The sequence below is a fragment of the Thamnophis sirtalis genome, unplaced genomic scaffold (assembly GCF_051295495.1).
Source record: "Thamnophis sirtalis isolate CommonGarterSnake01/CBP01778 unplaced genomic scaffold, rThaSir2_p1.2 scaffold_1, whole genome shotgun sequence".
Classification (NCBI taxonomy): domain Eukaryota; kingdom Metazoa; phylum Chordata; class Lepidosauria; order Squamata; family Natricidae; genus Thamnophis; species Thamnophis sirtalis.
In genome coordinates, this window is record NW_028261381.1 from 82,133,504 (window position 1) to 82,361,368 (window position 227,865).

General features: G+C 39.8%; 2 protein-coding genes across 6 annotated transcripts; both read left to right on the forward strand.

Annotated features, from left to right (window-relative positions):
• Positions 1 to 22,290: 22,290 nt before the first annotated feature.
• Positions 22,291 to 64,264, forward strand: RRAS2 (RAS related 2). 2 transcript variants are annotated; one of them, XM_014067005.2, is made up of 6 exons: positions 22,291 to 22,593; positions 56,510 to 56,597; positions 57,204 to 57,306; positions 57,867 to 57,975; positions 59,163 to 59,281; positions 62,083 to 64,264. In XM_014067005.2, exons 1-6 carry the CDS (start codon positions 22,489 to 22,491, stop codon positions 62,168 to 62,170), a joined length of 612 nt encoding a protein of 203 aa, XP_013922480.1. In that variant the 5' UTR covers positions 22,291 to 22,488; the 3' UTR covers positions 62,171 to 64,264. The 2 variants fall into 2 exon arrangements, with proteins under 2 accessions (XP_013922480.1, XP_013922481.2); XM_014067006.2 differs by lacking the exon at positions 22,291 to 22,593 and adding an exon at positions 48,061 to 48,532.
• Positions 64,265 to 86,043: 21,779 nt separating this feature from the next.
• TUB (TUB bipartite transcription factor) lies at positions 86,044 to 213,708 on the forward strand. 4 transcript variants are annotated; one of them, XM_014064451.2, is made up of 12 exons: positions 86,044 to 86,536; positions 174,115 to 174,166; positions 175,146 to 175,308; positions 181,906 to 182,043; positions 192,828 to 192,989; positions 194,099 to 194,220; positions 197,341 to 197,532; positions 201,153 to 201,265; positions 201,795 to 201,909; positions 205,929 to 206,027; positions 210,046 to 210,217; positions 212,539 to 213,708. In XM_014064451.2, the coding sequence occupies exons 1-12, from the start codon at positions 86,481 to 86,483 to the stop codon at positions 212,670 to 212,672; spliced, it is 1,518 nt and encodes a 505-aa protein (XP_013919926.1). In that variant the 5' UTR covers positions 86,044 to 86,480; the 3' UTR covers positions 212,673 to 213,708. The 4 variants fall into 4 exon arrangements, with proteins under 4 accessions (XP_013919926.1, XP_013919927.1, XP_013919929.1 ...); XM_014064452.2 differs by having other exon boundaries at positions 181,909 to 182,043; XM_014064453.2 differs by lacking the exon at positions 86,044 to 86,536 and adding an exon at positions 150,804 to 151,308.
• The last annotated feature ends 14,157 nt before the right edge of the window (positions 213,709 to 227,865 follow it).

The following is a 227,865-nucleotide window of genomic DNA, read 5'->3' on the forward strand; positions in this document are numbered from 1 at the left end:
GAGGAAGAGGATGTTCCAGAGAGCGGGGCCCATGCCAGAAAAGGTCTTCTGGAATGAATTAATTTCATATAAATTAGCAAGGAGACCATGTTTCCTGAGGTGGTATGCATTCCAGTAAGCAGTGTAACAGCGGTGAAGCCTGTTAGTGTGTATGGGTCTTTCGGTATCCTGATTGGGGGCTCTACCCCCAATGTGTCATTAAACTTAATAGTCTATACATGCAAATGAGATTATTTTTAGGCATTGGACTTAAGCACATTCTTAACCCTTTAAATTGGATTTGTTTTCTCTGGACTTGTGATTTTCAGGAGTAAAATACCTAGCAAAATTTTCAGATCATGAAACAGAACTTCAGGTCATTCCAACATTAGTACATTTGCACTCTGAGCAATTATTTTATATTAAATGAAAATGAATGTCAAAATTCAAGTATGATGAATCATTGCTGGGTTCACATACTGAATGAAGGTAAGGCTTATTTAAAAAGCCCAACATTTGCTTGGTTCCCACATAGTTATAAACCAAAACAATGAAGCCATATTATGGCTTAACATGCTGTGTAAACCTAGCCATTTCTTGTGGTGCTACTTTGGTATCAACTTGAAATTTGATGTCAGGTTCCAGTTTGGTGAACAAGGAATAAACAACGAAACACACAGATCAAAGTGTAAGATAGTTCTATCCCCGACACACCGGCACATTCCAACCATCACCCAGAGAAATATTAGAATGAGTTGAATTCAGAGCTTCCGCTCTGTGCTCCCCTCTACCTTTTAAGTGTTCCCATGGCTCCTCCCCACCACCCAGACACCTCCCCAACAAGTTCTGCATGTTCGTAATGAAAGTTGGCTTGTTCCGTGCACAGACACTAAGCGCAGCCTATTGTGCCTGCTCCAATCCCAAACATCAGTTCCCGCTATCAGCTGTGTAGTAGATGCTTGGCGTAGCTACTTGACCCCCTCCTCTCAGCAGCAACAGGTAAGGAGAGCGATCCCCCCTTCTGGCTGAATGGGAGCCCTAAGCTGCATGGCGCAGCTGGCTGACATGCTGCCCCCTACCATGGAGACCGCATCTGGAAAAGAGCATATACAATGAGATAGGTTCACATCACTGGTCCCCCCCCCCAGCTTGGTCAGGTTCTTCCGGTGAAATTTGGTGATCAATCGATCTGTGTTTACATCCCCATTGTAACACCCATGATGCCTCCAATAATGGATATCCTTTCCATAACCCCAAATATTGTAAGCAGCCATGGAGCCTCTGCGAAATAGGATATCTTCTATCTCAAAATGTCGCTTCCGCCCTACATCCTTAGGAGGGGGTGGATCAGGACAAGGTTCTCTCAGATGAGAGGTTCAAACTGGACAGAGACACTACTGTGGAAAACAGGCTATGTCTTTCCTAATAATGGTGGGAGTTATAAACAGATGGTGACTGGGTTTATAATCCTTACTATTGGAAATGAGCCAATGTATTTTGGTACCAGCTTCTTACAAGGAACCTTTAATCTTAAATACTTGGTAGATAAATAGACTTTTTGTCCCACCTGGCAGTTAGGTTGCTGCTTTCTTTTTTTTATTGGCCTAATATTTATATCGTCAGGCTGACTTTCATAAAGCTTCGCTGACTTTTCCCCACACGATTTACATCCGCGTTAATCAATCCTGCACTTCCAACATCATCAGGGGTTTGTCATGGTCATTCAGGTATCGAAACAAAATCATTACCTGTAACTATTTTGTATGGGGTAAACCCCATGCTTTGGTGAATAGTGTTGTTATATATCACCTCAGCAAAGGGGAGCAGTTCGGCTCAATCAGATTGTTGGTAACCAACATAGCAGCGGATGTACTGCTCCACCATAGCATTAGTTCTTTCGGAAGCTCTGTTGGTAGCAGGATGGAATGCCGAATGGAACCCCTGTGATGACCCCACCATAGCCAGAAACCGTCGCCAAAATTTCATAGTAAATTGTACTCTGTGGTCAGAATCCTTCGTGATATTCCATGGAGGCGATAGACATGGGTTATAAAGAGCTTTGCCAGCTTCCTGGTGGGTGGTAAGCTTGAACTGAATGGACTTGCTTTGAATATGTTGATAACTGTCCATATGACTGTATTGCCCTGGCTCTCTGGCAAATCTACTATAAAATCCATGCCTATCTCCTCCCATGATCATTCAGGTGTTGCCACTGGTTGCAACAGACCAGAAGGCTTCCCTGGCTGTTTCTTCATAGTAGTACACGTCACGCAACTGTGTACATAGTCCTCTATGGCCTTTTTACACCGAGGCCATCAGAAATGGTGGTTTCTTAAGTGCAAGGTTTTGAGGAAACCAAAATGACCAGCTGTCTGGGCATCATGGCAACGTCTTAGTACCTCCAACCTGAGGGATTTAGGGACATTGATCTTATTCTCCTTCTAAGCTAAACCATCTCTACAGCTAAGAGTACTCTGATTCTCTTGGAACCATTTATCCATCGGCAACTCCACTTGAATAGCTTTATAGGGTTTGACCTGTCTCACTTTGAAATTGAAATTGAACAGAATTAGGTGTGATACTGGAAGAAGTGTCTGTGCCCTGTATCAATGGGGATGGAAAGATAACTCCTGTTGCGATTGTGGTGCTGATATGTGCAACACGCGCAATGGCACAGTGGTTAGAGTGCAGTGTTACAGGCTATTTCTACTGACTGCCAGCTGCCTGCAATTTGGCAGTTTGAATCTCACCAGGCTCAAGGTTGAGACAGTCTCCAGGACAGCGCTATGGTGTGGGGTGCTCTGATCCCTGCAAACAGAGGTCAAAGGTAAAGAGCCATGATGGTGCAGTGGTTAGAATGCAGTACTGCAGGCTACTTCTGCTGACTGCCAGCTGCCTGCAATTTAGCAGTTCGAATCTCACCAGGCTCAAGGTTGACTCAGCCTTCCATCATTTTGAGATTGGTAAAATGAGGACCCAGATTGTTGGGGCCAATATGCTGACTCTGTGAACTGCTTAGAGAGAGCTGTAAAGCGGTATATAAGTATAAGTGCTATTGTTATATTGTGGGAAATTGCACACGAGGTGTGTTCTCTGGTTCCCTAGAAGATCTGCATGAAGCAACGCTAGAGGTAATCACCTGGATAACTGAATTGGACCCCCAGTTATGAGGCCACTGCCATACCTCCATGGAAGTTTTACTTATAATTACATGGACTCTGGATAGATAGGTAGGTAGGTAGGTAGGTAGGTAGATAGATAGATAGATAGATAGATAGATAGATAGATAGATAGATAGATAGATGATAGATAGATAGATAGATAGATAGATAGATAGATAGATAGATAGATAGATAGATAGATAGATAGATACTTCTGTCATGTTCTCATCATGCACTAAATAATAATATTGGTACTGAAAATCAGAAGTATGGAAGCATGGTTTCTCCCATTGACTTTACTTGTCAGGAGGCCACAAAAGGGGATCACATCACCCCAGGACACTGCAACCGTCATAAATATGAGTCAGTTGCCAAGCAGCTGAATTTTGATCATGTGACCACAGTGACACTGCAATAGTCTTAAGTATAAAAAATAGTCATTAAAAATAGTCATTTTTTTTCAGTGCTGCCGTAACTTTGAATGTCCACTACACAAACTGATGTGAGTCTAGGACTACTGTATTGGACCTAGTTACAGAAGCCAAAAGTTAAAAAAAAATGAGTGCCTTCATCAGCTGGAAAAGAAAAAGCCTAGCCCACGCTGTTTCACACATTGAAAATAATCTAAAAGCTGCTTTATGCAAATAATATATGTGTGAAGAAATAATGGAGGCTAAGTGAGGCTGTTCTTCACGCTTGTACATCTCTCATTTTAGAGCACTGCATCTGGCTTTTTATGCCTCTTCCTTAGTAAGTGATAACTTACGTTCTTTTTCTTTTTAACCATTACAATGTGTGTTCTCACTTAGGAATATTTGAGTTCTTCAATAATAAACATGCTTATGTTGCCATGGGAACATTGTCACTTTTGGAAATGATAATTATGTGTTGGAATGCCAAGGAAATCTATACTGCCATCGTGCTGACATGAGGAACCAATGGATATTCATCTGTAAGTCATTAAGGACCATTTATTTATGGAAAAAAAGAAGCCTCGGCTATACATTTATATATAAAGGAGAAATTGAAAATTGCACCTGAGCAGACAATTGACAGTATTGCTTCCTGTCCCAAGATTTTCTGTAATAAGAGAGGCAATAGGTTTTTTTTAAAACTCCTTATATTGCTGAAATAACTGTGTAAAAGACATTGTAAAGGCGAAGAAATGTCTGAAATTAATTACACTGTACAGTAATAAGGTTTATTTTTCAGAACAATTATTGTTTGGCTTGTTCTCTGCATGTTCTTGCAACTCCTTCATTTACAGAAATTATCATGTCTGCAAGTTTCCTTCTTCAGCTGCTTTACATTCTGCAATTGTGTTAGCTTGATTGCATAGACTACCTGCATTTTTCGGTTGCTCGTTGCATTGCAACAAGAGGAACAACTTCAGTCTTCCCGCATTTGCTTCCTGTTACCTGAAGAATCAAAAGAAAATGTAACACAATGTGGAAATCATATACAATTTGTGGCTTACCTTTTGTTCAGTTCATAACACGATTCCTCTGCCTGAATGGATAGCACTCTCAGGATCCATTCATTTCTTGCAGGTTATAAATATATTTCAAATATATTGAATATTATTAACAACCTTAACCCCTTAGCTAAAAATGGTCTACCAAATCCAGCACCTTCCTACAATTACTTGCCAAAAGGTTTTGGACAACTGAATACAGACTTACTAGGAATAATCTTCCCTTACTGATATAACTTGTTCCCTGCTAAGGCGGGGTGCTGTGAAGAATATTCTAGGCATCTAGTAGATGAAGTTGCTTGGATGAGCTTGGACTAGGCAGGTCCTATCAAGGTGATAGAAGCAAGATCGTGTGTGGTTATAAAACTCAACCTATAACTCCTGTGCAGATGTGCAGGATTCTTTAGTCTACTACCAGTAACTCAACCACAAATGTATTAGATCCATGTTCCTCGTGGTTGGTAAGTTCTATGAGGAGGAAACATGTATTTGGGTCTCTGTGTAATATCTACTTTGGTGAAAGAGGGGTCGCCCCTTCTTTGTAGTTTAACAATCCCTCTTTAAGAAGTCTTCTCTGGACAAAAAGTACTGGCCATTCATTCATTCAAGTCTCCAGTCTTCCCATCTTAGGGAAGGTTAGAGAGAAGGATGCCCCTACAGAATATCCTGGAGGAAAACAATTATCTGGACACTTTTCAGTTATAGTACTGGCACAGAATTAGTGGAGGTAGAATGGATGTACTAAAGGTAACGTTCACTGCCCGTCCTCTGTGATTTCTCCCCTGCTTGTATAATCCAACAAGTCCCATGTATTAAACAGTATTATTTGATGGGATTTGATATCTTCTCTGTCATTGTATCTGCCCTCTGGATCACCATTACCCTTAAGATATGTCTGGCCTCCAACCTGGCCATTTTTTAAAACAGTCATGAAAACTTGTCTCTTTCCCCAGTCCTGAGGTTAAAGTGAGCTGTGGGTCCTGTGTTTTATTATTTTTAATGGTTGCTCTTCTTCCAAATTAATTGTATTGTAGGCCAAGTGCCACCCAGAATTGTTACAGAGTTGTGTGGCGTTATACATTTAATAAACAAATAAATGGGATAAGTTGGAAACACCAAGGTGGAGCTCACAGAGTTTTAGTCTAGTCACTGAGGCATCTCTTGCCATCTGCCCAGCAATCTGTTGGATCTGATCTTTTATAGTACCATATTGCTCTAATTTTTAAAAACAGTAAGCTATTATGTTGTTAGCATCCAGCTCCTTTTGTTATTTTCAAGAGTACCAATGGGCTCCATATATCAGTCTTAGAAAATTAAAGGAGCAAGATAGAGTTGTTTTGGTTGGTAGTGTACCCACATGCCCAGAAAAAGGACAAAGGTAAGCCAAAGACAGTTTCCTGATGAATGGGATAGAGAGATGTATTTATAGTAATAGTTAATTGATGCCTGCTTTCTATTTATGTCTTTTACATCAGCCACTTTGTGAGAACTCCCACGTATTCTCAGTATTCCGCATTCAGTAGAATTATAAATTATAAATTAATTCTTGCAATCTCAAAACCCACATATTACATCTGTCTCTGTAACTTCTGCCCATTAATGAAACTCACGTTTATTAAGTAGATTTCCATTTTTTTCTCTTTTACTAACGCTTTCATTCATTCATGATTGCTACGGCATTCAGATAATATGTATATTTGCTAGATTATGATGGGGTCATTACATTGAATTCTTCCAGAGAGAGAAGATGCCTTTAGAATTATATTTACCGTTCTCTTCCCTTTTCTTAAGCTCCCAGTCCATGAAAGTTAGATTGAATGGATGTCACATTATGCCCTACACAAAGTTTCCACAACTTTCGGAGAGACATAGAAACCATGTTCTCTTACACCATCGTTCACAAGGTGAGAAGTTAGGATATTGATCACTGCTGTAAGATCAAAGCTCCAGTTTTCTATACCTGCTCTGCCTCCTGCACTATTTTATTTATTTATTCATTTGTTTGCTTGTTTGTTTATCATATGGTGATGTTACAATAGCCAGCAGACGACAATGCTTGACTGCCTTAAGATTGCTAGCTCATTCGGTTCACATTCACACACTATCATTGGTACACCAAGGGAGGGAGCTAGCTCCACACTGCAAAGAAAGATGAACTGCAACAGCAACAGGGACTTTCTCCCTCCACCGAAGTCACCTCACAAATGGATGTTGCATCAGGGAAGGTCCAGCACCAGCAGGGATCTGTCTGCACGAAGCGCCAGCTCTTCTTCCCACCGAAGTGGTACCTATTTATCTACTTGCATATAACATGCTTTCTAACTGCTGGGTGGGCAGAAGCTGAGGCAAGTGGTGGGATCTTGCCCCGACATGTGATGCTAGGACTCAAACTGCCAGAGGAGAGTTTGAGAGAATGACCTCCAGCATCATTAAGCCGCTGAACCACCATACCTCTGCCTTCTGCACTGTGACATCTGGATAACTTGAACTCTTCTTGTAAAACAATATGGGAAGACGGGTAGTAACGCTTGCTTTCTGTTGGATCTGATTCTTCTCCTTGATACAGCTTTAGGTTTTTTTCTCTGTTTATTTCCCATCTTCTTCAAATATCTAACGTGTTTGTGGACATCTCATTGGTTTCAGTTACTCTGGAACAGGAGAAGTTTCCAGTGATGCTTTAAACTTTCAAATTTGTCCAGAAGCAAAGTAGTGTTTTTAGATGTAATGTTTAGCAATTACATCTCAACATGACTCAGAAATCCAGATGTTTTTTTTAAAGCACGGCATTTGCTTACATGCGGTTCTTAGTTTAAACTTTAATGACATTAAATACTGACTCACAGGGATGAGTTAAGAATGATAACATCTCAGCAACAATAGAGAACAATCAAGATGATAAAAGTATAGCCGACAGAATTTTCCACTAAATAATTATTCTAAAATAGCTTCCTGTAGCCTTCTTACTGAAATGGCTTCCAGCCTCTTATAAACTTATCTAATCCATTGTCTCTAATCAATGGGGTTAATGTTGCCATCTCTGCCAATTTTAAAGTCCAGTCTTCAACAATTGACGTCCCATTTCTGTGACCTCCTAGCAGCAGTCACCAGGTAGAGAAATAATGTCCCAAGTTGTTTTTCAACCAATTTGTCCATAATACCTCAAAGAGAGACTTCAGGTTTCATTAATATTTGCATTTTAAATATTTTCTGCATTATCATTATTAAATTTATCCAACATGATGTAGCATATTGCATTTCCAGATAAATAAGATTCTCTAATGCAGGGTTCCCCAAACCACGGCCCAGAGGTGGGTTTCTGCTGGTTTGGCCTGGATTGGGCGAACCAGTAGTGGCATCAGTGGGAGGCTCCACCCACCCTCCAGGACGCTTCTGCGCATGCAGAGACGCTTCTGGACATGCACAGAAGTGTCATGCATGCATGCATGAGTAAACTGGTAGTAAAATAAATTGAAATCCACCACTGCCCTGATCCATGGACTGGTCCGTGACATGCCAGAAACTGCGCAAACAAGCAAAGTTCTATCCATGGAATGCAGGCAGCACATGAAACTACGCCGTCTCTGATCTGCAGAAAAACCTCTTCCCACAGAACTGGTCCCTGGTGTCCCAAAGGTTGGGGACTGTTGCTCTAATGGTGTCTTATCCAAGTACTACTCAAATATTCTCCCCTCCCTCCCCTCTCCTCCTCCTTCCCTTCCCCTTTCCCTCCTCTCCTCCTCCCTTTCCCCTCCCTTTACTTCCCCCTCCTCTCCCTCCCCCACCCCAAAATTGAACTAAATTGACAAGTTTTTTTATGAGAAGTAAAACATATTCAAAAAAGAAAAAAATCAAGAAAGTCCAGTTGCCTTTTTGAAAAAAAGCTCCTTTGGGATAACAATGACCTAGATGATTGAGAATCTGCATAGATATTTAAACTTGCCTTGAATTGTACCTTAATTTTCAGCCTGCCTCTCAGTTGTGCTAGCTTTGATAGCATTATTTCCTTGTACACTTATTAGCCATATGAATATGAATTCAATTAAGATCTAATTTTGTAGGGACAAAAGCTCAAGTATGCTTCACAGATGAACAGAAACAATCAATTACACCAATTATACTAACAGATGCCTAGTGCTATTTCTATAATAATATGATTCAAGTGATATTCTGCCAGTTGTGTGGGAGACATTTAGAAATGGAAGAAAAGAATAATCATACAGAAAATATTATCTCTGCTTAGCAAACTATGTCTGTGCTCTGATACTGAACAGGCTGGAAATCTAACTACGGTATATCCGTGACTGTTAAATTTTGGCCCATGGACAATTAATGATCTTTAGAGTTCACTGCAACTTCCCCCTGTGCACCACCAGTTAGCTCCCTCACACCTCAGCTCTTGGTATCAGTGGTGGGTTTCAAAAATTTTTCGAACTTACTCTGTGGGTGTGGCCTCCTTTGTGGGAGTGGCTTGCCGGCCATATGACCTGGTGGGAGTGGCTTGCCGGCCATGTGTTTTCCTTCTCTCTCTCTCTCCTTCTTTTTGTCTCTCTGTCCCTTTTTCCTTTTTTTCTTTCATCTCTCTCTCACTTTTTCTTTCTTTTGTTCTTTTTTTCTTCCTTTCTTTCTCTTTCTCTTTCTGTGTGAGTCTGTCTGTCTGTCTGTCTGTGTGTGTGTGAGTGGTGGGTTTCAAAAATTTTTGGAACCTCTTCTGTAGGTGTGGCCTGCTTTCCGGGTCCATTGGTGGAACCTCTTCTAACCAGTTTGGTAGATTTGACGAACCGGTTCTACCGAACTGGTGCGAACTGGTAGGAACCCACCTCTGCTTGGCATCCAGTATTCACTGCTAGCCAACTGGATCTGGGACTGAAAATTGTTTAATGAAAGCACACATGTGATAATACAAGTGACAAAGTAAGTACTAAAACTCAAGAGAATGGACAATAGTCAAAAAGTCTCAAGTGAGTTACTGACGGGGAGTCCATATGTGCAGTGCCAAGTGGAACTGTAATCTTGCAAATGAAAAAGAAACAAAAGGAAAACTGTGAATACAAATATGATTAATATCTAAAGATGATATTTCATTGGGCTCAGATGCCACTCATGCCTTATTGGTGTGTATATTTTGCTAGGCACGTTTGTCTGATAATGTCAGTGTCAGGTCTGCAGCCGGTTCCTTTTAGGATCTTTGACCTGCCACACACTCTATTGTTTTACTATGCTTTTTCATTAGTGGGGAATTGGGAGGGGGGATAGTAAGGAGTAGAATGTGTTGTTGTCAAAATAAAAAAATTCCTTTCTAGAAGCCCAAGGTCATCTTTTGTTCTCTACACCTCTGAGCCTGACTGGAACTGGATGGGAGGAACTGCCAGTGTGGCAGTGGAAGATTGGACCATGTGATGGACGGTTCACCGACAAAAGGATGCCCGACAAAAGCGCGTCTGACGAAACCGCAGCGACAAAACCGCAAGTTCTAAACCGCACCGACGAATGAGCACAGAAGCGCACCGACAACAACGCGTCGACAGAAGCGTGCTCTAAACCTAACCCTAAACCTAACCCTAAACTTAACCCTATCCCTAACCCTAACCCTAACCCTAACCCTGAACCTAACCCTAACCCTAACCCTAAACCTAACCCAACCCTAACCCTAACCCTAACCCTAACCCTAACCCTAACCCTTACCTTAACTTAAATCGCGCCTCGGGCGGCGCGCTATTGTGGGCATGCTGTTGTGGGCGTGTTGATGACGTCATGGTTTTCGTGCCACGGTTTTGTCGGTGTGCTTTTGTCGTGCGTGCTTTTGTCGGGTCACGGTGATGGACTTGTGGGTGTGGGGGAAAGATCATGAACTTTTAACTGGGTGGGAAACCCAGGAAGTTTTCAGATTCGGGTTTTCCACAGATGTGCCAACATGTCTCTCTTAATAAATTGGAAGTTTGAGGAATGCTCTGCCTTGGACTCTGATTTAATTTTAGATGATATTTGGAACGCTGACAGTCAGCTTTTGCAGCACTTTCAAATAAACGAATGCACTAGCAAGCCAATAGATTTTTTCTTTTGAAATATGCACAAAACAATTCATTCTGATCAGGAAGCAATAACTTATTGTCAAGGGCTGGTTAAAAAATAAACAACCTAAGGCATTATTCGGGCATTTGTTCTCTATAGCAAAAGCAAATAGAAAGTCATACCATACTGTAGGTGAAAAGCAACAATGACAAATACTGTGCTCAGAGAGAAAGTTGAACAAGCAATTGATAAGAGTTACTTGAATAACACTGTGCCATGTCATTCAAAATTCACAACAGAGATGTAAACTAATAAGAACCATCATTTATATGTGCTAGCAAACATGTATGCATTATTGTTGTTTGCTGACAATCAAAGATCAAAATAACTACTTTTTAATGCAACTCACAAAACCTCGGCACTTATTTTACAAGCATGAGCTGAGATGCGAATGGTTTGACCAACAAGATTTTGACTCATTCTCCACCCTTGGTGATTTTTTTTCTCCACTGTTTAGCAAAGAAATATGATACTGTAGTTAATACAAACATTGAAATGACACATGAGAATGCTGTAGCGGAACCTCAAGGAAAGCTTTCCAGATCTATATGAAACCAAAACATTCACCACTGTCTTTCAAATCGAATCTTTCACCTTCCAGCTTCTGACGGCAGTAAACTTGTTGACGGAGCTTAGAAGGAGACTCAGTTAGAATAATACAATAACAGAATAGCAGAGTTGGAAAGGACCATGGAGGTCTTCAAGTTCCTGCACAAGCTGGAGACCCTATGCCATTCCAGACAAGTGGCTATCCAACATCTTTTTAAAGACTTCCAGTGTTGGGGCATTCACAACTCCTGAAGGCAAGCTGTTCCATTGGCTAATTGTTCTCACTGTTAGGAAGTTACTCCTTAGTTCTAGGTTGTTTCTGTCCTTGATTAATTTCCATCCATTGTTTCTGGTCTTGCCTTCTGGTGCAAGACAAGACAAGACCCACCTCTTCTTTGTGGCAGCCCCTCAAACATTGGAACACTACTATCAGGTCCCATGGAAGAAATCTCTTCCAAATGTCTGGCTTTTATATTCTAAATATCCAAAACTACCCAATACAGCTTTCAAACATCTACTGCCATTCATTGTTTTCCCAAGTAACTCTATTTGAGTTTATAATAATGATAATAATAGTAAAAACTAACTGAAATAAAGATAGAAAAAAAGAAAGGAGTAAACAGTGCAAAGAATAAAAATTAGAAGAGATATAAATAATAGAAATAAAAAGAAAAGAAAGAAAATTAAGAGTATAGTAACAAAAAAGAAAAAGAAAATATATAACTAAATGACTCCTAAAATTCATCACAACAAATATAAACAATTGTAGTAACTTTTCTCATTTTTCTTAAATAACATGATTTCTTCTTCCCATATTCCATCTCTTACCCGAGAACTTGTCATTTTAAGGTTTATAACAACTGAAAAGTAGATAATAAGCAATTTCCAAATGTGATTAGAAAAGGGTTAGTATGGGGTCCTTGGTGCTCTCGGAGCTTGTCTACTTCGTTGTTTTCTTTCCTTTTTGGCAAATTGGTCATCAGCAGGCCCCTAGAGATAAACAAGATCTACAGGTGAAACTTGAAAAATTAGAATATCCTGCAAAAGTTTATTTATTTCAATAATGCAACTTAAAAGGTGAAACTAATATATGAGATAGACTCATGACATGCAAAGCAAGATAGTTCAAGCTGTGATTTGTCATTATTGTGATGATTATGTCTTACAGCTCATGAAAACCCCAAATCCACAATCTCAGAAAATTAGAATATTGTGAAAAGGTGCAATATTCTAGGCTCAAAGTGTCCCACTCTAATCAGCTAATTAAGCCATAACACCTGCAAAAGATTCCTGAGCCTTGAAATGGTCTCTCAGTCTGGTTCAGTAGGAATCACAATCATGGGAAAGACTGCTGATCTGACATTTGTGCAGAAAACCATCATTGACACCCTTCATAAGGAGGGGAAACCTCAAAAGGTAATTGCAAAAGAATTTGGATGTTCCCAAACTGCTGTATCAAAGCACATTAATAGAAAGTTGTGTGGAAGGGAAAAGTGTGGAAGAAAAAGGTGCACAAGCAGCAGGGATGACCGCAGCCTGGAGAGGATTGTCAGGAAAAGGCCATTCAAAAGTGTTGGGGACTTTCACAAGGAGTGGACGGAGGCTGGAGTCAGTGCATCAAGAGCCACCACACACAGACGGATTCTGGACATGGGCTTCAAATGTCATATTCCTCTTGTCAAGCTGCTCCTGAACAACAAACAACATCAGAAGTGTCTTACCTGGGCTAAAGAAAAAATACCTGGTCTGTTGCTCAGTGGTCCAAAGTCCTCTTTTCTGATGAGAGCAACTTTTGCATCTCATTTGGAAACCAAGGACCCAGAGCATGGAGGAAGAATGGAGAGGCACACACTGCAAGATGCTTGAAGTCCAGTGTGAAGTTTCCACAGTCTATGATTTGGGGAGCCATGTCATCTGCTGGTGTTGGTCCACTGTGCTTCATTAAATCCATGGTCAACGCAGCCGTCTACCAGGAGATTTTGGAGCACTTCATGCTTCCTTCCGCAGATAAGCTTTATGGGGATGCTGACTTCATTTTCCAGCAGGATTTGGCACCTGCCCACACTGACAAAAGCACCAAAACCTGGTTCAATAACGGTGGGATTACTGTGCTTGATTGGCCAGCAAATGCGCCTGACCTGAACCCCATAGAGAATCTATGGGGCATTGCCAAGAGAAAGATGAGAGACATGAGATCGAACAATGCAGAAAAGCTGAAGGCCGCTATTGAAGCATCCTGGTCTTCCATAACACCTCAGCAGTGCCACACGCTGATAGCTTCCATGCCATGCTGCATTGAGGTAGTAATTGCTGCAAAAGGCCCAAAACAAGTACTGAGTACATATGCATGCTTATACTTTTCAGAGGTCCAATATTGTTCTATGTACAATCCTTGTTTTATTGATTGCATGTAATATTCTAATTTTCTGAGATTGTGGATTTGGGGTTTTCATGAGCTGTAAGCCATAATCATCACAATTATGACAAATCACAGCTTGAACTATCTTGCTTTGCATGTCATGAGTCTATCTCATATATTAGTTTCACCTTTTAAGTTGCATTACTGAAATAAATGAACTTTTGCACGATATTCTAATTTTTTTAGTTTCACCTGTACATGGTATGCAAAAGAGACAATCAAAAAACCAAAAAGGAAACAAAATCAAAACACCTCTTCACCAACAATCTACTCCAAAATGAGCAAGAATTAAGACCAAGATTACCATTAGATCAAGAGTTTGAACAGTAAGCAACAGTCCAATTAAAAAAAAAACAGACAGAAGGCTGAGAATACAGTGGGACTAACTAATACAAATATTTATGATAATTGCAAGACTCCTGGTGAGATGTTGCCTGTGTTGGTTAAAAAAAACCCTTTGAAATCTCAGTACATGTAACATGTACATGTAAACAAACATATGCATCTATTTATATACAGAAACTATAATGATTAAACATAACAACAACTGTTTAAGATTCAACCATTTTCTTGCAAAAATTCACAAAGCTGTTCCACTATTTCTGGAATTTAAAAAATGTATTAGATAGGAGGGAATCTGGAATGTGAGCTGGCAAAGGGAGCAAAGAATTATTTGCTTTCTGAAGCAACTGTAAATCACTGCAATAATATTTACCACTTCACAAACTCACGTTGTCACTAGAGTCTCTAAGGAATTCACTATTAATTGAGAATAGACTTTCCATTTTAATGGCAACATTATAATGGTAACTAATTCATTTCTTATGTTGCTTACTTCAGCATAAAAACACATTATGGACATGTGCACGCATGCACGCACGCACACACACGTTTAAAATTATAGCAGAATTCCTATCCACAGGCTGGTACTCTAGGAATCCACATATTCTTGTTTTGTCTAAAGTTTGTTTGTTTGTTTGTTTGGCCACCCATCTCAAATTCACAACTCTGGGCAGCATTTTAAAAACAGCATAAAACATGAAATAACAAAATATATATGCAACTGCAACTGGGGTAAAAATATATTTCCCCTGAACCAACTGATACATTGATTAGCGCAATGATAATAGGAAAGAAAAAAGCCAACTCAGCGAAGTAACAGCGTTCAGCTTAGCTGGTTTATCTTCAGCATGATCATTCATACAGTAAGAAGCTCTCTGCTCTTTACAAATAAGGATGAAAGGCGCATATACTGTAAAGAGCGAGCAATGTTTTGGCAGCTCTGCTTTTTAATCCATTTGATTCCTGCTGCTGGGGAGTGGTCTTTTAACAGCTTAAATGGTCTTTGCTATATAAGTGCCATGAAACCTTACGGTGTACGATGAAGTGAGAAAAAAAGGAAATTAAATTTAAAAAGTGCTTTCGTGGAGTTTTGTTACTTTTGAAATAAAAGCTTTTCCGGCAATATGCTAATTTATATTGATTGATCCTATTGTCAATCCTAATCTGGCCTCTGTTACCACACTTCCTAGTCATGTCTAGTCACTTGACTCTCCCTTCTCCCACCTATAATAGCCTGCAAAGCCTAACCCATTTTATAACCTGCCCTGGCATAGTATTGGAGCCACGATAGTGCATGGTTAGAGTGAAATACTGTAGGCTACTTATGCTGTCTGCCAGCTGCCTGCAATTTGGCAGTTCGAATCTCACGAGGCTAAAGGTTGACTCAACCTTCCATTCTTTTCAGATCAGTAAAATGAGGACCCAGACTATTGGGGGCAATATGTCGACTCTGTAAACCTCTTAGAGAGGGCTTTAAAGCACTATGAAGCGGTTTATAAGTCAAAGTGCTATTGCTAGTGCTATTGGAATAAGGAGGCAAAGGAACCACTGAAATCTTGCTAAGAAAACTGAAGGGACTAATCTAGGCAATCATCACAAGACAACAAGGACTTGAATGCATCAGTCTAGTAAATCATAGGCAAGGAGGAGAAAAGAGACACTTTTTATTAACTGCCGACACTGTAAGAAAGTTTCGTACAGAGGACAATCACCTGGCTAACGTAGCTCCAATCCACTATGTAGCGAGGACATTTTTAAAAAAATGTTAGCCAGGCTACATCAAATGTTCGGGATGCTTCTGCTATGTTCTAACTAGAGAGCTTGAAAATATTATATGAAACGTTCCATAATTCAAGCCTATTTATTATATTATATATATTTGCTATATCAACAGATATATGATAAACGTATTGACATTCAGATACTTCTCAATCACCAATGGATGACCACTGCAAAACTCTGCATTGCACTGCACTTTCCAAACCATTTCCCAGGCTTACTTAACAAATAAATAATCTCCCTGTAGTTTTGCATTCACTCTTGATACCTTTCCTTTGGAACAATAAAAAAAATTCTTTCTCTCATCAAGCACAAAGGCAGTCCTCACACACACATTAAATACAATTGTTTTATAAGAACCCACATTCATATTTTATTCATATTTTAATGTTTCTTGAGTTACACTGGCTGTATCTGCAGCCTTATAAGGCTTGCCATTCCTTGGTGATTTCCTTTTCATTCCTTTTTAACAGACACTAATGCTTGTAGCGCTAATTCCAATTCTATTTTTGATTTATCACTATCATTACTATGCAAATCTTTAAAATACTCTTTCCAGCATTGGATCACTTTTGTTTCAATCCAAATTTAATCACTTTTAGTTCTGATTGTGTCCACTGCTGGAGTAGAAGGAAAGAGAGAAAAGGAAGACCGACAGCAAAGTGAGTAGACTCAGTTACAGTGGCCATGGATGCATCCTTAAAAAGGTAAAGGTTCCCCTCGCTCATTTGTGCTATTCATTCCCGACTCTAGGGGGTGGTGCTCATCTCCGTTTCAAAGCCAAAGAGCGAGCTGTCCGAAGATGTCTCCATGGTCATGTGGCAGGCATGACTAAATACCAAAGGCACCCAGGACCCTGTTACCTTCCCACCAAAGGTGGTTCCTATTTTGATACTTGCATTTTTACATGCTTTCAAAGTGCTAAGTTGGCAGAAGCTGGGACAAGTAACAGGAGCTCACTCCATTACGCGGTGCTAGGGATTCGAACTAAGAATGCATCCTTAGAAGATTGAAAGACCAGATTAAGAACAGATTGTCATGGTGAAAATCTATCCATGTGATTATAATGACTCAACAGCAAGGTGATGGCACATAGTCAGTCAATCAACCACCAACCAATCAACCACTTTGGTTTTTTTTTGCAGCAATCATTTTTTAATATGCCTTTGTTTTACATCCATAGTCTCTTTCATTTCATCATTGCACCAATCATTCTTTTTCTTACTTCCACCAGCAAAACTATCCACACTGAAATATAATTGTTTGCTCTCTGTTTCAAGAAGGCTTCTCACCCAGATTTAATTCATTCTGAGAGATTAATCTTAACTTCTTTTTTTTGCACTTTCTCTTGCTGCAAGTGTTCTATTTATATTTAGTCCCCCTCCCCTTCTTTCCATCTCATCTTTGGATGTTTCATCAACGCTCTAAATATTTCATCTGAAGCAATTAAATCAATTGTGGCTTTGATTAATTCTTCTTCCATATATATAGATGAATATGCCACATACTGAAAACAAACCCTTTTGTAAGCAATTGCCATTATAATTAATTCTTGAATGTCTGACTGGTCCAATCACTTTCATTGTTTTGTTTTACCATGATCCCCCTCTATTCATGACATCTGATACAATAGTAGCCCCTCCTTGGAGTACTTTCATTCAAACAATTACAGTGAGCCCTATGTCCTTACAACATGGCATCATTTTACCCTTCCGATATCATTGTCCTTTGTGTGACTGTTTAGCAACTTTGGCTGAAGTCCACCAATGTAGAAGCCAAGCTGAAGATCTGACACAAAGTCCTTCCCTTCTCTCATAGTGCAGATGTTCAGTGCTCTATCTATTGGCCATCTGGTGGGCAGCAAAATAAGAACTCAGGCTCTATCTTCCCTTAAACAGTGAGGTGTACTATTAGAGCCTATAGTCCTGGCCATCTGCTGTAGAGGAGTGGTGGAGAGAAGATGCTGAAGCACAATATTTTCCTCCTTGGGTGTTAGAAGGAGATTCTTCTCCTCCTCTTAGTGCAGTCAGTGAAGTTGGAAATTGTTGTGCACAAGTCCATCTGAGACTGGCTCTCCTCTGTCCATTTGGACTGCTCCTTTGGAAACTCCCATTGAGTGGTCCTCCTCACCTCTGAAATAAATTAAGCGGGAGGAGCACAGGGGGATCGTGCGCAGGCGTGCCACACCCATAATGCCATGTGCACGACCCCAGCGTGTATGCATGCATCACCAGCACTCCCCCCATTTTTGGTGTGCGTTTTTCACCCTCCCCAGGCTCCAGAGACTTTATAGGTGCCAGAGGAAACAGCCTCCCCCCCGCCGAGGCCCTCCAGAGGCTTCAGGAGCTTCACTGAAGCCTCTGGAGTGTGAAAAACAGGCCCTACAGGCAAAGCAGAAGTTCAGGAACGGACTCCCGGTTTTGTCATAGGGCCGGTTTTAGTCTCTGGAGCCTTCAGGGGCATGCACACTGGTAAGCTGACAGGGCAACGCCTTGCGTGCCCTGACAAATGGCTCCATGTGCCATCTGTGGCATGTGTGCCATAGGTTCGCCATCACGAGTCTATGGCCTGCTGCTTCTTTTAGCCGTGGCACGACAAAACCGCACTCGTCAAAATAGCGGTGATAAAACCGCGTTGCTAAAGCCGCAATGTCATCACCGCGACGTCATCACCGCCGCGACTACAGCGCGGCGACAGAAGGGCACTTTAAAACAGCGCGGCGGCAGAAAGCCGATTTAAATTAAGGTAAGGGTTAGGATTAGGTTTAGGGGTTTGCTTTAGGTTTAGGTTTAGGTTTAGGGTTAGGTTTAGGGTTAGGTTTAGGGTTAGGTTTAGGGTGCTGAGTGCTTCGGAAGGCGCGGATTTGCCCTCCGCGGTTATGTCATCGTGGTAGGGTCGCGTTTTTCCTTAGCGCTTCAGATGGCGCGGATTTGCCCTCCGCACTTATGTCGGCGCGGATAAGGGCTTCGCGGTTTTGTGGTGGAACCTCTTTTAGCAGTTTATGTGACAGCCCCATGTGCAGTCCTGGCAATATGTAAAACTCAGCATCTGTACTTGATTATGCTATTGCACAAAAGAAGGGGATTTCTAGCCCAAAGAAACTACAATCCAAAATATAATAGATGAAGAGCAACATTAATACCATAGGGGTGTGCTCTGTTTTCAAAACTTTGTTTCATGACTACAAGCTGCACTAATCATCCATTCTCTTGGCTATGCCTTAAGAGTATCTTTATTGTTATTATTGAAAAGTATATGCTTCTTTTCAGAACAGTTATAACAAAAAGTATTTCCAATCTGCTTCATAGGAAACATATTCTAGAGAATGGATATTGTAACCACACACAGAGACACACCATCTGTGGACATTATTGTCTGTTTCAGTCTGAAATTTATAAGCGCTTTCTTTCTCTAGTGCCCTCCAAATATCTTAATCTACAAGATCTGTCATCCCTGTTCAACATACCACTTTGCTATTTGTGGATGCTAAACACTGTAATCCAACTGTAATCTCTGGGGAAGCACCAGTTTGGCCTACAATGTTTTAAATATAACACATTTCAGGGTAGCACTGGTCTTACAACAAAAACAAGACAAAAATGTTTCCTTCATTCAACCTAAGGGCCTTTGGAGGCTGAAAAAAGGATAATAAGAGGAGGTCGTCTACATATACTGTACAGCTCATGTCTGAATACCTATGATTGAAGTCGGACATGAACTATGAGACAAGCCTCCATGTTGAATCACTGAAAAGTGAAGGGTCAATGACTTTCAGAATTCAGGTTCATTGTATCTTTTCTGCCTTCTCTAACCAGAGATGCCCTACTTGAACTTGGTCACTATTCTACAAGCCATTTAGCTTTAATATAACATTAGCCTAAGCAAATATATATCTTATACTTGTCTCTCAAGGAGATTGGTATGAGATATATATAAAATCTCATACACACACACACACACACACACACACACACACACACACACACACACGTTATATTTGTGCTGATAAATTATCAGCATAAATATAACAAATGTAACAAAAAGGCAACAGTAAAAATATTGGGTTTCTGTCTGGATGGTCTCTTGTGATGAGCCGAAGGACAGAGAATGGAAGTAGTGATCTTCCTCCCATATTTGGGCATACCGGGGGTTGTAAAATCTAAATAGATATATACATATATACATATATAGCAGGGAGAAAGGTATATATTTAAAGTCACAACCCCTGGTATGCCCAAATATGGGAGGAAGTTCACTGGAAGCAGCACTGGGCATACCAGGGGTTGTGACTTTGAACCTTTCTCCCTGGCTCAGCTGATAAGGAGAAGAACCTTGTGGCTTAATGGTTAACATTAAGATCAGAATTATGTACAGCCGAGTTATCTCCTGAAGATTGTAGATTAAGGAGAAGGTTGAATGCTCACTGGTCAAATTCCATCTCATTCATAAGATTTTAAAATACATTTACACAATATCATTTTCTGCTGGCAAACTTATATCTTTTTTCTTTTCACAGGACATCTGCTGAAGGAAGACAACAGCTGCACAGTGTGTTGAGGCTGATGATGCTTAGGCGTCATCTGTCTACAACAGATTGAATGTTGCACATTTTTGGTAGAAAGGCCACTAATGACAGCAGTGAGTAGGGTGATGTTCTTATGACATCACACAAATATGCCGGAACAGGGTTTGGGGAAGAATTTGTGAAAATAAGCTTTTATCTCTTTTTTATTGCTTTCTTTTTATTTTGCACCCTTATCATATCACTCCCATGTCTTTTTCATGTTGTTTTCCTCTCACAAGGCATGAAAAACATTGCCTGTTTATAAAGGATCTTCTACTGAATGTCAGTACCACAAATTCTGGAGAGTGCAGAAAAGAGTTTGGCGACAGATATAGGCTATCCACTCCTGATCTAAAAGCATCCACTCCAGTGGTGGGTTTCAAAAATTGTTCGAACCTACTCTGTGGGTGTGGCCTCCTTTGTGGGAGTGGCTTGCCACCCATGTGACCGGATGGGAGTGGCTTGCCACCCATGTGACCGGATATGAAGATGCTGACGACACTTGTCAGAACCACCTTAAATTATCTCACACACAGCACTGGCATGCATATGAATATGATGTAAACTTGTTTTTTAAAAGGCATCTTTGGTTTGCGTTAAAACAACTTCAACACACGCAATGTTCTGATTGCACCACAAACCCAGTAGTCATCCTTACCTTTCACAGAAGCACTGAGTTTTATAAATATGAGCATGATAGTCTAGAATAATCATATTGAAGGACCAGTGGTGGGTTTTAAAAAATTTTGGAACCTCTTCTGTAGGTGTGGTCTGCTTTCCGGGTCCACTGGTGGAACCTCTTCTAACTGGTTCGGTAGATTTGACGAACCGGTTCTACTGAATAGGTGCGAACTGGTAGGAACCCACCTCTGCTGAGGCTGGTCTATAATAGGGTTGCAGCCACGGAGAAGTTGTGCCCAGAGGCCTCGGCCTTCTTTGTTTTGCAGAATTGTGGGGCCATAAGCATTCCTCTCCCTCTGTTGAGAGGGCTATTCAATTCTGAGTCTATTCCTCAGAGAAAGCATTGGTACAAGTTTTTTTTTTAATCCTTCCTATGTAAGGGGCGTGCATAAGCGCACAACTAATACATGCTTGACAAAATAAATAAAAATAAAATCCTTATTTTATATATGATTTATATTGTTATTGTTTCCTGATTGCTTATTGACTATCATATCCCTGACCCTATGACTATCATTAAGTGTTGTACCTTATGATTCTTGGCAAATATATCTTGTTTTTGTATGTACACTGAGAGCATATGCATCAAAGACAAATTCCTTGCTGTCCGATCACACTTGGTCAATAAAGAATTCTATTCTATTCTATGTTGCCCAGCTAGGTTAAAGCAGCATCCGGGCTTATCTCTTCCTGAAATGAAACACTTCCACAAAGGGCTCAGCGAGGTTATTTGCTTTAAAACGAACTGATTTATACATCTGGAATCTATTCCTCTCGACCAAAAAGGTGGCCCTACTACTACGCGAATGAGTAACGAGGCGTGGCGCAGCCCGATTCCGCCGGGAGTGATGAATTCCTTCCACAGGCGGCAATTTTGGGGCGGGGCGGGGTTCTTCACTCGGGAGATGTTTAAAAAAAAAAAAGGAAATCTCTTTCTAGCCCGGGCTGGGACAAGGAAAGGGCGTCGATCTTCCCCAGAGGCTCCAAAGTGTGAAATCGTCCCCTCCCCTCCCGCGCTGAGACAATGCCTGGGCACGTGCCTCGGCTCCTTTTCCCCGGGCGCGCCTCCCTCCGCTCGCGGAGAAAGAAACCCGCTGTCCACCCGCTGCATGTTCACCCCTATTTGCATGGCTGCCCCCACCTCCCGACGGCCATTTGTTAGCCCAAGCAAGGGACGGGGGCGGGGGGCGGTGGGGGGAGGCCGCCGCGCAGGAAAGCAAGCGGCAGGGGGAGGAGGAGGGGAGGGGGAGGAGGAGTCTGGAGCCGCCTTCGAGTCGCGGACTCGGCTTCTCGCCCCTCCTTTCGCTACTGTTCGCTCGGCGCTTAGAAGCGGCTGGGCCTGCGGTTCCCGTGGCTGGCAAGGCGGCGATCGGCAATCCACCGCCCGGAGTGGGAAGGATCCCAGAGAGGGAGCCGTCAACCTTTGCAGCGCTGCGCCTCGCTTGCCTCTCCTGGCCTGGGCTCTTCCTCGATGGCCGCGGGCTGCAGGGACGGCCCGGGGCAGGAAAAGTACCGGCTGGTGGTGGTGGGAGGCGGCGGAGTAGGCAAGTCTGCGCTCACCATCCAGTTCATCCAGGTGAGAGGCCCGGAATGGGGCGTCGGCGGCGTCGGTGTCAGTTTCCTCCTCTGCCTTGCGATCTGCTCCGGTAAGGGGGTGGGGGGCGCACTAGAACGGCCAAGCGCCTGGAGCCCCTTCCTCTCCCTCCGTCCTGGCCTCGCTGCTGGTGGGGTGGGCGCCTCCTCGAGAGGTGCCCTCGCCCCGTAAGGAGAGAGGCCAGCGCGCGCGCTCCAGGGAGAGAGGCTTTCGAGGCCTCTCTAAGGGAGAGACCCTTCCCTGCTTGGAAGCGGCGGGAGAAACCTGGAGCTTAACCTCGGGAGTCCTCTTGTCTGGAGGCTGAGAGGGGGGTGGTGGGAGGGGGTGTGTTAGGCGCCCGTCTTCCTCGGCGCCCTTTTGCTCTGGGCATCCGATCTTCGCTGCGGGTTTCCCGACGGGAACTCCGGGGCTGGGTTGAGCTGAGCGCCTTGGAAGCCCAGAGTTTGCCTTCGTCGCTGTTGTGCAGCCGAGAGCTGGAGCTTTTCTGAAACGCAGCAGCCGCGTTTCCTTAGTCGCAAGGTCCGCGGCGGCCGGCGCTCGCTGGAGTTGCAGGCTGGTTGCGATGAAAGCGGGTTCAACAGGTTCCCTCCGTCGCTCTCTGGAACCCAGCAGCGCCCAGCCGCCTTCGTTGTCTTTATCGTCCATTCCAGTTGCTTTTTATCCCGCTTCGATCCGTTCCGATCCTCCGTTGGCAATCATGGCTGACCAAACACCGTGCAAAATACTTCCACGGCGCTACCCTATGTTTATAAACTCCATAAAGCTAAAGCTCTTTTCCGGTTAAATTTCTTTGATCGGAAACACTGCGCGGAGGCTTTTCACGAGCGCTGTCATCGGTTTAACCAATGCGCCGTCTAAACTTGTCTCCCTTTTTTTTTTGGTTACCGCTGCCCTTCGTGGCGACTTTATTGTGGGGAAGGGAGCGTAGTCCCTCGCCCGCTTCCCGACAAGCTTTTGGGAAACTTCAATCTTGGGTCTTGGAGCAGATCAAAACGGTTAACAACTGAGCAGCTTGAATAGGAAACGCAAATCTGGCTGAAGACCTTCTAATCTAAAGGGAAGGCGGCTGCAGTCTGTAACAGCTGTTAGTCTCTTATTTAGGAGCCCTTTTGGATACCTCTTGCTTTATTCTGTGGTCAGTTTAAAGCAGTGTTTTCCAACCTTGGCAACTTGAAGAGGACTGGACTTCAACTCCCAGAATTCCCCAGACAGCATTTGCTGGCTGGCGAATTCTGGGAGTTGAAGTCCAGATCTCTTCAAGTTGCCAAGGTTGGGAAACATTGCTTTAAAGACTTGTTCCAGGGGAAGCCAGTTATCCTGTTCTGGAGATGGGGGAGATATTTGATGAACAATTTATTTTTAAAAGTTTTGCATTGGCCTTAGATAGCGTATCCTAAAGCCTGACAACTATTTGCTGCATTTTAAGATGCTACGCTTATACATTCTTTCCAACCGAATTCACTGCTGCTACTTGCCTTGCCCAGAATTTGCCTTGCCCAGAATCGAGTTGTAACTGTATCTGGTGCCTCTTGTTCTGCCTCTCTACTGATGTCTTTTGGATGCCAGACTAATAAAGCCAAAAAGGAAAGCCCAAGCTGCACCATAAAAGTATCCATTTACATTTCAGTCCTGGTTTGAATTAAAGGGCTGTTTATGGCTATCCACACCGTACTGTTGGATTTGTTTATCTCACTGAACATTTGCTGTCTTCCATTGTTGTCATGTGGCAGCAAAGGTCCGAATAGCTTGGCATCTCTGAAATGCTGGGATTAGAATTATTATAATCCTATTTTGTTAATCTTATCAGTGGATCTTTGCTGATGGATGGAGATAATTAGTTTATCCCTGCATGGCTGAAGCTTTAGTTCACATTCAGGCAGGCTGTGTATAGAGGGTGCTGTCTGGATGCTGACTATGGCTAGATAGTTTTAATGTGCAGAAGGATCCTCTTGATAATCTTTTGTAACACAGATTGATTGATGTGGCATTGTAATGCTGCAACTGTACAAGCTTTTGTGAGCTTAGGATCTGGCCTGCTAAGCAGGCTTTCATCTCATGAAGCCCCAAAGGCAGAAATACATAGAAGGGTAGTGGTGTTTCATTTGTCCTGGTTCTGTACAGGGATCAGCAAGTAGCAATGGCAAGAGATTAGCAACAGATTTAAACCAGGGTGAGCCCCTGTATGTTTATTCTGTACATGGTTTCCTCTAAGAGCTTTTGAAGCTCTTAGAGCTGAAAGATTGCTGTAAGGTTTGAAAGCCAAAAAGAACATTTTGCTGTATTTGCTGTTATATATGACACATAGTTGGTTTTAATGCACATTTCCTCACCCAGTGAGAAGATTGGAGGTGCAATCGGTCCCAAATTTGCAAGTGTATTCATTTGCTCGCTATGACAACTGTCCATCCTGTTCCTCCATTATTGCTCTTAGATGGGACCTTGATGGGAGCTACAAACCCATCAAGATAATCATTTCTTTCTCTCTCTCTCTCTCTCTGCTGAGAACCTACCTGAAGAGCCTCATGTGGCTTCTCATCTTTTGTGCCAGCAGCTCAAACCACCTGCCTTCTTCCATGCTGTCCGCTGCTTTTTTACTAATCTACCATAGCAAGTTCTTCTGATTTTCTGGGAGGGGGGGGAATTGGCTTCCTTCCATGGAAGTTTAGAAATACAGGAAACTATTATAGGAAAAAGAGGCAACCCGAAGTCCTGGAATAAATATGTTTCAATTAATTTCAGATAAAAGTGGAGGTGTGCCATGTCTTCTGTCACTGAACTTGCTTGGGGGTGGTGTATTTTTAGGATGTATTGTTAAGCCTGCAAAATAAAAAAAATTACGATAATTTATGGGAGTGGCTTCTGGAGAAAAACCAAGATGATACCTCTGATACTTAGCATTTTTTGTGATACGGTACTTCTTTGTCTGGTTTGGTTGCTTTTTTTATGTTTGGTCGTGGAAGACCTCAGCTGTGTTTGAAGCAGAATTTTGGAATCAAGTTGTGTCATTTACTATCTGAGAAACGGATCACAAAACTATTATTTAGTTAAGTTTCTTTGGCTCAGCATCATTGAAATAAAATAAAATACCTAGGGAACTACATACCTCCTCTCCCTTCCCCTCCTCTCCTCTCCTCTCCTTTCTACTCTACTCCCCCTCCCTATTACTGGAAACAAGATATACCTTGGATGCAGTTTTATCTTTTGTTCCATTGAAATGTCTAACCTGCTATCAGCATTTATCAAGGTACATGTGACTTCAGATAGTTGTTAATAACTGAATAGGTTATGTTTGCCAAATTAATAATTGACTTTTAATCACCTAAGAAGATGTATTTTACTAAGTTAACTTTACCCAGTCAGGACTATGTTGAACAATTTTCCTTCTGGATAAAATTGTTTGTTTTTCTTTCAATATGACATCTGAATGTTAAACAAAATTGTTCTTATTGGCCTTCAGTATATCTCTTCTCAGCTGTGCAGACTTTGCAGAAATTTCTTTTAGGCAAACATCACTGGTTTCAAATTTGCTTTGTCTTACTTTAGAAAGCTAATGCTGTTGACAACATTTGCTGTCTAGACTTGAGCTTAGTTTTCTCCATTGATTTTACCGTTGACATAATTTTAGCAACACATAATTGAAATGGAAGGAGTCATCCATGTGCCGTATCTCTTGGCATGCAGCAGATTGGTTGCTGCTTTCACTGGCAAGCAAGTAGAGATAATACAGCCCAGGCATTTCTATTGAAGAGCTTCAGTGTCAATTATATATTGAACCCCATGAGCAGATTTGAGACTGGATACTGTTATGAAGATGTGTGGCACACTGCAGTTGTGCCCCAATTTTGTAAAATCTGACTGTAGTGTGGAGTGGCTCATGAAGTCTCAGTCTCCAGTAATGCCTATATATAATAGACTATGCAGCACTTTGTATACAGAGAGAAAAAGGAATAACATGGTTTTGGAAGGGACCTTGGAGGTCTTCTAGTCCAACCCCCTGCTCAGGTCAGGAAGCCCTATACTATTTCAGACAAATGGTTGTTCAATCTCTTCTTTAAAACTTGCAGTGTTGGAGCATTGACAACTTCTGGAGACAGGTTTTTCCATGGATTACCGTAATTGTTCTAACTGTCAAGAAATGTCTTCTCAGTTCTAGATTGCTTCTTTCCTTGATTAGTTTCAAGAAACTTAAATGCATACCATCTGCAACTTCTTAAACCAAAGATGGGTTTCCCAGAAATTGCAGAGCAGATATAGGGAGGGAGTTGCATTATTAGGGAGGAGAACAGAAATGGTTTAATGAGTTGCAGGCAGAGGCCAGGTTGGTGCCCTCGGTTGGTGCCACCGAGCCAAGGTGGCGCAGTGGTTAAATGCAGCACTGCAGGCTACTGCTAGATCAGCAGGTCAGCGGTTCAAATCTCACCGGCTCAGGGTTGACTCAGCCTTCCATCCTTCCGAGGTGGGTAAAATGAGGACCCAGATTGTTGGGGGCAATATGCTGACTCTCTGTAAACCGCTTAGAGAGGCCTGAAAGGCCTATGAAGCGGTATATAAGTCTACTGCTATTGCTATTCTACTACTGCTATATTTTCTGTTTTGGTATTGAATCCAAAGTCTGCCTGTATTCATGTCAGAAAGACATACAAAGGTAATCACAGCCCTAATATATAACTAAAGTAAATGTTTTGAATATATTTATACAGTTTCTATGATATCTTGGTTAAACGTCTTTCTTGCTACATTTAATTTAATTGCTCAGTAGTGTTGATAAAAAGCAATCCAGATCTTTTAGATGGAGACTAAATAAAATGCTGTTACAAATCAGCAATGCTGGAGAATTGTAAAAAGAAAATAATATATGGTAATATATGTAAAGGCACTAAGAATGGCTTAGGATACAAGTAAAGCTTTTATTAGAAGTTATATAATATACAATATAACAATAAATCCAAGAAGAATTCCTCAAGAATATTAATATTTCCTAGAAGATTAAGCTATTACAATACCAGTTATCTAGGTATGTTAATAGTAGGAGAAATGGAAATAAAAATGAACTATGCAAAGCAAACAGAGTTTGCAAGTCGACCAGGATATTGGTTGGCATATAAATGACAAAAAGAAAAAGGAAAGAAAATGATATTGAAATTGCAAGAGGGAGATACCGTATTAATAGATAATATGACCATGCAGAATGCATTTTATCAATATTATTCTAATTTGTATAAAGAAGTGACATCTCTTTAGATAAAATAGATGAATATTTATTTACTGTTATTATCTGAATAGGCGTATAACAATAAGTTTCTGAAACTATAAAAAAGATTAAATCAGGAAAGGTACCTGGATTAGGCTCACTATCAGATATTTATTACAAATGTCTTAAGGATGAACTTTTACATTCTCTACAAGACACAATGAATGCAATCTTACAGAGAGTAAAATTGCCAGACACTTGAAAAGAGACTAATATAGCATTAAATGCCTGAAGAGGGTCAAGATTGGAATTTAACAAAAAGCTGTACAGACTGATATCACTATTGAATAATGATTGTAAGTTGTTCATAATGATTCTAGCTGATATATTGAAAACAATTGTGCAAGATTTCATGAGGATCAGTGTTGTTATTTTTTTTAACCTAAAAGACAGTTAAAGAACAGTGTTAGAAATGTGCTGGACATTTTTGGAATATTTGGGAGCAACATAATAAAAAAACAATCCACACTGATCTTGGATGTAGAAAAGGCCTTTGACAATTTGAACTGGGCTTCTTTTTTTGGTTCGAGGTATTGGAAGGTAATGATTTTTGGTGTACTTCCAACTATTCTTGGTGGACTTGTAAAAAAAACTGGAACGAGTTGTATTCAGATACAAATGCTAATACAGAGCACTTTAAAAATTAATATGCAATTGGAACTGAAGGCTTTACATTTTGTACCGAGAGATGAACAGTTGTAAAAAAATAGTCATGGAACTTTGCTGCATGACAATTGCAGTGAGGTTATGGGAGGATTTGGTATTATCCACAGTGGAGGAATGGATGGTGAAGATGATGGAACTTGTGGAAATGGCCAAGCTGACTTAGTTGACTAAGCAAAAGATGTTTTAACTACATCAATTGCTGACTGAAAAACTCTCAGGGACTTTTTACGTGAAGCAGGGGGAAAAAATAAACGTATGATTTATGGTTTGGATGATTAAATAGGATAAACTATAGAAAAAAAAACAGAGTAATACTACAAGAGCAAAAGGTAAATTTATTATTGTATTTATAATTGCTGTGAAGAAAATGGGAAGCTATGTCTTTGTATTTTTTATTTTATTTTTTGCTTCTGGGTCTTTTCCTTTTTTCCCCTCTTGCTTTACATTAATTTCTGTTCTTTTTTATTTTCTTTCATAAAAGTTTTAATGAAATTATATTAAAAAAGAAATTTAATTGCTCAGTAGCAATTAAAAATACGGGAAAATGTGTGATAACTTAGCCAGGCCTGAACAGTAGCTACATGACAGTAGCAGAGAATTCTAGATCAAAGTTAGTGTGTTAATAGGCTTCTTAATTATGCCAACTATTTCCACAATCCATTCATTGTCTCCGCACAAAACCCTTCATAATTGACATAGAAACACAGTAAAACATTCATTTAATTTTAGCAATAAAATGAGGTCTTTTAAAGGCTAAATAAAGTTATTGCTATTATATAAACCAGCCCCCAGTTCTATTCTGAAGTACTGGGGGGTGGGAAGGAGAATTGCTATCATCTTTTCGGCAGAGAAAGAATGAACTGATTGTGCAGAGTTCTTAGGAGTGTCTAAAATTAAGTAGTATTAGATCTATGTTACAGTCTATTGAACAGTGCAAGGACTGTTTGCCATATCTCTGTTACTCAATGCAGAGATAGATGAAGTGTTTTCAGTCTATGAATTCTTGCACTATTTCAAACTTAAACCACTGCCTTGTTTTTCTTTATTATGCTGCTGTACTCATAATACTGCTCTCCTTTGTCTTCAACTTATACTGGCTATCCTGAATCAAAGTCCCCCTGTGATGGAATAGATCTAGGTGTGGTTGTTGTTAGCTTGATTAAGCCACAGTTGCAGGGAGGCATAGTTAAAGGACTGTTTCAGAATGACAAACAGTGGTGTTTACACTCGGATCAGTATTAATCAGGAGCAAGGCCATTCTCCAAGTATGCACACAAACATAGTCTCCAGTCACAATGGGAAGAGCCATATAACACTCAGATATGATATGTTAACTTGCTTGGATTGTTGTCCTTTTTAAAAAAAAACATCATTTCAATGATTTAATCTCATTAGGAATTGTAAACAAAATATTGACTAATGAGGAAATACAATTTTTCCCCTGGATGTAATTAATCCTTATTTGTTTCCACTTGCCAAAAAAAAAACATCAATAAATGGTCACGTATGCCCCAGTTTGGCAATATGAACAAGAAATGCTACATTAAACATGGGTAAGATAAGGTTAGTTATTTCAGCTAAAAGATGAGGATGGGGACAAAAGCAGTTTACATGCTGAACTCATTGAAGAAACTGATCTTAGCCAATTGCTTGGAAAAGTGAGCTGAATCAATTGCTGTTGCCTGAAATAAGGTAGAAATGGGCTTCTTTGTGATTTACTATATAACATGAGCAGCTGCTGTCACGGAGCTTTCCCCAGCTGTCACATGCCAGCCTTTCACAGTATAACTCTGCATTATCTTTCAGTTTAACCCTCTTAACATTTGTGCTTCTCTGCTTAGAAGAACTGAGAGCAGTGGAATCACTGCATCTATGTACTACTAAAACTCCCTGTATTTGTCTGTCTGTAACCTTCAGTTAGCCAAAATGGTGCGTCAGTTTGAACTTTTGTACCTCAAGCAGCTAACTTAAATAATGTGTACAAAATCCAAGACCCATTATATTAGTGGAATAGAAATGTCAAGAATCTTCAGACCAGTTGTGTTAGCAAAGTTGTGGCTGCTGCAGTGCTGCCACACTGCCACAGTCAGATGCAGTCATGTAATTGTGATTTCCAATGGTTCCTGCCAGCTTCCCACAAGCAAAGTAAATGGGAAAGCTGGCAAAAAATTGGCAATTGCTTCTGCTCCCAATGGTTTTTTTTTTTGACCTCCTGGCAAAGTAATAGCAGTACCATTCAGAACAAAAAATAATGTTAATTGTGGTTACATCACACTGCACTACCTTTTTCTCAAAGAATGACCCAAGAAGTCATACGTTGCCTAGTATTTTTTAAAACTATTAACAGCAACTTACTTTCTATTTATTTTACCCACAAAATTGGAGAGCAGCATCATGTTTTCCCCATAATCACATACAGTATATTACTATATGTTTCTCCTTTTTAATAACTGCTAAATTCAAAGATAACTGATTCAACTTCATAAACACTTCAGCTTATTCTAGTGGGGCTATATATGGTTATGTGATTGCAGTAAACTTGCCTTTGCCAGCATCAAGTTCATTCTCAGAATATGGAAGGGAAAGATCTTTCTTTATGGATGCAGGATAACATAATTCAGAGTAAGCCACTATTCATTTTACTTTTGGAGAGTTGATAACTTATGTCGATCAACGTGGTTGGATGGTTCATGATATAAATAAAGTGATGTGCAAAACATGGGGTAAAAGAAGTTAAAGGATGTTGTGCATCTTAACATATTTTCCTTTTTTGCCTATTATGGTCCATTATATTTTGGATTGCGCATTAGACCAATGTGCCTACTAAGATCCTTCAAATAAAACAACATATTTCAAGTGCAGCCAGAATCCCAAAATTATTTAATACAGCCCTTTATCCAAAAATTACATAATACAGGTCTCTACCAATAAAACAATTGATAACTGTATATGTGCATCTGATTGGGTTAAATTGTAGGGATAACACAGAAGTATTTCTATTTCTTTTACTTAATTCATTCTGTTTATATTTTGATTTTTTACTTTATCTGAATTCTGAACATTAACTTGCTGAACACATTAACTTAAATAGTACCAAATTTCCGAATATAGAGTAGATTTTAGTGACATTGCAGAATATGCCAATTTTTTAAATTTTAAAACCCTTAGTAAAATTACTTTTCCAAGCAGGAAAAAATAATGCAATTCTTCTTATAGAACCTTCATTCTTGTTGCAGACATATTCCTGATTTCTTAACAGCTTCTGACAGTTGCATCTGTGCTTGCTTTTCTCCATTAAAATAGGAATTTAAAAGAATAAAACATTACCCAATGCATATGTAATAGTGGTGGGGAGGGAGTAGAACTGGCATCTCTATATCATACTGAAATTGTAAAACTCTTTAAGTGGATAATATATCAAGAAAGAAGCCACTTGAAGCTGATAAATATTTTTATTGTCAATATTTCGATAAGGCTATTGCAAGTACATTAGCAACTGCAACAAATATAGAAATAATGCACAAGTGGAGATGCACTTTGATATCTGGGCGTTCTAACAGGTTTACAAATAGATATGAGGAAACAATTTTATTTTGGGGCGAATTGATAGCTGTTTGAATTGATAACTGATAATAGATTAGATTTGAAAATGCTTAGTTCTCTATAATTTAAAGCCAGGAGATTGTTTTTCACTGGGCTGGTATGTAAGCTGTTTTTGAGGTTTTTACACTTTTCTTTATGGATGTGTTTGGTAGAGTAGAGTAAAGGAAGTGGTAAACAAAGTAAGACCTGACTTTACAAAAAAAAGAAAAAAAGAAAAAAAAGAACCACGTACAACCTAAAGTAGAATGTGAATGTATGATATATGCTCTTAAAATAACACTGTGTCAAATGGCTTAATAAATAAGATTGTACTGGCATTTTAAATTTTCTATGGCTATGGTTAAGATTCAAGGGAGCTAAAGCTGAACAATCTAGTTGACACTAAGCTGAACTTGGATAGTTGAATGAAATGTGTTTTAAATGCAATGGCTTAGGTACATGTCTATGGTGCATCGTAGAAGTTAAAAATAAATAACTTTCTTTTTGGGCAAAACCGATAAGACTGTTTATAAATGACCTTGGCCTCTGTCCAGATGCCAGTATCTTATCTCACCTGTAGTTTTATCCACTTTTGTGTAAGTTTAACTTGGTATTGATATTACGAAGCATGTTCACTCAAAGTGAAACAGTGCTTATTCTGTCCATATGATATTGCTCATGATTAAATGTAAACTGTTCTAAATCTATAATTAAAACTTAGTTGTACAACAAATAATAGTTTTCTATCTCTGTATACATGTAAGAATACAAAAAAAGATTATTACTTTTAGTCCTGGTGCCTTGAACTTTCCATAAATAAAAGCTGATAATAACAGTTTGATCTGGGAAGCAACTTAACTGGTAAATCATATTCCTACAATGTAATAATCTGCATATCTAATTGCTGTTCATTTCTAGTGAGTTTATCTAAAAGTACATAAAATTAGAAGAAAGGGATGGCAGAAGATGAAATGATTAAACAGTGTCATCGTAATTGAGCCAACTCCAGAAGACAGTGGAAGAAGGGCACATGTCAAAGCCTTGCATTAACCCATTGTTCAATTTGGGGGAAAAAGTGACCCCATGATATCTTCTCTTAGAACTGAGTTAGGATGATAGGGTTCTATGGAGGCTACAGAACACTGAGATGATAATTTTCTAATTTAAAAAGTGTTTGTATCTCACATGTTCAAATATATTTTCTCTCTCCCTCCCTCCACTCTCTCTCAGTCTCCCTCCTCCCTTTCCCCCTCCCTCCTTTTCTCTTCCCCTCCCTACACACAGCACATATACAGATTCAACTACCCACTGTTTAAATGTAACTATAAAAGCTGTATCTACAATTTTATGAAACTTTCGACAGTGAAAAATTGAATAATAAGGAGCTCCCTTTCAATCTAATTGAAAAAAAATATTATGCAAAAATGCAGAGTAAATTGTACTAATTCTAAATGTATCAAAGTAATCTTTCAAAACGTTCTCCCTAATATAAAGATCACAAATTTTATATTATTTCTGGAAGAATAAATTGGCATGTATTTGTTATCTATTAGCTGAGTTGAAAAAAATAAAAGAGTGAATTGCCTGTGCTAACCTGATGCAAATTTGACAGTTCACATATCATGGGGATAGGATACCAAAATACACCCCAAAATCTGGTTCCTTATCCAGGGATAGGCTTATCTGTGAGTATATATGTGTGCACTTTTTAAAAAGTATATTTTCCTATATAAATATATTCAAGGATAAACTGACCCTTGTACCCAAACATTAAGAAAAGTGCTAGTTGGCTTATATACGAGTGGAGCATTTTTCATATTTAGGATAAATTGAGGCTGACTTATCTGTAGATGGGCTTATATGCAATCTGGTATGGTAAATAACCAAAGAAGAGTCACCATTGCATCGTTCCTCACCAGAGATGACTGTGTATTATGAGTAATGCACTTGAGTAGCCACAAGGACTCCAAGCACACTTGGCTGCCATTTCATGCATGTTAGGCATGTGACATTTGACCTACAAAAATCCAGATGGCATCAAAGGGAAACTAGCATCAATATTTCATGTCAAGTTGTAATTTGGATGTTTGCAATCCCAATACAGAAGCCTTATCTATGGACTGTACATACTTTTATTGCGATGGGGATGTCTGTTCGCTTGAAGACTTTTTCAGATAATTGTGTTTATCCTCATGGAACCACCACATTTATCCAAATAAAGGGGCCCAGCTGTCACAGTACTTTTAACAGTTTGGTTTTGTGGCCTATAATTACTGTAAACCTGCTGTTAGATAGGACAGAAAAACAATCTTTTCCTTAAGAGAAGTGGGGCAAGGAGTCTGATTTGAAAAGAGGTTGGGTTTCAGTAATACTGAGTAAGATTTACTCCTAAATCTTTAATAAATCCAACGTGAAAAAAGCTGAATTTGCCTCACAATAGCAATATGTTAAAATAGTTTTCTGAAATACAACCATAATTATCTATTCCCTTTTGTGGAACTTTTTTTTTTTAAAAAAGAGCTTTTGAATATGTCATGGCTAAATGATGTACCACAAGGAAATATTTACCACAAAGGCCAATACGTTTATAGGAATTTTGTGATGGTCAGCTGGAGTAGAAGAAAATGCCATAAGAACGGCTCATCAGACAGAAATGCCAAAGCAACATTAAATGATAACTTGATAGTCTGAATCACTGGATCCAAATATGAGGTATATAAGGCACTTCAGAAATGTAGGATGATGATAATGTGCCATTATTGAATCTGAGCAACCACCTATATAGATTTCCTCCACGATGATCTGTCCATAACCTGGTCTTTCAGGTCTTCAAACAATGTAATTTCCATTTAACATCATCTGCTAATGCTGCCTTCTCTTTTCTTTCCATAGAAATGCAGGATCTTTATATAAAATCAAAATTTCATGGTATACAGTTCCACAACATTTGGAGAGAAATGGGTTACAGAAGGTTAATAACAATGACCCATCTTGAGGTAGAATCTGTTCCTGTAGTATAACTTTCCTTCCGCCTCAGTTTGAGCCACCAATTAAAAGTAAATGGCACATTGACTTACCACAGAGTGGAAGTGGAATTTTTTTTTTACTAAGAGACTAGATTCTGTAAGCAGTGAGTATATTAATTTTCTGTTCATTTCATAGATCCTGCCTGTACTCTACAAAACTGCTCGAATGCATTTTCAAGAGTAATATGTGGCAGGGTTACGCAGGATTACTATCAAATCCTTTGACAATATTAGTATCATTTATGATCCTTTGATACTATTAGTGTCATTATTATCACTAACATGTAAAAACAAGTGAAAGTAATTTGCAGACGTTGCTTCTTGCCAAACAATGCAGAAAGCTTCCATGTAAGCTTCTCTAAGGACATAAATGCAAGCTTTGTGAATAGGGGGTCCTTGGTACTTTCTAATTCAAGGATCATTTGTGACAGCATAAGACTCTTGAATAAAATGAATAACTGGAGTATATGAGCTAAGCTTATTTTATGAAGCATCTTGTCTTTCTTCTTTAAAAATCAACCAGCAAAATAGGAGTGAGATGTATTGTCTCCTTAAAACCTTCCTCTGGAGTTCAGAAACTAATGTAATGCTCCAATGCACATAATTGCAATTTAGTGAATTATTTTTATTTGCCAAAAAAGGCAAAAAAGCTTTTATTTTGCAAATAAAAAGAAAGTGGTTTAACAACTCAAATTGTAGCTTACCAGAAGTCTTGACAGAAATACTGCCTACACATCCTGCATATCCTTTTATTTAAAAAAAAAGCAACCTCAAACACTTATATAGAAAGTAAAGATGCTAAAAATGTAATTGGGAAGAGCTACATTTCACATACTGTTTTTTTCTTGTGTGCTTTAAAGTTGCTTTTAATAAAATAGTTTAAGTTCTAGTTTCAACTTACATATAGCCAGTTAGGAGGCTCCTCTGTGGAGACACTTAGCTAACCAAGAAATTGATTCAAACATACAAGCCACTGATATCTCAGGCTGCTCCTTTCTCCTTTACTCTCATTATTAACATTTTCCTCTTTCCCCCACTTCCCTCCCCTCCATTTATTTTGCTCTAAATCATGTTAGTACCTTCCAAATCAAAATACGATTAGATTAGTTCCACTGGTGATGGAAGAGCCGAGGTGGCGCTGTGGTTAGAGTGCAGTACTGCAACCACTTCAGCTGACTGCTATCTGCAGTTCGGCAGTTCAAATCTCACCGGCTCAAGGTTGACTCAGCCTTCCATCCTTCTGAGGTGGGTAAAATGAGAACCCAGACTGTGGGGGCAATATATGCTGACTCTGTAAACCGGTTAGAGAGTGCTGAAAGCCCTATGAAGCGGTATATAAGTCTAACTGCTATTGCTATTGCTATGGAAATTACAAAACAAATACTCTGTTTTAAATAGTCACTTTCTCCAACTCGGAAGCCTGATTTGGAGCTCCAGGAATGTTTTAATGGTTGGATCTGAAATGGGAATAAGTAAATAGTGTTTGGGGAAAATTACGAATATCAGTAACTGCTCCATTTTTATGAGAGTGGTGTAGAATTCATATGACAGTTACATTTTTATGTTGGGATGAAGCGTATTCTCTCAAGGAATGGGGATGCCTCTTCTGAATGCAATGGAGCTGATTGTCAGAAGTATAAACAAGTAACACAGTGGTCTTTTCCATAAAATAATTTGTGTGGAAATGTACTTTTATAAATGATATCAAACTAGTATTTAGGATACAAGGCTGCCTCACTATTGCTTAAAATAAATGGTAGAATTAACCTTTTTCCTCAGTCTTCATACTCACAACATTGAAACTTTTTGGTAGTTCAGAACAGAATGCTTCAAATTCACGGTGCATTTAATTCTGAATTCTATTCTGAATTATGTTGCTCCAACCTTACAATCTGGTGGATTTAATTCTGAATTCTATTCTGAATTATGTTGCTCCATCCTTACAATCTGGGCATTGAGTGAATCTATTGCAAACCCATATCAAACATTAATCAATATAGCATAAGGTTTAGGAAAAAAAGTCTTGAGTCTCATTAGCAAAGCTCATTCTGTCATTGGATCCTATTTTATGAATAAATGTATTTATCTCTGTATATGGCTAGATGTACGAAACCATGTTTATTACACTTATTGACATTATCTAGCTGATGTTAGCTGATCTCACAAGCTCTGGCTCATCTGAGAAACTAAGTAGGCTTCATCTTGGTTAGTACTTGTGTGGAGAACTCCCTGGGAATTCCATGACTGTTAGATAGATGGGGAAGTTAAAACCAATCTTGATAGTGATATTGACTTCCATAATAGATGTAGTCACCAGGAATTAAATTTCAGGGTGTTTTAATTGATGGAATTACTGTTTCCTATGACCGGGAATGAATGATTGAAAAGATTTCCCATATTTTTCAGAGTATAAGACCCACTGTCCTCACCCTAAAAGAGGCTAAAAATTAGGGGGTGTCTTATACTCTGAATAGCTTTTTCAAAGCTTTTTTTTCACCCCTAATGAGGCGCTAGTGAGTGAAGCGTTTGGGCTTCCCCTGCTTTTCTCATTTCTTCTGTCTCCAATGATCAGCTGATCAGTTAGATCATGATCAGTTAGAAGCTGTTTTTTATCCCCAACCAGGGGATAAAAAGCGTGTGTGCGCTTGCTCAAAACCAGCAAACTTAAGTGCTGAAGCTGACCAGACTAAGGATGCTATCCAGATGAATACCTGGTAGGCAGAATTTTATTTTCCTCCCCATAAACTAAGGTGTGTCTTATGCTCCAGTGCGTCTTATACTCCAAAAAAATACGGCATGTAATTATAAGAGATGGAAATCAATGTTTGTTATCAGATGATTCTTATTTGTTCCAAATAAGCTCCAAATTTAGAGTTTTTGGTGTGTACCTTTTTAAATATGCAGGTTATCCTTCATTTACTGTTGTGAACATGGAAGCTTTATGAGCATGGAATTCAAAACCTAGAATCCTGCTGAGAACAACTATGTTATTTGGTCTGCTTTTCTTTCCCATTTAGATAGCTAACATTGCTTCATTGTTTTCACTGTCAGGCGATTTATTTGTAACCTGAGAACAACTGTTATGCAAAGAACAAGAAATGGAAATTAGTTGGGATGAAAGATATCAAGGGGAAGCACCTTTCTGGAAACCCCCCTGCAGAGAGTGTGTGTGCGTGTGTGTGTGTGTGTGTGTGTGTGTGTGTGTGTGTGTACCTATGCATGTATATTCTTATTTATTTGTATTTAAATGATCTGAATCTTATTTTGATTTTATGGTACATGTTTTCTCGTGCAGCCTTGAGTTAAAGATTAACTCCTGGTGACTTTATGGATACATCAAGTAGATTTGTTTGCAATAGTATGGAAGTGGATTGCCTTTCCTTTCTTCAGAATTGTCCCACTCCAAGTTCCTTTTCTCGCCCATGACCTTGATGTTCCCCAAATTCATGTTTTGAAAAAGCAAGTTTCTTATTCTTATTAGTGCTCAAAGATCTAATGTTATTTCTTTTTAGTTGTAGACCTTGTAGATTTATTTGCCATTGTGCTCTACTGCATTGCAACTAGATTTACCTCAGAAGAACCTGGCCGAACAGGAAGTCTGAAGCCCTGTTTGTCTCTTTCCAGCCAGGATCCCTGGGGAACAAGGTGACATCCACCACCATAGGCAGGTGGTTACGAACCTGTATTGTTACCACCTACCAAGCACAAAGTCTGCAAACACCAAGCTCTATTACAGCGCATTCCACCTGAAGCACGGCCACCTCAACAGCCTGGGCCACCCAGGCCTCATTAACTTGAGATCTGTAGGGCAGCTATGTGGTCTTCCCCCTCACCATTTGTGAGGAACTACAAACTGGACTCCTTTGCCTCTGCACAGGCTTCATTCGAGCGTAGGGTGTTGCAAGCTGTGCACAGGCTGGAAGTGATGCCTCGCCAGGCATAAGGTTTGTGTGAGCTCTTAACATGGGTAACCCTCCCTAGGGAGGTGTAAGCTTTGGTATGTCCCATCCTGGATACTCCCCCCCTGACTATGGATAAAGGGCGTTGGTACTTACCTGATACGCCTCTTCTCATAGTGGGGAAGGAGTATCCATCCCCTCCCTGATATGGTTATGTAACCTGAGCGTTATGTTTGATGGTTGAGCTACTCTGTTGAAGAAATAAATAAAGGTTGAAACTAAGATAAAGTCTGGAGTGGATGACACAGCGAGTCGGATAAGGTTCTTTGCCAATAACTGGGTGGTACCTGGTGACCAGGGCGTGGCCCAAAGAGCTGATCTGACTCAGCCCAATCAATGAGAGGACAAGGTCAACCCATCCTGGATATTACTCCCCCACTATGAGAAGAGGCGTATCAGGTAAGTACCAACGCCCTATTCCTTCCTCTCTTAAGGAGGCATTGATTCACCACCTCCTCAAGAAGCTCCCTCTAGACACCCCCACAGACACTATACTGGATAATTTTTGTCCAGAATCTGATATACCCTTTTGATGGAAGGTATATTGAGAAGAGGATTCAATAGCTTCAAAGGAAGGAAATGGCATTGGTTGTACTTTTGGATGATCTCTGACAAAGGCAGGATGGTGTGTGTGTGTTTGTGTGTGTGTGTGTGTGTGTGTGTGTGTGTGTGTGTGTGTGTGTGTGAGAGAGAGAGAGAGAGAGAGAGAGAGAGAGAGAGAGAGAGAGAGAGAGAGAGAGAGAGAGAGAGAGAGAGAGAGATTGAGAGAGATTGAGATATTCTGCACCTTTTAATACCTGACAAATTAAACATTATTGTGAATGTCTTATCCTGGTGCCTGGAGGCTCTAGAAGGGGAATAAAAGGCTTTAGCTGACCCCTGGCAAGACTGAATAGTTTTGAGTTTTGGGGACCTTACAGTTCTAGAAACACACCATACTTGGTATTAGATAGAGTGCCACTGCTCCAGATAGAATCTAGTGTGCAACTGTATAAATAGGATAAATAAATAATAAAATAAAAACCACAGGTGGAAGAATGTTAAAATAGTAAACATTAGCAGGTGTGAAATGCAATTTTATTTTATCTGAGGCAATGTGCTTAGTACTACTAGTGGCTGGGAATCAAAATAAGATAATTGCTGGCACATTTGCCATAGATATCTGGTTGGTCATTGTGGGAAACAAGGTCTAAAGTTTTGTAGGCCTGGGGCCTGATTCAGCAGAGTTCCTCCCATTGTCTAACTTTTTTTGGACGAGGCTACATGTCTTTATTGAATGGTGAATAATGTGGAATCTGGGACTTCTGCCCAAAGCATCCATTCTTTCAGAGGGGGGCGGGTTGCCTGATGATACAAAATTCTTAGAATGAAGACATCGCCTAATAGAAATATTTCATGCTGGGTTGTTAGAATATGGAAACAATTGGAATCATCCAAGATCCAGAACTAATGCCTCCCTTTCCCTCTTTGTCTTTCCTCTGTAAATCAAATACTGAACCATTTTAAAACAGCATCTAACAAGCAGAGCAGCAATATTTATCTAGTAAAAGCTTTTATAATTTCAAAATTAATGATGGTAATACACCCTACATTTATAAGGCTTAAAAATCAGTGAATACTTGAATACCTTATTTTCCATATTTTGGGGAATAAAAGCTAAACAAATGTCTTTGCTTTGTTTATTGGAAAAGAAAGAAATTAGGATTTCAGGGTATTTTAACGGCATTCAACCATGGGCTATCCAGTTTACCATTCAGAGACTTGCAGCTCTGAATGTCCTGTGTATAATTTAATTACTTCTTCTAATGTTCGTAGTGCTAAATGAATGCTGTTGATGGATAATATGTGTTATGAGAATTAGTCTGAAATTCTAATTCCAGTCAGAGTATATTGGTCCTAATTTCATTTATGTGGAGATAATGTTTTGTTAAATAAGTGCCTCGGATTTAAAAGGAAACACTTTATCTAGATTTTGGAGAAAATCCATTCCTTAAAATAGCTGACTAATTCCTCTGGGAAGATGAAATTATGCCAAAAAAATCCCAAAACTTAATTTCAAACATATGAGCTTTAGGATAAAAAGGATAAAATTGTTCATGCATGTCCGTTTCTGAAAGCATTTTCAATCGCCACAGATTAGCTGCTTTTAAGAAAAGGAGACAATAATCTACACTACATAGCTGCTTTTTTGGTTTTGTTTATAATTTCTGCCTTAGTTTAACCAGAAATTGTGAAATAGACATTCAAGTATCAAAACAAAAAAGTACAAATTTTGCATGTTTTTGAGACACATTCTCCCCTTCTCATCCCCCTACCATTATCCTGTTAGGTACTAAGAATTTATGCTAGGCTTGAACATTAAATATTGAATGTTTATTGCTTACACTGTTGCTACTAAAATAATTTCGTTTTGTATTTCTAATTAATCTCTTCACTATTTTCCTAAAAATGTATTCTAAATGTCTAGTTCACCTTGCTATGTAATGTCTTGTATATAAGTGAGCCATCTGGTCAAATTTACTTAAACTCCTGTTATGGATATAGTTTTGCTGTTGCTGGATATTCTTCAATATTTTATAAAATTTGTTCTTATCCTGTATGTAGCATAAAACAAAAGAGCCAAGGTGGCGCAGTGGTTAAATGCAGCACTGCAGGCTACTTCAGGCTGACTGCAGTTCAGCAGTTCAGCTGTTCAAATCCCACCAGGCTCAAGGTTGACTCAGCCTTCCATCCTTCCGAGGTGGGTAAAATGAGGACCCAGATTGTTGTTGGGGGCAATATGCTGACTCTGTAAACCGCTTAGAGAGGGCTGAAAGCCCTATGAAGCGGTATATAAGTCTAACAATTGCTATTGCTATTCCTATAAAAATCTTTTTGGAATTTATTTTTCTTTCAAATTTTATGTTTAATTTTTTTCTGTATGTTTTGATGTATATCCTTCCAATATCTTTGAAGTTTAGTTACATGACCATCACATATACATTTTTTAAACTTTAACAAGGGACATAGAAACTTTGCAAGTTCCTTATATAATTCCTTTAAACATCTTCCCTTGGTTAACGCTTCTTTCATTTTGTCTATTAATATATAAATTTCTTAGTCAGAAAAAAAATCTTGGTTTCTACCGAAAATCATTATTTGTTCCAAAATTATTCTCCAATTTGTTTTTTTAGTTAAAAAACATACTTAGCAAATGGTGGCTAAATATATATTTTAATTAAGTTACTTGTGAGCCCTGCAAAATAAACTTATGCTTCATACTGCCCAGATTGACCAATATTATCTGTGTTCTTCCACCACCCTTCCTCCCAGAGTTGTGCTGACAAATGGAGACTTTTGGCAACAGCACTATCAGAATTAATTATCAGAAATGAGATCATGGGGAAGGGAGGGATTTGAAAATGACAAAAATTGAAGGAATGACAAAAGAGGAGATAGAGAAATGAAGATAGAAAAGATAAGTGCCTGGGGGGAAAAATGGAGTAAGAGCAGATGTCTTCTCCAAATTTAGCTATTAGTAACATAATATTTCTTAACTTTCCTTCTCATCAGTCTAACTTTATGCCTACCCAATTATTTAAAAAATGTGGTTCCCAGCTGCCCCTCAGAATAGACTCTCCTTTGGACTGGCATTCCTGAAATTCCATTGAGGCTAACCGTGGTACGACTGAAATTAATTACAGTATTGAAAGAAAAGCGCTTCAAATTGTTGAGCAAAAGTTTCAAAAATGACATGTTTATTTTATCTATAGCCTTGTAAGTAGAAGGAAAGCGACATTTTAAATGTTGATTTATAAAATAAAGAGATGAGAATGATGGTTCTTTTACTCCAGCTTTGTCCCCTTTCCCAGATATAAATCAAATTAAATAATTTGTGTATGTGTGGACTTCCAGATGTATTGGAATCCAACTCTTGTGGCCATGCTCACTGGGGGTTGAGGGGAATATAATCTAAGTATCTAAATCGACTGGGCCATGAAAAAGGCCCAGACCTAAATCATTTCAGGTAGTCCTCAACTTGGTGCTTGATCTGTGGAAATGCCCCGATTCTGCTTTGTACTTGCAGGCTGGACTCCAGGACCCTATAATGCTTGTTCTCCATAGTGAGGGGAGGATTTGTGACCTGTCCTTGCATTTGCAACTTTTGCAGAACTATAAAGCAGAGAAAAAGCTCTAGCAATTTTGGTTTCACCTAGTGACCATTTCGCTTAAGGAGTGAGTTGCGGGTCTCGGTTATGGTCACTAAACAAAGACCATTTGTTTATGTGGGGCTGGTTTGAAGATTCTTTATAATATTGGGATTGGTGACTAGTTTTGGTATTGTGAAACCAGATAACAAACTTCACTGGCTGTTATTTATCATCATTAGCAGATAGCTTTGATAAATGAAGCTTTTCAGGGCTCAGGGTTTTGTTATCTATCTCCCCGTGTCTGCTTGTAAGTTATGATCTTCTGATTAGGTATTTTTGATAGCACTACCATCATTATCGTCATTGAAAACCCATAGTAATAGCTTTTTGTGGTGTCAACCTGACCTGATCTTTCTCTTTTTGCTTTTAGAATTGACCCCCAGCCCTCGTCTCCTTTCATAAGATCCTGAAGACTGTGTCAGGCCTGGAAGCCATCTTTTGCATTGGGCTATCAGGCCTGCCACAATTAATGCTGTGGGAAAATGGGGTGGTGGTGGTGGTTATATGGAGTATGGGAGATATATAGTCAAAATAACATTCCTTTCTCAGAGAGTCAAGGACACCTTGCCCTGCAGCTGTGATGATGTGACTGGGAGGTATCTCCAGTTGGGAGGGTGCCTGATTGGACCATATGATGGACATATGGGTGGTGGGCAGGGACTTGAACTTTCACTTGGGTGGAAGTTTTATTTATTTTTTCTTGCTTTTTTCTTGCTTTTAAAATTATTGTTAGCCACTTTCAGTTGTTTGGGAGTTTTTGATGATATGTATGTATGTATGTATGTGTATGTATGTGTGTGTGTATGTATGTGTGTGTGTGTGTGTGTGTGTGTGTGTGTGTATATATATACACGCATACATACACACACACACACACACACATATACACACACATAACAATCATTGGATTTTAAATGTTATTGTAAAATTGGGGATTATGTAGGGAATATTATAATAGAGGATAAGATATAAGAAATTTTATTAATCAGTACTTCTTGTTTTAATTGTATTAAAAAGTGGAGGTGTCTTTGTAGATTGAACTAAATAATATAAATAATTGACTCCAGACTATTCTATACCAAATATATTACACACATATATTAAGCTTCTAGTCACTGTCTTTAATAGGAGTCTCATTATCAAACTCATGTGCTGTTACAGATGCTTGTAACTTAGATATCTAGATTAAGAGGGATGTAAGATGAAGATAAGTCTGTATCTTTGCTGTTCCTAGTGCTGGTCTATGATCATAAATAAAATTTAAAAAGCTTTTTTGCCTGCATAGGTGGAAATCCATGACATTTTGCTATCTTTAGTAGTCATACTTATTTTTCTTTCTTTTCTGCATAAAAGACTCAATATCCAAAGATAATGTTATTGTACGTTTCATACATGTTATATCTAACTTGGCCCCAGTTGAGGAGACAAGTTCAAAAATGTTACCTAATCTGGTTCTCTATTAACTTTTCTAAATAGAAACTAAATTTCCATTCTCTTCCCCCCCCAAAATTAAGCAGTGATGAGAAGTGACTTTTCTAACATATACTTCTACTACCTTCTATCATCTCTTAATTAGCTAGAATTAGTTTTGTCTATATTTGGTTAGAGAAATGGGAGAAACTGATAGATAATGTTTTTCCTAGCTTTGAATATTTCTGGGAACACAAAGCAAAAGCCCAGTTTATTTTACGTATATCAGTTTACATTCCAGTTTTCTGCTCAGAGGGTACTTAATACATCAAAGCAAAGTTAAGTAAGGCTTACTGCTATTTACAAGCATATTTGGAAGTTTTTTTGAAGTAGTTAAAAACACAAGTGATGTTAAATTGAACTAAGACACCTCTAGTCATAATTGTTACAGTAGATCAACATTATTTCTTTGATCTTGGTGGCTTCTCCCTTGTCTTCCTTTATATACAAAACTAAAATTAGCAACAATCAGCAAGCCAGCTTTGACAAACCATTTAGAATTAGAAATCCTATGATTTTGAGCTGGCTTTTGAATATTAAAGCCAGCTTGTGATGTTTAAAGTAAAGCTTCTTCTTCTACTTATGCGCTAGTCATTCTCGACTCTAAGGGGTGGTGCTCATCTTCGTTTCAAAGCCAAGGAGATAGCGCCGTCTGAAGACTTCTCCGTGGTCATGTGGCTGGCATGACTAAACACCAAAGGCACACGGAACACTGTTACCTTTCCACCAAAGGCGGTTCCTATTTTTCTACTTGCATTTTTACATGCTTTCAAACTGCTAAGTTGGCAGAAGCTGAGACAAGAAACGGGAGCTCACTCTGTTACACAGTGCTAAGGATTAGAGCTGCCGACCTTTCTGATCGACAAGCTCAGCATCTTAGCCACTGAGCCGCCACGTCCCTAACTTGTGATGTTTACTAACTCTAAAAATACAACTTTCCCTGAGGTTGCCAATCTTTTAAACCTTGAGGCATCCAAATATGTTGGACTAAATCTCACAGGCTTCTTTGGGAATGTGGTAGTTAGTGAAAAATATAGTTCATTGTAGACTGGAAAGATGAATTCATATACCTAATTTGATTTCTTTGTGTCAATTAATAGGCTTCTGCAAGAAAATGCTAGGTTTGTGATTAGCAAGAGTTTAGTTAATATGATAGTTGTTTTTAAGGGCTAAAACCAGGCTTGGGACTGAGGTGAAAACCAGAGGGCATGAGCCTGTTTGGTTAATTTTATAATTGTCAGTTGTAACCAGAAGACACGTCAGTGTTAATAAGCATGTTTTTGTAGCAAATTTTGTTTTTTATGTACCAAAAAGAAATGCTTGGTTTTGACACTGTGGTGTATAGTCTTAACACTATTCCAAGCATCAGACTTCTCTATTCCTTTAATTGCTTCATTCTAACCTCTAAGAGTAGTCACATTTAATTTCCCACTTCAACTTGGGTTTGCTTTTCAAAGATCTTCATTTCTGAAATGTGGGTTGATATTGACAAACGACATCTTCTAAGAAATGTCAAAAGATAGATTTTAGTCACCACAACTTTATTTTGCACTGGTAATCTGCTGATGCAGCCTTTTAAACACTCTCTTTTCATCCAGTTACTGCATTGTAGTAGTAGTATATAGTATCAGTATCTCTTCTTCGCTACCCTTATCTACTGCAGGCATGAAAAACAAAACGCAGCATCTCCTTTTGCTTAAAAAATAGTGTATGCGGTGTATTCTACTTTGCCATCTTCTTCAGTGGTACTGCAATGAATTGTTCTGGAGGGAGTAGTAGGTTGCTCTCTAAATGGAGGTCCCTGAGCCCCATTGCTGTTAGGGAAAGGGCTATAGAACCTTTTCAAAATGAAAACCTTAATCTGTGGGCTTTCTATGAGCAATTCCTGAAAATATAAAATTAGCAGCCAAGTTCATTTTGAGGTCATGCACCTAGATTCTAAACCTGAGGAGCAAGGGATGTCTGATTTTTGTTGTTATGTGAACTGTTCTGGGAATCTCTCAAGATGAAATGTGGGGTATGGGCTTCAAATAAAGCTATAACTTGAAAAAAGGGCTAAGTTCAGGTTGAAGTCCAATTATAGATGAAAATTTCATGGTTTAAAATAATTCATTACAGTGGTTTAATAAATTAAGCCACATTTGTTAAGTGTTAAGTCTATCCTCACTTTGAACAAATGTACTTGGATACATGGATATTGTAGGAGTCATGCTGGTCTGTGGTGGCAAAAAAATCAGGAGGAATCTTATAGCACCATTTTCTAACACATTTTATTAAGAAAGTACAATATTTCATGAGCTGCAGCATCTGATGATCTGAACTTACCTCACAAAGGCATATATGTGTCAATAAAATGTGTTTGTTGGAAAAAATGCTCCTTCTGATTTTTTTTTAGATATATGGAGAGGACCAAAATTGCCTTCTCTTTAAATAGTGGAAAATAATTAAATATGGGTGAAAAACAGGTTTGTAGAAATTATCCATTCTACTTTCGTTGTGAATTTGGAACATTGTAAGAACCTAACAAGGCTTGCAAAGGCCTGACTTGGAATCCAGATCAGAAATGAAGTTTAGAAGAGTGAAATTTCACCCTGTCATTGTTTAGACTGGGGAAAACTCAAAATAGTTTCAAGTTGTTATAAAGGTTATAACTATTTGTGTTGCAGTACAAGGGGAATGATGGACACTCCATTTTCTTCAATGAAAACGTACAACAAGCAATATCGGGCTATAAAAAGATCTTTTTAATTTGCCCTTTTCACTGCTTGAGATGTCATGCCCCAATAGTGAAACTTAGCAAACAATGAAGCAAAGCATTTTTCTTTCAGTGTTTTTCAACTCTTTACAAATACTGTCACTGCCTGGATTTCAATCTATTTTGTCCACCAGTGTTAAAAATCTGTTCCATGTTAGCCCGATTCACCTTGGACTTGGGGTTTCAGGGAGATGCACTTCTAATAAGAATAGAGTAGAGTAGAATAGTTGGAAGGGACCTTGGAGGTCTTCTAGTCCAACTCCCTGCTTAGGCAGGAAACCCTACACGACTTCAGACAAATGGTTATCCACATTTTCTTAAAAACTTCCAGTGATGTAAATTGAGTGTTTTTGTAGGCAATATGATAATTTAATTAGGCTGAATTAAGATTAGGCATTCAGCTTGTTTGAGCCTGCAACTACAATCCTTTTGAAGTTCTGGCATGTGGTCCAGTAGAACCCATGAACCCAAGATTTCCCAATGGCAACAATAATCCATAAATCCTTGGCCTGCTACTCAGATGCTTCCTTTTCTAGAGAAACACAAATTTAATAGTCTAAACAGAACTAATTGTAGTTGTGTTTAAAATTGGCTTTGAAAACTTTTCAGAAACTTTAGTAGGTTCAACATATGATAGTCATATCACCCCCATTTCTTTTCCAGATGCATTGGTGTGAATATCCTGCAGAATCAAAAGATAGCCAGATCTTTATTATTGGCATGCAGTGCACAATGACGTATGCTGCATGGAAGATGTAGTATGATTAGTACAAGGAATAATTACAGTGTAAAGATAATTGTAATTTAAACATGATAATAGTCCTACTTTGTTAAATTAGAGGTATAATTGAAATATCTGCAGAATTGTCTTTCCCAATAGAATTGGCCTGCTCTACTTCATTAAGGCCAGAAGGGACTTACTGTGGATCCCATCAGCCAAGAAATTTCGACTGATGTGATACAAGAAAAGAGCCTTCTCTGCCATTATGGTTCCAGCTGTTTGGAAAATCTTGCCATACAAGGTAAAATCCGAAGAGAATCTCTACCCTCAAACACAAAAAAATAAATATTAACTCTTACTTTTGACCTTGAAAAGATTTCCTACTTGATTTAATATAGACCTGTTTTGGTCGCATGCAAGAATAAATATCCTCAAAGATGCCAAATAAAATTCTTTCAGTTTATAAGAATTACCTAGCTGGCATATTTGTAAACTAAAATAAAACTTTCTTTTTCAGAACGATTAAAGAAAGGAAAAACTATTGTAAAACAATGACTGTGGCTGATTCTCACCAGTGCTTGTGGGAAGATTGTGGTCTTTCCTTTTGTACATTTAAATGTGCCACTGACTACTATCCAAAATTACTAGATGTACAAAAATGAACAGAAAATAGCCTGTATTTAAACCAAGGCTCTGCAACAGTCAGATTTGACAGGAAAGAGGTTCTTTAATAGTGTAGGGTAGTCATGTAGCAGGTGTCAATACCTCTTTAAAGCAGCTGCATATATTTCTCCGACTGTGGGGGTGCTCCTGCAGTTGCTCCCCAATCCCAGAAGAGATATGTTTGAATTCAGAAGTTGCCAACAGATTCTGTGATCATGTTCCAAAGGACCTTTTCTCTTTTGAATTGAAAGTGTGGCCTAAACCTACTTTCAAGCTAAAGTTTAAAAAAAAGGCACAGATCAAGAATTTATCTAAAAGTTATCTAATAGAAAACATTAAATATACAATAGCGACCAAAACTGTGTAAACCTTTTGGAAAAAACGTACAATACTTCTGAGGTTTGACAGCTAATAACACCACTTTTTTGGGAGTAGTACCATAAACCTATATATCAATGGAAAGATAATTTAATCAAGAATGTAATGCAATAACTTTTATGAAGGGTTTTCTATTAGAATAGCAGTTATAAAGAAGAAAAGTGAAATACGTAAAAAAAATGAGATAGACAAAAATTATCACCATGTCAATTAATACTTAGTTGGGTAACCTTTAGCATGAATTATGGCCTTACAACATCTTCCCATGGAGTGAACCAAGTCTTTTAGTTCTGCAGCTGTTATAATGTGAAACCAAGATTGAATGATTGCTTCTATTAACTGGGTTTTATTGCTCTCTATATTTGGCTATAACTTTTCATAAAATACAAATAATTGAACAAACTTTGTTGCATTACATTCTTGATTAAATTATCTTTTCATTGGTATATAATTTTATGGTACTACTAAAGAAAGTGGTGTTATTAGCCATCAAACCTCAAAAATACACTTTTACCAAAAGGTTTCCAACAATTTTGGCCACTACTGTAAGCTTACTTGGAGCCCACTGGCCATTCAAGTGGAAGGATGCTGCATAGAAAAGCGTGTGTGTGTGTGTGTGTGTGTGTGTGTGTGTGTGTGTGTGTATGTATTGTTCCTTTTTTGAAAAATGTCAGCTGACTTTAGTACTTATGGAAGGATGTTTGTTGGACAAATGCAGAAACAACTAGCACAGCCAATCCATAGAAACATTTCTAATCATTTTACCAAGAAATAAAATAAGGGGGGGGGGGAATCCATCTTGTAACCAATCGTTTTTTTCCTACTATAGGCTAGAAGGAGAAAAGTCAACAAGAATAATTTTGCTACACTTACAGAAACAACCACAAACTCAAATTTAGCAGGATTAGGTAGGCTACATCAAGGGGAAAACGCGCAGAAGCATAAGATTTTGAGAGTTGAGGAAAACAATTACATTATCAAGAACAGTAAAAAAAGTATTTTGTTCTCTTCTGGGCTTAGTTTGGAGAGTAAACATAGGATAATGCCCTTAGATCAGTGTTTCTCAACCTTGGCAACTTGAAGATGTCTGGACTTCAACTCCCAGAATTCCCCAGCCAGCATTCGCTGGCTGGGGAATTCTGGGAGTTGAAGTCCAGACATCTTCAAGTAGCCAAGGTTGAGAAACACTGCCTTAGATATTATCAAATACATACTTTTTTGGAACATGGCTGGGTGGGTGGGTGAGTGAAGAGCTGTTTGGCAACTAGTCAGGGTTAGGAAAGTCCCTGAGTAATAACTCAAATTCTAAGCTAATTCTCTGATTAATTCAACATCTGTTCTGCTGGGTTTAGTCAAATCATTTTATTTTAATGACTCATTAGACCTTATTTGTTATTTATGGAGTCATGCACTAGGACTGTTCCTGATACAAGGGGACATTTACTAACATTGCTGTAAAAATGACTTTTGTTCATTTTTTTCTCCACTTTTACCAGGAATGCTTGTTTCTAGGTTGTTGCATCACTTTTTCAGGATCTGTATTATACTTCCAGAATAGTGGAAGTAGTTAGTTCAGAAGAAGTAGTGTTCCATGCTGGGGATGGGAAGTATTTAATTTTTCCAAGTATTTCAAAAGATAGCCGATCACATTTTAATAGCAGTTGTTTCCATGGGTCTCTGTGCTGTGGTCATTGAGTAGCATAAACCTCTTAAATATGTACAGCTATTACCTCAAATGATTCAAAACTTGCTTTTTTGGGGAGGGGGTTGAGTGTGCATTAGAGGCAAGTCCACAGTTGCATTTGTCTTGCTGGCCTCTAAAGGACATTCACACCTGCAGCCAAAAATAAAAACAACTGTTGTGCTAGACCAGTGATGGCGAACCAATGGCACGCGTACCACAGGCGGCACACATAGCCTTCTCTGCGGGCCAGCCATTGCCCAGCCCAGTTCCACCAGGCATGCGCATGCACCTCCCGCCAGCCAACTGCTCTCCAGGTCTCTGCTGCACAAGCGTGGTGGGCAGGGTGCATCTGGGGGACACGCAGGCATATGTTTGGGGGGTGGGGCACATGTGGAGGACACACGGGTGCATGCGCAGAGGGCGCTTGCATTACATTTGGGGGGGGCACACGCTTTGGGCACTTGGCACCAAAAATGTTCGCCATCACTGTGCTAGACCAATGCATTGTTTGGGGCCATTTTTTCTTGTTCAGTATGTATAGGTGGCAGAAAGGGATGGTGTTCCCTCTAGTTCCCTCTAGCTAAGCAACATGCTGCAGATTGCTTTTTTAAAACCTAGGTTAAGAATCCGAGGCAGGAAACAGGTTGTCTTTTGAAGTTTTTCTCTTGGAATAACTTGGAGTAGGTTCTTTGAAAATGTGGAATGGAAAATTGTAGGTGGCCATCATACTGGCTTTTATTTAACAAATATTTTAACTTTTGAATTAAAACAGCTGGGGAAAAGACTTTAAGCATGCTGAATCTGTGGTTGATTCTGAGTTCAAAACTTTGCGTGGAAATGTTTGCATTTTATGGAGTATTAGTAAATAATAAAGTATAAACAGCTTAATTGCATACACTTTTATTATTGCAACTAACAAAAAGGGAGTAAGAAACTCTGAGATATTACTAAATCTAGCAGAAACACATGATATGAGGCCTCAGTGACTCAGAAAAGCACCCAGAAGTATAGTCCCAGAGCCTTGGAAAGTTGCCACCAGATTGTAATTTTAATGAGAAAGAATAGGAAAGTTAGTGCATTTTGAAGAAGCACAACCATATTTCACAAAACATTCATATTTAATGAATGAATGAAAATTAAAGCTAACCCATTTTCTGTCCTAATTGTATTTTTCTTTTAGAAATGCAGCAGCCTACTCTTGCCCTTGCATTCCTGAGGGTATAGCATGTCTAAACATTTCTGCCCATCTGTTTTTTAAGTATAGTCCGTCATGTAAAAAGAAAAATAATATCTATGTATTTTATATTCAACTGCTATAACATTGATTCAGGTTGTATGGCATTCATTTATACTAATTTATTAAAAATGGAAACACTGCCAGCCCATGTCACTGGCTGCAGAATTAAACTGCAGTTTGTTAAAAGAGAGAATGGGTTATAGTTTATAACAATTCAAAGCAGAATCCAGTTATTTTCTGGAGCGAGGGACAGGAGGCTCCAGTGGATGGTATTAACATGCCCAATTGGCCATGAGACTGGGATGAAGCTGAAGCCATGTCTCTATGCTCCACCCTTTACTTCCTGTTGCATCTCAGTCCGGCCAAAAAAACAGACCTATTATTTTTCTCTCCTATATTTTTACCATTCCTGGACCCTCCTTGCAATTGTAGCCTCCTTAGGAATCACTTTCTCCTTCTGCTAGTAACTTGCCTGGCTGGGGCATTCTATTTCTGACCTCCAGGGACACTATTTGCCTTGCTAAAGGCTGGGAAGGCTCGGTCGCCATTGCAATGAGCTGTTTGGAGCCGTGCCAGCCGCGTGGCAGCAACTCTGATCCCTGAGCGATCGGGAGACTTGAGGGCTTGGGATTTCCAGCCCCATGGCCTCTTGTCGCTCTAAATTGATTGCAGGAGCTTTGGCAGCTGAAATCGAGCTACGGCAGTGCTGGGAAGAGCGCAAAGTCTTTTTGAGGCAGTGAGCCGCGGAGCGGCGAAATGGCACGTGAGGATTTCAAGCCAAGAGAAGTCTCAGCGGCAGTCCCTGCAGCCTGCCGAGCTCAGCGCTGGCATTGGGGCTGCCTGGGAGGTAAAAAGGCAGCGTTCTTTTTACTTTTCCCTTTTTTCTTTCCTTGCTGCAGCTGAAGAGTGAAGAGGAGGGAGCATTGAGGAGGCTTCGCTTGGAGGGCCATGAATATTGCCATGGGGCAAATGACGGAGGAGGTGCAAAGGTCCCCTTCTCCCCCACCCTCCCTGGGGAGGGCTCCTCTTTCAGGCAGTGCTCTACAGCCTCGGCTAGGGCTCAAGTTAGTAGTGGTGGTGCAGGGCTGATGCCACGTTGAATGCCATGAAGTTCACTTCTTGTCGCTTTCTTTGGCTCCGGGGTTGGCAAGCGGACAAGTCAAAGTGGCAGCTTGCGTCAGCCGACTACACAGGGGGATCTCTTTGGAACTGTCCTTGACCTGCTCCTCATGGAGGACAAGAATAATAAGAACGTGCTGCCCATTTTGACAAAAAAGGTGGAGCAGAAGTCTACCCCATTCTACCGCAAGTCCTCGTATCGCCCTCAGGAGCAGGAGGCTCAACAAAGCAGGTACTCTTTCCCCAGATCGGAGAAGCAGCCTGAGAAAAGTTACAATAAGGATAGGCCCCATTTCTAACAACAGAGTAAGCGCCCCCCCTTCGAGGAGGAGGTGGTCACTGGGGCAAATAGGTTGTCTCTGACCCCACCCATTGGTGGTTGCCTGGCTCTCTTCTCCGAGGCCTGGGCGGAGATTTCCTCGGATGCTTGGGTGTTCAGCACGGTCACTCATGGGCTTCGGCTAGAGTTCCTCTCTATTTCCCCGAACTACTTCTGCACATTTCCCCCAACTCAAACATAGACAAGCGCAAGCGGATGTGCCAGGCTATTAAACATGTGCTTGATATTGCTGCAATAGAACTGGTCCATTCGCACCAGCTGGGTCGGGGGTTCTATTCAAACTTGTTTCTTGTGCCGAAGGGGTTGGAGGGCTATTCTCGACTTGAAGCTCTTGAACCAATATCTAGTTTACCACAAGTTCAAGATGGCCTCACTTAAGTCCATATTGGTGGGCATACGGGAGGGGGACTACAAGGCATTTATAGACCTCTCGGAGGCTTATCCCCATTCTCCCACTGCATAGGTGTTTCCTGCAGTTCTCCTATCTGGGGCACCATTACCAATACAAGGCCTTGCCCTTTGGGTTGTCATCCGCACTCAGGTCATTCACCAAGGTGATGGTGGTTGTGGTGGCGTTCTTGAGGGGTTTCCCCATTAGATTGCATTGCTACCTAGATGACGTTCTTGTCCAGGGGGCATCCCCGGGTCAAACAAGGGCGGACCTTCTGCAAGTCATAGACACCCTTCAACGGTTAGGTTTTTCTGTTAACTTTGAGAAGAGTTCTCTCATCCCGTCCACTAAGATCCTACATTTGGGGGCTGTTATAGATTCCCGTTCAGGGAAGATTTTCCTCTCCCCAGATTGTAGGTCCGGTTTGGTTAAAATTGTTAAGCAGGTCCGCAGGGATCATTATGTTCCCATAGCCCTTCTCTCCAGCTTGTTGGGAAACTCATATCCTGCATCGAGGTAGTACTGTGGGCACAGTGCGCCAGGACTGTGCAGTGGTGCCTCCTGCTGTTCCAGAGGGTCAATACTAGCAGCTCACTGGCCAAAGTCAAGGCCACCCCTCAAGTACTGATCTCCCTCAAGTGGTGGCTGTCCCCAGCCTTGCTCAAGGGGTGCGAGTTCAGGGACCAGGAGCACCTCATACTCATCACGGACGCCAGTCTGTTCAGCTGGGGGGGCGACCCTGTGATCTCAGTTGGTGCAGGGTTGGTGGTCCTGGCAGGAGCTCCGACATAATATCAACTGGTTGGAGCTCCGGGCAATCCATCTGGCGCTTTGACACTTTCAGACCTCCATCGAGGGTCATCACATTCTGGTCCTCACCGACAATGTGGCGGTCAAGGCCGACATCAATCGGCAGGGTGGCACACGTTCCAAGGCACTACATGCTGAGGTGATGTCGCTGGGCAGCCAGACGGAGAAACACCTGCAGTCAATCTGAGTGGAGCACATCGTGGGGATCGACAACCATCAGGCCGACTGGCTGAGTCAAGAGACGGTGGACAGTAGAGAGTGGAGCCTCTCCCTGGAGCTGTTTCAGAGCATCTGCCAGAGGTTCGGACAACCATGATGGACCTCTTTGCCACTCCAGCCAATGCCCAGCTCCCCCAGTTCTTTTCTCGGTTCCCAACTCATGGAACAGAGGGAGTCGACGCCCTTCGCACAAGGTGGCCAGGCGGGCTACTGTACGCTTTTCCTCCCCTCCCCTTCATTCCCAGGGTAGTTGAGAAGCTAGTAAGGGAACAGGCGGAGCTGATCCTGGTGACACCTCGCTGGCCAAAGAGGGCCTGGTTTGCAGATCTCATGACCCTGTCAGTGTGGCCTCCATGGCAGATCCCAGAAGGGGAGATAGAGTTGCACCAGGGAAAGCTAGTGCACCTGGAGCCATACTGGCTGCGACTAACTGTGTGGAGATTGAGCGGGAGCGCCTGAGGGAGGCTCACTTGTCGCTGCGAGTGATTAGAACTATAGAGGCCTCGCGCAGACAATCTAGTACGAGGATCTATGACTCCACCTGGGTTTCTTTCGTGCCTGGTGTCAGGCAAACCCAGGTGGTGCCCACCAGGGCCTCAGTCCCACAAGTCCTGGACTTGTCGGTCGATCTTGTGCCGGGGTTTCCCAGGAGGTGGTATCAATATCCAGGGCCTTGAAGGAGTCTTTCAATGTGTCTTTGTATAGTTTCCTTTGTTCCCAATATGATCGCTTTCCTTGAGGCAGCTCACCATAGAGGAGCTGTTTGGGGATGTGATGGTCTATCATCCTTGCAACATGGCCTGCCCAGTGTGGCTTTCATCAGCAGGGTGTGAACTGATGGCAGGCAGAGGCTCTGGAGAGGACTGTATAACTATTTTGCCTTCAACGAAATACTCTATTGAGGTAGCCTATGGTTTGGATAGAATGTGTATTCTTTTATGGCAACCATCCCTATATACAGCAACCCCACCCCCAATCTCTGTATAAAAAGACATTGCCTTTCTACCCCTCAAGGCACTCTGCACAGACTGAACAATTGGGAATCTCAATTTCATAAAGGTCTCTAATGGCATTCAGGTAGACACTGGACGGGACATCTCTGTAGGCCTTCCCTTTTAGCCTTGGTGTAGCAGAAAAAAGTCCTTTGGGTTGTTGGGGAAACTATCCGTTAGATCCATGATCTGTTAGCTTCCAGGGTTGGCTCATGTGAAGGATCCAGATGCTGGTAAGTACATCCTTTAGTCTTCTCAATGGCTTTTGATACTCTTGGACACGATAGTCTTTTGGATCAGCTCAGTGGATTGGGAACATAAAGGATTGTATTGAAATTATTTTCTTTTCTCCTTCAGGATTGGAGTCATGCTGGTAGATTGGTTGATGGTTTCACAATAACTTTGGGGTTTAATGTGCTTCTGTTTTCTTCTTCTTTTTCTGCAGTCGTACTTCGTTACAGATTATGATCCCACAATTGAAGACTCCTACACAAAACAATGTGTAATAGACGAAAGAGCAGCAAGATTAGACAGTAAGTTTTTATTCATTTTTGTCCCTCTATAGAATTTGTATTGGGCGTGGAATGCTTATTTAAGGACCGGATCCATTTTCATTATTTGTATTCACTTCTTTAATTGTTCCTCTCTTGAGTTTCTGTAAGCATGTAGAGCTCTACATCCATGGAAGGAGCAGCATATTAGCTCCATTTCTCCTCTACAATTATTTTCTATAGTTCTTCACATGCAGAACTTAAATCCATGTAACCTTCTACCACCTATGTGTAGAATTATTATAGGATGGAAAAAACTTCATGTTTGCTTTCCCACAAAGTCATGTTAGAGTTAATTTTTAGAGATTAAATAAACTATGTGTGGTATGTCAGGGAAATATCCCCTATTGTACCTCCCAACATTTGACTGTTTGGAGTTTCCTCTTTGTTGACTTTCAATATTGCAGTTAATCTGGAGACAAAATTTAAAAGAAGCATTGGAGTGTGTAACAGAAAGGCATGGGAGGGGACATGTTTAGTTTAAGAGAACATGACCTTAGTTTTTAAAAATAATTTAAACTATAGTTAATGCATGGAGGTTGTAAAAAATGTATTTTTAGGTAGGAAAACTAACCAGTCTTTTTTTAGTTCTAGATACAGCAGGCCAAGAAGAATTTGGAGCTATGCGGGAACAGTATATGAGGACTGGAGAAGGCTTTCTGCTTGTCTTTTCAGTCACAGATAGAGGAAGGTAATGGAAGTTTGCATGAGAACTATCATATTTACTGTGGCTAGAATAAATCAACATGGATTACTTAGGAGTATTTGGCCCTGGTTTTCAACACAGTGAATTAATTTTAGAAATGTCTGACTAACTGAGCTCAAACAAGAAAATGTTGGATCTAGTTTTCTTGAGTGTAGCTTTACCAGCCCACAAAAAGATTGTTTTGAGGCAGGACAAGAAGCAATGGAAACTAATTAAGGAGAGAAGCAACCTAGAACTAAGGAGAAATTTCCTAACAGTTAGAACAATCAGTGGAACAACTTGCCTCCAGAAGTTTCTGAATGCTCCAACAATGGAAGTTTTAAAGAAGAGATTGGACAACAGCATACAAATAAACCAAATACAAATACAAATACAACCATTTGTCTGAAATAGTATAGGGTTTCCTGTCAGAGCAGGGGGCTGGACTAAAAGACCTCCAAGGTCCCTTCCAACTCTGTTATTCTGTTAAGGATTGTGAGATGACAGAACTAATAGCCTGGATAGTTCTTAACAGTTTTTCTTCTCTTATTTCTCTTATTTCCTAGTTTTGAAGAAATTTATAAATTTCAAAGACAAATTCTTAGAGTAAAAGATCGTGATGAGTTCCCTATGATTCTAGTTGGAAACAAAGCTGACCTGGACCATCAGAGACAGGTAAGAATTTGGTAGGAACAAAATGCCAAAAAGAATGTGATTTTTTAAAAATACTATTATAGAAGAATATATGGCAATGGGTTCAGTTCTTGACATCTCCAGATAGAATGCTCCATTTGAAACTCTGAAGGTTTACTGCTCTATTTTTTTAGGAGGTTAACCTCTTGATGGATTAATTATTTGCTATCAAGTTGGTGTCAACTTTTAGCAACCACATTCTGGCCCAAAATAGATCAAACTAGCTTGCTCTGCAATTAAGACGTTTCATACTTAAATATTTAGATAGGAAGCCATTCTTCCTAATTTATGAAAGCATTTCTACATTAAATCAACTTCTTCTCTGAGCAACTGCCATTTGAATGTTATTCAGGACAATATCTAAGCGATGAGACAATTATCATGACATCATTATTAAGGCATGAGTCTCTTTCCAATTATGTTTCCAGCATTTCCGATACCAACAATTACTCATAGCATTAGAGACTGAGAATTGTTTTTCCTTCGTAGTAGTAATAACCATTTCATAAAATTGATTTATTAGAATATAACTGGAAGAGAAGTTATTCTGAAAAAAACAGCATGTAAAGAGGAAGTCATTTAGCAATAGGGATGAAAAAGAGTAGAAACTTCCTGTCAGTGAAAGTAGCTGGCATTTACGGGAGATGCCCCTGTTCCCCTTTCCCCATCAACAGCCAGCATCCTGGATGCTTTGTTGAAGTGATGTCCCAGGTGCCATGACAATATCATGCAAATGCCATGCAATATATGGTGGATGTTATATAGTACATAAGTTGTACATGATGCACATGACATCACTTGCTCTCCTCTCCCTGAATATCATGTCCATTCGTACGTTACCACGTCTGTTATCACATCACCATGTCCATTATTAACTGGCCACTGATATAGAATGTTGTTATGTCTGAGTGTAGCACTTATATAGCATAATTTCCCATAACAAATTGGCTATTAGGCTTCATTAGTTATCTTTGCTTAGTGTCTTGTGGATTCAAATTAAAAAGCCTTTTAACTGATCAAAAAATGTAATCACAGTTGATGGGAGAAATTACAAGCAAGCATAAGAATTTGTTCTCTGGTGAGGACAGAGCCCAAATTAGCTACTGCGGTTACCCAAACACATCGGTGTTTGCTATTACATACAGCATATCTTTTCTTTATGTACTTAGGTAACACAGGAGGAAGGTCAGCAATTAGCACGGCAGTTGAAAGTAACCTATATGGAAGCTTCAGCAAAAATACGGCTCAACGTAGATCAAGCTTTTCACGAACTTGTCCGAGTTATAAGGTAAACCTTGAATTGCAAATGCATAGAAATGCACTTTAACCTTTTTTTCTTTAAAAAATTAGATTTTCTTCCTTTCCATTTCATTATTTGTGGAGTTTATTCTTTGTTTTATATACAGAGAGGGCCTAAGTCATAGGTAAAATTGTCATGTTTTGGGGAAAAAATACTAAACCTAGTGTAAGGTGCAGATGAATTCTCTTTATTAGCAGAAGGTATGTTATTTCAGGTATAGTAATCTCAACAGTATTAGCTTCTGTGTCTCAGGTAAATAATTTGCCCAGAGTTACAGGATGCTTTTTTCTTTAGATAATATAATGACTGCATTTCAGTAATATAACACTGCAATGGATCAAAATAAACAGTTTTTTTCAAATCAGTTTTCAGTTCATTTTTTAATCAGTTTCTTAAAAGAGAGTGCTTATTTTTTGTGCTTTTATTTTTTCTATTAACATGATATTCTTTGGAAAATTATTTCCAATTATTTTCTCAAATTTGGAATCTCTTTTCTTTGCCATCCTTGTTTTTTGATATTAATGTTATCAGTAAAAAAATGCCTGCTGCTAAATACTTTGAATATACCAGAGACGGTTTTTAATTAATGTTATCATATTTTTATCATATCCATATTGTTGGCGTTACTAAATTTATACTTCTGCTAAGATTATTTTTAATTAAGTCTTTGATATGACATCTCACATAGAAAGTCCAAACTGGGTTACATAAACAATAATATCGTTCTAATATCAAGCAGAATAAAAATAAAATGAAGAACTGTCCATTCAGATAGCAGTAGCAGGGTGGGAGTTAATGGCTAAAAAGGTTTTTAACAGATGTCTTTCTATAAAGGAATATGGTAGCATGGATTATCTTCTTGCTACTTCCCCCAGCTATTATTTTGTGATAGGATGGTTCTGTGATTGAATGGTGATATCAATCTGGGTCTTTGCAGTCTGAGTCCAAAATATTGGAAATCCAATGTCCTGTCCTTTGAAATATGACCACAAAAGTTAAGCCTGGAACATATGAGTTGAGCATGCCAACTAAATATTGGCAGGACATGCTATAGTATAAGAGAGGAAGCTAGAATGGAAACATTCCGGATATTGCTGACAAGGCGTGCTGTACAAAATGTGAACAAATATCTAAATAGCCCATCTCAGTTATACCCATTAGTGTGAAAAAAAATCACTTCCATCCACTTTACTTTTATGCGGGTGCAAAGTGCTGTAATTAGCCTGGGCTCAATGGATTCCAGGTGGACTTTAGAAAAGCAAGGCAGGAAGAAAATTGACTCATTTGAGCTGTGGTGCTGGAGGAGTCTCCTATGTACTCCTTGGATAGCAAAGGTGACTAACAAGCAAGTACTGGAATACCTAACATCAGTTATGTCACTGGAAGGCAAAATCACAAAACTGTGTCCCACTTATTTTGGGCCATGTCATGCGGGGGAATTCACTGGAGAAAGCAGTTAGGTGCAGAAGAGTTAGTGGTAAAAGGAAACTAGCGGTAAAAGGAAACCAGGCACTGAAGAACATGGACACCATCAAAGCTAACACCAGCCAAAGCATAGAACAATTCAAAGAACTAGCGCAAGATCGGAAGATGTGGAGGGACCTGACCCATGGAATCAATAAGATTTGGACATGACTAAATGGATAACATCTTCATCAACAGAGTCTTAAAATTAAATTTCACTCCCATTTTGGGGGGATGGGTGCATGAGAGGAAACCTGGCTGTCAGCCCTTGGGCTGCCATTTGCGTGGCAAGCAGGTCTAGCATCGCATCACTGCCGCAACTAGCAATAGCAATAGCAGACTTATATACCGCTTCATAGGGCTTTCAGCCCTCTCTAAGCGGTTTACAGAGTCAGCATATATTGCCCCCCAACAACAATCCGGGTCCTCATTTTACCCACCTCGGAAGGATGGAAGGCTGAGTCAACCCTGAGCCGGTGAGATTTGAACAGCCGAACTGCAGAACTGCAGTCAGCTGAAGTAGCTGGCAGTGCTGCATTTAACCACTGCGCCACCTCGGTTCTTAATACTGATTCCATGCTTACCGCAGCGTCCCGACAGTCAGCTACCCTACGACTCCCGTTCTCCCACCGGTTCATCTTGCCTGCCCCCCTCAGGCTCTGGGTGCTCGGAGTGGCATGGGACCTTTGGTGCCTGTAGCAGCGCAGGGACTTTGGGACTCCATGTTTGATCCTTTTGCCCCAGCTGGCTCTGGTGATGTCATCAGGAGAGTGCCGCAGCAGCCCTGTAGCGGACACATTTCTCGGTTTGCTGGAGATTGCCTGGATGGACCCTGCCCCTCCTCTGTCTGGCGGGACCCACCTGGATAGCTCTCACTCCTCGGCCATCTGTGGGCAGGGTGGCTGTTCCATTTGTGGACAGTCTGCGGGACGCTGGTTCTCTTTGTGTGGGGGTGTAGGTAATGGGTGGTGGCGGGGGACAGGGAGGAGTGTGGTTTATGGGTGGATATGGGTGGGGTTGAGAGTATATATTACAGTGGTGTGGTTAACCAGGTTAGAACTAACTTTGAATATTTGCCTTTGTGCTATTCGTCACCTGGTGCCGGTTATTGCAAGTTTTGGCAACATTAGAGATAAAGCGTTTACAATACCAGCCTGCTTCTCTGTTTGTGTCCTTGACAAACGCTAGAACGTAACATTGGCATTGGTCTCTGTGATCCAATCAGAGACAGCTGGAGCAATGCATAAGCTAAGCAGACTTATAGGTGGAACTGTATAAGATTGAAGCAAGCCCTAAGTCTTATCTGATTTTTTTTTCTTTCATAGGAAATTTCAAGAACAAGAATGTCCTCCTTCCCCAGAGCCAACGAGGAAGGAGAAGGACAAGAAAGGGTGCCACTGTGTCATCGTCTGAAGATCCTTTAAAACAAGCTATCGACTGCCAGATTAATTCTCCTCACTTTTCTTCCTGTGTGTCTTGATGTTTTGTCTTGCTTTGTGTGTGCATGTTGTATAAATGGTCACCAAAATAGCCTTAGTTGGAAAGAATCAGACTGGTCCAGACCTAGAAGACACCTTAGTCATCTCACATCAGAGGTCAATACACTAAGGCTTCTTTTAATACTCCCAAATTCTTTTTCCTTACGTCAAGAAACTTGCACTTTGTGGAGTTTTATTCACAATGGACAAAAAGTAGTTTTAGGAGTCTATTGAAGTCAAGATTAAAATGGCTGTATGGGTATCCCCCTCCTCCCCCCCAGTGAGATCTTTGTTGATCATACTCAAGAGAGAGAGAGAGAAAGAGTTCTCTAATCAATATGTAGAGTATTTTTTTAAAAAGTAGGTTTGGAGGTTTTTCCCTTTAATTAGATTAGGCAACAAAATTCAGCCTGCCTTACAGGAAGCCAATACACTGAATTTCATTGGCAAGGTTTTGTGTTACAGCTCTTGTTTATGCTGTAGTTTTCTCCAGTGCTCAACTCTCTACTGTATTTATTTTATGGCTCCAGTAATAGCTACAGGATTATTAGTATTACAGCTTTATGGCCAAATACCTGGGCTCATTATGGACTGGAGCATTTTAGTTTTAAATAATGTTACATCATGGTTTGGAATAAAATTGTGTCTTCCTTTTGTATTTCCAAGTAGGAGATTCCAGAAAAGTTAATCTGTAGCTTTTGTTTTTCATGTAATATAAAAAGAGGATTTTGCTCTTTCCATTGTCAGATGATTAAATGTTTTTTGCTATATACTTTTATACATTATTTTCTTATCAAACTAGTTAACAAGTATTTTTATATGTTTGTAAGCAAATATGCTTTCACAGCATAAGTTGTGTATATGTAAAGATGAGTATTTAATTCTCACAGTATACTTTCAACTGATGGAACTACGTAATGCAAGATTTGTAGAACTGTGGTAGAACCTCTTTCTTGTTCCAGCTTTACTGAATGATGGCAGGCAGATGTCTTGCCCAATATACAGTAACCATTATCGTATCATGTTTTTTCAAAACACCTTCCGTATGCTTCACAAATGACTGACCATTATGTAACTATTAAACTGTACAAGTGTTTAACTGAATGTTCAGTTCAGTGGGTGATATCCAACTTTAAAGTATGCTAACTGTGGTTAAGAATTTTGGATTTACTCTGTGGGACTACATACTTAGTGGGATTGATAGTTTGCCATTTTCTGAAATTGTGAACGAGTGCCGTAGTGATTATTTCACAAAGTTTGGTTATTTGATTATTCAGTATAGTCTTAAGTAACATTAGACTTTAAAACTATAATTGATAGGTCCACAATGGAGAGGTGAAAAAGACCTCAGATAACCATTTTCCGGCTGAAATTACTTAAAAAGCAAGCCAACCAGAATGTTCCAAATTCACCTATAACATAAAACAGGGCAGAGTTGCTTTATAATTTAAATTATGTTGTGAGCATAAACTAAACAAATTATTGAAACAGAACTTGAGCATAAAACATTTTAGAACTGCACACACATTCACAGCACAATTGCAGATGGAGGCCATAGTTCTCCTTAACAGAGCTTCTGGTACTGTAGTTACGTATTTATAAAATAAGTAAAACCTCCGTTCTCTTCACCATCAGGGACACGTCCATATAATTTGGGTAACAGTATAGAAATGATATGGCACTGCTGCTTCCTGAGATTTTTAACTTTTCAGACCAAAACACAACTCTATTACTGTATTTCCTGATAATCTTTCCTACAAGGACTAACCAGATTTGATCCTGCTTAACTTTTTGAAATCAGCTAATTTCAACCAAGTGAGTACATGTAAGCTGTCATTTACAAAACAAAAGTTAAGTGGAGCAAGCAGGATGAATTTAGAAACATTTGCTCTTTTTGTAACGAGAGCAAACAGTGGCAAAATAAATCAAATAAATCAGGAATCTTTTATCTACCAGATTCCTGGTGTTTTGCTCTTTCTTGATGAGTAACTGATTGATGTAAACATTAAAGTGCACAATTATATTGAAATCCCATGTTTGTTTGTTTTTGGCTTTCCTGTACTGATGATTGTCAGTAATATGTTTTCCCAATGTTGCAAAATCAATTATCTCATTACAGTGATTGTAGAACTTTAAGAAAACATTGTGCAAACTTTATAGACTGCAGAAAAATCTGCTTCATGTGATAGCTTAACAATAATGTCTTCTCCTTTCCTTTGTTCCATCCCAAAGCTCTGAACACCTATCCACAACCAAGTAAATCAGGCCTAATCAGTGTGGCTTTATTAGAGAATTGCTATGTTGCAAAAATATAATTTTTTTTATAAAACTGCCTGTGTTGATGATTCTCTGCTATCTTTGAATATACTTTGAGGAAAGGTTAGGACTCTCATCATTTTTCATAGGTATTATCCACTGAATTAAAAAAAAAATCAATTGCGATTTTAATTCCCAGGAAGAGAAGTTCAGAGTTTGGTAAACTTGTCTGAATTGGTGTAAGGTTTCCTGCCTAAGCAGGGGGTCAGACTAGAAGACATTCAAGGTCCCTTCCAACTCTGTTATTTTAAATTCTAAATCCCTTCTGGTTATAGAGGTGATGATTTAATGTATGTTCAAAACACACTGCCCAATCTCCAGCAGGAAGAAGCTGAGAAACTTGACATTTTATAATGATCAGTCGAATTCTATGTGAATCTAGATTTTTGGATTTCAGCTCAAGAAAAGAAAAATCTGTATCATTAAAAATAAATCCAGGCATTGTTTTTGCGCATTGGAGCCAAAAATTATGAAATATAAAGGAAACAGATGCAAGAAAAGATGGGAAACAAAAAAAAAAGCAAAATGTTTATTTTGGTTCCTAATCTACACCCGATTCCTACTTTTTATCACTGTCTTTTTAAAATTTCACCTCATCTATAAAGCCCTTGAAAATCTCAATCCATTCCCCAGCGAATTAAGGCAGTAGATATAAAATGTCATTTATAAGTGTTTTTGCTTAGTCTTGCCCTTCAATAAAGTATAGATTGTAGCCTTATAAAGGCAGGAACCAATCATTCTGCTACTCTTATTTTACAACATTCTATCTGTTGATGGTATGATGTAACAGTAACAGTAATAAAGTTAAAGTAAAATCTGCTTTGTAGATCTTACAGAAATATTGGTGCTCCCCATACACATACAAAAAAATCTTACTATCTTTACTTTGTTAACTCAGCGTGATCAGATTGGCTGTGAGAAAATCCTCTTTTTTTTAAAAAAAAAAGTGTGTTTTGAATCATGGAAAAATGACTGTAATCTGAGGAATTAAATTCTTGAAAGCACTGGCTTTTTAGCTGGAAAAATAAACTGGTGGGTGTTTTTTCCCTTGTCTATTAGTCTCCCAGACTTGCAAGATTGATGTCAGCCTTCCCAAGTAAACCAGACCAAAAAGATGATCAGATAAGCTAATTATATTTCATTGTAACACCACATTAACGCAATCTTGCAAGGTCTTAAGTATACAAATCTTCTACTGGCCTCCTTTACTGAAAAAGGGGTGAGATACTAGGATCTTTCTGAGCCTCTTTCTCTTATTATGCAGCTGCAGGCAATGTCCTCTCTTATCTGACTGTTCCCTAGGCAGCATCTTGTCTCAAGGTCTTTCTCACATAGATAAAAGCAATGGTCTTTGCATTGTAGATTGTGCTGGGAACTCTGACTCAACTGTTCTTCTTATAAGTATTGACATTTGAATCAACTATTTGTCCAGCAGAGGGGGTTTAAACATACAGCAGACAGAAACAGTCTCTTAATTGGAATCCAGGAACAAACTTAGCTGCCAGTTACCGGTAATTTTTTTTTTTTTTTTACTGTTTGTAGTTCTAGTCCATGGGAATGGAAGGAGGACAGTGTAAACTGGTCAGCAACTGCATTACGTATGTTTGTAAGACAACTACATCAAAAGTAAAGTTATATTGCTTAAATAAGTCAAAGCACCAGGATGGTTTTCCTTTTTAAAAAAAACAACAAAATGCCTTTTTTCATTAAATGGTGAAGGTGCTTGGATCCATTCTTCAAGAACTATCTTTAAGAAGAACAATGGCAGTGTCATTTTCATGTTAGCAAGTTAGAAACTTTGTTAAGGAAACACATTTAGTACTTATGAAACTAACATTCTATTCAGCATTCTATTGCTCAAAATCCATGTGGGTCTAAAGAAGATGTGGCTGTGCACAAACCATCCATCCATTCCCAGCATCTCAGCAGGCTCACATGAGCTAGAGTTTTCTTGAATGCAGATCTTAGTGGATTTTCTTACAGTTCCTCTTGCATCAAGGAAATTTGAGAGAAAAATATAAGGGTGAGGAGGAAGCAGGAAGGAAAAAAGGATGAAGAGATGGGGAAAGGAGTGAAGGGGGTGACAAGGTGAGGTAGAAATGTGGAGAAATTATATGTGACACCAGAAGCAAAAAGTATGGAAGTGGTCAAGCAGTTCAAAGATAGATGGGTTCTATCTGACCAGTTGCTGCCTTGGCTGGTGGTAGTAGTGGAAGACAATCCCTAAGATTTGTGAGAGCCGAGGTGGTGCAGTGGTTAAATGCAGCACTGCAGGCTACTTCAGCTGACTGCAGTTCGGCTGTTCAAATCTCACCGGCTCAATGTTGATTCAGCCTTCCATCCTTCCGAGATGGGTAAAATGAGGACCCGGATTGTTGGGGGCAATATGCTGACTCTGTAAACTGCTTAGAGAGGGCTGAAAGCCCTATGAAGCGGTATAAGTCTAACTGCTATTGCTATTGTCCTGGCTCTAGAAGAGAGGTGTCAAACTGGCATCACGGAGGCATCCTATTGCAACTTTTCCCCTCTTTGCTAAACCACGCGTGGGCATGGCTAACACGTGATGCATCTGGCCTGGGGGCTGCAAGTTTAACATCGCTACTGTAGAGCGCCATCAGTTACTTCTACTAGGATCCTGCAAACCGTGAAGAGAAGCAAAGTGGTGGCGAATGGTGGAAACAGTAGGAGAAGCTTCTGAAACAAGCATTTGTAAGCATTCCCCACACACACCAAAGCACCTTTTTCCAAATGCTTCCCATAACCCCCAGTTTCCACACAAAAATTGTGGTGCATTGGCATGCCATGAAAATAATGGCAACAGCAATTTGGGGTGAATTGGGAAATCTCATCAAAACCTTGTGGAGGAGGCCTTTGTGTGATGCATTTGTCACAGGTGGGCCGCCTCCGACAGGAAGCTGGTTAAGAAATAGGGAGATGGACAGATGAATTGGCATACTGCAGTTCTTGTGGTTAGCATATTTGTTTCTTCCCACCAACACAGAAACTAGATCTCTAGGAAAGAGATGAAGAGGTGAATATGTTAATAATGAATACAATGTAGGTTTTCCCTTGTTTAAGTCAAGCTGAAGGTCAAATTTGTTCAAAAGGAAGGAGGCATGTTAGCTTTAATCTGGCTTTAGTGTTTCTGAAAGTTGGCTGTATAGGTTATTCTGGATAGTTGATCTCAGTGACAACATGAAACACATCTTTTAATTGCAAAGATAAGAATAGGATCTAGGCAGTTAGAAATAGCATCTGTGCAGTGGTAGAATTGTGTACAGGGACCTATATCAGTCCTTTCATTGTTTGCATAAATAGTTAAGTGTGTGGCACTTAACTGGGTCCTAGGTCTCAAAAGAAATGCATTGGGTTGCCCTCATTGCATCTGAAAATTTAACAATTCAGAGGTGTTAGCAATGCAGAATCTGTAAGTCCAGATGCCTTTCGCCCATTTTCTTTGCAGCAATTAATTTGTATGGAAAGATACTTGCTTTTAAAGAACTTTATTTGGACTTGGAATTTGGAACAGCAACAGCATCTGGCCTGCTGTGTCTATTACATATAGAAAAGGATTTGCTGGGGAACAGAATAAAAAAAAATCCTGCTGGGAAAATGTTCAGCCCTGTGCAGGACTTTGGAAAATGAAAGGGAGACAAAAATTATTTTATTCTCTGACAGGCATCAGCAGGGGGGAGGGGACAAGTGTGTCACATCATATGAGAAAACACAAAATGTGCTGGTTCTGTTCCCAGCTTGATGCATTATTTATAAACCCGCACAACATGTTGAGAGAAATTCTGGAGCAGTTCAACTTTCATTCCACACCCGTTTGCCAGTGGACTGTTAGGGCTTTGTTCCTTTTTTAAGCAACAAAAACCCCAACTATTAACATGATCCAAATGCTGCCCCCAGTAAGGGAAGATGCTGCTGTTGGCAATAAAACACCGCTTTCAAAATATCTATGTAGGTGCATATGTATGTGTGTGTGTGTGAGAGAGAGTATTTTGATTGATTCGAAGTTGCTACAGCTGGTACTCTTGTTTCTTTTGGAAGGAGGCTGAAGCCTTATATGTGCTTGAGAGCATTCCTGAGAGTTGGAATATGACCTGGGTGATGAGTAGTGAACCAGGCTTTACAACTAATAAAAGATATAAATGATAAGGAGAGGTGAAAGACTAGCATTTTGCTTGCCACATCCTACTGAGAGGAGGGCTCAAGAGCATTGTATGTGCCTGGGGAAAAAAGGCAGAAGGAAGGAAGTGATGTCCAATGAGTTATTTCATTGATAAATGGCACTTGGTGGAGTGCCAAGGGGAGGGGACAGAATAAAGCCCAAACTACCTGCATTATTTTTCCTCCTTGTAGTCATTGGGTCACCTGCCATTGGATGTACACCAAGGTTTTAAATTATAGCCATGGCATCCAGTGGGTCTAACTGTTTTCATCTAAACAAAGAGAATGTCTTGGGTACTTTTAAACCAGTAAAAAGGTAAAGGTAAATGTTCTCCTTGCACATAATGTGCTAGTCGTTCCTGACTCTAGGGGGCGGTGTTCATCTCCGTTTCAAAGCTGAAGAGCCAGCGCTGTCTGAAGACGTCTCCGTGGTCATGTGGCCAGCATGACTAAACCCTGAAGGCGGGCGAAGCACCGTTACCTTCCCACCAATGGTGGTCCCTATTTTTCTGCTTGCGCTTTTATGTGCTTTCGAACTGGTAGGTTGGCAAAAGCTGGGACCAGTAACGGGAGCTCACTCAGTTACACGGCACTAGGAATTCAAACCATCAAACTGCCAACCTTTGTGATCAACAAGTTCAGCATCTTAGCCACTGAGCCACTACATCCCTCTGTAAAAGCAGTAGCCCCCCAACCTCTTGGGCACTAGGGACCATTTCCTTGGAGGGTGGTTTTTCCATAGCTTCACACATTGCCTGGATCCCACATGTGCATGGATGAGGCTTCGCTTGCTTGTGCAGCTGTCATATTCATCAATGAAATTGCTTCAGGAAGCTGGGTTGCAAATCACAGAATGCGGAAATATTCATTCCCTCTACTGTGTCATGGCAGAGGGCCTATTGGCTATTTTAGAAAAAGGAATAGGGATTAACCCCCCCCTCTCTCTCCATTGGAACTTTATCCATGTTCCCCTTTTCACTATTTGACAAATGGGGCAGGATTTATAGTAATGGGGCCACATCTTTCCCAATCCCTGGGCAATAAAATCTACCTAACATTCTGAATGTCCAGACCATGGATTTTCGTGGCCTAGTTCCAATATAACCTTGCAATATTCCTAAGGAACTACTATTGGTTCAACTTACCTCTTTGAATATGAATGAAGCCTAATTCAGAACAGAAACTCTGATTTTTCTTGTAATTTGGATATTGTTTCCTTGTTTCCCTCTTTTCTGCCATTAACACGGCAAAAGAAAGGTATTTCTTTTGTACGAATCCTAAGTGAATTTCCCATTTAGAACTCTCTATCCTATGGTTCACCCTTAGCTTTGTTGGCCTTTCATAAGGCTTTCTCCTTTCCAGGACATCCTTCTATTAAACCAGTGTGACTAGGAAGGATCCCAGGTTCCATATCCCTTCCTGCTTCATCTTCAACCTCATCCCTGCCTTCAATTGGGTTCTTGTGGTTACTGCCACTATCTTAGCCTGAGTTCAACTCTTCATAAGTGGAAAACCTGTCCCTATCACTAGGTTACATGGGAGATTACAGATTATTCCTACCACTATTATCTGCTCATTTTCCTGTGCTTCTATGATGGCTTTAAAAAATGGGACCATCTCAGTTTGCCCATACATACTAGCAAACATGCTCTTTTCCCACAGATGTTGCCTTTTCCCCCACTAAATGAAGACCTACCAATATCCAGTGTGTAATAGGTCTGTAGCAGTCGCCCCGTTAACTTTAGCTAGGGCTATGATTTTTCTCCCCATTGGTGTTTGCACAACTGCAGATATTCCTTTTCTCTGACTTAGTTTTTTGGACAAATATGTTTCTTTCCTTAGAGAAATACCAAGTTCTCTAGCTTTCCATTGTCTTCCTTTCATTTGGGCTTCTTTACAACTTTAATCTTTCCAATCCAAAACCTCACATTAAGGAGTACATGTAGAAACTGTTCTAAAATTATTTCTTCTACTACTTTTTATTTGCTTTCATCTGGCCTCAGCCATTTCCTACCTAGGATAATTCATGAATCCCTTCATGTTTGTCATGGGTTCCATGGCTAAACCTCTGTCTATAGGTATAAAGAGTTATGCCATACCTGTATAGGACTACTTCTTTAACATGATAATAACCCATTAACTTCTCTAGATGGAACATTACTAGAAGCTCTTAGAGCTTTTCCTGTTAAACTTGGGGCTAACCTGACATGTCCTTCATTTGCAAGAGATAGCAACTCTTTCAAACATGGTAAAATAGGCTTCTGTATCTTCTTCCATTAACTTAGGTATCTAGATATCTTTGCTACCATCTCCTTTCTATATTATAAAAACTCTAGAAGTGAACATGCCTTTCTTGGTGACTAGACCCTTTTAAGTCTTTCAGCCTCCTGAACTCTCCCTTCCTTGCTTCTTTCATTCTTTTCCCATTTTGGGCTGTCCTTCTCCGTCTTTCTCCAAAGCCTCTCTTCTTCTTCCTTTTGAATGAATGAAAGAGTTTTCCTCTTGCTGTTGATTCAACATATCTGTAATGACATTGGCCCGAGTATCTGAGCTTAGCCCCTTTTCTGGCTGCTCTGGTTTGTTTTTTTTAAAACTTACCTACCCATCTCTACCAAGTAGTAGGCTCTTCTCTATGTCTAAGGGAGAATCTACCCCTTTTGCCTTTTTCATTCCTGTTTGTTTGGTGTTGTGAGAGGTATGGCTTCTCCCACAGGATGTTGGCTATTGCATTCAAAGCCCGAGCTCTGGGAGGGCCAAACTCCCTTTTGCAGCTAATGTTTGCTTTCTTTTCATACAGAGAACTTAACAAGTCCTGAGCCAATGTGTGGGTGCCACCTTTTTATGACTATCCCACTTTCTTTTGGATATACCACCATTGCCACCACTTTGTCAAAGTTCTTTTAAAATATACCCAATTTGTTGAGCTTCAGGACACAAAAGACCTAATGACAACACAAGTCCTTAGACAACATGCACACATACTATTACCTACTACTTCTGTCCACTCTTCCCATTTGTTACTACTACTTCCCCTATTGCTACTACTGTTTTTTGTGAGCATTGCTAAAGAAACACTGCTTTCTGGCTGCAGAGACCTCTTCCTCCCTTCTCTCCCACACACACACACTCAGCTGCTTCACAACAAAGCTTTTATAGTCAACAGGTTGCTGTTGTGGAGAGGACTTAAAGGGACAGGAAGAAAGCAGCACAGATGCTAGCAATTTTCTGGGCATTCTGCTCTCTCACAGGGACAAGTGCTGCACTTTTCGTGCATAGAGCCAACATCGGGATGCACATACAAAAGTGTGAGGTTTGCATCATGATTTTTTGTGATGCCTAATAGAGACCTTGAAAACAGGAGGCAGCAAGACAATTAGGGAAGGAAACGGATTAAGACAAATGAGATTCTTGAGTCTGGGCACCAGACAGAGTGTGAGAAAGAGACTCAGTAACTCTGCTTTAATTAGACTAAATATAAATTATAGAGGATAATTAGTTTGGCAGGTTTTCAAGACTGAGCTACATCACTCTACTAGCAATAAAGATCATGCCATCTCCTGGGGCTTTACATTATATCAAACGGTCCTACACCTCCCACCCTAGATGCCTCTGGTTATAATTTTGTTCTAAACAACTTTGAGTCAGGGCAAACCCTTTTACAATGTGTTGAAGATGCAGGAATGAGTCTGGCTTTGCTAGTCCTTTTGCCAATACAGTAGTGGCTTTAGCTTAAAACAATGGGAAAAAGTAAGTATGGTGTTATATAGCCTTTTTACATGACCATCAGTTCACTTAGTTCATTCCTCAAAGTACAGGTAGTCCTCAACTTACAACAGTTCATTTAATGACTGTTTGAAGTTATAATGGAACTGAAAACAGTGTTTTACGACCGTTTTTTTACATTTATAACTGTTGCAGCATCCCCTGGTCACGTGATCAAAATTCAGATGCTTTATGACAGTTGCAGTGTCCCAGGCTCATGTGATCCCTTTTTGTGACTTTATGACAAGCAAAGTCAATGGAAAAACCAGATTCACTTAACAACCAAGTTACTAATTTAACACCTGCAGTGATTCGCTTAACAAATGTAGCAAGAGAAGTCATAAAGTGTGGCAAAACTCACTTAACAAATTTCTCACTTAGCAACATACATTTTGGCCTCAATTGTGGTTGTAAGTCAAGTGCCTGTATAGCAAAATATTGCATAAATAAACCAAAAGACCAAGGCAAAGGAATAAAAGACAAAAATTTACATAAGCCATTATTTGCATTTCTGTTTGCTTTTAAAATTTCCTTTAAAAAGTTCCTCTATTTTTACTGCAGTTGTAAGATGTGCTCCAACAAGCTATCTGAGAGTAAATCGTTTGATAGCAGCATTAGTTTTATTAATACAAATATACTTAATTATTGAAAGATAGTTTTGTTATAAAGGGAGCAGCAGTCATATCAGAGCCTAGGACTCTGGTTAGCCATCGGAAGAACAACATTCAAAGTTGTTTAGAACAGAATTACATTAGACTGGCTGATTCTGTTCATCAGGTTCTCATCCAGGAATTCAAAAGTAGCTAGACTGGGTTCATCATGCAAAACATGTTTTAACTGTAGATTCTCAAATCACAATTGAGTGGCTTCACCCAATAACCACAGTTTACAAGATGCAGTGGTTAGGATCATACAAATTGCTAGATCAAATCCCAACCAAGTCATGTTTTTGGCTTTGTTTAATGTATAAGTCAGTGGTTTCCAAAGTGGGCAGTACTGCCCTCTGGGGGGCAGTGGGATGACTTAGGGGAGCACTAAGAGGCAAGGGGAGTGTTGGAGTGGGGTGCTAAGAGGCAAGGTACTAGATCACTAGATTAACTATAAGGTCCCTTCCAAGTGTGTCATGAGTTTGTAGGGTAGGAGGCGGGCAGCTGCCCGAGGCCACGGCTCTTATCCCCAAGAAGTGGACAATGCCCCCCAAGCCCCATTCCTCCCTTTCCCGATGGCTCACCTGGAGCGGTGGGTGCCGGGCTGGATGGCCAGCTTCGGCCCTTCCCCACGCAGTTCTGTCCCGCAGATGCTGCCCCATGTTGGCCGTCCTGCTTCCTTGCCCGATTTGTCTTTCTCTTCATTCGCTCCATAACAAGGGGAGGATTGTGCAGTCTGGGCTCCATCTCCTTCCACTGCCTCTCCTCGCCAGCGGTGGGCGAGGCAGCAGCTGCACCGGATGCCCTTCGGGGACCCGGACAAGCCTTGGTGCAGGGACTGGGCAGGTGGGGGTGGGGATGTGGTCCAAGGCCAATTTAGGACACATGTCTCTTGGCCCTGAATTCTATGCACCCCGCAGAGCCCCGATCGGAATACGTGGCTGATGCAGAGGGTTGGGAAGTCCCCCACCCCTCCAGGTGATGAGCGCTGCCCACCAACCCCACCTGCTGAAGTCTCCGCGTCTAAGGGGGAGAGGCTCAGGTGAGGATGCTTGGGAGGCAAGGGGGATGCTGCTGCTTCCTGCAGACCAGGATTTATCCCGGGGACGATGGGGGCCTAGATGGGTGACTGCTCGGAGCATCTGGGGGAGACTCGCTACTGGGTTTCTTCCTGGCATTCCACAGGGAAAAACTGATTTTGGGCACCTGGAGGAATGCCAGGTGTGCCCCCGCCCCCCCCCACACTCCCCGAGGACTGGAGAAAAACGCTAGGGATGTATTTCTGAAACCCATCTGATGCTCCCCCTCTCCCCCAGGCTCACTGGGAGGCAGCCAGCACGTATGGTCACAACTGAGGCCAAATTTTTTTATTGTTGAGTGAAACATTTGTTAAGTGAATTTTACAACCTTTTGTGCCACAGTTACAGTGAATCTCTGCAGTTGTTAATTGAGTCACATGGTTGTTAAGCGAATCTGGCTTCCCCATTGTCTTCGCTTGTCAGAAGTCACAAAAGGGGATCACATGACCCTCGAAACCTTCGTAAAATGAGCCAGTTGACCAGCATCCCAATTTTGATCACGTGACCCCAGGGATACTGCAATGGTTTTAAGTGTGAAAAACAGTCATACGTCACTTTTATCAGTGCTGTTATAATTTTGAACATTTACTAAACATTTATAATTTTGAACATTTACCAAATCAAGATGCTGAGCTTGTCGATCGAAAGGTTCGGCGGTTCGAATCCCTAGCGCCGTGTAATGGAGTGAGCTCCTGTTACTTGTCCCAGCTTCTGCCAACCTAGCAGCTCCAAAGCACATAAACAATTCAAGTAGAAAAATAGGGACCACCTTTGGTGGGAAGGTAACAGTGTTCCATGCACTTTGGAATATTTTGGAAGAAGTGCAAAGAAGAGCAACTAAGATGTTTAAAGGCCTGGAGACTAAAACATAGGAAGAACAGTTGCAAGAATTGGGAATGGCCAGTCTAGAGAAAAGGATTGGGGGGAGGACACACCTGATAGCAGTCTTCCATTATTTGAGGGGCTGCCACAGAGAAGAGGGAGTCAACCTGTTCTCCAAAGCAGGATAAGAAAAATGGGTGGAAACTAATCAAGGAGAGAAGCAACCTAGAACTAAGAAGAAACTTCCTAATAGTGAGGACAATTAATCAGTGGAACAGAAGTTGCCTCCAGAAGTTGTGGGTGCTCCATCACTGGAGGCTTTCAAGAAGAGACCAGACAGCCACTTGTCTGAAATTGTATAGAATTGCTCCTGATTGAGCAAGGGTTGGGCTTGAAGACTTCCAAGGTCTCTTCCAGCTCTATTCTGATTGAGTAATTGAGGACTCTGGCTGCTGCTATGCTGCTCCTTTCCTTCCTAGAATCTTGATAGTTTCCTGCTTCATACAGAAGTTCATTGGCTATCAAAAGGCAACTGTGTGAGATGCTTTTACAATCTTTTTGACATAGTTGTGGAGTTTTTTTGAAGACAAGAATGCCTTGCTCAGTGGTGAACTCAAAGAGGTCAGGCATGACATTGCTTATTTATCAGAACTATTTGTAAAGTTCAGTGAAGTGAATTTGCAGTTGCAAGGAAATGAGGTCAATCTTATTAAGGCCAAATCTGTTATCTCTATGTTTATTTCAAAGTTAACTTTATTCAAGTGCAATATAGACCGTCGCGAGCTATACCAATTTCCGAGCTTGTCTGAGCTAGAAGAGAAAGGTGAGATACAAGATGATGATCTTCAAGTTTTTTGTGACCATTTGGACATGTTGCATAAAGATATGTCTGAGTGATATCAGGATCTTCTTTTGATGGAAATTCCAGATTGGGTGATAAATCCATTTTCAGATACTGAGGAAGATGGGGTAGTGGAGGAACATCTCATAGAGCTACAAAATGACATTGAGCTGAAGCCAAAGTTTAAGAAATCGTACCAAGAGTTTTGGTTAGAGAAATAAAATTCTGATCGCTGTCCTGCACTAAGGAGAGTGGTTAAGAAGCTCCTTGTTGCATTTCCAACATCATATTTGGTGGAACGTAGCTTCAGTGTAGTCATCCAACTTCTCTCCAAGCAAAGAAATCAGCTCCAGATTACTGAACGTGGTGATTTAAGACTCCTGCTAAGTGACTTAAAACCAGACATTGGGAAACTGGTATCACTTCATCAAGCCATCCATCACATTAAGAATTTACTGAACAGTGAAGTAGTTACTAAATTTTACTGAGTTTACTAAGTTACTAGTTACTAAGGTTCTTGATAAATGATTATCAGACTTTGAAAACCTGGTATCACTGGATCACGTTCAACAATTTTGTTGAATTAACATTAACTAAAAAGATTTTTAAATTGGATTTTGAATAAATGTGCAATTAATTGTTACAGTTTTGAATTTTACTGTTACTATCTTCCTTCTGTCATGCAAACCGCCCAGTCATATGACCCCCCAGCCACGCCCATCAAGCCACACCCACAGAACCGGTAGTAAAAAAAATTGAATTCCACCACTGGGTGAGGGGCACTGAGGATCAGTTTGTAGCACCAAGGGGGCGGTGGACTGAAAAAGTTTGGGAACCACTGGTCTAGACAATGGGATTCTGAAAGCTTACAATACTCACAGGAGTTCAAGGAACACTAATACACTGTATTCTTCCATAAGCTATTTTTCGCAAGCATACCATTATCATTTTTAAAAAATGCACTTTATTTTCTGTTTTGTTAATTATTCTGTTCAATTCCAAATTCTATAACATTTTGACTGATTGAATTTTTCTCCCCTTTGCTCTACTGAAATTTTGTAATTACTCATCTCACAAGTATTTCCAGAAGAATGTACTCAATTACTATGGAAATTGGGATAGAAAATACAATTATTTCTCTGCTTGTTTTTTCCTGCCTGGACCTTGAAAGAAAACAGATCATAGACTGTTAGCATCGACAACCCATTGAACAATACCTATACTTTTTGCAAGCAATCAAGTCTTATTTTCCTCTACTTTTTGCAAGCAATCAAGGGTCTGGAAAGGTTGGTGAAATGGAAAGATTAGAATCTTGGTTTTCCATTAACAGATCTAAATTGCTCTGTTCTTGTCTCGTTAATGGAAAGACTAGTGTCATTAATGGGGCAAACACTTAATCAAACCTGCATTCATTATTTATTTACCACAGCCTCATGTGTACTGGAAGTTTCTGTTATGTGCATTTCCCCCTTCATTATAACACCTGAACATTGGTACTTGCACAGTGTTATAGTACTGAATCAGAGGTGGGTTGCTCCCCATTCAGCCCGGATTGGCTGAACCGGTAGTGGCGGAGGAATGAGGCTCCGCCCACCCGCCCGGACGCTTCTGCACAGAAGCGAGCATGTGTGCGAGCACGAGTGAACTGGTAGTGCCGGGATTTGAAACCCACCTCTGTACTGAACGTTGTGCCAACGTGAGGATAGATACCTTGTTTTGCAATGCAGAAATGGATAAAATATGAGAAAGGAGGAGCTGTCACATTTTTCTAGAGCCAAATACAATTCATTGGACCAAGGCATAGCAGGCTTAGTTTCAAAATCTCTTTCCAGTGCCTGACATCATGTTTGAAGTAATAATGGCATCCCATCTTCAAAACTCTCACCATTCCTTCAGCATTGGATGATATCGTGCCTTGTGCTTTCCTGAGTTTATTGTTCCAGGTAAATCAGGTCTAAAAATGAAGGAGAAAGCTTTGCAAAGAACTGTGGAAACTTAGTCCTCTGGCCAGAATGCAAAGCAAGATAGAAATGGTAATTGATTCAGATGTGCGGGATTTTAGTTACTGCCAATTCTTTGAAAGAAAAAGTTACAGAAACATTAAAGAAAAAAAAAACCCTCCCTGATTTTAGAAGTAGAAAAAAAAAAAACCCAAATCTATGTACAGATTGGCAGTCATAGGAATAGCTTCAATAAATCATTTCGGCTGATTTCCACTGCCCTTTTTCCTGATTAGCATGACCATGTTACTATTTTTCATGCTATCTGTGCTCCTGCTCTGACTCCTTTGAAATGTGACTAATTTATATTTCACATTGGATTTGTCTAATTCTTTTTTCTGGCTTGATTCCAGAACTGAAACCAGAACCCTCTTGGTGAAGTTTTCTTGGACAACTGCTGCTTCAAGAGGGATAATTATGCACTGCACTATAGAATAGTTTATGCCAGCTTTCACCAATCTGCTGTCCTCCAGAAATTTTAGGATTTCACGTGGGATTGAATCCACAGCCAATTATAGCCCCATACATCTGGATTCCATCAGTTTTAGGAAGTCTGTTTCATACCATAAAAGGATTTGATTGGTTTTTAACGTAACACACTAACAATCTTTCTGCTACAGCAGACAACATATGTGGAATGAGATGCTTCAAGAAAATTTATCTCAACCAGCATTTAGGCCTTACATTTAGGCCTTACACACCTGTGGGATTGTTCTGACGCATAGTTCTCTTTATACGTTCCAGAATTTTCAGATGTTGCTGATAGAACAAGGGAACAAACACAGAATCACAAATGAAAAGGCAAATACAAATATTCCACAGAAAAAAAAGTATTGTTACCTCACTCTTGAGCATGCAAAAGTGGCTTATAAATCAACAATTGCCTTGACAACAGCTACATTGGTAACAATGATTTGACAATGATGATGATTCAAATCCTTTTGGGAGAGATCATTTGCTATTTGGGGGGGAAGATCAAGAGTGGACATGCCCACAGATTCACTTTGTGCAGTTTTAATTTCAAAAGGTATCTGAAAGTGATGCATTTTAGATCTTGGTGAAAGTGCTCTTCACAGCAGTGTCTGCAGAGGGTATCAAAAAGTCAAGATGGCAATTATGACAGTACAACAAAGCCCCTTCCCCTTTGTATGTGTGTGTAGCTTTGGCTACTAAATATGAGTGAAGCTTCAAATGCATAGTTGCCATCTCGACTTTTTGACCCTTCCTACAATTGCCTTTGATCCCTCAGCAGTGGTTGGAAAACTGAACAATAGAAAGAGAAGGCGGTGTTAGGAAAAAGAACAAAAAAAGAGTGAGGGAAGCAAGATGAGAAAAAGAAGAGAAAACAATGATTTTCTTCCTTTTTAGCACTAGCCTATCTGCACATCTATCTGCTTTGGCTTTTTCCATCATAAATTAAAAATCTGTCATATAGACTAGACTAGACTAGACTACTAGACTAGACTAGACTAGAATAGCAGAGTTGGAAGGGACCTTGGAGGTCTCCTAGTCCAACCCCCTGCTTAGGCAGGAAGTAACAGAGGGAAACTTACCAAGGAGAGATCAAACCAAGAACTAAGGAGAATCCTGATAACAAGAACAATTAATCAGTGGGATAGGTTGCTTCCAGAAGTTGTGGAGGTTTTCAAGAAGAGTTTGGATAAGTATTTGTCTGAAATACTGATATGAAGGGTAAACCAACAAAAACGAAAGAAATGTGGATGTCTGTGGGGTTGGTTCTGTTTAGGAAAATGCATGTGTGCAAGGGCTTCCCACCAACAATGCCCGTTGGGGCAATTCTGATATTACTACTCCAGTCTGCATCCTTTAATTGCATAAAGCATATTTGTGCCTAAGCAAACAAAATAAGGCGGAATAGCAACTCCTCCACGGTTGCTAAAAATATAAAAATTAACTTGATATCTATGAATAGTTTTGCAAATTTGCTATATCTGCCTTTGTGGGAAGCAATTTCTTTCAGAGCCATAAGCAAAATGAAGACCTATTCAGAATCCACCCTATTAAGTTTTGCCAGCCCAAGCAGTTTGATCTGCCGAGGTGGCACAGTAGTTAAATGCAGCACTGCAGGCTACTTCAGCTGACTGCAGTTCTGCAGTTCGGCTGTTCAAATCTCACCGGCTCAGGGTTGACTCAGCCTTCCATCCTTCCGAGGTGGGTAAAATGAGGACCCGGATTGTTGTTGGGGGCAATATGCTGACTCTGTAAACCGCTTAGAGATGAAGCGGTATATAAGTTTAACTGCTATTGCTATCAAAGCATGTTATCCTACGTGATACATTTAAAAAAATTCTTGCCACAATATTTGTTCCTGGCAACTGAAGTACAATTGCATGAATCTTGGCAATTTATTCATCTATGAAATTTATAAGGCTGTTCATCTTAAGCAAATACCTCTGGGTGACTCACGGTGCCGAAGAATAAAAATAGCATACATTCAAATCCAAACAAACACAATCAATACAAAACCCCAAAGCTTGAGACATCTCATACATTTTCCCTAACCACAGTTTCATCTATATCAAACTGCGCTAACAACGCAGCCCCAACACCTGTGGGAAAAAAAAAAACAGATTTCTCAATCTTCTAGAAGGCTGACAAGGTGGGGATATCTATACAGAACAGGTATTGTGACAAAGAAGGTATGTCTCAGTGATTGGATTCACATTTTTTAACTACCGGTTCTGTGGGCGTGGCTTGGGGGGCTTGCCTTGGCTTGGGGGGCGTGGCTTGGTGGGTGTGGCAGGGGAAGGATACTGTAAAATCTCAATTTCCTCCCCATCAGCTGGGACTCAGGAGGCAGAGAATAAATGGGGGCAGGGCCAGTCAGAGGTGGTATTTACCGGTTCTCTGCATTACTCAAAATTTCTGCTACCGGTTCTCCAGAACTGGTCAGAACCTGCTGAATACCATCTCTGGTATGTCTCCTGGGTCCTGCCAGATAGCAACGTGTCACTGAGGGGAACTGGAGCAATCCCATTAAAACTAAAGTTGATGGACTAGTCTACATCTGCTTTACTTTATTCAAAATTACTGTGATGGGTGATGATGACCATAGTAGATTGCAGTTAGGAATATTAAAAATATAAAGAGCATGAATTAGTAAACAAAATGAAAGAAATAAAAATATGCTATTAAATTCAAATAAAGTGCGATACATGCATCCTGAATGTATCTTAGGACACTGCATGCATTTTTAAATTAGCATGATACAGGAGACAGTATACTGTCTTGAAAAATACTTTCTGGATTAGAAGCCTAGATTACATAGTATTGTTATCTAGGAGAAGACTGTAATAACATTGGTTTGGGTAACATTTTTAATATACTCCAGCAGAGATGCAGGAGACAGTATAGTGGCTTGCAGGAACTTTCTGGATTAGAAATCTAGATTGCACAGTATAGCAATCTAGGAGAAGATGGTAATAAAATTGGTTGGGTAGCATTTTTGATATATACTGGCCAAAGATGAGTTTTTTTGGGGGGGGAGGGGGAAATGCAATATTCTGAATGAATGAGATCTAGGGTGGAAATAAAAGGTGAAGGTAGACAGAAGTGCTTGAGTTATTCAGATACTTAAGAAAAAATGAGAATTCAGCTACTAGATATTTGTTTAGGGGGGGAAATGTTTAATTCAGATATACAGTGGCACTTTGATACTCAACTGCTTTGAAATGCATCAAATTTGATATTCAGCACATTTTGACATGAAAATTTTATCCCAATACTCATTGTTTATTTGGTACTCAGTGCACAAGCTAGAACGTGTTGGCATCATCTGCCTTGTGGCTCACTACATTATTTCTTATGGGGAAAAAAATGTTTGGTACTCACTGTTTCTGGTACTCATCTCACCTCCTGGAACCAATTAATGAGGAGTACCAAAGTACTATTATAGCTGAAGAATGAATTTATTCACCTGACCATATTGCTAGGCAATGAATAAAAATCTAAATGCGTCACTGATTTGACTTTGTTATGAAAGACTGAAAAAAAATAATGAAGGAGTCAAAGGTTGATGAGATGTTCGGAATGAATGACAATTTGTGTGTGATGTCAACTATTGATCTGGGTGTGTGTGTAAAAGAAACAAGTGACTCATTGTTGAAAAAAAATAGTCTATTCCTTAATCAGAAGACAGATTAACCCTCAGTGGAATGGAATAGAACATATACATAAGAAAAGACAATTAGACCACTACTGAGAACAGAGTCAAAATAAAAATAAAAATGTAAAGAAGTATGTAAAAGGATGCCTAATGGAATGATTACATGAAAGAAGTAGATGAAAAACAATGCATATAATAGAACAATTAATGCACAAATGAGAATGTCTGCAGTATGAAAAAGGTACAGTGCATAGCAAAGTACGAGGTCAACGAGCAAGAAATAGTTAATATAAGATGAGCCAGAGAAAACTAAGAACAATTTCAGTGGAAATAAAAATAATTTTTGGAAGTGGTTAAGAGAGCTAAGTAAGGAGCTTGCAGCAGAGAGAAGGAACTTTAAAATAAATACGTTACAATGATTTGGAATAAAACTGAAATGAAGGAATACTGGAAGGCCCATTTTAGAAAATTGAATGGAACTGATAGTGATGGGCTGAAGATTGCAACCGAGTAAATGTTATTCAGTAATATTGTAGTCATGATGAAAGGCATGAATGCTGTGAGAATAATAAAAAAACAGTAAGGCTGTAGGTCAGTGGTTCTCAACCTGTGGGTCAGGACCCCTTTGGGGGTCGAACTTCTCAGGGGTCGCCTAAGATCATTGGAAAACACATATTTTTGATGGTCTTAGGAACCGAGACACCAATTTTATGGTTGGGGTCACCACAACATGAGGAACTGTATTAAAGGGTCACGGCATTGGGAAGGTTGAGAACCACTGCTGTAGGTATAGATGGTGAAAGAGGAAAAATGCTGACATATAGATATGGTTTTCTTATGAATGGTCTCTGTTACTTGTTTAACATGTGCAGAGTTATCTGTTATCCATGCTGCTCTCTTAGCTTGATTGTTTCCCTGCAGACCTTTAATTATCTGACAAGGTAAAATCATCAGTGAGTGAGTGAGTGTGGTGTTTGCTGTCTGTTTATACACAGTAGCATGCAAAAGTTTCCTGCACACCCAGCAAATGAACATTTTATACCACTTCATTTTTCTTTCCATATCTTTCCCACCCTTTATTCTTGACAGGTTGTCTGAAATGTATATTATAATTTCTGTTATATTTAAAAATGACACCTTCTTCAAAGGGTGAGTTCTGCTCCTTATGGTTTTATGGAGATATCTGTATAATTTCCTTGGGAATGGTACAAAAAAAAAAGAATTTGCAAGTGCCATCATCTAGCAGTATTTTCCCCCAAATAATTCCAATTTAATTTGCCACCTTCTAGGAGATCTTCTATTGTAATATTAACCAGATTTGTCTCTGCTATCACTTCACATGTTCTATTTTGGTCTATCAAAAACCCTCTTTCTAAAACTGGTTTCTGTTCCTATTCTTTCCTCCTGGATACAGAATACAGAACAAAAGAGTTGGAAGGAAACTTGGAGTATTAGTACCTTATATCAGCATTCACATAACAAATGCAGAACAGGAAAAGTTAATTTTCCAGGAATCTTCATGTTCATAAAATATGGTTTGACTATCACGACCCTATTGGAAAGACAGCAATCTGCTCTCCAGGAGGATAAAGCAAGGCTGCAAAGAGAAAAGAGCCAAAACACAAGAAAAGAAAAGTGAAAATAGGTGGTGAGTGGAGAGCTTCTATTACAATGTTATTTATAGAATGTAGAACATTGAAAAGTTGCATTTAAATGTGTCTAGATCAGTGGTGGGATTCAGCCAGTTCGCACCTATTCGGGGAGAACTGGTTGGTAACTTTCTAAGCAGTTTGGAGAACCAGTTGTTGGAAGAAATCTCATTTTGTTTTTTTCCCACTTTGCAGGGCTAATCCTACAAGGAAGGCAGGAAGGAAAGATTCTGGTGTTGTTTCTAGCCTAATCTTTATTGCCCTGCTTACAGAAACTGCCTCTTCAGTTAACCTTATTACATTGTAACAGCTAAGGCGAAGCGCCCATCGAGCTGAATGACATTGAGTTGGCCATGCCCACATGACCACTGAGCCACGCTTAGCCAGCTGGTCATTAGAGCAGAGAACCAGTTGTTAAATTATTTCAATCCCACCACTGGTCTAGATACATATTCCAAGCCATGATCTCAAGCAGAAGAATAGGATAATGGGAATAATATATAACCCAATTCTTCTAAAAGAAAAAAGTAAAATAATTTTGAAGGCTATAAAAAGTTTAATCTCAAAATGTCAGATAACTTTAATGTGAAGACATAAGCAGTTTTTTTTAAATTATGATCTGCCTGGAAAGTGTAATCTTTTGAATGATGCACCTCTATTTGGTACTCATATGATATATCTGCATTCCTTATCTTTGCACATTAATAGAAAAGATCACAGCCTCTGATCTCTATAATTCTTCCTTCATGCTAAAGGAATGGGTTCCCCCCCCCTTGAATTCTTAGTCCCTTAATCACTGCCTGCTTTGCCTTGCATTGTGTTGGGATGGGATGCAAATTGATGCAATTCTGTTTGTGCTTGTTTTCTTTGGCTCCATATGCAAACTGGATTTCATTCAGAGATGCTCTGGGGAGCCACTGTTTTTCATGTCAATTATCCTAAATGTAAGCTAAAATCATCACAGTGGCCGGTCAAGCATAAATTGAATCTCTGCAATCCCTTCCCTCTTTCCTCTTAAGACTGTGATCTTTGCAGATTCCCTGGCCAGCAGTAGCCACTGTTTTCCTTCTGTGCCTTCCCTGTTTGCTTCCTTGCCCAGTTAAAAGCTGGAGAACTCCAGACCTTGAACACAATTTTCTGTTGGCCACATTCTCACCTGCGATGCTCTTGGGATGCTAAAAGGTGACTATTAAACTTTCAGTTCATCTCAGACGTTTGCTTGCTTCCACCTGGTGGGTAGTATTGCCTGCAAAGTAGAAAACATAAAAATATCTGCTTGCATTGTAAAGCAGAAGCCCTCAAGGCTTTTGTTTTGAGGAGATCAGTAAAGAAATACATATGAAACAAACTGAACATGTGCAATATTCTCCCTAGGTCCTTGTTCAAGTCATTTGTGGACCCTCCTTTATAGAAGATAGTCTTCCTATTTGAAGCTCTGTCCAAATCTACTTGAAAAAAATTCTAAATCTTCAAAAGAGTCAACAGCAAGAGCCAATCAGTGTTTGGATCTTGGATAGCAGACCTAGCTGGCACATAGCTCAACACCTTCCCACTGAGAAGTATTACATAGTTATGTATTGTATGTTTGTTTATTTTAAAATTTGCAATTATATATGTACGATGTATTAGGCTATGCACAGTATGGCTACAGTATGTGAACTATGGTGCTGGAGAAGACTCCTGTGGGTCCCTTGGACTAAAAGGCGATCAAACTGGTCAGTCCTAGAGGAGATCAACCCTGACTGCTCTTTAGAAGGCCAGATCCTGAAGATGAAACTCAAATACTTTGGTCACCTAATGAGAAGGAAGGACTCACTGGAGAAGAGTCTAAGGCTGGGAAAGATTGAGGACAAAAGAAGAAGGGGACGACAGAGAATGAGGTCGCTGGATGGAGTGACCGAAGGAGTAAGCATGAGCTTGAATGGACTCCAGAGGATGGTGGAGGACAGGAAGGCCTGGAGGAATGTTGTCCATGGGTTGCGATGCGTTGTACATGACTTTGCAACTAACAACAACAACATGGACTTTCTAGTTCTCGCTGTAGCAGTGGAGGGAATACACTGGCTTCTGAGGTTAGTTTGACTGAATCTAGAATGCCTTGGATGTCTCACTTTGCAGTCTTACTTTAAAAAACAAAGAGCTTTGAATATAGGCAGAAAAGGATGAACTCTTTTTTTAACAGGGATCTTCATCAAGCAAAACCACTGAACCAGTTAAACTGGGGTTGTGGTTCATTTCCGTTACAAGCAGAGGACTCCAGGAACACAATCCATCTGCAGGTAGGTAATGTTTGAAAGATTGAGGGTTTGTGTGATTGGCCAAAGAGAAGTGATGTAAATGAGATGGAGCTGTATCTGTGGTAACAGTAACATGGATAAATAACAAAGGCAGCTTCGAGTAGGAGATGCATCCCTCAAATCAATTGCTACACATCTACACAATGGCTTGAAAGCATCTCTACATAAAGCTGCAGTCTGCCACCAGCTTGAGCTCTGCCCCAGAAAAAAAAACTGCAGTCATATTCCCGGTGCTGGCACAGCATGTGTGAATTAGAATTAGAGCTGAGAGAGAATCCCCTGCTCTGGAAAAGGCAGTGGTACATTCCTCCGATTATGAACCTTCACTAAATTGGTTGCTGTGCATTTAATTCTAGACCCATCTTTCAGAGCTTTCAGGTCCTGTGCAGCATCTTTCCAATTAGCTCAGGTTTTCAGAGACAGGTGCCTCTCCGTTTCCAAACCACAAGACACAAGAGCTCATTCAGTTATTTGTCTCATTTGACAACCGGGAAGACTGCCCAGGAGTACAAGCAAGTGCTGAGCTGCTGAGGATGGATGGTGTTGGTGGCAACAGGACTATGTCTTACAGTCGATGGAGTTACGACAGGTACTGTGCATCACAATCTTTATGTTCCCTCCCACCTCCTTCTTCCACCTGGAAAAGGTGCACACTTGCAAAGGTGACATTGACTGTTGGTCATTCCTTAGCAAAGCCTTAAGTCTTCTGCAGCTGTCCTACTGAAGTAGTTCTGGTTTTAGAAATAGAAGGCTAGCATTTTTCCTTCCTTCCTTCCTTCCTTCCTTCCTTCCTTCCTTCCTTCCTTCCTTCCTTCCTTCCTTCCTTCCTTCCCTCCCTCCTTCCTTCTTTCCTATCTTCGCTTTGGACATTAACAGGAACTGGAAACACCAGATTCCTTATTTTTTCAACTTGTAGTTCCAAGGGAAAGTCACCCTCTTCAGCCAGGTCCACCAAGGATTGGAAAGTTCCTAGAGATGTGCTTATTTTTCTTCCTCCGTGGCTTCCCCAGAACTAAGCGTAAAGAAATGCTGCATGCTTAATTGTGAAAACTGTTATAAAATTTAATTAGAAATTCATCTGTAGGCAAACTCAAAGGGGACAGGTTGGTGAGATTCATGATCCTTTTGCAAAGTCTCCTTGAAGCATTAAGGTGACCTCTCCCTCAAAAGCTAACCACATTGCTTTTTGGAGACTCTTAATCATCTTGCAACAAGCTATCATTCCACCCCCACCCCCTATTGGTTTCCTTCCTACTGCATTATTCCAGTGACATTTTTTCTGTTATAGATAGTAATGTGGGTGCAAGTTGAACCATACAAATAATTGAACTGCAAGACCTTGGTGAGCTTTATGAAGTATCAGACCTCTTTTTAAAAATGTAATTGCGTATGTGTAGTAAGTTTATAGGTCTACACATTATCCCCAAAGAACAAGTAATTGATGGACCGTAAAAGGAAAAATCCAAAAATGGAAGCCCTAATTCTTGTGTGTCTGGATTGAAGAATGTGGGTTTGGTGGTCATACAAAACCTGGCACCAAACATTTTGTGCAATTAGAAAAAGTAAATGAAAATACATAGTAGCTGATGCTTCTTATAGTCTTGTTCCATTATAAACTCTCTGAACTGATTCCCTTCAATAAACAGCTAGTTTATAATAGCAACAAGCAAACATGGTTTATTGTAGCAATAGCCTTTATTTAACAATACTTTAAAGTTCACCGTGTTCGTTTACTGTCACAACTGATACTGGCTGAAATATGAACAACGTTCTTTCTCCTTCCATCACCCACCTTTGTTGTGAAAGTCTGGACTGCTTGATTTCAGCTCCTAGTTTCAGATTCATTTTAGATCCTGGGATTAACTCTAACACAATTTCCAGACAGATTGAGAATGATCCTAAATTACCCTAAACTAATGCCAGGAGATTGAGGAATTGTAAAGAGCTTTTTGTTGCTCATTAAAATTATTTTCCTACAATTATTATGATTGACCACTACTAATAACAACTGGCCTCCCAAAGGTCTGGGATAGATGGCTGTAGCAATGGGAACTCAAAGAACGTGTTGCACCTTGAATAATGAGATCTTAGAGGTACATGTGTTAACGGAAGAGTAGCTGCATTAGTATTGAAGTACTATGAGGAATAAGCAGATTCCAAGCTTGTTAAAGCATCAGCAGATGAGGAAGATGTTAATGTTACTCAGGATAGTTGTCTTCAAGGTCTCGTGTTTATTTTCTCCTCTGTCTAGAAGACCATACTGATCCCTCAAGTGTACATGATGTAGGTTTTTTTATTACACACACCACATACAGCTATACAGTTGTTTAGATGGGTTTTTTTTCTAAGTAGATGGGTTTACTCTTATGTAGACTGAGAATTGTCCACTGCAATGATCTCATCTTACCCTTGGATATGTCTGTCAAAAACATTTTCAAGGTGTTCAGAAATTGGCATTTTGCTTGCTAACATTGCATAGATTTTGCAGGTAAATACTTGTATATTTTCTATATATTTCATAACTGTTAAGTATTGGTTGCAGAGAAATAAGGGTAGCACGTAAGCCATATGTGGCGTACAAAAACTCTTTTGGTGCCCCTCACAACATTGAGCCCACTTGGGTCCTGCTTTGGCTCACTTTTGGAGTGTGGCCTTTGAAATGCCACTCAAACCTAGTGGAACCCTCCTATGACAGAAGTTGTACATCCTTGATTTATTGTCTGAAATGTAGTCTGGCATCCACTGTCCATCTTTGATTAAGATATTAAACCGGACCACATGTCTGTCTGTCTGTCTCTCTTTCTGTCTCTCTCCCTCCCTCCCTCTCCCCCTCTCTCTCCCCCTTCCCCCTCTTTCTCTTTTGCTTTTTAGACTTAATTCAAAAATTAGCAAATTTACCAAGCAAAATGATGATAGTGGTTAGAAATACTCAACTAGCCAAATATTTGCACAATTTTATGGCTAGCCCAATGCCATTTTTGCTATTTTAGTTACCGCTTCTTATTGACTGCTATTCTTTGCCTTTTTTTTATTGACTTGTTGATTCAGTGTCCAGTACATATAGCAACCATCTACATTACATAACCATAAAATAAACAAAAAGCACCATGACTATATTGGGGGAAAACCCAGTATAAAGAATTTACCTTAACCCCTGGGTCCTATGTACATATCCACTCCCCCCCTCCCAATGCTATCCTCACCTATAGTATCAGTCACGCTAAATAATCCTTATTTGTGCTACAGATACTATGTGGCTGTAGAGAACAGTACTGTAACAATATGAACAACTAGTACTAGAATAACTGATGGGAATGAAAGGGGTGGTTTTGTTTTGCTTTGTTTTTGCATTCTCAAAGGCATTTGAAATGAACTTATAGACTCAGTCCCACGTTGTTGTTGTTGTTGTTGTTGTTGTTGATTTTATTTATATGCCTCCCTTTTCCCCCGAAGGGGACTCAGGGCGGCTCACAACTCAACCAGGGAAGGGGGATACAAACAAGAATTTAAAACGACATAAAAACAATACATGATTAAAACACAACAGTCATACCAATTTGAGACGGGGGCAACAGTTCTTAGCCCCAGGCCTGTCAGAACAGCCAGGTTTTAAGGGCTTTGCAGAAGGCCTGGAGGGTGGTGAGGGTTCGAATCTCCACGGGGAGTTCGTTCCAGAGGGTCGGAGCAGCCACAGAGAAGGCTCTCCTCCGAGTAGTCGCCAGTCGACACTGGCCGGCGGATGGAATTCGGAGGAGGCCTAGTCTGTGGGATCTAATCGGTCTGGTGGAGGTAATTGGCAGCAGGCGGTCTCTCAAGTACCCAGGTCCAATACCATGAAGGGCTTTATAAGTGACGAGGTAATTGGAACAGCAGCTCCCTCTGGCACCTTACAATGCCATCTTTGCTGGCTACTGCTACTGATCGTTCCTGAAGCCCAGCAGGAAAAAAAAATGCAGGGTAATCCTTTGGAAGCAGAACTCAAGAGGATTCATTGTAGGTGGAAACTACCCTTCTTGAGAAGGATGAGCTTGAGAACCAAATGTTAAACTCTACTGAGGTTGGCTTAGTTCTCAGGTTGTCTGTGAGGCTGCAGCAGGTCGGGATGTGTTCCCTGTCTACTCCTGTTGTGTCTTTCAACCAGTGTTTCGCAACTTCAGCAACTTGAAGATGTGTGGACCTCAGCTTCCCAAATTCCCCAACCAGTTTTGTGATTTCATCTCCTGAAATTCCCCAGCCAAGAATGTGGGGAGTTGAAGCTCACACATTTTCTAACTGCTCAGGCTAAGAAACACTGCTTTATTCCTGTTTGAAGGCCTCCACATTAGAGCTGTACACACATTAAAAAGAAGTTGGGATAAATGCTTTGATCTTCAGAGTAGCACATAGCACATCTCTATTATTAATCTAAACTGATTCAATTTTTCCCCCAGACTTCTGTAATAGTGGCTGCTATTTAAGTCTTTGATTAATTTTAATCAATTGTAATTTAATTAATTAATTTTAACAAGCAGATTCTTAAAGTAGCAGCATCCCCCCACCCAAATTTAGTAGGAAATCTGAAAAATGTCTGGCTACCTCAATGAGCAAATGTGAACCATAACATTAAGAATAGTTGTTATGAATGATGGCTAAGGCAGTTACATTAAACTGAAATGATATATGATGTTCATTCCTCCTTTTTGTATAATACACCTTTCTCTATTGGTCAGTTCCAATTTCTATCAGAATAGTTGTCAAGTGAAAGGAAAAATTAAAAAGATATCCCAGCATCCGTAGTTACAATTGTCTACTGCATTTTGTTTTCTCCTGAAATAATCAGGTTTTCAGTTGCAAAGTTGCATCTTGCATTTAGTTAGATATGATCTTTATTTTATTGCAACATATTAAGAGGTAGCACTGCATATGTATTCTAATGTCTGGGAAAGTTTTTCTTATAACTGGAGACTGCATATTTTTTACTAACATTTTAGAGGCCACAATTCTCCAAGTATTCGTCCAAGTTCTTTGTGACGGATGTATATATGTCTACTTTGTAAAAGTGTGTACTTATGGCATTGGAAATAGTTTTGAAAAGTGCATTTTCAAAATATTAGAAGTGCTGTTAAAAGCAAGAGCACTTTTATTTTTATGGGCTGCTTTTTTCATTCCATTAAGACTTGGCCTTCAGAGTCCAAAGACATGTTTTCATTGCTAGGAGCACTTGAGAAAAGGTGAGGTGGTAATTATTGTCGGTTCATGACTATCATATCTGTTGCTATGGGTGCACAGAAAATAGAAGAGGAGATTTTATTTATTATTATTATTATTATCAGCTTGATTTAAATCTGAAATGATCAACTGTGGAACAAGGCCTATCTCCTACTTGGACTGTTGACTCAACAGCATTTCACAGTTGCTACTTAAGGCTTCTAGGCACGTATCAATGACGTTCATACTGCTAATCAGAAATGTTCAGCTCCTTGATAGTGGAAAACCATTAGCCATTTCCGCAGAACAGATATTAAGGATCATATTTCTTTTAAAAAGTCTGCTGTACGAAAGAAGGAAATTATGTAAAAAGCTGCTGTAGTATTGTGCCATGTTTTTTCTTCTTCTAAAAGAGAAAACTAACATGGATGAAAACAAGCATGGATCTGGGAAGATGAATGGGTAGAAATACCAAAAGAAGGGCGGTTATGATATTAATTATAAGAGGAATTTAAAGTAATATATAATGATGGGATGTGGTGGTTCAGTGGCTAAGATGCTGAACTTCTTGATCAGAAAGGTCAGCAGTTCGGCAGTTTGAATCCCTATTGCCGCGTACCGGAGTGAGTCCCGTGACTTGTCCCAGCTTCTGCCAACCTAGTTCGAAAGCATGTAAAAATGCAAGTAGAAAAATAGGAACCACCTTTGGTGGGAAAGTAATAGTGTTCCGTGTGCCTTCGGCGTTTAGTCATGCTGGCCATATGACCACGGAGATGTCTTCAGACAGAGCTGGCTCTTTGGCTTTGAAACGGAGATGAGCACTGCCCTCTAGAATCAGGAATGACTAGCACATATGTACGAGGGGAACCTTTACTATTTACCTTTAATAAAAAACTAAAAAGGGAGCATTTGACATCAGAATCAAAATATTTTATTACAATCATTGACCAGATTTGAATTACATAACCAGATAAGAATAATTAAAACAAGGCTTAGAGGAAAACGAGGAAAATACATAAGTATAGTGAAATTGAACTGTTGCTAGTAAAGTCCTGATGGATTTTGGCAGTTTTAAAGCAAAATTTGATGATGTTATAAAAGAGTACATTTTTCTGATCAGCTAAAAGCTAACAAAAGTTAAAGGAGTCAGCAAAACCTGAATACTGAGATTAAAACGATGCAATAAGATTGTAATAAAATTGACCATAAAGAAGTACAGGGCTGCTATTTTCATAGCTCTGAATTTATAAGCACAAAAGCGTTTTTATATGAGATTTTTCTGGACTTTTGCTCCCCAAACTGCAGTTTACAAAACATTACAGCATGCAAACATCAGACCACTTTGAAATTTTGACAGAACGATCTGGCAGGCGTGTGTATTGACTTGATTATCAAATAGACATCAGTGGGAATTAGGCCATTCTCAAATTGTTGTTCCATTTCAAACTCTCATTGTCTGAGGTTCTTCCTGGGTGAGTCATACTCCATGATGATCAGGGTCTGAAGAGAGAAGCTGCAATAATAGAGATTCTCTTTCAAGACCCTTTCCCTAATTATCCAGATGGTTTGCTATTTGATGTCAGGTTCTATACAAAACTCCATGGCATGATTGCATCTACTTTGTTACAGGGAGATGATGAGGATTCTTGAGTCATATTTGATGAAGGAGATATAGTTTAGTGTACATTTATGGCATCTTAAAGCAGCAAGGAGGATCTGTATTTATCTTAGAACAATTTCTCCATCATTAGGAACATATATTTTGCTTTGTCCTTGGAATGAAGCAATATATGAAAAGGCAAAGGCAACTCTTATACTTGATTTGCTAGTTGCAGCTGGAGCTGATTGTTGTTCATAGGTTGTTCAGTGAGCAACTGGTTGAACACACACTATTCCCATCCATTGGTTCTTATTCTCCCTTTGGGCCCTGTGAAAAATAAATTCATACCCCCTTCCTTGTGATAATCCTTCAAGTATTGAAAGACTGAGATCATGTCTCCCCTTGACCTTCTCTTCTTAGATATCCCTTTAACCAGTGGTGAAATTCAATTTTTTTTACTACTGGTTATGTGGGTATGGCTTGGTGGGCGTGATGTGGCTTGGTGGGCATGGCAGGGGAAGGATACTGCAAAATCTCCATCCCCATCGCACTCTGGCTCCAGCTAGGGGTGGCATTTGCTGATTCTCAGAAACTACTCAAAATTTATGTTACCGGTTCTCTAAACTACTCAAAATTTCAGCTACTGGTTCTCCAGAACCTGTCAGAACCTGCTGGATTTCACTCCTGCCTTTAACCATTCTTTTTAGAATTTTGCTTCCATGCCCCTCATCATCTTTTACACTCTTCTCTACACTCTTTTCTATTCCTCAGCATATTTCTTTTATTGTAAAGACCAAAACTGGACACAGTATTTCAGCTGCAGTCTGACTAATGCAACAAAGAGGCAAACTATCATTTCTGTTGATATAGCCTAATATTGCATTGATTCTTTGGCATTTCTAGCACACTGCTGAGTCTTAATTTATGGTCTACCAGTATACTGAAATCCTTCCTACAAATTCTATTGCAAAGCCAAATCCACCTATCTTGTAGGAAGACGAGGAGGAGGAGGAAGGAGAAAAGGAATTATTATTGTTGTTGTTGTTGTTGTTTTGTTGTTATTGTTATTTATCACACAGTCAGCCAGATGTTCAGACTGGGTTTGGCATTTTTGTCTACCTATCGAGTCCTTACCAAGGACCCGGGATAGGCAGATCTGGATGTTTGATGGTGTTAAAGATATCATTGCAGGATGGAAGTTGTTTGAAGTAAAGTTGCCTTCTTCAATTGACTGATGGAGAATTTGTCAATGCCAATTGTGTTCAAGTGGTGCTCCAGTTGTTTTGGGATTGCACCCATGGTGCATATTACTATTGGTACTCATGCTTGTCTTTGTCATAGTCATTCTGTTTTGATTTATAGTCTTTCTATTTTGTTATCCTCTCCAGTTCTTTCTCTTCTATTCTGCTTTCTCCAGGCACTGCCATGTCCACTATCCAGATTTTTTTGTCTTTCTTATCGACAATTGTTAAGCTGTGGCAGGTGCCTGTCTGTTTGAATTCTGAAGTCACAGAGCAATTCAACTTCTCCATTTTCTATGACTTTCTCTATTTTATGACCCCCACTAGTTTTTGCTTGCAGGCAAATGATATTTATGCAGATCTTCCACTGTGCTAATGTTGCTACTTTGTCATGCCGCTGTGTGTAGTCAGTCTGTGCAATCTTCTTGCAGCAGCTTATTAGGTGGATTAGTTTCTTCAGCTTCTTTGCATAGGTGGTTGAAGGCAGATGATTATGATTATTATTGTTTTTGTTATTGTTATTACCTGGAATGGTCTCTTTTTCATAAAATGCTCGTTACTACTAATCACCTTGTTCCTTTCTAAATGCTTTGTAAATCCACTGTTTGATTGTGTTTGTTGCTAAAGTTTTCCCAGATAGTGAAGTTTTATACTGACTGAAACCTCGTTGTAGTTTCCATCAGTTCTTTTATTTCCGTTCTTTCACTTTTCATCCAAGAAACCTCTTCAATTCTGAAGTAACACCTCTCTCCAGGCCTTCCGAAAAGCCGTTAAAACCTGGCTGTGTCGGCAGGCCTGGGGTCGATGAGTTCCCTTCCCCTCTCGAATCGTGTGGCTGTTGGTTGTTTTAAATGCCCTGTACTTTTTGTAGTTTTTGTGTTTTCCCTCCCCCCCTTGGGTTTGTGCGCCGCCCTGAGTCCCGCTGGGAATAGGGCGACATATAAATAAAATGAATCTCGAACCTCGAGTAACACTGAAGAGCTGAAGAAGCTTCTTGGATGAGAAGCAAAACATTTTCAAAGAAAGAACCAAGAAAGTTCAGTTGCCTTTTGGAAAAATCAGTTTGGGGACAACCGTGACTTGAATGACTGGGAATCTCCATAGACACCAGTTCTTTTAACATTCTGGAATGCAATTCATTTGGTCTTGAAAGGTAAAGTTCATTCACAGTATTTATTTATTCTCTCATCAATTTATTATCTAGTTTCACCTTTTTTGAGGGCTGTGCAGTTTTTAATAGGTGGAACTACTTTTTCTTTTGTGGAAAGACAGATTCAAAATTGTTGTCCAACATTATCTTGCGATCTTCCCTTTGTTCTCCCTTCCATGTCTTTATACTGAATGCTTCAGAGTAATTCTATGTTCCTTTATTTTATTTACCTAGCGGTAACCTATCTGTATCATTCTGTGATTTCTTGAGCAGAAGAAACAATATTAAAACGAACAAATTAAATAAATTAGGATAGATATGATATTTCTTTTGTTGCTATTACATTGACTTATCACAACATACCATTTTTTGGAGTATAAGACGCACCAGAGTATAAGACGCACCAAGGTTTTGAAGAGGCAAATTAAAAAAAAAGATCTTTGCACTCTGCAGACCTCCCCAAAATGGCCTGTTTTTCATAAAAATGGGCCTGTTTTTCCCCCCCAAAAGGCATGAATAGCCTTTAGGAGGCTTATAGAGTGCTCCTGGGGGCTGGGGAGGGCGGAATTGAGCAAAAAAATGGCCTGTTTTTTGCTCATTTCTGCCCTCCCCAGCAGCACTCTGCAAGGCTCCTAAAGGCTATGCATGGCCATTTTGGTGAAGGGGGCGGGGTTTTGGGAGGCAAAAAATACTGTATTCAGTATATAAGACACACCCAGATTTTCAGCCTCTTTTTTGAGGTGCATCTTATACTCTGAAAAATATGGTAATATGCCATAAGGCAATTATCTAAGACTTTTGCTGAGTCGAAATGCTAGATTTGGTTCCGACAACCCAGGGAAAATTCTCCTTTTGTCAACTGTTATAGAATTGGCTGTGTAGGATACAGAGGACCAAAATCAGAAAATGGGATTTTTAAGGATGGCCTTCTATTCTGATTGAAACCCTTAGTTGGAACTACAGGTTAAAAAGTACCTGGGGTTCTTTAGATTCTATGGTAGAATCCATTTGGTGGTTGGTAAGATAATTTGGGAAATAAAATCAGGTGGAATATGACAGTGTTGTTTCTGTGGACACCACCTGATTTCTGGGTAAAGTCTTTGTTAGACTTCTGTACTTCTCCAAGAGATCTCTCCACAGTTTTCCTTGTTCCTCTTGTCTACATAAGAACCACTTGACCAGCAGACCTGTGCATCACAAAAAGGAACAAACAGTAATTGCCCACCATATTGTAATAGTATTGGATCTAAACCAAAGTACATTCTAAAATATCAAGGGCATTTTCTCACAAATTAGGTCATTTTATTCAGTTTTTTTCCTAACATGCATAAAGCAATGGATTCTACTGTCTCCAGAATTTAATGTGAGCATTTCCCAAATTATATTAATGGGAAGCTGACCAAATAAATACAAACTGCTTCATGAATGCATATAGTCATTTCCTGAAACCATGTTCCCTTCTGGCAAGAGTATAAATGCTGTTATTATCTAGGCACAAAAAGTACCTGCTTGATTTTCATTGCTCTTAATTTCCTTTTCCAGTAGTACCCATTCTTATAGGAACAAACTGAGTAGAAACTGCCAAGAAGCATTGTTACAATGAGAGCTATTACAGATCTCTGTGTACCTGTGTGCTCTTTTTCAGTCCCTGCAAATGTTTTCTATCCTTTGATAAGAAAATGGGAACAGTAATGAAGCTTGCAGTTCAAACAAGACAACAGATAATGAAAACTCTGAAGCAGAGCTGAGTAGCAATAGAACTTAGACTTATATACTGCTTCACAGTGCTTTGCAGCCTCTCTAAGCAGTTTACAGAGTCAGCATGTTGCCCCCAACAATCTGGGTCCTCATTTTACCCACCTCTGAAGGATGGAAGTCTGAGTCAACCTTGAGCCTGGTGAGATTCTGTTGTGTTCTGAGTTTGCGCTGACTAAAGGTTTGAGCGGGAAAGCGCTCGACAGCCGATTGGCTGATCGTTTGACAGCTCCTGTATAAATAGGGAGCTGTCCAAACGAGCAGCGCGCGTTCCTATCTAAGCCGGTTCTGAAGTGTTAGCTTGTACTTAAGGGAATAAACTTGTTAGCCTTTTATTCCTGTCTCTGCCTCAGTTCTTCTGGCTACCCACAGGTCCTTGGTACACACCACTGGCGACGAGGATGGGATCGCCAAACTGAGGTACGAGAAGCTGAAGTCACTGATAGCTGAAAGTCACTCGCTGAGTCACTAGAACCGCGCTTAATAATACCGCGACGAGACGTCGTTGGTTCTGACAGGAATGGCCACGTTAAACTTCGCGCCATTCAACTATGGAGCTGAGACATGGGAGTCGTACACGGCTCGATTTGAATGCTTCCTGGTCGCACACGACCTTACCGAGCTGACAGATGAGAGGAAATGCGCGTTTTTCTTGTCCGTGTGTGGCTCAGACGTTTTCCACACAGCCAGAGCTCTGACAGCTCCTGACCCTATAAAGGCCGTTCCGTGGCCTGAGCTAATGGCCAAACTGAAGAGCCATTATGCTCCGTCCCCGTCCAAGATAGCCAGCCGGCACGCCTTCCATCAGCGAAGCCAAGCTGAGGGGGAGTCCGTGAGTGCCTACGTTGCTGCCTTACGATCCGCCGCCCTGCACTGCGAGTTCCGGGACTTAGATGAAGCTCTTCTCGACCGTTTAGTGTGTGGCCTCCGCGACCTCAAACTACAGAAGAGGCTTCTAACGAAGTCAGACTTGTCGTTCCAGAAAGCTTTCGACGAAGTGCGGGCCTCCGAGATAGCTGCTGCCTCGCTAGCCACCATCGCGAAGACCCGGGCTGCCAACGCCGCGCAGCCTGCCAATGCCTTTAATACAGTGACCAGTCAGCCTGACTTGGAAAGTGAGGATTCCGATGCTGAGACATATAATGAGGACATCAACCGCCTTGACGAGGCGAGCAGAAAGAGCTGGCAGCGGCAGAAGAGCAGACCTAAATCTGCATGTAGTGGTTGCGGAGGTAACCACGAAAGAGCTGAGTGCAGATTCAGGCAAGCTCTCTGCCAGCGCTGTGGCAGAAAGGGTCACATCGCCCGAGTATGCCGAGCAGCACAGCCCATGTCCTTTTCCGAGACACAGACCGAGCGGTCGCGGCCAAATCGTCCCAGAATAGAGGGCTCCAAGAAAGCGAGAGTGGACTGCCATTCCATTCTCCGCAACGCGCACCATGGCCTCTCGTGTAACCAACTTCAGAGGAAAATCCAATTGAAGGTCATGGTGGAAGGGAAGCCCTGCGAGATGGAGCTAGACACCGGCTCTGCCACATCTATCGTGTCGTGGAGCACCATCAAACGCATTGTGCCAAAGCTTTCTAAACGCCAGCTAAACGAGTGCCATCTCACGCTTAGAGACTATCAGGGCAACCTGATCCCAATAATAGGCACCCGCAAAGTCAGAGTGCAGTTCAAGGGGTTTGATGGCCGCCTACCCCTCATCATAGTCGACGGACGGCTACCCAGCCTTCTCGGCCTCGACTGGTTCCAGTCCCTGGGTCTGCAGATCAGCGGAATTCACCACCTCAGTTCCAACGCACTCGACTGCCTGGTAAACGAGTTCCCTGACGTTTTCGATGGCAAATTGGGCAAGTACACGGGCACGCCGGTTTCCTTTAACCTCGACCCGTCCGTGCAGCCAGTGCGGATGAAGCCTCGCCGGGTGCCCATCGCCCTCAAACCAAAAGTGGACGCTGAGTTGGACAAGTTAGTGGCTCAAGGCATTTTGGAGCCAGTAGACCATGCAAAATGGGAAACACCCATTGTGCTTCCCATCAAACCGGACGGCAGCGTGAGGATTTGTGCTGACTACCGCTGCTCAATCAACCGTGCTTTGCCTGCCCACGCATACCCTGTACCCGTGGTTCAACATCTGCTGCACACCTTGGGCGAGGGGACTGTATTCGCGAAGCTCGACCTCGCCCAAGCATACCAACAGCTGGTCGTGGACAATGAAGCAGCTGAAGCACAGACAATTGTCACGCACCGGGGTGCGTTCCGTTGCCGCAGACTGCAGTTTGGGGTCAGCATTGCCCCGGGACTGTTCCAGAGTTTGATGGAGAGGCTGCTCCAAGGACTACAAGGCGTCGTCCCCTATTTCGACGACGTCCTTGTGTCAGCCACCTCCATGGAGGAACTCATGGCACGTTTGCGCATGGTTCTCCAAAGATTTCAGAAAGTGGGCCTGAAGGTTAAGAGAGACAAATGCCAGGTTGCGGTATCCCAGATAGAATTCTTAGGGTTCCTCATCGATGGCAAGGGCATCCACCCCACGGCTGCCAAAACCAAAGCCATCGTTGAGGCCCCTGCTCCGAAAAACAGAGCTGAATTACAGGCCTTTTTAGGCCTACTTAATTTTTACGCTGTCTTCCTTCCCCACAAGGCGACAGTCGCTGAGCCACTGCATCGCCTCCTTGACTCGGGTGCCCCTTGGGTGTGGGGCCGCCGGGAAGCATCCGCATTCATAGCAGTCAAGCACCTGCTTGTTTCCAACGATGTGCTGGTGCAGTACAGCGAGCATTTGCCCCTTGTGCTCGCTTGTGACGCTTCACCCTATGGGGTGGGCGCCGTCCTGTCCCATCAGTTACCCAGCGGAGCAGAGGTGCCAGTTGCCTATTTTTCCCGCACGCTCTCTGCCGCTGAACGTAACTATGCCCAAATTGATAAAGAGGCTCTTGCCATTGTGGCTGGGGTGCGCCGGTTCCACCATTACTTGTACGGCCGCCCATTCCAAATTGTCACCGATCACAAGCCCCTGCTAGGGCTGCTGGCAGGAGATCGCCCTGCCCCACAGGTTCTCTCCCCACGCATGACCCGCTGGTTTGTGTTCCTGGCCTCCTACGATTATCAGCTGCACCACAGACCAGGGAAGCAGATCGCCCACGCTGATGCTCTCAGCCGCTGCCCCCTGCCAGAGGCCGTGGACGACCCTGCTGCTGCCGCGCCGGTCTTCCTAATCGACGACCTCAATCTTCCTCTCTCTGCCGCCGACATCGCCCGGGAGTCCGCAAGGGATCAGGTAATTTCCCGGGTGCTAGACTGGGTTAAGCGAGGGTGGCCAAAAGACCCCGTAGACACCGTTTACCTTCCCTTTAAATCTCGCCTAGCGGAGCTCTCCGTTCAGCGCGGCTGTTTGCTATGGGGCCATAGGGTTGTCGTACCTGCCTCACTGAGGACTACTGTCTTGCGGCAGCTACATCACGCTCACCCGGGAATTGTCCGGATGAAAGCCTTAGGTAGAAGTTATGTATGGTGGCCTAAGCTAGACCAAGGCATCGCCGACCATGTCGCCGGCTGCCTGAAATGCCAAGGTGCCCAGGCGCTGCCACCAAAAGCTGAGCCGCGATCGTGGGAGCCACCTTCGGCTCCATGGTCCCGCATTCACGTTGATTTTGCTGGCCCTATTCACGGCCACATGCTCCTTGTCGTTGTGGATGCTTTCTCGAAATGGCTCGAGGTCGTCCACATGTCCACTACCACTGCAGATGCGCTAATAGCGACCCTGCGTCGCTTGTTTGCCACCCATGGCCTGCCCGACGTGTTGGTGTCCGACAATGGACCGCAACTGACAGCTGCCAAGTTTGAAGCCTTCCTTGCTTCCCAAGGCATCCGACATGCCCTCACCTCCCCGTTCCATCCCGCTAGCAATGGCTCGGCGGAGCGCGCTGTCCGCTCCGTCAAAGAGTCTCTGGCCAAGCTAGACCACCTTCCCTGGCAGGAAAGGATTGACGCCTTTTTACTCGCCCAACATACGACTCCCTCGCCAGAGACTAACACTAGCCCAGCCGAGCTCCTTATGGGACGACGACTGCGGACAACATTAGACCGTTTGCACCCCACTTACTCCGTGGCCACCCCGTTAGATTCCCGGGGAGGACCCCGTTCCTTCAGCCAGGGGGAGGCAGTGTATGCCCGGAATTATGTAGGACATCCCTTGTGGCTACCGGGCATAATAACCGATCAGACCGGGCCCTGCTCCTACAGGGTCAGGCTCCTCGACGGCAGAGTCTGGAAGCGCCATTGCGACCAGTTGCGGAACAGGCACCAACCTCCAACAAGCCAGCAGCAGTCAACCGACCTGCCAACCCCGACGGGCACGACGACCAACGCAGAGCCAGGAAACGAGGAGGTCAACCGCGATCCGGCAGCCTCAGTCCCAAACCGAAGCGGCGACTTACCTGGTGGGCCAGCACCATCCTGCATTCTCCGGCGGCCCAGGCGATCGCCGTCCTCCGATGCAGAGTCCTCGGTCGAACAGCCAGAGCATCCAAGCGAAGCAGAAGGGCCTAGGGCATCAGGCCGCATCAGGCGGCGTCCAGCTTACTTGCAGGACTACGCCTGCGCGAACTTAAGGGGGGAGGAGTGTTGTGTTCTGAGTTTGCGCTGACTAAAGGTTTGAGCGGGAAAGCGCTCGACAGCCGATTGGCTGATCGTTTGACAGCTCCTGTATAAATAGGGAGCTGTCCAAACGAGCAGCGCGCGTTCCTATCTAAGCCGGTTCTGAAGTGTTAGCTTGTACTTAAGGGAATAAACTTGTTAGCCTTTTATTCCTGTCTCTGCCTCAGTTCTTCTGGCTACCCACAGGTCCTTGGTACACACCAGATTCGAACTGCCAAATTGCTGGCAGCCGGCAGTCAGCAGACGTAGCCTGCAATACTGCATTCTAACCACTGTGCCACCGTGGCTCTTTACCTTTGACCTCTGTTCGCAGGGATCAGAGCACCTCTTACCATAGCGCTGTCCCGGACCTTTGAAATCCTCCATTATTACCTCTGATTGTATGTCACTGCCTTTCTTGATCAGTCTTATTTCAGAGAGCTTCTGCTGCCATAAGAGTTGAATTAGCATTTATTTTTCTGTGGTTGCCATTACCTAGATGTGTACCACACTAATATTATACTAAGTTTTAGCTGCCCTTTTAAACATACCACTGTTAAATTTGAACCCACAGCTTCTTTGAAATGATCTTGCCAGTGTAACCTGAAAAGGCAGAATGGAAATATTTTAATTTTAAAAAGTTATAATAATATGTGATCCCCCTTAGCCGAAGGCTGAATGTATCCTCAAAAGCCAGCAACTTTATACGTGACAGTTGGCCTTATCCCACAACTGAGTTATAATATTCTCTACACATTTTTAATTTGGCAAAAATAATATTGGGGTGATATTTGCTATCCCCATTATCAATCCCTGTTTTGCCTCTATTGCCTCTGTCCACTTCCAGTTACCCGACAGTGCAGATGAGGTGCAAGTGGGGAAAGGTCTTAAGTCCAAAATATGTGTACACATGTGTGTGTGTGTGCACATACGCACACACATGCACAATAATGGAACAGAATAAGAGAGTTGTAAGGGACCTTGGAGGCCTTCTAGTCCAACTCCATGCCCAAGCAGGAGATCCTATACCATTTCAGAAAAATGGTTGTACAATCTCTTCCCACGATGGAATACCTACAACTTCTGAAGGCAAGTCGTTCCACTGGTTAATTGTCCTAACTGTCAGGAAATTTCGCCTTGGTTCTAGGTTGCTTCTTTCCTTGTTCAGTTTCTGTCCATTGTTTCTTTTCCTGCCTTCAGGTGCTTTGGAGAATAGGTTGACCTCCTCTTTTTCATGGAAGCCTTTTAGATATTGGAACACTGTTATGTCACCCCTAGTCCTTTTTTTTTTATTAGAGTAGACATTCTAGGTTTGCATACACATAAGCACAATGTCATGGTTCCAAATAGCATCCAAAATTAAATCAGAGTCCAAGGCAAAGTATTGCTCAAAGTTCCAATTTATTAAGAGAGCCATGCTGGCATATCTGGGAAAACCTAAATCTGAAGACTTCCCGTTTTCTCACCCAGTTGAAAGTTCAAGATCTTGCCCCCACATCTACAAGTCCATCACATGGTCCACTCATCCACTGCCATGCTGGCAGCTTCCACCCATCCAGTTCCGGTCAGGTGCAGAGGTGCAAAGACAAAGGATGACCTTGGCTTTCTAGAAAGAATTTTGTTATGGCTACATACAGTATCATCTAATTCCGTACAATCCCCCTCGCATTTTCCCACAATAGAAAATGCATAGTAGAATAGTAGAAAGTGTGGCAGGCCAAATATCCAAAAGAAAAGATGGCTGCAGGCCTGACACACACACTGTATTTTAAAATGTATGTTTTAATATATTATTCAATGATACAGCTGTTCACTGATAAAGTATTACAGTGGAAACTTACTGGGTGATAAATATATCTGTTAATTATGATATAATTCCAATAAAGCCTCTTTTATTTCCTTGAAACATAATATTTACCTTGAGAAGATAATGAGCATATGTTTTGCCTCTCTTTCTCTGTTATTTCTCTGATTAAACATGCTAACAGTAACATGATTGTTTTTCTAATATATACCAGAGTTCTGAAAAAAAATGCTGCTGAACTTATTTTTAATTACCTTTAGATAACACTGGGATATTTTCAACATTCACTGTAATTACGTATAGTTGAGGTTATATTTTCATGTTATCTTTTACAAGCTTCCCATTGTATCATTATCATCCTTGTTTATGCCACATAGAATTTTAAAAAGAAACAAAATTCAGTTGAAGCTGGACTCAAATTGAATCATTCAGAATTGGAAAAGGGTACTTCTGTATCTGCTCTGTTGCTCACTGTCTGGGATAGTGTCTCATTTCCAGCAAACGTTGCATACGTCATGCAACCATTTTTAAGCCAAGTACAGAGAGAAAAGAGGGAAATTGCAACCTGGGACATAAATCTGATTCAAAACAGCTCCTTACCTGATAGAGGGGTGTCAAACTCAAGGCCCGGGGGCAGGATCTGGCCCGTGGGATGCTTAGATCTAACCTGCAGGGCCCTCCTGGAAACAGCTCATTTTCGCTGGAAGAGCTCTCGGGCTACCACAGGTACCCCTGACATGAGTGACATATAGCTGGCCACCCCCACCCCGCCTCCCGAGGTCAAACACAATGCTGATGCGGCCTTCAATGAAATTGAGTTTGACACCCCTCCGATGTGGTAAATTAAGCATCTTCGTCATCGAAGCAGTGCGTCTTTTCCTTGGAAAAAAAACTAAAAGTCCAACAAATTGTACATGCTTGGGAGATGAGTGGCTATTTAAATTAGACAGACAGACAGACAATAAATAGATGAGATAGATAGATGATAGATGATAGATGATAGATGATAGATGATAGATGATAGATGATAGATGATAGATGATAGATGATAGATGATAGATGATAGATGATAGATGATAGATGATAGATGATAGATGATAGATGATAGATGATAGATGATAGATGATAGATGATAGATGATAGATGATAGATGATAGATGATAGATGATAGATGATAGATAGATAGATAGATAGATAGATAGACAGACAGAAAGATAGATAAAGAAAGATATGAGGAGTTTTTCTCAAGTCTACGCTGAAGCCAAAGATATCCAGAGAAAAGAGAATCTCTTTCTCCCCTCCCTCTCCACAACTTTTGTTCAACAAGAGTTATTTTTATAGCATGTGCATCATTTTGATATCAAATCCATACTAAGTTGATTCTGTTGCTTACAGGTACTTCTGTACATTTTCCAGTATGTAAAGAATGGCAGAAATTGCTGTCTTCTTTGGAAGCTTCTCTAGCAGTATTGTACCTTATTAAAACGTGCAATAACCAGAACTGCACACAATATTACAGATAGTTGCACTATGGATTTATGTAAGGCTTCATGATATTAGCAACTAGATTTTCAGTACTCTTTCCTATTATGCCTCCTATGCTACTGGCCTTTTTAAACAGTGGATGCACACTGTGTCAGTCTCCTACCTTGAATTTCATCAACCTCGTCAGTAATGGCTAACTCTGATCACATTTGTTTCTATGAGTAGTTAGGATTTTTGGCACCAACATGCCTCACTTTACACCTGCTTACATTGAATGACATCTGCCATTTTGATGTCCACTCCCATAACATAAAAAGATCCCTTTGGAAATCTTCACCATGCTTTTTTTTATCATGCTAAACAATCTAGTGTCATCAGCAGTAATTCAATTGGTGGTAAATGTTGCTGGGAATTGAGTTTCCTATTTTAGCACTAGAATCTTGGAAAAAGACTAGGAAAAATTTCCATCCTCGATTTAGGTTTTACTTCTCCTTCTGGAATGGAGCTGGTATGGTTAAAGTTGAGCTTGCTGAAGGAGACCCAGATTTTAGTTCACATAAGTTTTTTGGATGACTTTGGGACAGTTATTCTTACAGGATGATGATCGTGGGGGAACAATAGGAGGGGACAGCATGTAAGCCATCTTAAACAGATGTATGAAAAGCAGCGTATAGTCAAGGCCATGGTTTTCCCAGTTGCAATGTATGGCTGTGAAAGTTGGACCATAAGAAAGCTGATAACTGCCAAAGAATTGAGGCCTTTGAACTATGGTGCTGGAGAAGACTCCTGCGAATCCCTTGGACTGCAAGATGATCAAACCAGTCAGTCCTAGAGAAGATCAACCCTGACTGATCTTTAGAAGGCCAGATCCTGAAGATGAAGCTCTAATACTTTGGCCACCTAATGAGAAGTAAGGACTCACTGGAGAAGAGCCTAATGCTGGGAAAGATTGAAGGCAAAAGAAGAAGACAGAGAATGAGGTGGCTGGATACAGAAGCAGTAGGTGTGAGCCAGTGGTGGATATCATTTTTTTTAGAACCTCTTCTGTAGGTGTGGCCTGCTCTGTGGGAGGGGCTTGTCAGCCATGTGACTGGGTGGGAGCGGCTTGCTGGCCATGTGACTCGGTGGGAGTGGCTTGGCAGCCATGTGACTGGGTGGGCGTGGCCAACTTGTAAAATGTGGTGAAACTCACTTAACAACGCTTTTGCTTAGCAATCAAAATGTTGGCTCAGGAACTCTGGCATTAAAGTGTGCAAGTCTTAAAGCTGTTAAGTTGCACCCCTAACCCTTTAGAAAAAAAACCAGGGGTGTTCAAACTTGACAGCTTTAAGACTCGTGGACTTCAACTCCCAGAATTCCTCCTCTCGCTCTTCATCTTGATGATATGCAGATAGGTGGAGGGAGGGAGCTGGAACCAGTTCTAAACAGCACTGTAGATTTGTGGAACCTCTTCTATAGAAGAGGTTAGAACTGGCAGGAACCCACCCCTGGCATGAGCTTAAATGGACTTCAGAGGATGGTAGAGGGCCAGAAGGCCTGGAGGAACGTTGTCCATGGGGTCGTGATGGGTTGGACATGACTTCACAACTAACAACAACAGAATGGAAAGCAGAATGAAAATATCTCTCTCCAGGTGTCTTTTCTGCATTGCCAGGCTTATCCTTTGACAGGATCTTGCAAGTCCCCATTCAGCGAGAGGAGCAAAATGTTTAGTCTTCATGCCTTAGGGAACAAGAGATCACATGATCAAAATTCAGATCCTTGGCAACTGACTCATATTTATGACTATTACAGTCTCCAGGGGTCATGTGAGCACCTTTTGTGAGAGTCTGACAAGTAAAGTCAACGGGGAAGCAAGATTCATTTAACAACCATGTTATTAACCAAACCATTACAGTGATTCACTTAACAACTATGGCAAGAAAGGTTGTAAAATTGGGTAAAACTCACTTAACAAGTGTCTCACTTAACAACAGAAATTTTGTGCTCGATCGTGGTCACATGCGGACGACTCCCTGTACCTGAATATGCAAATGATCAGTGTTTCAGATCTGAAAAATGGAATTCAGGATTTCAAAGAGTTAAGTGAATATATTACATACAACACACACATGTAGGGCAAAAGGTTCCTGAAATAGGAATTAGTACAATTATCAGTACTTAAGTGGTGATTTCTTTTCTTAAAAAAATTAAAAGAAATTTACCTACACAAACAACTGCTGGTAAGACAACCAAAGGGATTGTAACAAGGTTTTGTAGTGCATTGCCAGTACAGACATTGCTCTCAAAGGGGAAGAATTAATACCATCCAACAATAAGAACCGTTTCCCTCATTAAAGGCTGCCTTTAATGAGAAGGTTCTCTCAATGGCCCCCCTGAGTGCAATTACAAGGGTGACATTTCTTGCCTCTGTTTTAGTTATTTATTGCACTGAGGCCCAAGAAGGAGGGATGTTTAAATCTATGGTGTTGCTATTGGTGATTATCTGCCCAGGCTGGTAAATGCTTTGGAACCATCTCTAAACATATTTTCTAATCTGGATTATTCTGGGGATGGGGTGGGCAAAAAGGAGAGCATGAGGAAGAAGAAGGATGCATATTTAGAATTTAGTGAGGGGGCTGAGCATTTCTATCCAAACTGCCAGTAAACACAGACAGACAGAGATCATCGCTCCCAACAGGCTGATTAAATGGCTTCTATTACTTGAGGGATTTGGGGTTTTTTTAATATTAAAAATGTCTTGTTTGTTTTCTCTTCACTTCAGTATTCATAAACACTATATAAAAGCTTATTAAAATAGCTTTTTATGCTTGCATGTTGCCAGTAAAGTAAATTCATTTTCTACTTTATATTTCCTAATCTAATTATATCAGGTTATTGAGCTGGGGGAGAATGATTTTTGATATTACAGCTATTTTCTAAAAACAGGAGTAACTCCAATGCAACTGACTCACCCCCATCCCTATCCTCCCTACCCCACCCCTACCCCCACCCCTATCCATCCCCTCCCCTATACCCACCCCAACCCAATCTAACTCAACCCAACCCAGCTCAGTCCAACCCAACCCAACTCAACCCAACCCAATCTAACTCAACTCAACCCAACCCAACCCAACTTAACCCAACCCAACCCAACTTAACCCAACCCATCCCATCCCAACCCATCGCATCCCATCCTATCCCAACCCAACCTAACCTAACCTCACCTAACCTAACCTAACCTAACCAGTTCAGTCTAGGCAGGCAGATTGAGCAGCCTTTTTATCAATTCAAATATATGTACTATTTGCAGCTAAATTAAGATTGGTTAGTAAAAATAAAAAGGAACATTATTTATAATGTTGGCGCAGTGGTTAAATGCAGCACTGCAGGCTACTGCTAGATCAGCAGGTCAGCGGTTCAAATCTCACTGGCTCAGGGTTGACTCAGCCTTCCATCCTTCCGAGGTGGGTAAAATGAGGACCCAGATTGTTGGGGGCAATATGCTGACTCTCTGTAAACCGCTTAGAGAGGCCTGAAAGGCCTATGAAGCGGTATATAAGTCTACTGCTATTGCTATTGCTATTGCTATATTCCCCAAAAGAGAAAAAAAGAGTTGAAAATTTATTCACTGATACTTATGGGTATATAATATAACTTGTCTAAGTAACAAATGGTTAAACAATTTAAAATGTTTTTTTTAAGTTTGAAATACATTTGAAAGGGAATGAAATAAACCATAGCTACCAAAAGGCAGTTAAAAATAAAATTGGTATAAGGCCCATAACCACAGGAAAAAAAGGGATAATAAAAACTATACAGCCTAGAGTGCTTATAAATTACATTTTTGTTCTGCCCTGCCTCATTCTTGAAATTTCACAGTTAATGTAATGACAGCAATCGTCTCAAGTTTTCTACAACTTTTATCTCCGGAGAGCTGAAAAACCACCATCTAGTTTAAACCATCCCCTTCTGACATAAAAGCAAAGACTGAAACTAAATATGCAGCATGGTGTTAAAATGAGTATTTCTTTTTTCTCACTTTAACATCACAGCTCTCTGTTATTGGGGTGTGTGCATGCTTGTGTTTAAAGGACTTCTTTTAAGCATGTATGAATCTCATAGCATTCTAGATATACCTGTCCTCTGGAACACAATGTCCCCAGAGATTTGTAGGGTTCCCAGGCTGGGCCTATTTAAATAAAACCTCAGTCTTTGTGTTAAAGGGGGTTTCCCTTGTGTGATGCTTTGGGCCTATTATTTTGGCTTTATTCAAACTGGCCATTCAAACTGGTAACAAATTGGGGTGGTATCAGAGGTGGGTTTCAAAATCTTTTAGAACCTCTTCTGTAGGTGTGGCCTGCTTTGTGGGAGTGGCTTGCCGGCCATGTGACCAGGTAGGAGTGGCTTGCCAGCCATGTGACTGGGTGGGAGTGGCTTGCCAACCATGTGATTGGGTGGGGCTTGACCAACTTGTAAAATGTGGTGAAACTCACTTAACAACGCTCTTGCTTAGCAACCAAAATGTGGCTCAGGAACTCTGGCATTTGAAGCACGCAAGTCTTAAAGCTGTCAAATTACAAGACCCTTGCACCCCTAACCCTTTAGAACCCCCCTCCAGGGGTGTTCAAACTTGACAGCTTTAAGACTTGTGGACTTCAACTCCCAGAATTCCTCCTCTGGCTCTTCATCTTGATGATGTGCGGACGGGTGGGGGGAGGGAGCTGGAACCAGTTCTAAATGGCACTGTAGATTTGTGGAACCTCTTCTATAGAAGAGGTTAGAACTGGCAGGAACCCATCCCTGGGTGTTATGGAAATCTGTTTTTCCCACTTTCAGTTCTAATTTTGGCAATGAATTCTAGGGAAATTAAGCATTGGAGTTTCATCATTTTTAAACTGGAAACTCTCATTAATGCTCTCCTATCCATTTGCAACTATTTGACCAAGTGAGTTTTATAATGATTTTTATCATATTATGATTTTAAAAAGGGATAGGAACCATCTTGATGGTGAACCTTCTGTTGGAGGGCAAAACAAAACATTTGTAAATAACTAATGATGTTCCTGCTCATTTAACAGGCTGAAATTCTGGGAGTTGTATCAGTCTATCTGAAAAGCACACATGGGGAGAGGATCAAAATAGTAGACTACAAATACTTCATGGATGCTCTTTTTCTTCTTTGTTGTAAGGGAGGGTGTCCTTATACTAAATATTTAGTGGAAGGGAATTGAAGCAAATTGACTATTGTTCTGACAGCAGCAACTAAATTCTCTATCTTAAATCCTCAGGCTTTAAACTCAGTTTAAACTCATGCCTGAGTTTAAAGAGGCATGATGGCTCAGCGGTTTAAAAACGCTGAGCTTGTCAATTAGAAAGCTGACAGTCTGGGTTTGAAACCCGAGCACCCCATGATGAGGTGAGCTCCTGTTACTCCTGCCCTCCTAGCAGTTTAAAAGCATATAAATGCCAGTAGATAAATAGGTACCACTTAGTTTGGAAGTTAATTTTCTTTGTGGTTCGGCATATGCTTATGCTGGCCACAGGACCACAGAAATATTTTGGGACAATGCTGGCTCCCCTCAGCTAAGAAATGGAGATGATCATCGCTCACTAGAGTCAGCCACAACTGGACAGGGGAAGCCTTTACCTTTACTTTTAATCAACCAATGGAACAGCTTGCCTTCAGACATTGTGGGAGCTTTATCACTAGAGGCTTTCAAGAATAGATTGGCTGCCATGTGTCAGATATGGTGTAGGGTCTCCTGCTTGGGTGGGGGGTTGGACTAGATGACCTACAAGGTCCCTTCCAACTCTGTTAATCTAATCTTCCACCTTTATTAATTGATGAAATCTTAAAGAAGTACTTAGAAGGAAGGAACTCCTTTTCCAAAATGCTTTGCTTTTCCATAAAATGTCCTTGTGGCTTCAGCAAAGCTGAGATTTAAACAAATAATATATATGCAACGATCTGTTATTTCTAAATCACAGATTTGTTGCTAGAGCCAAAGGTTCAGGTTCAGACTAAAATAATGATCTTATATCAGAGCTCCCTAAAGATTTGAAAAGGCAGCCAGTTTGCTCTTTTTAAAACATTATTAAAGCAACCAGGGCTATAAAAGCATTTTAAAAATGATAACAGGAAGTCATGACAATATAGAACACTGGTTTGGAGCTTGCAATAGGATTTGCAAGCACTGTGAAGCCCTTTCAGAAAAAAATACTATTCAGAAATCCCCCTGGTGTCATCCGGGAGGAACTGCAAGCTGGTTTTATTTCAGTTGCATCATTTTTTTTCTTTTAGAAAGGGCTCCCATTTGTTTTACAAATTTAAGAAGAGCCTTGCTTTGATTAAAATAGAAAAGAAAACCTGATTATCAGATTCCTGAACTGATTAGTCTACAAATCTGAGGTGATGTTTAACATATCAACTTGTCCACTTTTACCATGGTAAAGCACACAGAAAGGAGATTAAATCAACAACACCCACTCGTCTCCTTGTGAATGGAACAAGCAGCAACTTATTAATACACATATTTGTTTAGAGCTTTAAGCATTAATTAGTGCAGAGACACAATGTTCTGTCTTTCATTGCCATTCTTCAATAAAGATCCACAGATAGGGTTTCCTGTCTAGGCAGGGGGTTGGATTAGAAGACCTCCAAGGTCCATTCCAACTTTGCTATTGTATTGTATTGTATTGTATTGTATTGTATTGTATTGTATTGTATTGTATTGTATTGTATTGTATTGTATTGTATTGTATTGTATTGTATTGTATTGTATTGTATTGTATTGTATTGTATTGTATTGTATTGTATTGTATTATATTTAGAAAAAGGCTGTAAAGAATAGATGTCACTGTTTCAAGCATTAGATTAAAGATGTCAAGTCTCCATTTTTTTGTTAGAATATGTAAGCCCTCTACCAAAACTAACCAACTCTTTGGATTACATCCAAAGTCACAGGAATAAAATCTTCTTCCTGGTCAACAGATGAATGCAGAAATGTCTCAGGCAGTCAAGGTGTGTCTGCTGGTAAACAAGGAATGCCTCACCCTCATCCACCTTTTATAGCAAAAACAAATCAACAAAAGACCAACTTTTCTTATCTGTTAAAAATGTAATTAAAAAGTAGCAATTACAAATAGTGAGCTTATCATGATGGTTAGCAAGAACATGCAAAACTGTTTCTGCCAGGCATAGGATATTCTCTTTTTCTACTTGAATGTGTCAGTCTAGTCTCGTGATGGCGAACCTATGGCACATGTGCCAGAAGTGGTATGTATCGCCCTCTCTGATGGCATGCGAGCCATCGCCCAGTTCAGCTCCGCCGCGCATGTGCATGCACCTCCCACTGGCCAGCTGGCCTTTGGGTCTCTGCTGTGCATGTGGAGGGGGTGGGGTGCATGCAGTGGGGACATGTGCACATGTGCAGGGGGTGGGTGCATGCGCAGGGTGCATTGCATTTTTGGGGTTCGCGCATGCATGCACACATGCACACTTTGGCCACTCTGTCCAGAAAAGGTTAGCCATCACTGTTCTAGTTGTTCCAGGAACAGTTAATGTTTTTTTCCAGAAGTAAACCTGGAACTGGTGGTATTTACTGTATTCTGGATGAGGTTCAGCCCCCTAAGGATTAAAGTTGCATATTCTGGCAGGAAAAAAAAGGGAATGCTCCACAGAATCTCTGAATGCAGACCTCTGCACAAGGTTAGTGGCCAACTCCCAAGGCCCTTATACGACTAGAGATCCAAGGCGTTTTATCAGTCCTGATTTTTGGACATAAAGTGAGTTGGTGGTCAGAGTCAGGCCACAGATAGCTTTTTTTGATAGTTGATAGTCACAAATGAAGGTCCCACAAATGCATGTCCCAGAATAATGTTGCAGAATCAAATCTGGGTCAGTCACTGGGAGAGAGATTTACTCATCTGAGTTTTCAGACTTGTGCTGGAGCCCATCCATCCTCAGGGAACTTCTCTTTAGCAGAGTATGTGCTTTGGGATATTCTGTTTGTGGTATCTATATGCACCATATGCAGCTATATGCACCAAAAGCCTCTTGTATGTTGCTTTTTAGATGTTGATTGAGGTGTTGATGGCTGGTTATTAAGTTGTTGGCTGTTGTTTTCCTCCTGCTGCCAAGCTCTTGCCTCTTAAGTACTTGATAAGTTGATGGTAAATCAGAACTCCTGTTGACTTGACAATGGGTCTGTTTCCCAGACTTCAATCACTTCTCTGGCTGTTTTTGTGCCTACTTGTCCAACAATCTTAATAGCTGCAAAATGGAATGTATGTTCTTGTTCATTGCAATGTGAGGCTATCACTGAATTTGGGTCTATTTGTCTGACCACTGCCTTGTGTTCTTGCAATCTGGTGGTTAACTTCCTCTCCACTATCCTACATAGTCACAAGGGCAAATCATGCAGGGGATCTGATAGATTACATTGTAAGTATCTTCCACCTCCAAAGGATCTTTACAATGCATCATTTGTCCTCATATGGTAGCCTCTGGGCGGTGTGCCATGCCCACTTGCAGATCTCAGAAACTGCATTCTACTGCTTCCGAAATGCTTTTGATGCATGGCAGGGTGTGCCATGTAGTTGGTCTTGTGCCTTGTTTCTTCCTTTCTTTCCCCACCCCCTGCCCCGAGTTGAGCAGACATCTTGTAACAAATGATTGTGGGTACCCACTCTGCCTGAATGGTTTACGTAGGTACCTACTCTCCAACTACGGTGGGTTCTCACTCTGCAATACAAAGTTCTGATTAAATTCTTTTTGTGTGACAGTGGATGTTGTTGAAATTCAGTATACGTGGGGAATTTGTGGCCTTGCGATAAACTATTTTCTAGGCTTCCATCTTCTTGTCTGTTGACAAGTACATCTAAAAATGGTAATTGTCTAGCTGTTTCTTCCTCCATTGTGAACTGTATGTCAGGAAAGTTCAATATGGTATGAATATCTTTCAGTACATTTCTTTTGATGATAACAACAAAGGTGTCATTCATGCAGCAGCACCAAAATTTAGGTGTGTAGTATTTTCTTTTTAGAATTGATAGTATCAATCATACACTTGTACTTAGACATGTGTCCTTAGAACTTATTCAAAGACTTTGGAAAAGGAGATTCTTCAAATTTAAAATATGACTTTTAGTAAAAATTTCTATCCTGAATTATGGAGAAAAATGGAAAGAACACTCTGATGTCCCCCTCTACTTTTGATATACACGGGATGACTCACTGCAGTAGCCAAAATCTGCTCCATTGGATGGCTGAGAGCCATTTTAATTTCCCATGATGCCATAGGGTATTGGCAGATAAAAGTCATTATGGTAGGTTCAAATATCTGCTAGGCTTAGCTAGGTATTGCTCCATTGAGGCTAGTATTGGTGGAAACTCTGTTCTGGTACTGTTCTTCAAAAGCCAGATAATGACACCAGCCCTGAAAAAAGAGAATAAAAGCCAAAGAATGAAATATTCTACAAAATATTTAAAAAGCAGAATAGTATACCTCCCTAGATGAGAAAAGGAGAAACAGGCTCTTGGAAAGCATGCTCCTTTTTGTTAATTGCCCCAGAAAGGCTGTGCCAGCTTATCTACAACACAAAAGACATAATAGGATTAGCTCTCTACCTATCTCACCACATGACATCTGAGAAGATTATATCACCCAGCAAGATTCAACCAAGCCTGGGACTCAAGACAACCCCTGCATGGCCCCATGGGAGTCTGACAACCAATCAGGATACATTTCTTGTCACAGGAACAGGAAGCAAGTACAAAGCCCAACAGAGAGTATAAATCTTTCTCCCTCTCTCACCCACGTGCTCTCTTTTTGCCAAGGACCTCAAGCCATCTGGTCCTGTCCACCATTAAATCATCTTTCCAAGCAGTCTCCATGTTTCCAGTGTCTTTCTTCCCACTTGGAACTGAACCCAATTGGATATTTCTTCCAACAGCACCATCTGAAATTTCACTGGGGGATAATTTAGTCTCCTTCTGTACCTTAAGACAATTCAAACATAAAGTAGCTTCAAAGTATGCCTTTGAAGCTACTATATGTAACTTGTTTTTTCATATTAAAGCACATTGGAACCAAAAATACATATTACCTCTTTAAAAGGATGAATTGTAATGATAGTTCAAACTATTTTTGCAAATCATACCCCACTATGTAAATATTGTGCATTAGCTGTCAAAGGAGCTAAATGTTTTGAGCAACATTTTGCTTTGATGTTAACAGTTTTCTTTAGTGCTTCCTTTCCTTATCTTACATGTCAAGAATAGGGCATAAAATAGCTGAAAGACTACATAAACAAGCAAGATTATCCTGAGAATACCCGAAGAATAAATATCTAGATGATCTTGGATTGGCCTTGCTTACTATATAACATATACGTATGTCTGTACCTCTCTATGTATATGAGCTCATAAATGGTACTCTTCTTAATGAATAATTCATCAGTGGCTTATACTGATAAAATTATGCAAAACAATAATATTCACTATAATACAAAGGTATCTATAGGCCACTTTCCATTAAGCCTTCAGAGACACCGGATGTTTCATTATAATCTGTTTCCACATAGAGGTTTTACATGACTTACCGTATTTTTGGGAGTATAAGATGCAATTCCCCCCCCTCAAAAAAAGAGGGTGAAAATTTGGGTGCGTCTTATACACAGAATGTAGTCCTGCGGGACCCCATTCTTTGGCCTCTGCCTCCCAGCAATTTGCCTCCTTGCAGCAAACAGCAAACAGCCTGTTTCAGTTTCAGCTTCAGCACAGCGTGATTAGCACAAGCAGCTGATAGTTGGTTGGATTGGCTTCCCGACCATCAGTTGTTTCAGGCTGCAGGGATTGCAATTACCTATTGCCACCTCCACGCACCCCATTCTTGGCCTTCACATGCCCCATTTCCACCCATTCTGATCCTTGCCTCCTGGAATGGGCAGAAAATGGGGCATGCAGAGGCCAGAAACAGGGCATGCGGAGGCTGAAAATGTGGCACGTGGCAGTGGCAATAGGCTATGGCAATCCCTGCAGCCTGAAACAGCTGATTGTTGGGAGGCCAATCCAACTGACAATCAGCTGCTTGTGCTTATCAGGCTGTACTGAAATTAAAACTGGAATATGTTGAATCAAGTGCTTGTCAACCAACATCTATTTATGACAATTGCAGTATTTATTAAATCCTGGGATCCTGGTATCACATGATCATCATTTGTGACCTTCTCAGCCCAGCTTCTGACAAGCAAAGTCAATAGACAAGGCCAGATTTACTTAACAACCACAGAAAAAAAAGGTCACAAAATCAGGGATTGTCATGTACTCATGTAATGACTGCATCACTTAGTGATGGAAGTTGCACTAAGTGATTGGGGTAAGTTAAGGACTACAGGAGTACATAGATGCAATTTGGTTTTATAGAGAGGAAAAAAACCATGATTGAGTTGAAAGCAAATATAAAAAGAGAAAAAGAGACATAATTGTTTAAGACGACGAAGAAGACCAAGAACATTACTCTTGGAGAGAGATGATAAGAAACTCTCCAAATCTGAGGTGAGAAATTTATATATATATATATATATATATATATATATATATATATATATATATGTGTGTGTGTGTGTGTGTGTGTGTGTGTGTGTGTGTGTGTGTGTGTGTGTGTGTGTGTGTGTGTGTGTTGCATGAAAAGATATATGGAAATGATGGGATGATTTGGGATGGTTTGTAAGGATAGAACCCTGTTGTGGCCCAGCAGGAGCCATTGGAGCTGCCACCAGACTCCAACAGCGAGGGGCCCTATGAGTCGGCTCTGGAGGATGTGGAGGACCCTGGACAGGGTTCTGACTCCGAGCAGGGCGCAGAGAGGCTGGTTGGCCACCAGGAGGCTCCTGAGCCTTGGACCAGTGGGGAGGAGACAAGGGAGTGTGTTCCTGACATCAGCAATGAGTTGTTCCTGGATGCCCGGCACCGAAGAGCTAATAGGCGTCAGGAACAGTCGCGCAAGTACAGGAGGTAATTGCACTCAGCTGGTGGTAATTAGGCTCCTCTCCAGACTATAAAAAGAACTGCTTGTACACACACCCTTTTGCAGAAGTCAAATGCAGGAACTAATGTCAGAGAACATTATTGTGAGCTTGTTAGACTGGATTGCTGCCACGGCTTATCTGTGTTGGATTGCTGCCAAGGCTTATCTGTGCCGGTTTGCTGCCAAGGACCTGTCTGTCTGTTAATTAAATGCCATAACTTATCTTTGGCTCAGAGTGTGTGTTGGTGTGGGATGAGGGGGCTCAGAACAGAACCCTATGGTGAAGTATACTGAATAGTATGCCTATAAATTAGATTTAGTTAATAGTTATCTAATTAGTGTTTTTACTACTATTTTTTCTGTGTTTTGCAATGAAAGATTAGTGTGATGGCTGTGTACCTATCTATCTACATGAAAGTTTATTACAATTAGGTACAACATAATGCACAGTGCTGGAGAAGACTCCTGCAAGTCCCTTGGACTGCAAGGCAATCAAACCGGTCAGTCCTAGAGGAGATCAACCCTGACTGCTCTTTAGAAGGCCAGATCCTGAAGAGGAAACTAAAATACTTTGGCCACCTAATGAGAAGGAAGGACTGCTGGGAAAGATTGAGGGCAAAAGAAGACAGGGACAACAGAGAATGAGATGGCTGGATGAAGCCACTGAAGCAGAAGGCATGAGCTTAAATGGATTCCAGGGGATGGTAGAGGACAGGAAGGCCTGGAGGAACGTTGTCCATGGGGTCGTGATGGGTCGGACATGACTTTGCAATTAACAACAGCAACATAATGAGACAGCACACTGCACAGTGTAGGGCAGCATTTGCACAGTAGACCTAAAATGTTAGATCACCTCAACAGCCATTTTGTGATTCAGTAATTTCAATAGCATCCATTTTTTGAAAGCACTCATGACATTTTCTAAGCGTGCCCAGAATTCACAATGGCTGGAGAATAGAAATCATCTTGAAATTTCCAGTCCAGATGAAATCCAGAACTTGTTCAAGGTTTTTGGGGGGAGTGGGTATTGTAATCTGAACAACAGATGGCCAGGACATGTTAAAAACAACTCTTTATTCAGTAACAGCAAAACCAACACTAGAATGATAATTTCAGCACCACGCTCTGCTTGACAGCTATTTATGCTTGGCCTGTCAAGCAGAGCAACCAATAGAAAAAGAGTAAAACTCCCACTTCAGCCAGGCGCATCTTAACCAATAGGCTCTGTCCAATTGTTGCCGGGCTGACAGGTCGTAGGTAGAGGAATTGCGGGTAGTCGTAGGTCGAGGACTTTCAGCCGGTCACAAGTCGAGGACTTTACACTGGGGAGGTATAATTTTAAAAATTGCTGTGAAGAAATATCTACATTTATAAAGGCTTCTTTCTTGGTAATTCATGTATGCAGATACAATTTACTTGCCGCTCAGGGAAACACAAACAGAATACTTTACAGTGGGAGGAGTTCAAACATTGCTGAGAATGACTGAGCACTAAGTAATCAAGCGAAATAACCCTGACAAGAAACAATTCACATTACTACCCTGGCAACTAAGAGGAACTGAGTTGAATAAATTTGGTATCGAAGAGACATATGAAGAGATCAGCTAATCCCTAGGACTGAAAGACAGGCTGAATCAGTGGATTTCATTCAAGCTATAACACAACTTTCCACTCATTCAAATTTATAATCAGACCAAACATGACTTCTTATAATTCAACAAACTAGTAAGTGTGCAATTTTGTTGTTAGATACGTCCTCAATGTTTCATTGCTGCTGTATGATAAAATGCAGTGCTTTTATGTTGCCACAACTGACAGCTTTTCAGGTTATAATGATCACACCTGAAAAAGGGAGAACTTCCTACTGAAATGTGCACAGGTTTTAGCATTGTCTTCCTTTCTCATCTTACATTCCGTGGCAATATGCTGTGACTTTTTTTTTTATCACATAATTCATCTTCTTGCCAAAAATGATGCTTGTTTTGCGTATAAAAGGTTCTTCCAAAACACTGTCACTGTGAAAAAGAGTAATGAATAGTATAAAGGTGAAAATGGAGTGGGGTGAAGGGAGAAAATGTTATCAGATGAGTATTAATGCTTTGCAATAAAAGAAGGAAGTCTGAAGGTGGGGAAACTGACAGCAGTGACAAACAGAGCTATAAGTAAGTTGTAATGCTTGTAGTATCATTCAATCTACGTTTCCTTCATTGACAAACCAATTCAATTCATTTGAATGTACCTCTGAGTGAACGCACACAGGAAGCACCATTAAACAATACATACATGGAAAAGGCTCTGAAAGGCATTTTTTGATTATGGGCAGACCAGGCATCCCATATCACCTATTTACTGTATATGAGCTGTATTGAAATTGTGACACAATTTTTCCTACCATAAAAGAAAGTGGTCATGATAAAAAAATAAGATTTCAGGAATGTTGGTAATGGGCTAAAGCTCTGTAGCTATTCTAAGATTTGTATCTGGATAAGACAGGCATATTTGATGGCAAAAAAAAAAATGCTTCAGGAACTTTTAGGATGGTAGAGTGGACGGGGCCTCAGTTGTCTAATGCAACCACTTGTTGGGTGCAACTTTAGTTGTCTTATATAATGTTTCAGAATCATTTTCAATTCTATAGTAACAGTTTTTGTGTCTAGATTGTGTTAGGTCTTACAAATTTTCATCTTATATTTTGCAGATGTATATCAAAGATGCCATACATTAAATAAATAAATAATAGATAAAATGTATGTAAATAAGCATTATAACACAAGAGTACCAGAGATCTTCATTAATAGGCTTACAAAGAAATGGAATTTTTTAACCATCTTACTATAGAGCAAGGATGTCAAACTTGATTTCATTGAGGGATGCATCAGGGTTGAGTTTGACCTTGGGGGGGGGCAGGGCATGGCCAGAGTGGGTGTGGCCAATTTGATGTCACTCATGTTGGGGGAAGGCGCTCCCAAGCTCCGTATTTGGTTGGGACGGACTACTGCAACCCTATGCACTGCGGGCTGGTCCTTCACTGTTTCTAGGGCAACCCCACTGGTGAGATCTAAGTACCCTGTGGCCCTTGAGTTTGATACCCTTGGAATTGAGATTTAAGACATCTACAGAAAAAGTATATTACGTTCAGTTGAGTGTTGTGGATGACTTACCATCTTTAAATCCTGGGCATCTTACCAGTATTTCTCAAATATCACGTTTTCAAAATGGTGTTATCGTACTTTTTTCAGTTCAAACCTCAGATGTTGCTGCTTTATAAACAATTGTGTTTGCAGTGTTACTTTGGTACAAAATTATATTTTACTAGCTAAAATAAAAGATTGATATATTTTATGCTGCCTTCACTGAAAATCTCAGAAGTAAAAAACAAAAAGCAAAAGTAAATAAACTCTGGAATGTTCTTTGACTAAGGTTGTTGCACGTTTTAAAAAGGTACAATTTTTTAATTAAATGGTTGGGGCGCCCATCAACTGTTTAAAACCATTGCGGTTTCCCTGGCCTTCAATATTGTTCTAAACAACAGTTCATTTTGTGACATTCAAAGTTACAATGGCATTAAAAATAGTGACTTATGATGTTTTTCACACTTACCTTTGCAGCATCTCCATGATCATTTGATCAAAATTCATATGCTTGGCAACTGACTCATACTTATGACTGTTCTTAGGTTCCAAGGTCACATGATGCCCTTTTGCAAACGTCTGACAAGCGAAATCAATGGGGAAGCCTGATTCACTTAAGTCTGATTCATGTTACTAACTTATCAACTGCCCTTAGCAACTGTGGCAAGGAAGGTCGAAAAATGGGGCAAAATTCACTTAACAAATGCCTCACTTAGCAACAGAAATCCTGGGTTCAATTATGGTCATAAGTTGAGGACAACTTGCATATTAAGTTAGTGTTGCCCAGTAATATAGATATAGATATAGATATAGATATAGATATAGATATAGATAGAGATAGAGATAGAGATAGAGATAGAGATAGAGATAGAGATAGAGATAGATAGAAAGATAGAGATAGAGACAGACAAACAGACAGACAGACAGACAGACATTAAAGGGACAGAGGGGACAAGAGGAAAACAGGCTGTGATGATGAGAATGGAATATTTTGGAATTTGATTTCTGAGAATGGTTGTGATTTCTTGTTTCAAAAAGGGTTAAAGCTGTCAGTTCTAAATAGCAAAGAAATCTTGTCGACCTGGACAGCTAATGGTTCCTCAGAATCTATTTTGTTTGCTCCGGTGTATATAAAACACACCAAACAACACACATCACCAGATGCTAAACTGGCATTTTCAACAGTTACTTCAAATAACTATTGAAAGATATTTCCCTCATGACCCATCTCCAATGTAGCTCTTAAAGTGCTGAAGAAAGAACTCTGCATTTCCCTTCTTTAACTGCACTTGTTTAGGCGGATAAAATGTTGCTATAATAAAAACCTATGCACCTTGTAGATTTAATGTAGAACACTTATTCTACAGCAAGTAAACTCTTGCCGCTGTCAAGAACCCTAAACTGCTATTGCTATAGAAGACAAAAAACCCTTGAATTTTTAGTAATCAATTCTTGAGGTGTAAGACTTATGCCCTCTAGAGGCACTTAAGTCACACATCATGTCAATAAACCCCTTCCTTTCTCTTTGCTTCCTATGGTAATAGCAATAGCACTTAGACTTATATAATGCTTCATAGTGCTTTAAGCGGTTTCTAAGCGGTTTACAGAGTCAGCATATTTCCCCCAACAATCCTCATTTTACCGACTTCGGAAGGATGAAAGACTGAGTCAACTTTCCGTCTCTGTCCGTTCAGAGACATCTTGCTTGTTAAACGCAGTCACCCCCTCCAATATTTTTCATAAATCTTTATCTTATAACTGTCATCCAGAAGAATCTGTATCTTCTGTTATGGATCAAAGGCTACATTCTGGAATTTCCTACTTTCACACAGTTCTTTAAGGAGTTGCGTATCTTCAATAATGGGGTTTAACATCAGAATAGAATAGAATTCTTTATTGGCCAAGTGTGATTGGACACGAAAGGAATTTGTCTTTGGTGCTTCTGCTCTCAGTGTACATAAAAAGACAAGATACATTTGTCAAGAATAATAACGTATAACACTTAATGGTAGTTATAGGCATAACCAATCAGGAAACAATATCAATATAAATTGTAAAGAAACAAGCAACAAAGTTACAGTCCTGAAGTCATAAGTGGGAGGAGATCGGTGATAGGAATGATGAGAATACTAATAGTAATAGTAATGCAGCCTTAGTGAATGGTTTGATAGTGGTGAAAAAATAGTTTGACAGTTTGACAGAATAGCTTGACAGTAGTGAAATAGTTTGACACTCCTAAAAAAGTTCAATATTTGGGTATTTATCTTGACAAAAAATAAGGACCTATTTAAAAATAGCTAATTACAGAGCTGGAAAATATAATGGCAGGTTTTTTTTAAGATGGAAAAAGTTAAAATTATCTTTTTTAGGAACAATTGCTGCCATTAAAATGAATAGTCTATCAAGGCTTATTTTTCTGTTTTGAATGATTCCAAAAAGAATCATTCAAAAGAAAGTATTAAATGATCCTAATTCCTCATTCTAAGAAAGACTGTAGTTAAATGCCAACGTAGCATCAGATTTTTATCTCTCTCTTTACCGCTTTCATTTTTGCAAGAAAAAGAAATACATTACTATTTACTTATACAGTACTTATGGGCCTCCCTGAACCCTTTAAGACTCTGGGTGAACAACAAACAAGAGTAAAATGGAAATAATGCCGCTGACGTGGGAATTAGTAGTGAGATCATTCTGAAACCGGCCTCTGTCACAGAAGAGGAGCTGCTTGATTTAATTGTCAAATTAAATCACGATACCAAAATGGAAATAATAGTAAACAAATCAGCCAAACAACCTGCATGCATAAGCATAAGGGACCTCAATCATTCAATCAGGACCAAAGGCCTGGTGGAATAATATACCTTTATCTGCTTTGCAAAATGGAAGGGGAGAAGGAGCTAACTATATATCTGGAGAAAGTGTGTTTTGAAGTACGTGGGCTGTTGGAAAAAAATAAAAAGCTGGCTTCCAATCCCTTCCCTGAAAAACAGAGCCAACCTAGAAGTAAGAAGAAATTTTCTGAGTGAAAACAATTAAACAATGGAATTGCAAGTTTGAAAAACCCTGTCAGAAATGTACAAATTAAGATCCTTTTTAAGGATCTGTGCTTTGGTCTCCTTTAAAAACAAACAAACATATTACAGATTATCCTAAGTAGCATATCTAGGAAGGAAGATTGTAATAGAAGCATGCTTTATGAATAAAAATATAGAAAGTCATCAAAGGATCACTAATCTCCCCACTTTCATGGACTATAATTTATGAGAAGTTCACAATGATCTCAACAGAAGTTGTCCTCAGCTCTACTTTGCCTGAATATGCAATATCTATGCTCTGTCATTGAGCTGTGGCCATTTTGGCCTTAAAAATAGACACAAAGTCCTCCCAATCATAAAACTGTCTCCTCTTCATTTATCTTCTGGAATAGTCAGAAAATGAGGAAAAGCTGAGCAGGAGGGATACATGGACAGACATTATTATTGATCTGATTTATCCTAGAACTGTTATCACTGGAAAAAGGGACTTTTACACTGATACTTAAGACTTCCCTACCCCACCCCATTACTATTGTACTGATATGAGAAAAAGGTCCAACTGGGTGGAAGGTTTTTGACCCCTTTTCAAGCTTACTTCTCCAGAATTGGTTCTAAAACTGGACATAAAGTTTATTAGTACAGAATAACTGGAGTGAAGATGGAAGCAGGGGACTTTAGGAAGACAACATTATGGCAATTCAAGTTTTTGATGAAGGTTTCTTGGTTTCCTTATTTTCATATCTTGGCTTTAAATCAACCCAAAGACATCAATTTTTTCCACAAAATTTTGTTATAGTTCAGGTATTACTGTGCTTAGTAGTGCAATTTTATACTATTTCATATATTTGTGTAACAGGGACGTGCAGTTACTAGAGGCAGGGGAGGCGGGGTCTCACCAGTCTCCTGAGGGAAAGGAAAGAATTTTAAAGAATTTTTAAAAAATAATTAAAGCCAGGGTAGTTGCTACCAGATTCCACGTCACAGTGACTTGGAGTCTCTTTAGTGTTAACTATAGGAGGAGGCGAGAGAACTAGGGGCCTCTTTTGCATAAGGAATTTTTCGCCTTTTAAAAGTTAAGAAAGGGTTAAAAAGCAAAAAAATTCGTATGCAAAGGAGGCACTGATTCTCCCGCCTCCTGATCTGGGAGCAGCGAATCATGCCTTATGAGCACGCTTACGTTGAGCACGCTTACGTTGGGCGGACAAGAGGAGAGCTGAGAGAGTTTCCACAGCTGGAAAAGGTATGTGGATCGGACGGAGGGAGGGTTTTTTTCAAATTTATTGTAATTTAATTTGTATTTTTTTTTATTGTGAGGAATTTGAGTGTGTGTGTGAGTTTCTTTTTTCACAGCGGTGGGGTCGGTGGAGGCGGGGGCGAGGCGGCAGAGCGCAGAGGCAGCAGGGACGTTCTCGCCGCTGTGTCCCAACAGGCCAGGTGTCTCACGTTTATGTCCGCCATAAACGTGAGACGCCTGGCCTGTTGGACACAGTGGTGGCGGAGGGAGAAATGGGCTGGGTGGGCTGGCTGGCTGGGAGGGGGAAGCCCTTTAAAGCCCTGCTGCCGCGTCTTCCCAGCAAGACTTCCTTTCGGCTCGCAGTTTCCCTTGCCTGCCTTAACCAAAGCTTGGCGCCCTGCCTCTGCTTTCGCTTTCCCTCCCTCAGGTCTGCAGCAGTGGCAGTGGCAGCTCTCGGCCTACGGCTGCAGCATCGTGCAGGCTGTGGAAGGAGGAGGAGGAGGAGGGAACCTGGGAGGAACTGGATTGGGCAACCCAAGAGCTCCGCCTGACGCCCGAAGGGCTTTGCAGGAAGAAATGCGGCTTGAGGCACAAGGATGGTCCTGGCTGTGGTGCGCAGGTCTGGTAAAAGCCTCCCGTTTGGTTCCTTCCTCCTCCTCCTCCTTCCACAGCCTGCGTGACACTGCAGCTGTAGGCCAAGAGCTGCCACCGACACTGCTGCAGACCTGAGGGAGGGAGAGCGAAAGCAGAGGCAGGGCGCCAAGCTTTGGTTAAGGCAGGCAAGGGAAACCGCGAGCCGAAAGGAAGTCTTGCTGGGAAGACGCGGCAGCAGGGCTCCCAGCCAGCCAGATCACCCAGCCCATTCCTCCCCCCGCCACCACTGTGTCCAACAGGCCAAGTTGCTGGGAGGAGAAAGTTTGGGCTGCAGAGCAGAGTTTGAACTGTCGAGTGACATGCAGTGAGCTTCATGGCCGGTGAGGGTCCCGCTCTATGGTGGACGCGGCGCCGGGGCTTCAGCGGGGCTTTTGCGCTTGCCTCACTGGCCATGAAGCTCACCGCATGTCACTGTTGTGTAATAATCCAAATTCAGAAATGGGAATATGCTTTGGAGTGAAGGATCACTTTGTGTTTGCCAGCAAATGTTTGAAAGATTTGTACAGTGCGGCAGGAAAAAGCACAATGGATGTGAGGTATTGAGAGGTCTGAAGTGTGTGCCCACACAAGCTACGAATTCCTCTTCCTCTTTCAAATCCAGATTGTTGAACAGCTTCAAGAGTGGTAATTGAAGATTTGAAATCTTTATTTTTTGGGCTGTTTTTTGGCCACTTTCAGGACATTTTCCGGGCCATTTTGGATGTTCAGCGGTAGTAAATAGAAAGGGAAATTGTACCTTGTTGAGGCCTTTGACTCAATTTCGCTATTTATTTAGTACTACTGAACATCCAAAATGGCCCAAAACACAGCCTGAATATGGCCCAAAAACCAAATGGTTCTAAAAAGGCCTGAAAAACAGCCCCAAAACGGCCCAAAAATTGCTGGAAAATGCCCTGAAAAAATGGGTGGGGGTAGGGCCAGCCAGTGGTGGGATTATCCTGTTGCCAAACTGGGCAGAATTTTAACAACTGATTCGCCTGAACCGGTCCGTACCGGCTGAATCCCACCTCTGCCTCCAAGCCCATTCTTTGTTCTATGAAATCTCAGAATCCCTCAAATTCTTATACAGGAAAACGATAGAAGGGAGCAACCCAATAGCTTTTTGACTTTCTAACTGATGGGTATTTGTGACTAACCATGCTTTCAGTGATTGTCCTAGTGGACAATAACTTAAATATGCGTCAGCCATGTGCTGCAGCTGTCAAAAAAGTCAACACAGTTCTACATTGCATTGAAAGAGGAAGATAGAATCAAGATTACGTGAAGTGTTAATACCACTTTAAAATGCTTTGGTTAAGGCCACACTTGGAATATGCATCCAGTTTTGCTCATAATGATGTAAAAAAGATGTTGAGACTATAGAAAAGAGTGCAGAGAAGAGCAACAAAGGTGATTAGAGGACTGGAGGCTAAAACATATAAAGAACGGTTGCTGGCATTGGGTATGTCTAGTTTATTGAAAAGGACTAGGGGTGACATGATAGCAGTGATCCGATATGGTTGTCACAAAGAAGAGAGAGCCAAGCTATTCTACGAGGCACCTGAGGGCAGGACAAGAAGCAATGGATGGAAATTAATCAAGGAGGGAAGCAACCTAGAACTAAGAAGAAATTTCCTGACAGAATAATTAACCAGTGGAACAACTTGCCTCCAGAAGTTGTGAATTCTCGAACACTGGAAGGTTTTAGGAAGAGTTTGGACAACCATTTGTCTGAAATGGTATAGGGTTTCCTGCCTGAGCAGGGGGTTGAACTAAAAGATCTCCAAGGTCCCTTCCAACTCTGTTGTTTTATTCTATTTGTTGGAATCATTAATGAAATTTAACAATAGCAATAGCAATAGCAGTTAGACTTATATACCGCTTCATAGGGCTTTCAGCCCTCTCTAAGCGGTTTACAGAGTCAGCATATCGCCCCCACAGTCTGGGTCCTCATTTCACCCACCTTGGAAGGATGGAAGGCTGAGTCAACCTTGAGCCGGTGAGATTTGAACCGCTGAACTGCAGATAGCAATCAGCTGAAGTGGCCTGCAGTACTGCGCCACCCCATTATCCCATGACAATCATTTGGAGAGAGCACCTGTGACACCTGCCATCAGTTTTTTTTTTTAAAAAACATTGGGTGTGCGTGTGTGGCTCTACCACATGTTTGTATTTTGTTGTTTTCAGGAGCAAAACATTCATCCATATAAGAGCAATTTCCATTCCCCTCAAAACTAGCAGAGGCTGGAAGTGTCTTCTACCCTTGCTCTGACCTCTGAAAGCTCTTAGAGACTCAGGAGTGTGTCTGCAGGAAGCAGAAGCTGGAATTGGTGTTAATGGGAGATGGTCATTGGTCAAGGTTGGTGCTAAAACCTTTTACAACCGAGTCTCTGAATTGAGGTAGCTTCTTAGCACTCTAGATTCAACCAGTGCATGCATTGCATTGATAGAGAGATGCTGAGAGAATTGTTGTGAGGTTATGTACTATAAAGTGTTGCTGAAATCATGTCATTATCACAATCTCATATGTAAAATGGCTCATTGACTAGCAAAAGCATGTTTAGGTTTTTTTTTAAAAAAGGAGTTATCAATATTTGTATGTGTTTGTTTTATCTGAATTCAATTAAAAATGTGGAAATAATGTACCGTAGCAGTAATTCTATTACTGATGTTTGCTAGCAGTGCAAGTGCAGTCAATTCTTCTGTACATATTTTTCTTAGCTTGTTTCCATGGAAATGCTCCACAGCACTCATGCTGGCTAGTCATATTTCCATGGAAACTGGATCCAGGGTGCCACCAAGTGGAACTCCTCTGTCTTTGCAGCCACTAGCAATTACCATTCCCATCTCTGGGAAGCACAGAAGCAGAAGGGGCAAACGTAATCCAGATAGCAATATTTCTATGAAGTGTCCCTCTACCATCGCATCTTATCTAGATTGTGAAATAAATCCCTATGTGATGATTTTTTTCTGTACAAATATATAGGGTGATTGTTGGTGTTGGACATTTTTCTGCCTTTGGAGAAGAGGCCTCTCTTCCTCTTGCCAGGGAATGCCTTGGTGATAAATTGCTGTAGCTGATAGTTAAGGTGTGCAAGCACTTTGAAGGGGTGCTTCACTTCATTGGGTATCTGAGCAAACAGCCCTTTGAAATGCCTCCATTCAGCAAAATGCTTGCCTGCTTCAGTGCATGGATACTTAGGTCAGCAACAATGGCTTTTGCATGCTTGCGTGCGCACACACACATACACACTGAGAGAGAGAGAGAGAGAGATAGACACAGAGAGAGAGACAGAGAGAGAGTTAGCCGTAGGTAGGTAAAAACATAATGCTCCCACTATATGTTGGTATACACAATACACACACGTACATATACGTACACCCCTTCACACACCCCGCCCCCCCACCCCATATATATATATATACAGTATATATACAGTGTATATATATGTGCGTGTATGTCTACACATACATACACACACACACACACACACACACACACACACACACATATATACAGTATATACAGTGCAGTGGTGGGTTTCAAAATGTTTAGAACCTCTTGTGTAAGTGTGGCCTGTTTTGTAGGAGTGGCTTGGTGGTCATGTGACTGGGTGGGTGGGGTGGCTTCGCAGTCTTGTGACTGGGTGGGAGTGGCTTGCCAGCCATGTGACTGGGTGGGCGTGGTCAACTTGCAAAATGTGGTGAAACTCACTTAGCAACCAAAATGTTGGCTCAGAAACTCTGGCATTTCAAGCACATAAGTCTGAAAGCTGTCAAATTTGCACCCCTAACCCTTTAGAAAAAAAAACCCCAGGGGTGTTCAAACTTGACAGCTTTAAGACTTGTGGACTTCAACTCCCAGAATTCATACATACATACAATTTTTATGACTCACTAGCATCTGCATCTATAGATAAAAGTATGCCAATAAAATGTACATTCATTTCACTGTCTCCCATCTATGATCCAGCTAGACGTATTCATCCATCCATCTTTAAAATGACCTTCATCTTGACAATATTCATGTTACATTTAGCATAAAAGATAGGTAGTGGATATTGCATATCAAACATTTTGTATATCATCTTAAAACATGCTCACTAAATATCGGAATTCCATATGATACTAAACAGAAAATTCTTTTTCCAATAAAAAAATTGTACTGAGAAAATGGAATTAATTCATTGCATCATATTGTTCTTACCTTGATATGTACTTAAAAAAAAATTAAGATGAATGGTAATCTAACTAGTTTCCTCCTCTTGCTTCCTTAATGTTTCATTTCATTCATTTCATTTATTGGTTTTGTATGCTGCCCACTCCCGAAGGACTCTGGGCGGCTTACAATAAAACAGGAAAAGGGGATAAATAAGACAAAACAAGACAATACAACAATTTAAAATACGACCACATTCACAGATGAAGTGGGGCTGGATACTTCAACAGCCCCCAGCCTGCCATAACAGCCAGGATTTAGTAGCTTTACGGAAGGCTGGGAGGGTAGTAAGGGTCCGGATTTCAACAGGGAGCTCGTTCCAGATGGCTGGAGCTGCAACAGAGAAGGCTCTCCCCTGGGGGGGGTCGCCAGCTGGCATTGGCTGGCAGATGGAATCCGGAGGAGGCCAAGTCTGTGCGATCGAATCAGTCTTTGGGAGGTAATTGGCAGGAGGCGGTCTCTCAGGTACCCAGGTCCGATGCCATGAAGGGCTTTATAAGTAACGACTAGCACCTTGAAGCGTGTCCGGAGCCCAATGGGTAGCCAGTGCAGCTCGTGGAGGATAGGTGTAACATGGGTGTACCTAGGTGCACCCACAATCGCTCGCACGGCTGTGTTCTGGACTAGCTGAAGTCTTCGAACACTCTTCAAGGGCAGCCCCATGTAGAGCGCATTACAGTAATCCAGCCTTGAGGTCACGAGGGCATGAGTGACTATCTGAAGGGCCTCCCGGTCTAGGTAGGGTCGCAATTGATGCACCAGGCGAACCTGGGCAAAGGCCCCCCTGGTCACAGCCAACAAATGATGTTCTAGAGTCAACTGTGGATCAAGCAGGACTCCCAAATTGCGAACCCTCTCTGAGGGGCGTATAATTTCACCCCCCAACCTGAGAGATGGAGTAGTTAGCCAATCTTTGGGAGGGAGCATCAATAGCCACTCAGTCTTGTTGGGATTGAGTGCAAGCTTGTTCGTTCCCATCCAGACACATCACTTCTACCACTTCACTGAGTTGGCACGGGACGGAGAGATACAATTGCGTATTGTCCGCATGTTGGTGGTATTTAATCCCGTGCCGGCGTATGATCTCACCCAGCAGCTTCATGTAGATGTTAAATAGGAGGGGGGGACAGGACCGAACCCTGCGGCACCCCATAATTGAGGGGCCTAGGAGTCGACCTCTGCCCTCCGACCAACACCGACTGCGACCTGTCCGAGAGGTAGGAGGAGAACCACCGAAGGACGGTGCCTCCCACTCCCACCTCCCGCAGCCATTGCAGAAGGATACCATGGTCGATGGTATCGAAGGCCACTGAGAGGTCAAGAAGCACTAGGATAGAGGAGTGACCCCTATCCCTGGCTCGCCAGAGATCATCGATCAGCACGACCAAAGCGGTTTCCGTGCTGTAACCAGGCCTGAAACCGGACTGAAAGGAATCCAGATAATCGGTTTCATCCAAGGACCGTCGGAGTTGAAAGGCCACCACTTTCTCAACAACCTTCCCTACGAATGGGAGGTTGGAGACTGGACGATAGTTGCTCAAAATGGCTGAGTCCAGAGACGGTTTCTTCAGGAGGGGTCTCACCACCGCATCCTTTAGGAGGAGCGGGAAGAATCCCACTCGGAGAGAGGTTAACTGTTATCACATTTCAGAACCTAAAAAGCCTCCGGTATTTGATCGACCTCTTAAACCAGTGACAATAGATGAAGGCAAGATCCTGCAGCTCGCTTGCCATGTAGTTGGATCACACCCATTAAGATCCAGTGGCTCAAAGCTGGGAGAGAGCTTAGATCCTCTGATAAATGCAGCTTCATCTTTGCAAATGGAACAGCTCTCTTAGAGATCCAAGCAATTACTAAAACTGATTCTGCGGAATATGTGTGAAAAGTCCAAAGTCTTCTAAGTCAAAAGTGGCAGTGAAAGGTACACTTAAATTGAATATTTAGAGAGAGAACAACAATTCAAAGGCTGCCTGATCCTCCTTCGCTCACCAGGAAGTGCAGGGAAGAGCGCGAAGTCCAGCAGAGCCAGGAAGGTTCTGGGCACTCTGGGAAGCTGCAAAAGCAACTGGGAAGCACCAAGAACCTTCCTGCCTCCGCTGGATTTTCACTCTTCTCTGTGCGCTCCTCGTGACTGCAATAGACATCCAGAAGCAGCGGGGGCTGTCGGGCTGGAAGCCCAAGCCCCATTAGCCCCAAAAGCCACTTCTGGATGTCTATTGCAGTCGCAAGGAGCACGTGGAGAAGAACGTGAAGTCCAGCAGAGGCAGGAAGGTTCTGGGTGCTCTCGGAAAGAGACTGGGGAGTGCCAAAAACCTTCCTGCCTCCACTGGACTTCACACTCTTTTCCTTGCGCTCCTCGCGACTGCAATAGACATCCAGAAATGGCTTTTGTGGTTAATGGGACTTGACCTTCCAGCCTGACAGCCCCTGCCGCTTCTGGACATCTATTGCAGTTGTGAGGAGCATGCGGAGAAAAGGACAAAGTCCAGCAGAGGCAGGAAGGTTCTTGGCACTCCCGAGAACCTTCCTGCCTCTGCCGGTTGCCCAGTTGGCACGGCCCTGCGCACATGCCTCCTCGTCCTCCCTCCTCCTCTTCACTCCCCAAAGGCTCTTCTCCTCCTTCCCGGAGCTCAGTGGGAGTCAGGCACAAGGGATGGGAGGAAAACCACACCTTGGAAAACTTGGGAGGTGGGGAACCAGTGGGGGGGACACCCTGGAACACCCCTGTGCTTTGCTGGTGTCCACACCTCCTAGGCAAGTTCTGGGAGGTCCTAGGAGGCCGGCCACGCTGCACAAGCTACCGCCCACGAGCGGCGATGGAAAGTGCGGGGAAAGCGAGCGAGGAGGGCGGGGCAGGTGCTCTGTGAGGAACAGGTTCTAACCAGTACGATAGAACTAGTTAGAACCGGCAGGAACCCACCCTGCTACAGTGTGTGTGTGTGTGTGTGTGTGTGTGTGCGCGCACACACACACACACACACACAGACACACACACTTTTACATATACACACATAAATAGATATACATACAAAAAAGCTTGGCAAAATTAAACATATACACATGCAATACACAAACACACACTATCAGTTGCTATATGAACCCAAAAGAAGTGGAACCCCTGCCCTTTGTATTCCTTTCCTCAGGCTGTTTCTTCAGTAAATCCAGGTGGGCTGGCAGCCATTCAGACAAATGGTTTTGCACTCATTCCATCTCCAAATCATAGAAGATTTTTGAGGTCAAAACCAGAGCTCAGAATTGACCCCTGAATGATCTGGAAATCAGTGCCGCTGGCAAAGTTCAGGTATGGTGTGATAATAATGCTCAGGTCAACTTTTCTTTTATTTCAGGAATGAACCTTTGTCCATTTCAGAATGCATGACACGCGAGGCGAGCAGTTCAAGCTGTTCTAATTCATGGAGATCATGTAGTACAATTACTTGTGAATTATGACCCTAGGTGAAAAGAGTTAAATAGCTTATATTCCAGAAGTCATTCTGCAGGGGTCAACTGAAGAATGATTTGGGTCAGTGAGGAGGAACAATCAAAGTGAAGAGCTAAGAATTAAGTGTGGATATGTATGTATGGGGAAGGAACAGCTCCGTGAGATTAGTATTATTAAATGATTCGCATATGTATCCTGTTTAATGCATAAAGGATTGATTATATAAACTAGCAATTTTGAATCTGATGACTTCCCAGAAATGGTCACCTCAGCCAGAAATAATTAGTTTAATATCAAGTAATACTCACATCAATCTTCTGCCCCAGAAGTGAGAGAGTTGTATAAGGGTAGCCCTCAGGAATTTCTCTTGGTGCATAGCAGATGTTAAATGACAAGTACTTGCCTGCAGAAAAGCAAGTGGAAATCATTTTTGAGTTGGATAAAACACTTATGTATATGAAAAAGCAGGTTGCATCTTCAAAAGTAGCTTCAGAAAGTGTGAACAAGTGGAAGAAACACAGGATGGCCATCAGGAAATAAGATGCAGTCTGATTCTAGGACACACCATCTATGATAGCTTAGGTTGAAAGCATGCTACAATTCCTCTGCTTGTTTCTAATTTGGGTTGACATTTACAGACAAAACATAACCTAATGCCAGGCTTAAATTTAACATATTACAATGCAAAGTGCAATGTTGCGTACAACTGGCAAAAGAATAAGAAAACAAGGCTTTGGTATGATCAGAATTCATCATCAAGCAAGGTGGAGATTTGACAAGCTGATAATTAGGGGGGTGAAACTTGGTAAACATTTTACCACACAATTAAGTTAAATAATAATTTAATGGGGAACTATTCTCATCCAAACTGGCATACCTATGGACTGTGGCACCTGTTCTGCTTCTTTGTTGCTGGCCTAGTTAGAATAAAAATACTTTATTTAGCCAAGTGAAGGAATTTGTCTCTGGTGGATAAGCATTCATTGTACATATAAAACATCAATAATAATCATAATAAAAAGTAATAATAGTAATTATTATTGTACAATGAAACAGGAGAAAGTAGTGGAACAGATGTGAAGGATAATGGTGATACAGCCATACTAAATGCTTACTAAGTTCAGCAATTAAACCCAAATGTCTAGGTATATTAAGGAACAGTAAAAGGAATAAGGACTGCATACTGTACATTGAACTGTAACATTCAAAGAAAATTACTCATTTACAAACCGGTGGCGTTCTTGCCCTGTCCTCTGCCAAATTTATATAATTCACAACCTCTAAAATATGGTATATGAATAACCAGATGGTTTTAAAAGGTTCAAATACAAACCTCTGCTCAACTATGAATAATCTCTACAAAGGTTGGTGTTGTATGTTTAAAGTAGATGTGATGGGAGAACTTTTTCTCAAAAGAATTCTTGCTGAGAGAAAATATTAAATGCCCTTTCTGTTGTCATTTTAATGTTTTGACCTTTATTTATAACCTAAAGCAATGGAAGAAACGGACAGAATAATAATGTTGCATTAAAAAGAAAATTATAAATTAAAAGTCTTCATAAACTTCAGGAAAATAGGTTAGCATTCTATTTCTGCTCAACACCAATTTAATATAACTCCAGTGTTGACTGCCTCCTCTTTAACAACTACAGATAATCCTCATTTAACAACTGTTTTATTTAGCAACCATTCAGTTATAACAGTGATGGAAAAAATAACTTTGGAACCAATACTTGAACTTTTGATCTTCAATGGTCAGCAAAGCAAAGCAGAATTAAGATCACAAGCACAGTTGTGGTTTACACAGCAGCTGTTTCATTCAATGACCAAGTGGTCCATCCCAACTATGGTTGCTAAATCACGACTGCTTGTTTTGGACACCTCTCTGTTGTGGCTCAGCAGGAGCCGTTGGAGCTGCCGACAGACTCCGATAGCGAGGGACCCTATGAGTCGGCTCTGGAAGATGTGGAGGACCCTGGGCAGGGTTCAGACTCCGAACATGGACCAGAGAGGCTAGTTGGCCACCAGGAGGCACATGAGGCATGGAGCAGCAGTGAAAGCCAAAGGGAGTTTGTCCCTGATGTCAGGCCCTGGAACAGTGGGGAGGAGCAAAGGGAGTTGGTCCCGGACGCCAGGCAGAGAAGGGGGGGGGAGAAGCGCAGGTAGCGATTACGGAGACATAGGAGATAATCAGACCCAGGTGGTTGTGATTTGGCTCCTCCCAAGAGAGTATATAAGAAGAGACTTTGAGAAGAGACCTTTTGCAGGACACAACCGTTTTACTAAGCTGGAGAAGCTATTTGTGTGTATCTCTTATCAGTGGGAGTCTGGGTTGCTGCCAAATTCTTGTCTGTGAGTAATTACTGTGAATAAAGCGTGGCTAACAGTAACCTTGTGTCGGCGTGACTCACCATATGGAGCGGGGTCAGAACACCTCTCCATATGAACTATTGATACCAGGGATATGAGGACACCTCTTTTGCCACAGGGGTTCTTAATCTCTTTTCACTCAACCCTGCTGTAAGCTTCCCAAATCTGCTTCTCTTAAATTGGTCAGGATGGAAGTGCAAACAGAGGAATGAAAGGAATTTAGGAAGGCCTTGGTTTGCATTAATATAAATTATTTTAAATGTTTTCAGAACATTGGAATGAACAATCTAAATAGGATATGTATACGATACTGTTTAGTAACCTAGGTAGATGCTGCTCTTTCTCAGCCTTTGTTCTGTTATCTTGGAGTTTCGGGTGTGTGACTTTATCCATTGTTATTTACTGTATGTCACAGTGAGCCTGTGAGAGAGGAAATACTTTATTTCAATTTTTATTTGCATCTGACTGAGATTTATATCCTGTCCTTCCCATGAGATTTACAGGGTGCACTTGAAGTGTAGCTTTTTCAGTAGCCTTGGCTTTTCCAGTAGTAGTTAGTCCTACATTTCAGAAACTGATGTGAAGGGAAAGTGCCCAGCCATAAGTTCCAGAAGCTTTTTTTCTAATTATTATCCAATTCTCGTGCACATTCTCTCTCAGAAAATGGCATAACCAATCACGGAAAGACAACACACCTTCACTTTCTTGTTTTCAAAGCCAAATAGTTGAGACTGAAGTCTTGCAGAAAGGAAATGCCTCTATCTCACATAAGGGATTTTGAAACGTGGATAAACATTGTTTGAAAATGCCTAGGAGGTCCGATGTAGGAGATGACCAGTCTAAACCTAAAGGTGGACTCCAATCAGGGGTGAAATTCATCAGGTTCTCACAGGTTCTGGAGAACCGGTAGCGGAAATTTTGAGTAGTTTGGAGAACCGGCAAATACCACCTCTGGCTGGCCCCAGAGTAGATGGGAATGGAGATTTTGCAATATCCTTCCCCCAGGAGTGGGAAGGGAATGGGGATTTTGAAGTATCCTTCCCCTGCCACGCCCACCAAGCCAGGCCCAAAGAACCGATAATAAATTTGAATTTCACCACTGACTCCAATGTATCATCAATTTGGAGTTACTGCTGTCCCACAGGAGATCTATGTCCAGCCATGAATTCTGTTTGACTCTTATCTAGTGTCTATTTGCCTTGGCCATTGGTAATTCAGATTCTTGTGTATAGATAGCATAGTACTTTGGAACTCTATCCTGGCTCCTGGTTTCTTGCACCTAACACCCAAATCAACAAGTAGGGGTACTCTTGCAGATGCCCTCAAACTTATAAAGGGCAATGTGATGCTCCTACAAGTTTGACCCCATAGTTGTTGTGTTTCTTTAGCCTTCCTTCATATAACCGGTGCAGGGAGTAGGGATAAAGTCTACGAGCATCTAAGATATATGAATGTGAAAATGCTCATCCTTATAAATTTGAGTGGTCTAATTCAAGACCTCCCAAGGTCCCTTCCAGTCCTATGATGCTATGATTCCATCAAGCAATAAACAATACTCAGTCAAAGAACTGTCAAGGAGAAAACATCACCTCACTAATACTAACAGGGCAAGCTACTTTATATAAACAGAATGCAAACCCCACTCCTTTCCAGCACTAAAGATGTTACCTAGCTAAGTAATAAAACATCTGCAGGAAAACAACCAAGCTCAGAGAGTGCCAAGTCCTCCATAGAAGTAGAAATGATGGAGAGGCAATGGTATGTACTACAGTAATAGATTTGATTTTAAAAGAATATCACAGAAGTAACAAGCTAGTTAATTAGATACGTAAGATCGATATGCTTAGATACATTGCATATTAGTGATTTTGAAAGAGGTGCATTATGACTTGCCATCTATCTGGTTCTGGCATAATGAAGTTTCCCCAAACTCTTCCAGATGCAGCTTTTGGAATTCCAGGCCAGCAATTTCAAATCAAATGGGTGCAATCCAGGGGTGGGTTCCTGCCAGTTCTAACCTCATCTATAGAAGAGGTTCCACAAATCTGCAGTGCCATTTAGAACAGCTCCCTCCCCCTGCCCGTCCGCACATCATCAAGATGAAGAGCAAGAGGAGGAAATCTGGGAGTTGAAGTCTCAAGTCTTAAAGCTGTCAAGTTTGAACACCCCTAGGGGTTTTTATTTCTAAAGGGTTAGGGATGCAAGGGTCTTGTAACTTGACAGCTTTAAGACTTGCATGCTTCAAATATTTCTGAGCCAACATTTTGGTTGCTAAGCAACAGCATTGTTAAGTGAGTTTCACGACATAAGTTGGCCATGCCCACCCAGTCACATGGCTGGCAAGCCACTCCCACCCAATCACATGGCCAGCAAGCCACTCCCACCCGGTCACATGGCCGGCAAGCCACTCCCACAAAGCAGGTCGCACCTACAGAAGAGGTTCTAAAAATTTTTGGAACCCACCACTAGTGCAATCCCAATATTTCTGGTGTAATCCTGGTTAGGGAAGAACTCAGAGGTTGAGGATCTTCCAACTGGAATCTTCCCCAGTTCTAGTCTTGCAACAGAACACAGAGCTGGGAAGATAATACAGTAGGTGGGCAGCAGGCACCAGTGCTATCTATAAGGACGAGGCAGAGATATTTACTTTTCCAAGTGTACAAACCATTTCTGTAGATTGCTCACCTTGTGCAGCCACATGTCATCAATTCTAATCAGCAGTGTCATTTCAACATTTCTACTTGGAGTACAAGGGAAGTGGGTTTGTATTTTTTTGTATGTGATCACTTTGACAATCTAAAGCAAGGGTGAGCAACTATGACTCCTTTATGGCCTGTGGATTTCAACTCCCAGAGTTCCTAAGCCAGGAGGCTGGCTCAGGAATTCTGGGAGTTGAAGTCTACAGGTTGTAAAGGGGCCATAGTTGCCCATTCCTGATCTAAGCTTTCTTGGCATTCAATCAGTGGTGGGATTTAGCTAGTTCTCACCACTTCGGGAGAACCGGTGGTCAAATTTCTAAACAGTTTGGTGAACTGGTTGCTGGAAGAAATCATTAGGACAGAGAACCGGTTGTTAAATTATTTCAATCCCACCACTGCATTCAATGTGCTGTAAATTTCTATGCATCATCTTCAGCAGACAATAAGGCACCTTATTGTAGACTTCAAAAATGACATTGAAAAGTAATATTTTTATGTTATTTTCAATTATGTACTAATCACCAAGTTGTGCAATTGGACTATGATAGCCAGAAAGCATCTATTATTTCTTAGATCAAAATCTGAAATCCGCACTACATAGTGATTCTGGATTATTATTTTTTATAGCGGTACAAAATAAGAGCACAACATCCTATTGTATAAGACATAAAAGCATGTAAAAATAACATACTTTTTCCTTGGGATAAAAAAAAAATTAGTTGCCCTGGTTAGTCACTCTGGATGGATTTAAAGACTAGTCTCTTGAAACATCAATCTTATACATTACTCTGTTACCTTGCAGTTTAACTTTTGGACGTCAGATAACTACTGCCATTTTAATTTAATTATTTTTTTGCCTTTTTTCTATTAAGGAAAATAAGTAGAACTTAAAATTGGATTTGGCTTATCAGTCAGCTACAAGGATTTATTTTTAGTTAGGCCATAGCACTACTTTATATGTGACTAAATTAGAGAATCAGTTTTGAAAAGAGAAATCCTTTTAGCTGATGGGAAGGGAAAAGGAAATTTAATTGGGTAATTCAATAATCTACCTTGTTTTTAATGGTCTTGCTTCATGCCTTCCTTTTCCTTAGAAGCCCTTTTATTTCTTTCCCCCCCCCCCCTCCTGCTTCTAGGGAGTTTATTCTAAAACTGTAAGTAGACAAAAGCATTTAACAATATAGATAGGATTTATGTGAATAGTAGTATTAGTCCACTTATTAACAGTGATTCTATTGAGATCTCTCTATTCTGGGCAGATTTATCTTGTGCCTAAATGCAACAGATGTTTACTTTGTAAACATTTAGAAAAGGACTAGCTGCAGAAAGCATAACTTTTGTCTTTTTATGGTGCTGCCAAGGTCAGATAAAAACTGGTCAAGAGGTAGATTTTCTTGCTTTCACCACTGCTTTTCCATTACAGCTATTCCTCAACTTACGACCTCAACTGAGCCCCAAATTTCTGTTTCTAGCTGAAACATTTGTTAAGTGAGCTTTACAACCTTTCTTGCTACAGTTGTTAAGTGAATCACTGCAGTTGTTAAGTCAATCACACGGTTGTTAAGTGAATCTGGCTTCCCCTTTGCCTTTGCTTTGCATGCAAATGGTGGTTACATGATTCCAGGACACTGCAAAGGTCATAAAAATGAGTCAGTTGCCAAATATCTGAATTTTGATCACGTGACTGTGGGGCTGCTGCAACAGTCGTAAGTGTGAAAAACAGTCATAAGTCATTTTTTTTCAATGCCGTTGAACTGCTGTAAGTCGAGGACTACCTTTAGTTCATTTGGAGGCCACCAGAATGCAGAGACTTTCCTTTTGAGGAGGAGACTGGGAACTGCAAATGTTGATTTCACAAGTTTCCAGTGGTGGGTTTCAAAAATTTTTAGAACCTCTTCTGTAGGTGTGGCCTGTTTTGTGGGAGTGGCTTGCCAGCCATGTAACTGGGTGGGCGTGGCCAACTTGTAAAATGTGGTGAAACTCACTTAACAACGCTCTTGTTTAGCAACAAAAATGTTGGCTCAGGAACTCATGGCATTGAAGTGTGCAAGTCTTAAAGCTGTCAAGTTACAAGACCTTTGCAGCCCTAACCCTTTAGGAAAAAAACCCCAGGGGTGTTCCAACTTGACAGCTTTAAGACTTGTGGACTTCAACTCCCAGAATTCCTCCTCTTGCTCTTCATCTTGATGATGTGCGGATGGGCGGGGGAGGGAGCTGGAACCGGTTCTAAACGTCACTGTAGATTTGTGGAACCTCTTCTATAGAAGAGGTTAGAACTGGCAGGAACCCACCCCTGCAAGTTTCCCATCTGGCTGAAGCTTCATTATTTTGGAATCTCAATTGCCAAGAGCAACAGGAGATTGCACAAATATATTAGGAAATAATAAAAGATTTAAGAGAAATATCAGGTCTGTTCAGCCAAAGTAGCTACATGTACAAAAGAATGCTCCATAGAATATTCTGAAGTATAATGGCATGTGAGTGGTGTTTCAAAACCTCTGCAGATCTTTCAGCTCATGGATAGAGACCACATGAAGTATTTACTCAGCTGAAGACAATTGTACAGTATATAGGTGGTGCACTATATTTTGGTTTCATTTAGAGCAGTGTTTTTCAAACTTGATAAGTTTAAGACTCCAGATCCTGGAATTCTTTATTATTTGTAGCTGTTGTCATTTTAGTGACTACTTTATATGGTCATATGAGCCATGGTGGTGCAGTGGTTAGACTGCAGTATTGCAGGCTAATTCCGCCAACTGCCAGCAGGTTGATCCTTACCGGCTTCAAGCTTTCCATCCTTCCGAGGTTAGTAAAATGAGGAACCAGATTGTTAGGGGTAATATGCGGATTGTCAATGTAGATTGATAACAATAAGTTTTTTGTTAGATCAGGGGTATCAAACTCGATTTCATTGAGGGCCACCACTGGTTTGAACCAGTGGGGGGCTGGGTTGGGCATGGCCAGCTTGATGTCACTTGTGTCTGGGCACCTCTGGTGACCTGAGTGCTCTGCCAGGGAAAATGAGCTCCCGAGGTCCGTTTTCAGCTGCGATGGCCTCCTGCAACCATCTGCCAGCAAAAACAGAGCTCAGGAAGGTTGCAGGCAACCCTCACGAGCTTCATTTTCGCTGGCAAAGCCACCGTGGTCCTGTCCTTCCCTGTTTCTAGGGCAGCCCTATGGGCCAGATCTAAGTACCCCATGGGCAGGATCGGGACCCTAGGCCTTGACTTTGACACCCCCCCTGTGTTGATGATTACATAATATAAACAGGTTACTTTTTGATATCATAGTATATTTATATCATTTCTTGGTTTTTGTTTTCAATATTGCAGTGCTGAATTTGTTTGCCGAAATGAATAAAATGAAATGTGGTAGTGGTTGTAGTGTTAACAGTTAAAAATAAAAGCTATCCAATCCCAATGGGTCCAAAACCCAAAACTACTTGGTCTTGCTAGATTTGAGTCATTGTTTATCATTTCCCTTCAGAGGAGTCAGGGTTAAAATGGCTTCACTTCTTACCAACCTGATTCCACTAAAGGCTGTTTTCCATTACTGATTCAAATATTTAATTTCTAAAGCCTTGCAACAATTCATGCCTGTTAACTCCACTACCTTCCTATGGTTTTTTTTCTGTTTGCCACAGAGGTGGTATTCAGCAGATTCTGACCAGTTCTGGAGAACCGGTAGTGAAAGTTTTGAGTAGTTTGGAGAACAAGTAAATACCACCTCTGATTGGCCCCGTCCCCATCTATTCTCTGCCTCCCAAGTCCCAGGTGATCAAGAGGGAATTGGGATTTTGCAGTATCCTTCTCCTGCCATGCTCACCAAAGCCATGCCCACCAAGCCATGCTATGCCCATCAAGCCACGCCCACAGAACTGGTAATAAAATTTTTGAATCCCACCACTGGTTTGGTACCCTTGATCAACTCCGAGAACTTTTGCTGTAACACAACTGTGCCATCAAGTGGTCATGGCTGAGAGAATCCAGAAGGACCCCACACAATATACAAAATCACATACAGTTAGGCAAAATGATCCCGCTCCCTACCCAAAATAATAAAAGCAGTAAACAGTATGGCTATACAAAGCACTTATCGACAGAATAATAAAACACCCTGACAGTATCCGTTGAACAGCAGGTAGTCCATAAATATTTGTTTTTTAAAGTGCCAAAACTTCACAGCTATTCACTGCAAATTTCTTAAATCCTGAAAGCTACTGTATTAAAATGATGTATGGCACAGCAAGATGCAATACTTCAAGACACATTTCTTTATTGCTAAAGCTTTCATTGCATATTGCAGACCTGAAATATAAGGACACAGAAGTCGATGCTAAAGAATAAGCCAGAAAGAAAAGCAAAATAAATGTATAAGATTCTAGGGAAGGCAAAAACCCATCAAAGGTGCATAAAGAATGTTTTCATAGTGTACTTACTACATTACTCAACCGATTATTAATGAAAAGAGCCCTGGCTCTTAGCCTGCAGAAGTGTTAAGACTATCCTGTCCTTACTAACAGTGGTGGGATTCAAGTTTTTTTACTACCGGTTCTGTGGGCAAAGCTTTGTGGGCGTGACAGGGGAAGGTTACTGCAAAATCCCCATTCCCTCCCCATCCCACTAACCTGCTTTCCAGCTCCGTTCTCCTGTTCAGGGCAACAAAAGAAGATCCGCTGGGAGCAGTGGGGGTGGGGCCAGCCTATTTGCAGGTTCTCCGAACTACTTAAAATTTCTGCTACCAGTTCTCCAGAACCTGTCAGAACTGGCTGACTACCACCTCTGCTTACTAATCAGAGCAGTTTTGGAACCTTGAAGACCAGTAATCTAAGCTGCTTTGGACTTGGCATCAGAATTCTGCATGCAAAGCCAGGATGTGCTAAAAATAATCAGAGAGTTTAGTTGATTTTCAGATACAAGACTGGGATCAAAATTCAAAAGGTTCTGAGAAGGGGAAGATGATAAAGGCTCTAGAGGCTAAATCATGTGACGAACAGTTGAGGGAGTTAGATATGACTAGCCTATTGATGAGAAGAACTGTCTGAATGTCTTCCACTACTTGAGGGACTGTCACACAGAAGAGGGGAGATTGGCTTATTCTTTTAAGGTAGGATAAGACATAATGGGTGGAAGCTTGTTAAAGAGAGATCCAAACTAAGAGAAATTTCCTGTTGTGAATTAATCAATGGAATAGTTGTGGTTGTAGTTGTTCCATCATGGAGGTTTTCAGAAATAGGACAACCATTTGGCTGGGGTGGTATAAGGCTCTTGCCTTGAGCAGGAGGTTGGACTAGAAGACCTCTGAAGTTCCTTCCAATCCTATGATTCTATGAAAAGGGCTAAAATGCATAAGAATGTATGTGCGGAATCTTCATATCATACCTTCTCTCACCTGATAGATGATGTATACAAATAGAATGTGGCTAGAAGGATACCTAAAGTGAACTGTTAATTTGATGGTGATGTTAGTTTGATGGTCTGTGCTGTCCTGAAAATCAGACCAAATTGCTTGAATACATCAATGTGACTTTGGAGCAATATCTGGGTATTCTATGTTTCCACTGCTATAAATGCACCAGCAAATTTAGATTTCCTGACATTTTTAGGGTGACATTTCATTGCAAACTGTAGCATTTCAAAATAGAGTGATTTAAAAAAAAGGAAATAAAAAGCCTGACTTTTCCTTCCCAGAACATCCTGGCTTTAGTCACAATTTGATGAGGTCCACCTGACAGATCCAATTCTGTCGTAGTCCTCCTACATTAAATCTCTCACTTTGCAACATGAATTTTGCTAACAATGCTTTAGCAAAACCCTTGCAGTGCTCCAGCTTTTATTTTTCTACTTCTTTGACTGAAAACTTCCTTCCTTTTGTAGATGCTTTAAGTCATGTGAGGAAGATGACAGGTTTTCTTATCGAGTGTGTGGCTCACACACTTTCTGAGAAGCATAAAAAGGAATCTCTCCATACTTCAGAACTGGAGCCAACAAAAGACTTCTTACTCAGCTTCCTTCTTCACCCCTAACCTCATTACCACCTTTCAGGGAAAATATAATTTCCTATGCCTAATGAAAAAACTTGCCAGCAGAGAGCACACCTTAGAGAAAGTTGATAAACAAAATTGAGAAGGCAACACAAAAATCATATGGTCCTCTTGAAAGTTAGGGAATGTCTGAGAGACATGGGTGTTTAAAAAGCTTGCCCCTATTTACAACTTAGGTGGGAAATCACTAAGACTGTAGGTGACATGTGTCAAGTGTCGGTGTCAAAAGTCGCGGTGTCACATTGCCATCAGGTGATGTTTTTTCCATTCATGGAGCTGGGGTGGGCGTGGCCTGTGCCCGTGGGCCACCAGTTTGACGCCCTTGCTATAGGCCAAAACATCTCAGAAGATGAGTGCAAATCCCTTGACTTTATTGCTAAGACAGCACCCTTGTTGTGTCCATGTAGCCACCAGGCTTTCATTTTAACATAAAGACAGGTTTACCCTGACTAAGAATGCAGGTCTACAAGCTGCATTGCAATAGAACAGATTGTTATGTGAACTTAAGTCTTTTTCACTGGAAATCTATTAGAAAAGCTGGATGGTTATCATTTGGAGATGATGTAGGTAACTTGAATCAAACTGGGAATAGGACTTGATAACCTCGGAAATACATTTCAACTATATTGATTGTGTTTCTTTTTTTGAAATATGAAATATGGGAAGTCAATATTCACCAATTGAAGGAGACTTAAGTATCACTTGTGTGCAGATGTTGACAGTTTTATAAAGAGAAGGAAGAAAGAGCTTATTTTACATAGCTGTTTTCTTCCAAGTAAACATACTGCCAGTAGACAGGGAAATTGGAGAATGTGAACAGTGATTTCTTAGTAATTGTAAAGGGAATAGCATAATACTGGTTACACTTTGTGTCTTTGAGACCTATTATGTTTTTTTAGTCTTAAATTATGAACAGGTTACTTAAAATGAAGCCAACTTATTACCATGTTTTTCAGAGTAAAAGACACAGCTTTTTCCCCTCCAAAAAAGGGGTGAAAATCTTATACACAGAATACAGCATTTTTGGCCTCCCAAAATCCTGCCCCTTCACCAAATGGCTGTGCATAGCCTTTAGGAGGCTTCCAGAGTACTGCTGAAGGCTGGGAAGAGCAGAAATGAGTGAAAAATGGGCCATTTTTTGCCTTCCCCCAATCCCCAGGAACACTCTATAAACCTCCTAAAGGCTATGCATGACCTTTTTTTTTTTTTTTTTTTACAAAAATCGGGCCCGTTTTCACAAAAAAATGGGCCTTTTTGCTCATTTTGGGGGGCTCCATCCTCCAGGAACATTCTACAAGCCTCCTAAAGGTTATTCATGCACTTTCTTTGACAACAAATGGACCCATTATTGCAAAAATGGGCCATTTTTGAGAGGTCTGCAGAGTGCAAAAACTTTTTTTTAAAAAAATTGCCTCTTCAAAATCTTGGTGCTTCTTATACTCTGGTGCGTTCTTATACTCCAAAAAATACAGTAGCTTGTTTCCTTTTATAAATTGCTTGAGAGAAATATTTATATATATGCTAGCCCTCCAAAAGATCCCCATCTCTATCTTTCAGTATTACATATCACAGAAGAATATGACTTCGAACATTCCTGGCAGTGGTGTCCTCCAAATTTATAATTTTTGAGAGACATGAGAGGCATTTTTGAGAGGCATTGTTTCAGTTGTCATACTGAATTGAGAACCCATAGAACTTCTGGCTTCAGATTGGCATTGAAATATACGACAAAATATGTATGTATTCCTGAAGCAGGAAACCGATTCAAATTCCGGATGCCTATTGCATGATGGCTATGAACAGAATGGCTGATGATTCATGTCAGCTTTTGCTTATTGTCCCCAAGGGTCTGAATAAAGCAAGTACTTAACATGAGACATAACAGAAAACAGGGCACGTGGGATCATTTTAATTTGCTGGCTTATAAAACCTTAATAGCTTCAGCATATAGTAGCAGCTAGCTAATTGCTGATTTTTCTAAGTTGGGCTGTTTCTTGGATGAGGAATTGCCAGGCAATTCCAGTCTGTTGATCAGACTGGAAAATGGGGGTGAGAAACACAATTATTTTGGGAGAAAGCAGCCGTAAACAACTTCTGTAACTGCAAAAAAAAAAAAAAAAAAAAACTGAACACCTGGACAAAGCCAAATTAAGGAGAATACCTAAGGAAGGGCTTCATGAGTCTAAAGGTTTGGAAGAAAATACCTCTGGTCCTGTTAAACAACTTAGATTAGATCCCGCAACATTATCCTGGGACACGTATATTTGTCTTCATTTGCCAAATAAAAAAGTTGATGTTCCCTAGAATTCAAAAGGACAAGATCTGTCCGAAGGAGGCTTATTCCCATTGCAGTCCTTGTTTTGTAATATTTTGCAATTTGGTGATTTAGGTTTCTTGTGTTTTGTTTTTGAATAACTGCTATCACTCTTTTCTTTTTTTTTAAATGGGAAAAATTATAGTTGTTCTTTTAAATGAAACACAAAATATATTTACCGCTAAATTTCTTGTTTTAATATGCGAGGATTTCTTTTTATATACTTTTTCAGCTATTAAACTATTCATTTATAAATTTGGAACTCATTAATGTGTTTTATCCTTCACTTTTTGAGGGCAAACGTTTTATATCAAATTAGGTTTCAGTTTGCATTAAGTGCTTGATAATCTGGTATGCTGCAAGAACAATGGGTACTTTAAGAAAAATGGTATAAATTTGATATTGTAAATGATTTCTGCCAATATTGTAGCAAAGAACATGTTGAATTTATTATGTTGGCAGTAATGCTGCATGTGGAAATTTGTACCTGAAAAGCTAACATTGCCAGTCTATCAGCTGTTCTGTAGTATGACAAGAATCTCAATACAAAGTGTTGAATTATGTTTGGCTGGGAAATAAGAACTGAGAAAAAGAGTAAGAAGCAGTAGATTCAAGTGAGTGAATTTAGCTATTTTGGAAAAGACTCCACTGTGTCAAAAGAAAATTATGAGGACAAGAACATAGAGCAATTGGTATCAAACTTAATTAGGACAGCAGTGCTATTAATTATGTATTATCCTCATAGGTATCTGAAAGCCCTCAATTAAATGTATGTCAAACTTGTCTGTTTCAAAAGGTTATCCTACTATATATTTTATGAATATTTCTTAATATTAGATCTCAGAAGGTAGCAGTATCTAACCAACATAATCAGGGAATTAAAACTAAGCATCTTCATAAACATCTATGGGGCTGGGACAAATGACATATTTTGCAACTTACTGTAAAATGATGCATTGTATATCATTTATAATATGAAGCCACTGGTAAAATTATGTAAAGGATACCCAAGTGGCTGCTTATAATTGGTGTGTTTTGTAAATACAGATGACTGAGTTGAGAGAACCACTGGAAACAGTGTATTATACAAACACAACTGCAGAATGATAGGGTTGCTGTATATGGGAGAAGGCCCTTCATGAATGGATAATCTGGTGTTCTTCAAATATTTCAGATTACAATTCCTAACATAATCTCAATTGTTAATGGCAGAAATTTGGAGTTCAAAATCTCTTGAACCACCAGATTTTATAACTAGCTTTATGGTATTTCAGCCCTATATTATTTAAGGAAAGGTTGGGAAGCTGATCTCTAAGTGTTTGTCAGAAATAAATTAAATAGTTAAATGAAACTTCAGCCACAAATTCTGTAAATCTCTGACTCCAAATAACTCACATATTTCTCTTAAAGAGGCAAAGCTAAAATAATTCAGGGCAGTGGAGAGTTCGTATTTTTCTGTTACCTAGTATTCAAACACAAAAAATCTTCTATCAAAGTATGACTGTCATCTATAAGAGGGAAGGATTAGTATATAAGTAATTAGTAACTGATTAGTATATAACGGGCCTCATGAGAGTTTAAAGTCCTCATACTAGCAAAATCTCCTTGTGTTACTTAAGTGTCCACCTTCAGCAGCTGATCCTAATTTTCATAAAAATCTCATGCATCTTTTCCAAGACATCCAACTAACCAAATTTGACTTTTTGTAAGAACGTTTAGGCACGTTCCCCAGTTAAGTTTATTTCAATGTGTGAGAGAAATATGAAATGGATCATATCCTATAGTAATGTAGTCATATAGTAATTATTTAATTTCTTTCTTTCCTTTTTTTCATTTTTTCCCTTTTTCTTATGTATTAATTCTTAGAAATTAATTCAGCAGATATGTATATAATGAAGGATTCAGTGGTATTCAACATACAATACTGAACTCATTAGTTCTCTCTAGTGAAATCCATTTTTATCAGTAAGTGAAATACCAAATAATGGCAAATCCAGTTGCCCCTCAAGATCACACAAAACCATTAATAACTAATTCTCTTCATATACAATTTAGATCAGAGATCCCAACCCCAAAGCCCACTACTGGGCTGTGGACTGCTCAGAACTGGGCTGCGGAAGAGGCAGGCAAGCAGACATACATAGATCCACTTTGGCCTGAAGTGGGCAGGTGAGCAGGCAGCTTGCACAAATGGAGCTGCGCATGTGCTCGCCTGCCACTCTCACAGAACCATCCCCCTCTCCCCACTGCCAGTCCGCAAAACCGGAAAGGTTGGAGACCGCTGATTTAGACAACTTCTCTGTAATTTCCACACTACATCTGTATCAAATTATCCATGTCACCAAAACAATATAAAACTAGCTTTTGTTATGTTTCATAGAGTCCTTGGTGCTGAGCTTGGTTGTTTTCTTGCAGACATTTCATTATCTATCTAGGTAAGATCATCAGTGCTAGAAGAGGGTGGGGGTTTGTTCTCTGTATACATTGGCTTGCCCTTCAGTGTTGCTGGGGATGCTGTTTTCTTCTTGGCAGTTCCTTGATTAGGCTGATGTTTACTGCTTCACTGTCTGATTTGGTAGTTACTTGATTGGGGTATTGTTTACTGCTTGATTGTGGGTTTGGTACTAATCTTGATGTTAATCTCTGCTTATCTAGATGTTGATTGCTGGTGAAGAGGTCTTTTTGATCTTGTTTCCTTTTTTGTCTCTTTTGAATAGTATGTTTATCTCTTATGTACTTCTTGATGGCTGATTTGTCTGAGTGCCAGATTTCTAGGAATTCATTTTTGGATTTAGCTTTATGTTTTATAAAACAAGTTTTCCAAGAATCAAAAAGGTCATCTTATTTTTATGTATAAAAGTATAAAATGCTCACTTTACAACTGGACTTTTAATTTTTCTTCAATGAAATAAGCATAGAAAACTTCTTTGTGTAGAGTGTTGATACAGCAATGTTTTCCCAAGAATGTGAACTTGATTTTATTATTAAAGGTACCAACCTATAAACTGGGAGATCGTGTCCTCTAGTCCCACTTTGGGCATGAAAGTAGCTGACTGATCTAGGCCAGTCCCTTATTCTCAGCCCTAAGAAATGGGCAGTGGCAGACCACTTCCAAAATCTTGCCAAGAAAGTGGCAGAGATTTTGCAGGCATTTCACAAAGAGCCAAGATTGATTCAAAGGTAAGCATGCTACACAAACACACACAAATGAATAATGTTTGCAGCACGACATCACTGTAGTTGTGTCATTTTGCTGCAACCTTCATTTGCTGTGGATGTCTGTACGTGTCCCCAGATATACAGTGCTTAATTTCCATTTACAATTTTCTCATAATTTATTTATTTATTTATTACTTATATACCACTTTATAGGGCTTTCAGCCCGCTCTAAGTGGTTTACAATTTTTTTAGCAAATTGAGTCAGCAACTTGCCCCCCCAAGTCCGGGTCCTCATTTCACCCACCTCGGAAGGATGGAAGGCTGAGTCGCCCTTGAGCCGGTGAGATTTGAACCGCTGAACTGCAGATCACAGTCAGCTAAAGTGGCCTGCAGTACTGCACCCTAACCACTGTGCCACCTCGGCTCTCTTCCAGTTCTTTACCTCTCTCTTTGTTTCATCTTATCCCACAAGGTTATCCATTCAGTGATTCAAGAATGGGAATAGCTTCACAAAGCCCTTATGATTACAGTCTTTCTGATTGTACCTAATTGCAGCACAAAGAAGCTGTGCCAATGTTCTCCCATTCTTCTTCTTCTTAGTCCCATTTATGTTGCTTTCATCTGGTCTTCGGAGTGAGTCAGTTGCTTATATACTGACCCCACCCCATTATGGCACCGCCCAAGGACCACATAAACTCCGTTTGGCTTTGTCCCTCATTCCTTCGAAAAGAAGTTGTGGGTGGCAAACAGAGTTTAGGATAGTGGACAGCACGGACAACAAATACATGCCAACATAGTTGTCTGTTGGCTCAAGGATGGATGGAGACGACTTCAACTCAGCAGTGAGGAAAATACACAGCACTAAAACCTCTCCCCTCCAATACACAACCATACTATAACCTCACGTGCATCGTTGCCGGATTTAGTTAAATGCATGAAACACCGTCCGCTTAAAAATGTATTTTGCCGAAGCAGACACCCGCCGATTAACCGAAGCGCCCTAAAAGACAGCAGACTTCCTTTAGTTTCAATGCAGATATTGCAAACTCTGGATTTTGCAAATCTATTCCTGACGATTTCCCCTTCTTTAAAAACAAAACAAAACAAAACAAAAAAAACTGTTCCGCGCAGCAAAACTATCGAGCATCTTCAAGACGACCAGATAATCATCCATTGTGCGAGAATTGTGACGCGTGACTCCGGGCCAGAAGAATTTTTCTGCGGCTTCAAATTATTTTTTTTTCCTGTTAAGGGCAATTGAAAAAATAAAAATAAAATTCCTGTGTCGCGCGCGCTCCCGAGTGCTTGAGCGCGCGACGTTTCCAACCCATCTCGGCCGCTCCCTTCTCTCCCGCTTCCAGCTTTCTTCCCTCCCAAAGCTTTCCCGCTCAAGGTGGCCTCAGCTCCGCCGCTAAGCGCGGCGCCCGCAAGGCAGCAAGAGCGCGCGCGTTGCCTTGGCGAACCTTTCCTGAGCCACGCAGACGGCCGGAGCGAGGCGGGGCTGGGAGGGGAGAGAGAGAGAGAGAGAGAAAGAGAGAGAGAGCAGCGGGCGCGGCGATTGGCTGGCGAAGGGCGGCGGGTGAGAAGAGGGGCCGGCCTAAGCTGGTCCGGTGCAGTGGCCTTTCCTGGCCGCTACTGGGGCAACGGCGTCTCTTCGGCCCCCGGGAGGACGCGCGGGCTCGGATAGGCGGAGGCTCGGCTAAAGAAAGGGAACCAGAGCAAAGAAGCGGGCTGAGGAGTAGCCGCCGCCGCCACCGCGTCTCTCTTCTCTCTCTCTCTCTCTCTCTCTCTCTCCCCGCTTCTCCTTGTCCCCCTTTCTCCTCCTCTTTGCTTCCCCACCGCTCCCTCTTTCCGAGCAAGTTGTCTCCCAGCCCCATTGCAGCTCGAAGGGACAGCGGCCGGGAGGGTCCCTGCTCCCTCCCTGCCTCTGCCTAACCTTCCCCGAGGAGATGCCGCCGCCGCCGTCGCGGCTGCTGCTGTAGGGTGGCTTGGCTAACTCCTCCCCATGTTCTTGCCGCCGGCTTCGGTGGCTCTGCTTCGCAGGCCGGGTAGAGGATGCTGTCCTGCTCGGTGCGGGGCCGCGACCAGGGCATCGCCGGCCGTTTCCTTTCCTGCCATTCCGGCCCCCGGGGTTCTCCGTGCCGCAGTTGTTAGCTCCTTCGCCGAGCGATGACTTCAAAGCATCAGGCGGACTGGATCCCTTACAGGTACTTCCCAAGGCGCCAGATTGGGCTATTACACCCCCCCCTCCTCCCTGGGCGCGGTTTCCAAAGAGGCCGGGAAGGGTGCTTGTAGGCAAAAGTGTCGTCTTAAATAAGTTTTGTATTTAATAATCTTTATTGTCTGTGCACAACATATGTACAATGAGATTAGCTGAGCTTCCTCAGTGCAAACCCGGTCCTCCCCAACATAATACAACTCACAGTGAAGGAAAAAATAATGCTGGGGTGGGGGGATACACGACTCTAATTAAACGAAGCTGTAAGAAAAGTGCTTTTGACATTCTTTTAAAGGATTAAATAAACGTACCTCTGGCAGGTAAGGAATAGAGAGCAACCAGGCTGAGGGATAAACTAAGAAACAAGCCCTGCAGGGAAGGAGTTTTCATGAATGAAAGTGGAGAATAAATAGAAGTACTGTAGTTTGTTTCATTTGGGAGGAGATGTGGCCATTGCATTTGTGAAACTGCATCCTTTAAAACACCAACAATAACACGGAGAGGTCCGGAACTATTTTTAATCTCTATTGTACATCACAGTCCCTTGGAAGGGCTGAAAAATCTTTGTGTTTTGAACTGACATGCGCAGCCAGTTCCTATTATTGCTTTTGTGTGGTTGCTACAGGGTGATTCTTTTGTGATGTGTTCTAGATTTATTTCAATGGGTCAGATCGTGATGGGCTATTCTGTCCCAGTTTCAGATAGTAATAGGAGTGAATATGTATCAAGGCCAGTGTGCTATATCATACTGCTCCATTATTATTTGCATCCATTCTATTTTTCATACTTCTTCCCCTCATTTATCTGCAAAAGTTTATGACATTTAAGATAATTTCCAAGGTCATTGCAATACTCAGGACACCTGTGAAATCTCCTTTAATTTAAATGTTACCTGCTACCCTCAGAAACAGAGGACTTTTGTGGGTCAAGATTGATGGTAATTCAAGATCCTTCCTTGGTTGACAACTGCCTTGTATCTGACATTCAGTTCTGTTTTTCACTGCTTTCTCTGAAACTAATTTACAAATTTAAATTCTTTCTGTATAGGAGATTGATGAACCCAAGATAATTTGTCACAGGCGGTAAATGCATAGATCCCTTGTCATAAGCAGATCCTATATAAAAATGCACATAGCTTTCATGCAGTTACTTACAAAAAATTATATATGTGTAAAGTATTCCAAACAAAACTTGTGGTATAGAATCAAATTTCAGTTCAGGGGTAAGATTGACATCTATTCTTCCTTGGAACTTATCTGAGGAATCTTGTTTTCTATGCTGAATCCCCCTCCCCCCTCTGTGAATTACCTTTAGGTTAAGGAGATCAGAAACTGCTGATCATAGGATACCTCACTTCTTCCTCCCTCTTCACTGAATTGTTTTGCTTGGACTCCTACCTTCCTATATAATATTGGTAGTCAAATACTTCTACCACCATTCTTTCTGTCTTTGTGACGAGCAGGAATTGCCATGGCAGCATTAGCTGCTGTTGTCGGTAATTGGTTCCTTGGTTGCTATAAGCTACCAAAGCCTCGGCTAGTTCTCTTTCTGAGAAAGCATATATGCATGCCTCAGAAATAAGTGAAGAACAGTGCTTGACACAGGGCTAAATCCCCTTGCTTATCATGCCTCCTGATCAGGCAGGAAAAAAAACCCTAATGTTGCATAAACTAGTTTGAGTGGAAACTCAAAATTGCTGTAACAAAAAAGTTGACAAGAAAAAGTGGATTTCTCGTCATACCAGAAATTATGTAAATGTTTGGAGCATATAAAACATTCAAAACTTGATAGACATGAAATTAACTTAAGCAACATTACCTGTCCCAACTTTGCATCCATAATGCTAACTATAGTATGACCACTATCCATGCTTGTTGATGAGAACCAATTGGGGGTATTGCCCCCCCAAAAAAACTGGTGCTTTCTACAACTTGCTGAATGAGCGTGATCAACATCTGGTTTGCAGGCTTTCTGCACTTTTCCGCCAGGTTTTACGGCCTTTGGAAAACAACTAGATTATACTGTTGAATTTCTAAGTCAAAGGAAAACACTGAATTTTATTTCCTCTAATATATGTTTGATGGAACTTGTGCTTTTTAAAAAAAAATCACATTTGTCAACAAATTATATCTGTTCTAGACATAAAATAACATTTTTCTTCTGACAGTATCTGTTGTTAATATTGCTATAATATTTCCCTATATTTTCTTTTATGGAGACAGTTTTTTTTTTAAATGTAGCTACTTGAGTAATAACTGTTCATTAGGCACAAACTAAAACTAGCCCAAGTGCATTTTGGAAAATTGGTCCAAAATGCAACTATTAAATTATCATTAGTGTTAGCTGCCAGCCTTCATGCAGGAAGAATTTCACAATTATCAGCCTGTTCAGATTTGTGCCAAGTTTCTGCTTTTTCTTTTTAAAGCCTAACTCAGTGTTAGATGATTATTTGATGGAATGTTATTCAATGACTGTGTTCACATTAACCAGGTCAGTTAAAAATGGAGTAGATCTGGTTCATTTTAACTTGCAGTTGTTTGTGGTTGTTGCAGTTTTATGCTTTCTTATTAGGTGTGCTGCTGTTCTGATTAATTTTTAATATTCTTTCTTATTGTGAAAACATATTTGAATTAAAGAAAATATGAGCTAAATAAGCAATGGTTGAAAGTAAATATATTTTAAATTAGATTTGTCTGGTGGATGAATAGTGCATTGTTAATTTTTTATTACTGTTAATGGCTCCTTTGTAGAAGTACCTAAAGATGTAATTTTTACTTGTAACTGATTTTTCTTGCTCTGAGGTATATGTAACATTTTTAAAGGGTGAATCACAATTATTAACACTTGTTTTTCCTCATAAAGCATTTAAAACAGCACATAGTTGCTTGCACAGAGAATGCATAATTTTTTTCAAATTTTATGTGTATGGTTATAGCCCTTCTAGTCAATGTTTTTATCTCCCACAGAGAAAGAATGCACTCTGTATGCAAAGTGAGATCTCAGCATGGAGTGAAAATAAACTATATACAATATTTTGTAAGCAAAGATTGTAGCATGCTGTATTTTTAAAAGAGAGAGGCAATTTCAGTTCTAAAACAGAAGGCTGAGGACATGGTCAGATGGCAAACGATGCAACAGCATTTCTGAAACCAATAAGTTATTAACTGATTGAGTTGAATAGAATATCAGTTAGAACCTCTGTATTCTAACAACATTTTGAATTGTCTGGAAAAAGGCTTTTGCGTAAATATCTGTGTTACCTGATGGTTTAACAGTAGCTACCCTATAAGAAAACTGTACTAAGAATACAGTAGTAGCACTAAAAATATTTTCCAGTAAATGTAGATCAGTTAGAAAACAAAAGATTTTGAGGCCCTAGAAAGAGTACAAAGGAGTGCAAGAAAGATAATAAAGAGCGTGGAGGCTAAACTGTTGGATGAACAGTTGAGAGAACTAGGTGTGTTAGACTCTAGCCTAATGAAGGGAAGGACTAGGGAGTGACATAAGTAGTTTTACAGCATTTGAGGGGCTGCCATAGAGAAGAGAGAGTCAACTTATTCTCCAAAGCACCTGAGGGCAGGATCTTTAAAGAGAGATCTAACCTAGAACTAAGGGGAAATTTCCTGACAGTGAAAACAATCAGTGGAACAGCTTGCCTCCAGAGGTGGGTCCATCACTGGAGGTTTTCAAGAAGAGACTGGACAACCACTTGTCTAGAATGGTATGTGATCTCCTGCTTAGCAGGAGGTTGGATTAGAAGACCTCCAAGATCCCTTCCAATCTAGTTATTCGATGTTCTATGAACTCAAACGTATGTTGATCCTGAAGATTTGCAGAAAGATAGTAGCAAGAGATAAATCACTGCCTATGCTATCACTTTAGCAGCCACAATTTTATAGAGGGGTTTAGAATATGAATAAAGAAGGTAATACATGTTTATCATTTCCCTTCAAAGTATCCTTTTTCTGTTCCCTATTTTGTGTGCTTGAAAATCCTAATGCGTTTTTTTTAAAATATCTAAAATTGTTGTCAAGCACAAAGAATCAGGACCACTGTGCTGTCCTGCTCACTCACATATAACAATGGTTTAGCGGGTTTAATATTCCCCAGCAATTCCCTTCACCAAAACCCCAGAACTGTTCCAATTAAGTCTAGACGAAGGCAGATCGATGCTAGTCCACAGAGCAATGGCCAGTGAGTACAGAAAGCACTTGAAAGTTTCCCAAACAAGACAAACGAATAAGGCAAAATTAAATCCACAAAATAAGAGGGTTCACAAGGCACAATCCAAGTCAAGGCACAGTGTCAATCCAAAGCAAGACAGGGGTCACAAGAACCAGGAAAAACACATCTAGGAAATGAATACATTCTTCCTAGCTTCATCTCCATCTGTCTTCTGTGTCTTCTGTGCTAAATAGCCAGTTTGCGATGCAGCCCATAAAGTGGGGTGAGTTTGCCTCCTCTCAAGTAATCAGGTTGACCTTAGCTGCCAGGTTGATCAGGTTGACCTCTGCCCAGTGTGTTCTTGGATAAGATGCAGAAGGCAGTTCCTCTTCCTCATCATGCTTTCCTCATCTGAAGCCTCAGAGTTGTCCTGTGCTTCAGCCAAATCCCTCTCAGATGGTTGCTCGGAGCCATTGCCCAACTCCCCTCTTGACATGCCTGGGGCTGGTTCATACTCCTCTGAACTGACATCTGGAGACATATCTGGGGAAGTGTCCAGGGAGGGGGGGAGTCATCGCAACCACACTTTAAGTAACAACTGATTTATTGTTCTTGCTTATACACAAAAATCTAGTCAATTAATGGTCAGCACTAAATTGGCACTAGATAAGAGTTAACTGAATTCAAGAGGGGCTGGACTTGGATTGCTCGTGGGAATGTAATAATTCCAGGATGATTCCTCTCTTGACTCCACCACCACACTCTCCTTCTCCTTCTACAATTGTTTGCAGATGGAACATTAGGCATAAATAAATATGGGAAGGGCCGTCTCCTAGAAATGTAAGCTCTATGTATGTGCTGGGCATTAAGAAAATTATCCACCAATCTTTAATAAGATGAACACCCTTTATAGATGCAGATGGTAGTACATAAAATAGCATACACACATTATATATATTATTCAAGCCTTACTGAGAAGTGGAAGAAAGTGAGACAAAATATATGCATCTGTTATTCATTGTTTAAATTGCTCATTATAGCTCTGCTAATTTTACAGAAAGTACATGTCATGAAGTGGGAGAAGACATCTAATACAGCATTTAAGCATATTTGAAATGATAATAGGTATTCTTGCAGATAATCATCTATAGAACAACATTTTTTTAGTTATCCTATAAGTTGAAATATTTGCAATTACATATTTCTCTTGTGACTATCCTACTTATATTTTATATAACTGTCCATGTTGTAGGCTGGCCAGATAATTGGGCTTTTTGTAGCAATAAAACATCAATATATACCAAAAATAGGATGAAATAAACAATGGTGTAAAATCTTTAAGGAACAAGAACAGTATGTTACACAGAAAATTTAAAATTTGGTGGATTAAAAGTGCACAGAGCCAGAAAAATAGAAGTGCTTTGCTAGAAAGAATGCAATGTTTGTAGGGCAGACAGAGCTGGGTAGAGCAGAAGCGCTACCCTTTCCCAGCGTCTATTAACTGTATTTCTGCACTCTCTGAAATGAGTCTTTGTTTGTATCGATTCAGTTAAACGACCATTCTCCTGTTCATTTATGCAGTCATAATGAGCCTGACTCCAATGGATTCATGAATATGTCCAGGTAGATTTCTGGGCAAAAATATGGAAGTGGTTTGCTACTGCCTTATTCCAGATTCTCTCTGCCCAGCCTAACCATCAGTCCATGGTCTCTCATCTAACTATTAACCAGTCCCATTCTACTTCACTTTTAGAGATGATTCCATTGTTACAGCTTGAATGCCTCTTGCCAGAAGTGTTACACTAGCTGTGCTATATATCAGTTTAAATTTCCATTAATTATCATTTAGATAAGCATCTCTTACGTCTAAGAAAAATGTAATTATTATTAAATAAATTCTGATGAAAAAAAGGAAATTTTTTTATCCTGACATAATAAGGTAGCATTTTTATTGTGCTAATTGTAAATAAAAAAGGTTTTATCATGTCAAAATTTCCTCGTGCTTTACTGAATGCATAGGATTTTTTTAATATTACAAATTAGTAATTAGTAATATAAGAACAGATGACTAAAGAAAACCTGAATGTAGCATGCTGAAATCCATTCCTGAATTAATCTCTAGTTGACATTTTTCTTTGCCACATATTAATGGGGAAAAGTCTCAACTGATTTATGTTCAGTGGATGGTTGGATTTGTTTGGACATGCAAAAGAAAAAGAAAAAAGAAATAAAAGCACTTATAAATATGCACAAATCTTCCAAGTGAATTTTAGCATTGATACCAGAACTAAAAATTGTGAAATTTACATTGACCATATGGAAAACATATCCATTAAATTTTATTCCTAACATCCCTACGCTGCAGGTTGATCTCCCATGAACTCATTTTCATTCCATGCCTGATCCTGGGCCTCACTCTCTTCGCAACTGCAGTAGTAGCTTAGCTTTTTTTGTGAATGTGATTTTTTAAAAAAATATTAAGGGAATTACCGTATTTTATTGTGCTAGGAATGATGTAGTGTAGTGATTTAAGTCTGAGTTCTCTGCTTATTTTCTTAAAATGTATTATGGCGCATGGATTTTTTTAAAAAAAGTTCACATATAACCTTAGTATCTGGCTTGTGAGCAGCAAGCATGTATTCTGCTCATCTAATCTGGTCCCAGAGCATCCATATCTACTTCTTTGGTAGTACCTTTTCCTCATAGGAAGAGAGTGAGATGATTTCCTGTTCTTCTACAAACCCTTTTCCTCTTGGGTATCTTTAAAATATGACCCAGAAAATCATCCAACCACTTAGAATGGAGGTTTTAAAATAACTTTTAATATAATAAACTAATTAATAAAGTTAATTAGCATCAACATATCTGACTATAGAATTAATGGAATAACTTCCAACTTAATAATCATAATTATACTAATTAGAGAAAGAAGAAAAAGTCAGTGTGCAGATGGGCAGAGGTTGGCCACAGAAAGAAACAGCAAGTCCGTTTTCACAGTTAGACATATCCTTATCTAATTCTAAATTCCTCTCTAAAGACTGAATTTACTCTGAAGGAAGCTGTCCTGTTGATGATGTCATGCACCATCAACTTAAAAATGTAGAGATACTTTTTCAAACTGAGTGATACAGATTCATAATGATATAGGTACTTCCCCCAAGGACGTTTACCCTGTCATGATCCTTCTGTAAATCCTCTACCAGTCTTTATTTTCATTCTATAACTTATTGCTACAGAAACAGGGCCCTTTCTTTCTTCCCAAATGAAGAAAACTGAGAAATATAAGTATTTATGTATAAGGTGTATTCTGTTTTATCCTCAGACGTTCAAGATCGCATACATCAGCAGCCAGTATTTTCCACACAATGATCCTATGAGATTGTTTGGGCTAAGTGCTCTTCTGAACTGCAGCCATTAACTGCTTGTTCCTCCTGTAAATTAGCAAGAAATGTTGTTATTTTTTAACTATTTAATCTATTTAATTGTGTCTGTCTCTTGGTAACTTTATAGGCAAGTGCTCTCCATGCTACGCTGTCCAGCACAACTTCTTTTAATTATTGTATGTTCAACTTTTTATCAGATTTGATGTTATCAAGCCAGTGTGTGTTCTTTGCTTGTCCCTTCTTTTCCCCACTAATCTTTTCTTGCACCGTTGCCTTTTCCAATGACTTTGCATACATAACATGGCCAAAGTAAATCAGATGTATTCTTACGATTTTAGCTTCTAGTTATGTGTCTGGTTTTTATGATTTAACATCTCTTTCTGATTATTCTAGCTTTATAATGTATGTGCAGTAATTTAAACTAGCACCACAGTTCAAAGGTATCAATTCTTCTTCGTCAGTCATTCTTGTTGTCCAACTCACACCCAAAATCATGTTGAGTTATTGCCATCAAGTATTCTGATGAGATTTTTTACAGAGTAATTCACCATTGCTTTCCCTAATCCTTCCCATTTATATATGATTGGTACCTGCATATGGTTGATGAATCATATTGTACCATATGGCTGGATTATCTAGAAAAGAGGTTGGTTTGAAAAGTCCTTTTCCAGATTTCAAATCCATCTCCCTTTTGGCTATAGAACAAGTAAGAATTCTGCCTGACTAAGGTTAACATGGCTTGAATAGGTGGGTTCCCCTGCTGCTTTTTCCCTTTCACCCATTCCAGGAAAGAAAATTGCCTTTCTTTCTTTTGAGATTCTTCTAGTCCAGTGATGGTGAACCTATGGCACACGTGCCACAGGTGGCACGTGGAGCCATTTGTTAGGGCACGCGAGGCGCTGCCCTGTCAGCTGAGTTCACCCTTTTTTAAAGCCATTTTTTGCCCTCCCCAGGCTCCAGAGGGGAAAAGAGCCCCCCTGCTCCTCCAGAGGCCCTCCAGAGGCTTCATGAGCTTCCATGAAGCCTCTGGAGCGCAAAAAACTGGCCCTACGGGCAAACCGGAAGTTCGGGAACGGACTTCCAGTTTGCTCAGAGAGTTGTTTTGACTGCTCCAGAGGCTTCAGGGAAGCCTCCTGAAGGTCCCCGAAGCCTCCAGAGGGCGTCCTGGGGAGGGGGGGCGGGGAGGCTGTTTTCATCCTCCCCAGGCTCCTTATAAAGCCTCTGGAGCCAGGGGAGGGCGAAAAAAGCATGCATAAATGGGGGGGGGGCGCCTGTAGTGCGTGAATGCATGCTGGGGGTGGGTGTCGCACATTGCATTATGGGTGCAGCATAACCGCACATGACCCCCATGCGCTCCCCCCGCTTATGGCACGCGAGCCAAAAAAGGTTCGCCATCGCTGTTCTAGTCCCTTGGACTAGAAGGAGGAACTTGGCAGAACTGTAGTCAATTTTACCCTGTTAAAAAACAATAACACCCAAATGGCCAACTTTTCTGTTCTGTGCCAGTAAGTATAAGTACAGGAGGCTAGACTTAGATCAATGGTCTTGACAGTGACTATAAATCTTAACCACTGTGCAGGAAGGCTTGAGTTCAGAAAAAACAAACAACTTTACTTCAGAATCTGAAATTTTATGTGGACACATCTAAGATCCAGTCACCAGAGCAGAATGTAACCTTGTATTAATCCAGATGTCAGCCAAGGAACCAGAAATGGCACACACTCAGGAAGCCAGGTCCAAGGTTGGAAAGTTGTCTGCTTGCATAAGTTAGACTGTCAAGCCTTTCTTTCACAGTACTGAATCAGCCCATGCCTACTGTCCTGAGTCATAACTCTTTCCTTGGAGGAACTTTGCTGAAACTCTCTATTATACTCAGTTCATCAAATCTTGTGCAAACATTCAGGACCTTTTCCTGCTCAGTCTCTGAAACTGTAGACTCTGCCTATTTATGGTTTGGCTGTTGATTATGTGATTGCTCCAGAAGCGTAGCTTCATCATGTAGAACAGAGGTAGCCAATCTTGGCAAATTTAAGATATGTGGGGAATTCTGGAAGTTGAAGTCCATACATCTTAAAGTTGCCAAGATTGAGAATCTGCTGTAGAAGATCTTTCTCATTCTGACTTATTAGCAAATATCTGAGGGGGCTGCTGGCCACTGAGTTGTGAAGTTTTTCTCCTCCAGTTCAGAATCTGATTTATCAGATGGGGTCATCCTAATTTCATCTACTGGATCTGTCTCTTTAATAGCCATTTTACATTTTCCTACTCAGTTGGTCTAGAGGAAGAAATTTGGCAATTTTTTTTTGCCGGTGTTGTACAATTAAAAGAAGTCAGGCCACATTTCACCATTCTTATGCTAAATCTGTTAAAGGAAACAAACAAACAAAATGTCCCGCATTCCACTGTTCCATGATTGAATCATGAAAACAAAAATAAAATGGTAAAATGATGTCAGACACAATAGCAGCTCAGTACAAAACAGCCATTAAAGGCAGACAGTTGGGGTGGGGGGGGATGAGGGAGCATGCCAGGCAAAGCATAAAGCATAGCCAGCCAATTAAAAAAACAATATTTGTGTAAGACAGTATGAGTGACTGGATCAGCCTTGCTTGTCCCACTGGAGGAAGAAATACACTACATTTGAAGTAGAACAAAAAAACTCAGGGGGAGGGGGCTTCCTCAGAAGTTTGGGGTGAGCTAATGGTAATACAATATATTCCTGCCATCTTTAAATAATAGGGGGATCATTCTTGAACCAAGGCAAACAGGAAGCACGAATCAACCCTAAGAGACAGTGACTGGCCAAAGGTTACCTAGTGACCTTTAATTGCTGAGAATGGATTTGACGGAGGGTACTTCCTGTCATATCCTAACATCTTAACCACTACTTAACATTTCTTCCCCAAGGAAAAATGAAAGTCTCAGAAACCCAGTAAGCCAGACTCACCAAGGACCAGAACAAGGAGATCATTTTTTGGGGAGCTGAAAAAGAAAGTGGCATCTCTTCCTTTGTTATGAAAGCTGGCTGAGACTCAGGTTTAGAGAGTTGGTACATTAAAAAGTGCTAGGTTATGGGAAGAATGGTTAAATTGTATGCACCCTACCTGGAAGGAACACTCTATTTTCTAGGATCTCTTCTAGAGAGTTAACTGATGGAGACTAATGCCTAGTATGGCTGGAACTGCTGGGAGGAAGACACTACCTTGAGGAAGAGCCTATATCAAGACAACGGTCAGATTAAAAAATAATAATTTCAGAGTTGAAATGCAACTACAGAAATGTAACCAGAGAAAATGTCTCAGACAATCACCCTCCTTAATTCAAGGTTCAAGGTTCATTTTATTTATATGCCGCCCTATTCCCGGCAGGACTCAGGGCGGCGCACAAACCCAAAGGAGGGGAAGGGAAACACAAGAACTACAACAAAAAGTACAGGGAGTTTAAAACAACCAACAGCCACACGATTCGAGAGGGGAAGGGAACTCATCGACCCCAGGCCTGCCAACACAGCCAGGTTTTAACGGCTTTTCGGAAGGCCTGGAGAGAGGTGAGGGTCCGAATCTCTGCGGGGACCTCGTTCCAAAAGGCCGGAGCCGCCACAGAGAAGGCCCTCCCCCGGGTAGTAGCCAGATGACATTGGCTAGTAGACGGAACCCGGAGGAGGCCTAATCTGTGTGATCTAATGGGTCTTTGGGAGGTAATTGGCAGCAGGCGGTCTCTCAAGTACCCAGGTCCAATACCATGAAGGGCTTTATAAGTGACGACTAGCACCTTGAAGTATATCCGGAGACCAATTGGTAACCAGTGCAGCTCGCGGAGGATAGGTGTAACGTGGGTGTACCGAGGTGCACCAACAATCGCTCGCGCGGCTGCATTTTGGATGAGCTGGAGTCTCCGAATGCTCTCCAAGGGCTGCCCCATGTAGAGTGCATTGCAGTAGTCCAGTCTTGAGGTCACGAGGGTATGAGTGACTGTTGCGAGTGCCTCCCAGTTCAGGTAGGGACGCAATTGGTGCACCAGGCGAACCTGGGCAAATGCCCCCCCTGGTCACAGCTGATAAATGATGTTCTAAGGTCAGCTGTGGGTCCAAGAGGACTCCCAAATTGCGAACCCTGTCTGAGGGGCATAAAATTTCACCCCCCAGCCTGAGTGATGGAATATTAGCCAAATTTTTGGGAGGGAAACACAACAGCCACTCGGTCTTGTCTGGATTGAGCGCAAGCTTGTTAACCCCCATCCAGACCCCGACAGCCTCCAGGCACTGGCACATCACGTCAACCACTTTACTGAGTTGGCACGGGGCGGACAGATACAAAGACCTAGTTTTCATGAATAAAGGGAAGGAGGGAGAAGCATAATCAGACTATATTGATTTATTGATTGTGTGCCATAAAATCATTTTTGACTCTTAGCAACCACATCAATAGATTTTCTTCACGTGATCTATCTCTAACTTGGTCTTCTGACAGTGCACTGATTGTCATTGTAACTGCTTGCTGCTGATCATCCTGTTCTCTTATCTTCCATTTTCCCCAGCATTTCATCCTTTACCAGAAAACTAGGTCTTCGGATAGTGTGTCTGAAGTAGGATAATCTCAGCCTGATCATTTGTGCCTTCAGTAAGAAGTCTGGATTGATTTTTCCAGGGATCCATTAGTTTGTTTTTTTGGCTTTCTACGGTATTATTCTCAAGAGTGTTCTCCAACACTAAAGTTCAAAGGCATCAATACTCATTCTGTCCTGCTTCTTCAAAGCCCAGTTTTTGTTTCCATAGAATGTCACAGAGAATACTATGGCATGCACGATTCCGATAATTGTATAGACATATCATGGCATCTGAATATCTTTTCCTAGACCTTTTGTCACAAGGACCTTCTAAAAGAGTGGTATTGGCCTGCGTGGCTTAGGTTTCCTAATGTGATCTATTTTGAAGGGCTGTCATCAGATCAATGCTAAAGGAATATCTTTGATTTGGCCTGCCTGCATCTTATCCCCTGTCTACTTTTGCCTTTCATGCCGAATACAAACTTCTGGAGTTTCCCTCTGAAATTGAGCTGGTTAATTATCCTTACTTGTTTGTTGGACTGCTATCCTCTTGGATTGGCTTTCACCTAATTACTTTCAGCCTAGAGTTGCCAACCTTTCTTGATCCATTTGTGATCTTTCCTGAAGGCACAGGTACCCAAAGAAAACCTAGGGCAAAATCCTGTAATAATTAACAAGTTTATTAGTGAAAACTATGTCATATTTTGTAATTAAAATTTCGCTAGCATATCATTTTGGTTTATTCTGTATAGCATCCCGAAATCTATTTGAAAAAGGAAAAATTATATTTTAAAATAATAATGAATAAAATAATAAAATCAGCCCAAATACCCGAGATCTTTGAACCAGGTTCATGGAACTTGTATGCCAGTATTTCACGTTGATTCATATAGTGCTTGAATAACAGTATGGCTTTAAAAAAAAAGACATTCACAGTGGGTGGTTCTCTTGATTCGGATGAGAATGAATAGCTGAAGATTCAAGTTGCTCTTTGTAGAGATGGAACCTTAGGGGGAAGAATAGCCTAATTTGATATGTTTGAGTATGTCCTGCCATTATGACGGACCTTTCATGGCAAACGCCAGCATTTTATTCACAGAGAACTCTGGGAATATATAGTGATGTGTAGTCATTTGTAAAGCACAAACAAGGAATTAAGCTTTGTATTTCTGCTACAAACAGCAGGAAATTTTACTTTGGCTACATAAACAATACCATTTGGGGAAATTCACATGTTTAGAAATAGCTACTCATAGCTCTAGGAATACATGGCTATAACTTGTAGTATTATAAATAATCTCTAGATGTCTTCTCTTCAGTCTATTAAAAATGCAGGTAACATTGTTATTTCAGTAAATGTGATCAAATATCCTTCTTGCCCTGTCAAGTTCCTGCTTGGTGTTTAGGCATGATTTCTGAAGGAATAAAAGAGTTAAGACATGATTAGGCAGATAGTCTGTTTACATACTGTGAAGGATGAGATTTCTCTATCTCTGCATTATAGATTAATATTACTTAGAAGTCTTTCATTTTCTCTATTACCTCTTGGCAGTTTTCAGCAGTAGGCTTAGAAATATGACCCAGAATCTGATCATAACACGTTTGTGCAGCAGTAAATATTATTCAAATCAATGTTATTAATATCAGTGGAAATAAGTTTAGCAACTGAAGATTGGATATTTTCTCTTCACTAAATGTAACAGAAATAAATCAGGCTTTTATATTCCTTGATGAAATAAAGCAATATTGTGTAGAAATCAGATGCTTAATGCTTCTGTCCTATATATGAAAGTACACTTCACTTAATGCAACAATGTTTACTGTTAAGTAGACATATAACATTGTACTATAAATTTCCATTGTTTTCCTAAAGTCCTATTGGTTTCTCCAGACCGTGAACATTAAAGACTTTAGACATTTATGTTGAACTATTATTGTCACGAAAACTTTCAACATAGTTGATGTTGGGAAGCCACTGAACAATGAATTCATTATTAATTATTTTAATGAATGCGTGCTTTGCAATCACTACCACCCTTAGTACAGTTTTCATAAACACCGTTGGAACATGGAAATTATCATCTGGGGTTCTTGAGTTATTTTAAGTCCTTTATTATTAATTTGTTTGGTAACACTGTTTGCTGTAATTGCTTGAAACATAATCAAATTTGTTGTTATGTATGTATGTATGTATGTATGTATGTATGTATATGTATATATGCCCTGCTATTGTTGCATAATGTGTTTTTGTTGTAGATTGAGTGGGACTGTCAAAACAGAATATCTGAATCATATTGGGGGAATCTAATACAAACTTCCTTCTGTAGTTCATTAAAAAAAAAATCTTGGTTAATAAACTGTTCTTTAGTCATTTCATTGAATTTGCAAAGGCATAACATGCCTAGTGCTAGTTTCTTAGAAAAAGTATAAATCTATATTTATAAAAATACTACTTTTTCTCTGCAGTGTTTGGCAGAGGCATCAGCCTGATCAATTTCATTGTCAGATGTAATTCAAGCTGCAGTCCATCTTCCTCCTGATGCTTGACTCTTCTCGGGAAAAATAGTCTCAGCAGCACCTGTGAATTTCTGTATAAACGAAGCTCCTAGTATGAAAAGAGCCATGGTTGAGCAGTAGTTAGAATGCAGTATTGCAGATTAATTCTGCTGCAAGCCGACTGCCACAGTTTGGCAGTTTGAGTCTCACCGGCTCAAGGTTAACTCATCCTTTCATCCTTCCGAAGTCGGTAAAATGTGGACCCAGATTGTTGGGGACAATATGCTGACTCTATAAAACCGCTTAGAGAGGGCTGTAGTGTAAAGCACTATGAAGCAGTATATAAGTGCTAGTGCTATTGTTATCACAGTTAATTGAAGTGAACTGGTACAGAATGCCCCCAAGTTATGTCTTGTTACCCTTCCCAATTAGGCAGCCTGCATAAAGTATTATAACATGGCTTCCAAGGAAAGCATGTTGAAGAAAGGAGTGACAGCTCAAAGTGGAAGGATAGCTTTGGAAATAATGTACAGCAGAAACTCTTCCTGATCAAAGAGCACACCAAACACTAATCAGTTAACCATATATGTATATCACTTAACCAAACCTTCATGATAATTTCATCACTTATTTTGATATATAACAATGTGACAATCATCATTATCATCATCATTTTGCTTTTATTCTGAAACACCCCCCCCCTTTCCTAACATATTCCATATATAATTGAGGCATTAAAAAAATTAAGTCATTGTTCATGGTTCAGACGCATAGCATCTTGTTGCGGCTGCTGTTGTTTTTTGGCTATTTTATTGCATAATTTCAGTTATTAGCGTTTTTGAGCATCTTTGGAGAGCTTTTATTCCATGTCTGAATAAGGAAAGTGGTTCAATTCCCAAAAAAGATTCTTAAAATAACAGTTATGGAAAGATGGGGAAGGAGGTTTTTTTAAATAATGCACATATATCATTTCGAGTTTTAAGATGTCATTTTTAAAAGAAGAAAATCAAAATTTCAGTGTCCCTGAATTAATTTCAAAGCTTCTTTTCTTTAAAGAAATGGAAAAAGACTGTACATACATATTCATACACAATTCTGTAATTGAATTTTGGAACTGCACACAGATTCTTAGAAACTAATTTCCTGCCTGGAAAATTAGCATAAAATGACTAGTTGAAACAAGCGTTTTCTCCCGTTTAGGAAGGAGCCTGCAGAATTTGACAATAAATCTCTGAATCACTTTTGAAAAGTGCCTTAAGTATTGGGATTACAATAAATAAATACACGTTATATATAAAATCTGCTTACTCCAACTCAGCAGCCTAGCAGACTTCGTTAGAATAAAATGTGTGTGGTTTATTGTTTATTGTAATACCTTATACTAATACCAAATAGAAAAATATGTATCTCTTGAACACATTTCATGGGTTCTAAAAGTAGACTTAAAGATAAATAAAATCCAAAACTATCATTTAAGAAATGCATTGTAGCATATATCTGGTTCTTACACTGTATCTGTTCAGCTCTGATAGGTTAATACATTTCAGATTAGCTAACATACTTATTCAGTCTTTGTGTTTTCCTGGAAAAAACAAATAATAGTCTCAAAGACCCTTGCCAGTTTTCTTTTAGAAAATATATATAATTTGAGATGTGCAGCAGTAGTGCAATAGTCATTTATGTTGTTGTTAGGAATATAATCTAATGGTTGGGTTGGCAATATATAATCATGTAATAATATTGTGCCTGTTTCTTTAAATCATACTGTAAAATGTGATTGGTTGCTGTTTTCGTCAATCGGCCATAAGAGGGAGCCAGAATGACTGTTAGCTCTCTGGTTTGTTAGATGCTGGGCTGATCTCATCTGAGTGTTTTGGAAGCTGGCTATTAGAAAGTGCTGTGAGCTATTGTAAGTTTTGCAATTGCTAGCAAACTTTGAGTACTGAACTGATTATATGATACTGGACTATGTTATTTGGATTATCCCTTAACTGAAAAAAATTGCTGACTGACTGTCTTATCCGTGTATGACTTGGACTGTTTGATGGACTCTGATACCTCTATATTTCCACGAAAGTAAAAGCCTATTTAAACTACAGTGTCTCTGTATGCTGGTTTTTGTGTTCTCCAACACAACTCTCACAACACTTTTCTGAATGTACTCGCTCTCCCAACGAACCATGAAAGGCTTTAGGCTCTAAAATAGAAGCACAATCATGGCAATTCAATAGATGACAAGTTTTCACTCCTCCTCCCATCTAATGCCAAACATTTCTGCTTTGTGTCCGAATGCTACAGAATTTATGGAGTCTACAAGAAGGAACCCAGTGTATTTTAACTGAAACTTTGTTTCTAATGTAATGTTATTTAAATTGATGCTTCTGGCCAAATATATAGTTCATGACTTGAAGAGCCATTGAAGATGCAACATATTTTTCTGTTGATAATTGTATTTCTTGAGAAGCTTCACAGCAGTTAGATGGGTATAGAGATTAAGGCTCATTCTGTATTTTCTATTTATAAAGAAATGTTTATTTTGTTATTTTTACTTGTATTGTTTGTTTAGAATTTTGATTTTTATGGCTGATTCTTGAACTGTTTGATGGCTACTTTTCAATTTTCCATGTTTAAATTTTTAAATACTAATCTCCAGCTTCAATGAAAAAAATGAATGACAGAGAGACTCAGAGAGATAAAATAAAACATCCTGGAGTGGGTGGGGGACTTTCCCCCTTTCTGATTTTCTTCAAGGCTCAGGATGTTACAATGCAGCCAACCCCCCAGGAGGTTGCAGCAGAGGACTCAGGATATCACTACAATAGAGCTCAGGATGTCATCACACAGCCCATTACCCAGGTCGTTACAACACAAAAGAACAATAGGCACACAAGCCAGTACCTCAGCCACATAGGATGTTACGAAACAGCCGACCAATCCACTTACAGCAACAAGGCCAGCATTCCGCCCCCCCCCCCAATATTTATAAAGGGACGGCAGCTTTGATCGCGCTGTGCTTGCACAGGCACGAAGTCGAAGGCACCAACCTGAAGATGACGAGTGGGACCTCATTGAAATGTCGCCAAGATACTTTCAATCTTACACGGGAAAAGACCTGAATACGCCAAACCCTGCATCCATCCATCCATCCATCCATCCATCCATCCATCCATCCATCCATCCATCCATCTATCTATCTATCTATCTATCTATCTATCTAGTTCTCCAAAATCAGGTTTGGCTTGAATACTCAAGAGTTTACATACTGTTGTGTGAAGTGCTCTGTTTCAAACTCTTGGAGGCGTCTGAAATTTACAGTGAAGTGGAAAAGGATTTGAAAAATGTCAACATGAAGTGGACACATTCCCTACATTATACTTGCCACATAAGCGCCATTTATCTATCTGTGCTTGTTGAGGATTTATTAACAGACTTTTATGCACATTCACATAGACATATATCTTATTCACTTTGGGGAGTAAATGTTAAAAATGTTAAAAATATGGAGTAAAGCAACTGTAAGCTGTATCCAATTTTGATAGATGTTTTATTTTTAAATAAATTATATTTCAGTACTTCAAAGAACCTTATATATGCACAGAGGACATGCAAGCACGTATAACTTTCTTTGAAATAGCATAGCATATTTATGATAAAAATCTGAATTTTCTTCTGTTAGAAGTGCTTTATGCTACTAGCAATATAGCCAAGTAATCTATGGTATAAATCAAACCTTACATTTTTCAGAGGGTAGATTCCAATCTGGGGAAGTATGCATTAGTTTTCCAAGTTTACAGCATGGTGCACATAGGTTCAGACAGTCACAAAATTACAGAACCTAGAACTGCTTAGAGATCTAGAACTGAATAGGAAAATCTTGGTCAGATTCAAAGACCTCAGGAACTGGTCACGATGTTGAAAAAAATGTGTCCATGGGGATATCATGATGCATATCCTATCTTTTTATAATTGCTTTCCAGTGTCAGACACAACTGTGTAAATCACTGTGTTGTTAAATCATGTCCCATCATTTTCCTCCTTATTCTCCCCATAGATGCCTGTAGTCAAAGTATAGATCACCTTATAGTAACCTTTTTACATGTATATCCCTTGGCTATACATAGTAAATTTCTTATATGACTATTCCATTGCTTTGGAATAAAGGGCAAAACAGAAAAGTCTTAATGTTGATGAGTCCTTTATGCCCCCTGAGCTTGTTTTCTTGTGATAACTGAAGATGATGTGTACTTTGGGTAATGAAACATCTGCAAGAAAACAAGAAAGCTCATAGAGGATCAAGGACGACCCCTCATTACAACTTGGAGTTACAAATATTCTCAGTCTTAATATTCATTGAGTTATCCAGCCAGACAGTAACTAACGTTATGATTGTTGTAAAAATATACTTTTCAAACAATTGTGTAATAGCTTTTCCTCTCAGTTAAGAATTTTGCTAGACATCATTACTGCTGTATCAATGACTCAAATGGGCAGTTTCTAGATCCTAATAAAGCAATGATGCAGTGGTGTTCCAGTTTAAAATGTGGCATCGATCTTGTTCTTCACCTGGGAATTTGAATCACCTGCAAGGTTATGTTTGTTTCTTTGTATAGTGCTCAGTTCTGAAAAAGGAATGGAAAATAACTACCCAATTTCTCCTCATTCAGTTGAGGAAAATTAAAATATGCTTAGTAGCAGTTTCTGTACCCAAGTCCTCACAGGTGATTCCTTGGAATTCTAAATTCAGTCAGTGTTTCTAGGTCGTGTTGCATTGCTGAGAGATTTCCCCACATCCAGCTATAACTATCATTCAAATGCTGACAAAAGAAGCAAAAAAGTATTGCAGAACATTTCTAGAGATGTGCCAGAGGTCCTATCTTAGGATAAGAGACATGGAATATTCAAATAAGAAACTTCCTGTCAATGAGCTATTAAACCAGGGGTGATCAGCGTGAGACAGCCCATACATGAAATAAATAAATTAATCACCAAGTTACAAGATGGAATGACTGAATTTTCTGACAAAGATTGCCCTCAACTCAATTGGGACTGGAAAACCCATTGTTACATGGTGTGGTCGTTAGGCACCATATGATTGCACCCAATTTTATGACCCTTTTTTGCCATGGTCATTAAATGAATCACATTAATAGTTAAGCAAGACAACAGTTGATCTGTGACCTTCCCCACTGGCTTTCTCACTTTGCTTGTCAAGAGATAGTTGAGAAAGTCGCAGACTTCAGGAAGCTGCAATTATTGTAAGTGTGAGCTGGTTGCCAAATGCCTGGATCATGATCAAATGACCATGAGGATGCTATGATGTGAGTGTGAGATCTGGTTGAAAGCCACTTTTTTCAACGTTGTCATAACTTTGAACAGTCGCTAAACAAGTCAAGGACTGCCTGTATTAAAACAATATACACTTAGGCCAAATTCTAACTTCATTTCTACCACTGTGGTTTCTGCAGGAGATAAACTTTAAATGAAATGAATGTGCCGAAGATAGGACTAGAATGCAGCTTTGTGCCTAAGATAGGACTAGAACTCACAGTCTTCTGGTTTCTATAGTTTGGTGCTTTAATCTCTACACCAAATTGGCTCATTATATTAAACCATGCTAAATCTCTGTTAGCTAAGATATCTTTCTGCTGCTTGATCAAAACTATTATTTTGCAGGAGTTTAGGTGAACTGTGTTTTGGTGCTTTTGCTCGTTGCTGTTAGGGTTTTATTTTTATTTGTTTTGAATTTTTAGTATATCAAATTCTTTTAATTCTCTTTATGGTGAAAAGGGATTACAACAATGTTCATCTACTCCCACTGTGATGTTATTGTAAGTTTGCATATGATGAACCTTGTGCATAAATTATACTATTGGATCATAATATTTAGCTTGGATGAATGTATGACATCAAATTCCATCTTGGCTGTTACTGACGGTGCTGAGAATGTTATATTTGATCATGCATCTTTCCCTTCATTGGACAGAGATATCTGCCTTGAAGGAAATGATGAAATAACTCTTCTTTTTTTTCTTTTTTTACTTTTTAAAATAGCTTTAGATCAGAGTTAGTTTCATCTTTTCCAGTGAAGGTAGGTCTGAGAGTGGTGGTAAATTAGCTCTTAGTACAGCTGTATAGTTTTTGGGGTCTATTTCAATTTGGTGTTCAAGAAAGTCATTACGTACAGATGTACTAGTTGGTCTAGTGGATGATGTGAGAGGCCAAGATGGTATGTTTGTGCTCCTGATATTTCTATAGCCTTTGGTGTCATTAGCCGTTGATTCCTCCTAGACTGCATTGGGAAGGTTTTTTGGGGAGGAGGGGAGTGAGGAGAGAAGTAAGCAATGGCTCTGCTATCTACCACTACTACTAGCATAGTTCTGCTTCTATCCTGGAGATAGGTGTATGGGGAGATATTTGGGAAGTACTGTTCCATCTTGTAGCCCCTGTACTATGTGTTACTATAAGGTTTCTATTCTGGCTGTTTTAACATCTGTATGTTGTTAGCAGTGGTGGGTTTCAAATTTTTTAGAACCTCTTATGTAGGTGTGGCCTGCTTTGTGGGAGTGTCTTGCTGGCCATGTGACTGAGTGGGAGTGGCCAACTTGTAAAATGTGGTGAAACTCACTTAACAATGCTCAGCTTAGCAACCAAAATGTTGGCTCAGAAACTGGCATTTGAAGCACACAAGTCTTAAAGCTGTCAAGTTACAAGACCCTTGCACCCCTAACACTTTAGAAAAAAAACCCAGGGGTGTTCAAACTTGACAACTTTAAGACTTGTGGACTTCAACTCCCAGAATTCCTCCTCTTGCTCTTCATCTTGATGATGTATGGATGGGCGGGGGGGGGGAGGGAGCTGGAACCGGTTCTAAACGACACTGTAGGTTTGTGGAACCTCTTATATAGAAGAGGTTAGAACTGGCAGGAACCCACCCCTGGTTGTTAGGTACAATTATTAGCAGGGTGGATTATTAAAAAAAATATTAAAGAATGGATTTTTAAAATTTCAGTAGGATTTTCTTTAAGTTGGATTTTTTTGATTTTTATAAAATTTATTTTAATAAAATGATTTTGGAGTAAAATTCTATCTAAAGATAGTTTTCTATTTAAGATACATTAATTATTTAGTTTATTCAGCATGAAATGGAGTTTAGTTATGTAGCATGAGGCTGTATATTCTACAATATTTACATTTTATTCATTCTATGAATCCAAGCTCTGCAAGCTAAATAGGAAACCTTCATTTTGTTTGCTAATAATAATATTAAAGATTTTAACTACCAGCAGGGATGAATCCTTACATTTAAGGAGCACCTGTCGTTTCAGATCCAACATGGCAGTGCATCCACTCCTCTGCTGCCTGCCACGTCCTTCACCTTTCTATGTCACTGCCGCATCACCAGCCATCCCATTAAAGTGAATGGGACTGTGTGGTGAATCAACAGCGGGTCAGAGGAAGAGCCACTGCAGGACAGAGATGATGGTTGCTCTTTAAAAAATATGATTTAAATTGAGTTGATTTAAATCAAGCCTTTTTACTAGTGATTTAAATCATGATTTAAATGGACTTGATTTAAATCAAATCCACCCGATTATTAGGAATAGTGGATCTGATTGACACCTTTCCTTAAGTGTGTTTATCCCAAGTTTCTGAGTGCCTCTTTCAATAAATTGTGAAATATTCGAATACGGTATAGAACTATTACATAGTTAACTATTACATGGTTAATTCCCACTTTTAATAAGGAAGTTGATCATCTGATCTGGAATTCTGCAACTATTCTACTCTATTCTATTCTGCTTATAAATTGTGTTGAAATATTCTCCTATGGCAGTGATGTCAGACTTGTATATAGATGAGCCTGGTGATGTAGTGAGGAGTTGTTACATGAAGGGAAAAACAAAGACGATACATGATCCAAATCTCTTTGAAGCTGAGAGCTGTTTTATAAAGCTCCTCAAGCTGAAGATAGATAAACGCATGAATCAGACTGATATACAATACACATAGTTGTTATAAATCAGTCTTTTCTATCCTGGAACTTGGCTAGGGAGAATGGGAGGAATCGTCTAACCAAATGTATATGGGACTGACAATTATGAGATATTATAAATAGAAGGTATAAATGTGTGTGTTTATTGAAAAACAAGGATTTCTTCTGTGAGTAGATTCATAATTTATGTTTTTTAAAACATTTATCTTGGCAGTGTTTTAGATGACGAGAGCAGCAACCTGCGACAACAAAAGCTTGACAGACAGGTGAGTTTTTAAAATGTTGCTTGTGTTTTTTCATGTTGAAAAGTAGAGCTTATGTAACTGAATCTGTCTAGCGTAAGGAAAATATATTTTATTTAAAACTCAATCTGAAGAGATTCTCACTAATCCAGGTCATGGTTGTCCCAAAGATGCTTTTTTTCATGATGCAACTGGACTTCCTTGTTTTTTCTTTTCTGAAAAAGAAATGTCTTCTTTTTTGGAGATCTTTCACTTCTCATCCAAGAAGCTTCTTCAGTTCTGACAGGATAGTGGAGAATGGAAGGATTTATATTCCTTGTGGACAGGTGGTCATTTGCATCCTTTTAGAGGGTCTTTGAAGCACTTGGAGGTTTACCTGTGTCCTTATGGTCACCTGAGTAGTGCTCCTGGTTCCTATAGTCTGCAATTTTTCCTCTGGAAACCCATTCCTGCTCTCACACCATTCAAAGGGTGTTCATCCCAAATTGTATAGCTGAAAGTCTGTAGAGATTCTCAGTCATCCAGATCATGGTTGTTCCAAAGCGAAACGACTTCAAAAGAAAAAACAAGAAAGTCCAGTTGCCTCCTGGAAAAAGCACTTTTGGGAAAACCATGGCCTGGATGACTGAGAATGGTTAATGGAGTACAGTCCAGTGGTGGGTTTCCAATTTTTTTTACTACCGGTTTGATCATGTGTGATGCTTCTGCGCATGTGCAAAAACGTCCGGGTGGGTTGCCAGAACCTCCCACTGCTGCTACTACCAGTTCACCTGATCCAGGCTGAACCGGGAGCAACCTGCCCCTGGTACAGTCCTATACAACACCTACTTCTGAAGTGCTTCCTGTTCTTGTTTTTATTTGAAATATCTAGCTTTCAATTGTTTTCTTTTTATACTGTAAGTAGTGTTTATTTTCACACAGGTATTAGAAAAAGTGAAAAAATGCACTTTCCATTCTACTGTGGCATTTGAACTGATTTTTTGTCTCTTTGTATTCTTTACAGAGAGCATTGCTAGAACAGAAGCAGAAGAAGAAGCGTCAAGAACCGATGATGGTTCAGTCCAATGTAGATAGTCGCACAAGGACCCGTAGAATGAAACAATCTGAAGAACAAGCACCACTAGTTGAGTCTTACCTCAATAGCAACAGCAGCGCTATCTATCATGGTATATACCAATTTATTGTACAATGTTATGTGGACTGACAAGATATGTTACACCAATAAATACCTCTGATAATCAATTCGTTTTAGAAAAATAAGAGTAAATTTTGACTTAACACAAAGTTAATACTAATTATATTCAACTTTAATTGATTAGGTTTTTTTACTGCTTTATGATTGCCTGTTGCACAAATAAAAGGTAGATGTTAAGCAGGGTGATAACAGCACTGAAGATGTTTCCAATCTCGAAGGCCTGTTCAAAGCCTCAGTTGAAGTGGGCTTTGAGTTGGCTTTATGAAACATTGAGGTGCTTGGTACTCATAGAAGGCCTTTGTCAATCTGCACAGGTCAAAGACAACCCCTTCCAGCTGTTTTGGAAAAGCAGCCATCTGAAAGAAAGTATCTTTCTTTGATGAGTGCTGCTGAGGTGGATCATCTTGCCACAGATCAAATCATTCCTTTGATCTAACTTGAGGCAGCTCCATGAAGCATTGCCTCTTCACACAGGCCTCATCATTTATATATGCAGTTCAAAATGAATTCATATAAATTCATACCCGGCTCAGCAAAGGGTAATTGGATTCTGTACTAATTTACTCAGCATAAATCATGTTTTATTTATGCAATCTGCCCATCTCATAGATATTCTTTCCCTACCTTCCCCTCAGATTGTCTCAGGGAACAAAGGCTGTTGCTTTTATTAATAAGCTGTAACCTAGTTGAAAACAAACAAGCAGATCATTGAACAAATCAATTCAGAGTTCTCATTTGAAATATAAATTGATCAGGGTCAAATTATTTTACTTCAGATATATTATGCCAAGCTTTCTGGAGAATGCTGTAATGTTGGGAAAGACAGAAGAAAAGAAGGAGAAGAAGACAACTTGTAACCTAATAGAAAGCAATAACCATAAATCAACTTGTTTTGTGGATCTTTCCTTAATGCAAACAGTTTATAAATTTTGTAGGCTTAGAATATGCAGTATTTAGCAATAGATTTAGCTTTTAGACTTATATTCCACTTCATAGTGCTTTATAGCCCTCTCTAAGCGGTTTACAAAGTCAGCATATTGCCCCCAACAATCTGGGTCCTCATTTTACCAACCTCGGAAGGAAGGAAGGCTAAGTCAACTTTGCTATTGATATTTACATAACATTCTTGATGAAGTATTCTATATTTTGGCTACAGATGTTTATCATTTCTGTTTCAGCCATTTGAGACTTAATCCTTTATCAAGAAGTAAGCACAGGGAGAATCCCTATCATAGCTTGCCTGAGGCTGAAAGCCGTTTGGCTGAAAACTGGTAGGCATGATTACAGGCTGATATTCCTAACAATCCCTCCAAGTAGATAGAGGCCTGCACCACATATAATCCCTGTTGTAGTGTTCCTTGGTGGCTCAAATAGGACGCAGTAACTCAGTGGCTACGATGCTAAGCTTGTCAATCAGAAAGGTCGGCAGTTTGGCAGTTCGAATCCCTAGTGCCACGTAGCGGAATGAGCTCTCGTTACTGTCCCAGCTTCTGCCAACCTAACAGTTCGAAAGCATGTTAAAATGCTTGTAGAAAAATAGGGACCACGTTGGTGGGAAGGTAATAGTGTTCCGTGTGCCTTTGGCATTTAGTCATGCCAGCCATGGAGACGTCTTCGAACAGTGCTGGCTCTTCAGCTTTGAAATGGAGATGAGCACCGCCCTCTAGAGTCAGGAATGACTAGCACATATGTGTGAGGGGAACCTTTACCTTTACCTAGTGTTCCTTGAACTAAAGAAATTGTACCAGATCTCAAAATTGTTCGAGGGTATTGAAGGAATCCTTGATTTTTTTAAACAAGAAAAATAATTTTTCTGATATCAAAATATGCTAAAATATATGTGGTGGAATGTAGTCCAGGAGGGAAGGGCTCTTTCCCAGGCAGCGGAAAAAATATTGGCGCTTGGAATCTTTTATGTATAGGAAAAGGAAAAGGCGACCTTCTCCCACTAGACATTTACAGGGTATATCTAATAGTTACACAGTTAAGTACTTTAGTCTGGCAAGATTTCTGTCTATAAGCAAACAACAATAAACTACTCAGAAGTATCTCTGAGTGTCTTTCTTGGGCCTGACAATATAACACTAATTGGAGCTGAAATCTAGCAATATGTGAGTGTCTTGCTATTTATCTGGCAATCCCATTAATTCGTCTTCAAAGTTGATTCCCTCCATCATTTCCATATTCTGGTTTAAAACCACCTTTTCAGAAGAATGGCATTTAGACTGTCAAATAATTAGCTCCCTTGGAGCTTGCCAAAATTCATTCAGAATATATTAGCAAAGCTAGATGCATAGAAGTTTTTTTTTTGTTACTCAAATTAAGGAGTATCTTTTTTGTTGGCAGATATTGCATTGTGTGCCTTTAGTTTCACCAGCTATCAGCAGATGGGTATCTTTTGATCATGGAAGAAAAGTACTTTTCACACTATGCATTATATTGCATTGTACTGAGGGATTTCTAAATTAAGAAATGTCAATTCAGAATGTCTTTGGCTTGTTACAAACTGGACCACAGGAACTCTCAAAAGCTATATCATTAGGCTAGAATTTTCTCTCTATTGACCTGCCAGAAGCCACACTGAACTCAATTTGGAGTTGCTTCTGGTTAGGCATGTTATATAAGAAATGACATTTTTATCTTACAGTGTAAAATATTCACAATAATTATATTTATTAATTGAGCAAGTTACTATGACCTGAATCCAGGAGACTGTAGGTAGCAGATACCAATATTTAACTGGATTAAAGCACTTTTATTGTAAATCTCTTTGTATATTATTGTATCTTTGCTATTATTGCATTTGCTATGAAGGCTGTCTCTTCAATTGAAGAAGTCAGTTGAAACTTCAATTCAAAGTTAATTGATAAATGTTTCAATATAGTAAAAGAAACCCCACTAGTAACAAATAGCACAAAATGTTACATTAATGTATTGGAGCTAATACTAATATTAAAGCTAGGTTTTTACTTGCTTCTGGAAAGTTGTGGAAGTAGGGACCATTCTCATCTAGAGGGTAGGAAAATACACAATAGGTGATCCTTTAGCCAGCTTTCTCAGTCGGCCAATGCTGAGCCAGTTTGGATGGGGCTTTCTTTTTGTGTGTGTTGGGAGAAACAATCCAAGGGAACTCATTGGATCACATATACCAAGCAAAGAAACAACCTTTCAGCTGGCTCAAAGCCAACGTAAATTTTAAAGGGAAAGATGCATCCCCTTCTTTGACCAGCAAAATTTTAGCTGGCTGTCAACCATCCTCTGTTCGTCCCCCCCCTCATTGGAGAAATCAAGGAAATCCTACGTTCTTTTCCAAACAGTAGTGAATTTCTTTCTCTCCCTATGTGGTTTGGAAAGAATCTGAGCACAGCACATGGGAGGAGTTGGTGGGCCAGAAGGAACCTTCTCGAGGCCCATTGGCCGTAGTTTGAAGACCCTGATCTAGCAGATAACAGAGTTGGTTTTGCTACTTTGGTAGGACCAATTCAGAGTGAAAGGGCACTTTAGATAAACACCAGCTACAGATGCTTATACAAGGTCATTTTCGTGAACTGGACTATTTATATAGAAGTCTGCATTCTGCTTCTACAATTGTTCCTGCCTTATTTCCCCTTCTCTCTGTTGCAATAGCTGTGATTGCTATCTGTGAACAACATAGACCCTTTCCATCTTATCACAGACATTTGCGGTCCAATAGTGGCTCATTCTGTGGTCAGGAAGATAAACTTTTTTAAAATCCATTTTTGTCTTAGATTCTATTTGAACTTATACAATGAATAGTTTAAAAGAGAAAAATAGGGGAAATTTCAATTACACTATTTTATTTCATATGCAAGGTTTTGGTGAGATTTATGCTGAAACACTATTAGTTGGAGCAATGCAGTGCAACACATATTTGGCAGCATTCAAACAGCTGTGAAAAAAATTGGTTGAATCTTTGTCAAGATGAAACATCGCCCAAGATGAAGCAGATCCCTGAATTTCTTTATTATTCTTTGTTAAGTTTATGTACTTAGTATTTGAGAGAGCCAGTGTGATATAGTAGTTAAGTCACTGAATTAGGAGTAGAGAGGCCAGGTTCTAGTTTTCTTTAGGTATAGAAACCAGCTGGGTGGCCTTGGCCAGACATTCCCTCTTAGCCCTAACCCATGTCAGGCTCTGTGACAAGCCAGCTAAAAAACAAAACCCATCATTGCATTAATATTGATGGCTTTGCTGTACAAGTTAGGCAAGAACAATGCAAGAATAGCTGGATGACTCAAACATGCAGGAGAAATGCTAAGAAGGTCAACAGCATTGTACTCAGCATGTTTCATCGTGACATAAACATGGCTGTTTGGTCATCCCCTTACCTCTTCCTCCCCACCCCAGTCCTGCAGATGCCTACTTGTTGTGTATGTTTTGTTGTTTTTAATCACAAAGGATGTAATTTTAAATATCCAAAAGAGAAGGCTTTGTGCTCTTCAAATGCTTTGAACTAAGATCTTTCTGTAAACCACAGCTAACATGACAATATTAATTGTAAGTATTCCCCGAGTTGCTTGCTCAGCGACAAAAGTTACAAGGACTCTGAATGAGGGAGACTTATGACTGGCCTATGTAGTTGCAACTATTGCAACATCCCTGTGGTAATGCGATTGCTCAGTGCCTGGCTCACGATTATGTTGCAGCGAGCTGTAGGCAGATGATTATAGGTTTTGTCATTCCCTGCCAGCTTACCCCAAGCAAAGTCAATGGGGAAGCTGACAGGAGGTCACTCCCACTCCCACTGCTCTTTTGCCCACCTGCACTCCGTAACACCTACATGTGACATCCCAACCATTGTGATGCTTGTCTGTGCTCCAGCTCCTGCCCATGGCACCTCCCACAACATTCTATGGAGTCCCATTCTTACCTGGGACTCCTATGTCTTCCCACTTAGAGACCTACTTAGTCTTGGGGTTACAAAGGCAACTGGGACTGCAGGATTGTTATTGCTAATTGATACGGGCTTATAACATCATGATTTATGATCATTTAGTGACAGAAATTTTGGTCCCAATTGCCATTGTTACTTTTAGTTTGGGAGTTGTTGTCCAAAACACTTGGGACTGGACCACTTCTGTTGGTCTACTTCAGTGATGGCGAAACCAGCACTTCCTGGTTTTCAGAGGTCTTCCAGTTGTGTGCCAATCAACTGCCCAGCGCGCATGCTCATGCAGGAAAACAAAGACCAGTTCTTCCGGTTTCCGGCACTGCCGCACACACAAAGGCCAGCTGATTGTCACGTGCACATGCGCGCCAGAAACTCGGAAGAGGAATGGGTGATGCCGCACATGCCAGGCAACATGGCTCCTTGTGCCACTTTGGGCACATGTGCCACAGGTTCTCCATCATGGGTCTACTCTTTTGTATAGAATCATTAAGATCCATCTTGGATCATAAAAGGACATGTGGATTGTGCACATTCTTGCTGATATACATACAAAAACCTAAGGTCTAATAACCTTTGAAGTAATTCCTTCTCTTTAACACTAAGTCCTCAAACTGCTGCTCACAGTAATAGCTTCAGGCTAAATGCTAATTAAAGTCTCCAATTACTGATATAATAGGAAAACAAGGGGCAGTTGTAAAAAGTTGTGTTATGTCTTAAAATAAGCAGAGTAGCAACACATGCAAATCAGTCTGCAGACTACATCCTTTAATGAATGTTTAATATTTGTTAGAATTCACCAGGTTTAATTTTGGAATACTGAGAAAGAAAACACTTCCTATAATCTCCTATAACTCCAGTTTGAATGATCAGATGCTTGTTCAGTAAAACATGAGACAATAGCTTCATGCACCCACTTCTTGCCCTTTTACCATTGTTAAATATAGTTTGGTAAGTAATAATCACAAGGAACTATACTTAATGTTTTCGAAGTAAGCCAGTGTTAAAGTTAGCTGCTAAATTCTAGCATATTAAGGTGCCATTATTTTAAAAATACAGTATATACTTTCCAATAATCTGTGGTTTTCAGCCACATACCATTTTTAGTTTCTAAGGGTATGCTTGAGACATAGGAGTTCCTTTGGGATCCTGTAAGAGTCATTGGGTTTCAGCTTTCCATGTTTTCTCCCTTGGAACAGAGCCTGTGATTGCCAGGAATTATTCCTTGCAGTGCATGGTAGAGAATTCTGGCTTTCCCATCATCCCAGAAATTATGGTTTCCTTCATGAGGGAGAAGAGAGCAAACAGTATTGGTCAACCTTGAGAGGGACATCAAATCCATACCTTACATTATCCAAGGAGCCCAGAAAAATGGAAGGTCTGAATTCAGTCCATAAACCACACCTTGTGTCTAGAGAATAAGAACCAACCATAAAGGATTCCATTAAAAATTACTCCATCCTTTTATCCTATTCTGGTTTATTCCGTATTTTTCTCTTTCCATTTAATTACTTGAGAAAATGATTTTACAATATACTTAACTTGCTTGTCTGTAGCTTCATGCGCTGGGAAACTTCCCTTTCGTTTCTTCCTTTCTTAAAATTTCCTTCTCCTTTTTTTTTTTTACCTGTCTCTTTGGGCCACCCCAAATATCTCAAGCAGTACAAGAGACTGAGCAAGAAGATGTTAAGGTGGCAGCAGATCCACAGGCTCCGAAGTCAACCAAAAAACCCAAAGCAGCCACAGGAGGCTGTCAAACAAGCAGCACCAGGAAAGAGAAGAAAGGAAAACAAAAGGGTAAGCTGCATGCCACCCATGGTTGAATAAGAACAAGACGTATCATTTGAAAGGGAACAGTACAAGTAATCCTCGATTTGCAACAGTTCATTTAGTGACTGTTTGAAGTTACAACAGCACTGGAAAAAGTGACTGGACCATTTTCCACACTTATGACTGCTGCAGCGTCTCCATGGTCACATGATCAAAATTAATACACTTGTCAACTGACTGACATTTATGACAGTTGCTGTGTCTCTGGGTCATGTGATCACCTTTTGCGATCTTCTGACAAGCAAAGCCAGATTCACTTAACAACGTTAGTAACTTAACAACTGCAGTGATTGACTTAACAACTGTGGCAAGAAAGGTTGTAAATTGGGGCAAAACTCGCTTAACAAATGCCTCACTCAGCAACAGAAATATTGGGTTCCATTGTTGTTGTAAGTTGAGGACTACTTGCATTTAATGTGACTGATTTGTTTAAGCTACACATCCTTCAAGAGCATTTAGTAGATGAAGTTTATGTTATCCACGGAAGTCATCTGTGCTTTGATTGGTGATTGCATGTCTTCAAACAAATTGCAAGATTTTGGGAACATGGTAGTGGTGGGTTGCAGGCGGTACGCTCAGTACAGGCGTACCGGAGCCTGCCCGGAGCACCGGGTACTGTTCCCTCGCTTCTTAAAGGTTTAAAGGTTTAAAGGTTTATTGCATTTATATGCCGCCCTATTCCCGGAGGGACTCAGGGTGGCTAACAAACCCAAGGGAGGGGGGTAGTACACACAAGGTAACACAAACAGACAAGATACAGAGAAAAATTTAAAAACAATCAACAGTCACACAATTCGAGCGGGGAAGGGAACTCGTCAACCCCAGGCCTGCCGGAACAGCCAGGTTTTAATGGCTGTACAGAAAGCCTGAAGGAGGAGAGGGTCCGAATCTCCGCGGGGAGTTCGTTCCAGAGGGCCGGAGCAGCCACAGAGAAGGCCCTCTTCCGGGTGGTAGCCAGTCGACATTGGCCTTATATGTCTTTTAAAGCCTTCGATGCTTCCGTGCCCGCGTATGGCGCCTACAGTGCCTGTACGACGCTCTGCCAAGCAGCTGGAGCGTCTCGGAGGCTTGTGGGGACGTCACTGGAAAGTAAGACGCATGCGCGTACTGCGCATGTGCACGTGCACGCCACACGTGTTTATATGGACGATGCCGGGCCCCGTTGCAACCGTGACGGTTGCAACGGGATCCAGAACCCACCACTGGAACACGAAATGTAACACTCTAATAATGATTAAAAGGTCACAATAATGCAGATTAATAAAATCCTCTGCCTTCCTAAAGTTATCTTAACCCCACCTCCCTAAATCTAAATGAGGAAAACTTGTAATCTTTTGAAAGGATGCTCATACTAGTTTCCACAAGTTTCCTAAAGTGGTTAATCATGTGTAGGGCTTGCTGAACCCAACCCACATTTCTGCCAAATTATTTTTTTTTTTGCAGAAGGATGTTCAATGTCTGTTGTACCAAGAGGTGCTGGTAGTGACGATGGTCAAAGTAGTTGCACTTATGTATGTGAGATGATGCAGTTTCTCTTGTAAAAGCTTTTAAATTGCATTTATTCTCATAACAGCTGTTTATATAGACATTTTCCCCCCTGAAGTGCTTCTTAGTAAATCCTCTGTGTTCACACAATGTACAATGCTCGTGGGTGAAAAGCTTTTACACCACAGTGAGTGTGCAGGAGACTTTTACTGTTTTTAGAAACAGAAATTGAATACTACTCAGCCATCAAGATAACTGCTATACTCCTGTCTCCTAATTCAATATTTATCAGCTTTGTTTTAACCAGCATTTTGGTTCTTGTTTCATTTTGTATCAATCCTGCTTGAACTAGGGGAGAAAAGAGCAAGGTTCAGTACAGTATTAGGTTTATATACATGTCTCTTGTTGCATATGCAAAGCTCCATAAAGCCCTTTGTAAATGACACTTGGTTGTTTTTTAAAATAATAGCATGTTTTCATGCTGAAATGTCATAAAGACCTCTGTTTAGTGATAAGAACTGCTTTGGATTTGGACATAATAGCTCAAGAAGCTTGCTAGCTGTTTTGCACATTTATACATAAGGGAGTAACGAAGAGTCTACTGTATTTGTATAAATATGAAACTCAGCAAAAAGTATCTTTTCTGAAAGTATTAGGATACTAAGATAGGTTGTATTAATAGAATGGTTGATTTCAGAAGATACTGTTTCCCCATTATCGTTCCTGGGGCTCATTTATGGTCTAACACATTTGTGGCTTAAATTGGGGAAGATTGTTGTGGGATATGTTCTTGCTTGGATTTAGGTATCTAGATTAGTGGGATTATTCTAATATATATGAGAATTTAAATTGCAGCTGAAATATTGAGACAGAAGAGATTGGATTGCTTAATATGTAGTCTTGCCTAGGTTCCATAATCACAGCTAAATCACAGCTAGTTTTTCTAAGGGCCAAATTAGCTGAAATATGTTTAATGAAATATGTCTATGCACAATTGTTTTTACTTTAACAGATGGTACACAGAGCTCCAAGCTACTTCAGGACCATGGTGTATGTGTGTGTGTTAAATTATTTGTTTTTTAATAATAATTTTATCAAAGATTATTGTTAGATAAGCTCCCTATTGGGAGAGCAAGTACGTTCAGTGAAGCGTTGTGAGAGTTGTGTTGGAGAACACACAAACCAGCATACAGAGACACTGCAGTTTAAATAGGCTTTTACTTTCGTGGAAATAGAGATATCAGAGTCCATCAAACAGTCCAAGTCATACACGGATAAGATAGTCAGTCATCAATGTCTTTCAGTTAAGGGATAATCCAAATAGCATAGTCCAGTATCAGTTCAGAACTCAACGTTTGTTAGCAGTTGCAAAACTTACAATAGCTCATGGCACTTCCAGCTTCCAAAAACACTCAGATTAGATCAGCCCAGCATCTAACGAAACAGAGAGCTAACAGTCATTCAGGCTCCCTCTTATTGAGGAAAACAGCAACCAATCACATTTTACAGTATGATTTAAAGAAACAGGTATAGCATTGTTACATGATTTATATATTGCCAATCCAACCGTTAGAATTATATTCCTAACAATTATAATTGACAAAATACAAACTAACAAAAAAAGAAAAGAAAAAATAGAAAGTGCAGAAAATGAATAGAAAGAAAAATTGAAAAGAAATATATATAGATGTAACTTCCCCTTTCATCACAGGTATAAACAATTTTAGTAATTTATCACTTTCTCTTAAAATACAACAAATGATCTCTTCTCATATTTCAGCTTGTAACCATAAATAAAATCCTAAAACCTCATCATTAATTCCTGAACAGCAAAAGTGTATTAAAGGTTACCAGAGACAGCTCCAAATCTATTTTAACCTTGATCAAATAATGGAAGTTTATATTCCTTATATTTTCAACAATCCTGGTTTTTAATCCTTCCAAATAATGTCCTAGAATTTGATATGGCTTTATTTTTTTCTTTGTCCCTTCTCAGAAAATCCTTTCAAATTTTAATAGGTCTCTTTTCTAATTCCAGTATAGAAAGGTTATCCAAATCACTATTCTGGCTTGTTATTTGTATGTTCCTTTTAATAATTAAAAAATCAACCGGTTCCATTTGTCTATTCAGTATATCATCTTTTCCCATATCATTCTTGTATTTTGTCACTTTTAAATCCGTATTCACTCCCATTTCAGTTTTATCTGGCAGAGTTTGTTCCTCACTCATGCCCTCGCCACCTCAAGACTTGACTACTGTAATGCGCTCTACATGGCGCTGCCCCTGAAAAGTGTTCGGAGACTACAACTAGTCCAGAACGCAGCCGCGCGAGCGATACTGGGTATACCAAGATACACCCACGTTACACCTATCCTCCATGAGCTGCACTGGCTTCCTATTGGTCTCCGAACGCGATTCAAGGTGCTGGTCATTACCTTTAAAGCCCTACATGGCTTAGGACCTGGATACCTGCGAGACCGCCTACTGCCGCGTACCTCCCAATGGCCAATAAGATCGCATAGGGTGGGCCTTCTTCAGGTGCTGTCAGCCAGACAATGTCGACTGGCGGCTCCCCGGAGGAGGGCCTTCTCTGTAGCCGCTCCGACCCTATGGAATGAACTACCCCCAGAGATCCGGACCCTACCCACTCTCATGGCCTTCCGAAAGGCTATCAAAACCTGGCTATTCCGGCAGGCCTGGGGCTGTTGACCTCATGACTAAGGTCCAGCCCCGACCAGATTGGGTGCATGATGAGGTTTTAATCTATCTTCTCTGGTTTTTTTTTAATTCTTATTTTTAAGATTTGTTTCTTTTCTGTAAGCCGCCCGGAGTCCTCCGGGATTGGGCGGCCTATAAATCTATTAAATACAATACAATACAATCTTCTGTAATGTTATTTATACAATGAGTTCATTGTTCACACATATCCTTCAAAATGTCCAATGTTAAAGTATTTTGTTCTATTCTGTGTTAATGAGTCAACTTTACCAATAAAGAGAAGTGTCAACTTTAAGTATTCTCCTCTAATTGTAATCTTTAGTTTCATCTAGTTCCCTCTAGTGTCCCACCTTCAAAATGCCTCTCATTCCACCCACCCCCCCCAGGAATTCTAATAACAGCAATTTTCCAAAGGGTGGATTCTTATAATTAATTTTAAAGACTTATTTCAAATCCAAATCCATCTGGATCCTTAGTTCATTTTTAACTTTCCAAAACCAACATTTTAAACAACCTTTTGCTGTTTATTCCTAAAAGTAATTTTTTCCCAAATCCTTAAATCATATTTAAAACTTATTTTGCTAAGAAGGCGACTCACACAGAAAATGCAATAAAAAAACTTAACCATTTCAAAAGTTCTTAATATTTGAAAAGCAGTAAAAAAAGTAATTCCAAAAGGGATTAAGAAACGAGGCATGGTCAAGCTTTATGAATACATATAGGCTGCATTACAACTGTGAGCTTAGCTGGAATCCTCCGACCTCCAGCTGCTTGATTCATAAGCTGACTGCAGAAAGTTCCAGTAGGCTGTTTATGAGAAGCAGCTGCCTGGAGTACATGTGGGCAATCTTATGATCTCTCCTTTCTCTGGAGAGATCCAGCATCCGGCCATCAATCTCATCATAAAGGCTGTCCCCATTCTTTCATCTAGTGCTCCATGCTCTCACCAGAAGTCTGTGTGTATTAAATTCTTTGGACATACTACTTTCCATATTGGAATTAATCCATTCTCACACTTCTGCTATTGCAAATAATTTGGATTGAGAAGAATACATCCCCCGCCCCCAGGGATGATGGAATAGGGGTGATGGTGACTGTGATAAAACACACATTATGATTTTGATTCTCTTGTACAAATGCAAACCATGTGACAAATACCAGCCTTGGTTTTGGCAAGATTCTCACAATGCTGCTATGTTATCTGTACTAACTCAACTCATCCTTTGGTTTTATTATTTTGGACAAGAAGTTACAAATCTCAGTTAAATGTATTTCTTTCTGAAGATGCATGCAGATTTGCAAAATACTATCTTCAGTGGTATGTCCTAAAATAGATATTATAGGTAACATACCTTCTTATCCAAAGTGTTCTGATTAATTTTTAAGTTATGTAGAGAAATAACATTATACAATGCTTGGCTAACAAACATTCATTTGATTTCTGACTTTGTAAAGGCTATTCATTTTAGCTGAAGTCCTGGTCTATTTTCTAATTCTATTTTCTATAGACTGTACAAAATGTTCATTGAATGATTTTCTGAATTTCATTCATGAAAGACCCTCTTATAAATTTATTGAGGCAGAGCCAAATACTGCAGGTGTTCTTCTACAATGCAACTTTTTCTTTTACTGTAGTTACAGAACTGTCCAAAGATGCCTATAGACTATTAAATTTAAAACCAGTTGATTTTTCTTTTTTAAACAATGAGCTACATATCTGCCCTTATTAGAAATTAATGGGGTATTTAATTTTAAAATAGTATATTCAAAAGCTAATTTTTGATATCTAGTTTGCATTAAAAAAGGCAGAATTCTGCATAAAATGAAATTGGGTAAAAAGCATGAAATGAACGGCTGTTAATAATAATTTAATTTAAATGTATGTTTATATAGTACTAGAGTATCAATATATAATAATGTATAACAGTAATATATAGCACCATGTATCATAGTGCCTAATGTTTTCGGCTCGAAATCAGGAACCTGAGTTCTAGACCTACTTTAACCAGTGGTGGGTTCCTATCAGTTTGGACCGGTACGATCGAACCAGTAGTGGTTTGGCGGCTTGGGTCACTGGAACTGGCAGTGACCCAGGCATGCCCCGCCCCCAAACTGGTTCCCCGGGTGGCACCATAGGCACCACCATCTTGTTTTTCAGTTCTGCGCATGCACAGAACAATTTTAATTGTACTGCCCATGCCCTTGCAGCACACATCAAGCGTGTGCGCAGAACGCACATGAGCAAACCGGCAGTAGTGCTTGCCGGAACCCACCCCTGACCTTAAGCATGAAAGCTAACTGGGTGATTTTGGGCCAGTCACTCACTCTCAGCCCACCACCCACCAGATTGATGTTTTGGGGGAAATAGGAGGAGGAAGCAGTATTAGGTATGTAGGCCATCTTGAGTTGCCCAATAATAAAGGAGGGATGAAATTCAAATAACTATGTAAATAGCTAATATTTATGTTTCTAAAATACAGTTGCAGGAACTGGGTATGTCTAGTTCAATGAAAAGAAGGACTAGGGGAGACATGATAGCAGTATTCCAATATCTCAGGGGCTGCCACAAAGAAGAGGGAGTCAAACTATTCTCCAAGGCACCTGAGTATAAAACAAGAAGCAAGGGGTGGAAACTAATCAAGGAGAGAAGCAACTTAGAACTGAGGAGAAATTTCCTGATAGTTAGAATAATTAATCAGTGGGAAGAAAAATTGCAGTTTATTCTACACAGGAATAGTCAAAATAAGCCTTAAAATGTGGGAATGAGTGTAAGGAACAGCTTGGAGATCTGTAGGCATTGATTTACAATCTCAGGTTAATCCTATCTATTGCAGAAACCTATTTTATTAGGTTGTATAATGAATGTAGTTCCTTGGTATTTGACTCCAGCTCTTAACATTTGAGAATTCCCTGGATCACAGTAGTGCTTTTTAAAGCACTACTGTATAAAAATAAACAAGGTACATGATAGCAATGTTCCATTATTTAAGGGGCTTCCAGAAGGGATCAATCTATTCTCTAAAAAACCTAAAGGCAAGACAAGAAGCAATGGATGGAAACCAATCAAGGAGACAACAAACCTAGAACTAAGGAGAAGTTAGAACAATTACCGTATTTTTTGGTGTATAAAACGCACCGGAGTATAAGATGCACCAAGGTTTTGAAGAGGCAAATTAAAACAAAAAAAGTAGGTTGGTAGAGGGATAGAGAGGGAGAGGAAGAGAGAGAAATACAGTAGGTAGGTAGGAAGAGAGAGACAGTAGTTAGGTAGGTAGATAGATAAAGGGATAGAGAGAGAGAGGGTAGGTAGGTAGGTAGGTAGATGTTTCCAGGTGTATTTATTCATGTGCTGGAAAAAAAGTCGCTGACAATCTGCAGTATCTAAGACTTTGTTTCTGCTGGCACAGCACTTGATCAACGCAATTCTCATCAATCAGTTAAAAAGCTTTCCAAAAGGGGGAAAAAAGTTTTTGCACTCTGCAAACCTGCCAAAAATAGCCTGTTTTTCATGAAAATGGGCCTGTTTTTTTTTAAAAGGCCTGCATAGCCTTATGGAGGGTTATAGAGGGCTGCTGGAGGCTGGGGGGGGGGGAACAGGCCAGTTTTTCCCTCATTTCTGCCCTCCCCAGGAGCTCTCTGAGAGCCTCCATAAGGGTATGCACAGCCATTTTGGTGAAGGGGCGGGGCTTCGGGAGACAAAAAATGCTGTCTTCGATGTATAAGACGCACCCAGATTTTCAGCCTCTTTTTTGAGGAAAAAAAGGTGTGTCTTATACTCAGAAAAATACGGTAATCAGTGGACTTGCCTTCAGAAGTTGTGGGTGGTGCAGTACTGGAGGTTTTTATGAAGTCAGTGGACAACCATTGTCTGGTATAGGGCAGTGATAGCAAACCTTTTAGACAACAAGTGTCCAAACTGCGTGCGCACACATGCCCAAACTGAAAGGGATGCATGTGTGAATGTGGACATGGCTGGAAATGTGCAAACGTGTGCATGTGTAAATGTGTGTGCACACCTGCCCAGAAATACGTGAATGTGCCCGTGCGCAGACATGTGCGCATGCGCAACAGAGACCTGCAGACCAGCTGCCTAGCGGGAGGCGGGGCATCCCAACACTGGCACCATGGCAAGAGGTAAGATCTTTTTCTTTTGTGAGCTTCTGTTTCATCGTTTGCATGGAATCATAAGCTCATGAAAGAAATGCTATCAAGATCTGACATGAAGCAATGGCGTGCCACCTCTAGCTTGCGTGCCCTAGGTTCGCCAACCAGAGTGTAGGGTTTCCCGCCTGAGCAGGGAGTTGGACTAGAATACCTCCAAGGTCCCTTCCGACTCTGTTGTTCTGCTCTGTTTTGTTAAGTTACAGTAATTCATCCATTACGAGATGCTGATTTTGGCGGAATGCTACGGAAATCAAGTAGATGAAACACCAGAAAATACCGCCTCCTAGCACAATCCTCAGTTATCTAAAATCATGTTCTCATAGAAATCATGTCATTGAAAACACTATGCTCCTGTTGGCTGTCTACAATTTTAAAATATGGGTCACTTGAAAATCAAGAGATATGAATTAGATCAAAGAATTACTGATGAAGTGACTTTCTGGTAAGCTGTACACAAAAATAAATTTTATTTTTTAAAAAAAGAAAGACAAGGTGTCTTTAAACTGCTGTTTTCTGATCATTCTTATTTTAAAGCAATCCAGCCTTTCCTTCAAGAATTACAGAGCCAGCTTTCAGTAGGGCTGAGTTTTTTTATAGTAATGCTTTAGAATTCTAATGTGCAGATGTCACCATGGTGGAGACACTAGGCTTTTGAGTATATTAAATATTCCAAGGAAAAGAGCAGCAGCCGGCTCTACATCCTCCGAAACTAGTTTATTTATTCTGCAATTATGTATGCAGTAGGGCTGAACCAAAACTGCTTACACAAGTTCACTTTTGTTTTAATTGGAAGAGGAGCCTAAACTAAAGAAATACAAGTGCATGTGTGGTAAAAAAATTTCATAATGCAGTTTTAATAACAAATTTGTTTTACAGTATTTATTCTGTTTCTAACAATAGTTTAGCATCTCCAAGAAACTATTTTGGGATTTTTATAGTTCTGCTTTTTTTCTGGACATTTCTTTTTCTTGCAGCTTAACATTTATGAAATTGAATTGTTGGTCTGTTCTGCTCTTCATATCATTTAGAGCCCTGGCTCTCTTTTTCAAGTTGTAGTTCTGTAGATAAAATAATACAGAAGGACCGTGGAGACACAGAGTCAAGTCCACCCTCAGATGGAAGCTCTGAGATGATTTTAGTCCAGTTTAGTTTGCACAGCAGTTATGAGGATTGTTTTTTTAAAAAATAGAGTGCTATATGCACCACATTCCTGAAGGAAAAGTAGACTAAAAATCTTAACTAACAAATAATTCTGAAACTTCTAAATAAATGGGCTGGAGTTTTGTTGCCATCTAGTGCTTATCTGGATAATTACCACCTTATAAAAGAACTTTGCTCTGTTTGTCCATCTTTACAGACATAGCCTTTAAAAAAACAAAACCACCCACCTCTTTTTGTTTCTGGTTTGTTCCAAAAATATTCACTTATTTCTGTCATTAGTTGTATGTAACCTCAGTTTATTTTGCTCAATTTTATCATTTTATTAATAAAATTTTCTATAATACCTTCAGTAACTCTTATGTCCTTTCAAATTGAATTTATATTACTCTGAAAGGCTTATGTTAAGAATGTGGGATGGGCTTTCCTCAAGTTGTAGTTGTGGCTATTGTAGCATCTGTGGTTGTGGTCACGTAATGATGATTTTGGTACAAGTACAATGCTTATAGTGTCCCACAGTATTTCAGATTTTGTCATTATCTTCCAGAAAAGTAACCTCATGAAAACTTCGTAAAAACATTCTAGCTTTGTGAGAATTTAATTTGTAGGTGTTGATACCAATGATGCCAGTTAATGGTTGAACAAATCTAAAAGAGTGTATATATAATCTGGCACTTTAAATTTTTATTGTGCAATTTATGTGAGGATGAATTTAGTGCCCTAGTAAAAAAAAATAAAGGAAAGGAAACAAATTAAAATTAGGAAATGAGATAATATTTACCCATCTTTAGTACCTTTTTGCAGGAAAAAATGTTAACATATTAAAATTAAAAAACCATGATCAATTATACATTAGGATTTGCAATTTCTCTTTCATTGGAATGAGAAGTATATAAGCTGTTTTATTAAAGATTCAAAATATTTATTAATTATTTCAAAATATACTTCCCTCTTTCCAAATTATAAATATATATATATGGACAACAATTATTTTACTGTTTATACTTCTAATCAGTTCAATAATCAAACTTACCTGAATTGATTACAGATTTCCTTTAAAAGCTATTTTCAAATATAATTGAAGAAAGATGTGACTTCTTAGATAACCTGTTGTTAAAATGTATGTATGTATGTATGTATGTATGTATGTATGTATGTATGTATGTATGTATGTATGTATGTATGTATGTATTTTATATGACATTGATGCAATTCTTGGTTGTAGGCATTGATGGTCCAGCTGCTTTTCAAGATGAAGTACAGATAGCAAGGAGCCAAGTTCAAATTCTTACTGTTGGGGAATCTTGCCATGATGAGGATGATGGAGAGGTTTTAGCTACTAGCCAACAAGGCAAACAAGACCTTAGAGTAACAATGCAGAAAAAAGGTAAGAACTCGCTGAAATATTCAAATATTTTTGGCTTTTTCATCATGGTGTTTGCAGGATATGAGGAGGGAAGAGCAAAAGTAGACCTAAGCTTTTTTATGTCATCATTATCAACACACACACACACACACACACACACACACACACACACACCAATATGTATCCTTATAGACTTGTCAGATAACAAAAAAAGATTGGAATTCATATACTTTGTGGATAGATGTTACTTAGTAAATTATGAAGTCTATAAACCAAAAGTTTCATTATATGCTTACCTGTTCCTCCATACAAAAAATGCTAATGGTTTGTACTGCATTCTAAGATAATCAAATGCATCAAATAGGAATTAAATTGAATCCAGGGTTATGCTACTAGCAGTAAGCAAATTTTATAAAATATAGCAGATAGTCATGTTTGGTAGCCAATTAGTTCCTCTCCAACTGATATTTGAAATATATCTGATTCCTCCAATGTCAGTGCCTCTCTACATACCATCTAATAAACAACAGAAGGAAATTAGAAAAATATCTGGCAGATATTTTGTATGCCCTACAGTTGTTGGTCCTGGATTGAATTTATCTGCTTAAAATGTTTTCTGGTAACACGAAAGTTTGCCATTAACTAATCTTTGTTATTTCTCCATGAAGCTTCTAGTAACTCTGGTTGTAATTTGGTAGATAAATTAAGTGGGTAGGAAATATTCTTTCCAAAATGTATTGCTAGCAGCATTAATTCTTAGGAAATACTCTGCTCTTTGGATTTCATTTCTTTTTCAATGAATCAAGTTGAAAGAACAAATAACATTTTGATACATTCTACCAAAGTCCCACTTCTTAAATAATGTCAATGTTGTTGTTAATATTGTAAGAATATGAATATGAGCAGACATTAGTAGATCTTACAAGGTCTTAAAAGCATCACATTGATAGATAACTGCTACACTGCCCTAATAAGAGAAGCATAAATAGGTGCAATCAAAGGTGTGCTTTTTCTAGCACTTCAAAAGAGATGAGAGGCTCTCATATAGTAAATAAGATGCATGTTCTGAGAGCAAGCAGTTTGATTATGCAGTAGTTATAATGTCTTTAAATATAATGATTGTGTCTTAGGCATTTCAAGTAGCATGAATTTTGATGAAGAGGAGGATGAGGAGGATGAAGATAGCTCAAGTTCCTCACAGTTAAATAGTAATACCCGACCAGGTTCTGCAACAAGCAAGAAATCAAATAAGGTGAGTGCTCTGATGTGGTGGACTTAAAAATACCTCAGAATCAGAGGTGGTATTTAGCCGGTTTAGACCAGTTCATCTGAACTGGTAGTGGCAAACTGCAAGTGGGCCCACACACCTGCCTCGGCTCCAAAACTTCCTATGTAGCCTTGTTTTCAACACTGCACACATGCGTGCACGCAGCATACATGAGGAAAGCACATGCGCGGAATGCCAGTGATAAAACTAAGAAAATCTCACTGCTACTCAGAATTACCTAACCAGGACATTTAATGTAATGTAGACTTATCTTGCCTGTATGGATTCTTCATAACATTTCCCTAACCCTAACCCTAACCCTAACCCTAACCCAGATTTAATGTCTGTCCTGAGCTCCTTGCTAAAGTATAGAACCATTTCTTATTTTATTTCCTCTTTTCACTTTTTGGATGCAACAGTAGCACCACATTTATGGTGTGATATTCCATGGTTGTGAAGATGGAACAAGAAATTGCTTCCACACACATTTTTTTGCAATTTAATCTATTAATTCTTTCATGTACATAAAGCTGAATAAAGTTGTTTATAAAAGGGTAAAAATTTAACAACAGAATCTGATAGCATTATGTGAATGGTGGATGATTGGTGGAACTGGCATTGCCAATGAAGAATACTTTTAGAAAAAAATATAGCATATAAAATGGAAAGTTTTAGCATTGAAACTTAAATATAGAGGAGGCTCCCTGACTACCTTCTAAAGTTTAGAAAGTCAGTGTAGCTCCTCCCTTTTACTCTCACTGCAGCGTCCCTATCCTGTGAAGCTAATGTTAATTATAGTATTGATCTGTTGCCTACAAAATTCCTAAATTTACTTCCAACAAGATCCATGGTTTTTGATAATTAGTCTGGAAAGTAGAAAACAGTGGTGAGATGGAAGCATTTAAATGTAATAAATATATTAATTATAAATAAATATTGGTGATGAAATGTTTTACCAAATACCATATTTTATCTTATATATAAATAACCAGACATTAATCACAGTTAACGGAGAATTTAATATACTGTTGGCTATTTTTTTATTTATTTTTTACAAATATTTCATTTCTTCAGGTTTGTTTTGAGTCCATTAAGCCAGTGGTCCCCAACCTTTTTATCACCGCGGACCAGTCAGCCTTGGATAATTTTACCGTGGCCCGCTGAGCGCGCGCAGGGGTGGGGGGGTGTTGTTCTGCAGCGATCATGGCCCCCAGCCATTAATGTCTAAACTGCTGCAAGATATACTTAAATATTGATAAAATGTGAGGGGGTGTACTCACTTCTGTGATATCTATCCATCCATGTCTGTCTCTGTCTCTGTCTCTCTCTGTGTATGTATGTATGTATGCGTGTATGTGTATATATCCTCTATCTATCTATCATCTATCTATCTATTTATCTATTTATCCATCCATCCATCCATCCATCCCTCTCTATCTATCAATCACCTATCCACCATCTATCTATCTATTCTAGCTGGCTGGGCAATTTGGGGAGTTGAAGTCCAAAAGTGTTAAAGTTGCTGAGATTGAGAAATGAGGACGAAACAAAAGCAAAATGAAAGGGCAACTTCTCTTTTTATTTCCTTCCACCCCCACCACCCCCACCGTGCCTCTCTGGCAATTGGCTGCCCAGGAGGTGGGGAGGGGAAGATGTTTCACAGACAGCTGCCACCCGCCCATCTCTCTCTCTCTCTCTCTCTCTCCGCCTCCCCATCTGACCTCGGCTGCTCCACGGCGGAGACCCCAGAAGGCAAGCAAAAAAAAAAAGAGGGGCTCAGGAGTGGGGGAAGGAAACAAACCCCATCACATTCCTATCTGTGAAAGCTCCCCGCTCCCTTCCTGGGCAGCCAATTGCCAGAGAGGCAGTGTGTGTACGTGTGTGTGTGGGGGGGGGTTGGCAGCCTGCGGCGCGCCTAGTCCGCTGTGGAACGCGCTGCCACCCACCCAGCGCTTGCTCTCTCTCTCTCTCCCCCCCCTCCAATCTCCCGCTTCTGCTTCGACCGGCCAGCAACTTGTCCTTCTCTGCTCTGATTTAAACTCCAGACATAAAATGTACTCTAGAAGTTATCTAAAGGCAAAGACAGAATTAAATAAACCCTTAATTAAAATGACTATCTTAAAAAAACAAACCTTGTTTTTTCTGCTCTGGTAAAGAAATAAACATTGCCCAGGGACTGGCCTCTGATTGGCTGGCGGGGAGAAAGCCTCGCCAGGGAAGGAGGCCAGGACTTCGCGGTGACGTCATGGGGACGGCGCCCCCAGGTAGCGGCGAACCGAACGCGCTCCGTCTCCACGGGCTACCAAGGCGGCCGGGCGGGCGGCCGGGGTGGGAGTGGGGTTTGGACCGGAGAGGCGGCTCTCGGGTTCGAGTCCCGGGGTTGATCTCAGGCTGCGCGTGTGGGTGAAGAGGCAGCAGGGATCATGGCCCCCGGCCGCTGCAGCGATCATGGTCCCCGGCCGCTGCGCGGCCCGGTGCCAGGTACTCCACGGCCCGGCACCGGTCCGCGGACCGGGGGTTGGGGACCACTGCATTAAGCTGCTACCAGCTAAGTGGTGCTATGCTAGGCTGCAGGCCTAACACCAACTAAAACCTATTAAAATTCTTCTAAGCTGGTTGTCATCCTTAAATCTTCCAGCAAGACTTTGTTAAATTTTCAAAGTGTGTTCTTTGCTCCAGCAAAGGTTTGAGTGAAGCATTTCCTGGAAACATTGTTTGCAAAACAATACCCCTCTCTTGATTCCAGGATCAAAGAGAAGCAGGCTGCTCTTGTGCTGCTTTACTGCATTCCATTTATGCACTGCATCATGTGATGTTTACAATAGCTGAAGAAGCTAGATAAGAGACAATCAGTAGGCTGAAAAGCAACACAAGGCGCTTCTTCTTCAAGGCACATTCAGTACATCTTTCCAGATCACATCCAGTTTTGTTCCACTGCATTACATTTTCCCATGTCTTCTTTTGTGTGGAAAGTGAACTGTCCAGAATACATGTATGTTCTGGGTTTTTTATTGTTACCTCTATAGTACCAAATTTCCATTGAGATTTATCTCCACATTAATCTCTGTGTATTTTAAAGTGAGGTAACTTTTCTTACTCTTCTAGGAAACAGCATCAGGGCCCAGCCCTTCAACCAATAACCCTGTAATAAATGTGGATGATTTGGAGGAGTTTGCTGTGAGACCTGCTCCTCAGGGAGTTACTGTCAAATGCCGAATCACAAGAGACAAGAAGGGAATGGACCGTGGAATGTACCCTACCTATTACCTCCACCTAGAAAGGGAGGATGGTAAAAAGGTCATTAAGCATATTTTCTTGGCTGTCAAAAAAGTAACAGTATAGAAAGCACACAGAACCTAGAACTTGTATTATTATAAGTGTTTTTAAATGGGAGGGGAAGGTTGTATCCCTGTCAGAAGTATTTATAATGATGGGAAAATATAGATGAAAATGAAGCATGTCCTGAAAAGCAGAAAGAATATCTGAGAAAAAATAAAACTATATGGACATGCTTTAGACTACAGTCTATTTTTTGTTGTAAGTCCCATTAAATTAAGTCGAAATTGTTTATGAAAAGATTTCACTGCAGAACTGGAATATGAGCTTCCCCTGTATCATACATTCTTCATGATTACAGTGTAAGTACTGAATCGTTTATCACATATCAGCCATTCAATTACTGAACTTCCACAACACTCAGTCTCAACAATAAGAACTTCCCTGAAGGTTTGGGCAAAGTCTACCTTAGAGCATTTCACTTGTTGCAATAACCAATCAGATGTTCCTGGAGTGTTCACATACACTTCCCCACCACATCCCCTGTTGTTGTCCTGTAGCTGGTTGGCAGGCTGCTCCTGACATACAGCTAACATTGAACTTCATAAGTAATAGCCTCTGAAAGTCCCGTCTTCCATGAATTTTTCCAGCCCCTATGACAAACTCTTTAGAATAAGGAGATAGAGTTGGAAACTTGCAAACAGAAGAGCAGACAAGAATAAGGGAGTTTTCCGTGGCTCTTTAGCAAGGAGAGGAACAAGTTAACTTCAGATGCTGGATAGTGGAGCAGGGGTGAAGAGTGAAGAGGGAGCAGTGATAGTGATTTACCAGGCAGATGCTATGCTTGTAATTTTAGCAGAAGAATACGCTAATTACCTACATGGAATGGAAGAAATGACCTCAGGAGGCTTGAACCGGAGAATGTTCAGCCATGACAAATGTAAGCCTACCTGCATCTGAGTCGGAAAAATAAAATGTGTACATATAAGGTTGAGGAACCTGACTTAGTAGCAGATATGCTAAAAGGATCTCGAAATAGTATCATTTGTACAAGAGTAAGCAGCTGCTAAGAAAGGTAGTGCAATCTTGGACAGCATTTGTATAATCATTGCATCCAGGTCATGGAAGATGGTGTGACTGTATTTTATGCTGTTTGTACTGCATTTGAAATATTGTGTCTGTTTCTAAGTTGGAATGAGTTCAGAGAAATGTTACTAGAACGACAAAAGGTCAGAAGTCCAAGGCAGAGGTGGGGGTTAAAGAAAGGAAAGATAATGGCACTAACAATTTGGAAATATATAAAAGGCCATTATACAGAAGAATGTGAACTTTGTGGATTCTAAGAGCAGAAAAAGGACCAACTAATTGAGAAAAAGTAAATTGAAGCTGAATATCAAAAAGAATTTCATGACAATAAGTTATTAAACACCAGAAGAGTCTGCTAGAATTAATGGTAGACTCCCTTCTGCTAGAAATTTTCAAATGGGTTAGTTAAATGGCCTCCTGTCTAGGATAATTGAGTAAATTCCTGCAATAGACAGAACTAGAATAAGAGCAAAAGAAGGAACACACTGTCAGCTTTTTCTGCTACTTTGCTAAAAACCAGGCATCTTAAGTCCAAGGCCCAGTAATTAATTTGGAGAGGCCTAAGCTTCACCTGGCCTATTACCAGATTGCATTCTAGCTAGAAGAGCTATAAACCACACAACAAGAATATCTGTTTTAAAAAGTAGGTTTTTTTAAAGAAAATACAAAGATATGAACATAGATGGATATTTGGCTAAAAGAAAAGAAGTTGCAAAAGAGGAAAAATAATCAGAGGGTAACAGGTAGCATCTAACTAGGCTTCAGAAAAAAGATAAATTTTGAAGTAAATCCGGTGCTTGCCTTGGGCACAAACAAATAAAATAAAATTGTAACACCATGGTATTTACTTACTATACTTACTTAATATTCCTAAAGGTCTAAGTATGTTAGAGTTCCTATTTCCTGACAAATTTCATCACAGGGGATCTGTAGTATATATTTTCATTCTCCAACAAGCAAATCCAGCTTCATAATGTACCATGTAGTACTCCTTTGCTATTTAATGTCAAATTGTTCTTATTCAGAGGTTTCATTAATCAACTTCCCCTTTTCTTGCCCTTTAGAGTTAGAGTTAGATGGAATTGGTTTATAGGTGTAATGGTCTGTGAGAATGCCTTTGGGAGACAGGAGGAAAGGCCACAGACTAGACAATTGTCAGACAAGAGACAGCTGAGACCACAGAAGGAATGGAGTAGAAGAGTTAGAAGGGACCCTTCCTAATTTATGGGACTGTAAAGGGGGGGGGGATGCATTTTCAAACTTGCAAGATTCTTTTAATGTAACTTTACAATAAAGTGAGAGTTAAGTATTCTGGATAAGCCATTCTCCTGGACTACATTGCAAGGCTGGCAATAGGTTATATTATGATTGAATGGAAATCATTGCTAGAGGTACCCCTTCCATTATAGAGATGGTCTTTTTTGTTTCAAATATGGATACAATATAGAGTGCATTTATCCATTACCATTTGAGCATCATTTCTAGATAGTCTGAAACTGGTAATGCGTCATTTAACCAATTTGCATGGAAAATTCATGTTATGACAACTCCCCAAGCAATAAACAGAACAGTTATTTTCAGAGGCAATAGCTGCATTTCTGTTGGGATATTTATTTGTTTTTTTTTTGTTTTTTTTACAATATTTATTTGTTGTGTCTATCCCAACGGGAACCGAACTTGGAACTTTATGCATGCAAAGCATGCACTCTGTCATTAAGCACCTATTTCTTCTTTTAGTGTGCTTTGATATACAGGCTGAAACTGCATTGTGAATTGGTACATTGCAAATCCATCCATTTGAGTCCAGTGTAAAGCTGAAAATGAATTTTAAAAAATCTAAAAAATGTTGCGTCATGCATTGCAGTTGATAGTTAGATTCTTGAAGGCTACCTCCACAGTTCTGTATTTGCCCAACTGGAAGGTATGTCCACTCCCCTCTGGCAAATTATTACCTACGAATTGATAGATGAGTGGGGGTTCATCTTACATTCCATGAGAAGGAAATACAGATGTAGATTCAGTGCTGCAAATGTTTTGGAAGATAAGTTTGAAAATTATCCCTCATTGCTTGCCTGGTGAATATCACGCTGTTTATGTTGTATAGATATAATGTCAAGTGGTTGATAAATTGAAACTCCTTGGGAAAAAGGAGTAAATGAGAATAAACAATGCTTTAAATACACTGTTTAAAGTCTACTTTGTTCTAAGATAATTCCATGTTTGGATTCTTCAAATTATTTACAGCAGGATTGTGCATTCTGATCTGAACTAGAAAATGTTTTCCTTTCATTAAAAGGATACTATTTAAACAGAATGTAAATCTTTAATAAAATGTTCCAGGTTAATTATTTAAACCATCACTAATGGGTCCAAGCAAGTAAAATTCTCTATTGACTTTTTCAACCCATTTTTGCTAATTTTCATTTTCTTTAATTATTCTTATTGTCAAGAAAAAATTCTTATGATTTCTTTTTTCAATGGTTCCACCAGATTCTGCTTAGAATTTTGACTTTTTAAAATATATTTATATATATATTTATATATATATGTTTTAGGTATTTTTATTAGCTGGAAGGAAACGGAAAAAGAGCAAAACCTCAAATTACCTCATTTCCATTGACCCAACAGACCTGTCACGAGGAGGAGAGAGTTTCATTGGAAAATTAAGGTAAATATCTACTTTTAAAATGTATGCTTAAGTGTGAAATGGTTTGAGATTTAAAGCAATTCAAACCTCTTTATGTTTGTAGATTTTCATAGTCTCTATATGTAGGTAAAAGGGAAATAAGCTCCATACTCACTAGCACTGATGATATTGCCTAGTTGGGTAACAAAACGTCTGCAAGCAAATAACCAAGCTCAGAGAACATCAAGGGTTCTGCAGACTTGGATTTTCCCAGTTCTAGTCCATACTCTTGTTATACAATACCTAATAACTTTAAAAAATGGATACATTTAATGTCAAAAAGAGATTTAGGGAAGAGGTGGGGAACTATTGCCCCTTTGTGACTTGTGTACTTCAACTCTCAGAATTCCTAAGCCAGCATGACTAACTCAGGAATTCTGGAAGTTGAAAGTCCACAAGTCATAAAAGAGCCATAGTTCCCCACTCCTGGTTTAGGGGAAACACAATTCTAGCTTTCATGATAATAAATATTTAGTAGTGGACCGTGATTACTCTTTTACTTCAATAATAGGTCAAATCTCATGGGGACTAAATTTACAGTTTACGATAATGGAGTTAACCCAGTGAAAACAACATCGAGTTTGGAGGCAAGTAATCTACGCCAGGAGTTAGCTGCTATTTGCTATGTAAGTATTTCCCTATGCAAAAAAGCAAATTAGAATAAATAACAATTGTTGGATTGAGTACTAAAATAACTTCATGTTTATAATTCCAGAATACCTACTACGTGGACTCTATGTAAAGTATAGTTACTGCATACAAATGCTCTTTGCATCAGGTGTTTACAATTTCACACTTATATATTAGTACCATAACAGCTTAGTCTTTGCATTAGAATTGGACATTATAAGATTTATCTAGTATTATAAAATGGCATTCCGTTATTATTCCCATTTTTAATTTCCAACTTTCATTTTTTTCCTGTTATGTTTTTTATACTATGGATACGAATTGCCCTTATTTATCCTTATGCTACTCTACGTACTTTTCCAGTGAAAGAACAAAATATAATTTCTTTTAAAAAGAGGCCGTAGAACAACCATTTTTACAAAATAAGAGGATGCTCAAGGACACTGTGCAATAATAAAGGAATTATTTCTATTCAGGGTGAAGGATATCTTGGAAAACGTTCAGCTTCAACTTGGAATTACTGGGGGAAAGCAATTGGTTGATCCAATTGGTTTATTCCTGAGCCAGATAATATTTAATATGATATATAGCTCCTTCTGCTGCTCTCATTTCCAGGAACACAGACCATGAGTACTACCATGAATAAAAAACAGATTAAGCATCTACTTGCTTCCTATATTAGCCTGGCAGCATGATGATGCTATTTGACATGACATTGTATGAAGCATAGTTCTATTTTAGTCAAAGCAATGAATAAAAGGCTAAGAAATACTGTGAAATTAACCCTTCTGTCACTGCAGCTGAAGGAGGAGAATGCTTTTTCCTTCAGCTACATGGGCTTGGCATTGTTCAACAAGGGGTTCTTAGTATTATTTGTGGAGTTACCTTTGAGGTCACCATTTGTAAAATGGAATGAATTGGATGTATTAATACTGGTTTTAAGTCCAGCATAATTAAAAATGGTAAATATACCCATTAATTCATGAAGGTAACTGGATGAGTCATCTGACTACAACAAACATTCCCAGAATTTTCTACCCTGGAGTGGCTTTTTGTGTTGAAGCTGTGGGTTTCCCTGAAGCAAGAATGATTTACTGATGTTTTAGATGCATGTAATCATTAAGATATAAAAAGAATTAAAATACATTCTAGGGAAAGTCCCTGTCAATAAAATTCTTACAAAATCTTCTTTAACCATATTTCTTGAAAAGGAGAAGTAATTAGAACAAACATCTGAATAAGAAAACTTGAGTTTAACACTCTATTTTTTAATTTGCTAGGCTGGGGTCTTCATACATTTCTTGTTAACTTGAGGAACAGGAGAAGTGACTAAGCTTGTTCTTGATAATGGAGGAAGAGCTAGATGTCCTGAGCCAGCATAGTTTTGCAAATTATTATCTACTTTGCTCAGTTTTGCAAAGTCCAGAAATGTTTTAAATAACATTTTCTTAAAATAAAATTTAGCGTTTATGTTGACTTGAGAAGCCAGCGGGAAGCATTCCTGACATAATAGATCACCTTCTTTATTCTTTAAAATGCCTGAAGTATATTCTAATATAATGGCAAAGATGCCAAATTAACTCTAGAATGATTCAAGATTACAGTATGGAAACTCAAGATTCAAGACCCATCTTCCACTACAAAACTCACAAGGTGAATTTCAGCCAGTCACTCTCTCTAAGTTTAAGGCAAACTACCTCATAGAGTTGCTGTGAGAGGAAAATGAAGGAAGCAAATAAAATAAACCACATCCTCCATTTCCAGTCTGGCAAAGGCTAAAAGAAAAGTAGGATTCTTTGCTACAGATAGTCCTTTAAGGCAGTTTAAGATATTTCCTTTTCCTCAAATTATTTAGGACAATCCAATGAAGAGTAATAGAAATGAATAACTACCAAAATAAAGCAACTCACATACTTTTTAGGTCACGTATTTTAGGATTTGTTGATATCAGGAAGGTTTCTAAAAATATTACTGGGTACATTGGAGAAAAACTTTGTCATGAATTTTTATTTAAACCATGCTCAGTTGGAGTAACCCAGGTTCAAGAAAAACAGAAAAGCACAAGGCCCTGGGCGTGGTTTTTCTCTCTCTCCCTAGAAGAGTTGATGAGATGTTTTATTTTGCAAAACATACAAAAGTGATGTGTGTAAGTTTCTATATTCTGTCTTATTACTACTGGTATTACAATTATAATTATTATCAAGGCAACTACTGTATTCTATACTATTACTATTGAATATACTGTACTATGGACCTATTATCTATATATTATGCCAGTGTTTCTCAACCTTGTCAACTTGAAGATGTCTGGACTTCAATTCCCAAAATTCCCCAGCCAGCATTCGCTGGCTGGGGAATTCTGGGAGTTGAAGTCCAGACATCTTCAAGTTGACAAGGTTGAGAAACACTGTATTATGCTCTATAGTATTACTAGCATGCATCAATGTTTCTTTCTTAAGCCTGTTCTGTAAGTCCCTTTTCTCTGAGATTTCCTCTTCTTTTACTGGCCAGCATGTAGGGCTGTTGCATCTTTTTTACACTGTGCTTTGTGTTGCTGGACCTGTATGCCACCCCCCACATCCCCCCTGCTTTTGAACCATTCACTTCTTCTAAAGGAAAAACAGTCCTTTCATTTGGCTGCTGTACTTGGTTTGCTGGTGGCTTCAGAGCGCATATCTCCTCCCACACCTGTGTCAAGGTTGCAGCTTTTTTTGGCAACACTGCCATGCTGATGCCGGTGGGAAGGCTCAAATAAGGGGGAAAGGAGGAAGGAAGCACAGCTTTTTTTTCAAGCAGTTTGCTTTCGCCCACACAAAGACAATAAATTCCAATATTCTTTTTAAAAGATGGTACTATAATAGCACTGGTAGTAAGAAAAACTGCATTATGCATTTTAATAAAAAGTTTTCCTATTCTTATAGAAAGTTTCCAATCCCATCTTTACAAATTGTTCTATTGTAAGGGTTGAATTGTTGATTAAATCCTAGAGGCAGAGACTTTTCATAATGTTTTTTAAGTAAAAGCAAAATAAGCCGTGATTTTGCTTTCATTTTCTTGGTGCTGTTGGTCATTATTACAGCTGCCACGGCACCTAATGGTCACTGTTATAACTGCAGTGGCAGAGAAATTCTAAATAGATTGTTAGAAAATACAATTGCATTTGGAAGGAGAAACCATCTGTTGTTGATCTCTTGGCCGTTTAAATACGGATCAGTTTCATAAAACTGTTATTTGGAGCTCAGCTCACGATTAACCAACTGGCTACACTGCTTTTAATTTTTTGTTGAAAAGAGTATAATAATAAATATAAGCAGATGGATTTTGCAGCCCTGACACATTCAAATCAGATAAGCAATAAGCAGAATCTGAACACTTAACTGCCAGTTGACAGAGGAGGTAATTATGGAACTAAATGTACCCTGCCTAGACTCCTTTACTACACTCAGTAGTAAATGAAGAAAGAAACATGACTCCTTCTCCTACATCTCTCCCCTCTTATTTTGTCACATATTTTTCAATATGGGTGCTGTTCTATGATATAAAATTAGGTGGCTAAGGGCTGAGCCCATCTTTCTCTTACAGCATCAGTATGTAGACATCCACAATTTCTCAACTCTGGCTGATAGATGGATGCAATATAAAGCCCCCCCACCTTCAAATGTTTCGGATTTTAATTTTCAGAACGCTCATGTGACCTCCTTAGAGAGCATCAAGCTGAGGAACAATGCTTTAAAATGTATGCTATATAAACGTTTAAAGTGCTAAATTATGTTGTTGATACTGCTACTGTTAAAAATTAATAATTAATCACACAACTAAAGTGTAGCCAGTACCAAATTCTGTGCCTATTTATGTTTTTCCTTTCTTCCTTCCTTCCTTCCTTCCTTCCTTCCTTCCTTCCTTCCTTCCTCCCTCCCTCCCTCCCTCCCTCCCTCCCTCCCTCCCTCCCTCCCTCCCTCCCTCTTAGATAAAGGTCTATTGTATTTTCAGTATTTATTTTATTGTCTTAAAATAGGAAACAAACGTTTTGGGATTTAAGGGGCCTCGTAAAATGAGTGTCATCATACCTGGAATGAATATGGATCATGAGAGAGTTTCCATCAGACCACGGAATGTAAGTCAATCACCATTATACCAATTACGATAAGCTAGCTCAGCCAAGTTTAAGGATGCAATTACATGTCAGCCCTGGGGGACATTGGTTTTTAATTTCCTTCTTCATAGGTGAGGAAGCAGGTATGCCCAGAATTCATTTACAAATATTTTCATAGTCCCTGAGGACAAATTCAGACAATAGGAAAAAAAAGGGATTGAATGCAGAGAATGGGCAGATGCTATTACACTACCCCAGATTCTGGCGTAATTTATAGTCTTTGCAATGGGAGAGAACAGGGTTTTTCTTTTAATGTTGTTTTAATCTGAAAAAAATGTTTCTTGAACATACAAAATTCACCCCCTCTGCTTTGCTTGGATTTGTTATTAATTAGATTTATGTTCTGTCATTCCTCCAGGAAGTGAAAGAAGCCTAATGATTTTTCCATAGTCACTCTGTGAGATAGATTGGGTTTTTCCCAAAGGTGTTTCTCAGGAGGCAACTGCTCATTCTTGTTTTTTCATTAAAGATGTTTCTCCAATAAACTTCTTCAGTTCTGACAGGATAGTGGGGGATGGAAGGATTTATATTCCTTGCAGACAAGTGGTCATTTGCATCCTTTCAGAGGGTCCATCCTTTTAGATGGTCATTGAAGCACTTGGAGGTTTATCTGTGTCCTCAGAGTCACCTGAGTAGTGCTCCTGGTTCCTGTGGTCAAAGAAAAACCAAGAAAGTCCAGTTGCATCCTGAAAAAACACCTTTGGGACAACCATGACCTAGATAACTGAAAATCGCTACAGATTGAGTTTTTAATTCCCAGTTAATGTGTTAAAATGAGCCTGGCAGGTCTTTGGAGTTTTAGTTTCCATTTGTTCCTGAACTGGTTGTTCTGAAGTTAGGGATTTGCTAACTTTGTCATAATGACCCTCCTTCAACTCAGTGGGAAAAATAGAGAGAGCCATTTACTACTACTCTGACTGCTACTAACAACAATTGTTAGCATTGTTATGTTTAAAATAAGCATTATTATGTCTAAAAAATTTGTTAAGCTAGGGAAAAGAGAGAGAAGATGAAAAATAACACTTATCATAAACTAGAAAAAATGCCAGGGGGTGATGAGACCTCTGAAAATTCATTTCTATAAATTGTATAAGCAGTTACAGGAATCAGTAGCTTCCCAAATTAGTGTACCTGAAGATCTATGAAAGATATTAGTCATTTCTATACAAATACTACTACATATGCTACTTTGTAGTTACTAGCACTAGTAAGATTGGCCACAGATCATTTGATTGGTTTATATTCATTGGATTTAGGCCTATGCATGTTGACTTTTAACATGCCATTGTCAACAGCAGGAGTTGGTTTGCTAGAAATTGTTTGCAGAGCCCTGTGTTTGGTTTCTGCAGATAGTACTAAAAGATTGCTAAAAGTTGTGTTCTGAGTACCTGCTCAGTGTCAAGGTTCATACAAGCTCTTCAGCAGACAGTACTGGGGTTACATGTTCACACAGACAATCAGTGTCCTTCTGGCAGAAATGCCGAGAATGGAGAAAAAAACAGCACAATATGTACAGCCTTTTAAAAAAAAGTTGCACGTTTTAAAAGTTGAACCAGGAGAACAATGCAAAATACAAGTTTATTCTTCCAATTCTGCCTTTTCTTTGGCTCCTGTTGCCCACCCTCCCGCCTCCACTCTTTAGGCTGGTGTGCTTTTGCTTTGTAAGCCAAAGAAAGCCTGAGGGCGTAAGTCTGTCCTTAGCATCTTCAATCTAAGTGTGAGGAGCAGGGAGAGGCTCTTCTCTCCTAGTTACACTGGTAATATAAGTGAATCGATTATGTTCAGCATTGTCTGCTGCAAGGAGTCTTTACATGTTATAGATGCTTCTACCTGATCTGAAGCACTCAACTATCCAGAGTTGTGGATAATACGCTGCAGTCATGCATACAGAAAAGGCCTTCAGAAAAGCTCTTAAAACCTGGCTATTCCAGCAGGCCTTGGGCTGTTGACCTCACTGTTGAGGTCCAGCCCCGATCAGAACGAATGCACGTGTTGTGATTTTAAATATGTCTTTTTTTATTTTTCATTATTATTATTATTTTCTTCCTCTTTTTGTAAGCCGCCCGGAGTCCTTCGGGATTAGGCGGCTAATAAATATTATTAATAAATAAATAATAAATAAATATAACAAGGCTCTCTGTTGCTAGTAGACGAGCAGTAACTAATAGATAATCTTCTGTTCTCCAGAGTAATGACTTGCTACAAGGAACTATTTATTGCTACTTGAATTCTGCACTGAAACTATGAAGGTCTTTCATGAAGAGAGCAATAGCAATAAAAATACTACTTCTTAAAATCTGAGACATTTCTATCCCCAGATCTGTAAAAGTTTTAAGGTTTCATTCTTTTCATATCTTCTAACAAGAAGGTTAAAACGGAGTTACTGGAGTAAAGCAAATACCTTCATGGGAACTATGGAAAAATATATTGACATATTCATATCTTTTTTGGGAACTATGTCATTGAAGTCATTTGCATTCTTTCAATTCTATATTTTTGCCTCAGCCCGATTATTTTTATATGTTATATTTATGCTGATAAATAAATAAAGGGAGACTAGTATAGATCTATTTCAAGCTATTTAGCTCTCATCAGCTAGCCATACCCAAGTGGGAATCGAACCTGTGCTCCATTGCCTCCCAGGCAGGGAGTTAACCATTTGAGCTACAGAGAACGACTCCTTTATCAGCCAGCCAGGGTGGGAGGTATATACTTAAAGTCACAACCCCTGGTATGCCCAAGTATATATATATACATACATACATACATACATACATACATACATACATACATACATACATACATTAGATTTTTACAACCCCTGGTAAGCCCCAATTATGGGAGGAAGCTAATTGCTTCCATCATCTGTCAATCGGCTCGTCACAAGAGTCCATCATGACAGAAACCCAACATTTTTACTGTTGCCTTTGTTATATATATATATATAACAAATATATATATATATCAGCACATATATATATATATATATATATATATATATATATATATATATATATATATATATATATATATATATATATATATATATATATTTGTGCTGATAAATAAATAAAGGGAGACTAGTATAGATCTATTTCAAGCTATTTAGCTCTCATCAGCTAAGCTCTCATCAAAGAACTTATTCTTCCAATAGAGTTGGAAGGGACTTTGGAGGTCTTCTAGTCCAACCCTTGCTTAGGCAGGAAACCCTACACCACATCAGACAAATGGTTATCCAATATCTTCTTAAAAACTCTCAGTGTTGGAGCATTCACAATTTCAGGAGGCAAATTCTAAGTTGCTTCTCTCCTTGATTAGTTTCCACCCAATGCTTCTTGTCCTGCCTTCAGGTGAATAGTTTGACTCCCTCTTCTTTGTGGCAACCCCTGAGATATTGGAACACTGCTATCATGTCTCCCCTAGTCCTTCTTTTCATTAAACTAGACATACCCAGTTCCTGCAAACATTCTTCATTTAATACTGGATCATCTGCAAGTCTGCTAAATCCATTTGCTATGCCATATAAAAGGTCCCAAATGCAACTGAAATCTTGCCCCTCTAGAATATGAACTACGACAAGATCTGGGAAGAATTTTGGCATGTCTATGATTTCCTTGGCAAGTTTTGATTTTTCTTTTCTGTGTATGTATATGCATGGCACATCTGTTTATCAAAATATACCTTTAACACTCTTCATCAAAAACTGATTCCAAACTAGCTTATACCACTTTACTATATATAAGCCTAGAATGTAACAAAGTTAATGTTTGTGTTTGTTAGTTGATCTCAAGCATGTTCCCCAATGACAAATGGAGTTAGAATAGCATGTAGGTTCTGATAATCTAAGCAGTTGATTTGGGAAGGGCATGGATTTTATTTTAGGGAGGTTTTTAACACTGGAATGGGGAAATTGGTATATATGCAAAGAGCAGAAGAGAGCTTTTGGCTAAACTGAAACTTATATCCGTGGTTCTGATAGGAACATGAAACACTCCTCTCAAGATGGCAAAACAAAAACACGGAGAGTGTCATTGAGCTGCACAACAAAACTCCAGTCTGGAATGATGATACTCAGTCTTATGTTTTAAATTTCCATGGTCGTGTAACACAGGCCTCAGTGAAAAACTTTCAAATTATTCACGACAATGATCGTAAGTATGACTTCTCTAGTTAAACTTGTTGGAACACAGATTGCTTTTCTGAAATCTAATGAGATCCTATGTACAATTATACTAAAGATATGTTAGGTTTCCTAAAACCAAAATTCATGTTGTATTTCTCTTACTGCAGTTTCCTGTTCTCAGATGTTGAGAGCATACCTGTGCAATTTGGATGGTTGACATTAATTCATTTTGATGTTTTGATAGTTTTTGGCAAGGATGAAATCTAGGGCAATCTTTTCTAATAAGAGCTCCCAACTATTTTCAGCTTAAAACACTCATCTGTGTTCTTCTGGCTACATCTACTGTATCCTCAAGGATCTTGGGTTGAGCTGGAGAAACGAAGAGTAAAATGAAATAAAATATGAATAGCTAAGGCACTGATAGCTAGATCTCAGAGTAGCACATACACAGCTTCTGATTTAATCACAATTTAATGGAGATAGCAGAAGAGGAAGAATTGGAGAAGATAACAAAATACAAAGACCTGCAGATAGAAATAGAATGACTGTGACAAAAGAAAGCAAAGGTAGCACCAATAGTATTTGGAGCATCACTTGAACACTATCAGCAGTGACAAAACAAGCGTCAGTCAATTGCAAAAGGCAGCTTTACTCAAAACAGCTTACATCATGCAACAATACCTTTAAGACCATCAAATAGCCACATCTGTCTATCCCAGATCATTGGGAAGGGCTTCATAGGTCAATAAAAATGCCAAAGCCAGTCTGAACATCTGGCTGACTGTGCTACAAACCATAGTATAATAATTATTTTTGAGAGAGGCGAAATCTTTATAACGGGGGCGTAATTTCTGGTGGGATGCATATTTTTTTAAAAAATTCCCCTCCTTAATTTAATCTATAAAGATATACTAATGCCCAAGATTATCATCATATAATGGTGATGGGGAGGGGGCGGGCAGATGGTGTGCCTTCACCATTTAAACTTGTGCCAGAAGAAACATCATCAATCTGATGAAAGCCCCCCCCAGAAATGCCTGCTTAGGAAGTAGTTCTTCTCTTCATCACTGGTTCATTCACCACATCCTAACTTTGCTCTAAGCGTTTGCTGGCAGGCTTCAGTTTTGTCCTTTCAGCAGTGGTTTCGCAAAGCACGTTGGGAGGCAGCTATTTGGAGGATCTGCCGGCTTAACAATATGGAAGCTAAAGTGCGAGGAAAAAGGGTAGCTTGCTGAGTCTTTTCCAGTCACTGCAGCTGTCTTCTGATTTTGTTCTATTCATCCCACCAGCGTTTTTGGAACCTTTTCTGTTTCCTGACTTATAAAGAATGTCATTTATAAGGACATCCGTGCCATGGGCGGAAGTGGCGGATACCACACAGCTGGGCAGCATTTCTTTCTTTCTTTAATCAGAACATTTTTAAAATCTATTTTAAAACATTCAAGGAACAAAATAAATAAACTGCAACACAAACGAAACAAAAACAAAAAAATAGTACATATGCAGACTTTACAAATTGTCATAATATTTAAAAGTCAGCATTTTATTCCTGAAATAATTTAAAGTAGACTGATATCTTAAGAAATACTTGATCACTACTAAAATTTAGATTTATAAAGAAGTCGCTATTTATTCCTAAAATATCTTGTGAACATAAATTTAAAAAAAAAATCAGGAAAAGCAATATTAATCCTAAATTCCCTACTGGTGTACCTGGTGATTAAAATATTAGCATTAAAATAGCTTTTGTTTACTATCTTGACATCAAATATTTCCCCCTTAAACATAGTCTAAGTATCTGAGCTGGCCTAGTTGCATGATTTGTAATATATGGGCAAGCCCTACTTGCTTAATTTTAGTCAAACTTCAGTTCTGAATGTGCACTTTTAATTTTGCTGTCGCTTCATATTCCCCAGAGGCTCAGTATTTCATTGCTTTCTGACGAACACTGTGTCCTAGTTCAAATTTCAGCTAATCTAAGGAGACCCATGATGGCAAACCTGTGGGACATTTGCCAGAGGTGGCACGCAGAGCCCTCTCTATGGGCACATGCGCCAGCACAAGCCTGTCTTCAGGTTTTCAGCGTGCACAAAGACCAACTAGCCAGCGTGCATGCGCACACCGGAAATCAGAAGAGCAGCTGGCTAGTACGCGCATGAGCACCAGCCAGCTGATCTTTGGGTTTCCGGTGCTCCGGTGTATGCACGTCTGCACGAAAAGTTTCGCCATCACTGAGATAGACGTCACTTCTTTTTTTCTAATTACACAGTTTGGTTTAGTAATGTCCTCATAATCTAAAACATGTTAAAAGCCAAATTGATATATATTTATGTTTCTTTATTCTTTCAGCTGACTACATAGTAATGCAGTTTGGCCGTGTGGCAGAAGATATTTTTACAATGGATTATAATTATCCTATGTGTGCAGTACAAGCCTTTGCTATTGCCCTGTCCAGTTTTGACAGCAAGCTAGCTTGTGAGTGAACAAGTTATGCCTAAACTTCACTGCAGCCAAAACCATGTGCCACTGGAAGAAGAAAACATACATTCCACTTTTTTTCTGGTGTCATCAGTGGTCACATATCCTTATGAGGCAGGTAAAATTTGTTTTCTGAAGGACCAACCTTTTTTGATGAAGAGAAAATATTTTGAAAATTCAAGACTTTTAGGAATGTTTCCCCCGCTTATTCTCTATTTTTCTGGAAGTGGCATCAGAGCTCTATAAATAGAAGACTTATCTTAATGTCCTCAGTTCTGTTATAAAGATGCACATAATTGTGGCTTAAGTGAAAACACCATTGGGATCAATGATGTCTTTTTAAAAAACCCATAAAAGCTATCACGGCACAGATCTAGTTTTGGATTTAAGACATATTCGGAGGCTATCAGCATACCTCAAGATTTCATTCACACTTTTAAGGATTTTGTGTCACCCATCTCAAACATAAGACCGTGAGAAAGATGCAAACTTTTTTCAAGAAAGAAACAAGGTAGCATTTACTCTCAAAGTCAAGACTGAAATTGATTTGTGATAGTGTTTTATGTGGGAAGGAATCTGACAAATTTTTAATCCTGATGGGGAATGGAATGGGGTGGGGGGGAATCGGAAGCACAAGTTAATATTGCACAACTCACTTGTACTCCAAGGTGTTATTTTATAGATTGTGTTTTAAGTCTCCCTTTTTGATGTCAGTTCACTCTTGTTTTTAAGAAGAGAAGTTTGATTATGTGAAGTCATCAGATGGATGGGAGAAATAATGCTGAATCATTATACCAACTAAAAATTGGGAATATTCTAAAAGAAAGGAATAATGTGCTTCAACATGTATGATGTCTCAGGTCCCATATGTGGCATGTTCTGTCCAAGAAAGTTTTCTGTCTTTTACCCTGGAGAACTGCTGCCCTTTGGATAGACATGATTGAACTAAAAGTTGAGGGGCTGACACTGAACAAAGGGTGTACGTATGCTGTAAATTAATTGAATGACATCTAATTCTTTGAATAAATCTGTCTTGATAGAGCTGCCTCTTTTAAGAAATTGTTTTAGAAGATAACTGGAACTAATAGTGAATGGCATTTGCTCTTTTTCTGCCCCAATAGAGGTAGTCCTTGACTTACAGCCATTCATTTAGTGACTGTTCGAAGATATGAAGACTTATGACCAGTCCTTGCACTTACAACATTGCAGCATCCCCACAGTCACAGTGATAAAAATGTAGGTGCTTGGCAACTGTATTTATGACAGTTGCATTGTCCCAGAGTCATGCGATTGCCATTTTCGACCTTCCCAGTTGACTTCTGACAAGCAAAATCAAAGCTGGATTTACTTAACAACTGCATGATTCACTGAACAATTGAGGTGATTTGCTTAACAACTACAGCAAGAAAGATCATAAAATAGGACACCAGCTTACTTAGCAATAGAAATTCCAATCCCAATTATGGTTGTAAATTGAGGACCACCCGTACTGAAAGTTATATGCAGAGAAAGCTTCCAAAAACAGAAATTAATTGCAATGCCTTCTTGATTTTAAACAGATGGGTTTTAATTTATTTTATTGGTGCCTTGTCCAAAAACAAAGGGACACTTCACCAGGGTACCCCTATTCAAAATAATATTGGTAGCTAAAGAGAATATTACATGGATAGCAATTTATATACCCCCAAATATACTGTCTTCACTACTGCAGAGGCTTCATTAAATTTTGGAGCACCTAATGGAGGACCTAATGGAATCACCTGGAGAGATAAAATCAGTAAAGATGAGCTCGTCTCTTCATCTCTTCAGCCAGAAGAAAATTTCTGCTGGATCAAACTATTCCTACTAATAGAGGGAGATGCTTCTATCTGTAGAAGACTTTTTCTGGATATAACTATGTATGCATGTTTGTGCCTTTTTACTAACAAATCATTATATTTCAGAACGCAAGCTTTGGCTTATCTCATTTTCTTGGGATTATTTTTTTTTGAAACATTAAGTGTACTAAAAATTTGAAATCAGAATCAGCTTTCAAGGGGATCTGAACATTTAGTATTAGTTTCATGGTTGTTTCTCACAAAATGATATTGAATGTGACTGGTATACATAGAATATGTAACAAGACTCAGCAGTGCCAGATTTGAGGGGGGACGTACATTTTTGGTTACATTTTCACTAGATTCTACAAGGGCTGTTGGGTTAATTGTAGCAGGTTTACCTTTCTGTGACTTACTAAGGACAATGTGCATCCAGTGCTGATTACAATTTTGCTGATGCTTACATCAGCACAGAAATGCAGGTGGTTGGTCTGTGAATCTTCTTTTGTTTTAGATAATTAACATTCCTCTTGTAGTAGGTGAACACTTCTATGCAAAATTGCAATCTGTTTGGTACCCTTTGAAATTGCCATTCTCCCAAGTCAAAGAACATTGATGACAAAGATGAAGTGATCACTCTGTCAGTTGGAGAAAAACCTAAAAGAAAGCGAATTCATCTAGCAGCATTTTTTGTATAATAACACACTTTGTGATGAAAAGACATGTAAGTCAGAGAGTTGAGTAGTTACAAATTAGGGAATACATAAAGATCCGTCCCCAGATTTTGCAGCAATCTTTTCCTTAGGTATATTAATAAGTCTTCTCAAAATTAGATTTATTTAAACTAAGGCTGCCATTTGGACAACTTATTTGAGGATAAGCCCCCTTGCAGTTAATATCACTTGCTCAGAATACTGTGTTAGAATTGCCCCTTAGGAAGTATATTTGCAGCTGTGGCCTCAAATTTTTTGACTTGGTCATAAAAAGTAGTCTTGTCAGTACAAATATATTAGCATATGTTTCACATTTAAATTCTTTGAAATCATACAGACTTCCTCTAGGTAAGATTTAGTCATATTTATCTGAATGGGTCAATTTTAAACCTGATGAAGCCTAGATCTAATTTGTTGTATGATATGAAATTCAGTTGTTTGGCTTATATTCATCCAAGATTGAAAAGGGTTCACAAGGAGGAATGCTTGTCTCTAATCTGTTATATTTTTCTCTTGGTGAATCCTTGCAAATTGAGATAAGGAACTTTTAGTGGATAAGATTTCAAGGTATTGCTACTTTTGTTGTTGTTGTTGCTTTGATTGGACACTTTTGGAAAGAAAATGGCCTCAATGATCCTACTTACCCATTATTGGTAATGGATACACTTTCCCTTGAGCCAGTCTATCTGCAGTGATCTAGATTTTGGGTGAGGGGAGCTGCAATCTTGTGATTGTTAACTACGTATTTTGTTCTCAGTTTTTATGATCCTGAAGAAGCATTGCAATGGTGACATCATTTGGGGAGCAGGTTGGATGGTTTTCAGAGAATTGGAAAGTTATTTTGGGACAGGGTAGGAAAGTTTAGCATATTTCATAGAGGTGATCCTAGAGGTGAGTTAAGCAATAGTAGAAATAATGTTCTCAGTACCCAAATACAGATACAGATACATATGTGTGTAGAGCAGTCTACTTACTGCTGTTACTACTTTGGCTAAAAAAATGTCAGAAGCAAGCTCCGCAATCTTTACTTTCTGATTTGTACCTTGAAACAATTTGGATTAAACTTAAAGAAATGCATTTCCTTCCCAAATAATAAGAAAACTCACATTGAGAATGGAAAACTTTCTTCTATACTTTTCAGACTCTCTATGTACTTCATTGTGTCAATCATTAGACAATCTTAAAACAATGCTGATGATGTTTGGGGGGCAAGACAAGCAAGGAGGCAGAGTAACATAAGGATCTAAAGGGAGAAAAGGACAAAGGATGAAATGAGCATCTCAATTGAGGACACAAACTGCCATTTTTTTTACATGTTTTGTATATGCATGTATGGAATGGATGGAGGTTGTGTTGTGGCTTTGTGAAAGTTGTTTGTGACATTCTGACAAAAAACTCAGATTCCTTGGGCCACCTATTTAGGGCAACTAGGAATAAAAGCATGCATGGTATAAAAAGTGGATGGGATGGAAATGGAATGTCCCCACCCACCCCACTACCCCCTGGCAGTTAAGGTCAGGCCACTTCATTGATTGGTCTTAAATTCAGCACAGCAAATACTTCTTTAAGCAACATATGGACTTATATGCAACAAATTTTACCCTGATAGGTTGCAGTGCAGAACATTGACTAATATGATTTTAAAACATTGACTAAATGTTAATGGTATGCAATTCATCAGTCAACTAATGGCTTGGTAGAATATCCATCTGTGACCCACTTGTGAACTTTGAAACTGGATCTTAGTATTCTTAATCAATAAAGGAGAATATTTAATATATATTAATATTTATTACTCTCCTTTATTGAATCTTAGTCATTTTGCAAAGTGAGATATTGGATTAGAAGGACCCTGAATCTGAGCCAGCCAAGTTTGCTTATATTCCCTTAAAAACATTTCTAGAGCTTTCAGAGCAGATTCTTTTTTCTTATCATGAAGTGCATTAGTTGGATGATCACTCCACACAAGACCAAGACAACTAGGGTAGATAATTTTGATTGCTATATACTCCAGAGATAGACATTTCTGGAAATCATTCTCTATTATGAAAAGCCTCCCATTAATAAAGCTTTATGGGCTTTATGAGTATATGAGTATATGGATTCTGATTGTCCTACCCATGAGCTCTATTAATGAGCCCTCCTCCTATTTGTGAGGCTTTCCATGAAACTAAGAACAATATGTGTAAAAATTCAAAGCAGTTTCTTTATTGTGTGTTCTCCAGGGTGGATAAAAATAGATGATTAAAAAAATAATAAAAAAATCAGATATTTTAAATTTTAAATTGGATTTTTCAAAATTTAAATCAGATTGTAACATGAGGCTGTATATTCTGCAATGTTTACATTTTTTAGTAAACTCATTCAATGAATCCAAATTCTGCAAACTGAGATAACATGCACTGCATTGATGCATTCACACAATTTCACAGTAATCATGAGATAAATCATAAAACAAAGTTCCTTTATCCCATTGTTTTGCAAATCTATGTACACTACAAACTGTTGATTGTTTGAAGAGAAATGCATCTGTACCACCAGGTTCTAAGTGTGAAGAAGAAGGACAAGCAGTAAAAATGAAAGTGAAACCTTCTAAGTAGCTTATAAATTAATTATAATATTAAAGAGCACCTATCATTTCAGATCCATCATGTCAGTGCCTGTTAGCGGGCATCCACTCACCTTCTGTCTGCCATGCCCCTCACCTTGTTGTCTCATTGCCGCATCACCAGCCATCCTATTAAAGTGAATGGGACTGTTGGAGAGTCAGTAACGGGTCAAAGTAACAGCCGCTGCGGGACAGAAATGATAGTTTCTAAAGAGCCAAGGTGGCGCAGTGGTTAAATGCAGCACTGCAGGCTACTGCTAGATCAGCAGGTCAGCGGTTCAAATCTCACCGGCTCAGGGTTGACTCAGCCTTCCATCCTTCCGAGGTGGGTAAAATGAGGACCCAGATTGTTGGGGGCAATATGCTGACTCTCTGTAAACCGCTTAGAGAGGCCTGAAAGGCCTATGAAGCGGTATATAAGTCTACTGCTATTGCTACTGCTATAGTTGCTCTTTAAAAATTATGATTTAAATCAAGTTGATTTAAATCAAGCCTTTTTACTACTGATTTAAATTGTGATTTAAATCGACTTGGTTTAAATCAAATCCACCCTAATGTTCTCCCATAGACAAAATCTTGTTGGATCAAAGCAGACTCTGCATAACTATCTGATAAATGCTGAGAAGAAATTGGGGAGGATTCCTCCTGTGTAATTTCTGCATAGCAAAGTTTCAAGGTTGATGCTTCTCTTTACTTCTCCCTCTTGTAACTCAGCTCCAGATTCCACCACAATTAAGGTGGTTCCATCTGCTACAATGTACTAGAAGTTATGTTGTCTAAAAATATCTATATCTTTATAAAAGTTCTGAAATAAAAACACCTAAATAGTCCCAATACAATAATGTCCATATTGTATTCAGCAATCAAAATAATGGTTTCTGTTTGAAGTGTAGTACCTTCTTAGGTAGAAAACATCAATGTTGATTACTTTCCCAATATTTTGCTTCACTTCATGAAAAGGCTACATTTTCATCCTCATCAAAAGTCTTTGAGAAATTTCCAAGTCGAGGTCAGTAACCAAATTTGACCTGAGGTTTTGGAAGTCTAGTGAAAAATACTGTAGGATATCAGTAATATTTTTAAAAACTTCTTTAATGTCAATAGGGAAAACAGAGTTAAGCAAGAAGACACAAATATTTTTGGATGCTCAGAATTTACCTACATGAATGTGTAAATATTTCTACCTGGTTTTGTAATTTTATTTTCCTTGGCACTAACTTTAGGAATTCAAGGAGTTTCTATAAGTGTTTCAGTTTTTGCCTACTTTTATTACTGAAAAATGAAAAATGAAATGGATGTTTGCTCCATAATGTTAGAAGCGCTTTTGTTAAGGAATTAGGTTTAGTCACAGCAAAAAGCAGTAAATAAAACATAAAATGTAATTTCACCTCTTCTCCACACTGTTCAAACTCTGCCAAAGTTCCATATATTATGTAGAACTGGAATAAAGCACATCAAGAAAGTTAGCCAGAAATGCTCGATACTTTTTTGAGTCAGGATAATTTGTTATCTTTGCTTAGCTCTCTTTGTAGACATATAATATTCCAACTGCAGAAATACCAAGGTGTTTGTGTAAATGTCAGGATATGAAAGATTAAGAAGGCGTAGCGCTGCAGTACTATCAGAATGAAAATGAAAAGCAAATAAATTAAAACCAGCTTGTAAAACACATGAGAAATTATATTTCATTTTCCCTTTCTTATAGCGTTCTAATAATTATTGTTTAATAAAGTTTATGCTGCAACTTGTTCATAACTTTTTCTTGAACCCTGAGACTGCCATTCTAGCCACAGAGAAAAACCTAAAGAATACTCTTAGTATTCTCTTAGTTCCGATAAAATATTCATACAACTGCATTGGCACTCTAGTTCTGCTTTGACAGGTAGATCTATCCCAGAGAACAAGATAGTATGTCTTGTTCCAAATACCGTTTCCAAAGAAAAAAGTCAAAGTTCAGATTGGTACTTACCAAAAGAAATATTCCCAATACGCTTCTCTGCTTGTTTTTTAAGTGGTAAGCCTCTCTAGTGCAACGTGGTTTAAACCTCAACAGAAGCCAGAGATTTGGTTTAAACATCACTTAAAACCCAAAGTGAACAAAAGATATCATGGTTTAGTGCTATTAATTGACTCCAGTGCTGTAGGACCTGGCATGCCAGAGAAGATCCTAGTCAACTAACATACCCCTGATGTCAGCTGAACTTCTGCTCAAAGCACTCATATTTCGAAACTAAAGATAGCTGATGCCATTTTTTTCCTTACAACATTTCTCTTTATTATTTTTGTTTTTCTTTTAAAGGATTTTTTTAAAAAAACTCTCTTTTTTAATATTTTCATTTCAGACTTGGCTTTAGTGTAAAGCTTATTTTATGTATGTATCTGTGTATGTATGTGTATGTGTGTATGTGTGTATATACATATATACACATATATATATATATATAATGTATATACACAGTATATGCGTATGTATGTATGTATATATTCTTTTCCATTTTTTGTTTTTGTTTTGTTTTACTTAATAAGAAAAATTGTGATAACTGATCACGTTATGTTAGGAAATATGAAAAAATCCCATTCTCTTGGGCAAATTATGGCAGCTCCATGGAATGCAAGTTTATTCCTTTTTCTTTCTCTCTCCCCCTCTCTTATTCTAATCTCTCCTTCAGTTTCTCTTGGGTTTCACTTTCCACAATCCTCATTAGACAAGGCATTGGCTGTTCTGGAAAATGAGAGGTGGCGTTTACATGTGTAGGTGTACATATAGATACTATCCTTTAATTGGAGTTATTAATTGAGAAAAACCCATTGCAGCTACTTTTATTGGTTAATCATTGCAACCACTTTATTATTTTTAACACATACATTATCCTGTAAAGATAACAACACAAGCTATGTGCCTCTGTGTATATCTCTGACACAAGGTTTTCCTCTATTCTATTCTACTGCTTTCCAGATTTTGGCATAGAGACTTTGTTATTCACAGATAGTTGGGTTGAAGGCATTTTGAGAATTGTAGTTCAACATATTTGGGTGAGGTTCATCTTGGCTGTTATAAATTCACCCAGAACAATTTTCTTAGTTACACAACATTTTCCTTCTTATGACATTTTCTAAAAATGTTAATGCAGTTCTTCACTGGAGGGATATTTGCCCTGAATAAATCCCTGAATTTTAACCGAGCCAAAATCAAACTTTGTATATGTCAATGTTAACATCATGTTAGGAATAAAATGGGTTCATGTAAAATAACATGATCTCTGACCATTTTGAGTGGGTCTGATTTGGTTTGGAATCTAACATTACATAGAGGACCACAGAATGTTATCCCTGAATTATAGTATATTTCAAAAGTAACATGAACATTCCTAGTAATGTCCTTGTTTGGCATTGTGGCTGCTTTAGACTTTCATTGATTTGTCCCCCCAAAAAGGAAAAAATCAAGCACTGTTTGCTTTGAAACCCATTACTAGTGCATCAACAACTATCTATCATTGTAAATATCTCCTGGTACTTTGCATATATGAAGAGCAAAGTATTATTCAGTGCACAAGTGGCTTGCAGATACTATAGCACCTGATGGAAACACTTTAAAGCAGTTGCATCAGAGGTGGGTTGCTGCGGGTTCAGTTCCCGATGCATGCACAGAAGTGTTGCACATGCAAGTGTACAAGCGAACCAGTAGTAAACCGGTTAGCAACCCACCACTGAGTTGCATCATTTTCTGGGCTCATCCCACTGTCTCTCATAACCAGTGCACAAAACTAGAAAAGACATGTTGAAATGGTACAAATGCACCAGATTATGTTTGCCCTGTTGCATAGCTCAAAAATCTATATTTTGGATCTAAGCGATTAAGGCACCCGCTAGACACCAGGAGACTTGAGTTCTAGTCTTGCCTTAGGCATGAAAAGCCAGCTGGCTGACTTTGGGCCAATCACTCTTTCTCAGCCCAGCTCACCTGACAGGGTGCTGTGGGAAAAATAGGAGGAGGAAGGAATAGTTGTATGTTCACTGCCTTGATTTATTTAACAAGCTCTACTTGTTACATAGTTTTTGAGCTGTTTGTTTTATTAAGTGGATTCCTTATCGTATGGGGGCTTCAACTGATAAAACATAAAAAGAGAGATTGGATAGCAATTTGGTATTACCGTCTTTTAAGTATGAAATTTTGGGAGGTCATGACCTTCAGATGTAGCCTATAGCACAGATGGCTAGACTCCTGTAAAATTTCCTTGAGACTAATTGTTAAAAGCTGGATCTAGTAAAGAGTAGGTTGAAGCAGTTATTCTTTTATTCTGCCATCCTTTATCTCTTATCTCTCCTCCCAATATATTACTTTCACTCTTGCTAGAAAGCTGCTAGAAGAGGACAAAATCATCGCGATCTTCGTGAATCATGATCTCTCACCTATGTGGCCAATTTGTATATAGGGATTTTTAAAATAAGGACTAGGATCAAATGTTGCCCATTCTGGTATATAAATCCATGAAATGGTCAAGAAATAGTAGCAGATTAATAAGGGTGGTTTTCAGTTGTCACATAAACTGGAAATTATTACAAATTCCTACAGAATTTTCAAAGTGCCCTTAGGAAACAAAATTCTGCCCTCAAAATTTGCAGAAGAAATCAACAAACGTGCTTTGAAGGACGTCCCGTTTTCTCTCAATTCTGGTTCCCCACCTTCCACTCTCATGCACTTATTCATTGTATATCTAGTTATCAATGAAGAACTGCACTTCCATTAGACTGTTAGATTTCCATTCCGTCTTTTCTCCAGGAGCTCCTTTGGGTGCAATGCCCCCCTCCCCAGTTTTTCTCATAACAATATCTCTACAAGGTGGATGAGGTTGAGAGGGCCAAATGGCCCTGGTAGCTGAGTACCTGAAAAAGTCTTGAATCCATATCTTGCCAACTGATATCTAATAATGTAAAACCACAACATTATGTTATGCAACTAATTAAGGCAAAAGTAATGGGAGAAGCAAGGTAAATTAACAGCTTTGGCCAATTGACTATTATGTGTAATATAAAGTTGGCCATTCGCTTGGTGCCTGAGTTCTAAGGAATAAATCATTGTCTTGCACATTGGCAAAGAACAGCATAGGGAAACTTATGAAAAATCCAAACTTTTTTTTTTATACATGGTAACAAGTAACAGGAAGAACAAATTAAAAATGTAGTTTTCCTGGGCTATTGTATTAATGTTTTACAAACCAAGGGAAAGCACATGAAGTACTTCCCCCCCCCCCCACCAAAAAAAGGTGCTTCAAAATTGTAATTTCAGCAGATGCTGCCCAACTCTGTTTATGGAGCTTAATTTAAGAAGGCTGTCATCCTACTACTCTTATTTTCAAAGGATGATTTCTTGGTCTTACATCAGAAGAGACATGTCTTTGATTTCCCCGTGCAAAAAGGAAAAAGAGAAACCAATTATCTAACAGCAACATAAAGCCTTCCTTAAATAGTTTTTAGCTGGGAAAAAAGAGAGACGAGAATAAGTTGTTCCTATTCTGTTAATGTGGAAAGATTTTGTTTTATTTTCTGGACAAAGGTCCCAGTTTTATCCTGTGCCACAATCACTAGCCTGTAAAAAGATTCAGGTGATGGCAAGACAGCAACAAAGAGGTAGAGTTTTCTCTTTCTTTCTTTTTTATCATCTAGTGATTGTCAGTTTTGTATTCCTGATCTTAATAGTATTTATTAAGTATTATAATGGGAGAATGAGCCACATTTAATACAGCAAAACTCATTTCTGAGCAGGCATGCAAGAGAAACTGATCCCTTTGCTTCTTTTAGATGGAGCTGTTTTTTTTTTCTCCTCTATTGATGTTAACTCTGGGCCACTGAAATGTGTCTGTCATTCCCAGATTTGGGCTGTGCAAGTTTTTCAACCCTTCGTGAGAATATAATGAAACCATATCAAAGAAAGCATGATTTGGATGTCTTGTTTGATTGGACCTAAAGAATGATGATTGTTTTGTGGCTTGCGAATACATGCAATTAGTCAGCCAGAGAAACAAGTGTATATGTTTTTTAACTGCATGGTGTGCTTTGCAAGGCATTCAACAACCATGTCCTACCCTCCGAATTCTGGAACATTGACAGTGTGCCACAAGCACTGAATAAGCCAGCTGCCTTTTCTGTTTTGTGTTTTTTTTCCCCAGGCTAACTAAAACCTACTGTAATTCAGGAGAATTTAGAATAGAAAAACAGGGCAAGAAGAATGAGCTGTCCCCTTCATTAGCACTATAGCCTTATTGGCATATACCTTTGACTCCCATTCCAAGCATCCCAAACCCTGCCTTCGTTGCATTTAGTTTTATAATTTAGGCTGGTTGGAAGGTTGGCCATGGAAAAATCTTTCAAATTTAGACTTCACAAATGAAGTACCAATTTAAAAATATTTCTTTTTCAAGGACTGGCTATAGATTTGAAAAAGTATTATCAGGACAAAAGACCTCGGGAAATATCTCTGTTGGCATTTCAGCTCTAAACCAGACTTTGACACTCTAATGTCCTCTGCATGGTCTGGTTTGTAACTCCCAGTATTTGAATGAATAAAAGTCCCATCTGTTTTATACCCAGCACCATCTTACAAGTTCCAAATTTCCCATGGCAGGGGTGAACACTGCCAAGTTCACCAGCCATCTAAAAATACTGGCTGTTCCCTTTCAGAGGAAAGAGTTTGTAACAAGGACATTTGGGGTATTAACCAAGGTCAGTCAGAATGCCTGGGGCCTTGCTTTCGCATTTCTCATTCCAGGCTTCCCTTTAGATTGTTGGCCTACAATTCTTTTCGAAGAGATTTTGAGAAAACTGGCAAGAGCATTTCCACATTTTCTCAACCATTATCAAAATTTGGAGGTTCCTGGGAAAAGTTATAGCTAGACTCTCCTCCTCTCTCAGTGCTCACATCACCCCTTCAAAATTCAGTAAGATTTGGAGCATCATATATTTTTTGTGTGTGTGCCTCATTATCAGATGCCATCTGTAGAGGACACACCTGTACGACCCTCAAGAAGTTGCATCATTATGGTTAGCTGTTGTTCTTTGGCTTGAAAAATGGCAAGCAATGAACAGGTAGATCAGGGATGTCAAACTTGCAACGTCATGGCGACGTCACATGATATCACGACTGTTTTCCCCTTCGGTAAACCAGGCGTGGGTGTGGCCGGTGTGTGACGCATCCAGCCCGTGGGCTGCGAGTTTGACAGCCCTGAGATAGATTATAAATCCTAATTATGACTGAGGCAAAGGCTGCCTGGCCAAAAGTCTGATATTCAGTTACTCTGAAGGGTCCATCCCATCATAAACTTAAATGGTTGGTGAAATATAGAAAATATATTGCTAGTAGGCTGCAGACAAATGTGTAGCTTTGAAGGCAGAATATTTAGATTTGTCTCCTCAAAAATATGTATGTGCATATATATATATATATATATATATATATATATATATATATATATATATATATATATATATATATATATATATATATATATATATATATATATATATATATATATATATTTTAAATGTAAACTGGCTTCTCAGTTGTACAAAGCAGAACCTGGAGTGCAAGTGAACAAAAATTGCTAGCAATGCTTTCTCTCATGCTAACTCATTCTAATTCATCACTGTGCCTTTCTTAAAAAAATAAATAAAACCAATGATCATTCTAATAGATTTTGACTACGTTCCTGTCTCAAGTTGTTTTAAATGGTGTTTGAGTTAAGGAGGGAGGGATATGGGGGTCTAAGAACAATTAGGAGTAAGAACAAATATTTAAGCAGTTGTATTTTTGCTTAAAGCTTAGAATGTGTTATGTCAATTTGCACAAGACTGTCTTGTCCTGTTGAAGCAGTCAGGCACTCTTTCGTTTGTTTCAAACTCTCTAGAATTTTAGAAAAGTCTGAGAAAACGTGGTTTATGATGCCGATTTTTAAAAAAAAATACTTTGGTATTTCTGAAGCAAATGTATTTATTTATGTGTATAACTAATTTGGTATTTTCACATAATTTACATTGTGTATGTTGTAGAGATTACAGTATATATGTCAATACAGAAAATCTGTGCAGAAAAAATTAAAACTTGAATTTGTTTCAAAGGATGGTGGTATTTTTTCAGAACAGCCATATTCATCACTTTCTATTTGTCTTTGTTCTTTAGAACGTAAATTAAAATTACTTACTTTTGTAACAAAAACTGTCTCAACTGTAATCTTGGCATTTCCTGTTTCTATTGGGGATTCTGACAAATGCCAACCTCCTTTATTTGAGTTTTTGCTGTTCAATCCAACTGAATTATATAAAATATTTATCTGTGAAATCTTGCCTGTCATTCGTTTAAAGCATGAAATGGGAAAATGTTACACTGCAGCCATTAGAAAAATGGAAACTGATTCTATTTGTACCCAGATACACAAAAAATGTGCCGGGGTGTTTTCTTAAGGTTTATCCCCATAAATAAAAACATCATGCTTAGAAGAATAATACATTACAACCTTTCTACTACAAGTAGTCCTCAACTTACAACAGTTTGTTTAATGATCATTCGAAGTTAAAACAGCACTGAAAAAAGTGACTCATGACTATTTTTCACACTTATGACCATTGCAGCGTCCCCATGGTCATGTGATCAACATCCAGACAATTGGCAACTGATTCGTATTTATGACCATTGCCATGTTCTGGGGTCCTGTGATCACCTTTTGTAGTCTTTTGACAAGCAAAGGCAACGGGGAAGCCAAATTCACTTAACAACCATGTTACCAGCTTAACAACTGCAGTGTTCATTTAACAACTATGGCAAGATAAGTTGTAAAATGGGATAAAACTCAATAAATATCTCACTTAACAAGAGAAACATTGGGCTCAATTGTGACTGTAAGTCGAGGATTACCTGTACTATTTTTATTATTGTTTCAGAGGTGGGTTGAAGGCATGAAATTATGCTGAATGGGAGGACTTCACAAAATCAGCCTTTCTTAAAGTTTTCAGTAATTAATCTCTTTATAACTCAAGTAGCAACTGATCAGACACAAAGCTGTTGACAGCCCTTCCAAATCTGATGCTGTTTATGTGTTGGGATTATAGTTTCCACCATGTCTAACCAATAGCTATGCTAGCTGGGAATTTAAAATATCATTCCAACACACTGGGAGACACCAGGTTGTAAGGAAGGGTGAAGTCATTGTAAAACATTTATCAGTGATCATAAAGAACTTTTACCTACACAAACGCAGTACATTCTTCCAACAAGTAAGTTCGCCTTTCCTTTCTAGCTGAATGCTACCAGAAAGAGAAGAAACGACAAAAACCGAAGGCAATTTCCTTACGCTTCCCAACAGTGCAATGACATATAATTTATGAAAGCTTCAATCCAAATATTACCCCTGAAATTAGTTACAGTGGCTCTACATGAATGTCCATTCAGAAATAAGTCCACCTCCACTATCCATTTCAATGGAATTTCTTCCCAAGTAGCTAGCTAAGATTGCAGGTGATATATAATTACCTGGAGCAAATCCATTCAATTTGATGAGACTTATTTTGCCTAATATTGCTTGGCTCAATCTTTCCCATTCTTACTTGAAAACAAAGAAAGAGATTTATGATGGACAAAGCAGACATATGGAGTATTTGCTGTTCGATGAGCTTGATAATTTGCCTGAAGGTGTTTCATAACCCGGCTAGGTAACATCATCAGTGCACTGAAATGTTGGCAAGCAAACAATCAAGCTCAGAGACCACCAAGGACCCCACAGTTGAACCCTGAGCTATAAATATTCTATTCTAAAGCAGATATAGTATGACCCTTCTTCCTACTAACCTTTGAGGTCAAACTTGCATAAAGTCAAACTTGCATACAATGATACATTTAAATACTAATTATAATTTACAATACTAATTATAATTTTAACAGGTGTTTCTGCCAAATAATTTATAGAATCTTCTAGGATCATCCGATTACTCTTATGTCAAAATGGCAGTAATGTGGGCAGGTTTTATATCGCTTTGATAGTAGCTGAGTGATGCTGGGCAAATATTGTAAGTC

Bases quoted from the DNA above. Each gene is read 5' to 3' on its own strand.
- RRAS2 (XM_014067005.2), top strand. From the start codon at position 22,489: ATGGCCGCGGGCTGCAGGGACGGCCCGGGGCAGGAAAAGTACCGGCTG. The intron at 56,598-57,203 runs GTAAGTTTTTAT...GTCTTTTTTTAG, and splicing joins AAGAGCAGCAAGATTAGACA to TTCTAGATACAGCAGGCCAA. The intron at 59,282-62,082 runs GTAAACCTTGAA...TTTCTTTCATAG, and splicing joins GAACTTGTCCGAGTTATAAG to GAAATTTCAAGAACAAGAAT.
- TUB (XM_014064451.2), top strand. From the start codon at position 86,481: ATGGATGGTGTTGGTGGCAACAGGACTATGTCTTACAGTCGATGGAGT. The intron at 197,533-201,152 runs GTCATTAAGCAT...TATATGTTTTAG, and splicing joins AAAGGGAGGATGGTAAAAAG to GTATTTTTATTAGCTGGAAG. The intron at 201,910-205,928 runs GTAAGTATTTCC...GTCTTAAAATAG, and splicing joins AGTTAGCTGCTATTTGCTAT to GAAACAAACGTTTTGGGATT.